This window comes from Arvicola amphibius, chromosome 6 (assembly GCF_903992535.2).
Source record: "Arvicola amphibius chromosome 6, mArvAmp1.2, whole genome shotgun sequence".
Lineage (NCBI taxonomy): Eukaryota > Metazoa > Chordata > Mammalia > Rodentia > Cricetidae > Arvicola > Arvicola amphibius.
This window is the reverse complement of record NC_052052.2, coordinates 115698188-115912048: the sequence shown is the minus strand read 5'-3', so window position 1 is coordinate 115912048 and position 213861 is coordinate 115698188. Positions and strand designations below refer to the sequence as shown.

General features: G+C 43.4%; 3 protein-coding genes and 1 pseudogene across 3 annotated transcripts; all 4 read left to right on the top strand.

The window, feature by feature from the left end:
* The first annotated feature begins 41531 nt into the window (after positions 1 to 41531).
* Positions 41532 to 112236, top strand: Actn2 (actinin alpha 2). Its single transcript, XM_038333612.1, has 21 exons — positions 41532 to 41657; positions 70626 to 70740; positions 72006 to 72125; positions 72908 to 72994; positions 75797 to 75884; positions 77729 to 77807; positions 80947 to 81028; positions 86281 to 86366; positions 88251 to 88343; positions 90731 to 90961; positions 91786 to 91933; positions 93955 to 94105; positions 99423 to 99531; positions 101338 to 101478; positions 102906 to 103088; positions 104241 to 104375; positions 105321 to 105500; positions 106504 to 106650; positions 108824 to 108889; positions 110281 to 110439; positions 112078 to 112236. The coding sequence occupies exons 1-21, from the start codon at positions 41532 to 41534 to the stop codon at positions 112234 to 112236; spliced, it is 2685 nt and encodes an 894-aa protein (XP_038189540.1).
* A 2223-nt stretch (positions 112237 to 114459) lies between these two features.
* Positions 114460 to 115009, top strand: LOC119817560 (60S ribosomal protein L21). The gene has a single exon (XM_038334878.1). The coding sequence runs from the start codon at positions 114482 to 114484 to the stop codon at positions 114962 to 114964; it is 483 nt and encodes a 160-aa protein (XP_038190806.1). The 5' UTR covers positions 114460 to 114481; the 3' UTR covers positions 114965 to 115009.
* Positions 115010 to 126337: 11328 nt separating this feature from the next.
* Positions 126338 to 211745, top strand: Mtr (5-methyltetrahydrofolate-homocysteine methyltransferase). The gene is made up of 33 exons (XM_038333670.1): positions 126338 to 126721; positions 134432 to 134646; positions 137213 to 137302; positions 138103 to 138172; positions 140341 to 140433; positions 143304 to 143410; positions 147697 to 147759; positions 148225 to 148319; positions 150829 to 150929; positions 152539 to 152600; positions 153877 to 153944; positions 156510 to 156589; positions 160117 to 160229; positions 164752 to 164892; positions 167906 to 168091; positions 173111 to 173290; positions 176245 to 176361; positions 177028 to 177168; positions 178359 to 178448; positions 179663 to 179815; positions 180810 to 180917; positions 182884 to 182984; positions 191160 to 191227; positions 191980 to 192100; positions 197011 to 197092; positions 198205 to 198303; positions 199319 to 199394; positions 201829 to 201984; positions 203357 to 203553; positions 206687 to 206887; positions 207547 to 207739; positions 208991 to 209103; positions 209530 to 211745. The coding sequence occupies exons 2-33, from the start codon at positions 134437 to 134439 to the stop codon at positions 209614 to 209616; spliced, it is 3762 nt and encodes a 1253-aa protein (XP_038189598.1). The 5' UTR covers positions 126338 to 126721; positions 134432 to 134436; the 3' UTR covers positions 209617 to 211745.
* Positions 196218 to 196317, top strand: LOC119818211 (annotated as a pseudogene).
* Positions 211746 to 213861: the final 2116 nt, after the last annotated feature.

Here is a 213861-nt window from a genome sequence, read left to right as displayed (position 1 = left end):
TGTCTTCTATTGTGAGGGTACAGGAGAAGAGCCCCTTCCAAAAACACGTACACTTTTATTTTTAAATTTTATTTATGTATATGTGTGGGTAAGTGCATGTATGTGAGTGTACGTGCACACACACGTGTGTGTGTGTGTGTGAGAGAGAGAGAGAGACAGAGACAGAGAGAGAGACAGAGAGAGATGTGGATGCCCTTCTGTATGCTGCAAATATGTTTTATTACCATTGGTTAATAAAGAATCTGATTTAGCCGATAGCCATGCAGAATAGAGCCATGTGGGGAATCCAAGCAGAGAGGGAGAAAGAAGGCAGAGTCAGGAAGATGCCAGAAGTCACTGGGGAAGCATAATGTGAGGTAACAAGCCACAAGCCTCATGGTAAGACATAGAACAATAAAAATGGGTCAATTTAAATTGTAAGAGCTAGTTAATAATAAGCCTGACCTAACAGGCCAAATGGTTTGTAATTAACATTAAGCCTCAGAGTGGTTATTCGGGAACTGGCAGGTGGGAGTTACATGTGTGTATATTTGTGTGAGTGTATTATTGTGGAGTATTCACCAGAGAAGACAGCTCAGACATAGGCTTACACCAGTAGAAAATCTTAATTAGCTGGCTGGTGACTACACTGGGTGTTCGGGCTCCCAGTGCAGCACTAAGCCTTTCTTGGGGTGAACTTTTTTTTTTGAGAGGAAAACAACCCATGAATTTATTGGGGTTAAGTACGATGATTACAATGTGTAGATAGACAAAGAATTATAACCTAGTGTAAAAAGTGCAACAGTAGAGCAAAGGACAGGGTGTTGTGGGAGAGGAGGGTCTCATAGTGAACCTCACCCAACATCATTTGAAGGGGTTTAAGTGTGATTTTGTACATTGTAACCAGAAGAACCTGTCCTTGAGCACCTTTGTGGGTTTTTATACATTTTTTATTGATTTTATTGAGCTCTATATTTTTCTCTGTTCCCCTCCCTGCCTCTCCTCTCCCCCCTTCAAGCCTCCCCCAAGGTCCTCATGCTCCCAATTGGGGTGAACTTTTAAGCACAAAAACCGTGTTCTGGATTAACACACTTCAGTTAACGAGAACAGTTAGCAAGAAGTGGAACTACAGAAGCTAAAAAGCTAGGTTAGTACATTAGAGACTTTCCCAGAACTATGGACTTTGATGGATTGGCCCTTTGTTTTAGTTGGCAGGTGGCGCTGTCTACCTTCTGAGTTTTACAGCCTGAATGGTTCTACCATCATGATACTTCCATCAGCTGTGTTAAAGTCTGGGGCCTGTTACATGTACGTGTGTGTGTGTGTGAGTGTACATGCGTGTGTGTGTTTGTGAGCCAGTATTTGCAAGTGCTGAGGAGACAGAACACAGGCTGTCAGGCTTGGCCTACTCAAGTTTATCTCTTGTTGAAAAAAGAAATTAGTTAGCTGGGCACAGCGACACACACCGGTAATCCAGAAGAGAAGGCAGAGGGGGCGGGAGTTCAAGGTCTCCCTCAGCTACACTCCAGGTTTAAGGCCATCCTGGGCTTCATGAGACTACAACAAAGGAAAGGGAAAGAAATAGAAGGGAAGGGATGGGAGAAAAAGAGGAAGGAAGAGCAGGGAAAGGAGGGAAGAAGAAGAAAGGGGAATGGAGGGGAGGGGAGAGGGAGAGAGGAGGAGGAATATCATTAGCAAAGAAAACTCACTGTAAAGTCTACATTTTGACCAGGTGTAAGTATATGTAGCTAGGAGCTTGAGAAGTCATGTTTCTGTGAATCTGAGCGCCTAGATAGTCTTGTCACTACGATTTACTTCTTAGACTATTTTGAAACTAGTTGACAGGGATCTAGAACTTGAAAAAAGTGTTTTTTTTAATGGTAAAAACAATATAATAGTTCATATTTCAAAATATAATAGCATTAGAAGCAATAGAAAAAAGATATTAACAATAGAACCCAGCGGTATCAATTTTAATAGCTCGGATCCCTTATTATTGTGGGACTTTTCTAATATCAATAAAATGAATTGAAAATGGAAAAGCCATTAATCCCAGCACTCGGGAGGCAGAGGCAGGCGGATCTCTGAGTTCGAGGCCAGCCTGGTCTACAAGAGCTAGTTCCAGGACAGGCTCTAGAAACTACAGGGAAACCCTGTCTCGAAAAAAAAAAAAAGAAAGAAAATGGAAAAGCCAAAGAAAATCCTTTCCCAAGGTTTGGAATATTTTACTTAAAACAAAGCCAATCAAATAAACAAACAAACCTCACTGACTCTTATATAGCCCAGGCTGGCTTTGAATTCCTGATCCTCTTGCCTCCCCTTCCCAAGATCTGAGATTAAAAGCATTTTCCACAACAACCACATAAATATTTTACTTTTAAGACAGGTATTTTTAGTTTTTTTTTTTTTTGGTTTTTCGAGACAGGGTTTCTCTGTGGCTTTGGAGCCTGTCCTGGAACTAGCTCTTGTAGACCAGGCTGGTCTCGAACTCACAGAGATCCGCCTGCCTCTGCCTCTGCCTCCCGAGTGCTGGGATTAAAGGCGTGCGCCACCGCCGCCCGGCAGGTACTTTTAGTTTTGAGTTTGTTGTTTCTATATTTAAGAAAAAGATTTGGAAATACACAATAGCAAGAAGTGCCAGTTATACCTCTGGAGACCAGCAGGTGGCACTAAAGGATCTTTCACGGCCCTTGTGTGCGGTCAGTAGACTCCCCAAGAAGCCTTAATGAAAGCAGCTGCTTTCAAATTAGAAATGTATATACTGTTGTCTAAATATTGATTCATTAACCCTGCATGTGTTGTAAAATTTGTTAAAACAGTGCTCAAATGCCATTTAGGGAGCTACAAAACTTAAAAACGTTTAGCTGTTCTTAGCTAGTGAAAATCATTCAGTTATCTGCTTAAAAAAGTCATTAAATTATAGCTGGGGGTAGCCCAAGTCCCTTTTCTTCTCTCTGCTTCATGCTATGTTAACTTTTGTTGAATACGTGCAACTATAAATACTGATTGTCGATTAATTGAATAAGACCAGAACTGACACAGATTTTAGAACTGTCAGCTAAGGATAATAAATGGTTGATTATAAATATGTTCGATATCTTTAAAAAAGTTAAATACAGACTGGGTGATGGTGGCCCACGCCTTTAATCCCAGCACTCAGGAGGCAGAGGCAGGTGAATCTCTGAGTTCAAGGCCAGTTTGATCTATAGAGTGAGTTCCAGGACAGCCAGGACTGTTACACAGAAAAACCCTATCTCAAACAAACAAACAAACAAAAGAGTTAAATTCAGGGGCCAAGGAGATGGATTGGTGGGTAAGAGTTTCTGATTGCATACATCATGAGGACTTGAGTCTAAATTCCCAGGACCTAGGTGAAAAAAGAAAGAAAGAAAAGCTGGGTGTGGCCTTGCATGTTTGTAAGCGCAGAACAGAGTCAGTGGAGGCAGGAGGATTGCTGGGGCTTGCTGGCTGCCAGCCTAGGTCCAGATTCAATTGAGAGAACCTGTCTCAAGGGGATAAGGCAGAGTGACAGAACAGGACACCGATGTCCTCCTCTGGCCTACACTCAGAAAGACATCCATCTTATGAACATATCGGGCATACTAAACTAGAAAAATTTTAATTTCTGGGTGGTGGTGGCACACCCCTTGAATCCCAGCACTCAGAAGAGAGAAGCAGGCAGATCTCTGAGTTTGAGTTTACAGAGTGAGTTTCAGGACAGCCAGGGCTACACAGAGAAATCCTGTCTTGAAAAACCAGAAGAAGGAAAAAAGGAAAAAAGAAAAAGTTGAAGTAATAAAATATAGAGAGTAATATTTATTAATTTATAATCATTTACTATTTAATAATATTATTCAAAGTAATATTGCTTGTTCCTGACAAAGACATATTTAATGCATAACCATAATGCGGTAAGGCATTACCGCCCTTTAGGAAGCAATTTGGAAACATGTGTCTGGAACTTGACATATGTGCATTCCAACTAATGCACTAATTCTATTTTTGGAAGGCTTTAACAAGCCGACATTCCAGAGCCAGGGACAGACCATTAGCATCCTATTGTGTAGGATGGCAGATGTTTGAAATTATAGGGGCTAGAGAGGGGGCTCAGTGGTGAGGAACACTGGCTGCTTTTCACAGAACCAGGGTTTATTTTCCAGCACCCACATGGCAGCCCTCTGTAACTCCAGTTCCAGGGCGTCCTCTCAGCTCTAAAGGCATGGCCCCATCCTGGCTAGCTTCAGCTGTCATTCTAGAATTAGCTGTCACAACCTAGAATTATCTGGAAAGGGAGCCTCAGTAGGAAAATCGCCTGTGGACAATGTTTCTAGAGGGATTCTCTTGTTTGCTAATTGACAAAGGAAGGCCCAGCCCACTATGGATGGCATCATTCCCTAGACAAGTGGTCCTGATCTGTACAAGGAAGTTAACTGAGTCTGCCTGCTAACCAGAAAGCAGAATTCCCTATAGATCCTGCTGTACATCAGCTGTGAAGTGAGTTCCTCCTGAAGATGGTGTCCTTCAACAGGCTTGCCTGCAGGCTCCTACCTTGAGTTCACACCTTGATACCCTTCAGTGATGGACTGTGGCCTGGAAGGGGAAACCAGACAAACCCCAAGTTGCTTTTGACCAAATTATTTACCATAGCAACAGAAAAGAAACTGAGCCAACCTCTCTGTAGGCCTTGGGGTACCCCCACCTGCTTTCCTGAAGATTTCCCAGAAAGCTCAAAGCCATCAGCACTACTGTAGCATTTCTTCTCCTTTCCTTTAGCACACCTGGCTCAGCTTGCCAAATGCATTTATCTGGTTGTTTACCATCTGCCTCTCAATCTGACTGTCAGTGTCATGCGTGCAAAGATGGATGTCTGCCTTCTCCTTGCGTTACGTCTGCAGCATCTGGAACACTGACTGATGTATATCAGGTACTCGATAATTATTCTTTGAACATCTTATCAATTTGACAAAAGTGTTTCAGTTTTCAGTAGTACAATCCTCCACCTCCTGCCCAGATTGACAAGATGGTGCTAAATTGCAGGGGTGACTCACAATTCTGCTTTTATGCTTCAGCCCTCTTTGGCTAGAAGTTCTTGATGCTAGGTAAGATAGAAAGAGCTAGAACACACAAGTGCTGTGGGAACTCCTTGTTAGTGTGGAACTATTTTATTGTAAGTTTCAATTCACAGGAGGATCCAATGCCTAGTCAAAAATTGCAAAAGTTCATTTAGAAGTCAATTGATTGGATCTCCTAAAGTTAAGTCAGGATACCACTGGGCACAAAGAGGCAACTTAGAGAAGCCTGAGAAGACTGCAAGGTGCCAGAATCTGAAACTAGATCTGCCCCCTGGGAAAGGCTGGCCCTGCAAGGACAGGAACAGGTACTGCCAAGGGCATTTGGTGCGTTTGAGGAGATGTTGTCCTGAAGACAGACACATCAGAAAGCATTATAGAGGGCCCAGGGGACATGGCGCAACTCTGTTGGGAGGTAGACATCAACAGCTCACAATCTAAGAGGGTTTCTTGATGGAGGAGTGTATATGTGTTACTTTCATTATTAATAAAGAACTGCCTTGGCCCTTTAAGAGACAGAAAATTAGGTAGGTGGAGTAGACAGAACAGAATTGTGGGAACAAGGAAGTAGAGTGGGAGAGACCCTTCAGGCAGTCACCATAGTGAGTCTCCATGCTTCTCTTCTCCGAGATGGACGCAGGTTAAGATCTCTCCTGGTAAGCCACACCTCGTGGTGCTACCCAGATTACTAAATATGGGTTAAAGAAAGATGTGAGAATTAGCCAATAAGAGGCTACAGATAATGGGTCAGGCATTGTTTAAAAGAATACAGTTTCCGTGTAATTATTTTGGGTGTAAAGCTAGCCGGTGGCCGGGTGGCGGGACACAGCCCGCCACTTCCTACTACAGATTGGCGCTCCAACGTGGTGACTAAATCCACTCAGGTTTTTAACCTGAGAGGGCTTTAAATAAAGGAGAGAGAGTTTAACACAGCTTTCTGCTGTTTGCCTGGATGTGCCGTAGAGAGATTTTCTGTTTCTGCAATAGCGGCAGAGAAAAGCTGAGTCATTTTAAAACGCGGCTTTCTGGTGCTGTGCTGCCAGTGCAAATTCTGGCTATAAACCATTTCAGTGGCTTTTATGGACTGGATGTTTGTGTGTCCGCTTGGGATCGGGGAAAAAAAGTACTCTGAGACCATGCCGATGGCTCACTGCTCCCTGCCTGCACCTGGGCAGATGGCGGAATCAGGCTTAGGCGAGCGGGACAGCATTTGCGGATTCCTGCCGCCATAGAGAGAGAGGTGTTTTCAGACTGCGCGGTGTTCTGCGCGTCAGATTCGGCTGTGACTTGGATTAAAAGAGTTTCTGTGCTGCACGCTCAGTATCAAAATTAAACTGCTGAGTGCAGCTCCAATGTGGACTGCTGTGTACCTGTAACTGTGTGCAGCTCAGGGACACCAAATGACTGAGGCAGTAGCAGCTCTGGCTCTGCTCCGCCATGCTGAATTGTGCTGAGCTCAGACAGGTCTATCGCAATTACCATAATAACAGGGCAGTTAAGGTTTAGACTTGGCTGTAAACAGGCAGTACCGTATTACCTCTTAACTTAAGATTTTAAGAAGTGGTTAACCTTTTAAGAAATGCTCCTGGATAGTAAAAAATTACAGATTCACAATAGAAAAGATTCAGACATAGAAGGCCTTTAAATGGCTCACGTAGGCTTAAAAGAGAGAAAAAGAAAATATAGAGAATAAAGTTAATGCCTTAAAAAAAAAAAGGTTAAAGTCTTTAAAGAGACAGAGTACAGATAGTTATAGATTAAAAGAAGTAAAGTGATAGAGTAAAAATAAGCCACGTAAAAATGGAAAATTCACAGAGAGTCTGGATTATGTATTTTGTTGTGTTTTCTTTGATTTTTTTGACTGTAAAGGAGCTAAGTACAGAGAGACATTTCATTATATGGGCTGCCAGGCTAGACCAGAATGGACATCTTAACGGTATGACTTCAGGATTTGGATCTAAGAACATGATGCTTTGGAAAAGAGTTTCTTCTTTTGTTTTCACAGAGGACGAGACTCTGTGGATTGCTTCTATCCCAATATGGTATGATAGACCACGCCCTCCTGAAAGGTTGCTGTAAACATCTTCAAAAAATTACTTCACTCAACTGCCAACTGAGAGGAACCTAACACACAGGTTACACCATGAAAGACCTAAATAACAGCGCCCCCATTCAGCAGGAAGCAGTTTGGAGAGAAAAAGCTGCGCCCGTTTTCCCAAATATTGTTTATAAATGTTCTTTTACATTTAAAGGGGGATATGATATAGATATGAATAATTTGCATTGGTATGGATTTTAAGGTCAATTTGTTATATGTATATGTATTTCTGATCTTGATTAAGCTATTGTGATTGTAGTTCATTTTAAAAACTGTAATGTATAATTAGGAAATATAGGTTGTTAATGGATAATCATCGATAATAGTTAAGCTTGTAGTCATGTTATTAGATTTTCTAGATATGTAGAGATATATTTCAGTTAGATAGACATTCTTCATATCTTTCAAAGACTGCAGAATATGGCATTTAATGTTTTAATAACTTAGGGTTTTTCATGACAATGAGACACGTCTGCTCCTGGCAGCACCAATCTACTTCGAGAGGAAGATGGGCATCGAAGAGGCTACTTATGGAGTTTGCTAGCCATTTGGGCAAGAAACTGCTCTTGGCTGGACTGTTGCATAAACTGGACACAAAGAACCCGCAGAGAGAGGACTGCTGAACTTGCCTAAAGGTGAAATGGTCTCTCAGGGTTCCTGACTCATGAAAGAGTCTGCGAGATGTTCTGCAGGACACAGCAGAAAGTGACTGAACTGTCTTTGGAATTTCCTGCTTCATGAAAAAGTCTGCTGGACACTATGGGCCTAAAGGCTGAAGATGGATGCCCCAACGGTACAGAGGAACTTTGGGTGACTGTCTAGGCAGCGAGTTGTCTCTGTCATTTCTAGAGTTTTATAAGTTACTTATTTCTTGTTTACTTAGGTAGCATTATATCCTTCTGGAGTCTTTGATGGAGTTGAAGAATAAATAGGTAGTTATAGTTTTCCTTAGTTATGATAAAAGATAAAATAGATATAAATATTGTAACTGTAATTCTTGCTTGATAACTGTTTTGTTATATGTAATTTTACTATGTTAAAGTTAAAGCCTTTCTTTTTTGTTTAAACAGAAAAAGGGGAAATGATGGAGGAGTGTATATGTGTTACTTTCATTATTAATAAAGAACTGCCTTGGCCCTTTAAGAGACAGAAAATTAGGTAGGTGGAGTAGACAGAACAGAATTGTGGGAACAAGGAAGTAGAGTGGGAGAGACCCTTCAGGCAGTCACCATAGTGAGTCTCCATGCTTCTCTTCTCCGAGATGGACGCAGGTTAAGATCTCTCCTGGTAAGCCACACCTCGTGGTGCTACCCAGATTACTAAATATGGGTTAAAGAAAGATGTGAGAATTAGCCAATAAGAGGCTACAGATAATGGGTCAGGCAGTGTTTAAAAGAATACAGTTTCCGTGTAATTATTTTGGGTGTAAAGCTAGCCGGCGGCCGGGTGGCGGGACACAGCCCGCCACTTCCTACTACAGTTTCTATTTAGTAGATGAGGTCGTCGAAAACACCAAAAAAAAAAAAAAAAGTTATGCAGAGGGGGTGCGGAGGATTAGCACAGTTGTAGTGCTTGTCTAGCATGCTTGAGATTCTGGGTTCAATCCCTGCAGAAACCAGCATGTCCCATGGTAGTGCCTGCCTAAAATCCAGCACTTGGGAGGTAAAGGCAGGAGGAGCCAAAGTTCAAGAACATCTCTTAGGCTGCATAGCGAGTTTAAGGTAAGCTTGTGATACATGAGATTCTGTCTCAAAAAAACAAACCGAAACAACAAGAACAAAAGTAGATGAGAGTGAGCTACAGGATATGGAAAATCATTTGTAATTCATATGCCTAACAAATGACTCATAATGAGAATATTTAAGAAATTGTTCCAAATTATATACATATATTCATATGTGTATATGTGCATGTTTATCTGTGTAAATATATGTATGTATATATGCAGGGGAATACAGTAAAGAAACTACTGGAATGGCCACTCCATTATGGCGGAGGGTTATTTGTGGGTAAGAGAGAGAAATAATCAGAGGCTTCTGGAAGAGTCCAGAGCAGAGAGAATTAAAAAACCAGACTGGACATGGCCAAGGCTAGGAAGGTGGAAAAGTCATGTACGTTATAAGGAGGGTGAGTAGCTAGTGGGAGGGAAGCTTGTGAGTGGGTGAGAGGTGCCAGGATGCTAGCATGAATCCGAAATGTATAATACATACTTGTGAATAGAGACCATAGGAGCCTGGAGGCTAGCATGGACTTTGATATGCTGATAGGCTCCGCAGGTGTATGAGCCAGGTATTTCTTCTGTCAGAGGCAAGGGAAATGACTCCTTTTGTCAGACAGAAAACAGGTTCTTGAGGAATGCTGGCTTTTCTTTAATCACAAGAAATCCTTCTATAGTCCATCCTGAGCACATTTCTAGATACATGCATTTCCTGAGACACCCCCCCCCACACACACACACATCCCAGTAGGAAAATGAGCAAGATACCTCAACAGTCATTAAAGCAGCAACGATGATGTTCTCCACATTAGGTGCTGTCCATCAGTCAAAGCTACAGTGAGATTTCATTACACACAATGAGCACAGCTGACATAAGAGAGATAGTCAGGATCTAGGAGTGAAACTCTGCTTGTCTAGTATGCATGAAACCCCAGGTTTCATCCCCATGGAGGGAAGAGAGAGAAGAAAGGAGAGAGGGAAAGAGAAGAGAGATAGAGAGAGGATGGAGAGAGGGAGAGAGAGATAGACAGACAGACAGATAGACTAGCATATAGGAGTTGGGCATGGTGGCTCACATCTCTTATCACAGTACTTTGGAGGTAGAGGCAGGCAGATGTCTGTGAGTCTCAGGCCAGTCTGATCTACATAGAGTTTTCCAGGTCAGCCGGGATGACATAGTGAGGCCATGTCTCAAAACAAAAAACAAACGAACAAAACAAAAACAAAAAACCCTAATATACTGCTGGTGCAAATGCACATTGTTAAATTATTGTTTTACAATTGCTTAAACTCTCAGGTGTACTGTTCAGAACAGAAATACAGATGTATATGACCAGAAGGCATGCCTAAGAAGACCCATAACAGAATCATAACATCTTGACCCAGAGTCAAGCCAGACGTCCAGCAGAAGAATGGACAGATGTACCGGGAATGGCACACCCTGGAATCCTGCTCAGCAGTGAAACAGCACTCCGCTGCTCTGCACTGTAACTAAGCTCTCACGGCATCCTGGTGAGCAACAGGTGTCAGACACAGAAGGGTGCCCATGGCGTAATTGCTCACACATGGTAAAGTCAAAGACTTCTATTAGTATATGCCCTGGTATATACTAGTAGAATACTTTAAAAAATTATTTAAAGAGAAAAAAGACAGAGCCAGCCTTAGGCAACACTTGGTAAGTAGCAAGATCCAGATGCCAGGCAGAAGGCCCAGGAATGAAAAGTAGCCTCAGGCAAGGGTGACCGACAAGCGTTACACAGTCAACCAGGAAGCAGCAAGTGGACAGGCAGTGAGGCTGAGCCAAAAACAATCTCAAGGACCACACCTAGAAACCCATTCCCTCTAGACAGCCTCCATGTCATAATGTCTTCCAAAACTGCATCACTTTTGTGGGTCCAAGCACCCAAACACTGGAGCCTATGGGAGACATTTCATGATACTGTGAGATTCAAACTACGATACTGTGCTAAGTGAAATAAGCCAGTCACAGAGGGGAAAATATCCTGTGATCCCAATCACAAGAGCACCTTCAGGAATCAAGTTCTTTGAGAGGTGGGATTCTTGAGAGAACTGGGATTAAAGGCGTGCACCACCACCACCTGGCAATGGTTAAGGTTTTTAATTATGAGCCTTTAATCCCAGCATCTGGGAGGCAGAGGCAGTCAGATCTCTGCGTTCAAAGCCAGCCTGGTCTACAGAGCTAGTTCCAGGACAGCCAAGGCTACACAGAGATACCCTGATTAAAACTGGTTTTTCATTATGTATATTTTACTACAATTTAAAAAGTTAAAGTTGTTGGAATTAGCATGAGCACAGATATAAGTGGTGTGATGGTTTGAATGCAGCAGGGTGCTGAGATGAGAAAGGGTTACAGACACTGATTTAAAAGGGTGTGTCTCACAATGAAATGTGTACCAGCTGCTACGCACTGTAGAAGCAAGCAAGAGAAAGACCCCTGGAACAGCTGCAACATGGGAAAGCTAAAGCCCGTGTCTGTTTCTGCAGTCCTCTGGGCACGATTGCAGCCTTCTACACAACCAGCTTTGTTTTACACCAGCTTGATGGCCTGAGTTTGATTTCAGGGACCCCCATTGTGAGTCTCTCGCAAGTTGTCTTCTGACCCCCACAGGTACTGTGATACTCATACCCACACAAAACAAACAAACAAATAAATAAATGAATGAAGGTTTTTAAAAATTTAAATATATCAGTCATGGGCAAGGGTGATGGCTCAGTGAGTAAAGATGTTTGTTGCCAAGCTTGACAGCCTGAGTTCAGTCCTGTGAATGGACCCACATGGTGGAAGGAGAGACTGGACTACCACAATTTATCCTTTGACCAATACACCATGGTATACCTGCGCGCGCGCGCACACACACACACACACAAATAAGCTATATATTTTAAGTCATTCCTTTAGTTATATAAAATATATAAGCAAACTTACAGAATTTATTAATTTTTAGCATGTTTTACTGGTTTTTGTTATATATTTTTATTACTTCATTTTATGTGTTTGGATATTTTGCCTGCATTTACATCTGTGTACCATATAGGTGCCTGGTGCCTACATAGACCAAAAGAGGGCATAGGATCTCCTAGAAATAGATTTACAGATGGTTGTGAGTGATGTGGAATACATGTGGGTGATGGGAATCTAACCTGGGTTCTCTGGAAGAGCCACTAGAGCTCTTAACCACTGAGCCATCTCTCCAGCCTCTAGTTTTGTTATAGTAGTAACCAATTACTGCCTATTAAAAAGATGCTGTTGCCAGGCAGTGGTGGCACACACCTTTAATCCCAGCACTCATAAGGCAGAGGTAAACAGATCTCTGAGTTTGCAGCTAGTCTGGTCTATAGCGTGAGTTCCAAAACAGCCATGACTGCTACACAGAGAGACCCTATCTCAAAAAAACTAACTAACTAACTAACTAACTAAATAAATGGTGCTAGAATCCTGCCTTGGTTTGCAGAATTCTGGGGGGAAACAGTGCTAGTAGAGTGCTATTATTATTATTATTATTATTATTATTATTTATCTTCTGTAAGAACAATTCATGTAGGTGTCCCTTAATGTATCCCCTGTTCTGCAAGACAACCCTATAAATATTCATGTATATCTCTGCATGAAATGACTCTTCACAAGCTTGTTCTCTCTCTAGCTTATAAATCGTCCCTGAAAAGGTTCCAGGTCCGCTTTTGCATTATGTACTTGTCTGATCCTGTTTTAGCGCCTTCACCATATTAAGTATGACAATGGGCATGTATTAGCTGGCCGGCTGTGTGCAGCTGTTTAAGATGAGCACACAGGCAGCTGCACTGAACTGGACAAATTTTGTCAAAACAAACCCACCCTTTAAACGCATAAGCATTTCTTCCTATGCATATTTCCAACACCAAATGCTGACACAAGATGTGCTTTGCTTTCTCCATGATGAGAAATCACACCAGCACCCTCAGCTCATGACGTCACCGTATGCCTTCCGCCCCGTTCTCTTCAGCTTATATAGCCCTGGCCACCGGCAGCATCTGAGGTTACAATGTCACTCAGGTGGCTCACGTCACCACTTTCCATTGCCTCCCACTGCTGCAGTCTCATTTTAGCCTGGGGGATCACGAGGCCTGGAGTGTCCAGAATGCCACTTGTAGAGATAACATTACTGTTTGCCCCTACTGTCTAATGACCCTGCTCTCGCACCTAGCATCACGTGCCGTGCGTGTGACCTAAGGGGAGGATAGAAGCAGAGGGTTTTGCTTGGGGCTGATGTAGCCCACAGAAAATGCAAACAAGGCAGTTTTTTTTTGGTGCTCAGTGATAAACTTGGCATCAGTCCCCACATCCAACCTCCCCTGCAACAAGTAACAATAGTACTTAAATGCTCAGTTTCCAAGCAATAGGAGTCCCTGTGCTCTGGAGTTCCCACGGCTGCGTGGTGGAAACATACTTAGCAACCCCGCTTTCCCACCCAGGAATATCTCTTTAGGATGACCACTTCCATTTTACGGCTTTTCAGTTTCAGCCCCATAAACATCCCCTCAGAGGGAAATACAGAAATAGAATCAGAGAGACAAGGAGAGAAGGCGGGGCCACGGACAGCTTCTTCAGAGCCTCATGGACTGTTTGGAATTTCCTTTCTCAGTAATCCGTGGGATCATCAAAAATAGGGTCCGTCTGCCTTCTGTGGTCCCAGAAAATTCTAGGTCTGGACCCTCCTAACTCAGACATGCCACTGGTGCGGTAGGAGGGCCCATGGGGCAGGGGTCACTGGCAAGCACAGCTGCTGCTGAGCTTGGGGAGCTCACCCTGGCCAGCCAGGAGCCATTGCCAGGTTTCTGGAGTGTTAGAATAGTAAACAGTTGTTTCTCAGAAACAGAGATAGGGTGATCCGCAGCCTCACAAGCTAAATTTAAATTTCATTGCGCTCTTTCCTAACACAGGGATCAGAGATTTTCCAGCAGGATGAGGCGGAGGGAGATGTAGCTCTAGGGCACTGGAGGAAGGAACCGCTAGAGATTTGGTCTCTCCAAATCCCAACGGCTGCTTTGCTCATTTGCTCACAGGGTCGCGACATTTTCAGATGAGCCTAGAAGCTCTCAGAGAAAATTAGACTTGGAGGTGTCACAAGTTCTTGGCCACTGGGCCCAGTGCTGCCCCTGTGAACTCTCTCACAGTTAGCAGGAAGCAGCTCAAGGGCTGAGAGTAAAGGTGGATGATGCGGACAGAATTAACCGGCTGGGAACTTTAGGGCTGACGGAGCCTCAGGGCTGCTGAAGACTTAGAGGGTAAACTTGGATGTCATCAACCATGTCATCAGGACAGGGATGGCTAGACAGGTGAGAGGCAATGGAGGGGCCGAGGACATGGCTCAGTCAGTAAAGTGTCTGCCTTTCAAACCCAAAGTTCTGAGTTCAATCTTTCCAACCCATATAAAAGTCAGACGTGGCACATGTCTGTAACCCTAGCGGGGGAGAGAGTGGAGACAAGTGGATCCCTGCAGTCCGTTGGCCAGCCAGTCTAGCTAACTGGGGAACTCCAGGTTCAGGGGGAGAGCCTGTCTCAAAAAATAGCATAGAGAGCAATCAAGGAAGATAGTGGATGTCAATCTTGGCCTCCATATGCGCATGTGTACACATCTGTGTGCTCAAGCATATATGTATCTATTCACACAAACACTACACACACATACACAAAAATAAAGTGATAGATAAACAAAGAATTGTATGAAGCACGGAGCTAGAAGCAAAGCTTGAGAGTAGAAATAGAGGTTCCTCCACCACCACATCCCAGGCCATCGCTATGTTCCACATCCTCCCTTACCTGTGAGGCTGGGATAAAGACTTAAAGAGAAGGCGAAGCCCAAAACGCAGACATTTGTTTGAGCCATGACCTTTGAACTCTTAAAGCAAAGAAGGAAAAATCTCTACAGAGAAGGACCGAACTGCCAGGAAGAAGTTTCTTAGCTCTGAGACCAACATTTCATCTGACTATTTAGTTACCTAAGTCCAAAGTCAAAGCCCAAAGTGGAAATGGGGACATAGCAGGTACCCTTGTCTTCTTATTACATTTAACTGATCAATGGATGAATTGTGTGTGTGTCAGAGAGAGACAGAGAGAGAGAGAGACAGAGAGACAGAGAGAGACAGAGAGAGACAGAGAGAGACAGACAGAGAGAGAGACAGAGACAGAGAGAGACACACAGAGAGAGACAAAGACAGAGAGAGATAGACAGACAGACAGACAGAGAGAGAGAGAGAGAGAGAGAGAGAGAGAGAGAGAGAGAGAACAGGATCATTGGTGAGAGTGAGAGTGTAAATGTCAAAGGACAATTTGAGGGAGTCCTTTCCTTCCACTATATGGACCCCAGGATCTGAAATCTGAACTATGTACTATCTCTATCTCTATCTATCTATCTATCTATCTATCTATCTATCTATCTATCTATCTGTCTGTCTGTCTGTCTGTCTGTCTGTCTGTCTGTCTGTCTGTCTGTCTATCTATATCTATCTATCTATCTATCTATCATCTATCTATCTATCTATCTATCTATCTATCTATCTATCTATCTATCATCTATCTATCTATCTATCATCTATCTATCTATCTATCTATCTATCAATCATCTATCTATCTATCTATCTATCTATCTATCTATCAATCATCTATCTATCTATCTATCATCTATCTGTCTATCTATCTATCATCTATCTATCTATCTATCATCTATCTATCTATCTATCTATCATCTATCTGTCTGTCTATCTATCTATCTATCTATCATCTATCTATCTATCTATCTATCATCTATCTATCTATCTATCTATCTATCTATCTATCTATCTATCTATTGTTTTTTTGAGTAAAAGTCTTATTTAACCAAGCTAGTCTTGACTATGTAGCCAAGGATGACCTTGCATTTCTGATCTTCTTGTCTCCACCTCTCAAGTGTTGGGACTGCAAGCATGTGCCAGCACACTGTTTTCTACACTGCTGAAGATGGAACTCGGGGCCTCCTGTATGCTGGATAAACTGAGCTCCAGCCCCAGTCCTTCTGAATCTTGGTATAAGCACTATAACATATTTTGCCTTTCCTCATGTGCTACTTATCACTAGGACAAACGACTAACAAAAAATGACTTAAGGGAAGAATGACTTTGTTCAGCCCATGATTTCTGGCCACCATCATAGGGAAGGCCTGGAGGAGTACATGGCAGCTGGAGTGTGAGGCACATCGCACCTTAACAGATCAGGTGGCTTAGAGTTAGGCCAGAACCAGAGGCTCGTCCTAGCAATGCACACCAGCTAGCTAGGTGACATCTCCCAAAGCTTTCACAACCTCCCCAAACAGCTTCACCAGCTGGGGACCAGGGACTCAAACACGAGTCTGCAGGAGACATTTCAAGATGCAGCAGAAACAGCCACTCTTCTGTTTTTGTGAGGAAACTAGTGCCAGGTTTCTAGAATGTTTGAATAATAAAGAGTTCACACCAACACAGGAAGTGAAAAGAGAGAACAGGAAGTAGGGGCAGCAATAAAACCTCAAAGCCCAATTTCCGGTGGTGTACTTCTTCCAGCAAGGCTCTACCCGCTAAAGCTCTGTAACCCTCACTAACAGCACAACTGACTGGGAACCAAGTGTTCCTTCCCAAATACAAGAGCCCATGCGGGATTTTTCTTATTCAACCACCACAATCTCCCAATGAATGCCCATCATCAGATATCAATTACATTGGTGACAAAGAATTAAGAAATTAAATATTTATTTAATCCTTATAGTCCATTAAGTGTGACCTACCAAAACTACATTTTTTTTTTTAGGGTTTATGCTCTTGTTTCAATTACTTTGAAAATAGTTGATATCACTTTGTTCTAAACCAAGCATGGTTATTTTTGGAAAGAGCAGAGTTTGTGAGAATTCTCATTTTAGCTTTTAAATATAAACAATATTATTCTCCTCGTGTTAGGAGACTGGGGCTTTGACCTTGGCACCTGCCTCAACTTGAGCATTTATAGACAAACACCTCTTACTATCACATAGAACATTTCTTCTATTCCACATACGGGGTTTGACACTCTATACTCAAACAATTTTCCAAGACCTTGTACATAGCAGTTGGGTGCCTGTGATAGTTAATATTGACGGTGAACTCAACAGAATCTAGACATACTTAGGAAACAAGCCTCTAGACAAGGTCATGAAGGGTTCTCTAAATGAGGCTAGCCAGGTGGGAAGACCCATCATACCTATGACTGGCACCCTCCCATGGGCCAGGGTCTGGACTAAAGACAAAGAGAAGAAATCAAGTGGAACACCAGCATCCATCTCTGCCTGCTTCCTGGCTGCAGGAGCTATGTGACCAGCTGCCTCAGCCTCCCGCACCATGACTCCCTTGCCCTGACAGACTGTATCAGTCAAAATAAGCCCTTCTTTCTAAAATTGCTTTTGTCAAGGGCTTTGTCACAGCAGTAAGAATGGCAAAGAATATAGTGCCCTGCAATTCCAGGTCATTCGGATACCAACCCAAGCTTGCACAGACCCACTGATTAAGTGCTATCCCTACAAGCCTGTGGCCCTCTTCAGATGTCAGCTGTAAGCTTCAATATGTGACACCTACTTCTACCCAATCGCTCCCAAAGATTTCAGAAGCTATCTGGTTGAATTCTTAGCTTTAAGATTTGTGGATGCTGATAGATTGAAGGTAGATGGATGTAGTGGTGCATGCCTTTAATCTCAGCACTAGGGAAGCAGCAGTGAGATCTCTGTGAGTTTGAGGCCAGCCTGGTCTACACAGTGAGTTCCAGGTCAGACAGAGACATATAGTAAGACCCTATCTCAAAACAAACAAACAAACAAAACAAAACAAACATAAAAGAAAAAAAATCCCCAAAGATTGGTGGAAATTGATGGTCTTCTAAGAAGTACATTCCAAAGGTGTTTCCTCATAGTCCATAGTGATGGAGATTGGGAGTAAGTGACTACTAAGGGAACTAAAGACAGCCAAGATATTTTTGTTTTGTATTTTTTTTTTTTGGTTTTTTGAGACAGGGTTTCCCTGTAGTTTCTAGAGCCTGTCCTGGAACTAGCTCTTGTAGACCAGGCTGGCCTCGAACTCAGAGATCTGCCTGCCTCTGCCTCCCGAGCGCTGGGATTAAAGGCGTGCACCACCACCGCCCGGCCTGTTTTGTATTTTTGTGATGGTTAATTTTCATCATCAACCTGACTGGGTTTAGAGTCACCTGGGAGACACACCTCTGTGCATGTTTATGAGAAAGCATTTCCAGAGAAGTTTAACTGAGGAGGGAAGACCTATCTCGAACGTGGGCAGCACCAGCCCATGAGCTGGAGTCCTGAACTGAATAAAAAGGGAAGAGAAGAGAAAACGAGCCCAGCACCAGCATTTGTCTCTCTGCCCCCTGACTACAGGGCCACTCCATGCTCCTGCTGTGATGTCTTCCTTACCATGATGGGCAGTATCTTCAAACTGAGCTAAAATTAACCCTCCTTTCCTTAAGTCACGTTTGTCAGGACATCCATCACACTAACACAACAAATACACTCTGCAGAATTCCATCCATTTGCAACCTCACAAGTTCTGGTCAGTGTCTGCAGGATCTTCAACACAGATGTCAGCTCTTCAGGGAATTTCAGTTGACAGTTCAGAGAAATGGCAGTAAATATCAGTTCTTTGCTCTTTGAGTCTTTCCATAGTCCTGCCAAGGTGATCATGCAGCATATGTTAAGTGTGTGTGTGTGTGTGTGTGTGTGTGTGAGAGAGAGAGAGAGAGACAGAGAGAGAGACAGAGAGAGAGACAGAGAGAGAGAGAGAGAGAGAGAGAGAGAGAGTTCACTTTGCCTGCACGTATGTATGTGTGCTACATAGATGCTTGCTGCCCACAAAGGCTAGACTAGGGTGAGCTACAGATGACTGTAAGCCACCACGTGGTTACTGGGAATTAAACCCAGGACTCCTGGAGGAGAAACAACTGCTCTTAACAGCTAAACCATCTCTCCAGCCCCAACATGTGTTAATTCTTGACAATGACCTGTAGCAGCTTTCAGAAAGGAGACGGCAGCTCTGTGACGGATCTGCCTCAGATCCTCCCACTGCAGGTCTCTTTAAAGGCTGCACAGCCCTGGGACACACTACTGGCTTCAGGAACTTTGCAGATTTATATGGGGATGATGACAACTTTCTTCTGGCTTGTGGCTGTGAAGCATCCCAAGGAAGGGGTTTCCTACTCTAGTTACTGTCTGCTGGATGCAAACCCTGGAACTGTGGGGGAAAGGGGTTCCATCACTTGTTAATTTTTTAGTGGTTTCTCCATGGTGGCTGAAAGAGAACATCCTTTCCTCTCTAGTCTGCTGAAACCCCATCATTCTGTCAGTCTTAACTAGAACCAGAATGCCCCACACTAGCAGGCTCACCAGCTCTCAGTGAGTGTGTCCTGGTGACCCTTGGCTAATATCAGATTCTTCCTCATTCCACCTATTAAATGTTCCCTTGGCTAATAGCACATGCATTCCCTCTCCCTTATAACCTTCTGGCAAAACTTGTCTAGGTTGCCTGTTTCTATATGCAAAAAGCCAATTACTGGGGAGAAGCAATATAAATGGATGTTGGCTTTATATTTCCCTGTGCTGTCGACACTCACAACCACAGGGCTATATAAAACCAAGTGCTATTATCAGCTCTGACTGAAGGGAAAACAAGCCAGAGAGGTGTGCCAGGGTAGGAAAACCCATCCTAAAAAAAGATGTGGATGTCTTCAGTTTGCTGGTAAGAGTCTCCAATCTTGACTGTTTACGTCAGCTGTGCTGCGAGTCTTCCTTCCTTGGTGGGTTTCCAGGTTAAGCACCGAGGCTCTAACCTCTTAAGGGCAGGATTGGGGCAGGGCAAGAGAGCAGCTGGGTAGAGAGCATTCTATATTCAGTGAGTTAGAGGGTGAAGCCCTCCACCTTCAAGTATAATCTTGTGCCTTCCTTCCTGGGGGTATTCTGTTTTAAATGCAGACATCTCTCCTAGAAATCCTGGGAACAGCTTGCTCAGGTGTTGCTGGCTGAGGACTTGAAGAAAGATGGGCCTATATGGTATTGGGGAGAGAGAGAGAGAGAGAGAGAGAGAGAGAGAGAGAGAGAGAGAGAGAGAGAGAGAGAGAGAGACAGAGAGAGAGAGAGAGACAGAGAGAGAGAGAGAGAGAGAGACACAGAGAGAGAGAGACAGAGAGACAGAGGCAGAGAGACAGAGACAGAGAGGAGAAAGAGAGAGACTAGATCATACTCTGTCCTGTTTTCATCTATGGCTTGGCCTGGTGGGTTAGCAGACAGCTGAGACATTGGTGACTAAAAGGACAATTTCCAAGGAAATTGGTTTCTTTGGGTGTAGAAGTAGCTTGAAGGGTCTTAGTCATGTTTAAGGATCCTTTGGAAAATAGCATTTGCTCATTTACCTTAAGGGTGGTTTTGTTGTTATTTGCTTTGTTTTAATGGTTAAGAATTTAAAGGGTGAGATGGGGGAAGGATGCACTCAGGAGGGCGAGGCAGGAAGGTGTAATGTGGGACATAAAGAGAGTTCCAGAGAAGCCTGGCTGAAGAGTAAGGCCCTGGGTGTGGGAGGCAGACTTCAGGTTGGTGGTTATAGTAGAATGTTCTGTGTCACTGGGACAGAGGGAGGGAACTGTGGTCTTGCACCAGTTACACACACAAGGGATGCCTGGAACAGGAGTAAGCACCCTAAGCCATCTCTCCTTTGATTAATTTTCTCCCCAAATATACTGGCTCTCAAGGCAGATTCCAGGACAGCAGTATGGAACATATTGGGAACTTGACAGAAGTGTTCAATTTGGGGCTGTGTGGTGGTTCAGTTGATAAGGTGTTTGCCATACAAACATGAGAACCCAAGTTTGACCCTCCAGCTTCCACATATATAAAAGCCAGGTGTGGACATGCCAGCAAGAAGATTCAGTGAGGCCTACTATTCAAGCCTGGTGACCCGAGTTCAATCCCAGGAACCCACACAAAGGTAGGAGGAGAGAACCAACCTCTGACCTTCAAATGTCCACATCACACACACACAAACACTAACAAAAATAAATTGCAACACTGTGGACAGCTCCTGAGGAACAAGAGGTTGACCTCTGGTCTCCATGTGTGGGCGCACTGCCATGTATGTGTACCCACTCACACATATGATCCCTTACACATATGCAGATATACACAGGAAGATCTCCACCTATGTTTTAACAAGCTTGCTTCCTCTTTCCCATGTATTCTATCCCAAGCTCAGGTTTGACAATCCCGCCTTAGGCAACAACTAATGTAATGGATTTTAGCGCAGAATCAGACTCTGATATCCTGTGGTCTAATCACATAAAGACACCCTCAGTTATGAAGAAACTAGAGTGTGTTGAGGCAGGAGGAGTGGGGTTTGTATCCAGCTTTTCTTCCTGCTGAGGAGAGAGTACCAAATGTTTCATATTCATTGGTTCATTACTCATAGTCACCTTGCCTGTAAAGCCAGATCATATCCCAATTTTAAAAATGAGGAAATCCAAATGCCAGAAGTGTTCAATGAGTTGACAAGTGAAGCTGGGATTTAAACCCAGGGCTCCTAAGTCCCCTCTCTATTCCCCTCATCCAGCCTTCAGGTAACATGAGCTGGCTGACAGGTGGGCCAAGCTGTTCTCCACCAGGGCCTGTAGCCCCAAATCCCGGCTCTAAGCAGACAGGCTGGCTATCCCAGGAAATGTCCTGCTCAAAGTGTCTCATTCAGGGGTGGGGAGGAGATGCAGTCTCGCAAACACGAGGACCTGAGTTCACCACCGAAACCCATATTTGAAAAAACTGGTGGGACTGGAGAAATAGCTCAATGGGAGATGCACTTGCCACTAAGCCTGACCATCTGAGTGTAGTCCCTGGAACCCATATGATGGAAGGAGAGAATCAACTTTTGCAAGTTGTTGTCTAATCTCTACATGGGCATGCATGAACACACACACACACACACACACACACACACAAATAAATAAATAAATAGGCAAAACAAAAACAAAGAACTGCCTGAACATGGCGGTATGTGTGTGTAATCCCAGAGCTGAGGAGAAAAGGAGAGATGGATCGCCAGGTCTCACTAGTTGTTCATCCAGCCTAATATGTGAGCTCTAATAGTCAAAGAATGTTTCAGAAAAGAAAAAGAGGAAAGAAGGGGAGAAGTGTTCACGGAAGCCGCATGCAGGCATTCATCCCCTCCACGCATACAGAGTGGCCACTTTTGGCAGAACGTGTTGCTTTGAAGAAGTACACTCATGAGACACACTGAACTCCGCACCCCATGGTTCACATCTTGGGATTGTCTATCCCAGGGCAGGGAAGGCCTGAGGGTGGGTGCAGCCCAGAGGACACTCTGCTCCACGGATGCCTGCTGCTCTGCAGCCCCATGTTTGTCTCTTGCATTCCAGTCGTGAAGTCGCTTTGAAGGCCTTGGCCATGGCTTATCATTTTTTCCACTCTCAGGCCAAGGCTATTTGTAGCCCCTCCACCTGTCGCCGTGTGTGTTAGTCTGAAAAAGGCCGAGGGCAGCTTCATTAATAGCATAAGACCAGCGCAAACTCGCCGGGAACACCACGCTTTCTTTGAGGGCTGCATCCCAGGGACTCTGGATGAGTCTTCACAGCTTCTCAGCTGTGCTGGCTTCCTTGAGTCAGAAATACACCGAGGGAATGCGTTTGTCTCAGGGCCTGAGCTTTTCCCATTCGTAAATGAGGAAACTGTAATCACTTACTAATTGCATAATATGCTAATGACTAAAGAAGTCACCACCAGCAGTGACCAACAATGCAGAATCTCTAGTAGCTTGCTACCAAAGAAATAGCTATGGGAAAGTAATGAAAAAAAACATACCAGACTAAAAATGAGATGAAAAGCCTGGTTTTCATAAAATGTTAAAAAAATACCCCAGCAAAACAATTAATATGAGAAATTGTGGTGAATGTTAGCAAAAATAAAACGTAACAAATATTTAAGAACAAAACATTAAACTGTTGAGCTTCTAGAAGATGCAGTGGGAGAAAATCTAGGTTATGTCGGCTTTTTAGATAGATCACCATAAAACAACTTGTAAACAACTGAAGAAAAAAATAAGATGGGCTTCATTAAAATGTAAGCACCTTTGTTCTCTGAAAGGCAGAGAGAAGCTGAGCCAGCACATAGAAAATATTTGCAAAGTGTGAATCTCTCTCTCTTTTTTTTTCTGGTTTTTTGAGACAGGGTTTCTCTGTGGCTTTGGAGCCTGTCCTGGAACTAGCTCTTGTAGACCAGGCTGGTCTCGAACTCACAGAGATCCGCCTGCCTCTGCCTCCCGAGTGCTGGGATTAAAGGCGTGCGCCACCACAGCCCGGCTGCAAAGTGTGAATCTCAAAAGGAGGTGGGGGCTGTGGTGGATGGCTCTGCCTGTCAAGGTACTTGCTGTCAAGCCTGATGCATCTGAGTTACTTTGATTCCCAGGGCCAGCATGGTAGGAAGAGAGAATCTATTCCCGCAATTGTCCTCTGACTTCTACATCTCACATCCACACGTGCATGTGCACACACGCACAATGAATCAATGAATGAATGAATGAATGAATGAATGAAATTATTTTTTGAAAAGGTCAGGTAATATTAATCCTCACAAAATGTTTCTAGGATGCTGGAACTTCAAGTAGCATTAGAGATTTTCAAGCCTGGATTTTTCATTTTCTACATGTATGGAAGTCTAGCCCAGAGTGGTACCAAAAGCTGTCTGAGAGCTCACTACCAGAAGGACCAGAGCCTGAGTCATTCTGGCTCTGATGCCAGTTCTCTTCTGCCACCCATTCTGTCTCTTCCCCCCTGATAATGGTTAGAGCCAAGGAGACACCTTAAGCACTCAACCTCAGTGAAGGAGCTGGATGTGTCCCAAAGATTCCTAATATAACCTGAAAGTTACGGCTCTGCCGTGCTTTGGGTGTGAAACATCCTTCACAGGCTCACTTGGTCCCCAGATGGTGGTACTGTTTGGGGAGGTTGTGGAACCATTGAGAAGAAGGTCTAGGTGAAGGAAGTTGATTACCGCCATGGTTGGTGAGCCTAGAGGCTTATAGCGTGGCCCCCCCTTACAGCTGGATCTTTCTCTTGTTCTTGGTTCCCTGGGAGTGGGGCTAGCAGCCTCGGGTTCCTGTTGCCTACCTTCTGAGCCTCTGCTACTGCTATGAATACAGCTACGTCTTCCAGGCTTTGAAACTGTGAACTAAAATAAATCTTTTCCCTAGTTGTTTCTGTCAGGTGTTTTGTCCCAGGGACAGAAAAAGTAGTAAATAGTTTGCTTTCTAACCCTGAAAATTGCTGGGTGGCATAAAGAGCCTGCTTGGCTCTTAGACACCTTAGGACCCAAGGCAGTTAATCCAAGAGCAAAGTGCTTTTTCAGGGAAGTACAAAGTATAGTATTCAACAACGTGACCCAAACTCGGAAGGAAAAACACTGCCTGCTCTCCCTCATATGTGGATCCTAGCCCACGCTGCATGTAAACACTGTAAATGTGGATAGAGTCAAATTTAGGAAGGAGTCCGCGAAAGGGTAATAGTAGGTGACGAGGAAGGGCAGGGTGTAGGGAAAAGTGCACATGGGCCATAGAAGAGCCATTTTAGGGTTGGCAAGAGACTTGACTCTAGAGGGGTTCCCAGGTGTCCAAGGAGATGTCCCCAGCTAGGTCCTTAGGCAGCAGAGGAGAGGGTGCTTGAACTGGCCCTATACTATAGCCATACTGATGAATATCTTGCATTTCACCATAGAACCTTCATCTGGTGATGGATGGAGATAGAGACAGAGACCCACATTGGAGCACTAGACTGAGCTCCCAAGGTCCAGATGAAGAGTAGAAGGAGGGAGAACATGAGCAAGGAAGTCAGGACCACGAGGGATGCGTCCACCCACAGAGATGGTGGGACTGATCTAATGGGAGCTCACCAAGGCCAGCTGGACTGGGACTGTATGAGCATGTGATCAAACCGGACTCTCTGAATGTAGCTGACAATGAGGGCTGACTGAGAAGTCAATGATAATGGCACTGGGTTTTGATCCTACTGCATGTACTGGCTTTTTGGGAGCCTAGTCTGTTTGGATGCACACCTTCCTAGACCTGGATGGAGGCGGGAGGGCCTTGGACTTCCTATAGGGCAGGGCACCCTGACTTCTCTTAGGACTGGAGGGGAGGGGAAGGGAGGGAAATGGGAGGGAAATAGGAGGAAGTGGAAATTTTTAATAAATAAATTAATTAAAAAAATAATAAACAAAAAAAGAAGAGGACATTGGGTGAGTATTTTCCCAGTTTTGACTCTGTCATTGCCTCCTTCTCCTCCTCCCCTAGGCTGGGTATTGTGAATTCAGCATTCTGTGGATTGAAGTAGTTAGAACCATTTTCAGCTTCCCAGAAGAGCCCAACAAATGCCATCCTTTGAAGCAGCGACTGTGAGAGTTGGGTGCTCTTTTTAAATCCATCGGCCGTTAATGCAACAGGAATTAGGCATGACGAGTCACTGGATATATTTGTCACACTGACCCACAGAGAAACAGTGATTAAAAAATATCTGTTATCGTAAGACCAAATGAGGCCCTGTGAATAGGGGTGACAGTTATATGGCAGGAGGCAGTTTGTGGGGCTACTAGCAATGGAACCAGTATTCATCCCTAGTGTATGAACTGGCTCTTTGGAGGCTCTTTGGAGCCCATTCCCTATAGAGAAATACTTTGCTCAGCCTCGCTATGGTGGGGCGGTTGGTCCTGCCTCAAGTGATGTCACAGACTTTGTTGACTTCCCATTGGAGGCCTCATCCTCTCTGAGGAGTGGATGAGGGTGGGATGGGGAGAAAGTAGGGGGAGTGGGAGGGAGAGGGAACTGGGATTGGTATGTAAAATAAGATTGTTTTAAAAATAAAAAAAAATCTGTTATTAAGGGAGGAGTTTTGTACCTGAATTTTCCTTTTTTTCTTCTGTTCTAAGATATATATACCATCATCCTATTACAGTATTATTTAATATATAAATTATACTATTGTACATAAAATAGAGTATAATTTTATTCTTAAAAATAAAGTAAGATTTCAAATGGGAATGTACCCTGTCCACTGCTAGAAGATTTCTCAGATCATACTAAACCTTTTCTTTTCTTTTCTTTTTTTTTTTTGTTTTTTTCGAGACAGGGTTCTCTGTAGCTTTGGAGCCTGTCCTGGAACTAGCTCTTGTAGACCAGGCTGGTCTCGAACTCACAGAGATCCGCCTGCCTCTGCCTCCCGAGTGCTGGGATTAAAGGCGTGCGCCACCGCCACCCGGCTCCTTTTATTTTCTTGTCACAGTTTCAGTTGAACTGTCTTAAGTATTAAATTATAGGGGGGCACTTGGAACATGGCTTTTCGTCACTAGAATCGTCTTATCTATTCCTTTATTATCATCAGATCTTCCCAGAGGGACCTTTAATAGCCCTTCTGTTCTTCAGACATCCTTTACCGCCTGGAGTCTTTCCAGTTAGAATCTCAGATTCTTAAGGAGAGAGATTTGGGTAGTGTCACACAGTATAACTGATATTTGAAAGATGTGTTTGAGGATTTCTCTTGGAAAAAGGAAATAAACGTTGCTGAGAATGTTATCATTGTCCAGAGAGCCAGCACATCCACATACATACAAATGAAACAGGGACAATGAAAGTGTATCAGTCAATGCCACAGTTTGCCTGGCAGGCAGGAAGCCCTGGGCTTGATTCCCAACACTTCAGAGCTGGAGGCGTGACACATGCCTGTAATCCCAGCACTCAAGAGGTGGAGGTAGGGGGCACACGAGTTCAAGGTTATCCTCAGCTACATATGTATTTTGAAGTCAGTTTTGTATATCTAAGATCCTCTGTCCAGCAACGACAACAAACCAGAATCGGGGGCTGGAGAGATGGCTCAGTAGTTAAGAGCACTTTCTGATTTTGCAGAGAACCTAGGTACAGTTCTCAGCATTCAACCATCTGTAACTCCAGTTGCAGGGGATCTAACGCCCCCTTCCTATCTCTGAGGACACTAGGCATATGTGTAGCACACATACATACATATACACATACACATACATACATACATACATAAATACATACATGCCGTCACTCACACAGAAAAGTAAAATTTCAGTCCTCCACCAAAGAGAATCAGCTAGCATTCCTGTATACTCAGATTCGTGTATTTTGTTCATCATTGGAGGAAGTATTGACAGTTTTTTTATATGGTTTATTTATTTATTTATTTATTTATTTATTTATTTATTTTTTGGTTTTTCGAGACAGGGTTTCTCTGCAGCTTTAGAGCCTGTCCTGGAACTAGCTCTTGTAGACCAGGCTGGTCTCGAACTCACAGAGATCCGCCTGCCTCTGCCTCCTGAGTGCTGGGATTAAAGGCGTGCGCCACCACCGCCCGGCCTATGGTTTATTTTTTTTATATTTAAAAATTTCCATCTCCTCCCCTTCTCCTCCCCCTTCCCTCCCCTCCCCTCCACCCATACCCCCCCCTCCCTCCCTCTAAGTATTGACAGTTTTAATCTCCACCAGTGACAAATGCGCCCTGAGCATGCAACTTCATGTATGTGGGCATACCTGAACAGCTTGTACTCAATGATCAATCTCATGCATCAGGCCAGATGCTTCCTGAATCAATCTCTTCTTCTAGCCTAATTGCTCTCTTGGTTAAAGTTGGGTTGGTCACAATTTAGATGTGAAATGCCCCCAGAAGTTCTTGTTTGAACATTTGGTCCTCAGATGGTGCTGTTTGTTTTTGGAGATTGTAGAATCTTTAGTAGGTTGGGCCTACCAGGAAGAAGTGGATCTATATAGGGTTGGGCTTTAAGGTTTATAGGCCAGCTATGCTTCTGGTCCACTTTCTGCTTTCTGGTCTGTGAAGGTGTGAACAGGTAGCCTCACGCTCCCGCTGCCACAAGCATGAGTCGCACTGTCACGCCTCCCCTATGATGAACATCACTTTTAAACCATGAGTCCAAACACGCCCTTCTTCCCTTAAGCTGCTTTTCTCAGGCATTGTGTCACAGGTGCAAAAATACTCCCTCCATGCGCTTGCTCATTGAGAATGAACAGGCTCCTCAATACGGGGTGCAACTATTGAGGATGTGTGCAACCTGCATTCTTTGTCTCCCCCAACCCTCCTGCATACCTCTATGTGAGCTCCTTTCCCCACGTCACCTCAGGGAGTGATGCATCCCCTCACCAGTCACGTCAAGAATGTAGAAGGAGCCAGGCGATGGTGGCGCACGCCTTTAATCCCAGCACTCGGGAGGCAGAGGCAGGCGGATCTCTGAGTTCGAGGCCAGCCTTGTCTACAAGAGCTAGTTCCAGGACAGGCTCTAGAAACTACAGGGAAACCCTGTCTCAAAAAACAAAAACAAAACAAAACAAAAAAAAGAATGTAGAAGGAAGCTAGGGACCGTCCCCTGTCTTCCTATGCCTCCATAGAATCAAAACATCCTATTCTTCTACCTTCCAATGTCTCTCAGGCCACTTTCTTCCCTCCATCCTCTTCACCACCATCCTAGGATGTTTTGAAGGAATTGCTATAGTTACTATCCATGTTCTAGTTCAAATTACAAAATACAGGAATGTACCACTTAATGACAGTCCAGCTGGTATGGGAGGTCCTTCTGTCTATATGTTTCTTTTATTGGTTAATGAATAAAGAACTGTTTTGAACCTGTGGCAGGGAAGAACAGAACTAGGTGGGGAAAGCTGGGCTGTATGCTGGGAGAAAGAAGGATGGAGTCAGGGAGACACCATGGGTCTGCCACCGGAGATAGACGTGCTGAAACTTTGCTGGTAGGCCACGACCTTGTGGTGATGCACAGATTAATGAAGATGGGTTACATTAACATGTAAGAGTTGGCCAATAAGAAGCTAGAGCTAATGGGCCAAGTAGTGATTTAATTAATACAGTTTCTGTGTGATTATTTCGGGTCTAAGCTAGCCGGGAACCAAACAAGCAGCTCCTTGCAGCATCCAGCCAACAATGGATCATATATTCTATGTTGGCCCAATGGGATCATAATTGATCTAAAAATTTTTGTATATCTTAGTAATGCCATAGCCATTGTAGCATCTTAGTTTAACACATTACTGGTGTGTTGTAATGATACTGTTGTAAATGATGTAATTGTACTATCAAAATGTCAAGAATAGAACTTACAATTATATAATGAATATAATATTTGATAACGACAATATCCATGGTTTATATATTCCCTACTCTATAAGTGGAGATTGCTTGTTCATTTTCCAGCTGCCCAGACCCAAATAATTACACAGAAACTATATTAATTACAATACTGTCTGGCAAATAGCTTGGACATATTTCTAGCTATTTCTTATGCCTTAAATCAACCCATTTCTGTCAATCTGTGTATCACCACAAGGATGTGGCTTACTGGGTAGGTTCTGGTGTCTTTCTCCTTCTAGAAGTTACATGTCATCTCTTTTACTCTGCCTACACTCTATATATCTCTGTTCTGACTTCTTGTCTGACTTTGCTCACTAAGCCATTGGCCAAAACAGTTTTATTCATTAACCAATAAAAATGTCACATATACAGAAGGGCATCCCACATCACTACTCCATGATTTTTTGGTTATTTTAGAGTGTACATCTACTAACAGGAAAATGGTTCACTGTGAAACAGTACACCATGTTACATAGCAGCAGACCCATGCATCTTATGCTCATTGGGTCTTTTGGCTGCATCTGGGCTCCTGTGCGTGCCCTCTCTGACATCCACACAGCTGCAGAAGTCACGTGCAGACGCTTTTCTCAGAAACTCCCCTCTTTGATGCCTTGTGAAGCTAGGCACTGGTCTTTGACCTCTTCCTTTACTTCCTCCTTCTTTTCTGGCATTATGGTTATTCCTTTACCTTCTGACTTCCTGCATTTCACCTACCTATATGTTTCACTCTATAAAAGCCTAAATAAAATCTCATCATCTAAGAACTAAACTTAAAAAAAAAAAACCTACCATGTCTATCTTAGATATTTTCCAAACGAAGCAATTGGCACAAATGGATGGTGTGGTGGTTTCAATGAGAGGTGACTCCCAGAGTCTTAGGAATTTGAAAACTTGGTGGGAAGTTGGTGGCACCATTGGGAAAGGTTTAGGAGGTATAGCCCTGCTGTAGAGAGTATGCCACTGAGAGCAGGTTTCGAGATTAAAAGTCCTCATGCCCTTTCTAGTTTTCTCTCAGCTTTGCATTTGCAATTCAAGATGTGAGCTCAGCTTCTGTTACTGCTGCCATGCCTACTGCTTGTTGCCATAATGAACTCTTATCTTCTGGAACCATATTCCCAAATAAGTTGCCTTCTATAAGTTGTCTCGGTCATAGAAATTATCATGGCAACAGAACAGTAATGAATACAGGTGGTTTTGAGTGGGTAAGGTTAATGGGGCATGCCATCTAGCCCTGAGACCATAGAAGCAAGCATACTCCTAGTTACCTGGCCAGGGTGGATCTTGGACAACTCCAGCAAGGACAAGGTATACATATATTCAAGTCTTCTGAAATGGAAAGACAAGGAAATAGAGTCAGATGGAGATGAAGCATTCAAAAACTTTGGTGGACTAATGCAGGTACTGAAATGGGGGCAGATAGGGAGTATAGGAAATGCAGGAACCCAGGACATGGAGCTAGTACCTGGATGAGCTGAGCATGGAGGAGACTTCTGTGAGAATCTGGCAGAGGGCTTGCTCAGATGCTAAGGTTACCTGCAGAAACAATTGCAACATTCGGTGTACAGAATCTCTTGGTTTAAATGGCCATCTAAGCATAGGAGACTGATGACACAAGAAAGAAAGAAACTCTCAGTTGGTGGATTGCCTACCTCAGTTGACCTGTAGGCATGTCTGTGGGGGCATTTTCTTGATTGCCCAACCCGCTATGGGTGGTGCCATTCCTAGGCGGATAGGTCTGAGCTATGTAAAAGGGCTAGAATAACATGAGCCAGGGAACAAGTCAATAAGCAATGTTCCTTCCTTGTTCCTGCCCTGGCTTCCTTCAGTCGTGGATTGTGATGAGAAGTGTACGCCAAATAAACCCTTTCTTCCTGAGTTTCGTGTGGTCGTGGAGCTTAATGTAACAACAGAAGAGCAAACCGGGACAGAGACTTTGGACAACAGCTTTGGATCAGATGGACTTTAGAAACTTCCTGTCTTGTGAAACTTCAGGAGAAAATGCAATTTCTTCTTTTCTCCTTCCTCTCACCACTGCATTTATTTGTTTGTTTCTTTGTTTTTTGAGGCAGGGTTTCATTGTGTAGCCCTAGCTGTCCTAGAACTTGCTTTGTAGACCAGGCTGGCCTCAAACTCACAGAGATCCTCTTGCCTCTGCCTCCCAATGGCTGGAATTTAAGGTGTGTGCCACCACGCCTGACTGTCACCATTGTTCTTACCCCTTTCTCTATCCACAAAAGGGCTAATAATCATAGAGGCAATCAACAATATTGCGAGAGTGTTGCTTGTAGGAAGAGTGACCTGTGTGTCAGCTGTTCTTCCCTTCTCGGTGTCAAAATGCCCAACAGAAGCACCTACAGGGTTGCTTTAAGGAGTTCTGTGGGCTCTTGGAATACCAATCTATCCTGATGGGAAAGGCATGGTGGCCGTAGCTTGTAATCTGGCTTGCTGGCAACAGAGTCACAGGGCTGGAAACGGGTTGGCTGCACGATAGCCTTCAGGCCTTCCCCTCAGCGACTCTCTTCTTCCAGTGAGACTCTTCCACCTACGTTTTCTGCCAGTGACATTGACTGGGGGCCAAGCGCTTGAACGCATGAGCCCATGGGGTGCATTTCACAAGCCATAATGACCTGTGTGGGATGACATAGAATGATATCCAATACACGGTCATATCGAAAAGGAAATTGCATAGTAGTGACTATTGTTTAACCACATTTAAGTTTTACAAAAATAATATTTATGCCTGAATATTCATAGAAAAATTACGGAAGCATTCACAAGTCTCCGTTAATGTCGAATGCTTGTAAGATTAGAGAAAATATTACATCTATGTATGCAATGTGTTAAAAAAAAACAAATTAAAGCAGCTCCACGCATAATGAAAATTGGATCTGCCCAACACCTACCTATACTTTCTCACCTTCTTAAGGGGCGCTGTAAATCCCCAAGCAACTTGAGAAAAATCATAAACATCATCAACAGAAAAGAGAAGGTGGGTTGGCAGAGCAAAGTCTGAGGAAATGTCAAGGATTTCCTGTTGTTTTAGGGTTGTTCTCAACAGTAAGCAACAACAATTGGATTGGTTTTACCTTTTGTTACTTTACCCACGCTCTTTCTGGGTTTGGGAAAAGGACCCAGGTGTCTTAACTGACAGCAAGTTCAATGGAAGCCTCTGTGGGTGGATGAAGTATCAAATGCAAGCTTGAACTGCTCGGATAGACGCTGCCTTCAGTTCTTGATAAAGCATTGCTTGCTGAGCTGGCAGGGGCACAGATGGAGTAAGAAATGTTGCCATTTACTGTAAATGCAGCCTGCGTGCGCCACAGAAAAAAACACATGGTAAAAGGTTGTTTGAAATCAATGGTGAAAAACCCTCACCCACTACCAACTCCTCATGGTTTGTTGAAGAGTTTGGGATGTTTTCTTCAAAATACATACTTTTTTTATAGTTGGATATGATTTTATTACCTCTCCCCCTCTTCTCTTCTTTATTCCAATTTAGCCCCTCCTTCTTTCTCTTTTTTTTTTTTAAGACAAGGTCTCATTCTGTGGCTCAAGCTGGCCTAGAACTCACTACATAGACCAGGTTAATTTTGAACTCGTGGCAATCTTCCAGCATCAGCCTTCCAAGTTCTGAGTTTACAGACTTGAGCTAATATGTCATACTTGATGGGTCTAATCAAGTGATTATATGAGTGATACATATGTTCATATGTGAACATACACGTGAAATCACTTTTGCAATTTGCTTTTTACTTTTAAGTCATTGATGTCTAAGTTTAGAGATTTACTATAAATTCCTTAATGGATCCCTTGCACATGGACATTTGTTGTATTTGTTGGGTGGGTTTAAAAATCCTAAGAGTGTTTGAGCCAAAGAAGACAACTGAAATTTGGAGAGAGTAGTAAAAACATGCATTACAAAAAGTTGTTTAGGAGAACATGGTTAATAAAGGTCACTCACACCCCTGCCTCTGGGGTCACCTGCCCTGGTTGGGGAAGAAAAAACACAGGACCATTATGGTGAGCCAATATATAGTGGAGCATGGGAGAAAGAGAGGGAGAAAGGGAGGGGGGAGAGAGAGACAGAGAGAGAGAGAGAGAGAGAGAGAGAGAGAGAGAGAGAGAGAGAGAGAGAGAGAGAGAGAGAGAGAGAGAGAGAGAGAGAATGAATGGCTCATCTTCTGTGGAGGGAGGCAGATCTGAAGAGGCAAGGGCCAGAAGGAACAAGCCAATGTGGGAGGCCTCCTTGCCAACCCAGACCAGGGTTGCAGCCAAGAGCCCTGCCACAGCCTCAGTCTGTGTTGATGTCTGTGACTCCTGTTACCACCAAAGACCCCAAGGTTTTCTGGCGTCTGGGCCATCACATGTGCCACGTTGGTGCCCGACGGTCATGCCACTGCAGGGGCCACCCTGATCTGTATGGCCCGCACTACCACCCAGGGCCATGGAGGTGTCTGGACCCGTGCTGCAACTGAGGGCCATGTCTGGATCCGTAGTCTCACTGCAGCTGGGGTCTGTGTTGCTATCCATGGCAACCACGGCCAGGGTCTGTGTCAGTGTCCGTGGTTCCTGTTATCACCATCCTGTGCAGATGCCTGGAGTCTGGGATGACACCTGAGGCCATGTTGGTGTTTAAGAGTCAGCTGCTGCGAGGGCCCTGCACATCTGGGTGACCTGCACTGCCACCCGGGGCCATAGTGACATCAGGGCCCAAGATAGGTCCTTGGCCCTACCACAGGTAGGATCTGTGTTAATGTCCATGGCTCCTGTTACTATTGAAGGCCGTGTGACTGCCCGGGTCCATGCTGGAGTCTGGTGACCATGCTACTGATCGGCCCATTTTGATCCGAGAGTCCCACACTGCCATCAGAGGCCTGGTGACAGCTGAGTTCAAGCTGCTGCTGCTGGTCATGTCTGGGTCCATGGTCCTGATATAGATGGGGTCTGTGTTGATGTCTGTTGTCCATGTTACCACAGGGGCCTATTAGAACCACGTGTTGAGCCATGTGTTGAAGTACAGGGCCGTGCTAAGCTGGTCCTGCTCTTCACTGGCCCAGGGAGAGCATCTACCCCACCTCATCAGAAAGCCAACCTCACTCCCTCCTGGCTCCACCCCTCACAGGAGAGCTAGCTCCCCACACAGACCCTACCCCTCACCACAGGCCTGGGTGAGCTGACTCTGCCCCTCGCCTGCAGGGTGGGGTGGTCTGAGCAGCCATGACTGATCAGCTTGACGACCACCCAAGCGCACATCCAGCGTTTTGAGTTGTCTCATCCCAACATCTATGCCATCTATGACCTGCTGGAGCATGTGAAGGAACTGGCCCTGTGGAACCATAACTGCAAGATCTTTATGACCCGAGACAAGAGCAAGATACCGGAGAGGAATTTTGGTGAGGGCCCAGTATTGATGGTGAACCAGAAGCCAGAGGCTTTGAATCTGACCAGCAATTCATAAGGAACATTTGCAAGAAAAGCTTGTTTGGACAAGAGTGTCTATGCGACACACCACAGCTGCCAAGGCCACTAAGATGAACAAAGAGGCAATGGGGAGGAGACAAAGATGCAGCAAAGTGGGTTTTGTTTGTTGCTTTTGTTTTTTGTTTGTTTTAATATTCTTATTTGTATTTTTAATTTTTAAAGTTTTTCTTTGTGGGGGAGATGCTATAAGGGTAAACGGCAGATACGGAGGGACTGGGAAACAGGTGGGATTGGTGTACATGATATGAAATTCTTAAAGAATCAAAAGTAATTATGTTTACATTTTTTTTAGAAAGTTGTGCAGGGCCCACATTACAGAAAAGCTAGCCCCTCCCACCAAAACCAGCCCTAATTAGTCAGGTGATGGTAACACATACACACCTTTAATCCCAGAACTTGGGAGGCAGAGGCAGATGGGTCTCTGAGTTCGAGGCCAGCCTGGTGTACAGAGCAAGTTCTAGGACAGTCAGGACTGTTACACAGAGAAACCTTGTCATGAAAAACCAAACGAACAAATAAATAAAATAACTATATGCACAGGAAGTGTGTCTAAAAAAATAAGACAGTAGTATGACATGGCTCTTGTCTGTGGATGTGGGTTTTATAATAATCTACTTCACAGTTGGTCAGAGTGACTTTGGGCATGTTGTGTCCAAAACTCCCCCCAGTGTCAGTTTACTGCATTTATAAGCTGGGAGCCATAACTTCTTCCTCCTAGGAGGCAGCAGGCATTAAATGAGGAACCCATGTAACCTCCTTACTCTAGAGTTCAACACATAGGGAGCCACCTAGAGAGCTGAGAACTGAACTCCGGTCCTCTGCCGAGATCAGCAAGTGCTCTTAACTTCTGAGCATATCCCCAAACGACCTTTAAAAAAGTTTTATTTTATGTGTGTGTGTGTGTGTGTGTGTGTGTGTGTGTGTGCATATTCATTCAGATACCCACAGGGGCTGTTGGATTCCCTGGATCTAGAGTTACAGTTTGTTGAGAGCTGATCCGGGAGCTGGGAACTGAACTTAGGCACTTTAGAAGAACAGTTAGTGTTCTTAACCTCTGAACCATCTCACCAGGCCCGGTCCATCTGTTTTTCATTTGTTTATCTTAAGGAAGAACACACTTCAAGGTCCAGTCCTTCGTGGGGGGCATGGGGAGTCGAGACAGCAGAAGCCTGAAGCATCTGCTTACATTATTCCATCACAACTAGAAGAAGAGAGAAAGGTAGGCAGATAGATAATCTTCAATAACTCCTAAATTTCTCAGTTTCCCTGAAACTGAAATTGCTAGTTTGTATCAAAATGTCCTAAGTATGTGCACTCCAAAGAAGAAAGAATAATTCGGTTACAACATGAACGATCATTCCTTAAATCGTCTGTAGCTCCTAAACTAAAGTTTCTCTTAGAAGGGAAACTATAAAATGGCAGTGTAGAGGAAATCAAGAAAGGGGGATAAGGGACCCAGGAGAGGCAAGAGCAGGGCTCGAGACAATGGAAGAAGGAAGGCTACTGGGAACCCTCGAGGCTGGAATTAGGATTTGTGCACTGTTAAGTGGTATTTCAGAGGAATAGGGGACATTGCAATTCTTCAATCATGGAATTAAAAAATGTAATCAAATTTTTATTTATTTATTTTCTCTCTGTGTGTATACACATGTGTTGTGGTCAAAGGACAACATGAAAAAATGGTTCTCTTTTTACCACGTGGATGCTGGGAATCAAACACAGGTTGTCAGGCTGGGCAGTAGGTGCCTTTCTCTCTGAGCCATCTTGTCAACCCAACCATGGGATTGTTTTCACCTCCCTAGGTGTTGGCTTGGCAGTTGACCTTAACGGCTTGAAGATTTGCATGTGGAAATACAGATGTGACTTCTATTTCTCTGTCCTGAGTTGACCTAAGTAGGTCCTCTGGCTCCTTAGCAGTAACTAACAACAGTCCTGGGGTCAAGATTTAGGGTCAAGTTCTACCAACTATATCAGTCAGGATTCTCCAGAGAAACAGTCAAAAAAAGTCTACTACCATGAGAGACATCTGGCGGTCAGAGACCTAATGGCTGCTTGCAGGATTATGGGCAAGGGAAATCAGCAGCTCAACTGAAGGAGCACAGAGCTAGAGGGGCCGATGGTCCTAGTCAGAGGCTGAGTTCTCAAAGTCCCCTAGAGATCCATGGACATGAGTCCATGTTCCAAGGTTGGAGAATCTGGAGTCTGACATCCATATGTGACAATCTCCAAAACCAAAAAAGAAAACAAAGCAAAACCCACTACTAACTCCAGGATTAAGTGTGCACACACACAGACTTCCCCAATCTTGTCCTTTTCCCTTCCATTCTGGCCCCAGCCAATAGGATAATGCAGCTTCTCCACTCACTTTTGGGGCCACAAAAAGCTTTGATTACAGATACAAAATGTTTTTGGACTATGGAGGTGTGACATCATCAGGAGCCATATTGGAAGAGAAGGCATGAGAAGCTTTAATCATGGACAGGATATTAAACATTGGGATATGTAAGACATACTGAAAGAATCACCATCTGTGGGCGCTGAGCCCATCCAAATTGTTAGGGTGACAAAGAAAGACAGAATTTTCCAACAGCTTTGTTGAGATATAATCAGTGCAAAATGAACTCTGCATATCAAAAATGTACGATCTGTTAAATTTTGATATACATATGCACCTGCAAAACAATCAGTATAACAAGATAATGAACACATCTGTCACCCCCAAACATTTTCTTTAAATTTCCATTTATTTATCTATATATGTGTGCACGTGTGTGTGTATGTGTGTGTGTGTGTGCACATGAAGAGGTAAGACATTTTCAGGAGTTCTCTTCTTCCACCTGTTTTGGGCACAGGGTCTCTCTTGTTTTGCTGAGATGCATATCTGACCTTCCAGCTGATTCTGTTCCCATGTCACCATAGGACTGTTAGAATTACAGGTGGACACTACTGTATCTGGATTTTCGTGTGGTTTCTTTGGGCTTGAACTTGAGTCTTTAAGCTTGTGTGGCAAGTGCTTCTATGTTCTGAACTATCTCCTGCCCCTGTTGTATCATTTTAAATTCCCACCACAGTGTGTGAGCATTTGCATTTTCCTGATGACGGCTGCCTCTGAGCACCTGTTGGGATGTTAGATTGCTATGTTTTCTAGACCTGTATATTAGACCTATCGTTTCTCTACTGTAGCATTTAGAGGATTTCTTATGTGTTTTGCCTTTTTACAGTCTCTGTATGTAGCCCTGATTGTCCCAGAACTCATTTGGTAGATAGATTGGCATCAGACTTACAGCAACCCCCCCTGCCTCTGCCTCCTAAGTACTTGATCACAAGCATGTGCCACTATATCCAGTTATATGTTGAATATAAGTCTTCTGTTGGAAATAAGATTTGCAAGATTTAAAATTCTTTTTACACGTTAACAGAATAGTAAAGAAAAAGCATATGGTCATCTGGTTCAACATTTATCAACATAAATACTGGGTTCAACCCTGTCTCGAAAAACCAAAAAAAAAAAAAAAATACTGGGTTCAGTTTGCTCATATCTCTTTGTGGATTTCTACATGTCTGTTGATGAGGGAACTTGGTCCCCAAATTTCCTTTCTTAAGACCATTCTTGGTTTAAGTGCAACGGTGATGCTGCTTTCATAAAATAAGTTGGAAAGCTGTATTCTGGAAGAAAATGTGTAGGATTATAGAGTTTGGAGCTTTATTTTTAATTTTTAAAAATTGTTTGGTGGATATCGCTAGAACTGGAGGTGTAATACAGCTGATTTTTGTATATTGACCTTGTTTGAATCCCACACCTCTGAGAAGCCAGCTTAGTTAGTTCCAGGAGACTCTTGGGAGGTTCCATCAGCTTTTCTACATGAAAGACCACACCATCACGGTTTTATCATCCCTTTCCACTGTAAATGACTGCGTTTTCTTCTGTCTGGCCGCAGCCTCTGGGGTAAGGTTGAGCAGAAGCTGGCAACAGGCAGGCCTGTGAGTGTTAGGATTTTTTTGTTTGTTTGTTCTTGGTAAGAGTCTCTTTGTTGAGCTCAGAAAGTAGAAACTTTCTTCCTCATTTCCTAGGAGCTGTGTCAATAGTAATATTAAGTTCTGTCAAATGTGGCTTTTCTTTTGTTTGTTTTTTTTCTATAGAGATGACCATAATATTTTTTTATTATCCTGTTAAAATAGAAGATTAGATTTATTGTTTTTTAAGATATTAAATTCATAATTCATTCATGGAATAAGTTCATTTGATGATCATGGATCCAGTTTACAAAAACTGTGTTAAAATTTTTTGCAACTGATTTTCCTGAAGAATCCTGGAGACCTATAAATGCATTATATACAGTACTAGGTTATATAAGGTCACATGTGTGCATCATTATATATAATATTGAGCTATATAGGGACATGTATGTGCTGGCTCATATAAGGGCATTTTCATGCAAGTGTATATTCTATTTTGAGCTTATTTGCCCCATAACTCCCTCTTCTCCCCTCTGCCTCACCCCCTCTCATTAGTCCCCTTCGTCTTCCAGGGAGTTTTACTCTGCTTCCATGTCCTCTATGTTTATGTGGTTTTGTAGATTTGTGTGGAATCTGGGATCCACAAAAGAGAGAAAGCATGCAACGTGCCTTTCTCTGTGATGTGTTGATGTGGAGTGGGGTAGTTGGGTCATATAGTAGATCTAGTTTTAGTTTTTCCTGAGAAACCTCCATACTGACTTCCTTAGTGGCTGTTTTCACATTTCCACCGGTAATATGTAAGTGTTCCTCAGATCTAGAGTTTTCTTTTCTTATGCTGTCATTGGCTACCTTATAGAGCAACTTGGAAAACATTTGCTGTCCTTCAGTTTCCTGGTTGTGTTCAACCTGTAATACAGATGGATTTTTTTTAAATTAGTTTTATGGCCCTGGGGACTGAACCATGGGTATGCTAGGAAAGGGTCTCCTGGCCTATACTTACCAGTCCCACCTCACCTTGGTGAATGTCAAATGCTTTTAAAATGCTTTAGATATTTTTAGCCAGGTGTTGGTGGCACACACCTTTAGTCCTAGCACCTGAGAGGCAGAAGCAGGCGATCTCTGTGAGTTCGAGGCCAGCCTGGTCTACAAGAGCTAGTTCCAAGACAGGGTTACACAGAGAATCCCTGTCTTGAAAAAACAAACAAACAAACAAACAAGAAAAGCTATAGATATTTTGGGGATTTGTTTGGGGACATGGTTAAATCCCTGGAAACTATTTTATTCTTTCCTATTTTTCTTTTGAGGGTTTTCAGGCAGGCCAGTACATTTAATCAATACCTAATTTATTTCTACTTCTGAGTTCTCTGATGTTCTGTGATGTGTTTTTCACTCTGGCTAGGGAAAGCAGGAACTGTTATCAGAGGCTTTTTGTGAGCTCCAGTACTCATTCCTTCTGATCCTCTCTGGGGACTTCTTGCCTTGGTCACAAGTGTTTTCCTTCCATGTTTTCACTGATTGAACTCTAGGGAATGATGGCATTACTGAGAGAGGCACTACCTACAACAGGCAAAATACAAGCTTGCCTGGGGTGAGAATGTTTTATAAAACACCAATGCAATGCATTTGCTGATTGCTTAAGTTTTCCTACAGAAAGGTAGATGTAAAACTTCTAAGGAACTTGGCAATTCCAGGAGTACATACTACCTCTTGCAACACGGCAGCAGCTTGGTAGCCTTGAGTCACAAACAGTCCTGGAGCACTTGCTGGCAATGTTTATTAAATTGGGATATAAACTTAACTAGAGGCACCTACCCACTCGGATGGCCTGTATTACTGGGCGCTGTATTCATCTAATAGCAGGTGGTTAATACATGATTGATTTGGAATTTCAGCCTTCTTGTCCCATGGCTCTTGGCTTTGCTTCTTTGGGGAACAGCTCAGCAGGACCAGTAGCTGAGAGGGCACAAGTACAGCGCCATGGGGAGGAATGGAAATGTAAGGAGAAACTGGCCGCCAGTCGGCCATTGTCAGTTCTTTTAATTTATGGCTGGCAGGTGAGCGCTGGATGCTTCCTGCCTTGGCTTGGTTCCTGACATTTTGTTAGAGTTGGTTCAAGTTTTTTTTTTTAATTTATTTTTATACCTTGAGTCCTTCAAATGAGGGTGGGAAGGCAAAAAACAGGGTGTTTAGGGGAAGAAAGGATTGAATGGAGGGAGAGAGGACTGAGAGCAGAGGGAAAGACAGAAAGGGGAAAAGAAAGAAGGATGGAGCTTTGGAGGAACAGGAAGGGCGGAATGGGGAGTGGAGAAGAGGCAGAAAGAGAACTAAATCAGAGGAGGGAAAGAGGAGAAAGGAGAAGTATAGAGGGAGAGGAAGGGGGGGAGAGGACAGAAATAATAGAGAGAGAGGGAGAGGGGAGGGGAAAGAAGGAAGAAGGGTGAGGGAGAGTTTTTGGCTAACTCGTGGAGACACGGAAGACATGACTTTGCAGCGTGTCTTTGGAACCCTTGGGTGCGCTGCACGAGGTGGGACTAGGTCCACAGGTGTCATCTCCCCGGTTCTCGTCCTCCCTCCTTTCGCTCCCCTCCCTCCCTCACTCCCGGTCGCTGTCCGAGGTGCCCCTAGGTCATCCCTGGGAGCCAACAGGGAACAGGGGTGGGCGGAGTCAAGGCGGCCGGACCGGAGCGGGGCTACCCTGCCAGCCAACCGCACATGCTGGAAGCGGGGGAGTGGGCGGGGCCTGTTGCACGTGACTCTCAGTGGGCTTTTAATCTGCTGGGCGCTGCTTGCCAGCGTGCTGGTGCTTTGCCGGAGACTCTCCGCCCAGGCGAGCCGCCCCAGGAACTGCGCGAAGGTCACTGCAGCCCGCCGCCTATCCATCTACCCTCCATCCATCCATTCATCCATCCATCTTCCGTCCGTCTGTCCATCCCTCGCACTGCGCTCTCTTCCCAGCCGCCCCAGCCGCCCAGCGCCATGAATCAGATAGAGCCCGGAGTGCAGTACAACTACGTCTACGACGAAGATGAGTACATGATCCAGGAGGAGGAGTGGGACCGAGACCTACTCCTCGACCCGGCCTGGGAGAAGCAGCAGAGGAAGGTCAGTAGGGTCCCACGTGTCTGTGTACGGGTCCCCATGGGGTGGGAGGTGTCGCCGGCTGTGGTCACTAGAAGAGGCTCCCTGGTGGAGGTGCTGTGGTCCTTCCAGCACCCCCACCCTCTACCCGCCCCACATCAGAAAGGACAGCACGTCTAGGGATAGGCAGGACACCGGTGTGTGTGTGTGTGTGTGTGTGTGTGTGTGTGTAAGTTAACGTAAGTCAGAAAACAAATGATGTTCGAAAAATTTTATTAGACTAGAATCTGAGAGTCTCAGTTGTGCTTTCGTTCATGACCTTGGCTTAAAGTTGTTCTGTGACAGACCCTGCTCTTTTCGTTTGCCCCAAGCCTATCTCCCCACTAAGACACAAAAATGAAAACCCGTTCTTCCCAACCTTCCATAGGTCTGGCCCAAAGAGTGGTTGAAGACCATTATTAAACATGTTGGGCTCCTTGAAGAGGGATACTGTAGAACCTTAGACATTCACCTACAAAGTAATAATCATTTCACACTCTATTTATAGTTCATTGAGGTAAGCACACAGGGATGAAGGAGGCAGCCAGCTCCTAAGAGCTCCCTCCTCATCCCGGTTGGTGCTCTCTGGGGCCTAATGGAACATTCCACTAGTTCAGGGTTTCTTCTTGATCTTGGCTAAAACAAATAAGGGACGCTCACCAGGAGGCTAAGTTCCACCTCGATTTGGCTGGGCATAGAGCCTGGATGGTTCAACAAGACAACAGACTAACCCAGCATTGTGATAAAAGCCAGTTTCCCAAGCCTCATGCCTACTCTTCCTATTTTTTTTCTGGGTATAAGGAAGGTGGATTTCCCTTCTCAGAGCCTACTTTCAAGTTGATGTTTAGTGTGACTGTAGATGCCTGAGGGTTTCTATGGATGATTGTCTGACATGTGTGGACAGTGAGTGTTTCATGTTGGAGATCTATGTACCATCTCTCCCAGTGGTGTGAGCAAGATGGGAAAAGACCTCCTGCTTGAGTAGTTACCAAAGGTTATTGGTTAAGTGCTACTTTTGCATCAGTGTTTCTCCTTTCTTGTTTCCTCTCTCTTAAACCCCCAGTAACAGTTCTGTTCTTACTATGGCTTTGAAGCCTGAGTATGAGAATTCCCTGAGATGTCTGTCATCACTCCCTTTTTTGGGAACAAGGGACTGAGGCCCATACATTTAGAAACTGAGTCTAGTTAAAGGGCTTACCGAGAGGGAGGCACATGACCCTGAGGGTTATCCTGTGCCATCTGGATGGGTCGGTGTGTAATAATCACTTGGTAAGAAGTTGAAAAGTGGCTTAATTCTAACAATCAAAGTCTCACTTTGTTTTTTAATTTTCTCAACAAGTTTGATTACATTTTTTCATGGCTTAAAAAAGAACTCAGCTTTTATGTTTTTGTTTTGAAGATTGGTCATTTCTTATAACTTAAAATTCTTATAATTGGTTATTTCTTATAACTCAGCTTATGCATAGAACAAGGAGAATACCCATCATTTTTTAAAGCCAGAGTCTGGTTTCAGAAGTTTCTGTTGATTCTAAGAAAATACGGTACACAGCAGAAGAGACATTGTCAGTTTCTGAGGCCATATCGTTGCCTTCTGACATAATAATTTAAAATGTATTTATAATATTTTTGTCTAAGTGGTATTGCCCCATTTTTTTAATTTTAGGATTCCTGCATGATCTGTTATTACAATTGTAATAGCACTTGAAGTATGTTATTCAATAGCTGAACTATTACTTGACCCAGTTCAAAAAAAATTCCAAAAGCTGTAAAACGATCATCATTTTTCCCCTTAAGATATATTAAGCTGAATGTGGTATCACATGCCCATAATCCCTGCACACAAGAGACGGAGCCAGGAGGATTGCTGCAAGTTGGAGGCTAGCCTGGAATACATTGGAAAAAAAGGAAAGAAAAAAAGAAAGCTTAGGTGTTGGAGATGCTAGGGTAAGCAAAGCCCTGGCATTCTCAGAACACAGACCTGCACGGATGTGCACACAGACCTTTCCACTTTTGGTAGAGAACTTGCTGCAGTCAGTGAAACTGTGTGGAACCATGAGCTCAGTGCAGCCAGAGCAGTGGCCTCTATATTTGTCCTATGAGCCACCGTTGGAACCAGCAGATGAGATGCCATTGTTTCTATTGTGGGCTACCTTCTCTGCACTTGCCATTTCAGTGATATGCTGGGTATGTGATCTGTCAACAGATGCTGGTGGCTCACAGTGACGTCGGTGGCACGCTAATGGATGCGGTGCCTAATTATACCCACAGTGCAGAGGCTTGGGGCTGTGGTAATCCCTGCCCCCTGCTGTGGAATGCCTTGCTGCAGAAGGCCTCAGAAACAGTAGAGTGTTTTCTTTTAAAAGGTCACTCAAGAGATGTTGGGCTTAGGCTGTGTGTGCTGGCATGCCCACCTTATCTGGGTCCATGGGGTAGACTCTACATGGTCTATAAAGATTGTGTTTTAAATTTAACTACACCTAAAAGATTGGAGAACAGCTCCTGTAGTGGTGAGATGGAACATTTAAAATGGTAATGAAGGCTAGGAATGTAGCTCAATTGGTAGTGTTTATCTAGCATCTAGTGGGTCCTAGGTTCAATCCCCAGTGCTACACAAACAGGGTATGGTGGTGTATGTCTTTAATTCCAGCACATGGGAGGTCGAGACAAGAAGATCAGAAGTTCAAGGCCTTCTTCAGCTACTTAGTAGATTTGAGACCAACCTGGGATGCATGAGATTCTGTCTCAGAAAAACAAAACAAAACAGGAAGCAGGAATGGCAGCAGAGAGTATCAGGCTATACCTGGAGTTAGAGAGAAACTTTATCATACAGGACAGTTTAGGGATTCTCATTTCCAGGTAAGTCAGGCTGCCTCCAGGGCTTGTCAAAACCTTTAACACTGATGTTCTCCCACATATGTGGGAGTCTCAAAACAGGCTTCCTCTCAGCTGCAGGGAAGCCTAGGCGGATGGAAACCTGTCACATCAGCGATCCTGAATGTGCACTGCCCCTGAAAGTACAGAACAGCTCTCTTTAACCTCGTGGAGATGAGAGCAGGTCTTAGAAAAGATTTATCCGTTTCCTGTTAACATACCTAAAGGGTCCTTCCATCCCTGTACCTGCTTCCGTGATCATGACTTTTCTAGCCTGCGGGCATCCCAGTTCTGCTGCGTTCTTTTCAGTTTAGACAGCCCCATTCTCTGTGGAGCTGTCTCCTAGCAGCCTGGCCACCCCAGTGACATGTGGCCGGTTGATGAGGCAGCCTGGAATGATAGGTGTGTGGGAGCAGCTGGCTACAGGGTGGGGATTAGCGGTCAGGATCTTTCGGACTGCCCCTTCTGTGTTCTGTGTGGGCTAAGGGCGCTTAAGGGCATGAAGTCCAAGCCCTCGATATTGGGGATTGAACTTGTGGCTTCATATGTTCTAGGCAAGAGCTCTACCACAGAGCCACATCCCCAGCTGTGACATGAACTCTTGTGTGAGGTTTTCATGAGGAAAAAAGGAACTATTTGGACACATGAACAAGCTGTGGGGTTTCTCAGATTCCGGAGACCCTGATGGTTCTCAGCTCTTCTTGGTTCTTTCTTGTTGAACTGCAGTTGAGTCCATACATCTTTCAAGCCTCGATTTGTTCATTTATGAAACAAGATAAGATTCTTTCATACATCATCAGATTGTGCCTTAGTCAAGTGTTTAAGCTGAGTTAGTTCACAGGGGCTTTATATACTGCAAAGTGATCCATATATATTAAATGCTACTGTCGGTCTTAGAAGGCAGTGCTTGTTAATTTGACCAATCGGTCTGACAGTCATCATTACTATGCTTGGACTCAGGAGGGAGAGTGAAGTATAAGATTCAGTCCTTGGCGATTGGGATGTGCTATTTTTGATAGCAGTAAAATATATACAACATGAGCTGGGCATGTAGCTTGGTGGTAGAACACTTCCTTAGTATGAGCAAAACTCTAGGTTCCATTCCTAGCACTAAACACACACACACACACACACACACACACACACACACACCAGTGCACACACACGCACGCACACACACACACACACCAGTACACACACGAGCGCGCGCGCACACACACAGCCCCAGAATAAAATATACATAATATAAAATAAGCTACTTTATTTTAACATTTGTTTATTTAAAACATACCATGTTAGCTATTTATTTTAAAAACTTTAACATTTGTCTGTATGTGATAGGTGAATGCGTGCTATGGCTACGCATGCCATGGATGTTAGAGGGTAACCTGTAGGAGTCAGTTTTCTCCTTTCATGATATAGATTATGGAATCCAACTCAGGTTGGCAGGCTCAGAGACAAGCACTTCCACCTGCCGAATCATCTCACTGGCCCCCAGCTTTAACCATTTTAAGGGCGCACAGTTCATAGGTATTATGTACCTCACAAGCACTATTAATTGCCAGCTCTTTTCTATCTTCCCATGCAGAAACTCTCCCTCTTTCTATGCCTGCTTCCCATGCTCCCCTTCCCTGGTGTACTTTTAAGGATAAGATTTGCAAGTGTGAATATTTAGCGCATAAGAATTGTTTAATATCAAATGCTGGTTGCTCACCTAAAGCTTAAAGTTCCCGGGAGGTGGAATAAGGAGAATCGTTGTGGGTGGAGAATAATAAGAGAGTTCGCCAAAGGTCAGACGTTGAGCTGGGCTTGCACTGAGCTGGGCTTGCACTGAAGTAGTTGTTAGCTGAGTGGAGAGGGGAGAGAACCAGCCTTCTTGAGTAGAGAAACGGTGTGAAGCCCCGTGGTGGGTTTTGGAGGAGAGATAAGGAGGGATCATCAGTGAAGTATCACTGATTTCTATGAGCCCTTTAGCACCAACTGGATGAGCTTCTCTCCAGTTTTACGGGGAGCCCATTTCTTTTACCCCCTCATAGAGCCGCAGGGAACAGTTTCAGAGGTAAACATGCAGAGAGACAACTTGATCATCAAAGTCTAGCTCTGTATTCTTGAGCTCATTGGGTTGAAGAAGTGTGAAAGCAGACTAGCGTCACCAAAACTGAGGGTGCCAAGACACAGACAGAGCAAAGGTTGGAGAAAGTGTGGTCAAGTGGATGGCAGCGGGCATCGTAGCCAGGTGGATGTGGACTTCACTCTCCAGGCGACGAAGCTTCTGAGGTCTGAGCTAGGAAGAGACTGGCTTATGGAAGTTTACTATTTCAGGGTTGATTCAGGTGGGGAGGGTCTAAGGTAGAAGCCTGCTATGGGGCCACGGGGATAGAGTGATGACCATTAGAACCAACAGTTAATGGATGCGTTATCCAGGGAGGCATCCACTAGAGAGAAGTGAGGACCACATAACCACCTGGACCATGGTAGGCTGTTGGACCAATCTATTTCAGCAGATGTGATCTTCCCAGTGAGTGTCCCTGCACCGACAACTGGCGACAGTGGCACTGACAATAACAGTGTCTAATGAGAGCATCTCTTTATCAGCCCGAAGATTGTCTGGATGGACGCTACTTACAGGATGTATCATTATTTAGCACAGGGCATGAACGGCCCCATCCAAAGTGGCTAGTCCCCGCATCTAGGGAGGAGAGATTAGAGTTCTAGATAGCCTTGCAGGGCTAGAGCAAGCTTTGGGAGTAGAGAGATAAGGAAGTGAGGACAGAACTCTTCTGTGAGATTTAGGAAGCCCACACATCCCACCCAAGGAAACAGTTGTTACAAATACATGCTTAGTTTGCCTGAGAGGTTCTAAGATGCCCCAAATCACTGTTTTTATCTTTCGTCGTTGGGAATAGGGTGCGCCCTGTCCTTTCAGGCAGATTCACCAAGTAAGAAACGTGAGACCAAAATACGGTTTTCTTTGCACGTGGGAGGAGGAAGAGAAGTCTTAACTGGGAACCTTAATTAACACAGTGTCAGAGAGCTGTCAGAAAGTCTGCAGTTGGTTGCTGCAGCTAGGAGACGCCCATGGAAAAGGCGCAGGCTGGAGTGGGTGGGGAGCCGTGCAGAGGAGTCGGTATGGAATCCGTTGGAGGACAGTCAGAACTCTGCCTCCGTTTCCCTGGGAACAGGACTAGTTCTTCCAGAAGGAAGAGAATGCTAATGGTGGGGAGGTAAACTTAGATGCTGTGCTCTGTGCTCTGTGCTCTGCGCTCTGCCGATTTCAGAGGAAGAGAACTCTTCTTCAGTGCAGGAACGTGGCCTCCTGCGTGTTCAGTGTGTGCAGGTTCACGTGTATGTGTGGAGGGGGGTGGACAGAGGTTAATATTAGGTGTCATACTCAGTCTCTTCCCACCTTATTATTTTGAGGCAGGGTGTTTTATCATTGAGAGACCCGAAGCTCGCTGATTCAGCGAGACTGCCTGGCCTGCACCAGAGTGCCTCCTGTCTCGGCCTCCGTAGCACAGGTTTTACAGATACATGCCTCTAGAACTGATTTTTTTTTACTTGTATGCTGGGGTTTTGAATTCAGATCCTCATGTTTGAGCAACCAGCTCTTTACTGATTGAGCCCTCTTGCCAGCCCTTGATGTGGGTCTTTCCATAGAAGTCCCAGGAAAGTTTTAGTGTAGTTTTTTTGTTGTGTTCTGCACAAACACAGGTATGAGCACGGGCTCACCCAGGCATAAACACACTCTTCCCCCATGTGTTCTAACCTGGAAAGTGACAGGTATTGGCACCTCAGCCCTGGTGGCGAGCAGATGATGAATGGACGCAGCGTGAATGCCACTGTCATTCTCCTCCCAAAGTCGCTGATGACTGAATCAAGAAGCCGTTCTGTCTCCTACATGTTTGTGGTCCATCAGTCCCTGGTTCCCATGGTGTCACATCCTGAAGTCCTTCCTCTAGACCCACTCCTTCTTCTTCTTGTCCCATTGCTGAGTACTTCATGCTTCCACACTCCCTGCCCTAGCGAAGGTGGTGGTTTCCTGTACAGTTCTTTCCCTGTGCGCTGGCTTGACACCAGCTTTTTTCCATGGCTCTGGTAAGAACCATCTTGGAAAGACATGAGCCTAGTTGAGGTGTCTGTTGCTGCTACCACCACCACCACTTCCTTCCTGTCCTCTCATTCTCTCCTCCTCCTCTTTCTTTTGACAGTATTGGAAACTGAACCCAAGGCTTAATGCATCTCAGGAAAGGACTTGGCCATAGAGCTATAGCTTCAGACCCCCCCCACAATTCTTAAAGGTCCCCCCCAGTTGTCCTTCATCGTGTTTTACCTGCTCCTTTATCTTATATACATCCCCCTCCCCTCCCTCCACTTCTAAGAGCCAATCTCCCCATCTCCCATCCCAGCATCCCCACTCTGGGAGGCCTGCCTGCTGGGATGGGAGTGTCTTGATACACTGTCTCCTAACCAGGGCTCAGAAGTGTCTCACCTTTGCAGCTCTCTCATTGGGCTTACTACACAGAGACCTTGATCATATTTATTGAATGAACAGATTATGAATCATCTTTCTGAAAACAGTGAATATAATTAGTTTTTTAATTAAAAATTAAACAAAAGTTTAATAGTTTTTTAAAAGTTATGTGTATGTGTGGGTGGGATATGCATACGTGTATAGTTTTTCTTGGATGCCAGAAGGCATTTGATCCCTTGGAGCTGGAGCTACAGGTGGTTATGGGATGTTTCCAGCCCTCCGTGCTCCCAGTCTTTTGTTTTTCCTTAAGCAGTTTTATAACTCTTCCAATTCCAACTAACTTTGTCCTGCAGTGCTTTTAAAACTTTAAAATGGTGATGGTAAGATGACTCAGTGTGCAAAAGCACTTCCTTACAAGCCTGATGACCCAAGTTTAATCCCCAGAGTTCACATAGGTGAAGAGAGAACTTCACTCTGTAAAGTTGTCCTCTCCTTCACTTGTGGCACACAGTGCATATTCACAGATGTGTGCGCACACACACACATCCACACACACTACACACACACACACACACACACACACACAGAGAGAGAGAGAGAGAGAGAGACAGACAGACAGACAGACAGACAGACAGACAGACAGGTGAAACGAGAAGGGGAACTTGTTAGGATGAGGAATGGGATCAGCAAGACTGGGAATGGACTAGAAGAAGGTAATAAAGGGTGATTGAAATACATAGGGCTGGAGAGATGGCTCAGTCATTAAGAGCCCTTGTTCTTGAAGAGGTCCCAGGTTCAAATCCCAGCACCCGCATGGTGACTCACAACTATCTATAACTCCAGTTCCAGAGGATTCACCAACTTCTTCTGGTCTCTGTGGGCATTGCATGCATATGGTACATAGACTACATGCAGGCAAAATACATGCAGAAAATTAAAAAATATTTTTAAAGTATTTGTATGTATTTGAACACATCATAATGAAACCCATTATTATATAATTAATATGTGCAATATAAAGAAGAAATAAGAGATGTATTTTTTTATAAAAGAAAATGAAGAATAGTTATGTTATGCCACATAGTATGTGAGACCCGGGAGCCACACTGGCCTTTGTAGCATTACTTTATATCATGTTTATGTCCTGTCCTGAAGTTAACATGACTGAGTTCTCATGAGTCATTTGCTTTGCCAAGGGGGGAAATAAATTTGTTCATCATTGTCTGTACAAATTGCTGTATACTTTGAAAATAGATTCTTTGTGTTATCTGGTACAGTAGTGTGTGCGTAAGGGGTGGAATGTGAGAAGCATGTAGTTTGGAACAGACTCTGATTGTTAAGCCGCATGGTTCAGTGGAGGCGTATGAGGTGGTTTGGGAAAGTGGGAATAGTATTTAGAACGAGGCTACAACTAAGTTCTGTGCAGGTAATTGTAACTGAGACCACAGGGACGCACAAAAAACTCTCCTCTTTGAAGCCACAAGGAATCTTCCGACTAGGGAAGTAGAGGAAGGAAAATGGAATCCAAAGTCACCTTGAGCTCCTGTCTGCATTCAAAGCCAGGCCAAGGTACTGGGAGATGCTGTCTCAGGACAGCAACAAAAAGCATTTTCAAGTGACTTTGTAATAGTGAGACAAGATGTGAAGACAGTGATTGCCGGGAGAGGTGGCAACCTCGTTTTCCTCTTGAGGTACTGCGTGTGTATTGGGTGGAACAGATGATTCTGGCTTCCCTAAACTGTGATTACTAAACACCATGAAGCCACTTCTCCCACACTGTCAGACTCAGACTGTATTCAGAGTTGACTACCAGGAGCACAGAAGAGCCAGCCTGAGGAACCGAGCTGTGGCCATTCTACCTCATCTCCCATGGCTTTTGCTTTTCAGGGAGTAAGGGAAGTGTTGGGGGCATTGTGAGGAGTTAAACTGTGGTATGTGGATTGAGGACAGATCAAGGCTAGAGTTCGGGAGGAGATGGCGACCAGGGAGGGCCCAAGGGAGGAAGGGGAGAGTAGAGGACTCCAGAGGATGAGGTGACAACAACCGAGAAAAGCTGTGCTTTTCCAGATGAAAACATGCACAATTACACAGCTTGGGACCATAAATTCGTCAAGCTGTCTTGGAGTTTTCCTTCTGGAGAAATTGCCCCTGGTACCCTGATAGAGCCTCAGCAGTGATCCCAGATCTACTTCCTGGAGCTATCACAGAATGGAACATCTCTTACTTCATGAGACAATTCACACTTTCAAAGGGAGCTCAAGCTATGAGGGATTGTTTGAGGGTGTGTGCTCAAGTCTGTGGGTAACCTTTCTGCCCACCACTGGTGGGCTTTATCGAGGGTGACATCATTGAAAATTTGTAAGGATTACTGAAAAACATAGATTTTTTTTTCATCTTAAAATACCAGGTGTAGCCGGGCGGTGGTGGCGCACGCCTTTAATCCCAGCACTCGGGAGGCAGAGGCAGGCGGATCTCTGTGAGTTCGAGACCAGCCTGCTCTACAAGAGCTAGTTCCAGGACAGGCTCCAAAAGCTACAGAGAAACCCTGTCTTGAAAAACCAAAAAAAAAAAAAAAATACCAGGTGTAGAGTTAAACATCAGTATTAATTTATACGCACGCACGCACGCGCGTGCACACACTCACACACACACACACATGCACCTATACACCTTTTTCCTCCTTTCTGAGGCAGCGTTTCAGTTTATAGACTGTGGTGGCCTTGAACTCTTGCTCCTTCCTGCCCTGTCTTCCAAGTGCTGGAATTACCGGCACGAGTCCCCACTTCAAACTCCCTATTTCATCATTTAAAAAGCTAAGATGGCTCGTCCGTACATAGATATTTTATCTTAAAGTTAAAAAGCACAGCTATTTTACATGTGGATAATTTCAGTCATGAAAATGGTAAGGGACACACAGAATGTTGCCAGCTCAGAGATTAACCTGTAGAGAATGTTTGTTGTTTGTTTGTTTTTGTTTGTTTGAAAGCACAGTGGGTCAGCAAGATGGCTCAGGGGTAAGGGCGCTTTCCACTAAGAATGACAACTTGAATTTGATTCCCAGGACCTACATGATAGGAGAGAATCAGTTCCTGGAATTGTCCTCTGACTCCCACATGTGTACTGTAGAACACATACATACACATAAATAAATAAATGTACTTTTAGAATTGTTTTTAAAAGGAAACAAATATGCTGATGAGAGACAGGCGAGCTGGAAAGATATACGCGCTGGGTTCACGTTTTCCACACTGACTCTTCCATTCTGCAATAGTTTCATGCAATTGGAAGTGATTGACGACTCTGTTGAATATCTTGGCATGTATGTTAGGTTTTTGAGAAGGACCTTTTCTTTCAGTATAATGCTAATCCCCAAATTAAAAGCAAAACCCAAGCAGACAGTAAAAGTGTTATTTTAATGTATGGATTTTCTTTTCTTTTTTACAAGTGGGCTTTAAAAAGGTGTGTGTAGGAAGGGATTTTGGCACATCATTCTGGTACCCTAAACTCTAAACTTTATGAAGCGGAGGCGAAACTGTTTTGAGAATTTCTAGACACCATTTTAACCATATATATATCACCTCTTGATTTCACAAAAATCGTGCAAGACACACATTTTTATCTTCAGTTTTTACTCAGCGATGTGGAGTTGCCTGCTGAATGGCTGCCGAAGATGGGGAAACGGTAGCTAGAAAATGCACACCGAATTTAGTCTGAATGAAAAAGATGCATTTTCTCTTACAATTAAAATTCAGTAAAAGAATAGAGTTGCCAGTTACTTTATTGCATATTTTTGGGCTCTAAGTGGTAAAACTAGACTTCCGGTCCAAACTTCTTAGCTCTAAGGGTAGGTTAGAAAGGGGTGGGTGGTGGCTAAAGAGACGACCTCTTGGGAAGAGCACTAGCTGCTCTTACGAAACACCCAGGCTTGGTTCCTAGCACCTACATGGCAGGTTACAACCATCTGTAATCCCAGTTTCAGGGAACCTGAAGTCCTTTTCTGGTCTCTGTGGCAACTAGGCACTCAAGGGGGTGCACAGCTAGACATGCAGGCAAGATACCCATACAAGTAAATAAAAATTAAAAAAAAAAAGATATCCAACTAGTTCTGTTTTTGTTGCTCTCTGCTCAGATCTATAACCAACAACCCAGAGCAGAAGTCTAGAATTTTAGCTGGGACTATATAGCACAGTTAGTATAATGCCTGCCACAATGCATGAAGCCCCATGTTTGATCACCAACACTGTACAAACCCACTGTGCTGGCACCTATAATTCCAGCACTTAACAGGCGAAGGCAGGAGAATCAGAAGTTCATAGTCATCAGCTACACAGAGAGCAAGATGGCTCAGAGGGTAAAGGTGCTGGTATTTGAGTTTAATCCTGGGAACCCAAATGGTGGAAGGAGAGGACCAACTCCTGAATGTTGTTCTGTGACTTCCACAGTTGAATTTTGGTATGTGTACAGCCATATCCTTCTCCCACAACACTCAAAAAATATATGTAATAGCAAAAAATTAAAACATGAAATTCTTAATGCTGACTCCCAAAACTACTTTGTGGGGGGGGGCAGGTAATCACTCTGCCAAGCCCCACCCTACTTTTTGTGACAGTCTCTTGCTGTGCACCCAGGCTCATTTTGAACTAAAAGTTCCCCCACCTCAGCTTCTCAAGTGCCAGAATTAAAGACTGGTACCTTCATGACTGGCTTTTAACTCAATGAGAGACTGTTTTGCCACTATTGTCCGATGTCTTCAAGGTCCTTAATCAAGAACACAAAGCTCCCAAGTGGAGTTACCTCTTTCAGGGAAGCAAAATATGGTGTGTTTAAAGCCAAGAGTTGAGGTTAGAGCTATCCTCCCACAGATGTCTGTCTGTCTGCAAGAACACATTCTGAGGTCAGATCTCCCTGGAGATTCAGCCAAAAGTGTTGAAAAATGACAGAGAATCACATTATATTTTAAATAAATTTTGCTTTTGTTTATTTGACTTCTTGTTATGAAAATTTTCAAAAATGTGTAGAAGCAGAGAATAAAATACATCCATTCCTCTCATGATGAGAAAGATCCAAGTTTCACAAATAGGGGCTGTTCAATTTTCAAAGGAAAAGGGATATTTATGTTACAAACACTTCACAGGATAGCCACGAGGCCCCAGTTAATGGGCATTTGTGGTTTACCTAGGATTTACTGTTCGCTTTGTTTTTCCTGTCTTTTTTTGCAGTCTAGAAAGCGAATCAAGAGCTTTACCCACTGAGCGACATTGCCAGCCTCCTTTTGCTTTATATTTTAACACAGGATCTCAACAAAGTGTCCAGGCTTGTCTGGAGCTCACTCTGTACCTTAGACTGGCCTTAAACTCATGATTCTCCTGTCTCAGCTTCCAAGCAGATGAGACAGCAGGCATGTGGCACTAAGTCCTGCTGCCTCTCCTGGTTTGGAAGCCTTCCTTCCTCCCCAAGGTCCTGTACTTCCTGCTGGGCTTCCTCTGTGCTCCATTTGTGCCCCACTAACCCTAAGATCCAAATTCTAATCTCTGATGCTCTTGACATTACATTTTAATTATGAAAGAAAAGGTTACTCATACCTTTCTGGGATTGATGGAGGAGAGTCATCTGTCTATGTGTTACTTTCATTGGTTAATAAAGAAACTGCCTTGGCCTTTTAATAGGACAAAAAATTAGGTAGGCAGAGTAGACAAAACAGAATTCTGGGAGAGAAAAAACAGACACTTCAGGCAGTCGCCATGCCTTTCCTCTCCGAGATGGACACGGCTAAGATCTCTCCTGGTAAGCGGCCACCTCATGGTGCTACATGGATTACTCAATATGGGTTAATTAGCCAATAAGAGGCTAAAACTAATGGGCCAGGCAGTGTTTAAAAGAATACAGTTTCCATGTAATTATTTCGTGTATAAAGCTAGCCAGGTGGCGGGACACAGCCCCGCCACTCCATCTACATGGGATAACCAGTATTTTGTTTTATTTTTAAAGATTGCTATTTTATATGTATAGATATTTTGCTACATGCATGCCTGTGCACTATGTGGGTGCCTGGTGCCCGTGGAGGCCAAAGACAGAGTTGGATTCCTTGGAAATGGAGTTACAAACTGTTAGGAACTGCATGTGGATGCTGGGAACTGAACCTGGGTCCTCTACAGAAGCAGTCAGTGCTCTTAATGGTTGAGCATCCCTCCTGCTGGGGGCCAACTCAACCCTGTGTGTCTCTATTACTTTTTGATCATTTTATGTGCTGTGTATCTGGTTTCATAAGCATTTATTCTCTTACGACATACAATTTGATATTAATCTGTGCCAGGCATTAAGAATGCTTATTTGTACATTTGAAGAGCTAAAATTTAAATGTTATTTAAATACATGAACTAAGAAGGTAGAGAGAAGACTCAGTGGTGGTTAAGGGCATGGTGCTGCCCCTCCTGAGGACCTAAGTTCAATTCTGCATACCCATTTTAGGTGGCTTTCAATCATCTGTAACTCCAGCTCCAGGGAATCAGATTTCCTCTTCTGGCCTTCTTAGGCAACTGCGCGCACATACATACACATTCACAAGCACATAAATAAAAACAAATCTTTAAATATCTGAATCCATAGAAAAGTCAGACATCTTGCTTTGTTTTTCTAATAGTTTAAGACTTCTCAGAATTACAGGAATTCATTTCTAAGTTTGGGTGCTTGAAAATTTAGGGATAAAGTGGGGATAAATATATTTACTGTGTTCTGAAATCATGTTCAAGGAGTCATTTCCCCTTAATTCCCTAAGGAGACACAGGTGGTGTGTTCCTGCTTGAGCCCTTTAAGGACTTGGTCAGGAAGTAGGAAAAGCCATGTCAGAGATGCCTGGTGTGTGACAGCGGCCTCTATTGCTGGGACTGGCATCTGGTAACTGGATCTGCAGGATTCCAAAGGATTTGTCTTCCTCAGTCCCAGCTCGGACAGGGTGTACCTTCATCCTTTGAACTGCAGCATGGGGTGTTGGAATATAGGGGTTTTCACATGGATATGCAAAGAATCTTTGGTTATCACCTTAGTAAGAGATGAGCTTCATCTGGCCTGGTGGTCTGTGCCTGTAGGATCAGGATCCTTGGCTACAGACCAAGTCCAAGGCCAATCTAGGCTTCGTAAGACTCTGTCTCAGAGAGAGAGAGAGAGAGAGAGAGAGAGAGAGAGAGAGAGAGAGAGAGAGAGAGAGGGGTACACTTCAGAAAGCTAATCTTAAATAGTTTGGGAATATGGGAAATTAGTACAGTAAAACGAATTAGCATAATTGTAGATAACCAGGGAAGAGAAAAATTGTGAATCTGGGCTAGCAAATTTTTGTATAATTTTGGGGTTGGAATTAAAGTTCAGATGGTAGAAAATTTGCCAGTTGTACATGAAGCTCTGGGTTCCATCTTCACACCTCATAAAAACCAAGCTCGGTGGCATATGTTTGTAACCCTGCATTGGGAATAGAAGTAAAAGGATCAGCTAGTGGTTCAAAGCCAGCCTCAGCTACACTGGGAGTTCAAGGCTAGCCTCAGCTACACAAGGAATTTAAGGTCAGCCTCAGCTACAGAGGAAGTTAAGGCCAGCTTGGGAGATAAGAGATACTCAGGTTTTTTTTTCTTCTTTCCTATTTATGGTGCAAGCTTTAAACCAACCCAGGGCCTGATATATTTAAGGAAAGTGCTATACCGCCGAGCTACATCTCAACAGTCCACATTATTTAAATTTTTAAGAAACTTTTTGCATTTATTTAGTATTTGTGTGCATGTGCACACCCATGTCGTGGAGATCAAAGGACAACTTTCAGGGGTCGATTCTCCTCACCATGTGAATTCCAAGGACTGAGCTCAGGTCATCAGGCTTGGGGTAAGTGCCTTTACTCCACTGAGCCCAGTGACTTGCTGGCCCTCCAAATTACTTCTCTAAGCCGTATTTCAAAATACTTGCATAAGTGATGATTGTTCATTGTGAAATATGAAGGTGAGAAACAGTCAAAAGGCATATGTCAGAGAAAAACTGAAAACGTTTTGTCCCAGTGCCTCCTAGATGGCTGTGAGCAGTGGTCTAGAAGCATGTGCTTGTCTGTTTTCAACCACGGCGTGGAATCGTCTGCAATGGCTCAAAAAAAAAAAAAAAAAAAAAAAAAAAAAAAAAAACAAGAATTCATTCTGCACTTTTGTGAGCATTTCTAGGGAGCTTTCTTTAAGATTAAAAACAAAAGCCGGGTGGTGCTGGTGCACGCTTTTAATCCCAGCACTTGGGAGGCAGAGGCAGGAGGATCTCTGTGAGTTCAAGACCAGCCTGGTCTATAAGAGCTAGTTCCAGGACAGGCTTCAAAGCTACAGAGAAACCTTGTCTCAAAAAAAAAAATTTAATGTGTATGGGTGTCTTGCCTACATGTATGCCTGTGTACCTACCAATGCATACCCGGTGAAGGTCAGAAGAGGGCATCAAGGTCATCTGGAACTAGAGCAACAGACTGTTGTTGGGAGTGTTGTGAACTGAACGCAGGTCCCAGGAAGACTGAGTAGTTGGTGCTCTTCATCTCTGAGCCATCTCTCCTTAGGGAACCTTCCTAAAGGAGAAATCCCAGCCTGGCTACCTGCTGTGTGGAGTCAGCAGGATGCTGGAAATGCCCAGCTTCCCTGTGGTTTTGCCATATGTTGAGCGTTCCCCACATATGCAAGGAAAGCTGCGCCTGACTGAGGTCTGGGGCAGCAATGCAGACAGTGTGGTGCATTCCAGAAAGCTGCTTCCGCCCAAATGAATGCTTTCATCCCTCTGTGGAGGCAGCCATTTATTTGGGTACCCCAAAATAGTAACAGTATGGTGAACTTGAATTAAAGAATAGTTTGCTGTCTGTGTGATACAAGCTGCTTCCCCAGTTTCTGGATGGGCTGAGGGGGGGAAACATCGGTGTGCTTTTCTTTAAGCTTTGGATTCACTCAGGAAGAGAATGAGCAAAGTATACTAAACTGAGCAACAGTTGGGCATGCCCTGCAGGGAGCTTCGGGCTATGCCTGGCTCCCTCGCTACTGGGGAGCCAGTTATTTTGGGAAGCATGGCTCAGGATCAGTCCAGTGGTTACAATCCAATGGTCCTTGGAGGAATTCTCTACCCATCTCATGCAAGTTGGGAGATAGGTGTGACCCCATAGAACACCAGTGGGTAAGCTGGGTTCTTGGCCTAGCACAACGTTAAAGCGTGCAGGAGCAGAGCCCAATAGTTTTCATGCGAGCCTCTGTGTTCACGCCACCCACTTCACCTTTTACAGAGAAAGTGGATTAGACTTTCATTATGAAGATGCTGGCTCAGTTTAACGTATGTGTCTAGCCTTAAAATAGTCGAGGAAGAATCCCATAGTTCTTGTCTTTGCTGTTGACAGTTAAAAGGCTTTCCCAAGATCAGCTGTGGCCCTTCTTTAGAAGAGAGGATGCATGGGAACTGGGAGTGACTCAATGACAGAGCACTTACCCAGCGTATGCCAGAGCCTGGGTTCTACTCCCAACACTGGGAAAAAAGTTAGCAGAAGAGGTCATATATATCAGCTTAAAGCTTTTTTCTGTTTTCTTATCATTTAGTGTGTGTGTGTGTGTGTGTGTGTGTGTGTGTGTGTGTAAGCACTTGTAAGCATGCTTGTGGAGGTCAGAAGACAACTTTAGGAGTTGGTCCTTCTATCAGTGGGTCCCGGGTGTCAAACTCAGTTTTTCAGGCTTGGTGATCAGCCCTTTTGCCTGATAAGCTACTCACCAGCCACAGGTTTTTTGTTTGTTTGCTTGTTTTAAATTTTGTTGGTTTTAAATTTAAATTTTGTTTTAAAGCCAGGTGTGGTGGCACATGGGCAGGAGAATCTCTGTGAGTCCCAGGCCAGCAAGGATTACATAATGAGACCCTGTCTAAAAACAAAACAAAACAAAAAATTGTTTTTGGGAGACTGGAGAGATGGCTCAGCTCTTAAGAGCCTCAGGTGCTCTTCTTGAGGACCCAGGTTCGATTCCCAGCACCCACATAACTCAGAGCTACATGTATCTTCTGACCTCCATGGGCATCAGGCACATACATGGTGCAGACACATGCAGGCAAAACACCCATACACATAAAAATAAAAAGAAATAAATAAGTGTTTTAAAGGTTGTTTTGAGAATTTGAATAACATTCCTTGAGTGAGCTTGCATTATCAGCTAGCCTGAGTGCTCAGAGCTTCAGTGTGTTTGTTCTCAGCAGATAGCTTAACTCCAAGGTAAGGCTGTCAGGAGATGAGTAATCACAGCTGAAAAACAAGACTTGGGAGCGTGAGTAATGGACTTCTGCAAGCAGTGACAGAGTGGTGTGAGGCTTCTCCCGAGCAGGAGATCAACAGATGGAAGCTGCTTGGCTTCTTCATAAATGTAGGATCTTTTTGAGGCAGAAAAAAAAATGCTAAATAAGCCAACCTAAATCCAACATTGCTTATGGATTCAGTATCAGAGGGAATGTGAGGATACAGATTGGGTTCCATTTAGTTTTGACCTTTTGAAACTGGCCTTACTATATAGCTAGAACTCATTGTGTAGCCCAGGCTAGCCTGAAAAATCACTGTGTAGTCCAGGCTCGGCCTCGAACTCCTGATCCTCCTGCCTCTTTGTCCCTTATTTTAGGATGTCAGGTATGTACCACCATGCCTGGCTATGTTGTGCTTTAAGGAAAAATTTGACATGGAAAAGGGATGTGGGAAGCCATGATTTAGGACAGTTACTGGCTTTGTGGGACAAAAGAGGTATACTGCGATGTAAGAACAAGTAATAGATGCCTTGCTCCTGTCTTAAGTACTGTTTACTTTCATCAAAATCCATCAGGTTAGCCGGGCGGTGGTGGCGCACGCCTTTAATCCCAGCACTCGGGAGGCAGAGGCAGGCGGATCTCTGTGAGTTCGAGGCCAGCCTGGTCTACAAGAGCTAGTTCCAGGACAGGCTCTATAAAAGCTGCAGAGAAACCCTGTCTCAAAAAACCAAAAAAAAAAAAAAAAAATCCATCAGGTTTAAGTTGGAGGAGTAGATCATTGGGTAAAAGCTCTTGCTGTGCAAGCAAGAGGACCCAAGTTCAAATCCCCAGCACCCATGTAAAAGCTGGGTGTGACTGTGTGCACCTGTAACCCCAGCAATGTGTAGGAGCAGAGATGGGACTCGTTGGCTGCCAGCCTAGCTCCAAGTTTAATGAGAGATCCCGTCCGAAAAGAACAAGGAAAAGAGCGATAGAACGTGACACCCAACATTCTCCTTTGATGGGTATCCCTCCAGACACGGAACCTGTACATATCCATCTCATTCATAATATATTAACATAATTATATATTATAATATACATATTAGTGGTAAAGAGCACTGTTGCTCTTGCAGAGAACTGAGTTCAGTTCCCAGCACCCACATTGCTTGGCTCATGCTACCTGTTATTCTAGCCCCATGTGCATATGCCCACATACAATAATAAAATAAATCTGAAAGATTATATGTTAGCTGGGTGATGATGACGATGATGCACGCACACCTTTGATCCCAGCACTTGGGAGGCAGAGGTGGTTGGATTTCTGAGTTCAAGGCCAGACAACCAGAGCTGTTGCACAGAGAAACCCTGTCGCGTAAAACAAACAAAACAAGATTACACATTAGACTGGAGTAGTGAGTGTTTAGCCTGTCTGCACATCCTCAGAATAATGACTCTCTTAATAAAGACAATTCTTACATAAAAATATATGAGTAAATTCATCTTCATTGGACTTGAGCTAGTGACAGTCCCCTGCCTCAGCCTCTTAAGTTCTCCCATTCCAGGTGCGGATTGCCATACCAGCTTAGAGAGGTGAGCTTCCACAGCTGTCAAGCGTATGGCTGTAGACCACAGATGAGCATACAAGAGTCTTAGGAATACACTGGAGCTCTCTCCCTGTGGAACCTAGTCAGCCATTTCCCACCCCTATGTTGCCTAGCTATATTTTTTTCCATCCTTTCTGGATGTGTGTGCTGGGGGTAGGTGGGATATATGCTGTGTGTGCATAGGTGCACTCCCTTGTGCACGTGTGTATGGAAGCCAGAGGATACTATCACAGGTCTTCCTGAGGCCGAGTCTTACGGAACCTGAGCTCACCATTTTCCTTTTGGCTGGCCAGTGAGCCTCCAGACGTGGGAGCCCCAGAGGTAGGGACTGGGGGTCCAAACGCAGGCCCTCATGCTTGTGCAGCAAACACTTTAACCGCTCAGCCTTCTCCCCACTCCCCCTTTTTTGGATGTTTTGAGGAAGATTCCCACACATCAAACCCCAGGCTAGATTCAGCTTTGTTGAGGAACCCAAAAAGCATTATTTCTTGCTACACAACTTCTTAGCACTTGGGTTTCTGAATTCTGAGCAGCCTGTGGCTTAGACAGAAGGCAGACTCATGAGTCTGGCAGCTGGAGCCTAAAGTCCCCAGTTCAGAATTTCTGATTAAGGCCAGGTCTGGATAAGACCGGCTCTCTAAGTGCCGGATGAGCCACGGTGAGCTACCCACTTGATCACCCATGAGTGGATTCTATTTTTACACATCCTCTCCAGTAAAGTTGCCTGGTATATTTTTTGCCCCCTCCCCTCTCTCTCAGCTTACAGAATCTTTCTTGTTGTTTGAGAATTCTACAGTTAAGTTTGGCTTGATATTTTTTTTTAAATGTAGAACTTGGACACATACACATTCTGAGCGTTTTTGGTTTTTAAAAAGAACTTAGTAACACTTTGAATGTTTGATGAGTAAGATCATATTCAACAACAGACTTCCATGCGTGATGGTAACTCAAGCCTGTGTTTCTGGGAGGCTGGGGCAGGAGGATTGCACCTGTGAGGCCAGCCTGGGCTGCAGAGTGGAACCCTGTCTCAAAGAAGAAAGCATGAGCTCCAGATGCGCCTCAGGTGGTAGAGTGCTTGCTTATCATATACAAAGCTCCGAACCCAGAACTTCACGTGTCAGATTTACGGTCGTCCGAACACTCACTCAGGCGCTAGGAGCAGGAGTTTGAGGCTAGCCTGAGACACCCGAGACCTTGTCACAAACAAACCCCAAACAGGAAGTGGTTATGACACACCGCTACACTCCAAGGACTGCTCCCTGCTGAGCCCTACTTTTCTATTTTTTATTTATTTATTTATTTTTTGGTTTTTCGAGACAGGGTTTTCCTGTAGTTTCTAGAGCCTGTCCTGGATCTAGCTCTTGTAGACCAGGCTGGCCTCGAACTCAGAGATCCGCCTGCCTCTGCCTCCCGAGTGCTGGGATTAAAGGCGTGCGCCACCACCGCCCGGCTTGAGCCCTACTTTTCTGCATTGCTGATTTCACCAGCAATGCCCGGGTGTTCAGTGAAGATGGCGGGGCTTCTAGAAGCCCTCGAGATACTTGTTAGCATTCCTATCCTGACGACTTCAGAGTCCCTAGGCCTTGGATAGAAAGCATCCCGCGTCCTGAGGGAATCCACAAGATCTCCCCTTTTCCCTTTTGTGTCCTCTTCACGTCATTAAATTTGCCACCATTGCTGTTCCCGAACCTCACTTAAAGGCAGCCATGTTTGCTAGTGAAATCCAATGGACTCATGGCCGAGACTGGACGGTGGCATTCTGAAGTGGGTGGACAGGCTCTGGTCCTCTGGGAACATGAGAAAGGCAGCGTTGGAGGTGTATCCAGTATGTTATGAACCATGTCCTGACTTAAGTGTAACTTTATCATTTTAATTGTCCCTTAGCAATAAGTAAGGTTCTTTTTTATTTTATTTTTTTTATTTTTTATTTTTATTTTTTTGAGACAGGGTTTCTCTGTGGTTTTGGAGCCTGTCCTGGAACTAGCTCTTGTAGACCAGGCTAGTCTCGAACTCACAGAGATCCGCCTGCCTCTGCCTCCCGAGTGCTAGGATTAAAGGCGTGCGCCACCACTGCCCGGCGTAAGGTTCTTTTTTAATTACATAGGCAGAGATTCCTCTTATCAGCAAAACTAATGATCTGAATACTTTTTATCAGATAAAGTTAAGATATGTTAATATTGACCAAAAAAATTGTTAAAGGCTCCTGTCTAAGGCTGATGACGGAAGTTTAATTCCCAGGACCCACACAACAAAAGGAAAGGTCCAACTCCAGTTAGTTGTCTTCTGATCTCCATATGTACATCATGACATACATACAGGCACATATGCACATACACACACTAAACAAATGTAATTTTCAAAGATAGGCTTATTATGGGGCTGAGGGTATGACTCGGTTAGTAGACCTAGCATGCATGAACCATGTGTTCCACCCCCAGCATCTTATAAACTAGACAAGGCAGTGTAGCGCATGCCTGTTCCCAGCACATTTGGCTGTATGAGACTGTCTTGAAAAGACAAACAAAGACAGAATAACGATGCTGTTTGTTTCTGAACAGTGATGTCAATGCTGAAAAAAAAAAAAACAAAGAGTAACAATGCTGTTTGTTTCTGAAATGTGGTGTCAGTGCTCTTGATAAATCTGAGAAAGATGAAGACTTGGCAACCATCTGGGTTCTTGGAACACAGACGTTGTATCCCTTCTAGCCTGGGTAGCAACATCCTATGAACTGGGCTAGGCAGCTGTGTGTTTATCTTTAGATACCAAAGGTGGAATATCTCCCCGGCTCAAGCAGGCTTAAATCACAACTAAGGATTGGTTGTCTCTCCGAGACAGCTTTCCCTACCTGAGTAAGAGTCTCAAGTGGCTTGATTCCTATCCATCCATCCATCCATCCATCCATCCATCCATCCATCCATCTTCTCTCTCCTCCTTCTCTTTGTTTCTTTCCTCCCTCCCTTTCCCTATCCCTTTCTCTGATTTCCTTGCCTCCCCCTCTCTCTCTTTTTATAAGACAGGGTTTCACTGTAGATTTAGCTGGCCATGAACTCACTCTGTAGTCAGGGGTGGCTGACCTGTGCTTCCCATGTCGTGTCTAACATAATCTTAGAGATTAAGCAGAGGTTTGTTGGCAGAGCATGAAATAACTGCCTACCTGGCCATGTAAACCGTGAGAACATTATGGTTCTGAACAAACTTCCTTTCCTTCTGAAATAGTGAACAAGAATCAGGAAGGCAATCAGTGATTTTGACAAAATAGGAACTTATGAAGTAGAAGACACTGTTAAAGCAATTGTTATAAACAATGATAAATGGAGCATTCAAAAATCAACTTAAAACAAAATTGTGTTTGTAATATATATATGTTTAAATTAATTCAATTTTTTTTGTCAGAGTATGTTCAGGATCATCTTGCCAGGGGACACTGGCAGCTCACTCCTGTATTTCTCCTCCTAATAATCATTTAAACCATCTCCTAATGCAGATCATGGCAGTGACTGTACCTGTTTTATAGCTGGGCAGCCACCAGGATGTGAAGGACAAATAATTGCACGGTGTCACAGTCAGAAATAGACTGTGAGTTCTGAGCCATGTTTTCACGCTGGATTCAGCTCCCTGCCCGTCCTCCCTGCTCCTTTTTGGGAAATTTTGGCTGTCCCACCTGAAGGTTTTAGGCCAGGGCGAGCGTCAGGGCAGGCTTAAAAAGACAGTGTGTGCTTCTCGACTCGCCAAGGTAAGGTCATGGCAAGTAACTTCAGAGTCATGGCGTGCTTCCATGGCTCCCGACCGTGCCCGCATGGACCATGCTGTCTTATTGTTGGTGAATTCACAAGACCTCTCCTCCTCCCTTGACCTTCATTCTGTGGAGCCCAGTCCATTGCATTTAGAAAAACCCCAAGGAGTTTCCATGTTAGAGAATGTGTCTGGAATGTGTATTATGTGTAGTAGTTGTTGACAGAGGAGGCGAGCAAAGGAGTAGAGGAGCCGTGTATTAGGATCGTGCCAACATTTGCATGTGGAGAGCAGGCGGTGGTGAGGGTTGAATGAAAGAGTGGAACAGACTTAGAAGCTTTTTACTAAGAGTAACCTGGCCGGGCCTGGTGACACAGACCTATAATCCCAGCCGCTTAGAAGTCTGAGGCAGGAGAATCACAAATTCAAGACTTGCCTGAGCTATAGCGTGATGAGCCAAGGTCAGCTTGAGTAACTTAGACCCTGTTTTTACTGAGGAGGACGAGTCAAGGTCAGCTTGAGTAACTTAGACCCTGTTTTTACTGAGGAGGTACTCAGCGGTCGAGCACCTGCCTAGCGTTTATGAAGTCCTACGTTAAGCCCCAAGTGCCATAGCCAAGGTGGGGAGGAGGGAGAGAAAAGAGGAGGAGGAGGAGGAGGAGGAGGAGGAGGAGGAGGAGGAGGAGGAGGAGGAGGAGATGAAACAGACTCTTCTAAGTTCGTGATTAGTCTTAGTGTCCCCATCTGTGTCCCCAGCAACACTCTCTTAAGGTACACATGTGGCCAAGGAGGAATAATAAAAATAATTACACAATAAAAGAAAACAAGCAAGAAGAATTACATGGGGCTGGAGAGATGACTCAGTGGTTGAGAACACTGGCTGCTCTTTGAGAAGACCTATGTTCAGTTTACATGAGGACTCGCATGTCAGCTCACAACTGACTGTCACTCCTGACACCTTCTGGCCTCTGTGGGCACAAGGCCTGCACATGGTATACAGATATGCCTGCAGGCAAAACATCCATATACATAAAAACGTTTTAAAAAGTGTAAATTATAGATGTAACTTCTTATCCTTAAACATTCCTCATGAACGAATTTAATAAAATGTTTTATGAATGGATGAAATAGGTGTAATTGGCTAAAAACTGAAGCCAAGAACGAAGCAGAGCAGCTGAACAGCGCATGTTCCCATCCTCAGTTCAACAAGGACCTAAGCTGTGCTCATCACTGAGCACACATGTTCTGTGTTATAATCTCACTGTGGGGAACAGCAGTGGATTTAAGTTGTTTGTGAAAGATGGAAGGCCTTTCCTGCTCTTAAGTGAACCATCCTCTCTCACATGTGCTCCTGGAAAAAAGCTTCACTAATCTTTAGCTGCCATGTTTCAAGGTCTGGGGACCACATTCCCCCCAAGTCTCTGGATCATCTTCAGGACTGTGGCAGAAGTAGAGAGACTTTGGATGGTTTGAGTGTCCTCCAATCTTACCAGATGAAAGCAAGTGACTACTGATAAGCTACCAGAGCAGGACCAGAATCTCGGCCCCACTCTGCTGCTTCCTGGCCTTTGAGAGCTTTTATTAGAGTCCAGGGATGAGTACCACTAGAAAGGGAAGCCATTGTGCCTGTAGACTGCCCACAGAGCACCTTGGGAGTTGTGATTCTCTGTGTTCCGGAAAGGGATTCTGTATTCACTCCACTTGTCTAAGGACCACACATAGCATCTCTTTCCTTTTGCTGTGACAAAGTACCTGGGATGGTGCCACTCCCAGATGGGGCGCATCCTTCTTCCTCCCGCATGCCTAGCAGTGTCTCCTAGGTAATTCAAAATTCAGTCAAGTTGGCAATAAATTTAATCCTCACCCACAGCGGCAGTGTCTGTCACTGATGGGACTTCAAACTTAATTTATTTGGAGCACTAATTCATTTGTCTTCCTTTTGGGGAGTAGATGGCTTGGGGTTTCCCATCGTGGATCTCTCTGTGGGGCTCTGAATTCTCTTTTTTGTTTTAATATTTTTATTATCTTTATTTGTGTGTGTGTATTTGTATACATTGCCACTGTGTGTGTGTGTAAGTTGGAGGACAATTTTTAAGAGTCACTTTTCTCCTTCCACCATATGGGTTTGTCAGGCTTGGCAGCAGCTGCCTCATTCCCTGAACTCCCCCCCCCCCCCCCGCCAAACCTTTCCTCTGACATGACTTTATGGCTGCCTCACTCCCTTTTGTGACACTGGTCCTTGGTACATAGCCCAGACTGACCTTGAACTCACGATCCTCCTGCCTCAGCCTTACAAGTGACTGGGATTAAATTCACATGCCACTGTACTTATCTGTGTACCTATTTCCAGATATCTAAAACACTTGGATTTATCACTAGGTGCAGAGGAGTGGGACTAGTGAGGTGACAGAGGGTTTGAGTTGGGGGGAAGATGGCGGAGGATCTCAGATTGGCCAGGAGGATCTCAGATTCTGGGGTTAACTGTGGAGCAGTCTTTTATGTCCTTTCCCCATAGCCTGTCTTCAGTGAGAACAGAGTGCAGGTTTTCCTTTAAGATGGGGCATCCGGCTAGGGGATCCAGACCCGAGGTGCTTCCTAGGGTAATGTGGTCCTACTTCTATGGCTGTTTGAGTTTTCCAAGGTTCAATTCCCATAGACTTTAAATATATATGTTGCTGTATATTTATATATCACTAAGCAAGAATACCTACAAAGAAAACTCCAGACGGTTGTGGAGTTTTGTTGCTTTCTTGTGTGTCCTAAGGGTCCAAACACTTCTCCCAGAAGCCCCTGTGATAGCAAAGGTGTAGGACCAGTGTTCCTAGGCTGCGACAATAAAAATTGTAAAAAGTCAAACATTCGGAAAAGCCTCACAACTCCATTTCAGTATGCTCTGGCCTCTTTTTCAGCAATTATTATGGAGCCTTCTGAGCCCCCGTTCCGTGGTGCTCAGCCACCCCCTTTGTGAGCACTTTGAAGAACTCAGTTAAAGATAGGCTGGTCTTGGGGCTGCACCCCGCCGAACACATTGGCCGTTCAGATTTCACTCAGTCTCTGGATTTGCACAGCTTTGTAACATGTATGATAAAGCCTCCACTGCAGTTGTGCCCAAGAAAAGACGTTATCAGGGTGATTTTTCACAGCACTCCACGGGGTGTTTGAAGCCTGTGCTGAGGTCATGAGCAGCTTTGGGACTGTGTACAGAAAGTGCTTTGATACCCTGACTGCGGAAGGAAGCAAATGCTATGACACCAGCTACCGCAGCTTGTCCCTTGGTCCTTTTTAAAGTGGCGCCTAAGAAAAAGCAACTCTACACACGTTTGCGTTGTAGTTTCCTCCATCAGGTTTTAGGTGCTCGGGTAGTCTGTGTCTTTCCCACACGGTCACATAGACGTGTTATTAATCTTGACGTCAGGTAAACAAATAAGAGCACCTTTTAGGCAGTTCTGTTGTGTAATGTTGGTTCTTAAAAATTCTTTAAATTGTGTGTGTGTGTGTGTGTGTGTGTGTGTGTGTGTGTGTGTGTGTAGTGTAAGGACTTCTTTCAGAAGTTGATATTCTCTCCTTCCACCATGTGGATCCTAGAAATCCAATTTAAGACATCAGGCTTTGGTGACACACTCCTACCTGCTGAGCCATATTGCTGGCCCTGTTTTTTGTCTGCTTGCTTTTTTTTTTTTTTTTTTTTTTGATAGAGTCTCATGTAGCCCAGGCTGACCTCAAACTCTATGTAGCCCAGCTGACCTCACACTCTGTATGTAGCCGGTAGTAACCTTGAACTCCTTATTCTGCGATTAAACCCTGTTTTTATTTAGTATTAGAGACCAGACCCAGGACTAATGCATGCCGTGCAAGTATTTTACCAATTGAGGAGTACATAGAATTAATACAGACTACACGTAAGCAGCGTTCTTGTCGCCATCTTGCCTTCATATAGGAAGCCTTACTATCTACGGTGCTGCCAGTAGATAGTACTACTATTCTCTGTGGCCGCAGCACCACCTTTTACTGAGTGCTTGAATGTTGACCCGTGCAGCTTAGAGGCTACATAAGTTTCTGTAGCCACTCGGTACAAGAAACTGCCACATTGGTAGGTGCTGGGTCTATTAGGGCTTCCATGTTTATACCTATAAGTGTGTTTAGGAGAAGTAATTATTCATTTAGACTCTCGAGGCAAATTTGATCTTTGTAAATCTTGAGAAAATGCTCACACATTTTGCCATTGAATTTATATCAGCTTCACGTAGTTCTTGAATCAAATGACTGATGAATTCAAAAGTCCCTTTATTACTTGGGAGAATTGTTTTTCGTGGGCACTGTGTTTTTTTTGGGGGGGGGGCGGGTCTGCTTGGAAGCAGCCTGTGTGGGAGAGGTTGACTTTTCTTATCATGAGTACAGACCCCTTTATGTGTCCCCTGCCCACCCCTCCCCCACTTGTTGTGCGAGGCACTTTGTCCCTGGGCCCAGCAGCTGTTGTGACTAGAGGACAGTTTGCATTTTTAGCCAGCAGCTGCCCAAAGAAGCCGATCTGGTTTTGGCAGGAAATAGCACACGAGTGAAAGCCAAGTTAAAAGAAGCTTGAAAAATAACAGAGTGGCGCAGGGCGGCACTAATGCATGGTCCGTTTTCCTTTGCAAATTGTACCAGTAACTTCTTCAGATGACAGAACCTAGCGGCATTCGGGGTGGGGCCTTGCTTAGTCAAGTTTAAAATCCAGAGTCTAGGCACTAGGGACATGACTTAGGGGTTAAGACCGCGTAGTGCTCTTCCAGAGGACCCAAGTTCAGTCCCCAACACCCTCAACCAGCTGTAGCTAACGCAGGCTCCAGGCCATCTGGCTCATCTCTGGGCTCATGGGTACCTGAGCAATCTTCTGCTGATCTACTGGGCTCATGGGCACCTTCTCTCTCTCTCTCTCTCTCTCTCTCTCTCTCTCTCTCTCTCTCTCTCTCTCTCTGTTACACACACACACACACACACACACACACACACACACACTTAAAAATAATACAAACCTTTAAAAGATCCAGAATCTAACGCAAGGCATAGAATAGGCTCCTAGGAGGGTATTGCTATTTTTATTTTTTAAATAATATACTACAAATTTGTTTTAATTGGTTAAGCTGAGAACTTAAAATTATTGTTCTTTCAAGATAAACCGATAATTAGTGGTTACGGGTCCCCCCTCCTCTGCACTACGATGTCAGCCATCCTCCACAGAAAGCAGTTTCAGCATTCCTTCAGCAGTATTTATCTATCTGTTCAGCAGGCAAGCTTACTTTCGCTGAGTTCAAGGACTAAAAGCATGTTCTTATTTAGTCTCTTTCCTTCAGAGTAAGAGTTCTTCAGAAGGCGCAGCCATTGTCAGTGTAGAGCCACTTTTCCTGGAAGGTAAAAGCTTAAGCTCCTCAAGAGGAGCGAGAGAGGGCTCGGCAGGTAGAAGCACTGACCGCCTCTGTTCTGTCCCTGAGGCCACCTGGTGGCAGGACAGGAGGGACCTACAGGCTGTCCTCTGACTTCTGCCTCCTCTGACCCATGTACCTCTCTCTTCCACAGAATAAACAAACAGATAAGTAAATAAATGTAATAAATTCCTCAAGTTGTAGTTGCAAACAAATGAATTTTGTCTCTATGGAGATTTTACTAAGTGCTCACCTTTGTGTCTCTGTTGAAGTCTGCTTCCTGTAGAAGGCCCAGGTAGCCCCAGTGTCTGACAGACCGTTTCAGTAGTTCTTAGCCTTCCTAATGCTGAGACTGTTAATACAGTTTCTCATGTTGTGGTGACCCCCAATCATAAAATGGTTTCATTGCTACTTCATGTCTATAATTTTGCTACTGTTATGAATCATAATGAAAATATCTGATATGCAGGATATCTGATATGCAACCCCTGTAAAAGAGTCACTTGACCCCAAAGGGGTTGCTACCCACAGGTTGAGAAGTACTGCTTTCGAAGGTGCCAGGTGTGTCCCATGAAGAAGAGGTCTGCTAACTGCCTGGCCTGTACTCACCAAGTCTGATTTTCCTTGCAGACCTTCACTGCCTGGTGCAACTCGCACCTGCGGAAAGCGGGCACCCAGATCGAGAACATCGAGGAGGATTTCAGGAATGGCCTCAAGCTCATGCTGCTTCTGGAAGTCATCTCAGGTGGGCGTATGGGCTCGACTGTGTCTCACCTATGACCTGCAGGACAGTGTCTGTAAAGATGGGTGGGCGTGCGGGCTCAGACTTGTCTCACCTGTGACCTGCAGGACAGTGTCTGTAAAGATGAACATATTCTTTGAACTTGGTTGGCTATAACATGGCAAAAAGCTGGGTGCAGTTAATCCTAGCAACGGGGAGGCAGAGGTGGATGGATTTCTGTGAGTTGCAGGCCAGCCTAGTCTACACAGCAAGTTCCAGGAAAGCCAGGGTTACACGGTAAGACACTATCTCAAAGAACAAGGCCAAAGTCAAGAAAAACTTTTTCAAAGAATAATCGCCTGGGTTGGACATTTTTTTTTGGTTTCATTTGTTTGTTTGATTTTGTTGTTGTTTTTTTTTCCCCCAGTGAAGAATGGATTCTGTATAGACTGGACTTTCAAATGTTTAGGGCTAAATGTAACAGTGCATCCTTTTAATTCTAGTCTGGATTAAAAGGATCACCATGAGTTTGAAGCCAGCCTAGGCTACATAGGGAGTTGCAGGCCAGCCTAGGGTACATGATGAGATCCAGTCTCAAAAAGCGAAAGAAAAAAAACCAAAAAACCCCTGGTAAAACAAAACAGTGTGCTGTACATCTCAAAACAAGAGAGAAAAAATGGATACTTCTGTACTGCCTGCCATGATACCTGTTTCACCTTTAGTCCAACTAGTGCGGGTTACAGAAAGACATAAGACCTCTGGTCCAGGTCAGGGTATGTGTTTCACATGAGTGAACATGTGTAAAGATTGCCCTGGACTTGTCATCATGTATAGACTAGGCAGGGTAGGTGGGTGGCCCTCGAGATGTGACTCAGAAGCAGAATGGCAAGCCCACTCTAGTCCAGATAACCTCGTAACCAGATGTCTAGGAAGCCCTGGCAGCCACTTCTGTGGCTTGAATTAGGCTACCCAACTTCTTCTAGCAGCTAGCCAGAAACTCTGACTGCTTCAAGGCCACCAACTGGCTTCTCTCTTTCTGAATATGAAAGCTGGCTCAAGGCCAGACCTTGATATGCCTACGTCTGCAAAGGGTGCAGTAGCCTTGATGCTATAGTTCTCTTGGTCACATTGACTTTGCATGTATTCCTTCTTTGTCATTCAGGGAAACCAGGAACAGGTCAGAGCAATGGGGTGATCATTTCCTCTTAAGCAGAGCCTAGACTCTAGTATTTAACTCCTTGATTCAGAGCCCAGGCAGTACTCTGCACGATTCTCTTTTCTTCCTTCAGGGGAAAGGCTGCCTAAACCTGACCGGGGCAAAATGCGGTTCCACAAGATTGCGAATGTCAACAAGGCTTTGGATTACATAGCCAGCAAGGGGGTGAAACTGGTGTCTATTGGGGCTGAAGGTAGGTGAGAAGTGACCTCATAAGGGAGGCTGTGGCCTTTGCCTTCGGTTTTCTCCACCCTCCCACAATGTTCCACGCCTGCCTATGTCATGCCCCCTGGGCACTGCCTATAGACTTGAGAACCAGGAGTGGGTACCAGGTTCTAGACTAACTGGTAAATACGAACATCAAGTACCACACCTTGTCTTCTTCAGACTGGAATGAGAAAGAAGATTCATGTCTGAAGGATTCTAGGTTAGAAACTGGTCACTAGGACCAGGTGTGGTGTTGAGACCTGCCTGTCATCCCAGAACCTGAGAGGCTAAGGTCCATTCTAAGTTTGAGCCCAGTCTGGCTACGTAGGGACTTCAAGGCCAGCCCTGGCTACATAGTAAGACCCTGTCTCAAAAGAAAACAAAACTGAATAAAATACCTAATTTCTAGGAAGGGAGCAGCCTCCCCATTGTTTGTGGAAGACTGGGCACCAGGGGAACCCAGGAGCTGCATGTCACCATGCAACTGCCATTTAGGGAAGATGGCAGGAGGGGCCAGGGCAGAGATCGGGTAGAATGCCTTCTCTCTGACGGGGCCCTAGAACTCCTAGGTGCTCTGCAGTGATAAAGCATATACAAGACCGGTGCTGCTTATTAACTCAGAATATATCTAAACTTAGAGCCACTTGCTTACAAATGCCATAGAACCAGACACTTGTTTAAACAGACGGGTCCTCGACTGTGTGTCCTTGCCAACGAGTTGCGTACCGATTGTGTCATCTGCCCATTAACTTGTTTTTCTCACCACAGAAATAGTCGATGGCAATGTGAAGATGACCCTGGGTATGATCTGGACCATCATCCTCCGCTTTGCCATCCAGGACATCTCTGTGGAAGGTAAAAGTCTCAGATGGTGATCCAGCTGTTTGGGCTGGGAGCTGTGCTTGCAAATTAAAATCTGAGTAGGGCCGGGCGGTGGTGGCGCACGCCTTTAATCCCAGCACTCGGCAGGCAGAGGCAGGCGGATCTCTGTGAGTTCGAGGCCAGCCTGGTCTACAAGAGCTAGTTCCAGGACAGGCTCTAAAAAAAAAAAAAGCTGCAGAGAAACCCTGTCTCGAAAAAACAAAAAAAAAAAAAAACAAAAACAAAAAAAAATCTGAGTAGGATATTGTGACATTGAACAGTCATGAAAAGCATCTAAATTGAGTCTTCAAAGATTTCATATTTCTGTGGAAAAAGACCCTGATGGTGCTGTTCTATTCTTGGGGTGGAATCACTTTGCAAAAGATGAGCACATGTTCAGAGCAGACGTTACTTTTAACACTGGTCTCTCTGCTGCCTGTTGCACTAGGAAGTTAACAAATTACTAAGGAAATAAGCAGCGAGCTTTCCTTTCTTCTTTGTTTTCTCTGTCCTTTCCTCTCTCCTCCTTCCCTCCCTTACTCCCTCTCTATTCCTTCTCTCTGTCCCTTTTCACTAGGGATTGACTTGCCCATGCTAAGCCGATGTTTTGCCACAGAGCCATCCTCACAACCTCCTAGGGCAAAGTTCTTCAGGCTTACAACTGGAAAATAATAATAATAATAATAATAATAATAATAATAATAATAATAATAATAATTTGGGCATTGCCAAACAGTGGTGGTACATGTCTTTAATCCCAGCACTTGGGAGGCAGAAGCAGGCAGATCTTTGCGAGTTCAAGGCCAGCCTGTTCTATGGAGTGAGTTTCAGGACAGCCAAGGCTACACAGAGAAACCTTGTCTTGAAAAGCAAAACAATGAAAGTTGTGTATGGTGGCTGTCACTTACAAACCCAGCATGAGGAAGGTAAGACAGGAAGAGCGCAAGTTTGAAAACACCTTAGGCTTCGTAGTGTTTTTCATAGTGCCAGGCAGTCAGGGCTACGTAATCCGCAAAACATTCTCTACATTCCCCTCAAATAAAGAAGAAAAAGAAAAAACAGGAGATGCTCCTAGCTCAGCTAATGTGATAGTGTGAATTGGTCTTCAAAATAGTGTCTACTCCATAAAGTGACTGTAACTGCTTAAATATTTAAACTTAGTGTATAGAAATTGACAACGGTTATGACAAATTACTGTTTTTTTTAATAAAGTGGGAACCTTTAGGAAACATCTTGTTATTTCATTAGCATAAAGAAATGCACTTTTATAGAACCACATTGTGCAGGAGTTTTCAAATGCAGTCTGTGCATTCTTCAAACTGGCTGTCACTTCTGAGCCTGAACTGAATATTCAGTTTAGATGACGTAAATGGGTGTGGGGTTCTAACAAGGGAGTCACAAGCAAATTAAAAGTTCTCTAAGGGCATATACTACAGGCTTCTTGTCATCTGGTGTAAAAAACAAACAAGCAAAAAAAAAAAACCAGGCAAGTGGATTTTTTAAAGATTTATTTTAGTTTCAATTATGTATATGTATGGGGGGAGTGGTGTGTGTGTGTGTGTGTGTGTGTGTGTGTGTGTGTGTGTGTGTGGGTATCCTTGGAGGCCAGGAAGCAGGTCAGATTCCCTGGAGCTGGCATTAGAAGTAGTTATTAGCTGTTCCGCATGGGTGCTGGGAACTGAACTCAGGTCTGCTGGGAGAGAATGTGAGCTCTTGACTACTGAGCCTTCTCTCCAGCCCCACTGGGTGGTTTTAATGATTGCTGGCTGGTGAGTCACTAAAGCACCAGAGAGACCAGCATCAGAGCCTCTTCCAGCCTGGGAAGAACACTCCACCACTCGCCACTGAGGCTTAGTTAGCTCTTAGTTAGCAAGTTAAAGCAAGCTGAGTATTGGCAGTCCATCTTGCCCTTAAACCTAATCTGCTGGTACGCATGCTGTGCTTTGAGAGTTAAGTAGGCAGCTCTGATTTTCAGAATGTCAAGCTGACATTTGTCAACAGCTCTGAATTCAGATTTAATTGCAAGAGGTGCTGTGAAGAGATGAGCTAGCAGGCAGTCCTGACCTGACAACCCGAGTTTTGCTTCCTGGAACCCACAAGGTGGGAGAGAGCACCGACTCCTGACACATGTACACCATGGCACACACACACACAAGTGCAAACACGCACACAATTTAATTTTTTAAAAAAAATTTAGAGAAATAAACATTTAAGGAAAAGATTTACAGTGATCAAACACTCATTAGGCTAAAAAGCATAGTAATAAATTTTGATAAAGTGAAAAAAAATAGGAGTAATAATGACCTGCAGAGCCAGGGAAGGAGGGAGGTAGCAAGCACATCAGACTGTGCATGCTGATCCGTGTGAATGCTGTTTTTAGGGTGGGTGGGGTTGGCCTCGAACTTCTCGTGACATCTTCAGGGTGTGGAATTAAGGGGGGCCCAGCAAATCCTTCTCCAGTTAGCATTACAGGGGTGAGGTGTTTTTCTGACAGGTTGTTTAGGTTTCTCTTCTTTGTGTTTTTGTTTTCGTTTTGGGTTTGGTTGAACGATATTGCACTCAGTGCCATGGAAACACCAAGCATGTGGGCATTCTACTCCTGAGCTACCTCCCATAGCCTTGGTTGCAATTTTGTAATTAGTAATAAATCAAATTTAAAATTTGAATTTTTCAGGTATAGCTATGAGAATGACATTGTCTGGTTTCCCCTAAATGATTTTTTTTTGTATGCCAAAATAAAATAGCCGTTCTCTGAGTGTTTTTCCTTCCAAACACCTTTTCTTGATGCCATTACAGAAACATCTGCCAAAGAAGGTCTGCTCCTGTGGTGTCAGAGGAAGACGGCCCCATACAGAAATGTGAACATCCAAAACTTCCACACCAGGTAAGTGCCAGGGCTGTCGAGGCCTTACCTGTCTCCCAGAGCCCAGGAAGGCAAGGAGAACCACGTGGCTTGTACTAGTATCTCTCCTGTCAAGGGACTAGTTTCCACAGTCGAAGCAAAGCTATGTTTCCCAGAGCAGACGGTTTGTGAGGGTTTGCAAACAAGGGGACACGTTCGTAAATGGAGTCTACTGCTGCACCCGGGTCCTTTCTAGTCTGATCTGGGGGCTCCTTGTGGAAGGAGTGGTGGACTTATCTGTGTCATTGGGACCCCAAAGACTCCGCAACCATTCCAGACACTCCTCCACCTTGGCCTCTCCTGCTTAGTCCATCAGCTTTAATAGTCAAAGTTGAAGACAAACAGGAAAGTCACATTTTAAAAATGGCAGAGAACAGGACAAATGCAATGTAGAATTGGCGTGAGAGTGCCGTGTGGCGCTGGCTGCAGGCTTAGCTCCCAGGTGGTTTTCTATACTGTCACATGTGAGCACAGGCTTGGTCATATTCTCATCCCTTGGATGGTGAGTTCCCCATGGGTCTATGGATAACGAGAGAAAGTCTGTTACCAGAGTAACCAATTGTGAGGTACTTTGGCTAGAAAATTATTAGATTGTTGGCTGTTGGAGAGGGAGGGTCAATTTTCCTGAAGGGTGTGACCCTTGATAGGTCTACCATACTCCAGTGGATGGTTCCCCATGAGGATGTGGACAGCACAAATTGGACTTGATGTATTATTTCTTTTTAAAAGGAAGAAAGAAAAGAGGGAAGAAGGGAGAAGATTGGGAGGATGGAGGTAGATCTGAGAGGGATTGGGAAGAGTAAGGAATGAATGTGACTAAAATGTATGCTTATCTGAAACTCAAAGAACTGTTTTTAAAAATGTATTTAAAAATACCTTAGATTATTTCCAGGATGATAGCACCAAGCTAGGCCATGCAAGCAGAGGAGAAAGGAAGCCCTCCCTGTCCCTAAGAAGCCAGGGGGTCTGAAATGGCCAGCTAGGGTGAAAGCCTATAGGGTGTTTGTCTATACTTAACCGCTCTCCTCTTCTCACACTGGGCCAAATGGACCTAAGCCCTTCCAAGTGATGCTCCATCAGGTTCTTCTTCTGCTTCTCTTTGAGGGATACCTCCCATGCCCTGCTCTCACTGGTTCTGCTGGTTAACAGTACACTTAGAGCTGAGCATCCCAGGGGCCATTAATAGTGGTGTTTTTGCCCCTGCTGACATCCTGTGACCTCACCTATAAGCTTTAGCCTTTAAAATAAAAGTAAGCTCAGAATGGTGCCACCCGTCTGTAATCCCAGCACTTAGGAGGCTGAGGGTAGAAGGTTGAGAGTTTGAGGCCAGTCTGAGCCGCACTGAAAGACCCTGTCTCAAAATAAATAGGTAACTCAATAAAAGCAAACCTCTTAGGAAAGACAGAGTAGCTGGGAACTGGTGTTGGCTTTGAAAATACCATAAGGACTTTCAGAGGGTGAATCTCCCGCCTGGGGTCAATATCGTTGGGGAAGGGGGTTACTGGGCAGTATCAGGTAAGGACCAGAATGGAGACTGGGTAAAACATGAGTAGGAAACTCCAGGATTAGAAGGCAATGACAGTGGTGGACTTGTCTTATCTCTCATTATCTGGACAGGGGCAGGGTCCCTGGCAAGACTGGGCCTGCTAAAAAAGGAAGGGAGAGGGAAAGGGAAGGGAAGTGTACATGGGGAAGCGCAAGGTCCATCTAGGGGCCATTGATGTCATTCATTGGCTCATGACATCAGGTGGGAACAGCTGGTGTCTCACTCAGGGGAACTGCGGGTCTCTCCATTAACCCCCATTCTTCTCTTCTGTGCTGTGAAGCTGGAAAGATGGCCTTGGACTCTGTGCCCTCATCCACAGACACCGGCCCGACCTCATTGACTACTCAAAGCTTAACAAGGTCATTCATTTGGGGTGGCTTTCAGTGTCCCCCACCCATCACGCTCAGCATGTCACCCTGAGAATGAGCACATCAGCACTGACTAGCATGGATGCGGGCTGCCCAAAAGGCTTTACATATGTTCAAGGCTTTTACTAGCCTGGAGAATAAGAAAGGTTCAATTGTTCACCCCCTTTTTAATGCGGCATATGCTAAGGGACTGCTTCCTATTGAGCCAATGTATTCCTTGTCCTTAAATTCCCTTTAGTGTTCTGGGGAGTTTTTATGTAGCTGTTGAGAACTGATTAATTGGTTTCTCACACAGGATCATCACAACGATGTCATTGTTGATGGTAGAAATTAGATATTAGTCTTACAGTAGAAGCTTTGGAGATTTGGGGATGGGGGCTAACCTTAGAAAACAGTTCAATATACTAGGTCTCTGATGAGGTTGGGGTTCAGTGGAGTAGGAAACAGGGGCTCTTGTAGATGAAGCTGACTTTGAATTCCTGATTCTCCTGCCTCTACATCTTAAGCACCATGATTACAGGAGCGCTCCTCTCAAAATTCCATCTTTAGAAGTAGTTCCAGAGTCAGGTGTGGTGCCCAGCGCTTGGGAGGGTGAGGCAGGAGAGTGGTGAGTTAGAGGGAAGCCAGCCTGGACTATCCAGGAAGACTCACAGTCATTTTAAAGTGTAGGTTGTGGAACAGAGAGAGATAAGGCCCTCCTCTGGAACGGCCATACTTCAGAAATAATGACACAGGAAGATTTAGGACTGAGACCATGGCAGTCTCGTACTGCTTGCCTTGGGTTGTAGCCACGGATTTCCTGCTGGTGTGCTGAGCTGGCTCTTCATGTGTGCTGTGTGTTTTGGGTTGGAAACTGGCTCTGCATGCTGCCCTCACGTGTGTGGCATGTACAGTTGTACCCTCTGGCTTCCCTCAATCCTGTTAATTATCACTTGCCCACCCGCACCCCCACTCCCACCCCAGCCTGTCTTCATCAGTTCAGAGCATGCGAAGGTTGATTTGTTCCCCAAAGATGAGGATTGGGGGTACCACAGTAGAAAGTCGTGTTTCAGACTAGCCAACGCACATAAGCACATGTATGTTTCCCCCATGAATATTTATTGCATTTGTAAAGTGAAAACTTGTTCTAAATAGATGATTCACTACCAATTTATAATGATCAGTTTTTATTTTGAAAGTGAATAGACTTGTGGAATTGGTCATCTATAGTGGGTAGAAAATTAGTAATATATGACAGGAGTTTTCCATTCTTTATATCAGATTTATATCAGATTCTATATAATGAATAAGTGTGTATGCATATAGTCTTAATATATGTAAGCATATGTGTAAAATCATGCATACATGTTCATTGAGGCTTCACACTAAAGTCAGTGCTTTACTTTTTGTTAGTTTGTTTGACATAGGGCATGGCTATGCAGTCTAGACAACCCTTAGACTCATGACAATTCTCCTATCTCAGCCTCTAGAGTGCTTGGATTATAGTGAGCCATCATACCTGGCTTCAGGAATTAGCATTCCAGTTTTATAGACCTAGAAGGCGGGAGACCCAGGGTCATGGCTTCCTATGCTAGGAAGTACTGAATTGCCACATTTCATCTCTTTAAATTTAAACCAAGTGGTTGTTATTGAGTCTCACTTTGTTTTGGGTATTGGAATCTTCCTTACATATTTTTGAAAACAATTTTTTTCACTTAACTAGTAAGCTTCATAAACATAGCCATGAAACAGGCAAGTAATATTTGCTTAATAAGATTAATCAAATGTACATATGTCTTATTAAAACAGTATTTAGTTAAAAACCATTTTTGCCTGATATAATCAGATATCCTGAAGTAAAGGAGATGACTCTGGTGTTCTCTCTGGGCACATCTAAAATGTGGTTTTGAAGTCTGAGGCCTTCAGTGAGTCCCTTGTAGTGAAGGAACTGAGAGCTTTGCAGAGCAGTGCAGTTTCTGAGATGTTCAAATGGGCAGATGGCTCAGCAGGGAAACATACTCCCTGGCCAAGCCTAACAACCTGAGTGCAATCCCTAGACACACGGAGCAGGGAGAGCACCAACTCCTAGAAGTTGTCCCCTGGCCTGCATACATGTTGTGTGATGCACGTGTGCCTGCATTCAGGTGCACGCATGCATATGCATGTGTGTGTATACACACACAACAATAATTAATAAATTTAAAGAAATCTGAAATATTTACATGACATTGCACCGAAAGGTGATTGAAGTTGTCCCTGAACTAGCACTGCTGTTCATTTGGATTTTACTCTCTTGCTTCCATCCATTTCAGACTTACCATAGTTCATCTCTTTAAGAGATTAAAACAGCTTTTGTTAAGTCTAGTTTTCCAGCATTTTGGTTACATATCTCTAGTTAACCTTACTATTCATGTTTAGCCAATTTCATAGGGTGGAAAACATAATTTCCTGTAAAAAAAATAAATGACCATGGCGAATCCATGTGAGATTTTTAATACTGTCATTTTCTTGCCTTTAATATAATAGAGGTGTCATTTCTGCTCTCACCTTTAACATAATAGAAGTATCATTTCTGCTCCTTGTAGCCACCTTGTAACTACTCTAGTGGGCTAAGTATTTCACCCAGTACCACCCGCCCTTCATCTTCCTGCCCCCAGCTTGCTTGTATTCTGAACCAACATGTTAAGCTGAGTGTGGTGGTGCACACCTGTAAGCCTGTCACTTGGGGAGTAGAAGCAGGAGGATCAGTTCAAGGTAGGACTTTGTGAGATGTGTCAAACACACATCACAGTATAATTGGGGTAAACATCTGGAAAATGGCTTTCATGATTTAGAATGGAGGAGGACTTTTTCATAGCCCTACCGCACACATATCAGGGTATCCTTTCTTACCGGTGACAAAGCAGTCTGACTGCTCACCTCCTAATCCAGCATTTGCCCTCTTAAACCTTTTGCTTACCTCATGTGAGGTGGAGCTGCATGGGTCCTGTGGTTTCTGTGACTTCTAATGTTTCTCTCCCCGTCTCATAAGACGGAACATTGTGTAATTCTAGTTCCGTGTGAGCAGGAAGGTGTCCTTCCTGCAGTGAGGTGCATGTCTTGTCCGTTGCTTTAGTATTTTAAAAACTTGATTGTCTTGTTTTCCACACAGGATGACCCCATAGGAAACATTAACCTGGCCATGGAAATAGCAGAGAAGCACTTGGATATCCCTAAAATGTTGGATGCTGAAGGTGAGATGAAAAATTGGGCCTACCGAGTTACAGGGGGGAAAAAAAGCAAAACCTATAGATTGTAAAAGCTGTGGCTGTGGAGGGGAGCTTTGCAAAACTATAACCACGTTACATCTGAAGTACTTAGGATTCCGACAAAGCTCTGCCCCTTAACCTGAGTGTTAGAGTGCTGTGTCTATCTTGATCATACATGATCTTGCTAAAAAATGGGCCAGCAGAACTGTAGGAATAGGATTTGACAGAAATTTCAGCTTTAGATAAGAAGTAGAATGTAAGCCTGGCCTGGTGGTGCACACCTTTGATCCCACGCTGGGGAGGCATAGAAAGTGGATCTCTGTGAATTCAAGGCCATCCTGGTCTAGTGAGAGTTCCCGGAAGGCCAAGGTTACACAGAGAAGCCCTGTCTTGAAAATAAAAACAGAATGCTTTGGTATAGATTGAAATTTAGATAGGTGTCTGTGTATAGATACAAATTATGTTTGCATATCCCAAGTGTGAATAAATACTACATATTTGCACACATCACATAGACAGTAGTAAAGTCCTGGGGATTGAGTCCAGGGCCCTGCACATCTGTGCAATCACTCTACCATTGAGCGGTGTCCCCAGCCCTCCTTTTACTTTACAGTTTGGAGTCAGGGTCTCAAGTCTCATTAGGTTACCCAGGCTGTCCTTGATCTCACCCCACAGTCCAGCCAGATCTAGAACCTTTGACCCTCCTGTCTCAGTCTCTCCAGCAACTGAGACTGCAAGTCTGCACAGCAGGCTTTGTGGGCTTACTGCTTTTAAAAAGACTTTCTGTGTTTTGTTTTGTTTTGTTGAGTAGCAGATGCCTTTCTCTTCCCTGTGTAAAGATAAATTTAGCAGATAAATCCCTTTGTGAGATTTATCACTTAAGAGGAAAGAAAGTCTTTCCAGCTAAAAGCTGTGGAGCAGAATTTAAAATATCGAACATTGGCCATCAGTGTACTAACCAAACTTTAATGCTTTGTTTTGAATTTGTCAAAAATGAAATTTAATGTTGACAGACCTGGGAGGGCTTTTGTATAGTTTGCGTTTTTGCCAGTTCCCTTTCTGGGGACTTGTTTCAAATACTTCTTGTGCCCCTTTGGAGTGGTGAATTCATGCGGGTTGTACCTGTGGCCCGCTGTTTAAAGCACAGGCATTTGGAGAGGGTGCATTCATTTCATTTATCCACAAGTAGTTACCCTCAGCAGACATTTCCTGAACACTTACTGCCAACCAGTTCCTCTCTGCTGGGAACCATGGGAATCCCAAGTTATGTAAGTGTCTGCCCTCTGGATTTGACTTTGTTTTTTTCTTTGTTGTTGTTAGCACCATTATTCTCTAATGAGAATATCAATTAATTATCAGTTATCTTAGGGCTAAACAATCACAAGCTGGGTGGCTGACGGCACCATGGTTCCCTTTGCCCCACAGCTCTAAGTCTGGACTCCGGGTGTTGGTTGGGCCAGAGGCTGAGGGGAGAATCCTTCCCTGCCTTTTTGGGCTTAAAAGCCCCAGACATTCCTCATCCTGTGGCAGCTTTGACCCAGGACAACCTCTTCTCGGCGTCTGTCTCTACATGTTCCGAATACTAGTTGACACCTACTGGGCTAAGGGCTCCATCATGAGTTCTTCACTTCCTCCCTTCTGGGACGAGCCCTCTGTATAAGGTCCGGTCATAGCCGCTGGAGTTGAGCGCCTTAGCTATTCAACCGTGGCAGCCATTTTCAGTTAGCGATGCTACCATTTGCCAACCTAAACCCTGTGTGGGTGCTAACACTCAAACCCTGTATGGGTGCTAACACTCAAGCTCCTGGGTGGTTCTCAGAATGGAGGCAGAAGGAAACCCTCCTTCCTGTGCTTTCTCCCAAGCTCTCTCTCGAGGGAGCACAGAAATGCCCCCTTCCAGCTGTCCTCTCCAGACTAAGTTCGCGTTCATGTGGTCTCTCCATGGACCTTTCCATGTGATAACTAATACCAGAGCTATTGAATTAATATCCAGGGTGGATGAATAGGTTTATCTCTGTTCATTAGTGCCTTATGAACACCTGTCCCAAGTGGAAGGCCAGGGTTGCTTTCAAACATGCATTCCTGGTTGTCAGCAGGCTCACCATTACTGCCCTGGAGCTACTCACAATCTTCTCTGTTCTGGGTTTTCCCTTAGTCTCTGGGTCCTGGGTTGGGTGTGCAGTTAGCCTTCACTTTGTCCTTCTACCTAAAGGACACTTTAGGGTGCTTGCCTCATTTCCTTCACCCCTTTTCCCCCTACTTTCTCCTTCTTCTCTTCTCCCCTCCTTTTCCTGGCTCCCTCCCTCCCTTACTTCCCATTGTCTGTGCAGGTCTTTCTATACATTCTAAGTTAACCTTAAATCCACTATATAACCCAGAACCAGAGACAACACCCTGCCTCAGCCTCCTGAGCGCTGGAGTGTCAGGGTTTCTATTGCTGTGAAGAGACACCATGACCATGGCAACTCTTACATAGGCAAATGTTTAATTGAGGTGGTGGCTTACAGTTTCAGAGTTTTGGTCCATTATCATCATTGGGAACATGGAGGCATGCAGTCAGGCACGGTGCTGGCTACATCTTGATCAGAAGACAACAGGAAGTCTGCTGTCACACTGGGGGTAGCTTGAGCATAGAACTCAAAGCCTACCCCCCTCACAGAAACATACATTCTCCAACAAGGCCACACTTCCTAATAGTGCCACTCCCTTTGGGGGCTATTTTCTTTCAAACCACCATGTGGACTTGCAGGCACGTGCTGTTCTTCCTGACTATTCCTTTTCTTTATCTTTGCCTTTAATGATCCAGAATGTTTATGCAACTGTATCAGCCACAGTTGTAGAAGAGTCCTGTGCAGGAGTCTTGTAACTGTTACAATTGTGAGGGCCTTGGGCACAGAGCATGCTGGGATGTAACCCCTGCAGACCATCATGGATTACCATAGGCGTTTTGTAGTCTCTTACCACAGCGATCCTGGAGCCTTTCCTCTGTTCTATGCTGTGCTGACAGGCCACATTGCCGCCTGCTGTCAGCTTAGCGATGACACCTGGCGAATCCGTGCCTTTCTACCTACTACTGTCAGTCTCAACCTGTGATATTTGTGTTGCTCTCTGAATCCGGGTGTGGGCTATCACGAGGCTAACTGACCTCCTTAGCCGTGGGCTTCCCTTGCAATGGACACTGGAAGCATTCTTCTCATCCTGTCTGTCACACTCTCAACAGGTGGTAGAAACTGTATCTTGCACCTGTTTGGAGGTGACCTCTGAGCTTAGGTCTGTGGGCATGCTTCTTGTAGACTTGTAAAAGGGATCCCGTTGACCTCAGCCCCCCCAGGTCACAGAAAACCCTGTAAATGTACTAGAATTCTCAGAGCATCGTGTACTTTCTTGTAATTTAGACTTTTATAGACCAGCCATACGCTCCTCTCTACAATCCTTCTCTTTCCCTTGGCGGTTCTCACGAGCGCTCTGAACCAGCCATACTAGCCTCCTCTCTGCAATCCTTCTGTTTGGTGGTTCTCACAAGTGCTCTGAACCAGCCGCACGCTCCTCTCTGCAATCCTTCTCTTTCCCGTGGCGGTTCTCACGAGCGCTCTGAACCAGCCGCACGCTCCTCTCTGCAGTCCTTCTCTTTCCTGTGGCGGTTCTCAAAGCACTCAGAACAGAGACTTCAAGTGTGACTTCTGTGATTTGAGCCAGACTCGGACAGCAGCTGCGTGGTGGGCAGGCTCTCTTTGAGACCTCCCAGAGGAAGTGTTTATCAGAAGCCTTATCAGGAGCCCCCAAGCACTTAACTCTCTTTTATCCACACAGATTTAGTAAACGCTGGCAAGCCCTCCCTAGTGAAAGAGCCGCAGTAACTCGCACGCCCGTCCTGTTACTGTCATGCTCCTCTCTGGTGCACAGAGGGAGGGAGGATGTGGAACATAAGTCACCACTCGCCCTTCGCCTCCTGTGTCTCATCTTTCTATCAATCGCCCCTCCTTCCCCGCCCCCTCTCCTCACAGGGAGGCTGGTTCTGGGGAAGCAGTCCTTGGTCTTCCATAGTCTGATTTTCCTTGAAACTTTCTGCTCACATGCCGTTCATGTTGTTCTCCAAAAGGTTCCACAGCTTGTGGGACCCTGCATTCTTTACACTCAGAGCTTCAGCAAACCCAAGGTCACAGTTTACTGTAAACAAGGACAGGGTATCATTTTATCTCCTTCATTTTATCTCCCTTTGTCCATCGTCCAATGTCCCAACCAAATCCAGATAAAAACTCACTCACCAGAAATGATATCATAGGAGGAAGGCATGCGCGGTCCCCGGGTTCTGTTTCTCTTCTGATTGGTCTTACAGCAGCTGATACAAATGGCAGTGATAAGCACAGCCACGTCTGCTGCTTTCTGTAGATGTTTTGTTACTCTTGGTGGGAAGGTAAGTATGTTACAAAGGCGTTAAAGATAACCCCACACAGACACACATAATGAATTTCCCTTCTCTCTCAGTGTGGTTTCCAGAGCAAAGAGCTCCCATGCACGTGAGGGTGGGCCTGGGAAGTAAGGGGACAGCCCTGCCTGGTCTCTAGCATCTTTCAAAGTAACCTGTCTTCCTCAGAGCCAAGGTTGTGGGTGTCACAAACAAGACTAACAAACTAACAAAAACGGGGTAATGATCCTGATACATGCTGTATGAATCCCTGTCAACATGCTGTATACACTTTTAAAAGCCCATCAAAGGATGCAGGGCACAAGCCCTCAGTTAGACCATTAAAATACCCTATTCCTGGGACTGGCAAGATGGTTGAGCAGATAAAGACCAATGAGCCTGATGACCCAAGTTTGATCCCTGGGCTCCACCTGGTGGCAGGAGAGAAAATGCTCTCAAGAGCTGTCCTCTGACCTCAATATGCATTCCATAGCATATGTGTGTGGGGCACACATTGCATAGAATATGTGTGTGGATATACGCATGCACGCATGCGCGCGCGCGCACATACACACACACACACACACACACACAAACTCCAACCACACACACATTCATATACTGAATAAATGAATAAAAAATGTAATCCCCAAATCCTATTCTGGAATCATTTCAATGCTGTCCAGCTGCCCTGAGGTTCCCGGTCGTGGGCCAATGAAATACGAAGCAAAGTGGTCGGTGTAAGCTGATTAGTTGTTCCTCCCTCCGTTCACCGTGGTTTCTCCTCTTCGCCTGTGTGTGTCTGTGTCCCGTGTTATTTTTCCCCCCTCAGACATTGTCAACACTCCCAAACCCGATGAAAGAGCCATCATGACTTACGTTTCCTGCTTCTACCATGCTTTCGCGGGAGCGGAGCAGGTACTCCTCCCTTGTGCACGCAGCAGGCTGTGCTGCCCTTCTGTGTGCGCGCGTGTTTCTGGGTGTGTGTCTGTGTGCTTCACATCTGACCTCGGAATCTCAGTGTTTCATAACAACCTAACACAGCAAGTTCCAAACTGCAAGTCATTTTTTTTTTAAACTTTAGACAATAACCAACGTGGTTTTCTCTACTCTTTCCCCTTATAAGATATTTCTTCTATTTTATTAGAAAACTGTTGGGAACATTTGCACATTCTGGGGAGGAGTGGCTTGAAGAGTCCCCTGCATGCACTGAGCGGCAAAGGGAAGGCAACTAGAGACAGGAATGCCTCTCCCCTGTTTGTTGTTCTCCTTGGCCTAGAAATGACCTCTGTTTTTAATGGTTTGCTCATCATTCAAGACTAATCGTGTTTTTAGTCAGAGGAACCAAAGGGCTACAGCCTCAGAAGCAGTCACATACCTCAGGACAGTCTGAGGGACACTGGGAGAACAGTCATCCACCTTCTGCAGATTCGCCTGTCCCCTTTACATGGGGAACCTGTAAGGACTGGATGCACAAAGTGTGCCTTGCTTCTGCCCTCTTCATAAAGACCACTCCTGAGAGGTGATAGTAATGGGAATCCATGTGGTCAGGGAGATCAGGGCTTTAGAAGCCACACTTTGGGAAAAGCGTCCAGTTGGTTAGCTTCTCTGGGCCACACTGGATAAAGATAGATTGTGTTGGGCTGTACAGGGGTGTCTAACCTGTAGCTCAAAGGTTGCAAAAGCATGTGTTTATTTACTTTCCCTGACATTATTACCACATGATGTTGCCACCTACAAAGTCCACATTCAAGAACCATGCAATTTAGTTACACGCACAAAGAGCATTTTCAAGTCGGATTGATAAAATGGCTCAGTGGGAAAGGCAATCGCTGCCAAGCCTGGCAACCCAGTTTCAATCTCTGGGACCCACATGGTAGAAAGAGAGGAGACACTACAAGTGTCTACTCTGATACCTACATATGTGCCTTGGTACACATGTATCTGTACTTACTTGTGCACAGTCTCTATACATGCACACACACAAAAGAAATAAATAAAAATGTAACAATAACAAATAAAGCCAGCTATGGGGTACACCCCTTTAATCTCATCACTTGGAAGGCAGAGGCAGGCAGAGTTCTGTAAGTTTGAGGCCACGTTACATGTGACACATGGGTCATGAGTTGGACACCCCTGCTTTAGGACAGGCACATACCTCTTCTTGATCCTTTGGAGGAACGTATTATGAGAGATGTGAACTAAGTTCCCTTCAAGAAGATGACAGAGGATTATTTATTGCCTCAATGATTCCTCTTGTAGATTAAACAATGGATGGAAGAACATCTTAAGGCAAGCTCGTCTCTAGTATCCCGTCTAGAAAGTTCTACATGGTCATGAGAAGAGCTGAGGTCCTCCCATGAATTCAAGGTCAATGACATGGTAACAGGACCCAATCACTTCAGCTCTGATTTCTCAAGGCCAGAGTCATTCCCCCCTGTAGCAGTAGGGTCAGTATTCAGGAGCATTTAGGCGGACAGTCAGGGATCTGAGATCTTGGTTTCCTTTGACCCACATATTTCTGTTACTAACTTGCTCAATGTTTTATAAAGCTTGTGCTTTAGACTAATGATATCTCCCCGTTATTCCCTACAGTATATTCAGCCTGCCGTGTCTGTGTGAAAACTAAAAAAGGTGTGAACTGATTCATCCCCTCTCTCTTATCCCACCCCGACCCAGACTGCACCGTTTCCAACACACCGTCTCCTTCCACCTGCCTTGCCTGACCATGTCTTGCTTTATGTGTGTTTGCACGCATACCCTTGTCGACCAGCCATCCTGTTTACCTATTGTGTTTTGCAGGCCGAGACAGCAGCTAACAGGATATGTAAGGTTCTTGCTGTGAATCAAGAGAATGAGAGGCTGATGGAAGAATATGAGAGGCTAGCGAGTGAGGTAAAGGAAATGGGTGGCCCCAGCTCTGTCCACCTGCAGCCAGGGGTGAAGCAGAGATTGTCCATGTTTATTTTTGTACTTTTCATCTCAGAGAGAGTGAAAGCAGAAAACACACCTGGTCTCAGAGGTTGCTTCCTCTATAGCAACATGTCTGGTGCCAACGTGCCCCCCAACCCCTATGGTCTTTGCAAAGACTGCAAAGCTTAGTATAGTCTGCATGTTTCAAGGTGGTAGGAAGGGCATTCTAGTCTTAGCTCTGCCCCTTCAAGGTCAGACCCTCAAGGAAGCTTCATGCACCTTGTTTTGCCCCCTGGTTTGTGGGCTACTGGCATCATGCAGTGTGCTCTTTGTGTCAAGAGCCCTGTTCAGCACTGTGACCCCAGGTGAAAGGAATTTGTATAACCTTTTGGGAGGAGGAGGTCTGGTGTGTGTGTGTGTGTGTGTGTGTGTGTGTGTGTGTGTGTGTACACAGGCCCAGAGTGGGATCTGGGCTCACCTTCCAAAACCCTGGAGCCTTGGGGATGAATTTCTGATTTGAACAATGCTTTTACAGTTCATTTTTTTGTCCTTATCATAGAATAGAGGGTACCAAGGCATCTTTGTTACTGCCCCTGTGTTACTTTTGTAACATGAGTCCAAACTGAGGAACCCAGAGCTGTGTCCTCTGAGATGAAACTCAAGTAAATAGCCATATTCAAGATCAGGCTAACTCTATTTAAAAAATAGTTTAAAAGGTTAAAAAAGAAAACAAAACTAAATATGCAAGACTATAAAATTTTTGCCTTCACTTGATTTACCTGATATTTGGTTTGTGCTATGAAAATGATCAGCATTAATGGAGTTAGTCTTCCCAGATAGGTACCTGATGACAGTGCAATAAAAGTAAAATGAATGTATACCTTCGTGCTGCCGATATAATGAAATCTTAGATATTTAATTCCCACCACTCTTTTTCTTTTGTAATTGTTATTATTTCTGTGAAAAAAATCCAATTTTTTGGCAGTAGGGCCAGTCTTCAACTTCAAGAGTGAAGTATGTTCAACACAGAAAGAGGGTTGTTGGGAATTGTCTTACTTGACATTAACTTAGTTTAGCTCTCTTTGCTGTGATTAAAAAAAAAAAAAAAGCCCTAAAAAAGCAACTTGCAGGAGAAATGGTTTATTCTGACTCAAAGTTCCTCTTGGAACTTTGACATAGTCCCCTTGAAAGAGGAGGCAAAACAACAGAATCCTGAGACAAGTTGGTCACATTGCATCCACAATCAAGAATCAGAGAGAGAGCAGGAAGGAGGGCTGAACTATGAAAACCACAGGGCCTGCTTCCAGTGAGTTGCTTCCTCCTAAACCTTCCCAGACACCTGCTAAGGAGCAAGTGTTAGACACATGAGCCTTAAGGGACATTCACACTGAATCCCTGCAGTTCTTCGTTTACTCTTCTGGGATGCTGTCTGTGGTGCCGTCATCATCGTAACTAGTTTTCATTTCAGTCTGCTGACACTTTCTGAGGGATCAGTACACACATGAGTAAACTAAATAAATGAGAGGGGATGGAGAGATGGTTCAGCAGTTAAGAACCAGGCTGCTTTCCGCAGGACCTGGGTTTGAATGCAGTTTGAACTGTAACTCCAGTTCCAGGGGAACCTGAACCCTCTTCTGACACTTCATGCATGTAACGCACAGATATACATACAGGCAAAACACCCATACACAGAAAATAAAAATAAGTAAAGTCTCAAAACAAATTAAAAAAATGAAAGAATAAATAAGTGACTAGGTGTTGAGCAGGTCATCTCTGATACCCGGGTATCAGAGAAGGGCAGGTACTAGTTTTGGGGAACCCACTACCCTTTTTACTCATTGCTTGTAGATTTTCATAAAAACTAGATGATAAATCCTATTCCAGCCCAGAGTCAGACTCAGGCTTATGGTACATTCTCTAGTGAGTGAACCCATTAGAGCTCAGCTGCTTCTTTTCAACGAAACCTTTGCTATTCAATCCAGTTCCTTGCTGAGTATATCAACCCCATTCTTTGTTATATTTTGTTTTTCCTTTTAGAACTTGAAGGTTCCATCCAGCATTTGTCTGCTAATGTCTGGTTGCTGCGTTTCTTGTAAATGTCACACTTTTGTCAAACACAACGTCATGTGCTGACCTGAAGTCCAACCTGTGTGTGGTCTCACTGGGGTGGTCACTCTGGCCCCGGGTGGACACTGCCATTCATTGCCCCATGTGCAGAGCTGTCTGCCCCTCTTTAAGACAGTGCAGTTGTAACCATGCTCAGTCATTTGGGAGCCTTGGGGGAACTGGTTCCAGTTACCGGGCCCCTTTATGTGTGAACTGGGAACAGTTTGCTGGCATTTAAGCCCCACTTTTCTGCTTGGAAATAGCTCTTGGAATGGATTCGGCGCACAATCCCCTGGCTAGAGAACAGGACACCCGAGAAAACCATGCAGGCCATGCAGAAGAAGCTGGAGGACTTCCGGGACTACCGTCGGAAGCACAAGCCCCCCAAGGTGCAGGAGAAGTGCCAACTAGAGATCAACTTCAACACGCTGCAGACCAAACTTCGGATTAGCAACCGGCCAGCTTTCATGCCCTCTGAGGGCAAGATGGTGTCGGTGAGTGTCTGCAGTCCAGCCCCCGTTGCCCTCAGTCCACTGAGGAGGCCTCTACTTCCCGAGTGTAACTGTTAGTGAATGCAGTGATGAGTGACCCTGTAACCGCTCCATTTTTGTGGGTTGAGAGATCACTGGGGCTGGACCCCAAGACATTGCAAATACAAAGTAAACATATCACCCCTCAGCTACCTCCCCAGCCCTTTACTCAGTTGGTAGGCTGACCTTGAATTCATTATGTTGCCCAGGCTGGACTCAAGCTTGCTTTCCTTCTGCCTTGGCTTCCTAAGTAGCTGTGATTATCAGTGTGTGCCACCAAACCTGGCTTCCATTCCTGACACTCTGCTCCTTCCCATGATGCAGTTCTTGGTGTCAGCAAATGCTCTGCCTCTCTTCCCTCCTCCCAGACTTGTGACCTTGCCCTTGCCTATGTTTCTCTGTAATTGACATTATCTAGCTCTTCCTCTGTACCCTCCCCACCGTGTGGAGGAGTGTCTGTGTGATGGAGGAGTGTCTGTGTGATGGAGGAGTATCTGTTTGATGGAGGAGTGTCTGTGTGATGGAGGAGTGTCTGTGTGATGGAGGAGTGTCTGTGTGATGGAGGAGTGTCGTCTGCATGGCTGATGAGAACAGCTGTGGTAATTTAAAAGACCACCGTGGTGATGTAGACATTTGGAAACCAAACCGGCGGGATGGTCAGTTGTGCAGAAGAGGCAAGGGAAGATGAAACCAGAGAACACCGCTGTTAGACACGTGTTGGAGGATGCATGGGAGCCCTAGAAGCCTGCATGCGATACCTGTGGCCTCAAACGGTTTCCATTCCTCAGGACATTGCTGGCGCCTGGCAGAGGTTGGAGCAGGCTGAGAAGGGCTATGAGGAGTGGCTGTTGAATGAGATTCGGAGACTGGAGCGCTTGGAGCACCTGGCTGAGAAGTTCAGGCAGAAGGCCTCCACGCATGAGACATGGGCTTATGGTAAGGGCATGAGAATCCGGTTCTGGTTTTAGAGCATCTGAGTTGTGGGCCAGTGAGACGGCTCAGTGGATAGAGAGGCTTGCTCCCAAACCTGACACCGAGTCAGAACCAATTCCTGCAAATTGTCTTCCGTCCTCCATACTCCACACGGTGGCATGTATGTGCCAGCACCCACAGTCCACACGGTGGCATGTATATACATCCCTCCATGAACAAACACACACATACAATTTACGTATAAATAAATAAATGTAAAAAATCTGAGTTTTGCTGGGCTTGGTATGTGTATTCATATAATTCCAACACTTAGGGGGCTAAGTCAGGAGGAGCCTCAAGAGTCCCAGCTCAGCCTGGACCACACAACAACCAGGGGTTCAGAGAGAGGGCTCAGCAGTTACGAGTGTGCTCTTTCCTTGCGGCACCACATCAGCCAGTTCATAACCCTTGTAACTCCTGCTGTAGGAGATCTGGTGACCTGTCCTGGCATCCATGGGCACCTGCGCTTACATGCATACACCTACACAGACACATACATACCCGAACACATAAAAATAAAAATAAGCTGGGTGGTGGTGGCACATGCTATTAATCCCAGCCCTTGGGAGACAGAGGCAAGCAGAACTCTGTGAGTTCAAGGCCAGCCTGCTCTGCAGAACAAGTTCCAGGATAGCCAGGACTGTACAGAGAAACTCTGTCTTAAAAAAATAAATATAAAATATAAATAAATCTTTAAAACAAACAGCAAACAATGGGTATACTGTAACTGTTTCCCTCATAAGGCTTCTGTGAAGCATTCGTGAGTTCATAAGATAAATCTTTCAGTCGGTGTCTGACACATTCCAACTGTAGTGCTGTCATCACTTGACTGTGGACGTTTGCTTTCCATTTCCAGCTTTACAGAGTTAAATCGTTATAGACCACTAGCCAGAGAGTAAATGTAGATCTGGATACCCAGTCATAGCGGTATCTAGATTTAAGAAATACTTATAGAGAGGACTGGAAATGTGGCTCAGTTGGTAGGATGCTGGCGTAGCATACACCAACAAAGTCCTGGGTTCAGTCCCCAGTAGCACATAAATTGGGCATGGTGGTACATGCCTATAATCCCAGCTCCAGGGATATAGAGGCAAAAGATTAGAAGTTTGAGGTCATCCTTGGCTAAATACTGAGATCGAGGCCAACCTGCAGTAGAGACTACTTATCCAAATATATATATATATGTGTGTGTGTGTGTGTGTGTGTGTGTGTATACATATATATACATACATATAAAATCTTATAGAGAAATTAGTGGAGTTTCCAAGAAGGAAATTTCTAATGTTTAGAATCAGAAGAAGCAAAACAGGGCCACATTTCACCCCAGAGTATAACTTTCAAATACAAATCCTGGGGCAAGAAAACCCTGCTGGCAGGCGATTGTTTGAGACACGATTCTGCTATGTCACTCATCCTCAGCTTGGATTCACAGTGCCCTTGACTCCGCCTCCTGGGTGCTAGGATTGGATTAGAGGTGTACCACCATGCCCAGCTAACACAAGGGTTTTATTCAGCCATCCCCTTGTGGCTCATGGATGGGAATAATTTCCAACTGAACTGCAGGTCGTGATGGGGAAGAAGACAATCGTGTCTTAGAATGATACGGATTAAATTTTATAAAATTCATACTTCTCCCCACCACCACCGCCTCACCTGTGAGGGGCTGACTGTTGCTTGCAGGCTGGTCCCTATCCTTCCTTTAAATCTCAGTATTCTCAGAGCACATCCTGGTGTGCAGAAGCTGCTGTATGACTTTGAGTGTTCATGTTTAGATTAATTGATTCATTTATTTAGGCAATACTGGGACTTGTATTCACGGCCTTTGCATATCCTAGGTAGCCCTACCGAGCTGCGGTCTACTGTTTCTTTTTTATTTTGAGACGGAGTTGCCCAGGCTGGCCTTGAACTTGTGATCCTGCTGCCTCAGCCTCCAGAGTAGTTGGTATAACGACCTGGCCTCATGCTTCTTGCTTTCCCCTTTGCAGGCAAAGAACAGATCCTGCTGCAGAAGGATTATGAGTCGGCGTCCCTGACGGAAGTGCGGGCTCTCCTTCGGAAGCACGAGGCCTTCGAGAGTGACCTGGCTGCACACCAGGACCGCGTGGAGCAGATCGCGGCCATTGCTCAGGAGCTCAAGTGTGTGCTGGTGCCCCGGGTGACGGCCGCAGTGGGCTATGGGCAGGTTCTCCAGGGAGCGGGCACCCTTCCCAGCTGAGTTCCAGGGGTCAGGCTGGAGTCCCCAGGGATGATGATTTTGGTATCTAGAAATGTAAAAACAGGTCCAGCCTTGCTGTGACGGGGTCCTTGGGTCCTCCCAGCACTCACACCTAACCCCACATAAACTATTCTGCTTCCAAAGAAATGAGTTTCAGTGTGGAGACCATGGCCTAGCAGCCTGGTTCACACTGGAGAGGGGGCGGAGGCAGGACCCATGACTCATGCAGAAAGAAAGGCCAGAGAGAAGTCACTATGTCAGCCCTGAAGAAGCAGGCTGCCTCACTTTTCTGAGTTTTGTTCTGTGGGGACAGATGTCATGGTGCTGGGACTAATCATTGCATAGACATTTCTGTCTCTATGCCTGTGATTCCTGGGATGTGTACAGTATGTGTGTAGGGCAGAAGAGGGTATCAGGTCCCCTGGAACTGGAGTTGCAAATGGCTGTGAAACTCTGGGTTCTGGGAAATGAACTCAGGTCCTCTGCCAGAGTAACCGGTGTTCTTAACTGCCGAGCCATCTCAGAATAGAATAGAATTTTTATTGCCTATCCCTTAACAATAAAGTCAAAGTAATTAAAATGTAATTCAGTATGTTGCTCCCTGGTTCCTCCCTTTTGAGGACCATGAACCCCTTAATTAGCAGGTAGGGTTTCCTAACACACCACATCTCAGGTTGACCCCTATAAACCCTTCACGTTGTTAGCCGCACATTCTGTCAGTACCTTCCGTCATGCTTTGATGCTTCTTGAATGCTGGCTCTTTGCTAATTAGCAACCACTCACCAATAAAGTGAGGGCTTGAAGAGGACTCAGGTTATTTAGTGCACTGTAATGGCTCCCGTGAGTAATTGGAGCAGTTTAAGTGTTGCCCATAAACTTTAAGAAATAATTTTTATATTATTATGGCTGTTACTCCTGGCATTTTTGGTGCTGTTTGCTCCACACAGCTGAGGTGAAACTATGCATGAGATTTAGGGTGTGTTCATCTGACTGTTAGTCACATTCTTTCCCTTCCTGCCCATACTAGAAATAAGTCAGCATTTTTATGCAGTTCTCAAAAGTACATAAAACAGTCATCGTGAGCCCTCACTCTCAACGCAGGTGTACATAGAACCATTGTATGAGAATCGGGGAAAAGAAGGAGACCCTAGAAATAATCTCAGAGCGGCTGCACTGGTGCTTCCATTGCGGTTCAGCAGAAAGTTCTTGCAGTATTCACTCTTTCTTTTTGAGTCAGGGTTTCTCAATAGAGTTCTAGAAGTCCTGGAACTCTCTGTATAGACCAGGCTGGCCTCGAACTCAGATATCCCCCTGCCTGTACATCCTGAGTGCTGAGATACTTTTTCTTAATAATATTTTTTGGAAATAGAGGCCTGCAAATGGGAAGGTGCACATAGGTATACCCTTGTGTGTGTGCGTGTGTGTGTGTTTGTGTGTGTGTGTGTGTGTGTGTATGCATGCACACAGATCAGAGGACTTTCGGGGATTGGTTTTTGCCTCCACCTTACCGAGGCAAGATCTTTCTTGTTACTGATGTTGTACTGTGCACTCCAGGCTTCTGGGTTTTCTGCTGTCTTGCCCTCCCATCATGCCATATGAGGTCTGGAATTATAGGATGTGCCGTTTAGCTTTTTATGTGGGTTCTGGAGTTGAACTTGGGTTGTCAGACTTACGTAGCTGGTGTTTTTACCTGGGTAGCCATCTCCCTGACTCCTTAGTTACTTTTTCATTTGTGTTGCCAAAATGCCTGACAGAAACAACTTGAAGGGGGAAAGGTTTATTTTTGCTCAGAGTTTCATAAGGATTTCAGTCAGTCGGGACAGAGAAGACCAGGAAACAGGGAGATCTAGTGTCTTAGGGTTTCTATTGCTGTGATTAAATATCAGGACCAAAAGCAACCTGGGAAGGAAACAGGTCCTGATCACATGTCTTGTTATCATAAGCTATCACGAAGCAAAGTCAGGGCAGAAACTTAACTGTCTTAACCTGGAGACAGAAAATGATGCAGAGGCCATAGGGGAGCGTTGCTTACTGTCCTGTTCCTCCCGGCTTGCTCAGTTTATTTCTTTTTCTTTCTTTTTAATTGTTTTCTTTTTTATTAGATTTATCTTTTATTTTATGTTTGAGTGTTTTGTCTGTGTGCATGTATGTGTACTACCTGTGTGCTTGGTAACCACGAAGATTAGGAGAGGGCATTGGACCCCCGGGAACTGGAGTTAGGAATGGCTGTAAAACCACTATATGGGTGCTGGGATTCAGACCCATGTCCTCTGTAAGAGCAACAAGTGCTCTTAACCACGGAACCACCTCTCCAGCCCTCATTTTTTTTGTTTGTTTTTTAATGTATCCCAGAATGACCACCCACAATGGGACTGCCCCTCTCACATCAACTGTTGATCAAGAAAATGCTCTACATGCTTGCCCACAGGCCATTTGTCCATTTGAGGGTGTCCCCTGCACCCTCTCAGGTTACTCTAGCTTGCATCAAGTTGACATGAAACTAGCCATCACGTCTAGAGTGGAACCAGAGATGAGCATGGCCTTCTAAGGCCCACCCTCGGTGACTCACCTATGCGACCAGACTCTGCCTTCTTCAAATTCGTGCCACGAACTAGGGACTAAGCATTCAAAACATAAAACCATAAGGGACATTTCAGATTGAAATATTTAGATACTTCTGGATCTATCTGGACTTGTCTTCCTAATGTTTACTCTTTAAAGATCTACTGCCTTTGTCTTTTATATCAGTGTTGTAGAGCTGCTCGGGACATTTACTAGATTTGTTTTTTGGTTTATAACCAAAGTAGACACAAGAATCTTAGCCAGAAAAAAAAATGAGAAAACAGAGAAACACTGTCTCGAAAAACCAAAAAGAAAAAAAAAAGAAAAAAGAAAAAAAAAGAATCTTAGCCAGCCTTGGTCACAAGAAAAGTGTGTCTTTGTAGATAGCTAGTGGTTGCTCTTAAGAACTGGACAACCTTTAATGAGGTGATGGGGAACTTCTTCTGTTCCTACCAGAGTGTTCTGGAAGAACACTCAGATAACAGTCATATGTATTTCCTGTCCAGCAACACAAACAGAAGAGAAATGAACATGAACTAGTATATGAAAGAAGAAAAGGCAGTGGGCTGCGAGATAGAGGGTAACAGTGCTTGTGGCCGGTCTCGATGACCTAAGTTCAATTCCCCAGGGCCCACATGACACAAGGAGAGAACTGACACTTGCAAGTTGGCCTCTGACCTCCATGCACTTGCTGTGTCATGAGTGTATGCACACATACACACTTATTTATAAATAAATAAATATGCCATCAGTTTTTTTTTTAACATGGTGAGCAACTACTGCCTTAACTCGATGTTGAATAAGCAGAGAAGCAGACCGGAGCCTCAGAGGAGTGGTTTCAGGGGAGCAGGCCTCTTCTCAGGTTGTCTTTAAAGCCTCCTGCAAATGCCTCTGTTGTCCCCAGTACTTGCTCTCTTCTTAGCTTAGCAGAGTGGTTGGGTTTTATGAAGTACTCAGGCATTGATCTCTGAGATGAGGTTAACTTTCACCCAGGCTTTATGTTTTGTTTTGTTTTACCACATTGGAGGCATCTAACAGTCCAAAGAGTCTTTGTCCCTAAATGGAAGAGCTCCATCCTGCCCAGTTTTAGAAGACTCTGCTCATTAATGTCCCTGCACCCTCCTGGACTGGTCACTCAGTAGGCAGCAAGCTGTGTGCCCTTCTAGAGGAGCGAAGGACACAGAGCCCTGCAAGCGGACACCTCCTTCCCTGTGACTCATTTTAATGTTCCAGCGTTCCAGGCCCCGTGGCTGCGGCTTGCTTTCTGGACTGACCTGGGTCAGAGAGTTGGCTCCTTGTAGTTTCCATTTAAAAGTCATGCTCTCAGGAGACCTCAGAGAGGACACGGGAAGAGAAAACTGGCGAGAGACATTAAGAAGACAGTGCTGTCTGTTTTAAAAACTGCTGAATAACATGATTTTTAGTCATTCTTATAATTTATTCCAAATGATAATGCGTCCAACGGGGACAGTTCACAAAGCCCTGACATTCCTTACCATTTTCTATTACATTTGTGTTTTGCCTGTGTGTATGTTGGGGGTGGGAGTTGGGGGCCCCTGAGAGTGATGGGGAGAGGTCAGCCTCAAATGTTTTCACTTGTCTACATTTTTTTTAAAGACAGAATTTCTTTTTTTAAATTGATTTTTATTGAGCTCTATGTTTTTCTCTGATAAGACAGAATTTCTTAATAGGAAAAGGGCTTACCTGATTCGGTTACGCCAGCTGCCTAGTGAGCCCCAGGGGTCCCCTTGTCTGTGTCAAGTATTAATTACAGTAGCACATTAGTGGAGGTCAGGGGACAATCAAGGCATTAAACTCAGGTTGTCAGACTTGGTGGCAGGTGCCTTTAGCATTTGAGCATCTCTCCAGCCTCCCTACCAGTTTTCTATTAGGCCTTTTTGTAAAAAGGCATGGGTGTAGGGGTAAGAAAATGGGAGATGGCTCAGTGAAGTGCTTGCTGTGTAAGCACGAGAACCCGAGTTTGATCACGCAGAACCCATGTTCAAAACCCTGGCACAAGGACTGGAGAGATGATTCGGTGGCTGAGTGCTTGGAGACCTCCCTGGCAGAGGACACAAGGCCAGTTCCCAGAACACATGTCAGGCAGCTCACAACCGCCTTTAACCCTAGCTCCAGGGGTCAGGCGCCCTCTTCTGTGCTCCACAGGAGCGCTCATACACACACACACACACACATACACACACACACATACACACACACACAAATCTTCTTTTTTAACAAGCATTAATTTTAGCTCTAGGGAGACAGATACAGGTAGATTCCCAGAGCTCACTAGCCAGTCAACCCAGCTGAATAATACAAAGCCCTGGACATTGGAAGACTCATCTAGAAGGAGGAGGAGGAGGAGGAGGAGGGGAGGAGGAGGAGGAGGAGGAGGAGGAGGAAGAGGAAGAGGAAGAGGAAGAAGAAGAAGAAGAAGAAGAAGAAGAAGAAGAAGAAGAAGAAGAGAGAGTTGTTAGATAATTCCTGTCAGTGTTTACCTCTGGTCTCCACGTGCATGTGCACACGTTTGCGTGTACATCCATCCATGCACGTATTCGCGCACACACATCGCGCTCACGCACTCATACACACCTCTTCCCTGTTTAGTTCCAGCTTGTATCTATTTCCTCACACCATCTGCGAGAACTAATCTTTATTTCTTGCTTTTCCTAGTGAACTGGACTATCACGATGCTGTGAATGTCAATGATCGGTGCCAGAAAATCTGTGACCAGTGGGACAGACTGGGGACACTCACCCAGAAGAGGAGGGAGGCCTTGGAGGTGAAAAGCTCTCTGACTAGAGGCTCCATACTGAAATTAGTGGTGTTAGTTGTATTTATCCATGGCCTCGTGTGGAGAAAACCTAGCATTATCCAGGAAATGGAGTCCTAAGAAGAATGTGGGAAGTGGGAGTCAGAGGACCAAGGGAGGCTGGTAGCTTTGCGTTGGGATGCACCATGTCAGCAAGCAACAAAACATACTTTTCAATTTTAAAACGTTTGAGAGGGATATGGTTGAAGCCCTGTTTGTTAAGTAGCAATCACTACAAATTTCCTAAAGTTCTTTTGAAAAATTTTTAGAGATTTATACATTATTTTTAATTAATTTCTGTGCATGAGCACTTTGCCCTCTTATGTGCCTGTGCACCACTCGTGTGCCTGTGCACCACTCGTGTACCCGTGCAACACTGTGTGCCTGTGCACCTCTTGTGTGCCTGTGCACCACTCGTGTGCCTGTGCACCACTGTGTGCCTGTGCACCTCTTGTGTGCCTGTGCACCACTGTGTGCCTGTGCACCTCTTGTGTGCCTGTGCAACACTGTGTGCCTGTGCACCTCTTGTGTGCCTGTGCACCACTCGTGTGCCTGTGCACTACTTGTGTGCTGTGCACCACTTGTGTGTCTGGCAGCTTTGGAGACCATAAGAGGGCATCACATCTCCTAGACTTGGAGTTACAGATGGTTGTGAGCCATCCTGTGGCTGCTGGGAATTAAACTCGGGTCCTCTGGAATAGCAGTGTGAGTTGTTTTTTGTTGTTGTTGTTTTGTTTTGTTTTTTACCTTTTTCGAGACAGGGTTTCTTTGTTTCTCTGTGTAACAGTCCTAGCTGTCCTGGAACTAGCTCTTCTAGACCAAGCTAGCCTCAAACTCACAGAGATCCACCAGCCTCTGCCTCCCGAGTGCTAGGATTAAAGGTATGCACCACCACTGCCCAGCGCAGTGTGAGCTCTTAACCACTGAGCCAACCCTTCAGCTGTACCAATGACTGACTCAGGCCCATCTTGAGATGTGTGCCTGGGAAATGGCAACAGATATGGAAGGGAAATGCTAGAAAATAAGCCAGGAGATGTAGCTCAGTTGGTAAAGTGCTTGTCTTGTACATACAAGGGCCTAGGATCATTTCCCGCTGTCCATAAAGCTGTGTCCTGTTATCAGTGACTAACCAAAACTCAGGAGGTAGATGTAGAAGGATCAGAAGTCCAAGGTTATCTTAAGCTGTTTAGAAAGTTCAAGGCAAAGCTGGGCTTACTAACACACACCTCCAATTCCGGTGCTTGGGAGGCAGAGACAGGCAGATCTCTGTGAGGTCAAGGCCAGCCTGGTCTATATAGTGAGTTCCAGGGCAAAATGAGATCATGCCTCAAAAAAACAAAAAGGCAAAAGAAAGAAAAAATTTAGACAAGCCAGGGATCCATGAGACTTTCAATCAATCAATCAGTCAATCAATCAGTCACAGATTTAGCTGACAGAAGTTGTATATCTGTGAATTTTCAAGAGGAGCACTTCAGATTCTTTAAATGTATTAAATTCTTCTTTAATTCCAAAGGCCCCCAGGGAATAAACTCGGTGGTGGAGTATTTACCCAGCATAGCCAAGGCCATGGGTTCTGACCCAACACCAAAACTAAACAATCAGAGAAGGTCTCTCAGAGACAGGGAGGGATCGCCATCATTCCAGCAGCAGCGAGGACACATAGCAGGACATACTTTATTGAACTGGATACATATTTATTTACATGTGTTTGCACATCTTAGGGCTTTAAAAAATGTATTTAATCCTTGATAACACTCGCTTCTATTTAATCTTCAGAGAACTGAGAAACTGCTAGAAACAATTGACCAGTTGCACCTGGAGTTTGCCAAGAGAGCTGCGCCCTTCAACAACTGGATGGAGGGTGCCATGGAGGACCTGCAGGACATGTTCATCGTCCACAGCATTGAGGAGATCCAGGTGAGGGGACTCGAGCTCAGTACTCGTTCAACTAGTGCGTGTTTGTTGTATAGAGGAATGTGTTCTGCTCAAGTATTTCCCGTGCCCGAGTCTTTATTCTACATTACCCTCTCCGAACCCCACTTCTGCTCGTCTCCTTCCTTTCTCAAATAGTCTCTCTTCCATTTTCATGTCACATGTATGTGTGTATGTATATGCCTTAATATGTATATAGCGCCTAGGTTCTGGCCTGGGAAGATGGCTTAGTTGCCACCCCCTCTCCCCCAGGTCCTGACAATCTGAGTACAATCAGCAGAATCCACATGATGGAAGGAGCGAACTGACTACCACATACATTGTATGCCATGTATGAACTCACCTTTACACCGCACATGCACGCACACACACACACACACACGTAAAATAAATCTATAAAAAGGGAAAATAAAAGCCAAGTGGTGGCTCATCTTTAATCCCAGCACTCAGGAGGCAGAAGCAGGCAGATCTCTGAGTTGGAGGCCAGCCTGCTCTACAGAACTAGAACCAGGACAGTCAGGGCTACACAGAGAAACCTTGTCTCAAAAAACAAAACAGAACAGCAACAACAAAAACAAAAATCAGACAAGAAAAGGAAAATAATAAGATTCTAGATTGAGTAAGACACTTGATATTGACCTCTGGTTCCCATGTACACACAACATGCATGTAACCACATGTGAACACACCACATATACGCACATACAAAAGAATCTCCAAAACAAAATCTCTGCTTGCTACCAATTAAAGTGCCTTCCTTTTATATTTCTTCAGAGCATTTAATTAAGTCTATAAATAATACTCACTGGCTTTGGTGTTAGGAGGAACAGCTACTGTCAAGTACCGAGGACCCAGTTTATTCATAACCTGTTTATGGCTAATTTGAGATCTAATAAGATACAAAGAAAACATACATTTGTAATTCTATTTCCAATAAAATTGGTATGTCATGAGGACTGGCTTTGGTCAGTAAAGTATTGCCTTGTGGGCACACAGTCGTGAGTTCAATCCCTAGAATCTAAGTTTTGAAAAAACAACAAATTGGAGTTGATAGCACATACTTGTGATCCAGTACTGGGAACATAGAGACAGGCTGGGACTAGCTGGCCAGCCAGAGTAGTCTAATCAGAGAGCCGCCAGGCCAGTGAGAGTCCCTGGCTAGCAAAGCAAGTGGAACCTCTGACCTCCACATATGTGTATATACATCTGAACACACATACAAAGTTCACACTAAAAGTCTGGGTGTGGTGTACATGCCTGTAATCCCAGAAGAAAAATCAGGAGTTCGGGGTAATTTGTGACTTCATAGCAAGTCAAAGCCAGTCTGGCTACTTGAAACCTTGCCTAAAAATAAATAAATATACAGTTGACACTCCTGTCAGATTGGCTCTCTGCACTGTTTCCTGGCATAGAGTCTGATCACCGCGCATGAGCAGTTCAAGGCTACCCTGCCTGAGGCTGATGGGGAACGGCAGTCCATCCTGGCCATCCAGAATGAGGTGGAGAAGGTGATCCAGAGCTACAACATCCGGATAAGCTCCAGCAACCCCTACAGCACTGTCACCATGGATGAACTGCGCAACAAGTGGGAAAAGGTGGGTGGCTGTGGACTGTGTGCTGGGGGTGAGGCTGGGGCTGGGTGTGGGGTGAGGCTGGGGCTGGGTGTGGAGGTTGGGTCTGGGGTGTGTATGGAGGCTGGGGCTGGGTATGGGGGTGAAGCTGGGGTGTGGGTATGAGGCTGGGGCTGGGTGTGGGGGTGAAGCTGGGGTATGGGTATGAGGCTGGGGCTGGGTGTGGGGGTGAAGCTGGGGTGTGGGATGAGGCTGGGGCTGGGTGGGGGTAAGGGAGGGACAAGATGAGCAGCCATGGATTGGGCATGGGATGGGAAGGATTAGGTGGACAGTTGGCCATGGACTGTACGTGGTGAGAAAGGGCTGGGGGAGGAAGGAAGACCTAATTCAGCGTCACCCTCAGGCTTTCTTTCCTTCCAGGTTTTATAGATGAGTTAAATTGTCCTGTTATTTAGCAACTTCTGTGATTTGTGGGGAAAGAAAGTAGAGTTATTTTCCTTAAAGAAAATATAAATTTTGGCAAAGTAAATGTTGGCTATGGTATTAATACTGTCAAGGAAATGTTTTAAAACCCTGGCCTGAGATGGCTCAGTGGGTGAAGGCACTTGGTGTGCAAGCCTGGGGACCCAATCCCCAGAACCCACTTAAATAGGAGAGAACCAACTCCACAAAGCTGTCCTCTGACTTGCACATGTGTGCTGTAATGTGTGTGTGCGTGGAACACGTGCATGCCCACACTTGCACACGTACATGCACTGTTGTGACAGTCACCATCTCCTGTGTGCATCTGATGCCCACATTCATAGATAAAGGAAATGCTAACTTTCCATCCGGGAGAGTGAAGATTAAGATGTCACATCACCACATTCAAGTTCGTGATCCTGTACTGTTGTCTCAACCCTCAAGGGCTTGATGCTGCAGGGAGAGAACTCCTCATGTCCTTAGACAAACTCTTCAATACCCTTGACTAACCTGTTCTTTCAGTAGTGCCTTAGGGTCACAAGGTAGCAGACAGAACTAATCCCTTGAGCGGGGACTCCCTTTCCCCTCTGTTCCCTGAGCCTCTCCTCCCTCTCCAAATCCCAGTGTCCTAATATGTGATGATGAGCTCATCCTGTGGTCACTCCTAGGAGACCTGAGCTGGCCTCTCATCCTACTATCCTTGGGCTCTGACAGGTGAAGCAGCTGGTGCCCATCCGGGATCAGTCCCTGCAGGAGGAGCTGGCTCGCCAGCATGCCAATGAGCGTCTGCGGCGCCAGTTTGCTGCCCAGGCTAATGCCATTGGGCCCTGGATCCAGAACAAGATGGAGGTAGGTAGCACCCTTCCTGGGGACTTCCGGAGCCTGGAATTGGTACGGAGCTTCAGAACAGCACATCCTTGCCTGGTTTTCTGTCTGCCCCACGTTCTTCGTGACCTTTGTCTCTCCATGCCAAGCGCTGTTGGAAAGGTTGGAGTGTAGGGGAGGCACACTGAAAGAGGGGTCTTTCCTGCTGCCGTCTTTCATCAACGACAAAGCTCTTTCTCAGGTTTGGTCTCACCAGGAGCTAGATTTTTAATCATCCACTCCTAAAGAGGGCAAGTGAATAGTCACACATATTTTGTGTTTCTAGAACATCCAAGGAACAATGGCATTGGAAGGTACTGAGGGTCTGGCTTCATCTTATAACTTTTTAACAATAGCTAGGGAACATTTCCTGTCCCCCTTTGGGATGAGTTAAATTGTGAAGGCACTTGCTGTAAAAACTTTTAGAGGTAGAAACACCTAAGATTATAAGAAATTCTCCCCAGTGATCTGATACCTGTCTGGCAGCTCTGCCAATGTCTGTCAGTCCTAGTGCCCAGTGCACAATAGCTGTGTTCAAGACATGTCTCTGTCTCCACCCTTCAAGAGTGCTGGCAGGACTTTCCTTACTCCTGTTTGAATTGTGGTGGTTGATTTTCTTTCCCCATTCTCTAGACAGACATGAACTCCACCTTATGAGCCTCTCCTCCCTCTCCAAACCCCAGTGTCCTAATATCTGATGATGAGCTCATCCTGTGGTCACTCCTAGGAGACCAGAGCTGTCTGCCTGGGAACATTCAGTGCCTTGGGCTGCCTGATGTGAATATGGCCCCTGGCACAAAGCCAAAGGCCCACTCTCTGTCTCTCTGTCTGCCTCCAAGTGCCCTCGGCTCCCCCACCACTAAGAGTGTCCCCTACTTGCCCCTGGGAGACTGCCCCACTCACTGAGTGCCCCCCAAACCCCACACACAGGAGATTGCTCGGAGCTCCATCCAGATCACGGGGGCCCTGGAGGACCAGATGAACCAGCTGAAGCAGTACGAGCACAACATCATCAACTACAAGAACAACATTGACAAGCTGGAGGGCGACCACCAGCTCATCCAGGAGGCCCTGGTCTTCGACAACAAGCATACGAACTACACCATGGAGGTAGGAAGAGCAGCTGGGCAACCTGCTCTTTGCCACCAACCTTGACACCCTCTCAGCTTGTTTCCCCATGCACATCTCCCCCTCTGTTTCTGGTAAATTCTACACGTGTGAACACTAGAGATATTTAAGTCTTCCTACTTACTGTGTATGAAAAAGCACTGAATTGTTGCAAGCACCAAACAGTAGTTAATTGTCAACCTTATTATTGCCACAGTGATGGAGAGGTTACCAGAACTTAAATAATCCTCATTTCTTCCCACTGTTTTTTGGTTAGGGTGTTGTTGTTGTTGAGACATGGTCTCATATTCCCAAAACACTCCTGGATCTGACTGCGTAATTGAAAATTACCTCAAACTTCTGATCTTCCTACCTCCACCTTCTACATGCTACAGGCATGTGCCACCATGCCCATTTTTATTAGTTATTTTTAAAATTAGCATATAAAGTCAAGATTGTCCCCATTTCTGCCAGTCTGGCTCAGTTTGATCTTTCCTGGGAGTCATTGGGTATAACCCAGTGCCCATCCAGCTATTTGGTAAGTGAGAAGATGTCTTTAGTAACAAATAGACCACATGTTGAATATTTAATCTGTGAAACGGGGCTGGAGATATAGTTTAGTCGTAGAACACTCGCCTAGTATATGCAAGGGTCTAGCTTTAACCCCTAGTTCCAAATATATGTAAATTAAATAAATAAATATCTTAAGTATCTGGAAGCCAGGCTGGTGAGATGGCTCAGCAGGTAAAGGCACTTGCTATAAAGCCTGGCAATCTGAGCTGAGTCCCAGGAACCCGCGTGAAGTTAGAAGGAGGGAGTTGACTCCAGATTTTCCTTATGATCTCTGCACACTAATAATAATAATAATAATAATTAATAAAATAAGTATAGAAAACTTATACCAAGCCATGCTTACTTTCTGCTTAGTTGAGTCCCCCTCCTCTTGTGACAGTGATACACTAGAACCTCCCAGACCTAGCTGACTGTTGGTTCTTCTCCTTGGTAGCATATTCGCGTTGGATGGGAGTTGCTCCTAACGACCATCGCCAGAACCATCAACGAGGTGGAGACCCAGATCCTGACAAGAGATGCGAAGGGCATCACCCAGGAGCAGATGAACGAGTTCAGAGCTTCCTTCAACCACTTTGACAGGGTACCACTCTCTCTAGTTGTTTGGAAGGCACTCACAGCTGCAATAGCATGCACACTGTCACTTTGAGTCTTTGAAGTCTCATGGATCCCAGGCTGGCTTTGAGCTCCCTGCTGGCTGAGGATGACCTTGAACTCCTGGTGTTCCTGCCTCCACTTCCCAAGTACTAAGATGATGGCAGGAGTGTGCCATTGTGCCAGGCTAGTCCCTTCAAGTCTTGCTACTCCAAAACGTTCAGAAGGAGACCGAGTGATACTAAGGGAACTAGCTATCAGATAAGCAGTAGTAACTCCTGATGCCCATGGCCAGCTGACAGTGCATCGAGGCTTTTGCTTTGTTTCCTGGGATTGGGGGATTTAGCTCCCTGGGTAAAAGGCCCTGGGTTTAGTCCTCAGCTTGAGAGAAAGAAAAAAAAAAGATGTTGGGTGATGGCACATGCCTTTAATCCAAGCACTCCTGGAGGCAGCTGCAGGCTGACTCTGTGAGTTCAAGACCAGCAGAGTTAGTTACAGGACAGCTAGGGCTGTCAGAGAAACCCTGTCTTGAAAAACAAAAAAAGAAAAAAAAACACAAAAAGATACAACAAAGCTTAAATATTGGAAACAAAGAAAAAGTTGTCTTGGGGTGTGTTGGGGTAAGAGATTACTTCATGCTCTCACTAGACAGCAAGATGGGACACACCTTGAATCTCAACATGAGGGAGCAGAGGCAGGAGGATCTCTGTGAGTTCCAGGCCAGCTTGGTCTACATAGTAAGTTCCAGGACAGCCAAGGCTACATAGTAAGACCCTGTCTCAAGAAATAAAAAAAGAAGAGAAAGAGAGAAAACAGTCAGATGGGATGGCAGGGCCTTGGAGGGTATGGATGGAGAGCGCCCTCCAGTGGACAGCTCAGTTGCTGAATGCCATAGAGCACAGGATGGTATGACCAGAGCTGTGTTTCTGGGTCATCAAGATGACAGATGGGAGTGTGTGTGTGTGTGTGTGTGTGTGTGTGTGTGTGTGCGTGTGTGCATGCGTGTGTTGGAGTGAAGGTCTGAAACGGAGCAGAAGTCTCCAGTGCTTTAGGGCAAGATTTGAAGGCTGTGTGCGAGGGAAGAGTGATAGGTGACATAGTCATTCCAAACTCTGAGGGCAAGAGAAGATTGCCGTCACAGGAAAGCCAGTCCTCCTACCCCAGCAGTGGGAGGCCATCCTGGAGCAAAGCCAGGGAGTCTGCACATAATGATCTTCTCCAGCAAGTGACCCTCTGAGAGGAGGAGAGAAGCGTTCCCACCTACAGAGTTATTGTGCTAAAGCAAGGGTAAGAGCCAGAACAGGACACCAAGGGAAGCAGACATGGGAGCAGTAAGGCAACGCGCAGGGCTGCGGAGTGGCTGACATTGGGGAGGGCTAGACCCGCAGGCCTAAGAGCCAACACAGGTCCCATTCACAGAAGACAGAACTTCTACCACTAGCTTTCCAAACTGGCCATTTCCCGGGTGCACAAAATCAACTAAATTACCAATAAAGTCATATGGGTGTTCGCATGTTAGCTGTCCCCCCCTCACAACCCTGAGACATGTACAAAGCAACATTTTGCATCCCACCCAAGATTTTACGTCAGCTTCCCTGCTTATACAGACCTGAGACCACTGTGCCGTTGGGCTTGCCACACAGATGAGACCCCTACATCTGACCCTGGGTTCCATTCCCAGCCAGCACTGTATCTGGATACTAGGTCCCAAGTCTGGTTGAGCCGTAAGTTTCCAATTTCAGCTCTAGAAATGTTTGCAGTATGTGCTGTTATCAGTAGGTGGCAGTGGCGAGCTCCAACTGACTACTTATGTTGCCTTTAATGTGGGTTCTCTTCATTTTAGTCTTTCTAGCACCTGCCTCCTTTTCCTTATTTTACCTTGCAGTACTGAGGATCAAACCTGGGGCCTCATGCATATTAGGGCAGGCACATAAGAAACTTCCACCGAGTTACAGCCTAGTCTCCTCTTCCCTACTAAACAGGCTATTTTATAATGCTCTTGTATTGGTGGCTTTGCCCTCCTGTAAGTCAGAGATGACCTCTGGTCTTGGCTGGGCTGCAGGTCACCCTTTCCCTACCATCTTGCTCACTGGGTGCTGGGTCAGGCAGAGCTGTTCATCTCGTTCTTAACTGCCCTTTCTCTGTTCTTTGCATTTGCCCAGAGGAAGAACGGCCTGATGGATCACGAGGATTTCAGAGCCTGCCTGATTTCCATGGGCTACGACTTGGTAAGACACAAGCTGAAGTTCAACTGAGGTCTGATACCGTATCAAGCCTAGACTGCGGGAAATAAATGATGTATAAGTTATTGAATTGGCTTATTTTCATATCACAGGGCAATGCCTTTTGAAGATCTGCCTGTCAGTGTATAAAAATAAAGCTACAGAGTTAAAAATTCATTATTATTATTATTCAGTTAATTATTCAGTAACCAGCAAGGTTTCCTTATGGTGAAAGCATCAAGGATGTGGGATTTCCTGGTGATTTCTAAAAGTTTTATTAATATAATTTGCACACTTCACTAAAACCACATAAAGTGTGCAATGGCCTGAGTTTTACAGTGTGTTTTCCTTTAATATTTTAGAAGATAGAAGATAGATTCTTAGGGGCTGGGCATGATGTTGTAAATCTTTAATCCCAGCTCTCGCAGGGCAAAGGCAGGCAGATCTTTTTGCATTCCAGACCAGCTTACTGTACACTGAGAGTTCAGGACAGCTAGAGCTAAATAGTGAGATCTCTGGAGAGAGAGAGAGAGAGAGAGAGAGAGAGAGAGAGAGAGAGAGAGAGAGAGAGAGAGAGAGAGAGACTATAGTAATACATCAGCTAAGAAAACCATGTTTACCGTGAGCTGTGACTATCATAGTGTACTCAGTTTCCCTTTGAGGAGTTACATATTTATCAATTTTTGAAACAGTATCTTGCTAGACAGCCAGGGTGGCCTTGCACTTGCTGAGATCCTCTCACCTCTGCCTCTAACCTGGGCACTGCAAGAATAAGTTCAATATATAAATTTTTAAACGAAGCCAGAAAACCAGGTGGGTGACTTGCCTGTAGTCCCAGCACTTGGGGAATCTTGTTTTGTAGCCCAGATGATGATAGCTTGGAATTTGCTGTGTACTCCAGGCTGGCCTCAAACTTGCCATTCTTCTGCCTCAGCTTCCTAAGTAGCATAATTACAGGTATGCACCCTGCTTATATACAAAGCACTGTTTTGAAAGCTTTTTTTTTTTCAGTGCTGGGGGATATACTAGCCTAATGCTGGTATGATGCTCCGATGCTGGGCTATACTCTCAGGTTTAATGAGTGTTTTAAACATGACCTTCTTTGATTCCTCTGGTAATTTATACTAAGGAACAAGTGCCATCTTACTTAGTAATTCCACTTTGCAACTCTGGATGAGTTAATCTTCCTAATTATATAATGTGATTCAGAAGGGCGACATGGGCTACAAAATAGAAGGACTTGTGACACGCAGGGGCTTCTGGCTCGATGCTGCAGCAGCTTTTAAAACAGATGGAGATGAACCTAAGCCATTTCCAGAGTGAGGAGAACCATGTGGAGGCTCCCTTAAGTTTTCAAACCCTGAAGCACTTACTGTCTCTACGTCACCTTGTCTCAGGGCGAAGCTGAATTTGCCCGAATTATGACCCTGGTTGATCCCAACGGACAAGGCACTGTCACCTTCCAGTCCTTCATTGACTTCATGACTAGAGAGACTGCAGACACCGACACTGCTGAGCAGGTCATCGCCTCCTTCCGGATCCTGGCTTCCGATAAGGTCTGCTTGGATAGACTTTCTTTTGTTTTAAAACTTTTAAAATTATCTTTGGGTATCTGGGGGCAGTAAGTACACCATAAACATGGGTATGGTGTGTGTGGAGGTCAGAAGGCAACCTTGGATGTCAGCCTTGCCGTCTCCCTGTTTGAGATATGGTCCCTTCTGTGCATTGCTTTATAAGCCAGGCTAGCTTGATGCAAATTCTCAGGGATTCTCCTGCCTCCACCTCCCATCTTACCATAGGAGTGATTATAGATAGATACATAATGCTATATCCAGGCTTTTAAAAATTGGTTTGTGTGTGTGTGCACATGCGCATGTGTGTGCGTGCGTGCGTGCGTGCGTGTGTGTGATATTTCTCTCCTTCTGCCTTTACATGGGTCCCAGGGACAAGCAGTGTTCTCCAGGCTTGCACAGTCTTTACCTGCAGAGTCAATTCATCAACTGGACATTTCTAATATGAATTAATCAGGGGTTTATAGTAAGACAGAAGTTTGGGGAAAGAGTAAAGTTCATCCCAGAACATGGGTGGGTGAGGCTTCTCAAAGGGGAACTCCCGTATGTGTATGCTTTTAAGACCTCTGTCCCCAGATGTCAATCTTACTTTTTACTTTTTTTTAATTATTTTTGTATTTTTCAACTGAGACAGTGAGAAAGATGGTTTATTGTAACTCAACTTGGCCACATGCGAGAATCTAACTAGTCTAGAATGCCACAGGTCCAGGGCAGAGGACTGGCAGGACTGTTTTGGTTGTCATGAAGGCAGTCAAGTCTCAGTGGTCTCTGCGAGCACTTAGGGTTCCAGGAACCCTAAGATTTGTACCAACAGCGGCACACTGTCCAACAACTTGTTCCTGAGTCCTGGCCTTCAGCATTCTTTACGTCTGCTCCTTCAGTCTTCATGGGCAGGCAAGCAGGTTTGCTTGGACCTCTGCCTTGTCTTTCTTCTCTGGCTCTTCAGCCTGTGCATCCTCTTCTTCCTCTACTTTGCTCTCATTGCAGACTTCCAAGAAGATGACGCTAAGGCTGAGAGCAATCTTACTTTTTCTTTAAGAGAAGTTTATTCTTTCCTAGCAGCAACATACTTCCATATTTTTTTTTTTTTTTTTTTTTTTGGTTTTTCGAGACAGGGTTTCCCTGTAGTTTCTAGAGCCTGTCCTGGAACTAGCTCTTGTAGACCAGGCTGGCCTCGAACTCAGAGATCCGCCTGCCTCTGCCTCCCAAGTGCTGGGATTAAAGGCGTGCGCCACCGCCGCCCGGCCATACTTCCATATTTTTAATAAACAGCATGAGAGGGTCTCTGTTTTCTAAAAACACCAGCCATGTGACGTCATATGACGTACTCCCGTGTCCCCTTAGTGAGGTGGGAAGTTTAGGTTACAATGTTTATCACTCACGTTTGGCCCTGCTTGGGAACTATTGGGGATAATTCTCTGTGTTTCTAAGAAGCATATGGAACTTCCTGCTGACCACTTGTAGACTCACCCTATACACAACAGCCTTTATTACCTGATACCGTGGCTAGTAAACACTCTACCTGTAAGCCCTGCAACATAAGAAATGTGTAAATATTAAGATGGTTTATGCTCTAGTGTTCTCTGCGCTTAACTTGCATCCCTTGTGTGTTTTTTTTCCCAGCCCTACATCTTGGCAGAGGAGCTTCGCCGAGAGCTGCCCCCAGATCAGGCCCAGTACTGCATCAAGAGAATGCCCCCGTACTCAGGCCCGGGCAGTGTTCCTGGGGCCCTGGATTACACTGCCTTCTCCTCTGCCCTCTATGGGGAAAGTGACCTGTGATGCTGTTTCTGTAATCCCTGGCCCTATCAGAATGCAATAAAGGCTGAAGTATAGGTTGTTTCCTGGAAACTTTGACAAATTTTATCAAGAGGTGTGGTGAACTGGAGATGGTGGTGCATGCCTTTATCCCTGGCACTTGGGAAGCAGAGGCACAGGCCTGGTCTACCTAGTGAGTTTCAGGCCTGCCAGGGATACATAGTAAGACCCTGTCTCAACAACAACAAAAGAAAGATTGGAGCGAGGGAGGGACTAAGAAGAAAGGTTGGTCTATAACGTACTTGCCATGTAAGCACAAAACCTGAGTCTGAGCCTCAGAATCTACATTAAAAAAAAAAAAGATGGCTCAGTAAAGTCTTAACAATCTGAGTTTGACCCCTGGAAGAGAGAACCACAAGCTTTCCTCTGACTTCCACACGCATGCACTTGTACAAATGCTCGGATGGTTCTCTGTAATGAGTTTTTCTCTGTCTCGCCAGCCAGCTCACTAGTAGTGACATGGAGACTCATTAATTATGAAACTCAGCCTATAGCTTAGGCTTGTTTCTAACTAGCTCTTACAATTTAAGTTAACCCACTTCTATTCATCTACATTTTACCCTCGCTTTTCACCTTTCTTTCATTCTGGATGTCCAACTCCCTCCATATCTCATGGCGTCTCCCCTGCACCTCGATGATCTACTCCTACCGCTCTCTGCCTGCAAGGCCCGCCTACACCTCCATCCTAGCAATTGGCCTCTCAGCTATTTATTAAACAAATTGCAGCAATATATCTTCACACAGTGTACAAATACCCCACAACATACTTCTTGCAGCTCGTTCTTCCCAGCCTACACCAGGCAGAAGCAGTTTCAGTACCGTGTGATGTAGTGGTACTTTACCTGTGGGCTTCTCTCTGAATTTTTGGCTAAATGAAATGAAAGGATAGGTAGGTTTATTTCTTTGATTAAGTGACCACTTGAATACTATGAAAACAGGGTGATCTAAGCACAGACGGGAGTGAAAGTGGGTAAACCAAAACATCCATGATTCGTTGCGGAAACAATCCTACATTGGTACTCCACAGGTCTGGTGAAGGATTGATGTTTAAGATGAATCTTCATGCCTTTTATGTTTATGTGGTTATCCTTGGGAGGACATGTTTGGGATTCTAGCATTTTTTTTTATTATTATCCAACGATCAACTGGACTTAAATATAAGTGATTCTGTCATGTTGTCAGTGGAATTAAGCATTGTGAGATGGGCCGCAGTGGGAGAAACAGATTGCTCAAAAGATCTTTAGTATTAAAAAGCATTTTTTTTTCTTGAGACAGTGTTTCTCTGTAGCCCAGGCTGGCTTCAGACGGGCAGTCTTCTTGCCTCAGCTTCCCAGATACAGAGAGGCTATAGGTAGAGGTTGATATGGCCCCATTTTAATAATTAAAACTAAACCTTTTCACTGTTTTTTGAGAGTCTCATATAGCCCAAGTCAACCTTGAACTCATTACGTTCCCAAAAATGACCTTGAACTCCTAGTCCTCCTGCCTCTGCCTCCAAAGTACTAGGATTACAGTATGTCACTAAGTCAGGCTCATTAAATGTTAAAAATCATTTTATTTATTCTGTTATTACGGTTTAGTCTGTTGTGTCTGTGGGTGGCCGTGTGCATGTGATGCCATGTGGTAGAGGTCAGGGGACAACTTCCAGGATCTGATTCTAGCCTTCTGTCATGCGGGTCCCAGAGATCCAAAACCAGTGGTCAAGCTCGGTGGAGCACCTTTACCTCCTGGGTCATCCTGTTGGCCTTCACTAACATTTTGAATAGTTAATTTGTATTATTTTAATTATGTAAATGTGTGTCTTTGTGTAGCTATGTGTGCGTGAGTGCAGGTGCATGAGAAATCATAAGTGTTGGATCTTCAGGCGGTTGTGGGTCACCAGACATGGGTGCCTAGAACTGATCTCTGGTCTCTGGGAAGGGCAGTAAGTCTCCTCAACTGCTGAATCATCTTCTCAGCCCTCTCCCATTAACGTTTTTGAAGCAAAGCTTGTGGTCATCTCTTCACAGTGTAGGGCAGGACAGTCTGATTGGCAGGGGATCTTCCTTGGGACTTGAAGTAATTTATTGCCGGAGATGGAGGTGGAGTCAGGAAGGAAAATGAGGTGACTACTATTGTCTCCTGATTCCAGATGCCCAGAGCTTTTATGTCTAAGCGCTCTGTTAAAGAAGGAGCTGACAGGGTAGCCATCTTTCAGTAACTCGCCAAAATGACAAACACAAAGGGAAAGAGGAGGGGCACTCGCTATATGTTCTCTAGGCCCTTTAGGAAACATGGAGTTGTTCCTTTGGCCACGTACATGCGAATCTACAAGAAGGGCGATATTGTAGATATCAAGGGAATGGGCACTGTTCAAAAAGGAATGCCCCATAAATGTTACCATGGCAAAACCGGAAGAGTCTACAATGTCACCCAGCATGCTGTGGGCATCATTGTAAACAAGCAAGTTAAGGGCAAGATTCTTGCCAAGAGAATTAATGTGCGGATTGAACACATCAAGCACTCGAAGAGCAGAGACAGCTTCCTGAAGCGGGTGAAGGAGAATGACCAGAAGAAAAAGGAAGCCAAAGAGAAGGGCACCTGGGTTCAGCTGAAGCGCCAGCCTGCTCCACCCAGAGAAGCACACTTTGTGAGGACTAACGGGAAGGAGCCTGAGCTGCTGGAGCCCATTCCATACGAATTCATGGCCTGATGTACAAAAAGAAATAAAAGACCTGGACTGTAAAGGGTTTTTTTTTTCTAAAAAAAAAAAAAAAAAAAAAAAAGGAAAAGAAGAAGAAGAAGAAGGAGCTGACAATAGCGGTTCCCAATGACACATGAAGGCTGCCGTCTAGGGACGCTAGGTGGTGCTATCTCAGGCCTTAGCTGGAGAGGAAACCTTTGCACTCTTTCGCTGCATTCCTCCTGGGAGTTAACAGCACTAAATGTCAGGGCTTCCCCTCTTGGATAGGGCAGTGGTTCATAGTGTGGCTCTGTCTGGGTCAAACCCTACACCCTCAAGGACATAGGGCATCACCTGTGCTCCCCACTTGGTGTCTTGGCCTGGTCAGTGTGCACTCGATTTTCCATTCCCGTTGTCTAAAGCTATATAACTTCCCTCAGAGTTTCCATCGTGCTGACAGCTTGTAGTGAACAAAGCGGGAACACCTGGTAAATGCTGGTTCTTAATGATCAGGAAACGAGCTAAAAAAAAAAAAAACAAAAACAATTGCTAATTGCAATTAAAGTGTGACTAGAGAGGCAGCCCTGTGCCCACTGACTATATCTGTTTCCTTGGATTTGGTAGGTTTCCACAGGCAGCTGGAAGGCAATGTGCCCACTGACTATGTTTCCAGAGGCTGCTGGAAAGCTGTTCTTTCCCATTCACCAGTGTGTGCTGATAATCTTACTGACCTTTCGCCTTGGTCCATTTTCTTAATTTGCTTAATAATTAAGTAGTTGACAGTTTGAAAATCTCTGAAATACTTGAACCTTTAATACCAGATGCTTTGGGGCTGATGTGTAGGTAAGCTTTTGGCTGTTGTATTTGAAGCAGGTGCGATCCTCCAACTGGAAATGTGAAGAGAACCCTGGGAAGTTGCTCCTCTTCACTGGGTACTTGTATTTTTAGGGTGGCCATGGGTAACTCATCTCCCTAAAATTATTTTCCTCTCTACAATATTCAGCAAGAGATTGGATCAGTACCATCTAATGAAGGGAACTAAGCCATGACAAACAATAAAGTGTTTATGCTGTTTATACTGTTCTCCTAGGAGTGGTTTTTATTTCTGTTCATGAGTTATCAATTAAACTTATCAAAGAAAAAGCATCTCAGTTTTTATCATTTTAAAGGATTCACAGGCAATTTGGTTAGCTGTAAACAAACTTTTCATCTTGTTTTGTGTTTGCCTTCTTTCAAGAGTCCAGACTGGTTGGGGGTGTGGCTCAGTTGGGAGAGTGCTTGCCTAGCATACACGGAGTCCTGGGTTCCCGGCCCCAGCACTGCGTAAACCAAGTCTGGTGGCACCTGTCTATAATCCTAGTGTTCTGTAGATGGAGGGAGAAGGGTCAGAAGTTCAAGTTCATCCTTACCTGCATAAGGAGTTCCAGGATAGCTTGGGTTACACGGATAAGACTCTGCCTAAAACAAAGGAAAAGGAGGAATGGGGGGAACGTGTATGTGGTGTGGAGTAAATTTGAGATGGGGAATTGTGGGGTGAGTGGTGCATGACTTAGAAGGAATGTTTAAACAGTAGGCCAGTTCACAATTCTCAGGAGATATGTATCTAATTGTCCATACACCCAGTTCTTCCAGGTTTCACACAGTATGAGGGTCTGGGCTGTGACTTGCATATCTGTGTTTTCATAAACTCCACAGAAATTCTACTTAACCCCCAACTGAGAGCCTGTGGCTTAGAGGAAAGATCATTTAGTAATCAAACCCCCTAGAAATTAGAAAAGCCCACACTGGAGAGGTTAATAGTGTCAGGTCTGAGAAAACGCTGAAGACTCCAGACTCAACTAGAATGCAAAGAAAAAGAGCGTTTATTCCACCAAACCTGCGGGATCAAATGTCTGTATAAAATGCGGTGGCCCTGAGAGGAGCGTCCAGGCTACTTTTAAGCACAGCTAAGAGAATTTCAGGTGTAGTTAGGTCATCTCAAATATAATTGGTTAAACAAGCAGCAGTTACATTAGTAGACTTTAATTGACTGAGATTTAGTCTTATCATTTTGGGACATACTTGCACAAACTTGGGCAAGTCTGGACGTGACACGGAAGGGGGCTCCAGAATTTGTCCTTGAGACATTGTGGCTGACTTAGCCCTTGTATGTGCACTTTGCCTTGTCCCGGAATGCAAGGGTATTGTGGATAAATAGCCCTTTGTTGGGAGAGACACCTGTTTTTCCCTCGCAGAGAACTGAAACCTAAATTCAGTTGTAAACATAAGAGAGTTTAACCCCTTTGATAGAAAGTTGGACAACAAGAGTAGCCAGGCCAAATCATAGTGTAGTCCATTTGGCAGTATAAAAATGCCTGGACATAGCCAGGCATAGTGGCACATACCTGTAGGGCCAGCACTTGGGAAGTTGAGTCATGAGGATAAGAAGTCCAAGCTCATCTTCAGGGAGTCAGGCTATTTGGGTCTATGTGAGGCCCTGTTGCAAAACAAGATCCAACCACAGCAGTGTATGCTTCTCTGCTGAGAAAACCAAAGGGCAGAAAGATGCTTGGAGGTTGTCAAGACACAGGCACAACAGCTTCTGTGTGGTTAGAACTTCTGGGAAGTGAAGCCAAGCCAGAAGATAGATAGGAAGTGGCTTACATGGGCCTTTGTAAGACATGATCAGAGAAGGAGGAAGAGTCACTCTGTAAACACTGGTTATACAAGAGGCAGAAAGTCTCTGTGAACACCCAGCATGACCCAGGAAAGGGCATTATGGTCAGCACTGAAAAAGAATTGAAATGATGTAAAAGCAGACTGCTTTCCCATTTCCCAGCCTCCCTGACCTGAATAATCACACAGAAACTTCATTAATTACAACACTGCTTGGCCAAGGGACCAGGCAGGGAATACCTCAGTAAAGATGGTGGGACTTGGTCACCTGACCTGACTTCAGTTAAGATGGTGGTAAGGTCACCTGGACCTCAGTCAAAATGGCGGTGGTCACACGTTTTTAGAGCCGCAGGAGTTTTAAACATAATAACAAGAGAGACCTAGAGGCATGATTTGCCCTGTCACTGAGCCTCCACACCACAAGCTGCGGCGGGAAGTCTGGAATTGAAAACAACTGCCTTGTGGATCCGACTAATCTTGTCGGTTCTATGGCATCAGCGGTATTGGTGGCAGGGATAGTTTGAGAAAAAGCAGAGTGGGTAGAACACTGGCAGAGCATTCACAGGTGGGTGGCCGATAGTTTGAGGGTTTATACCATAGCTGAAAATGTGAAAACAATGAACGAACACCTCAGGGCCTATAGAAGGACATCTCCTCTCTACAGGCAGGGTGTTAAAGCCTGACTGGCTCCAGTCCAGGCGACTCAGAAGCCAAAGGCTAGAGGCTGCTCTGAGCGCTCTCTTACGGTGGGGACCACTTACGAGTAGTTGAAAAGAAAAGAAAAGAAAAGAAAAGAAAGAAAAGAAAAGAGAAAAATCTGAGGGACCCTGGGCCCCAAGGTGAACTCACTGCTCAGTGTGTGCAGTGCTAGCATGGGAGGACCAACCCTGGGTTGTCCAATCCCGTTTTAGCTATGAGAAGCAACCATAGATGAATGTCAGCGAAGGGCTCAGCCATAGCAGTGAAGGCTGTGTTGGGGGCTGGAAGGGGAAAACTCACCACCGAAGCTGCTGGTGTGCTTAGAGGTTGGTGTTCAGACAGATACAATGCAGAGCTGTTGTAAAGAAGCCTGGCTCCCAAGCCCAGGGTTCCACGTGTCCTTAGCCAGCCCTTTGGGAACTTGGAGAGAGCCTGGCCGAGTCACAAGCACCAATGTTATGTTAAAAATAAACTGGCACCATTGCAGAGAAAATGAACATTTTTTAGTGGGTTATGGAGGGGAAAGGGAAAGGGGGTGAGGGGAGAAGGAGGAAGAGTAGAGAGAGGCAGAGGGGGGGAGAGGAGAGGAGCCACAGCAGCAGCTACCTCTTTGGAAGAGAGATGAAAAGGAAGGGGCTCAGACTGGAATCAGAAGGAATATCTGCCTGCCTCAGAAGACAGAAGGGGAGGCTTGTCTCTTAAAGGGACAGAACGGACCACTACAGAAACTTCATGTTAGAATGAAGTGTTTAATTTTAATTAGGCATGTTAATTAGGTGAGGCAAAGGGGGTTTTGATTTCTGGGCTTTAAAACTTTTGATAGCTGGACCTTAGTGGTTAGCCTCAGGAGGAAGAAGTGGCCAAATAAGGGAACAGACCTGATGTAGGTGTGTCTTCTATCTATCTGATGATTTCATTGGTTAATTAATAAAGAAACTGCTTGGCCTGATAGGTCAGAACATAGGTGGGTGGAGTAGACAGAACAGAATGCTGGGAAGAAGGGAAGTTAGTCAGATGCTTCAGGCAATCGCCATGCCTCTCCTCTCTGAGACAGATGCCATGGAGCCAGCTGCCAGGTCATACATGCTGAATCTTTCCTGGTAAGCCACCACCTCGTGGTGCTACACACATTACTAAATATGGGTTAAAGCAAGATGTGAGAATTAGCTAATAAGAGGCTGAAACTAATGGGACAGGCAGTGTTTAAATGAATACAGTTTGTGTATTGTTATTTCAGGGCATGAGCTAGCCAGGCAGCTGGGAGCTAGGCAGCAGGAACCCGCTGCTCCCTCACTACACAGACCTTGGTGACTAGCTTTAGGAATGTAGTCTACTGGTTTTTAGCAAGGCTGAGGGAATGGGAAAGAAAGATAAGACTTGCCAGAGCCATCTTTGTCATGCTCAGGGTGGCTAGAGTCCCTTCAATAACAGTGTGTCTGTGTCTGTTGTATGTGTGTAGTGCATGCAGGTGTATGCACCTGTGTTTCCACATGTGGAGGCCAGAGAGGTACAGTCAGTGTCTTCATTTATCACTCTCCACCTTATGGCCTCTCACTGAACAGGAACGTTTCCATTTTGACCAGGCTGGCTGGCCAGCAAACTTGTCCAATCCTGCTGTCTGTGTCCCCCCAGTGCCAGTGTTATAGGCATGTCCATGCATTCCTAGCTTGTTATGTAAGTGCTGGTATCTTCATGGGAGCTAGGGTCTTCATGATTGTACAGACAAAACCATGGGGGGTGTAAGAAATAGACGGTGGAGACCTGGCATGGTGTTGCACACTTGTAATACTAGCACTTGATAGGGTGGAGGCAGGAACAACGAGAGTTCAAAGTCACCTTTATCTACATAGGGAGTTTGAGGCTGTATGAGAAACTGGGCTGTAATAGGCTCTGTCTCAAAACAAACAAAAATTCCAACAATAATAAACAAAGTGGATGCCGGGCGGTGGTGGTGCATGCCTTTAATCCCAGCACTCGGGAGGCAGGGGCAGGTGGATCTTTGTGAGTTCGAGGCCAGCCTGGTCTTCAAGAGCTAGTTCCAGGACAGGCCCCAAAGCTACAGAGAAACCCTGTCTCAAAAAACAAAAACAAAAACAAAAAAATAAAAATTAAACAAAGTGGAAATATAACCTTAATTTAAGAAGCCAATTCTTGAGGAAGTCACAGAAAAGTTAGAAGTAGAAATTTAAGATACCATAACAACAACAACAAAAAGGCCTTCTTGCTCCTTTTCTCTGCCTTGGGGTGAGAGGAAAAGTGAACAAATCCTCTGCCATACATTGCTGCTGTCAGAGTGTCCTGCCCAGGTCTTCTGGGTACTAGTACTGAAACTAGAATAGGAAATGTAACATAACTTTCCTTGGTCTTCAGAAAGAACAGGAACATATCCCTGGCAGCTACTGAAATGTCACATCTTGTTCTTTTCCCCAGGTCATCAAAACAGGTCCAGTCTGTGATTTGCTTTCAGGTCTGCTGTGTCCTTTGGAAAACACATTGCCTACTTCCTTATGATTGTGTTTGAAACAAATCTAAACTTAATCAGAAAAGTTGATGCCCAGAGGCAGTCTCCCTAACAGTAAAGCCAGCAAGCTAGAAGGCAGTCCTGCCTGCCATCTCTATTAGGCAAACTGAGAAGAGTCGCTGACCAAGATGCTAAGAACTTTTTCTAGGGTGGGCTGTTCCTTTTGAGACAGGATCTGCTGTAGCCTAGGCTGCCCTTGGATTCATGGTGCAGCTGAGGATGACCTGGAACTTAAGATTTCCCTGCTTCCATTGCCAGAACAAGGGGATTCCAGGCATGCTCCACTACTCCAGGTTGTGCCAAGACCTATCTTCCTGTGTTTGGATTATATTGCGATGTGATTGTCTTAATTGTATATCATCTTCTGTGAAGGGACAGAAGGCAGTATTGCCTTTAATCCTAGCACTCTGGAGGCATAGGCAGGCAGATCTCTGTGAGTTCACTTCCCTCTTCTGCTAGTTCTACATCCTCTCTGCATTTCTCCTTGACAGGTATCTCATGACTCTGGCATCTCCAGCATTTTGGGTCTCCAACAAAATCCAGGATTCACCTTCACAGTTTCACACAATGGCCCCTCTGTGTAACAGTCTTAGTTATCCTCAAACTAGCTTTGTAGAATATATTTATTCCATATATCTTTTGCCTCTGACCTTTTATTTCTCTATTTCTGTATACCTTTCTTTACTTCTTACTCTGTGGCTTCCTGTGTAGCTGGGTGGCTGGCCTCTGATGTCCTCCTCCTTTTCTTGCTCCTTGGTCTCTTCTTCACAGATTTCTCCTCTTATTTATTCTCTCTGTCTGTGAGCCCCGCCTATCCTTTCTTCTGCTTTGCTGTCAGCTGTTCAGCTCTTTGTTAGTCCAATCAGGTGTTTTAGACAGGGAAAGTAACACAGCTTCACAGAGTTAAACAAATGCAACATGAAAGACTGCAACACATCATTTCATCATTAAACAACTGTTCTGCAGCATAAACAAATATAACACATCTTAAAATAATATCCTACAACAGTCTGTCAGATATTCTAGGCCTGTAGGCCAAAGATGGATGTTCCAATACAGTAGAGGAAACTTGGGTGACTGTCCAGGCAGCCAGATGTCTCTGCCATTTCTATAGTTTTGGAAGTTGCTTGCCTTGTATTTCCTTCCTGTTTACTCACGTAATATATTATCCTTCTCAGGTCACTGATGGGGTTTAAAACTAGATATACCATTTTCTTTGTTACCAAATTCAGAAAAGAAACTTACAAAAGTGATATAAAATTTTTAAGGTTAGGAGGCATAAAAGTTTATTTTAAAATGTTTTAAGGTCGAAAATGATATGTTTAGGGTGGTAATATAGGTTATGATGGTAAGTGGTTTAGGTATAAAACTTTGGACTCACTAAGATAGGATAGATAATAGAGTATTTTCTCCAAATTTGCCAATACAAAAAACCTGGACATTGTGAATGTAATTTTTACCTGATAATTGTTCTTATTGTATATAGTTTTACTGTGTTAGAGTTAAACCCTTTCATTTTTATTTAGACAGTACCTGATAATTCTTAGTATATATAGTTTTGCTATGTTAGAGTTAAAACTTTTCCCTTTTATTTAGACAAAAAGGGGGAAATGTTGCAGGATATTTGATGGAATTGTGAAACTCCAAGACTGTGTTGATAAAATTAACCTGGCATCAGGGAGAAAAGTCAGTGACTAGTTGAGAAGAATTAATCATAGAGAGTACTGAGGAACCAGGAAGACAGATAGGAGATGCATAGGAAGGAGTAGGGAGGGACTTAGAGGTTCACCAGCCTCTCCGCTTTGGAACAAGCAGAGAGACATTCTCTTGCTGGGTTTCTGGCTGAAAAGGAAGGTCAGCTGGTTGTTTCTTGGCTTCTCTGATCTAACAGGTTTTCATCCCAATATCTGACTCCCAAGTATTTTTTTGGTAAATAGAAAAATTTAGATAAAATCAGCACTGGGTTTCTCTGTGTAGGCCTGGCTGACCTGCAACTTGCTCTGTAGACCATGCCGGCTTTGACCTTGGGGTTCCACCTGTCTTTGCCTCCCAAGTGCTGGGATTAAAGGCATGCCTATTTTAGCCTTCTAAATAGCCATTCATAGCCAGTCTGTGCGTTGGACCTAACATCGTATGAATAAAGGTTAAAAACCTTTTGGACAGTATTAATCTAACCAAACACTGGCTTCCATCAACCAAAAGGCTAAGAGTACCAACTGATAGCCTCTGACTGTTAAACCAGAAAAATTTGAAGGAGAAAGACAAAATCCACCATAGTCCAACTGAAGCAAGCTTTATTTTGGCCAGTCTGGCTTGCTGTCTCTCCCTAAGTTGGGATTTTAGAGAGCAGCCCCTGTTGGTCTCCTACTTTTTATAGGAGAGATAAGGTATTCACAGTTCTATATTGTTGGAAAGATACAAAAGGGAAGGAACAAGGGTAAGGATAAACATCAGGTGAATGGGGTCACAGTTTATTGAAAACATGTTTTGCAGTTTTCATCAGATCTAAGAAACAGGAACTTAGTCTTAATTACATCTAGAGACCTTAACTTGCAAGTATTTAACAACACAGGACAAACAGGAAGTTATTCTTTAACTTTTGCAAGGATTTAACACAGGACACACAGGAACCTATTCTGTAGCTACAAACAGAAACCTTAACCTGCGCAGGACAAACAGAAAGGCACCTGTTAAATCCAAATAGGTCAAACAAAACAAACAAACAAAGAGGCCCGGATCTATCAACAGGTAGATTCATTAGCTGAAATAGTTCTACAACATGATAGGACTCTTGACCTGCTCTATGTAGAGCAAGGAGGTATCATGTGACTTGAAGAGGAAATTGTTTCTATACAAATCACTCAGCAATCATTAGAGGTAAAATATTTTATTCTAGAAAAATAAAAAGATACATGGAGCCAGGAGTAGTGGTACAGGGGTGGGGGTATGGGGTGGTGGTGCAGGGGTGGGGTTCAGGGGTGGGGTTACAGGGGTGGGGTGCAGGGGTGGTGGTAAAGGCCCAGATTCCCAGCACTTAAAAGAATGAGGCAGTAAGATGAGTATGAGTTCTGGCCTAGCCTGGGCTACACAGCAAGACTGTTCACGGAAGGAGAAAAAGCATAATATTCCCCAGTTACTGTATATAATTTTGGTTTGTTTGATTGCTTTTTTTTTTGAGAGGAGGTCTCACATTTTAGCACAGACTGTTTAGTAGCCCAGGCTAGCTTCAAACAGGCAAGTTCCTGCCTCAGTTTTCCAAGTATTGACATTATAGGTATAAGCCACCTACCCCTGACCCAACTGGCAAACTTTAAAATTTATAATCTATGTCGAAGTGGTGGCTCCGCACTCAAAAGCGCTGACTCCTCTTGCAGAGGACCAAATTCAGTTCCTGTTACCCACATGATGGCTCACAACCCTCTGTAACCTCAATTCCAACTGATACAGTGCCATCTTCTGGCCTCCTTAGGTACCTGTATGCACATGGTATATATACACACATGTAAGAACATACTCATATACATAAAATAAAAATCTTTGAAATATATAATGATAAATATAATATATAGAATTGTAATAAAATGTATACTATATAGCATCCTTATGTGGGAAATGTAAACAAAATGTATTGTATTTTCTCCTTTTATTTTTTTTATTTAATTTATTATTCAATTTCATTGGCGGCCAAAGGAGAATATCAGATCTGCTGGAACTGGAGGCGCGAGTGGTCATGAGCTGCTGAAAGTGGGTGGGAGAACCAAATCCAGGACTTCTGTAAGACCAGCAAGTGTTCTTAAACACTGGGCCATCATTCCAGTCCCTGGACCATCTTTTCTGTCAGAGAGGGATAAGTAAGACAAACTCCATTTTGTGTTTGTTTGTTTGCTGAGATAGTCTAGCTGTATGTGACCCTGCCCTGCACAGAACTTTTTATACAGACTGGCATCTAACCCACAGAGACCCACCTGCCCTGTCTCCTGAGTGCTGGAACTGGAAGCATGGCTACTACACCCAGTGGACAAAGTATTTAAAAATTGTTAATAAGCTACTTGGCAGAAAATCAGGTTTTTCCAGGGTCAGCACTTCTTGAAATCAAAACATGAGCTCAGGGTTACACTCTGTGCTCAAAAATGCATCCTTCTTAGAGTAATTTTAGATTAACCAGGCTCATAAGAACACAAAGCCACCTTGTGTTAGGATTAAAAATCCAGTAGGTGCTTACTCCCTGGGTCTGCTTGATGTCTTAAATGCAGACACACACACACACACACACACACACACACACACACACCAGAAATAAATAATACAGAATAAATAACAGAAAAAAATACAGAAATAAAACTCTTTGCCTTGCTGAAATACTGTGGGTTCTGTAGACCGGTTTTTCATACCTTACCAGAGGTGGCCAGCCTTGGAAGGGAGTAGAGAAGAAAGACTGAAAGAGACATAGAAGACCTGGGATAACAGAAGATTTTGCTGAGAGTATAAAGACTAATTCTCCAATTATCACGTATCATTCAAAGTGTGTTGATAAGTTTATAGTGAATAAAACAAAGTCATAAATCAAGATGCTTTATGAATGAAAAATAAGGATATGACCAACCAAAGTACAGTTGAGGAGGTTTTATTGTAGATATGAGGGAGTATTCAGGCAGAGGCATCTGGAAGAGTCTATACTGAACCGGATGCACTTACAGGATTTTATTTTAATCCTTGTTGTAATCCTGTAAACTAATAGTCACTTCCTTTCTAGTATTTCTTTTCTATGTATGAGGGAGACAAGATATTTATTGCCAGCAAAACTAAGCTACAATTAATTTTTTGTTTGTTTGTTTTTGTTTTTCGAGACAATGTTCCTCTGTTTAGTTTTGGAGCCTATCCTGGAACTCTCTCCATAGACCAGACTGGCCTTGAACTCACAGAGATCTACTTGCCTCTGCTTCCAGAGAGCTGGGATTAAAGCTTTGGGCCACCACCGTCTGGCCTTACAGTTAATTTTCTTTTTCTTTTTTTTTTTTTGTTTTTTTTGTTTTTTTTTTTGTTTTTTTGTTTTTCGAGACAGGGTTTCTCTGCAGCTTTTTTTTTTTTTTTTTTAGAGCCTGTCCTGGAACTAGCTCTTGTAGACCAGGCTGGCCTCGAACTCACAGAGATCCGCCTGCCTCTGCCTCCCGAGTGCTGGGATTAAAGGCGTGCGCCACCACCGCCCGGCTACAGTTAATTTTCTGACTTCAGGTTCTGGTCCTTGATACTGTACCACTGGCACAGGCCAACAGCACAGTATGGATGTCTGCACTAGAACTTGGAGGCCCCTTTGCAAGACACTTCCTGAACTCAGAGAAAAAAAAAAAAAAACACAAAAAACTCAGGCCTCCCTAGGGACCCGGTACTCAGGACTACATTTCCCATCGGGCCATGGAGCAAAGCCTCCGACGATTGGTTGCGACCAACAGCCTCTACACAACGGCGAGGAGCGGGTAAAGACCAATCACATGCCGGAAAGGGGGCGGGCCCTCCTGCGGGAGGCTAGATTGAGCATAGACCTAACGGGGCTGTAGCCGAGGTCGGTGGCGGCGTGTGGCCATTTCCACGTCGTTCTTCCTTGAAGTGTTTTGTTGCAGTCGCGCGCGGGTGACCGCGAGCTCTGTGCTTGAGAGTTCCGTAAGAAGCGCGTGCCCGCGGCGCGCACTCGGAGGCCCCGCGTGTCGGCTCTGGAGCTTCAGGCTCCTGGGTCTCGTGGGTCAGTTCGTCAGGCCAGTCAGCGCTGGCTGGAGCCGCCCGCGGTGGAATTCTCTGGAGATCACGCCTTCCCTGCTTGTGGTGGACGCTGGGCGGCGGCGTGTCGCCTGAGCTGTCGCAACCCGGTAACGCCTCCACCCAGGTCGAGCGGATCCGTCGGTGCCTCAGCTCCTCAGGTGCTTCTCCCTCCGGAGACGCAGCCGGGGGTGGGGAAGGGGAAGCGGGGCCGCGGTCCTTTCTGGGTCCTCCTCCGTCTACGTGCGCTCGGTTCCGGAACGGCGAGCGTTGCCTTTAGCGGGTTCCAGTGGGCCCCGGGGGGACGTTCTGTACGATGTGACGCCCGTATTCAGTAAATATTTACCTAACGCTGTCGGCCCGAGGAAAGTTAAGATGCTAGGAGGCCGCTAAGGCAGTTGAACCACGTGGTTTTAAAGTTTCTTTTTCTGCTTTTTCCTTCTGCAAACTCCAGCGTTAGCTTGACCGTGTGGGCTGACCTGACTTCTAGTACCGAGGGGTAGGGCTAGGAGGTGGGATAGTAATCGCAAATGATTCTGATGTTGGCGGCACCGGCTTCCACAAAATGAGAAAAGACACAAAGGGAATATAACTTTAATTCTGCATGTCTTAAAAATTTGGGCAGAAATTCCTATAGCACGTGGGAGGTGTGTGGTAAGACATAGAAACTAGCGAATTAGCAGTAAGGACTTCCGAGGTTGTGCATGCTCAGCAGTCAGGAAGCCCTGGTTTAATTAATTATCTTTCTGCATAAAAATAGAAGTGGAAGTAGGATTTGAAGTTAAAAGCTATTCTCTGTTGCATAGTGAGTTCAAGCCAGCATGGGTTACAGGACATCCTGTCTGTCTGTCTATCTATCTATCTATCTATCTATCCATCCATCCACCCATCTACCCACCCACCCATCTATCTATTTTTGACTTTTTTGAGACGGGGTTTCTCAGTGTAACTTTGGAGTCAGTTCTGGAACTAGCCCTTGTAGACCAGGCTGGCCTCGAACTCACAGAGATCTTCCTGCCTCTGCCTCCCGAGTGCTGGGATTAAAGGCGTGCGTCACCACCTCCCAAGACCTAAGATTCTTCTTGATCTTTAAAGGTTGAGCCTGGAAGCTGGATGTGTCCTGAGCTGTGTCTGTGCTCAGTGGTGGAATGCTTGCCTTGCAAGTGTCAAACCCAAGAGTGAATCCTTCCAACGGGTGGGCAGAGAGGGATAGTAACCTTAATCCCTGATTGTGTCTCTTAGGGGAAGGAGACTTGTGGGCCAGCAGGAATTTTGTGTGAGAAAGTTTCAACTATAGCTTCTAGTGATTTCTTGGTTTCATCCTTGCTGTTTTAGGAATTTAGCTACTGAATGATTAATGGAAGAATGAGTAAACGAGCCAGTGACTTGGTAGTAGCCCAGTCATCTCCTGGGTTTTAAATACTGGTGGGAGAAAGAAATGTATTTCAAGAATGAGATAATATATGTATACAGATACTTGCAAAGTCTAGCAGATCAGTTAGACTAGAGATCAGAGGCCCCAAATGAAGTAGTATCCTGTAAGGGGCTTGTGGGGCAGATCACTAAAACAGCTAGAGTGGGGAACTGCTGGGAAAGCTCTGAGGTTGTTTGCTTATAGTGTAGAAAAGAAAAGTATTCTTTACCGTACTCCATTTCGCTCTGTGCAAAGGGACGTCCTACTGCAGACCCACATTAGGGCTGTTCTCTCTCTAGAGCTTGCCACTGATAGTCGCTTAATAGGTTTCTAATAGAAACCGTCTTATATCTTCATCTTACTCTTTAGTTGCTTGGTGTTCATTTGTTTGCGGTGCTGGAGATGTGTGGGATCTGCTGTAATGCTTTGTACCTGCTAGGCCAGTGATTTACCCTGAGCTGTGTCCCCAGGCTTTAAGAATAGTTCTCAGGTGCCGCATGACTGGTGTACCTTTCAGCTCTGATAGGTGCTCTAACCAGTTAGTCCTACATCTATCCTTTTGAATGTTTGCTGTGAATATAAATGGCACTGGTTTAAAAAAAATGGTCAAGTCAGGAAAAGGAAAAAAAACAAAACAAAAAAGAAACCAACCAACCAAACAAAAACAAAACAAACCCTAAATCCCAAAATGATGTGGGAGCCACTCAAACTGGGGAAAATACTGTGTGATCTTATTCACCAGGACAGTTCTTGGTACTTTTTACTATACAACAGTTATTTACATATATAGATACTAAACATAAAACAATTTCTGATCATCTGCAAAGAGATATTTTGAAACCATGTTTTCTTTTATTTACCCTAAAAGATGTGTTCTACTTAGAACAAGATTAAATATAGAATTAGCCAAGTCAGTTGTAAAACATACAGAATATTCTAGATCTACAGAAGAGTAAAGTTTTGGTGAATGCCCACTATGTTAAGGGAAAGGATAATCATCAAGAGAATTTAATTTTTAGATTTTGCTTAAGTCTTAATGTTTGTTTGTATGGGGGATGTCGTTCAAGTGTGCTGATTTACACATATTGGTCATGGTCTCAGGAGGTCTGTTTTTTCCTCCCACTGTGGGAAATCTGGAGATTGAACTCAGGTCAACAAGTTTACACAGTAAGTGCTTTTGCTGAGTCTTCTCACTGGCCCGAGGGGATTTACTTTTAAGAGAAGACTCTGGCAATTAGAAATGCTCAACTATAATGGTAATTAGGCCTAGTAAAAGATCACTGCCTACTAGAAAAATTATAAGGCTTCTGGAGGAAGACCTCTTAGGTTCTCTAAGCTATGAACCGTACATTGTTCTTTTAAGGATAATAAGCATATAGATGATGCAGACTTGGATTTTGCTGTTGTTTGTTTTGGGAAAGGGTCTAATACTGCCAAGGCTGTCCTCAGAACTCATTTTATAGCCAAGAATAGCCTTGAAGTCTTGATCTTTTTGCTTCTGACAGTGTTGGGATTACAGGAATGTGCCACCATACCTGGCTGCAATAGATTTTTAAGGAACTAAGTTGCAGAGTTTTGCCTTCAACTCCTACTTATTTATTATGCGTACTTTTTATCTATTTGTATTTGCTACTTATTATTCTATTCTGTAGACTCTTGGATATGTATCCGTATATTTATGTATTCCTTGTAGATCTCAGAATTTGTATGCGTGGGTGTTTGGTTGTTATGGTATATAATGAATGAGCTGTTGCAAAGACGGAAATTTACATAAATGTGGTAGTTAATTGTTTCTGCCTTTTATTTTCATTCACTGTTTTACTCTTAAGAGCCAGCTCTAGCTGTGTGGTGGTGGCCCACGTCTTTAATCCCAGCACTCGGGAGGCAGAGGCAGGCGGATCTCTGAGTTCTAGGCCAGCCTGGTCTACAGAGTGATTCCAGGAGAGCCAGTGATACACAGAGAAACCCTGGCTTGAAAAAAAAGTAAAAAACCCCAAAAAACAAACAAAAAACAACCAGCTATATTGCCATAGTATATTAGTTATTGACATGTATGTAGTATTCCCTGGGGAGTTAATACCATATTTTATATAGGGTGAAATTTCCTGAGTTTGCCCCCACTTGCCACTTCTACCAATGTCCTATGCATTCTCATATGGACCAATGTGATACTTTCTTTTTGGAAAACATATCCAGGAGTGAAATTGCTGAGTTTTCTGCGTGGTTAATTTAACTGAGCTCTGTAAGGCTGCTTTCCAGAATGGTTCTTCTTGTCTACATTCCAGGCAAAGAGGCTAGTCTGCAGAATGGCCCTAGTTCTACATTCCAGCAAGCAAACATGAAGGTTCGGGTGTTCTTTAGCATTATCTACTATTTTGAATGCATGTCTATTGGGAGTAATAGCTATCTATCATCTTGTTTTAATTCTTTGATAGCTAATGAATGTAAGAATTTCTTAGTCTAGTTCTCTCTCTCTCTCTCTCTCTCAAGACAAGTCTTATATAGCTGGCCTCAAACTTGCTGTGTAGCCAAGTACAACCTGATCTTCTTGCCTCCCTCCCTCTTTTAAGTGCTAGGATTATAGGTTTGCCTCACCAAAGCCTAGCATTTCATCCTTGGCTATATTTGTCTTTTTCTTGTTCTTTTGGCTTCTTTGTATTACACAGGATATATCCTGTGTAATATATATATTCTAGATGTTAATAATCCCTTTTAGTTTTATACATAGCAGAATCTTTTCTAAACTATCACCTGTGCTTTTGTTTTAGTTTTTATGAAATCAGACTTACCTTAAAAATTATAGGGCATGGTTGTACACATCTTTAATCCAAACATTTAGGATTAAAGCTACATAGTGAGATTCTGTCTCAAACCCCAACTCCAACCCCAAGTCCCAAACAGCAAACAACAAACCAAAAAATTATAGGTACTGAGCTGATAGTATATATTATTATATTGTGAATCCCTGATTTCACTGGTTCTAATTCTCTCTCTCTCTCCCTCCTTCCCTCTCTCCCTCCCCCCCCTCTCTCTCACACACACACACACACACACTGACTTCTCTCCCATCCATACAAGTTGGGTTTCTGGAACTTAAGTTTCTTTATGCCAAGTCATAGAAGTTTTCCATATAAATTATAGAACAAATTTATCAAGTAAACAAAACAAAAACACACAACCCTCCCCCATATTTTGGTTAGTTTTTAAAAAACATGTATACATGTGGTCTCATGCTTAGCTGTATACATGTGACTCAACAAACAAGATCCCAGAATTTCATGTGTGGGGACTGAATTATTTTATGGGCGTGAAATGTCTTTTAAGACTGAAAAAATAAAGTTCATATTTCTTGATTGAAATGTGAGTACAGTAGAGACCTTGTTGAAAAATACCACTTCTGCCCCCCCCATCCCGGTCCCCACTCCCGGAAGGATGTTTTTGTGTAGCTCGATCAGCCTGGAACTTGCTCTGTAAGCCAGGCTGGCTTCTAACTCAGAGATTTGCCTGCCTCTGCCTCCTGACTGCTGAGACTAAAGGTGTGTGTCTCCATGCCTGGCTTCAAGTATTTGTATGAAAATGAAGGCAATCTGCAGAGTTTGATTTACTACATGTATGCACTTGCTCAGTGGCCGAGCTATACAGAGAAAGACATGTAAATAATAGAATAATGATTGACTGTATGCCTGGTGCCAAAAGCCATGTCTTATTATCTGTGGAAAAAATTGCACTTTTTTTCTACTAGGAAGTCTGAGTATCATATCATTCATTTCTGAGAGAAATTCCACATGGGGGACCTTTCTCCTAATGTCACACCCTGTGCTCATATGGTCTCATTCTAGGGTGAATTACAACTTTATCAATCAGGGATATAGATAAGGTTTTTGGTTCTCATTTGTCTCATTTGGAATATGTTTTAGTTGTTTTCACAGACTGTTGTTTTCGTTCTACAATATTGATGTTCGTTTCCAAACCGGAAAATAAGCCACTTCTTTAGACTTAGATACTGCTTTTTTAATAGCTTTGGCCTTGTTAATAGAAAGCCTTTAGAGTTAGTGATAATAGTAGTATGATAGTAGGAATAATTAACAAATTTTTATTTTACGTCAAGCTTAGATGTCTCATTTAATGACATGTTACTTCAGAGGTTCAGCTGTTAACACACAATCTTTTATAAACAGCTTTGTTGATGAAGGCAGGGATGATATTTTTCCATTTTACTGAACCGGGGAAGACTTATCTAAAATCCTGTAGCTGCTTAGGGGATATGAGACTAAAACCCAGATGACTTGCCTTTTGTCACCTTGCCATTTTTAGTTTAATCATACCAGAGTCAGTATTTACTAGTTGATGGGACATTGACATTGGGAGATTGCCAAAGTGGTACTACATCTGAATTTGCTTTGATTATAACCTGGAATGACTGGGCTATTTCCTATCATTTGTTAGATAGACTTAATTCAGCCTTACTTTTTCTTTGTATTTTCATGAAGTGATTTCTTTTGGTTGGCTCACAGGATCTTAACTTTGTTCTTAGAAAGTGTTTTTATCACTTTTAGTGAATATAGCCAAATATGGTGGCACATGTGTAAATCCCAGCATTTGGGAGAGAGAGGTAGCCTGTCAGGAATTTGAGGTAGCTACATAGTGAGTTTGGGCTGCTTGAGACCTTTGTTTTTGTGTCTAGAAACAAAACAAGTTTATTATCTACACTTAGCTAGATTTTTTTTTCAGGTTATGGAAGTGTCCTTCCTGAAGAGGACTAAGATTGGATTTCACTAGTAGAGTATGCTTGGTATAGTGGGATTTTAGAGGCCACACTGGTAGAGCTCGTGATCCAAATAGACAGGTGGTTGTTTTCAGTGAGAAGAAGAGTCAGATAATATTGAGATTTGGAGTTTGCATTTCTGGAAAGGACATTGTCATTCACAGAAATAGGGAAGTGAGACAATACAGCAAGATTGTTTTTGAAAATTAGATTGAGAAGCTGTTGGGTATTCTGGGAGAAGATGTCAGGTGGGTAGTTTGAAACTTGGACCTTAGATTCGTGTCTTCAGTAACTAGAAGGTTATTGTTGACTATAGAAAGTAATTTTTGAAGAGTGACAGAAGAGGAAGCAGTATCAGGAAGGTGAGGAATCTGTGTGTTGGAGGTGAGAAGGAGTAGATTGGGGGGCATGGGAAGTATTGGGGTATCACTGAGCATGCACTCTGTTACTACTGTTACTTGCATACAGAAGAAAGGGTTATGATGAGTCCATTGTGGTGGGGAGGCGTGGCAGCAAGTGACAGGCTTTGCTGCAGGAGCCACAAGCAGGATGCAGAGAAAGGAGTGTGACTATGTATTCTCAAAGCCCATCCCCAGTGACATACTAACTGCAGCAAGGCAGCCTCTCCTAAACCTCCCCTAACAGCACCACCAACTGGGACCAAGTGTTTAAATGCCTGAGGTTTTTAGTACATTTTACATTCGCATCATCATAGGTACATGGACAAGGAAAGAACCCCCAGCCTCAGGAGGAACTTGAGGTGCTTCCAACAGAAGACGTTTGCACAGGATTAGGTTAATCACTTGTAGAGTGAAGAGGATAAGAAGGACTTGGTGCTAAAGTAGAGCAGAAGTCGAATCAGCAGGTGCTGGAGGTGCTGAAAAGATGAGGCTTGGTGTGGGTTCATCCCAGTCAGCCTCCTTTGTGACCACCCAGTAGTTCTTAGAAACTACACCATAGGCTGGGAAGGGCTGGAATTGGGGCCTTTCCTGAGAGCATGGGAGAGGTGAGAAGCTTGAGGTTGGTAGGAGGTTATCTCATAGAGCAGAGATGAGTGAGGAAAACCCTGTGGTGTGGCAGTAGGTGGATAGGTGATAGTGGAAGCTAATGCTTTAAAGGTCAGGTTGGAATTGTCAGTGTTTTCAGCTGTGAAAGCTTTACAGAATTAACAGAGTTCTGAGGATGTCTGCAGCCTGGCCTAGGTTTATTTCCCTTAAACATTGTTGGCTGTTTCTCTGAACTCTGAAACAGAAGTAACTAAGCCTATGGGCGAATCTCTGAGTTTGAGGCCAGCTTGGTCTACAGAGTGAGTTCCATGACAGCCAGGGCTACACAGAGAAACCCTGTCTCAAAAAACCAAACCAACCAACCACACAACCCCCCCCCCCAAGAAAACAAAACAAAAAAAAACCCCAAAACAAAACCAAACAAGGAAGCAGCAAGTTTTCTAATGCTGTAGTTACTAAGTTTATAAGCTCTACTTACCCTGTATTGTGAGTTATGAATTACTCTGAATTTCCCCTCCACGTTTCCTTTATCTCTCCTAATCCTTTCCTCCCTGCTCCTTACCTTTTTTCTCTTTGTGGTTCTGGGGCAAACACAGTGGTCTTACACATGAGTCTACCACTTACCTACATCCCCCACATAGCTTCCTTTTTCATTTTTTGAAGTCAATTTTTACTTTCTTTAAAGGAGAGATGAAGAAAACCCTGAAGGATGAGATTGAAGCCATTCTTAAGAAGAGGATTATGGTGCTGGATGGTGGGATGGGGACCATGATCCAGCAGTACAAACTGAATGAAGACAGTTTCCAAGGTCAAGAATTTAAAGATCACACCAGGCCACTGAAAGGCAACAATGACATCTTAAGTATAACCCAACCTGATATTATTTACCAAATTCATAAGGTGAGTTATTTCCAGGCTCTTAAGCATTTGTTCAGGTTATTTCATGTATTAAGCTCAGACTGTCATGTCTTGTGCTCTAGAGAATATGGAAAAAGGAAAAGGATGTGATTTATTAAAAAAGCAGGTATTTCACACCAAGTAAGTTACACCCTGTGTTAGTTGGTCAGTTGGGATAAGCAGATGACAGAGGGAGGTTGGTTTTTTGTTTTGTTTTGGCCTTTTTAACATTTAAACTTTAGTTGAAAAGCCATAAATCCTGGAACATTCAGAGTCTCATGTTTGCCTGTTAATACCCTGTGAAGATACACTGAAAGATGGTGTCTGTTTGTGTTGCTGTAGAAATTCTCAGATTAGATGACTCAAGCAACAACATTCCTATCTATATATCTGTATGTCTATCTGTCTGTCTGTCTATCCATCCATCCATCCATCCATCCATCCATCTATTTTGATTTATATGTGTGAATGCTTTGACTGCATTTATGTATGTGCATCATTTGTGTGCCTGGTGCCCATGGAAACCAAAAGTAGGTATCAGATCCTCTAGGACTGCCTCTAGTAGTTTTAGATTATTGTGAACTGCCATTTGGGTATTGGTAATTGAACCTGGGTCTCCTGGAAGGGCACCTGGTGCTCTTAACTGTTGAGCCATTTCTCCAGGTCCCAGCATTTATTTCTTACAGTTTGTAGCAGTAGGAAGTACATCATCGCAATACCATAACTCTGGTATCTGCTGAGGGCCCTCTCTGCTTACCATGTACCATTCTTCCTATCATATTCTCACATGGTGAAGTATAGCAAGAGAAAACAGAAATGTTCCTCTGGTCGGTACACTAAGGTCTGAGTGCCATGTTTCTCCCTCCCTGCCAAGATTCATATTTTAAATTTCAGTATGGCATTAAGAGGTACCCTTAGGGTTGATTAGTTAAAAGTATAGATAGATACATTATTTTTATTTTATATAATTGCACACATTTGGTGTTTTGCCTGCATGTATGTCTATACTGTATGCATTCCTGGTGCCTGTGCAGGCTGTAAGAGAGTGTCTGATCTCCTAGAACTATAGTTACATATGGTTATGAGCTACCCATATGAGCTCTGGGAACGAAACTGGGTCCTTTGGAGGAACAGACAGCTCTTAGCCTTAGAATCATTTTCCAGCCCCCTTTCTTGCTGTTTAAAATAAGAATAAATTCCTGTTTGACTACTGCTATAAATTGCTACCTTCCCTCAATAGCTACTATCAGTTGATGCTTATCTTCCTAATTATTTTTGTTATACATTTATATCTGCATATTATGTGAGTAGACTTAGTGTTGTATTTATATGTTAATTATCTCTGCTAGAATAGCTGACAGAAATAAGGGATTTATTTTGGCTCAGAGAGAAGGTACAGTGCATTGTGGCAGAAAGATATGGTAGTGTTTATGGTGGAGGGAGCAGTTGCTTGTTACATGGCATTGATCATGTTACTGTGTGCTGATCAGGGAGCAGAGAGACTGGGTAGTACCCTCCAGGTTGGCCCACTTCCTAAGGGTTCTGCAACCTCCTGAAACAGTGCTACCAGTTGGGACCAAGTCCTTAAACATGAGTCTAAGTACATTTTGCATTCAGACCATAGCAATATGCTTTACCCATTGTGCTTTCCTGTTCAGTGGTGCTTTGGTGGCCTCCCCATGTCATAGACATACACGGTGGCTTTTTAGGTGCCATATGACATGTAATAAAGTTGCTTTAGCTATCTCTCTCTTGATGACCACTATTATAAAGGTGCTCATCCTGGCTTTCATTTTTAGTTCTGCAAACATTATTCATCAGCTTAGGAAAGACTAAGTTTGTTAACTGTTAGAAAATAAAGGAGTCCAGACTGGGTCAGACTGAGATGGAGATGTTGTCAAGACAGAGAAACTAGGAAGGCAGGTAAAACAGGCAGAGTGGTACGGTATCAAGTTCTCAGTGTTCCAGGTAGGTTGCAGATATAGGAATAGGAGGTGCAGACCGAAAAAAACATACTGAGAATTTGATTTCTTAGGGGCGGTGCAGTTCTCAGTGCATATCAGTTATGTTAAAGTACCGAGATGTGGAGAATAGAGCTAGTGGCTCCTGAGTGCCCAGGGTGTGCCAGCCACTTGAAGTCCTGGCTGATATTACCGTATAGACTAACTGTTGGCAGAAAATGGTTTTAATACTTTAGATGAGGAGTTCAATACTCAGAAACTTTAAGGAACTCGACAGGCAGGATTCTAGTTATTGCCTAGCCACTGCCCCTTGAAGTTTGGATGTTTTTTCCCTTAAAAACAGCAGCAACAACAAAACCCCAAAAACCAAAACAAAAAACCAGAATTTAAGGAATGTAGCTAAACTTACATAAGTTAATATATTATTTTTGTTTGAATTTATGTGCTGGTCTTACGTATGCCTTTCTGTGAAATCCTTCTACCTGCTTGCATCTATAGTCTTGAGGGTATTGTCTTTTATGTTTGGTGACAAAATGAAAAGATGTGTTTATTATTGGGGCCATGGACTCTTAAGTTCACAGTAGCTGACTTACTATATTTTGTTGCAGGAATACTTGCTGGCTGGAGCAGATATCATTGAAACAAACACTTTCAGCAGCACTTGTATTGCCCAAGCTGACTATGGCCTTGAACACTTGGTGAGACTTTTCTGTCTAATATGTTTATTAGTATTTATTGCACTGGAGATTGCTAGTGACAGAACCGCTTTAAGTGGCTGTCATTCTAATCCTAATTCTCAGGGATCATGGCTGGAACCTCTTCTGCTTATTAGGGTAGCAGCCCATTCATTGCAGCTGGCTTTTTGGGGCAAGTAATAGTATTTTTCTCCCAGAGACAGGGTGTCTCTGTGTAGTTCTGGAACTCATTATGTACACCAGGCTGTCCGTACACCAGGCTGTCCTTGAATTCAGAGATTTGCCTGCTTCTGCCCTCTTCTCCCCCCCCCCCCAAGTGCTGGGATTAAAGGCGTGTGCCACCACTACTGACAGGATTTTTAAGGTGTTGATAGCGTAAAGAAAGTTTTGAACTGCTTCTTCCTATCATCGTCCAGTAATAAAATCAGGGCCAAGAAAATCTGCCATTAGAATTGCACTCTTAATCTTAGGTTTCCTCTCTCAAATGTTGCTTTTCCCATTTGAATACTTTTTCTCTTATTTTCTTTCAAGACAGCATCTCATTTTATAGCCTTGGCACACTTTTAAATTCATCCTCTTAGCTTCTCCAGTGCTAAGATTATAAGCTGCCACACCTGAGTTAAAATATTTTATCAGTTTGTGGACTATTTGCTATATCAACTTATTTGACCTTGTAGATGTGCAGATATCAGCCTTACAGTGGGTGGTTTCACTCAGAGTTCAACTAAGAATTAGCTAGTTATAGATACCTTGCTGAATGGAGGAAAAGTAGGGCAGACTAACTTCAGTGGTTGATATGTTAGGCCTACCGGATGAACAAGTGCTCTGCAGATGTGGCCAGAAGAGCTGCTGAGGAGATAACTCTGCAGACAGGTAAGGGATATTCTCTTTCTTTGTGGCACACACACAAGCTCTTTGATGTTCTCAACTCTGATGTGCAGTTTTCCTTCACATCATGTTTGGCTTGGGAGCAGATAATCTACTTGTTTGCAGGAGACTTCCCATCGTATCATAGAGAAGCATTCAGTGTCTCTGAAGTCACACTGTCCCTGTGGACCAGATCTGGTTCAGGGTTTTCTCTTTTACCCTGATGATGCTCATAGCCTGACTTGGTAGCTAGGCACATCACTGGGTTATTAAATAGCAACTGGCTGGTTTGATTTTGATTATTATTTGAGTATTTGATCTTATCCTTCAAAAGCTGCCTTCTTCTCCATTCCTGACTTACTTAAGCAGTGATTGCCTTTTGAGCATTTTCTCATGAAGACTACTGATGACCCGATTGCTCTTCCTGGCTGACAGAAGGATGTAGCATTTGATTTCATCTTGCTGGGACTAAAGTGGTTCTTGAAATAACCAGCCTCCTGGCTAGCTGCCATCAGAACGCTGCTAGTGGGAGGCTTTGAGACAGGGAAAGCAGTAGAAGAAATATATTGAGCCCTGAAAGATTTGGAAGTGTGCAGTCATTGCCAGCAGGAACGATGGGAAGAAATTGTTAGGAAGTAACTGACAGCATACTAATGAAGAAGACCAAAGCAGTTTATAAGGAAATCTGTTTCTGAGAGATAATGTTTAAGTTCATGGACTTGCAGAGCCTGTTACCCCAACAGAAAGGTGGTACCTGTCAATGCTATTATTCAGCACTGGGAAAGATGAAGAACCTTTTCATAGGCTGAAAATAATTTCTTTTTTTCTCTGTTTGTTTTGAGGCAGGCTTGGAGCCTGAGGCTGATCTCAACCAGTGTTGCAGAGGAGGACCTTGAACTCGTGATCCTCCTGCCTCTTCCTCCCACGTGCTAAAATCACAGAAGTGTGCTGTCATGCCCAGCCATCATTAGCTAGTTGGCAGTCTTCTCCTGTGTATTGTAAAGCACAGTCCAGATTATGCTACTAAAATCACCAAGTAATGAGTTCTGGGACTCCTGGCTTTTGTTCTGATATGTATATGAGCATAGCTTCCCAGTCTGCTATGGAAACAAGTTTACTTCTGGCCTAGAGGCAGGATTTTTTTTAAAAAGATTTATTTATCTTTATTTTATGTGCATTGATGTTTTGCCTGCATATATTAATGTGTGAGTGTGCCAAGTCACCTGGAACTAAAATTATAGACAGTTGAGAGCTGCCATGTGTTGGGAATTGAAAACAGGTCTTCTGGAAGAACAGCCAATTCTTTTAACCATTGAATCCTCTCTCTAGCCTCAAGGCAAGATTTGTGTGTGTGTGTGTGTGTGTGTGTGTGTGTGTGTGTGTGTGTGTGTTTAAAGAACTGACTAGAGCAATATTCATTCTGCTTCATACTGGAATTTCAGGCTTTTTAATTATTAACTCTGATACAGTATTTACTCTAGTGAAAGGGCTGCAGTGTAGTACTGTAAAGCATTTCACAGTATGTTCTAATGTGAGGCCCCTTGTTAAATTCAAGACTTTGGGTTCTTCTTAAGAATAGGGAAAAAGTATGCCAACACACAGCTGTAGTATAGAAAGGGTGCATGCAGAAATACTTGGATTTGAAGTTTGAGAGTTCTTTTGAATTGTTAATGGCAATAATATGTACATATCCCTTTTATTGTGTGATTTTCCTAGTCATGAACAAATATGTTAAGAGAATCTCATCTTAGTGACATAAAAATTAAATAGCCTTTTATTAATTAGTTCAGTAGTTCTGTTTCAGATGAATTTTGAAAAAATTAGGCTCTTAGGACTTTTTACGTTTCTGAGCTCTAGAGGATTATAGCCTTATTGTCAAGGAAAAGTTGCCCTCACCCCCTTTTTTCTTCACTGGGGGAGTTGAACCAGGATGAGTGCCTCGGGTGCAGTAAGCAAGCCCTTTACCACTAAGTCCAGTCCCAGCCCTTTTTGTTTTATTTTGGGATGGCTTCCTCGTAGGTAGCTCAGGTCAACCTCCAACTCACAGACTTGCTTCTGACTCCTTAGAACTGAGATTATAGGTTTGTGTTACTGCACTTGATCCTTGAGTTTGAGGATTTATACCAAAAAGCAGATTGTGATTTCACACCTTTTGTTTTTTTCTTTTCCCAAAGGAATCAAGAGGTTTGTGGCTGGAGCTCTGGGCCCTACTAATAAGACACTTTCTGTCTCCCCATCTGTGGAAAGGCCAGATTATAGGAATGTCAGTGAGTATTCATTACATACTGTAGATCATGGACCTTGGGGAAGTGCTTTAGCAGTCTACAAGTCTACAAAATGAGACCTCAGAATTGTGACTGTGTCTGTGTCAAGGGCTTACAATAGTGCCTGAAATACTCTAAAGTTTGCTGCTGCTCTTGTTCGAGTTTGCTTTCAGCTGTTCATGGTGATGTGTCAGTTCTTTCTATAAAACTAGCTGAAATCATACTTAAAAGGAAGACATTAAGAAAATTTGGATATTCAGCTCCTAGTCTGTTACAAATTAACTGCTATGTTGTTTCTCCCTTTATTATCCTTCAAATTTTTAATTTTTTTTTTTAAATTTGAAGATTTATTTATTATGTATACAGTGTTCTACCTGCTTGTGTCCTTGCAGGCCAGAAGGGGGCACCAGATCTCATTACGGGTGCTTGTGAGCCACCATGTGGTTGCTGGGAATTGAACTCAGGACCTCTGCAAGAGCAGCAGTGCTCTTCACCACTGAGCCGTCTCTCCGGCACTAATTTGTAACACCTTCTCCTGTGTTACCCACTTGGTACAGTTTGCGTGCCACTGTACCATACGCGCCACTATACAGTACACAAGCTGGGCAAAGGCCTGGGGATTGAAAGAACACACAAGAGACCTGGGTCATTATTCAACCTTGGTGAAATCCTAGCAGCTGCTCAAGGAACTCCCCCCAGGCAGGAGGGAAATTGGCCACACCCAAGATGGAGTAAACGATGCCCTATAGCTAATCACCAGGTGGGGCAGAGGGAGCACAGGAACAAACAGAATGTTTTATTTGGCTAAACAGAAACTGAACTCAAGATGAACCCCAGGAGCAGGGGTAGACCCATGGGCCCTACACTAATTTATGTTTTTAATCTTTTTTTAAAGACAAGATCTGACACAATAGTTCAGACTAGGCAACCTCAAACTCTGTCTAGCCCATGCCATTATCAAATTTATGGCAGTCTTTTCATCTCCTGAGTGAGGGAATTACAGGTGTGAGCCATCATGTACAGTATATCATCTTTTAGTTTTACAAAGCAGTCCAAATCATCTAAAGATACCAGTCCTATACATAGAAATTACTATGGATAAACTGTTGGATGGGAATCACCCCAAGAGACCCTCTTTCACACCACAGCTGATGTAAAAGCATGAGGATTTTATTAATTCTGTCATGACAGGATCTTCCAGCATTTGGGAGGCCAGAAAGACCCTGAATAGCTTGTACAGGCTACTTTTAAAGGAAAAAGCCACAGAAGCAAGGGGGGTGTCTGGGGGTTGTTCTTTGACTATTATGATTGGCTTATTCAAAAGAGCTATTATCAATAATTGGCTGGAGAGCAGTTGCCAGATCAGATGAGGTAAGAGGTCACTTTGATCCTGTTTCTCAGGGGCTAAGTCAGAACATACGTGTGTGGGTAACTGTTCAGGAACTGAGTCAACATCTTAAAGGTTTTCTTGCCCCAGTTTCTGGAGAACATACGTGCATGTGTAGCTGTTTGGTCCTTGGTTCCCAGGGGGGAAGAGGGGAGCATTACTGCTGAGACTGAGAGGGCTCAGAATTGTCAGAAATGGCTTCAGAATTGTCTTAAAGTTTTGCAAAACTTGCTAAGATTTAACAAATTAAGAGTGTAGGTCAATCTACACTGTAGTGCAGTAATACTGTATAAAGATTTAAAGCCCTAGAGCTAATTTTAGCACTTGTGGTAATAGATTTTTGTGAGGTCCAGGCGAGTCCAGCTTATGGGATTTCGTTTACAGAGTTGTGCATGCTGTGCTACCATGCTTCTTTACTAAGAGTGGAGCTTCCCAAGTTGATGTGTGGTCTATGTTCTCTGGACTAGATATGACAGTGGGGAGCCCGTTCCCAAACTGTATGAAGTCAGCTGTAACTACATAGCAAGTGTAGTAGGTGTCTCTTAAATAGCTAGGCATTTTTTCTTCTTGGTTGGGAGATAAAGTGAGAAGACAAATGATTTCTCACTGGAAATACAGGACACTTCTAAAAAAATTGACCTAGTAGTTGTTGAATACTGTTGGTTCAGTCAAAAATTATCTTCTGGCTGGGCGGTGGTGGCATATGCCTTTAATCCCAGCACTCGGGAGGCAGAGGCAGGCGGATCTCTGTGAGTTCGACGCCAGCCTAGTCTACAAGAGCTAGTTCCAGGACAGGCTCCAAAGCCAAAGAGAAACCCTGTCTGGAAAAAAACAGTTACAACAAAAAAAATTATCTTCTGGAGAGGTGGCTTCTCTGAACTGGGGGTGAGGGGCAGTGAAATTTATAACTTTTTATTATAAATTTAGCCTGTGATATTTCCAGATCTCATTTATTTTATTATGTTGTATTTTTTTTACTTGTGTGTGCATGCATCTGTAAAATCCAGATGAGGTATTGAGTCATCTGGAACTGGAATTATAGGCAGTTGAAGCCTATATAGGTAGTGGGTGCTGGGTTCTCTCTGGTCCTCTGGAAGAGTGGCAAGTACTCTTAACTGCTGAGCCATCTCTCCAGCCCCTAAATCCTGTTTCTTAGATTTGTCTCTTAATGGGTTAAGATGATTTATGGAAAGAGTGATTGATGTTTTTATTTAAAAGATGTTGAGAATAGAGTACACAGTTAACCACTTAATGTATCTTCCCACTCGTAGCTCATGTGAGAAGTGGGGGCACATGGCAGAATTTTAGGATAACTTTGTTGATTATTTTCTACCACTGTGTTTGGTTTTTACACAAAGTGTTGTCCTTAAGCAATTGCATTGTAAACCATCATTGTTTCACAGGTGCAGCCTTGAGCTTGGCACACCCTGGTGTCATTCAGAAGGTGTGGGTTTCTGATGCGCTGACTGTGATTTGTTTTCTGCAGCATTCGATGAGCTTGTTGAAGCATACCAGGAGCAGGCCAAAGGACTGCTAGATGGTGGCGTGGATATCTTACTCATTGAAACTATTTTCGATACAGCCAATGCCAAAGTAAGTGAGGGGAAAATGGAGTGGGATGGTGGAGGGGCTGTGAAGACTCCTCTACAGTTAGAAGATAATAATAGCTACTATTGAATTTAAGTGAGTTTCTTGTGTTTGCTTCGTTTTAGTCTTTCTCTGATTGACTCTTTCATGTGCATATACCAACATACATGAGACTAGAAATCATACTTCCTTTTCTTTGACTTATGTCCTCTGCTCTTTTTGTTTTGTATTGGATTTTTAAAAATTATGTGTGTATCTGGGTATTTGCACGTCAGTACAGATGCCTAGAGTTCAGATACCTAGATGTTCAGAGTCTAGAAGCATCTGATTCCACCTATAGCTGGAGTTACCAGTGGTTTTGAGCTGCCTGATACGGTTGCTGGGAATAAAACTTGGGCTGTCTGGAAGAGCAGTGTGTTCTCCTAACCATGGAACTAGCAGACGTACAACTGGAAAGAAGCACAGTGTTGTTTTTTATTGGGTACGTGGGTAGCCAGACAAGACTGTAAAGCACTGGGATAGTTTTTTTTAATTTGATGGAAAAGATAGGCTACTGGATTTTTAAGTTTTGAAATGTGTGGGCTATATATTACGCAGTTTCACATGTGAGTGATTATTTAGATACATGCATGTATGCATGTGTAAAGATGGAGGATAAGCTTGGGTGTCATCCTCAGAAATCCTTAAATCTTTAAAGGATGCCACCTGTCTCCTTTAAGATGGTTTCTCATTGTTCTGGATCTCTTCAATTAGACTGGCTAGTGATAAGCCCCAGGGAGCCTTCTGTTTCTACCTCCCTAAAACTGGGATTGCAAGTGTTTATCACCAGCTTTTAAAGTGTGTTTTAGGGATTGAATTCAGGTCCTCATGCTTGTAAGGCAAGTGTTTTATCAACTGATTATCTTTGATATTTATAAAAATTTTTAGCCCTTTATTTTGGATACATGTGTGTATGTGTGTGAGTAGGTGAGTGCCACAGTGCGTCAGAGTTTGTCATTGGACAGCTTGGGGAGTCAGTTCTTTGTTTCCCTTGATCAAACTTAGGTTGTCAGGCTTGGCAGCAGGCACCTTTACCCACTGAATCATCTTGCAGGCTCCATATATTCTTTTTTATATTAGAAGTTTTTCTATTGATATATTTGGAATTTATTTTGGAGTATGAAGTAGGGAAGATATTAGTGTAAGATTATTTCATTTTTTCAATACTTTCTTCACTTTTCATTAATTTTTTTCATTTTATGTGTTTATGTATTTTTGCATGCATGTTTGTGCACCATGTATATACCTGATGCCCAGAGAGGGCATGGGATCCCCTGGAATTGGGGTTGCAGAAGGTTTTGAACCATCATGTTGGTGTTGGGAATTGAAGCTGGGTCCTCTGTAAGCAACCCTGTGCATTTAACTGCTGAACCATCTCTCTAGCCCAAAATACTTTATTATTTCTCAGTGACATGAAAGATGCATAATACAGCCTGTCCTGGTTTTTTTGTCAGCTTCATATAAGCCAGGGTCATTTGGGAAGAGGAAACTTCAGCTGAGAAAATGTTTCCATCAGATTGGCCTGTAAGAAAGTGTATGGTTGATATGAGAGGGCCCAACTGTGGGTGTTTCTACCCCTTGGCAAATGGTCCTGCATTATATAAGGAGACTTACTAAAGCATGGGGAGTAAACGAGTAAGCAGTATTCCTCCATGGTCACTGCTTTAGTTCCTGTCCCCAAGTTCTTGTTCCCAAGTTCCTGCTTTGGCTTCTCCTTTGATGGACTGTAACCTGTAAGCCAGATAAACCATTTCCTAAGTTGCTTTTGGTCATGGTGTTTAAACACAGCAATGGAAACCTTGACTAAGATACCCTCAATTCTATAGTCCTTTCCAGAACTCTGTTCTTGTGGCATTACTGTATTGTTTGCTGCAGCTTTAGAATAGCTTGAGTGATTGGTAGGCTTAGCCCCTTTTACTAATCCCATCCTTTTACCTAGAACATTTCTAGCTTTTCTGATGTATTTGTTTTCCATATGATTTTAAGGTTGTAAAATCTTACACAGTCAGGCAGTGGTGGCTCAAAGCTGGGCAGTGATGGTGCATGCCTTTAATGACAGCACTCAGAAGGCAGAGGCAAGCAGATCTCTCTGTGAGTTTGAGGCTAGCCTAGTTTACCAAGAAAATTCTAGGACAGCCAGGGCTGTTACACAGAGAAACTCATTCTTGAAAAAACAAAATAAAAAACAAACAAAAGATTTTAAGGGACTGCTAGGTGGTGGTGGCGCACACCTTTAATCCTAGTACTCAGGAGGTAGGGTCAGGCAGATCTCTGAATTCAAGGCTAGTCTGGTCCAGAGTGGCAAGAGCTACACAGCAAAACCATGTCTGGAAAAACAACAAAAATAAAAAAAAAATTTAAAACTCCCAAAAGCAACAACAACAAAAACCAAAAAGCAACAACAACAAAAAATTTAAAGGATTTTTTTTTTAATTCTAAAATAGTAATTCCAGTTTATTTTTGTGATAGAGTCTTGCTATGTAGCCCCGACTAACCTAGAACTGGTCTCATAGGCTGTCCTGAAACTTGAGGTCCCTCTGCCTCAGTCTTACAAGTATTGGCATTACAGGTATACATCACCATACCAGCATTAATATTGTTGACTTAAGAGCTTTCCATGAGGAAAACAAAAAGACAAACAAAAAACAAAAAGCCCCCACTACTGGAAAAGGTTGAATTAATGACAAGTTGCATTCCAATTACAGATGTGTTCATCTTCACATCATGACTAATGATACAAGGAAGAAGAAGTAGATCACTGTTTGAAGCTTAAACATGGACTTTTAACAGAGAGGAGTAGTGTTACAACCCAAGCTCACGATGACTTCTAGTGACGCGCATCTGTGGTTCTTATGACTGCCGTTGATGTATATGAAAGGTTGACAAAATAGGCAGGACATTGTTGTAGTTACTTTATTTTAATTGAGGGAGGAAAGAAAGAAAAGTTAGCTCTTCAGCAGAAATAACTAGCTTGTTATTGTTTTTTTTTTTTTTTTTTTTTTTTTTTTGGTTTTTCGAGACAGGGTTTCCCTGTAGTTTCTAGAGCCTGTCCTGGAACTAGCTCTTGTAGACCAGGCTGGCCTCGAACTCAGAGATCCGCCTGCCTCTGCCTCCCGAGTGCTGGGATTAAAGGCGTGCGCCACCACCGCCCGGCCTAGCTTGTTATTGTAAACTCATGTTTTTATTTGTTTTTTTTTTTTTTATGATTCTGGGGTTGAACCTCGAACCTTGTGCACCATGCTAGGCAGGGTTCCACTACTGAGCTTTTTCCATATTTGAGCATTCATTGGCATGTATAGTATTACACATGAGATTCCCTTACCTGAGCATTTGTTAGCATGTACAGTGTTACACATGAGATTCCCTTACCTGAGCAATGGTTAGCACGTACCGTGTTACACATGAGATTCCCTTACCTGAGCATTGGTTAGCATGTACAGTGTTACACATGAGACTCCCTTATCTGAGCATTGGTTAGCGTGTACAGTGTTACACTTGAGGTTCCCTTACATGAGCATTCATTAGCATGTACAGTGTTAAACTTGTTATTCCCTTATCTGAGCATTTGTTGTCATATATGTGCTATACTTGAGATTTCTTTATGGGAGCTTTAGTTAGCATGTACGTGTTACACTTGAGATTCCTGTATCTGAGCATTGGTTAACATGTACAGTGTTACACATGAGATTCTCTTACCTGAGCAATGGTTAGCATGTACCATGTTCCATTTGAGGTTCCCTTACCTGAGCATTGGTTAGCATGTACCGTATTACACTTGATATTCTCTTACCTAAGCATTGGCTAGCATATATCATGTTACTATTGAGATTTCTTTATCTGAGCATTGGTTAGCATGTACAGTGTTACACATGAGATTCCCTTACCTGAGGATTGCTTAGCATGTACAGTGTTAAATATGATATTTCCTTACACAGCATTTGTCAGCATGTACTGTGTTACACTTGAATTTTTCTTATCTGAATATTGGTTAAGATTCCCTTACCTGAGCATTGTTAAGAATGTACCGTGTTATACTTGAGATTCCCTTACCTGAGCATTGGTTAGCATGTACGTGTTACACTTGAGAAGGGATGTTAGGCATGTAGGGCAGATTCCCTTTCTTCAGCTTGGGGCCTTACCTGCCTGAAGAGGTCTTGGGAAGGGGTATTGTGATCAGGCAGTTAGTTGACCTTGAACATTTCATAGAAATAACGTATTCTTCTTGGTTTTTTTTTTTTTTTTTTTTTTTTTAGGCAGCCTTGTTTGCACTCCAGAAACTCTTTGAAGAGAATTATGCTCCTCCCCGACCTATCTTTGTAAGTTCTTAAATATGTACCTGACAGTCCCTCTCCCTCTTTAAGAAAATTCCTTTGTAATTAGGGCTTTTGTGTAGGTTTTTTCCTCCCTGGAATAGTAGAATATCTTTCAGAAACTACCCTTCTGTTCACCTCTCTGCTGTCAATAGCTACCTACCTCTGGAGAGATAACAAAAACTAGCCTAGAAGTGTCTGATGGAGGATAGGCTGTTCAAAAGAGGTCAAAGCCTTGACAACTGTCTCATTAGGGCTTGTAGAGGAATGGGTGTGGGTATGTGACTTAAAAGGCTGCTTGGGGTTTTCTTGCCTTTGTCCTTTTTCCCCAGTTAGTTGACTATATCAATTCTGCCATTTCTCTTCCTCATGAAAGAATGAAGAGCTCCCACTGGCTTGTTTTACTTTGTCTTTGTGACCATACTCTTTACCAGGGTCTGTATTGTTGATCTGTTTACATTGTTAATTCAGATTTCTGGGACCATTGTTGATAAAAGTGGACGGACTCTTTCTGGCCAGACAGGAGAGGCGTTTGTCATCAGCGTGTCTCATTCAGACCCACTGTGGTGAGTGACTCTTTCATTTGGGGCACTTTTACTGGGGGCGCATAAAATGGCCTCAGAGAGGCCTTGCTTCTGTGTTTCTACTGTATCATTGCCATGGCGCACTGGATTTCCTCTAGTCTCTGAGACTTAAGGGCTTCAAGGCTTCTGTAATAAATAGGTCACACTGATATCAGGAGAGTTCTCTTACCTTCTAGGCAGTCAAGTGTTTGCCTGTGAGTCTGCTTATAATTTAAGACTGTGCTTGGCTGGATTTTTGGCTCTTAACGCTCAGTTGACATTTTCAGAACAGTGATTGCAAGTGTTACAGCAGTGTCCCTCTCAATTTGTGGAGCAACAGAAGCAGTCTGGAGTAAAATCAAGTAGGGATGTTAAAGGTCAGGTTTTTATCTTTTTTTTTTTTTTGGTTTATTTTTTTATATTTAAAAATTTCCATCTCCTCCCCTTTTCCCCCCCCTTCCCTCCCCTCCCCTCCACCCATACCCCCCGACGGTGGAGGCTGACTGAGAAGCCAAGGACAAAGGCGCTGAGCTTTGACTCTTCTGCATGGACAGGCTCTGTGGGAGCCTTCTCAGCTTGGTTGATCACCTTCCTGGACCTGGGGGGAGTTGGGAGGACCTTGGTCTTAACATAGAGTAGGGAACCCCGATGGCTCCTTGGCCTGAAGAGGTTTTTATCTTTTAAGAATGGAGGGTATATAGAAGTTAGCAGTCATTGGAAAGAGTTAACACGAGAAACTGTTATTTAATTATTGGCTGTTATCACAGACTCTTTGTTAACAAAGAGCAGTAGAATCCTGTATTATTCATTTATCATTCATTGAAATCCAGCTATGTGTCCTGAAATACTGGCCAAGTGAAGTAGTCCACATTAAAGAGAAACACTTCACTAAATGAGAACGGAAAACATGACTCACTAGGTAAAGGTGCTTGCTGCTAAGCTTGGTGACCTGATTTGATCACCATGACCCCCATGGTAGGTGAGAACCCACACCTGCAAACTGTCCTTTGACTTCCAGATGTACATGCCTCCCTTGTATTCCCTCTCTCCAAATACAAATGGAGAAACAGTTGGTGCTGTACAGAAACAGTGAAGGAAATTGGCTGTATGTAGTGGTGGTCCTTGGAGGATTCAGACATGGCTCTTTAGACATGGTAACATCTGAACTATGTTGACTTGAGCGAGTTTGCTAAGTAGATGGGCAGGATACATGGATGTGTCAGTACGAGAACTGGATAGTTGATAAGGAATGTCCATATGTGTGTGATATTTTATTTGAGCTTTATTAGAGCCCTAAGAATTGAGTGGGCATTACTTCTTATCTCTAGGTACTTGTAGTTGAAGACTGACTGACTGGGTAATGTCAACTGTGGAAAAGAAAATTAACATTGGAACTAAGTTTGGAAAACATTCAAACAACCTTACTAGTTGATAACAGAATGATTTACAGTGTTATTTTCAATATGCTGAATCCATATTATAGTAGCTGTCTTGGTTCCTTTTTTCTTGCTATGATAAAACACCATGACCAAGACAATTTATAAAAGAAAGCACTTAATTTAGGGCTTACAGTTTCAGAGTATTAGCGTTCCTGACCATCATGGCAGCAGACAGGCATGGTGCTGGAGCAGTAGCTGAGAGCTCCCATCTCGAGACCAAACCACTAGGCAGAGAATGATGAAAGTCTTAAGAGACCTTGAAGTCTTCTTCCTGTGACATGCAAATGAGGCCAGACCTCCTATACTTTCCCAGTTTCACCAACAGAAATATGTGCACCTCTGAGGGCCGTTCTTACCCATAACACCCTAGTGACCTACGATGAAAGTTACCAAATGCACTGGTAAAATGTCTAAATGGAAAGATCTGTCCAGTTGTAAGTTAACCATGCATGGGACCTTGCAGCCCCCTTTTTATGTGTTTGTTTTTGAGTCAGCATCTCCTGAAACTCAGACTGGTCTCACACTTGCTGTGGCATTGTGGAGGCCTCCTGCCTCTGCCTCCTGAGTGCTGGGATTACAGACATCTACCATCATGCCTGGACCTGGATTTAGCAGTTTTAAGGGAGATGTGAGGGTCGGTTGAAAATCAGTGATCAGAGAATCGTGTTTGCTTTAGATCAGGTATACAACCAACAACAACAACAACACAACAACAACAACAAGCAGAAAGTGGGATTTTCTATACTCCCTCCCTGCCCACACTTCACCAGTTTTCCCTGTTAACATCTTGCCTTGTTATGGTAGGGTATTAAAACATTTTTAACTGAATACTAATCTACGTTAGAGCTCTCTTTTGTACATTCTGTGGATCTTTGCAAATATGCAGTGACACATATTTGCTATTTTAAGGTCATACGGAATAGTTTTATTGACCGAAAATCCTCGATTTCTGTACATATTCATCTCTTTATTATAACTTTTATGCATAAATATTTTGAATGAAAGATGATGATTCTGAAATCTGCTTACTGTTTTTTTTTTTTTTTTTGTTTTTTTTTTTTTTTTTTTTTTAGCATTGGATTAAATTGTGCTCTGGGTGCAGCTGAAATGAGGCCTTTCATTGAAACAATTGGAAAATGTACAACAGCCTATGTCCTCTGTTACCCAAATGCAGGTGTGTTTATAAGGGGGCGTTGCATGCGAAGAACTTGATATATTCAAGTCAGTGGTAATTGGGATAACTTCTTAATTTGGAGAATTTATGTTGTAGGTGTGTGTGTATACGTACAGTGGAGGGAGGGAGGCTCAAGTGTGTCTGTTTTTTTTAAGACTGAACATGAATTTTGCCAAAAGCAAAACAAAACAAAACATTGAGTATTTGGCTTTATACTAGTGCTTCCCCTTAAGCCTGAAAGAACAGTTTTGCTAAGCAGAACAGTTTCAGTTAGGGCGTATCTTCAGGAAATTAGTCTAGCTTTGTCACTAATAAGGGTTTTGCCGTGTGAATATAGCCAAAGCGATGCCAAAATAAGAGGGATCCTTTCCCCATTTCATTTGTTAGCAGAAAAGCATTGTGGGTAGTTATATTTTAAAAACTAAGATTTCTAGTTGATGGCACCTAAAAATTTCAGACATATGTAGACCTCAAACTTCCCAGAAAATGTTGATAATGTGGTCGGGACTGTCCAAGTTTCTCAGGGGATACTTTGTGTACTATTCAGCTAATTAGGGCTAAAAATTATATTCTGTATATTCTTATCCAAATGTATACATTAAAAAATTAAAATAATTTTATTAGTATGTGTGTAAGTGATCTATATATGTGGGTGCAATTACATGTGTCTCATGACTTGCATATGGAGGTCAAAGGATAACTTTTAGGAATTGATTCTCTCTGTCCTCTGTGGGTTTTGAAACTTGAACTCAGAGTGTCAGGCTTGGGCAGCAAATGCTTTTATTTGTTGAAACATCTCACCAGCCTCAAGTGTATACATTTAAAAATGCATAAAAATGGTCTGGACAGATGGTTCAGTGGTTGAAAACACTTGTTCTTGCCAAGGACCTGGAATTAATATCCTGCCCCCACATGTTGGTTCACAGCCATCCATAACTCCAGTTCCAGGGACTCTGACATCCTCTTCTGACCCCTGTGGGCACCATAAATTTAAGCAAAATACATCTTTAAAAATGCATAATTTATTTTATTTTCCTTTGGTAATTAGGGGCAGGGCATAAATCCAGTAGGAAACTAGATAATCAAAGGTTAAGGAATCAGGTTATACTAAAGAGAGATAAACATTTACTTTAGAAACAAAAATGTCACAAGCTCTAGGTAAAAGATACACATGGGAAATAGTTCAGATACTATGAAACCTTTTATGCTATCTGAAATAGAGTAGAAGTATTTAATTTAAAGAAGGCTGGTATTTCTTATTTTTGGTTGCATTGCATGTCAGATGTTCATTAGTTCAAAGGCTGTGGGATTGTGTACAGGGTGTCTTCCACACAAGCAGTTTTGTAAGATGAATGAGTTTATCTTACTGTGAGGGGGTTTGGAGGTGGAGGCTGGAGCACTCTGTTTCTAATGGGAGTGAACATGTAAAAGAAGAGTGAATGTTCTTCAAATTTTGTTCTTGTTATGCTATCTGTTCTGTAAATACTGTATTATTATTCATTTTGTAAGCAGTTAAAATTTGAGTGTCAATAGAGAGTTGTATAAATTTTAAAACACTTAGATATTTGTTAAGATACTTTTGAATAATGGTTGAAATGTCCTTTCTCAGGTCTTCCCAATACTTTTGGTGACTATGATGAAACACCATCCATGATGGCCAATCACCTAAAGGTCAGAGATCCATTCATTTCAATTTTGAAAATATAGATATAGTGTTATATTAATTAATTAATTAATTAACTAACTAACTTTGAGATCCAGTCTCTCTTGCCTAACGTGCTCTTAAACTTGTTATCCTTCTGCCTCAACCTCCTGAATAGTTGGGGTTATAGAGGTATGTGCCAAAATGCATGATGGAAGATGGTGTTTAGATTTAACATAATTTTCTTTCAAAATAGAGTGTATAAGTAACCAAATAAAGTTTAGGTACTCTGAGAAAGTAGCAGAAGCATAAGGCAGACTTAACTGTCTGCTTACTTAATGGTTGGCAGTGGTAGCTGTTGGAAAATTCCTAGTGAAGTTGTCTTCAAACTGAATGACACATGGCTCGCTACAGTGTCCCTTCTTCAACACTATCAAATAATGGCTGCCCCTCTCCTTCACTTGAGACTGCGGGGTGGGTGAATTCGATGTCCACGTGCCCCCTCTCTTGAATGTACTCGTCATCTTTGCATCGAGACTGTGTCACTGCCCCTGCTGCTCAGTGCACTCATGTCATTATGCCTCTCTTTCATCAGGTTTTGAATTTCCAGGTCTTGGCTCACTGATGCTTTCTCTGAGACTGTTTCTGAGTCAGTTCATATAATTTCACTATCTTTTTTGTTTGTTTCCACAGAGGGTTTTGCTACAGCCCAGACTGCTTTTGAGCTCATGATTCTCCTGCCTCAGTCTCCTGAGTACTGAGATTATAATTTCAATTATTTTAAGTAGATAGTCTTGGTGCTCCGCTTTCTCAGCCTCTTTATTTATCTCTTTCCACTCACTAGTCTCTGGTTATTCCAGACCCTGCTGATCAGTACGGTGCCTTACCTGTGTGTTTGATGAAATGCTTGAAACATGGCTGATGTGACAGAGGGCATTCATTTTTTTATTTAAAAAATTTAAATTAAATTGAAAAAACTGATACTCAACTCATTTGAAAATGTGTTATCCATTTCATATTCATTGTGGTCATATGGGTAAAAACCAGTTTCTTTTCATCAGAAAGGCAAATAAAATTACTTCTGTGTTTTAGACAACATAAAAGGTTTCATAATATCTGTACTATGTCCTATGTGTATCTTTTACTTAGGGTTGTGACAGTTTTTAATTTAAAGTACAAGTAAATGTGTTTATTTCTCTTTAGTATCATCTCAGTTATTCAGGAAATATAGAAAGTAAATGCTCTTATGCTGAGTTTGTTTTGGTAAATTTTGAATTCGGATGAATTCACTTTCCCTAAGTACAGGACTTTGCTATGGATGGCTTGGTGAATATAGTTGGTGGCTGCTGTGGTTCAACACCTGATCATATCAGGTAATGGTTTCCTCTTCTTTTCCTGCTTTAAAATTTGTTTGGTTTTATTTGTTGATAATTTTTAATGATATTTTTATTACTTTTTGGAGAATTTTATACATGTACATAATTATTTTGATCATATTACTCCCTAGTTCTCCTCTTTATGTGCCTTTGAGGCAGGGTCTGTCTTGCTGTGTAGCTCACACTGGCCTGGTACTTAATACGTGTAGGTAGCTTGGGCTGCCCCTGAACCTGTGGCAATCTTCTTGACTTAGCTTCCCAAATCTGGGATTATAGCATATATCATCATGTCTGACCTTTTATTTGTGTGTGTGTGTGTGTGTGTCTATGTATGTGTGTGTTTTCAGGGCCTACAAAGGTAGGCATTAGAATGGATATTGGATTTCTTGTAGCTGGAGTTGCAGTTATTTGTGAACTACCCAATTTTGTGGGTGCTGGCATTTGAGGCATTTTGATAACCCTGTTTGCCCTCTTCTGTTCTATTCTCGTCTCAAGACAAGGTCTCATTGTGTAGCTCTGACTGGCTTAGAAGACCCTGTTGTATAGCTCAAGCTGGCCTTAAACTCTTGGCACCACCTGTCTCAGCTTTCTGAGGATTGAGAATGTAGGTGTGAGCCACTTTGTCCAACCTAATATTTCCTGTGCTTTTTCAGCTCAGTTGTTCTACCCATAAGTTTGTATGTTGAAGTCTTAACCCTTGGTACTTGGAATGTGACTGTGTGTGGAGGTAGTTGAAGGAACTGATGTGGGAGGGTCTTCTGTATGAGTTGATTTCATTGGTTAATAAAGTAACTGCCTGGCCCATTTGATTGGCCAGCCCTTAGGTGGGCGGAGTAGACAGAACAGAATGCTGGGAAGGGAAGTTAATAAATCGCCATGCCTCTGCTCTCTGAGTCAGTCTGCCGTGCCTTTCCTCAGGGAGAGAGACTCAATGAAGCTCCAGCCCAAGATGGACATACGCTAGAATCTTCCCTGTAAGGCACCACTTTGTGGTGCTACACAGATTATTAAATATGGGTTAATCAAGATGTGAGTAAGAGGCTGGAACTAATGGGCCAGGCAGTGTTTAAATGAATGCAGTTTGTGTGTTGTTATTTCGGGGCATAAGCTAGCCAGGCAGCTGGGAGCAGAGCGGTGGGAACGCGGCCCACTGCTCATCACTACAAAGGACAACTAGGTCTTCTTGGGTGTAGCACATGCATTCTTTAGGTTTTCTCCTACAGAGACAGTAGTCAGGTACCTAGCATCTTGAGGTCCTGTGCGTCATTGCTTACTCATGCTTTCAAGGGCCGGTGTGAAGGAAGGAGTGAAAAATGACAGTGCTGTTTATGGATATGTTTATTCTTATCATTTGTGGCTCTCAGAAAGATTAGGATTTAGTCAGGATGTAGTTTAGGACTCTTAGCCATTTTCTATAGAGTCAACAGTGATCGTGTTTTCAGCCAGCCCTTACTGTTCTGTGTATATGCACATAATTATTTCTTTAGCTGAGTTACCCAATACTTTTTTTTTTAAACTACTTTTCTGACTTCTCTGACAGACGTATTGGCTGGAACTTCCTGTGTAGACTAGGCTGGCCTGGAACTCATAGAAGTCTGCCTGCTTCTGCCTTCTGAGTGCTGGGCTTAAAGGTGTGTACCTCCACACCTGGCTTCTATGATATACTCTAAATAATTATAAAGTTATTATATATTTACATTTTTGGTGCTGTTAATTGAACCCAAGGTTTGTATATACTCAGCATCTACTCTAGCGCAGTATACCCACATCCCTATTTTTTATATATCCTTCATGTTATATCTTCACCAGTAGTTGAAGTATCTTATCTTTGGATCACAGACTGACTCTTCATTTTTTGGTTCACTTCCTCTTTAAAAAGAGGTTGTTATAACTTGTGTATTTGTATGTTGATATCTGTACCTATCTGTATAACTCCTGCTTTTACTTAGTCATCCACATACTAATTTGGGACAGTAGAGTGAGCAGTGCCTATAGGGCCTGACAGTAAATAGAGAAAGCTAGATTTCTGTGGTTTATCAAGCAGAAATTGACAATGTTAAAGAGACTGTGGATAACTGAAACACATTTTGAGGAGTAATGTTTTGAAGAGTCCAAACTCTATTTCTCTGTTCCTTCCTTGTGTGCACAGGGCTGACCTCTCTCCATTGCCAGCAACCCAGCAAACTCCCCAAGCGCACACTTACTGTTATTTCTCAGAGCTCCAACTTCTCTTTGAAGTTGCTCAACTGTTGGTTCGGTAGCGGGGACATGTTTTGTGTGTGGGCTGGGGGGAGGGAAAGGGATTTGATTTGCAGTTTGTGTTTGTGCAGACCTCACACAGCAGCTCCAGCTCGTGTCAGTGATGGTAGAAGCAGCACAGCCGGCACTGCTGACCTTTCTCTTGCTGAGGAAGTGAAGAATGTAACTGCTGTTGTACATTTAAGTAGGCATATCATGCGCATGGGTGTATTGATGTAGGCTTATTTTCATAGCTGGAAATTATCTTAATTAAATACATGTTACTCTGAATTAATGAATACAGTGTTTTCTCTTTTAACTTAGGGAAATCGCTGAAGCTGTGAAAAATTGTAAGCCTAGAGTTCCACCAGCTAGTGTTTTTGAAGGACATATGTTACTATCTGGTAAGTCATGAAGATGTTTTTTAAAAAAAACCATTTATAGGATCTATTTAATGTGTATATATCTAAGTGATTATTTATGCCAGGAAACTTATTAGGTCAAAGAAGAGTGGTTATTTATTTTCCTTGGCACTTAGGTAAATTTTACTAAAGAACTCTGTTTTTCTAGGATGGGTAGAGAGATTAATTCCAGGGTATAAAGGAATGAAGAGCAGGTGACTTGCTGATATACTCCCTAGTTTACAGTGAGAGTCTGTGGGCTTGTCTTTGCTGCACAGAGACAGCATAGCCTTGTCATTGCCTAAGTTTTAATACTCAGTTGATAGGAAGTATTGAAAATTCAAATGGTTAAGGCCTAGTGCTTTGTAATGGCAATGTAACGAGTATTGTTAGAATCTTGCATTTGCCGTTTGTTTGGGACTTTATTTATTTATTTTTTGGTCTCTCTGTGCAGCCCTGGCAGTCCTGGAACTCATTTCATAGACCAGGCTGGCCTCATAGATCCACCTGCCTCTGCCTCCTGACTATTGGGCTTATAGGCGTACATCATCATGCCTGGATTATTTTATTTTGTTTTATTTTCCTGAAATGTTGGTGTATAAAGACAGGTCTCACTGTATAGCCAAAGGCCGCCTCAAACTAACAATCCTCGTGTTTCCTCTTTCTGAGTGCTAGAATTACAAGTATGTGCTACCATGTCCAATCTGAAAAACACTTTGTTAACCTGTGTATAAATAAGAGAAACATTGCTTCTGTATCTGATGAGTCATTCCTGCTAGATCAGAAGTGCTTTGTAGATGCCTTTAGATCACACAAGCACCCTCAGCATTTAGTGGTTGTCATTCCTATTTACCTAGTACACAACCTCCAGATTGTGTGAAAGGTCAGGGGGCACAAGGCTCATTAGCAATGAGAAAAGTCAGAAACTGTAAATGTAGAAAGTTATTGCTTCTTGAGTCTGTGAACTAATGGTCTGGAATATCTGTATAATTACCCAGGCCATTATAATCTTCCTCTTTCTCAGACTAGCTTCTTCATGTAATGCTTTGGCAAAGGACTCAAAGGCCATTTTTTTTATGAAGCTCTATTAGCTGATGCTAATTTTGTGTAATTCATTTTTATGATAATTAAGGCAGAGACTATTGCTGATTTGTAAGCTGAAAGATTGTGTGATTGTCTCAGGTTGTGTGATCACATGAGTGATGAACCCAAGGCCTTCGTCTCTAGAACCTGCCTGTGACTATTCAGGGAGACTGCTTTCTATAATACTTTAAAAACAAAGGCAATTTGACAACCTTTTCTACAGTCATTTCACAGTCTTTTGCTTTTTGTCTGAGTATAATGCATCTACATGTGTTATCTGAGACTTGCCTCTGAATTAGCCTGTGCCAGGGAAGATGGTGCTACTCCTTAGTAAATAAGGCAATAATATGCCAAAGCCCAATAGTCTGCCTTGGGTGCCTCATGGTGGGAGACCTACCACAGTGGCTCCTGTGGTCTTCCCTCACCATCCAGTTTGGCAGTGTTAGTTTTAGGTTCATGGTCTTTCAGTGAAAGAGATGGAGTGCTCTTCCACAGTCACTGTTGACTGGGTCTTCCACATATGCTGTTGTTGTGGCCTTCCACATGCGGTGTTCATGTGACCATCCACATGCTCTGTTGATGGGACCTTCTACATTCACTGTTGATATGACCTTCCATGTTCACTGCTGATGGGACTTTCCATGTACTTTGTTGATGAGGTCCTCCCACATGCAATTTTAATGGGGCCTTCTACATGCAATGTTGATGAGACCTTCCAAATACTCTGATGATGGGGTGAAGAAATTTGTTCCATGCAGCTGCAAGTTGATTTCTGATAGAACAGCAATGAAGCAAAAAAGAAAAAGAATTCTTTTGAGGTAGAATTTTGCAGCATAATATACACGTTGACCTCAAAGTCCTACAAGTTACAGAGTGCTGGGATTATAGCTATGAATCACCATGCCTGATTCAACAATCTTTTTTACCCCAAGAAGGGTTTCTCTGTGTAACTCTGGCTGTCCGAGAACTTGCTTTATAGACCAGCTGACCTTGAACTAACAGCCTGCTCCTGCCTCCCAAGTGCTTAAATTAAAGGTGTGCATTACCACTACCTGGCCAGCAATCCTTTTTTTTTTTTTGTTATTGTTCTTAAAATATTTTTTATTTTTTGAGAATTTCATACAATCTATTTTTTAAAACAGGTTTACACATATCCCAACTCTTCCAGTAACTACCCTTTTTATTCTGCTGTCCCTCCCTACCCAGCTTTTAGTTTTCTCCTTGTCTTAGTTAGGGTTTCAAATGCTGTGAAGAGAAACCATGACCATGGCAACTCTCATAAAGGAAAAAAATTGATTAGGTGGCTTACAGTTCAGAGATTTACTCCATTATCATCATGGTGAGATATGGCAGTGTATAGGCAGACATGGTGCTGGAGAAGGAGCTGAGTATTCTGTATCTTGATCCACAGGCAACAGAAGTGAACTGAGACAATCAGCATATGTTGAGCATAGGAGACCACAAAGCCTGCCCCATAGTGAGTGACATACTTCTTCCAACAAGGCCACACCTACTCTAACAAAGGCACACCCCCTAATAGTACCACTCCCAATGAGTTTATAGGGGCCAATTACATTCAAACCACCACACTCTACAACCTTCCAAGCCTAGTTGGTGTTGCCCATGGTTTTGACTCTTATAATTTTAGTTTGTTTTTTGAGTCAGGGTATCTCTGTGCAGTCCTGGAACTTACTCTGTAGACCAGGTTGGCCTCGAACTCACAGAAATCTGCATGCCTCTGTCTCCTAAGTGCTTGGATTAAAGGTGTGTGCCACCATTTTCTGGCTGCACATGGGTTTTGAAAAGAAAATGTCACACATTCTATTTTCCTTTCCTTCCTTATCTCCTTGTTTCCTGTCTCCCAGCAGCTATCAAATGCCTAACGTCTCAGCTCATGGTGGATCTTGTGCCTACTTCCTCCATCTAGTTCTGAATGGGATGTATCATGCCCCTCTTAGGCTCAGGGATTTTCAGGGGAAAGTGGGGCAGAGAGTTTATAACTGTTAGAAGTTGTGGGTAGCATCAAGAGATAGGATTTTCCAGACACACAGATTAGTTGCACATATGACTCACAACAATTGGAACAGCATGCACAAGGCCTACTCAAGTTCAGTCCTCCTTTGAAATTTTCTTCATGACTTTTGCCCCAGAGCCTTAGTTAAATAAGAATGATGGTGGCTTTTTCTTTTCAGAGACTATGTGGTTCAGCCCACTCTGGGTATTTACAGCACAGAGCTCTGATGTGTTTCTTCTTGGGAGATCTGGTTGTAAGCAGAGTTGCAACAAGTAGCCTTTCAATGTTCAGAAAAGAAAAGATTGTGATCCTGTTTCCCTGTCATCTCTTGTCCTATCTGCTCAGATGGGCTTGACATCCTTGCTGAAAATACTTTGTTTCATGTCATCCATGTGCATTTTCAAGAACTTTTCAAAATGCTTTTCCTTTTAAGGTCTCGAGCCCTTCAGGATTGGACCATACACCAATTTTGTTAACATTGGAGAGCGCTGTAACGTGGCAGGATCCAAGAAGTTTGCTAAACTCATCATGGCAGGAAACTATGATGTGAGCATCTTCATGAGGCCCCCGGGCATTGCCCTGCCTCTGGGTAGACTGCATGTCAGCAGAGTGTGTTTGTTCTGTCTGGTGCTATTGCAGAGCTGCTAGGATGTATGTGAGGGTGCTGATGGCAGCTGGCAGTAGGTGGGGCTGCGGGGGCAATGATGCTTTGAAGATTTGAAGCTGCTGTTGTTACTAATCAGAAAGCTTTACATTTGGGGCATGGCGTGAGATGACTGGGAGGGATCCAGCTTCTGGTCATTCATTGTTCAGTAAGTTTGGATATTTGGGAGTACTCTCCATTTTGGCCTCTCAAAAACCTTTCTCTGGATGGGGAAAACCAGGGGAGTCCCATTGTTTTAAATTACATATTATGCATATGACTGTTTTGCTTACATGAATGTATGCGTACCACGTATGTGCCTGGAACCCAGGAGACCAGAAGGACATTGGATCCCTAGGAGATGGAATTACAGATGGTTGTGAAATTCCATGTGGGTGCTGAGAACTGAACCAGGTCCTCTACAAGAGCAACAAGTATTTGTTGATTTATTTTCAAGACAGGGTTTCTCTGTGCCGCCCTGACTGTTCTGGAATTCACTCTTTACGCCAGGCTGGCCTCTAACTCACAGAGATCCGTCTGCCTCTGCCTCCCAAGTGCTGGGATTCTGTTACCTGGCAACAAGAAGTATTTTTAATTACTGAGTCATCTCTGCTCCTCCCAAAGAGAATTCTTACTCCTCTGACCACATCAGATGCTTGCTGTGGAAGATACTGTTAGTCTATTAGCTATAGGTCAGAACAAAATCAAAGGTCCTTGCCTTGAGAAGGCTGCATTTTTAGCTGTGTAATACTGTATAATACTGTAGTTGAGTCAGATTTAATCCATGCAGAGCATGATTAAGATACCCGGATAGGTTTTACTTTTCTATAAGTATGAAATAAAAATGGAAGAAGTTGATTTGAGATTTTGGGTTTTCTCTTCTTCTGTGAGTTAATTTCTTTTTTGTCCGCTGGTGGTGGTACATGCCTTTAGTTCCAGCACTGGAGAGGCAGAGGCAGTCGGACCCTTTTGAGTTTGAGTCCAACCTGATCTATAAAGCGAGTTTCAGGACAGCTAGGGCTACACAGAGAAGGCCTGTCTCAAAAAAAATTTTTTTTTAAAAAAATGGGGCATAGTGGGTACATGTCTTTAATCCCAGTACATGAAATGCAGAGGCAGGAAGATTTCTATGAGCTCAGGCTGGCATGGTCTACATAGTAAGAGCTTGTCTTAAAATTTTTTAAAAAATTATTCTGTCTCTGTGTATGTGAGTATGCTTGTGTGTGTTTATACACATATGTGAACATTCATGTGCAAAGCACTGCATGAATGTGGAGGTTAAGGACAGCTTGTAAGAGTTGATTCTCTCCTTCCACATTTGTTTCTTAGGACTCAGACGCATGTCAGGTGTGCTATCAAGCACCTTAGCCAGAGGAGCCAGCCGTCTCATTGTCCTTTGAGTTTTTGTGATTTTGTTTGTTTGTTTCAGGATCTGAATAGATTTAAGTTTTAGTTTTAATTTCATTTTACATTCCAACTACAGTTATGCTTATTTTATTTGTATGTGTATTGTGACTTTATTTACGTGTGTGTGTGTGTATGTGTGAGAGTGTGCATGTGGAGTCTAGAAAAGGGCACTGAATCCCTTAGAGCTGGAGTTAAGACGCATTCTGTGAGAAACCTGACTTGTTAGATGTGTGCTGAGACCAGAACTCAGCCTCATGATTGTGCATTATGTGTCCTTACCCTTTGGGCCATCTTTCTAGCCTATAGACTAGGTTTCCCACCCGTCAAGACAGGGTCTTACTATGTAGCTCTGCCTACCCTGGAACTCAATATGTAGACCAGGCTGGCCTTGAGCTCACAGTGATCAGCCTGCCTCTACCTCCCAAGTGTCGGGATTAAAGACATGGGTCACTGTACCCAACTTAGATTTAGTTTTTAGCCATGCAGAAACAACCCATTTATGTATCTTCCTTTTAGAATTGCTAACCACTGTTTCCCTGCATCCCTGTTATCTTTTTTAGTGCAGGTGTTGGTTGCCTGCTGCTCTTCCCTTTCGTCCTGTTGCTGTTAGTGCTGCTGTTTACTTTTATTGTGCTTGTCCTCCAGATTTGAAAGTACTTTTTGTGAATAGGGAGCAGGATGCAGTTCAACTTCTTGAGGCTATCATTCTGTCCTTTCACCTGTGCTGTAGTGTACCGACTTGATTTGCCCTCTGAGCATTCTGGAAGGTTCTCTGCCATCATGCCTTGGCTCTTGTTTGTACCTTCTGAAGTGCTTGTGACCCTTAATAGTCAGATGGTGTTTTTCAGTTGGTAGAGGAGATACAGTTTTTTTTTCTTCTTCTGCCTATTCTCTGGCTGTTTTAGCTTTGATGGCCTTCTTAATGAGGGCAGAGATTGCTTTAGGAGGAAGTACACAGGTAGACATAATAATAAGGTTTTCTTTTGTGCCCAGTCACTGTGCTAAGCACATTGTATTGTCACTAAACTTGCACAGTTCCATGAAAGTCAAACTGCTTCTTTTCACCATTCTACAGATGTGGCAATGGAGATTTGGGGGGGTTAAAATTATTATTCTGTTTTTACATAGAATTGGTAAAGGAAGTCTTGAAACCCATGTACTTAACTGTCTTGTGGTCTCTGCCTAGGGGAACCTGTAGAGGAGATACAGTTGAAGTGGGACTGGGGAGTGCAGAATGGGTGGATGGGTCCTTCATAGAATCTAGGTTTCCCTGACTTTAGTGAACTTAAGGGCCCTGTGGTTTGAAGGGGAGGGCACTGATAGAGCAATGTTAGATCTGATATCTTGCTCTTGAAGGAGTGATGCCATGATCCTGAGTTAGTTTGGGAGCACTCTGTCTTCAAGCACTTGTTCTATGACTGATGAAATAGGTCAGATATTGGCATCTGCATTTCCCAGGTCTTTGGAACCTCTGTTGATAACTTGTCTCCTCTTTGCTTCCTCCAATCTATTCCTCCATTGGTGGGATGAAGATTTTGCCTCTCAGGATATAACACCTTTGTTAAAGTTGGTCAGCTTTCATCTCTGATTCAGATATTTGTGGTATTTGATCCCCACACTGGTGTCAGTGCTTACTTGTGTTCTTTTTCAGTGTGACAGTATTGTGTGCCTCCAACTAGATATAAGCCTTTCAAGGACAGGGATTGTGATTCACTTTTTTATTCCTTATACTATTTATTTAAATCATCCCTGATACTAAAATCATTCCCTTTCCCCTGTGCTGGAAACGGAACCCAGTATCTCATGCTTGCTAAGCAAGTACTATATCTGCTGAGCCCCAGCTCTGCTTCCCTGTCTTCTACTCTCTGTCTTTCTCTCTCTCACTCTTGAACCTAGGGCCTTGAGTGTGCTAGGTAAGCACTACCACTGATCTGCAGCCTAAGCACTCGAAATTCTATTTTTAGATAGGATCTTACTGTGTATCCCTGGTTGATCTCAAGCTCAGAGACATACCTCTGCCTCTCCAGAGCTAGAACTAAAGGTGTACACTGTAATGCCCAGCCTAAAAGCCATTTTTAATTTTACTTTTTGTGAGCCTTTGGGCTGCGAGTGTAGTTCAGTGGTAGAGCTCTTAGTTATCCTTGCTGTCCTTTCTCTTTATGTAGGTTTGTTCCTCTGGCATATGCCCAATGGCTTCTTCCTGTTTTAACATAGTGATAACAAAACTCCTTCTGTGGAGTTTGGGGGTGGGCGCAAAGAAAAATCAGACTAACAGCAGCATCTGTTATTGATTTTACCCTTGCTCATATATTGGGCTACAAAGCTATAATGAAGATTCCAACAAGTGCCTCTGTTATGTTAGTTATACAAGGTCACTGAGGGTGTGGAGAGATGGCTCAGCAACTATGAGTATGTTGGCACCTCTCTTCCTCCGTATTCCTATTCCAGGGTCTCTTACACCCTCTGCAGCTTCCATGGGCACCTTTATACATATGGCATATATTCATACAGACACACATTTATATAATGCATAGTAAAAGTAAATCTTTACAAAAATCTCTACTTATGTGGGGAAATATTGAAGGATGAAATGAGTTTGGATGGTTGTTCTAAAGACCTTTCTTGAAGGATCTAGACTTGAGCAAGGTTTGAACCAGTGTGGAAGGGAAGGTGATTACATCGCTAGCAATGATGCTGTGTGATCTGTGGCACAGAGGTGATACTTAGCTGAGTCAAGTGTCCAGTGAGGGCCAGCCAAGAAAGGCATTTGGGTGAGAAGGTGTCGTTGGCTTATAGGTCATGAGTTTAGATCCTTCATGGTAGGAATCTGCTTTGGCGAACTCCAAGCAGTAAAATGATGTGTGGAAAGATCTAGTAGTCTGTGGTGAGTGTTGGGGCGTAGGGGACAGGCCCAGAGTCAGGGAGGCAACATGTCTGTTTCAGTAACAAAGGCGTGTGGGAGGAATTTCTTTTCCTAGTCATTGTCTCCTAATGGTGCTTCTCCCATTCCTTTTCCAGGAAGCCCTGAGCATTGCCAAAGTACAGGTGGAAATGGGAGCTCAGGTGCTCGATATCAACATGGATGATGGCATGCTGGATGGTCCCACTGCAATGACCAGATTTTGCAACTTTATTGCCTCTGAACCTGACATCGCCAAGGTTGTACAAGGTTTATAATCATCAAGGTTTACCTGGTTGCTGTCATTCATTTATTTAGCCTTGTCTATCTGTCCACTCGAACTGCTTCTCGTTTCCTCCTTTGAAAGTACCATTATTTCTGATTCTGAGCTTTCTTAGTAAGCAGTCTGTTCCACCTGAAGCAGATTTTAGAGAGTGATTGTGCTTGACTGTTGACGAGGTGTCTTGGAGAAGTAGGCTTCCAGAAAATTAAATTTTGTTCATTGTCTGTAGTCTGAGAGTTGACTTTTGTATTTCAGAGGGATGCACTTAGTTGTTGCTTCCACACCGATTCTGCTCCTACCCTGGAAATTGAAGCTCAGTTAGGGCTTCCTTACTGTAAGAAGAGACCTTGTTAGGCATATCAGATTAAGGCAGTGATATCTAACAGGGTTAAATCAAGGTATCCTGTCTTTGTTCTTTGTTTATACTTGTTATTCGAAAGGTAAAAGTTAGGGGTTGGAGAGATGACTCAGTAATTAAAAGCATGTACTGTTCCTGTGGAGGACCTGGGTTCAGTTTCTTGCACTTAGTTCTGACAGCTCACAATTGCCTATTAACACCAGCTTCAGGGGGATCCAACTCCTCTGGCCTCCACAGGCTCTTGCATTTGTGTGTACAGACACTCAGACAGACACAGACATATTTAGAAATAGTAATAAAAATTTTGCATTGCATGTTTGTTTTTGAAACAGGGTCTTACTGTGTAGTCCTGGCTGACATGTAACTTACAAAGATCTGCCTGCCTCTGCTGTAAAAAAAAAAAAAAAAAAAAAAAAAGGTTAAAAAAAGGTGAAAGGCTTTTTGTATCAGTCCTTTAGAATGTTTGAGAGGGTTCAAGCTAACCTTGTTTTTTTTTTGTTGTTGTTTGTTTGTCTAGTGTAGTAGCCATGGTTGGCTTCACACTCATTATGTAACCAAGATTGGCCTTGAACTCCAGCTTCATCCACCCTGGTGTGGACCACCATGCTGGAAGGACCTCTGTGGGGTTTGCTTTAAAGAAACTGTTCCCAGAGTTGTAGATCTTTAGGTTGAACTGTCATTATTTTGGTTTTTAAATTAGGCTTTAGTAAGAACTTAATGAGAAACCTGTGGTAAGCATTAAATTACATTTACCATCTTCCATCTGTGTAGTAACACTTAATAAAAACCCTTCCAGTTTTCTGCGAGTAAATCTTTTGAGACCTTCAGGTTCAGAGCTGCTCTGGTATGTTTAGCGTTAGTCAGAATCAGTGCTAGGGGAAGAAGTCTGGGTCTCCTTAGAGCCAGGCACACCCTTCCCCATCTCTAGGGTGAGACGCTCAGACCCGCTGTGCTCAGTTCATCAGTTGTGATGGTGCGAGTCTCTTGTTAACTGTGAAGGACCTTACGCACTTCATGAACTTGTTACTCAGTGTTCTGACTGCTGCAATGAATGACCTTTCTTCCCTGCTTTTAATCTACTATTAAATTTACTGGACATCGGGTTTGTTGGCACAGTCTTCAATCCCAGCACCCAGGAGGCAGAGATAGGCTGATCTCTGTGAGTTCAAGGCCAGCCTGGTCTACAAAGTGAGTTTTAGGACAGTACACAGAGAAACCTCATCTGGAAAAGCAAAAGCAAACAAACAAACAAACAAACAGAAAACTAAACCAAATTTACTGGAGTACAAATTTCAGTCATTGGAATAGAATATAAAAATGTGCTGCTAGGTAGAGAGGCAAAGGCAGAAGATGACAGTTAGAGACCTGGACTACATAGTGAGACCCCCAAGACCCTGACTTTAAAGACCCAACGTATGAGTAGTACATTTTTACCAGTAGAGTTGGACCACCAAACTATTTGTGAGCTCTTTCAGACACTGGCCTGCTACTTAACTTCCATTGCATTTGACTCTTTTTGGGGGTAAACCTCTTTATTACTAGTGTGCTAAGGAAAGCAAAATTGGAAGAGTACTTGTATTTAAATGGTGTCTTATAACCTACACTGGCCTGGAAATCACTATGCAGTTGAGGATAGCTTTGAGCTCATATTCTCCTGCCTTCATCTTCCAAGTGCTAGGAGTAGGCTTGTGCCAACAGTTTATGAACTGAGGACCTCTGCAGGTGCTCTGCCAACAGTGCTCCTTCCTAACCTCCATCCCCAACTCCCCTTTTAAAGCAATATTTTTTCCTGTGTGTGTTTATGGTATTGGGAAACAAAACTAGGGCCTCACACGTGTTAGACTCTCTGTTGCTGAGATAAACCCACCCCTAGCCTCTTTGTTCTTTTGTTGTCCTGTGTTCTAACCTTTCTTGTACTTCCATCCTTACTTGTTTAAACATTTATCTTGGTAAACATGGTGAAACCAAGGACCTGTGCCATAAAGGGAGTCAGTTACTGACTGACTGCCCTAAATGATAGTCCTAAATCAGCTGTCCTTCTATATTTATTTCTTTAGAGTGAACCATTCCTTTCACCTGTCTTGGAGCAGAGGCTGAATTAGACCATGGTCTCTCATGCGTTCATTTTAGTTGTTTGTTTTAGTGATTAGCAATTAATTACTATTTGGAGGGGAAGGGGATTAAATCTGTTTTTCCTTCCTCATAATTTTTTTTTCTGGTCAGCAGTTTGTTTTTATAAAGAGAAGATTTAATTTGAATACCTTGGCTGCAGGGATCTTTCCAATAATACGAGTCTGGTTAGAATGCTTGAATACTAGAGAATTTGTCTGCCTTAGGGTTTAAGTGCTTGGGAGTGTAAATTTTGGCCTAAGCCCATAAACTACTCTCTTGAATTCCCTGCCTTTGAGTTATAAATCCTGGTCCATGTACATATTCTCTTGTGAGCTGATCTTACTCTAAATATTTGAACTTTAAGCTTAAGTAAGTATATTAAAGTCCTATTTTCAATACTCCAAATTTATTTATTGTTCCCTAAAGAAGTAGTAGAGATTTTTTTTTTTTTTTTTTGGAACCATTCAAAAGAGACGTATGGTGGCACGTGACCTGTAATCCTCCTGTCCTTCTGTCTTAGGTGCCACTGTGCATCGACTCTTCCAATTTTGCTGTGATTGAAGCTGGGTTGAAGTGCTGCCAAGGGAAGTGCATAGTCAATAGCATCAGTCTGAAGGAGGGGGAGCAGGACTTCTTGGAGAAGGCCAGGAAGATAAAGAAATTTGGAGCTGCTGTGGTGGTTATGGCTTTTGATGAGGAAGGACAGGTAAGTGGTTTCTGTTAGCCTAGCGCTGATGCTATCCAGGTGAGAAAGCAATGGGAGAAACCCATGTCTGAAATAGCTATATACGTATACACACAAACATGTACTTGCTTATCTGTGCACACAGATTTACACATACATTCATAATATACTTCTGAACATTTGATATGTTGTATAGTCTTTATATCAGTAGGGAAAGGTTGAATTCCCTGGGTTGCTGGGACAGACAGCTGGTTTTACATTTAGAAGAAAAAAAAAAAATAGCCGGGCAGTGGTGGCGCACGCCTTTAATCCCAGCACTCGGGAGGCAGAGGCAGGCGGATCTCTGTGAGTTCGAGACCTTCCTGGTCTACAAGAGCTAGTTCCAGGACAGGCTCCAAAGCTACAGAGAAACCCTGTCTCGAAAAACCAAAAAAAAAAAAAAAATAAATAAATAAAAAATAGAGACCTAACTTACCTAACTTAATTCATTTTGTTTCTATAATAGAATACCACTATCTTAGTTACTCTCTATTGTTATGACAAAATACCATGATCAAAGCAACTTAAAAATAAATTACTTAGTTTGGACTCATGATTGCAAAGGATTAGAGTCCTTGTCTTTCATGGTAAGGAGTCTGGAAGCAGATAGGCCTCCCCTTTGAAAGCCCACACCCAGTGACACACCTCCTTCAGCAAGGCCATGCTTCCTGATCTTTCCCAAACAGTTCCTCCATCTGGGACCTCACATTCAAATATATGATTCTGTGGAGCTATTCTCATTTAAACCACCACAACCACAAACGTCATAATTTTTAAATACTATAAATAAACTTGGCTCACTGTTATGGAGGCTAAAAAATGGAGAGCTTTTTGGCTGCTTTGCCCTTTCGTGAAGGGGCAGAGAAAAGGTGAGGAAGAGCAAGAGAGGGTAGAACTTGCTTTCATAATAAATCTACTTTTCGCCAGTGAGCCCATTCCTTTGATGACAACATTAAATATCTAAGAAGGAAGGGCCCTCAAACCTAGTCACTTCTCCCACTTTTAAATTAATTTTAATTTATGTTGTATGAGTGTTATGTCTGCATCATATACATTCCTGGTGCTCACGGTTGTTAGAGGATGTTGATCCCCTGGATCTAGAGTTTTGGATGGTTGTGAGCCGCTGAGAATGCTGGGAACCAAGCTTAGGTCCTCTGTAAGAACAGCAAGTACTCTTAACTACTGAACCATCTTTCCAGCGCTCCTAGGCACCTCTTAAAGGTCCTACCACTCAGCACTAGCTCCATATCCTACTATATACTAAATAAAATTAAAAATTAAAGATTGAAATGCAAAAAAATTCTGAACAATATATAGAAGATCATTAATATTTTCATGTAGAAGCTGTTGCTAATCTCATGATGTGAAAAAGAAAATTTCTGTTCACACAGAAATGTAAAATTTTATGTGGCAGTTATTGAAGTTTCTGTATGTCAGAGAACAGAATGTCCGTAATAGAATGGACAGAGGAATTGAATGGGCAATAGGAGTACAAATAGACAATGAGCCTGTGAGAAGATACCATGGTTTCTAATGCTTAAGGGAAGAGTGAAGCAGTAGTTTCTTTCATCAAGCAAAAATAATGAGAAGATTGGTAAATGTCTTCTCACACCTGTGCTGCAGAGCCATGTTGAGGCCATGGAAGCTGTAAATACCATGATAGTTCCCTGGGTGATACATAAGCTGTGGTTCTGCAGTTCTGCTCTTTATAGGTCATATAGCAAGCTTTCAGTTGTACATGATAAAGTGTCCATGGGATAGTTAATCAGTAATTAATCGATAAGCCAAAAAAATACCAGTGCTTATGATGAAGCCTTTCCTCAAGATCTAAAGATAGGTTGTGTATATATAAGGCTACATGCTCACTTCCACTGTAGTATTGTGGTAATCAGAAATTGACACAGCTGTCCATTACTTGAAGAGTGCTTAAATCTTGCTATGTGCCACTTGCGGTGTTAAAAAAGAATGTGATGACGGAACCGTGTAAAGAAGTAATTGACATGATTTAAATTTTATTCAGGAAGCATTCATGTGAATATGTATGAGTATGTATAAACAGAAAAAAGTTGATAAGTGTCAACTAGGGTAGGATAGTCTGCCATGGGTCATATTGGCCATAAGTGATACTATCTATATTTTTGTATTTTGAAATAAAATTGTTTTGATCAAATTGTTATTTTTATACAAGATGTGTTTTTGTCTTGAGAACAATTGAAATAATTCCAGAAGAGTACCAAAGAAAGATGGTTTATATTTATTAATTTATATTGGACCTTAGTTTATATACCCAGTGGGCACAGCACATAAAGTCAGTTGTTTTTCCTACCATCCTCTACCCTGATCCACACACCTTCTTTACCTTTGCCCCATCTCCCAAGGTAATTCACTTTAATTTTCAGCACATGTGCTACTGAACAGTGTGTAAGCCAAGCCGTGCTGTGCGCAGTGATTGCTTCTTCTCATCCACTCTGTGAGCTCTCACTTTTTTTCTTTCTTTTTTTTTCTTTTTTTTTTTTTGTTTTTTTCGAGACAGGGTTTCTCTGCAGCTTTTTTAGAGCCAGTCCTGGAACTAGCTCTTGTAGACCAGGCTGGCCTCGAACTCACAGAGATCCACCTGCCTCTGCCTTCCGAGTGCTGGGATTAAAGGCGTGTGCCACCACCGCCCGGCTGAGCTCTCACTTTTGCTAGCATCATTTCCACACTCCGATTCTGCTGCTGTCTCCAGTATCAGTCCAGACATCAAATGGGATGCCGCTTGCATTTCCTCCTCCTCTTCTTCCTCTCTCCCTTCCTTCTTGTTGGGAATCAACTCTGCGGTCTTGGACATGTTAAGTAAGCCCTCAGTCCTGTCATTTGAATTTCTCGCAGTCTTCTAGCAGGACCTCGGATGACTACTTAGTAGGCTGACTGCATAGCTGTTGTTACGTTTTTTGTTGTTTGTTTGTTTAATTCTGTACCCAACACCATCATTGAACTTGGATAACTGATACTGTTTTCTAGTTGAGTATCTCCAGTTTTTGTGAGTGGTATAGGTTTATTAAAATGAATTCTGTCTCTGGGGTACTGAAGTCTGGAGGTTTTTGTTTTCAGTTGGCTTTTACCTTGAAGAAGGTAACCTGACCTCAGACTTCTTGTTCAGACCTTCTCTGAAAGTTGCTTAAACCTGCTTCTCAGACCCCTCTTTTTTAGTGGCTTCAATCGATAACTACCCTTGGGTAAGATAACATGATTGCTTCTATTCTTGGCCTTTCATTACAAGATGACTTATAAATTCCTTATGTCAGAAAGAGATGTCTCCGGAATACCTTCAGAGGCAGAGATATGAAGAGCCCAAGTTCACACTTTTCAGAGTGCATGAAATTAAAAACTTAGGAATTGTTAATTTCTAGAGTCTTCCACATAATATTTTGGATTGCAGATAGCAGTGGATAACTAGTACCATGAAATATGAAAGTGTGGGTAAGAAAGGACTACTGTTTTTTCTTCTGCCCTCCTACAGAGCATATTGGATTAACAATAACCAGAAATGCAGAATGTAATTTGATGGGTCTGCTGTTTGGAGGTTTGATCTGAAGTCAGCTTCGTTGACAAAGCTGCATTTACTTACTCCTCCATCTCCTCAGTATGGTATTGAGCACATATTCTAACAGGCCCTGCTCTGGGGTTAGTGAGACTTACATTCCAGCTAGTGGAGATAATAATAGTAAAACAACCAAGAATAATAAGGTATCTGGAAAGAGATACCTCAAGGAAAGGGAGGAGGTGTGCTCATATGGAGGGAGATTAAGGCAGACTCTGAGGGGACCTGTGAGCCGTGAAGTAGTTAGGCCTTGTGTGTTCTGGGCCGGGCAGTAGTAGATGGACATGGAAAGACTGCGGTAATAACAGCATGGCAGGTTTAAGGAGCATCAAAGGAGGAGTGAGGGCAAATGGTAGGGCAGTGGTGGAGGTTGAGGTCCCGGCTGAGTGTGCTGGGCTGAGGAGAAGGGAGTATGGACCTTGCCAGAATGGGTTTTACTTTTTAGGCTCCTGCTTAGGAGGATGATGATAATTTGTAGATTTTTTAAAAAGGCTTTATTTTCTGTGTATGATTGTTGGCTGCATGTGTGCATGTACACCATGTGTAAGCAGTGTCTACAGACCAAAAGAAAGAACTCTGGTCTTCCGGAATTCAAGTGGTGAACCTTCTTGATGGTATTGGGGGCCAAATTTGGGTGTCTTGGGAAGTGCTTTTGAGTGTTAACCCATCTTTCTAGTTTTTGTTTTTGTTTTGAGTAGGGTCTCATTATGTAGTCCTAGCTGTCCTGGAACTCATAGGTCAGGCTGACCCTGACTTCAGAAATCCACTTGTTTCTGCTTTCCAGGTGCTGAAATGAAAGGTGTGTGCCATCATGGCCAGCATGTATTTATAGTTCCAACTTGTGCATATGGTACCAAGCTTGTGCTATGGTAGGTGTGTGTGGGAAATAAATGCATGTGCTTGAATGTACTTTGAATGTACAAGAAAGAACATCAGTGTTGTTGGTGTGAGTGGTTGGCACATTGCAGGCAGGTCAGGAGAGGTGGGACACTTTGAGGAGCTCTTTCCCAGTCTTAGCCCACAGTGACTTGGCACACACACATGTAACTCAGGGTGGCCCCTACATGCCACAGTTCTGCCTCACCCTCCCAAGTGCTAGAGTGACAGGTGTGGTGCTCAGCTGCTCCTTTTAATTGTCTTTAGTGGAATTTGATTTTTAAACCACATCTGTCTTTTTAGAGCCACTTCGTTAACATTTCATTATGAAATTTTTATATAAGGAATAACATTGTTATATTAAAAGCAAAATCTTTAACTGATTCTTTTCTGAGATAAGTTGATGAATGTTTAGAGGTTTGACATTTGGGTTTCAAAGAAATACAATCATTAAGATTTGAGTGGTTTTGATGAGTGACATGTGCTGTTTCCATAGATAACAATTTGCTTTTCTATTGTAGATGACATTTCTGTTTGTTTCTTAGGCAACAGAAACAGATGTTAAAATCAGTATATGCACCCGAGCCTACCATCTACTTGTGGAAAAACTGAGCTTCAATCCAAATGACATTATCTTTGACCCCAACATTCTTACCATTGGTACTGGAATGGAAGAACATAACTTGTATGCTATCAATTTTATTCATGCAACAAGAATCATTAAAGTAAGTCTGGGTATTTTCTGTCTTTATCCAAGACACAGTTCAAATTTATCACCTTGGTTTAGTGCATGCTTAGAACTAACAGATACTGATTTGCTGAGAATAGTAACATTTCAGTCCGTAGTAAATTGTTTCCTAAAATGCAGGGACTTTTATCTTTTATATAATGCTATTTTAGTTGTAGTATGTAGCACATATGAGAATATATATCACATAGGATCTGTAGTCTATGGTAGATGAACTGTATAACTATGGTTATGAACTGTATAGTAACTTTCACTTTGCTGAAGTGTTCTGAGGTTATTGCCCCATATCTCTCTTTTTCTGGGTATGCCTTATTTTCAATTTCATGAAGTAACTTTCATTCTGATATCTATGGCTATGAGACTTCATTATTTTTGCTAATAATTTTATTACTTATATACATGTTTAGTGTACATTATATCCATTGATTTTTTTTTGTGTGATTGCCTGTATACACAAATATACAAAATTTTGTTTTGGCCTGCTTCAGTACTCAAGCTGCTTTTGTAGTCAGCCATGGACATGTCCTTGTGTAGACTTGACTCACATTCTCAGATGAGGATGACCTTGGAGACAGATACCTCTTACTCTGTACACAACAGGTGTCTTATTAGTTCTGTTCAGTGCCCTTTTATGTTCTCCTTTTTGTTCATGATTTCTCTGCTTGAAAGTGCCCTTCAGTCCTGGTGCTAGTGCTTTCTAGTGTTCACAAGTGCAGGACACTTGTGGTGTGCCTAGTGGAGAAAACGCTTGTTGTATAAGCCTCATTCAGACTGTAAATTCAGTGTTAATAATTAAGATGTACACACCAAGTAAAGTGTCTTTCAATATTTATTCATTTATATATATGTGTGTGTGTGTGTGCCTGGTTGAGTTTTTTTACTACATTACTCAAGTGCCCAAGGAAGCCAAGGAGTATAAGATTCCCTGGAGCTGGAGTTAGAGGTTGTTGTGAGCCAATATGGGTACATTGTTTGTTTATAAGAACAATTTGCGCTCTTAACTGCTTTGGCATCTCTAGCACACAGGATGTTTTTAACAGACACACAAAACAAGGTTGTATGTTGATGAGGTTATGAACATATGACCAGATATGGTTGCCAGCTATTGTGTTACTTGTGAGGACAGAACTATTAGGGAATCACAAGAATTAGCTGTATGTCCACATAGTATGAATTAGCCTCTTTTTGAGCTTAGTGTAATTCAAATCATAAATTGCTTATGCTGTTTCTCCCTATTCAACCTCTTTTTTCCCCCTCCCCGGACTGGTTCTCACTGTGTAGCTTAGGCTGGTTTAAACTTATTAGCCTCCTGCCTAATGACCTCTCCAGTGCCACCAGGTCCACATCAGCCTTATTTGAAATTTTATTTGTGTTGCTATAGCTATATTTGTTCATTTTTATTAGTGTATAATTATTAGCCTGAATCACAACTAACCATTTTACTGTCTAACAATTATGAACATTCTTATATTAGGTTGGTGCAAAATTAATTGCAGTTTTAGATCATGAATTTTAAACTACAACTAGGCTCAAACATATCTTCATTTATCAGAATAGGATCCATTCTAGTTAACCTGCTTTTACCAATGAGAAATATTTTTTTTTAATTCTCCTAGCATAAAAAAAAAATCAGTTTTACAGGCTGGGAAGATGGTTCAGCAGGTGGAGGCATTTGGTGTCAGTCAAGCTGGTGATCTGAGTTCAGTCCCTAGGTCCTACACCATAGGGAAGGTGAGAACTGACTGCTGCAGTTGTGTTCTGACATCGTCACACACTGTGGATTGTCTGCATACTACTCCAGATAAATAAATGCAGCAAACACCTTTTTAAAAATCCAGTGCTTCAGGATTCAGTAACTCTTGGAAAGAATTTTCTCTGTCCTGCTGATTGTAGAAATTTTTTCCCTGCAAAAAGTTATCAAGATGTTTGAAGAAATAGCATTCTGTTGGTGAGTGATCAGGTGAATATGGTGGATAAGGCAGAAACTTCGTAACCCAATTCTTGAATTTTGAAGCATTGGTTGTGCGATGTGTGGTCAGATAATGCTGTGGAGAAGAACTGAACTCTTTTTTTGACCAGTACCAGCTGCAAACATGCATAGTATAAAATAAGTATTTTAAAAAAGCAAGTAATAAATCATTAGCAAAAAATCATAAGGCAGGATTGCATATTAAAATGGCATTTAACATAACTGAATTTATCAAGAATGTATTTCAACATTAAGGAACAAATTTTAACAATGCGACCTACCATTACTTTTGCACCAATCTAACATGTTTGGCAAATGTGCTTGAGTTTCTCTGTAGCTTAGGGCTGGAATGGCTAGACAGTAACAAGCTTTATACCTGGATACTTAGACCTATACTAAGAGTTACTGTTGTTATGACTAATGATTGGTATTGTCATAGGCATCTCAGCCTTCTTCTATATTTTGTCCAGTTTGTGATGAAATAGAGAACTTGTTCATTTAAGTTACTGAAGTCTAGCAGCTTCAAATGGGTCAGGAATGTATGCACATGTGCATTTATAGATGTATGCACATAATCTTTTGCTTTCTGTCTCCACCCCCACTCCCCGGTCATTTATCCAGCAAACATTTCATGTGACTCTCATTTTTATGCCTCACCATGATCATTATAGAGGTAGTCAGAGATAAAATAGGAATTTATATTTTTTGTACAAAGGTTAAAGTCTAGTAGGAAAAGCTATTGCTTAGAAGTGACACTGTAAAAGGTGATAGATTTACATAATAAAAGAGGAGACAGAGTACTTGATACAGTGATATAGCAAACTGTTCTTTGCTTAGTAACAAACTCAGAATTACTTTGGACTTTGTTTTTTCTTCTCCTGTATACAAAACTTACAAGGTATGACTTATTGTGACTTTTGACAAAATAAGAGAATCTTTTCATGCTTTTACATTTTTGCCAGGAAACATTACCAGGAGTCAGAATAAGTGGAGGTCTTTCTAACTTGTCCTTCTCCTTCCGAGGGATGGAAGCCATTCGAGAAGCAATGCATGGTGTTTTCCTTTACCATGCGATCAAGGTATGGTGTAACCATCTTTAACTTAGGTACCGGGAAGATGGCTCTGTGATACAGTATTGGCTGAACTAGCCTGAGGACTTGAGTTGAAATTTCACAGCCTGTGTGACTTAGTGTAGTAGTAGTTGCTACTGTAGAATGAGAGGTGAAGACAGATCCATGGAAGGTTGTAGAGCCAGCTAGCCTAGCATGTCCAGTAGTAAACAAGAGACCCTGTCTGTAGCAAAATGAAAGGCAGGAACCAATAGCCAGAGTTGTCTCTGACCTCAGTACATGTGCCATGGTACATGTGTACCCACAGATATATATCTATATCTATATGCACATACATTGTAAACACAATGATTTTTTTCAAAGAATTAAAACAAAAATGATGGCACTGTACTTTGCCTTTTAGCAGGCTTACAGACTAAGTTACAGACAGGTTAACTAGCCTGCTTCTGTCTTTAAATGAAGCTTCAGTGGAACAGAGTGCCCTCATCCCTTCTCATGTGTTTTGTCTAGGGCTGTAGAATGAGAGATGAAGACAGATCCATGGAAGGTTGTAGAGCCAGCTAGCCTAGCTAACAACAGAGTTGAATAGTGACCAACTATGTCATAAAGTATTTTTTCTGATCCCTCACTTAGAGTATCAGTAGAATTTCTCATTTTCCTTTCTATTGCCCTTAGTTTGGTATGGACATGGGGATAGTCAATGCAGGCAATCTACCCGTGTATGATGATATCCAAAAAGACCTTCTTCAGCTCTGTGAAGACCTCATCTGGAACAAAGACCCTGAGGCTACTGAAAAACTCTTACGATATGCCCAGGTAAAGGGAAAAGTGTCCAAAAAGTGGCTTTTCCTTCCTTAGAATTTATCACTCACTGGCAGCTACTGAACTTTTATTGTAGAATAGGAGCTAATGTAGAATTGTGTCTCTGGGTCATTAATCATCATAGTTATAGTTTTTTATAGTGCTCTAGAGAAGGTATTGCGGTTAGGTCGAGGAGGGAGGAATAGATTTTGTTTAGATTGCTTTAGTATTTTGAACTTAGACTTTTTAAATTGATCTTTTTTAATATGAGGTAGTCTCCCTCCCTCTCTCCCTCCCTCCCTCCCTCCCTTTATTTCTCTCTCTTTTTGGGTTTTTTGCTTTTTTTTGTTTTTATTGTTACTGTTTTTGAAACAAGATTTTTGTGTGTGTGTAACAGCCCTGGCTGTCCAGGAAATCACTTCATAGATCTCACTAAGCTCCTCCTGCCTCTGCCTCCTGAGTACTGGGATTAAAGGCATGTGCCACCACTACCTGGCTCTGTCATTTTTATATACACTTGTATATATAAATACACTTGGAAAGAGGAGAACATACAAAGTAGTGTAATCTATCCAGTGTGCCAGGATACTTACCTTGTGCCCTTACCCCTTTTCTGAGTTTCTGAGACTCAACCTCTGAAGCCCTTCATCACTGTCTCAGTTGGTGATGTCTGTTCCCTCAAACTTCCATGTTACTGTTTGACAGCCTTCATTCAGCCCCTGATGTGCACTATTAGAGTTTTCCCTTCTTTGTTTTCTCCCTTCCTCTCTTACATGATAAAATCTCAATGATCAGGATCTTACACTGCTTAGTTGATCTGGAACTCAATCCTCCTGCCTCAGCTTTCCAAGTGTTGGGATTATAGGACTGTGCCACTACTGCTTCATGGCTCCCAGATTCTCGACGATTGATTGTATGTGGGGGATGTTGATCCTTCCTGAGAGCTGGATGTTAGAGAATAACTTTTATATCCTAGAAATATTTTGATGTCACTTGTTATTTTTTAGGGGAAATAAAAGTACACTGTTGCTTTTCTCTACTGAAAGTTCAAATTTTAAAAGATTGTTTGTTCTTTTTCAACATTCATGTTGAACATCCTGGGGGTCTGGGAACTTAAAGGAAGGAAAAGGCACTTTTCTTTTTTTTCCTGCAGATAGTTCACTATGTATCATTTGTACTCACTTTTTATCTTAATTTTCATTCAGACTCATGGCAAAGGAGGGAAGAAAGTCATCCAGACAGATGAGTGGAGGAGTGGCTCCATTGAAGAGCGTCTTGAGTATGCTCTCGTGAAGGTGAGTTCCAGAGCCTGTACAGGAAGTCATGGCTCCCTGGTTTCATTGCTGACAGCAGTTGAGGGGGTGCTGCCCTAGACGTCTGACTATTGATTCTTAGCCTTCAGGAATCTGTGCCATTTGACAGTGTCTAAAGACGTGTTCAGTTTTCACAGATGGGTGTGGAAGATGCTTTGGAACTCAGTGACTGCATTGTACAGGGCAGGCCCATATACACAGCAAGGACTTGCCAGGCAATTAATAGTTCTGAGCTCAAGAACCCACCCTAGACCAGGTTCCTTTTGGTCAGTCAGCAGGACAGTAGGGGCTCTTCCACAACAGATAGAATTTTAAATAAGTAATCTCTTGACCTCAGTGTCTATATTTGAGAGTCTGGAAAGTTCCAGAGTGTTTTTTAAAAGGGTCTAGAATTTACATTTTAATTCTTAGACGTCTGAGAGTACATATTTCATTTGTGAATTATTCATTTGTGTCCTACAATCCTTGCAGATCCTTAGCTTTAGAGTCAGCAAATCAGGCAAGTCGGGAGGAAAGTTCCATGTTTTTGTTTTTTGTTGTTGTTGTTGTTTTTGTTTTAACTTCACCTGAGAGTCTTTCTAGTATTAAATTCTTTTCTAGCCAAGTAGTGTTATAGTGAGAGAAGATACTTGTCTGTTCATTTATTTGAAATACGATCTTACTGTATATCCCTGGCTGGCCTGGAGCTTACTGTGTAGATTAAGCTAGACTTGAATGTAGAGATCCACTTGCCAGTGCCTCCTGAGGGCTAGGATTAAAGGCATACATCACCATACCTCATTGAGCTAATAGATATTGATTTTATAGAGATATTTATTAGCACATGATCAGTAGCTGAGGATTGAACTCAGATCCTAACACATGATAAGCACCTACTCTGCCACTGAGCTACATTCTCTGTCTTCACTAATACCTCCTTTTTCTGAGTAACTTCCTATTACTAGCAAGGCACTGTAAATAAATAGCATTACAGTGGTTGTCCAAATAAACAGGAGGTTGGTACTTTTGTGATTCTGTGAGGAAACCAAAACTTAATAAATTACCTGTATTAGTGATGAGAACCAGGACTCAAACTCTGTCAGACTGATTCTGGGATTTGTGCTCTTAAACATCTCTTTGATTCATTCTTTCATTTTCACCTTTACAATTGCTTGTTTGTTTCCTTCCCCCTCCTTCTTTTTCTTTCTTTTTTTAAGGGCATTGAAAAGCATATTGTTGAAGATACTGAAGAAGCCAGGTTAAACCAGGAAAAATACCCCCGACCTCTGAATATAATTGAAGGGCCTCTAATGAATGGCATGAAAGTGGTTGGTGATCTTTTTGGAGCTGGAAAAATGTTTCTACCTCAGGTTGGTGAAACAGAAATTTTAACAAATCTTTTTCTATTTTTTTTGAGTAAATACTGAGTTTGAGTATTTTCTGAGTTTGTGGTATATGCAAAACTTGACAGTATTATCTGACCACTCCTTTCCTGGGTGTATTTAGGAACCGTCTCTTGCCAGTCCATCTTTAGATTGTGCATTGGTTAGAAAGCTTGCAGAGATTCTTTGTACCATAATCTGCATGTTCTGTATTTCCATGCCCCCTCTACCTAAGATAAATGTAATGTTAATACTAACATTTCACTTGACAAGCCAGTGGCCATCTTTTTTGTTGTTTTTGTTGTTTCTTTGTAGCTTTGGAGCCTGTCCTGAAACTTGCTCTGTAGACCAAGCTGGCCTTTATCCACCTGTCCTGCCTCCCAAGTGCTGGGATTAAAGGCGTGCACCACCACCACCCAGCTTGCCAGTGACTGTCTTTAAGAATGCATATTTTGAAAATATATTACTCTTTTAAATAGTGGGACTTGAAATGATATGTTTTATGTAAAACCAGAATTCTTTATTAAAGCAACTACTTAAAACTATCATTTAACAAATCCTTGCTGAGCATCTAGATTTGGGGCTCTGAAACATATAAATAGCTAAGAGAGCCTCTTTCATAAACCTCATTTTAGGTGAGTTAAAATACTGGGGATTTATAGAATGATGGGGATGCATCATGTTGAACGTGGAATTTAAAAGATGCATAGAATTCAGAGACACAGACTTTAGGCAGAAAAAGAAGAAGCCTACCAAGTGCAAGTTCAGGAACAGAAATTTTAACCTTTTGTTTGTGCTTGGTTTTCCTCTTGCTGTGCCTCTCTTATTGGTGTTCCCACAGGGTTCTAATTTCTCATCCTGCTCATTATAGCAATCTGGGACAGTTGAATTATGCATTCTTAATTAGTACTGAAGCTTCATGGGTCAACAGTGACAGTCATGTGATGATTTGCTAATGATGCCTAATTCTGCTTTTTTCCAGGTTATAAAGTCAGCCCGTGTCATGAAGAAGGCTGTTGGACACCTTATCCCTTTCATGGAAAAAGAAAGAGAAGAAGCAAGAATTCTTAATGGTTCGGTTGAAGAAGAGGCAAGTTATTTTGTTCAGGCCTGAAGCCTTTTCAGGAGTTGGCCTAGAAGATTATTGTTTTTGTGGGGTTGGGAGCCTCATCAGTAAAGCTTTTATGCAGTTAGTTGGTGCACTCTTTCCACCTTTACATTGGTAGACCCAGAGCATTGAACTTAGGTCTTTAGGTTTTCAAATCAGGTATCTTGCTCTGCTAGGTTGCCCATGTTCATGTTTTAAATGTATCATGTTTGCTTTTAGGCAGCTCTTCCCGAAATACTTCTTAGTTATCCCCTTGGTACCACTTGTAGCATTTATCCTTGCTGGCTGCACCACCAGAGTCAGCCACTAGCCTTTTTACTTTATTTGGAGCACCATGTAGTTCAGACAACTTTAGCCCTGAGAATTCTAAATTTGCAGTTGGCTGAATTGGAGAGATGATGCCTGCCTTGCATACCTACCTTTTCATTTTCTTGTTTCATCAGTGTGCAAAAGAACTGTTTTAGAGAAATAAAAGATGAGTCTACATTCCCTGCACTAGGCTGCTTTGAAAATTTGAGGGACATCTTTAGTTAGCCAGCTCCTCCCTTGCAGCAGAATTTATTTTGGACCACCAACCAGCTCCCAAATCATAACATGGAGACTTAATACTGTTGGACCCTAGAGTCCAATCACCGAGGAGGAGTCGCCCCTCAGAGACCATCTCTCATACCACAGCTGATGTAAAAGCATGAGGATTTTATTAATTCTGTCATGACTGGGTCTTCCAGCATTCAGGATGCTAGAAAGACCTCAAATGGCTGGTACAGGCTATTTTTAACGGGAAAAAACACAGAAGGAAGGGGTGTCTGGGAGTTGTTCTTTAACTATTATGATTGGCTTATTCAAAAGGGCTGTTACCAATAATTGGCTGGAGAGTGGTTGCCAGATCAGATGAGGTAAGGGAAAACATCTGAGGGTCACTTTGCCCCTTTCCCAGGGCCTAAGTCAAAACATCAGTCACTGAGTCAACACCTAAGGGTTATCTTGCCTCTATTCAATAATTAAGTTCTATTAGGAGAACATTCACAAGGACTCAGTTGGCTGAGATGATGGAAAGTTCCCAACATTTCAGTACGTGGGTGGGCAGTTGTTAGGTCCTTGGTTCCCAGGGGGGAAGAGGGGAGCATTACTGCTGAGACTTGAGAGGGCTCAGAATTGTCATAAAGTTCTACAATACTAGTTATGAATTCTCGACCTTATCTTATGCTTGTTTTTTGCTAGCTCTTATTACTTCCACCTGTTTCTCTTCATCTATGTTTTGCCTTGGGGCTTTGTGCCCTTCTTTCCTTCTGTATGTACTACTCCGTCTAGCTGACTGATGGCTCCTGGCTGCCCTGGAGTGTCTCTCTTTCTCCCTTGTTCTCTCCTCTCTCTTCTCTTTTCTAGATTTCTCCTACTTATTCTCTCTGCCTGCCAACCCCACTTATTCCTCTCCTGCCTAGCTATTGGCCATTCAGCTCTTTATTAGACCAATCAGGTGTCTTAGGCAGGCAAGGTGAAACAAATGCAACACATCTTTACATAATTAAACAAATGCAACAGAAAAACTTTGACACACCCTTACACAGTTAAAGTAATAGTCTGTAGCATAACAAGTGTAACATTTTCTATGGCACCCTCTCTTTTCTAACTCTCAGCAATATACCTTGGCAGTTTCAGGGTTTAGGATGTGGTCTTTAGCTGTAGGACTGTCTGTGACTGCTGACTCTTTTTCAGATGCTAGAACCTGTGAGTTTGGTTGAAATCCCTGGGCTGACTTGATAGGCACGCCTCTTTTGAACTTCTGGGTGGCACAGAGCTTCAAGTAGAGTCTCTTACTTGGGTCCCCGACCTACCTTTGAGAGGGTTCTACTATTTATTCCTCTGCCATCTCTGTGTGGCTCTTGAGAACCAAATGGTCTTCCTGGCGACCCCCCACTCATGCTCAGCTGCTTGTCTCACTTTGCAGGACCCTTACCAAGGCACCATTGTGCTGGCCACTGTTAAAGGTGATGTGCACGACATAGGCAAGAACATTGTTGGTGTGGTGCTAGGATGCAATAATTTCCGGTAAGTTAAGACCTCACTTCATCCCCTTCATGTTTAAAAAAAATGTGAATCAAATGTTTTACTGGGTGAGAGGGATGGGGTAGCGTATGGCCATGGATAAGGTGTGTTTGTTTTTGTCTACAACTGTGAACACAGCTTTTTTTGTAGGCTCAAAATTACGTATCTCTAATGTATTTTTTAAGGACATAGAGGATAAGAAGTGTTCCCTAGGGGTCAGGCCAGCCAGGAGTCTTCCTGAGAATCTATATTGGACATAGTCTCTACTAGTTGCTTATCAGGCTTGTTTTAGGATTTCTATTGCTGCGATGAAACACCATGACCAAAAAAACAAGTAGGGGATGAAAGGGTTTATTCAGCTCACACATCCACATCACCAAAGGAATTCAGGACAAGAACTCAAGCAGGGCAGGATTCTGTAGGCAGGAGCTAATGCAGAGATCATGGAGGGGAGCTGCTTACTATCTTGCTTCACTTGGCTTGCTCAGCCTGCTTTCTTATAGAACCCAGGACCACCAGCCCAGGGCTTGCACCACCCACCATGGCCTGGGCTCTCCCACATTGATCACTAATTGAGAAAATGCCTTACAGCTGGATCTCATGGAGGCATGTCCTCAACTGAGACTCCTTCTGATGACTCTAGCTTGTGTCAAGCTGACATAAAACCAGCCAGTGCAAGGCTTCTCATGGCCAGTATGTACCATTTTCTACTTAGCAAACTGCCAGGTTTTAGACCAGGGTTCTTAGCAGAGCAGGCTTTCTAGAAAGACTTTGTCCATATTAGTCTCGACATCCTCTGTGTTTCTTGGTGATTATACTAGTATTCTCTAAGGAACAGAACTGATGGAATGAACTAATGTAGATCTATATATCAGTGAAGGATTTATTAGAGAGGCTTATAGGCTGTGGTCCAAGTAGTTTAGTAGTGACTGTTTCCTGACAGAAAGGCCAAGGATTCAGTACTTATTTGGTCAAGGAACCTGGATATATCAGCAGTCCCAGTCTTATGCTGGAGCCCAGTGGGGTACTAGAGAGCTGCCAGTTTCGGTCCACTGAGGAATCCCGGAGAAGCAGATTTAACTCCTTAGAGTGGGGACAAGAGATGGAGAGCAAAAGCTCCCTTCTAAGTCCTTTTATATGGACTACCACTAAGAAATGGTCCAGATTTAGGGTGAATCTTCTGACCACAAATGGTCTAGGTTTAGGGTGGATCCCAAATAATCCAACCAAGAAAAATCCCTCACAAGTAGAACACCAAGCTGGGTTTTAGATACTTTTCTTTTCTTCCCTTTCTTCCTTTTTAGATTAATATATTATATATACAGTGTTCTGCCTGCATACCAGAAGAGGGCACCAGATCTTATTACAGATGGTTGTGAGCCAGCATGTGGTTGCTGGAAATTGAACTCAGGACCTTTGGAAGAGCAGGAAGTGCTCTTAACCAGTGAGCCACCTCTCCAGCCCCAGTTTTAGATACTTTCTAAAGTATCTAAAGTTGACAACCAAGATTAGCCATCACAGTGGTGATGTAGTTTTTGGAGTGATATATTCAGGTAAAACCCCCTTTTGCTCTCTCATAATGAATAAATATTCATAACAAAAGCTAACGGCTTATATTAAGTTTATATTTTTCCCACTTCACAATATGTTTCAATGAAAAAAAATCACTAATGCCTGTCCTGGCCCATGTCTATCTAGCAGTCCTTTGGAGTCATGGGCTGCTTTCCACTGTGCCTCTTCTCTAATAGTGTAGTCTATTGGTTATGGTCGCTTGTGTTCTCGTTTCTGCTATCAGCTAACAATGAGCCTTCCCAGCCTCTTTTGCCTCAACACTTGTCTGGAACACTGATTAGATTGCATTCAGGCAGGCTGAGGCTGGTTGTGTTAGGAGGACAGCTTTCCCCGTGGGCAGTCAGTCTTTCTACTTTTCTTTCCAGCCTTTGTCTTAAGATAGCTTTCTTTCCTTGCCTTGAAAATCAGGATTACAGTTTACTACCTATTTATTGTTCATTAAAATGATATGTCAGCTTTTGTTTTGTGATGTCACTTTCTTGTGAGTATTGTTTTGGCCTGCATCAACTTGAAATGGCTCGTTTGAGATTTCCATTGAGAAATAAGTTAGAATCTTCAGAAGTGTTTTTGATCAGATTATTGATTGCCTGACAATTGATTTTAGATATACTGTCTCAACTATGAAAAATACAGTTATATGCTTTCCCTGTTTCACACTATATGTATAAGAAAATCTGCATATTAACAGAGAAAGATAGTCTAAGTCAAGGGCAGCTGATGCTAATGCACCAGCCTCTCTCAGTACCTCACAGGGTCATCAGTAATTTAGAGGCCTTTTACTTGTGATATTTTGATGGAAGAACTTTCAGAAATTTAGGGTTTTTTTTTTTTTTTTTGGTTTGTTTTTTGAAATAGAAATGGGCTAGGTGTGGTGGTGTTTGTCTTTAATCCCAGCACTCAGATGAAGAAGTGAGTGGATCTAGCAGGTGGTAGCACTGCACGCACGCCTTTAATCCCAGCACTCAGGAGGCAGAGACAGGAAGATCTCTGTGAGTTCGAGGCCAGCCTGGTCTACAAGAGCTAGTTCCAGGACAGGCTCCAAAGCTACAGAGAAACCCTCTCTTGAGTCCCTCACCCCTCAAAAGAAGCGGGTGGGTCAACAGTGAGTTTCAGGCCAGCCGAGACAGGTAGACAGACAGCAAAAGCATCCTTCTAGGTCTTTTTATGTGGGCTTCCAACAGAAGGTATAGCCCAGATCTAGTACTTCAGACTATCCAGATTTGGGATGGAGCGTGGGGGCGGGGGGGTGGGGGGAGAAAAGGGGTGGGGGGAAGCAACAGTAGTAGGCCCTGTGAGTAAAAAAGAAAGCCACAGCTAGGTGCTGGATTGGTAGGGTGCTTCCATCTAGTGGTAGGATGTGTGAATTGCAGGGGCAGCAGCGGTTTGGAACTGGTTCCTGAAAGAGGAACTGCAGTTTAGTACAGTTGAGTTTTCTTTCATTTGTGCCCCCTCCCTTCTCCCTTCTGTCCTCTATCTCTCTTTCCTATTTTTAATTAACAAGGGATGCATATTCCTAAGTTACATACTTAAAAGTGCAGTATGACATTAAACCCATGTATACAATGTATATTGAGCAGGCATTTGTCTCCTTATACATCTTACTGAAGTGGAGAGTTCACTCTTCTAACTCAGTTCTTCATAATATGCAGTAGGTTGTTGCATACTGCTATGGAGCATGTGAACTCTTCTCCTGTTTAACTTGTAGTTAAGCCTGCTGTCCAGCTCTTTATCCTCCTCTTTCCTCACCCTGTGTAGCCTTTGGTAATTTCTTTTCAACTTTCTTGTATGTTAGGGTCAACTTTTAAGTTTCTTCACATGAGACATCATATTTCTATGTCTGGATTGTTTGACTTAGCACAGTGTCCATCAGCTCCATCTATTTCCTGCAAATGATGGAGTTCTATTTTTTTTTTATGGCCGAGTATTAGTTCATTCCATGTATGCAAGTCATCTTGGCTTTATATGCACAATTTTACTTTTCCTTTGTGATTTCTTCTGAAGAGGAAAAGAGCTAGATTGTCTACTTTATAAATTCTATGTAATTTAAAATATTATTTGATATCATTAGTAACTCGTTTTGTAGCTTTTTTTCTGAATTTGAATCCCAAGTACAATGTATACTTAAAGTTCTTTTGAAAAATACCTTTAAAATTATGTGTATGTATGTGTGTGTGCCCGTGCACGCATGTGTGTGCCTATACACATGTGGAAATCAAGTTACAACTTTTGGGGAGTTGGTTTTGTCTACCATGTGAGTTCCAGATATTAAACTCAGGATGTCAGGCTTAGTGGCAAATAATCTTTACCCACTGAGCCATCTTACCAGCTTTTAGTGCTCTGTTCTAAACACTAAGGAATAACATTATAAAAATAACATTTTTCATAACTTCTCCACCTTTCTTCCTTCCTCTCCACTTTTCTTTCTTTTCAGGTGGGGTCTTACTGTGTACTCCAGGGTGGCCTTCAACTTGAATTCTTCCTATTTTTAGTCTCCCAAGTGCTGGGACTGTAGATATGTACCACCAGACAGCTAGATTTTCATTTTTCTTTCTTTTTAGTCTTTACTGTGGCAGAAAACAACATTTGTCCTTAGGGGAGACCCACAGACCTGGGGAATAGTGAGCAAGGAATAGTAAAGAAAGTGGGTGAATGGGAGGAAGCCCTAGGAGAGGTGAGAGGGAATGGCAGATGTTTGGATCTGGTCATACCCCCCTAGGCCCTAGGAAGCTCATGGTGTTTTAGCTGATCATGAGCCCGAGCCATCATGGTCTAGGATCAGCCTAGGCTGCCTTTTCTTCCCTACGTCTGGCTTGTAACACTAATTTTTTTCCCCCAAATTAGCTCCCGTGTCATCTAAGAAGCTTCTAGGTGTTGTTTGGCTTTAATGGCCTCAATGCACTGGAGCATGTGTCAGGCAGGAGTTCTTGAATATGCTAAGACATTCACTGGTGCCTTGGAGATGCCCTGGGACAGCCCCAGTGCTAGGTTGGTACCCAGGCTGAGAGTGACTGCCATTGTGAGGCCCTAAGCTTTCTGTGTGCAGAATTGGAACTACTCCAGTGGGCATTCAGTCATTTCCCAGCGAGACTTCTTGATGACAGGTTAAGAAGTTCCAGCTGACATTGCTTCTCAGTCTGCCTCACTGGCCAGTACTCGTCACTCTTCTTCTGGTTCCTTCTTCTCTGAGCATCCTCAGACACAAGAATGGCTCCAGGCTCGGTCCTTGGGCTTCTCCTCTGTCTAGGATGTGCTTCTTAACCTTTCCTGTCCTTTGGAGACTCAGGTCTGGTGTAGGTTTGGGCTCAAGTTCAGCATTTCCAGGGAGCTGTCTGGTAGTGTTGGTGCTACAATACAGGAACCTCCAAGTAGTAAGGTCCAGGGTAGGCTCAGCCTCATCATCTGTCCAGTGTCTTGTCTCTGATAAGGCCTGTTACCTTCATGTGGCTATATTTTCCCAGACTCCAGATGTACGTGTTCATGTAACTGCTTAAAGGGCTCCATTTGGATTGAAATAGCAAACTGATATTTTGAAAATGGAATTAGTTGCTGTCAAGAACACCTCTCCCTAACTCACCCCCTTTCAAAACACTGCTTATATGAACCCCCTGGGTGTTCCTGGCTTCTTTTCTCCCCAGCTTCGCATAATACAGTGTTTTCAGGGTAATGTCAACTTACCACCCATAACTGCTTCTATACTAGGCCTGACCATTCTTACTTGATGTCTGGGTTTGTGTAGCAACCTAACCACTCTCTGCTTTTTCTCTGGGCTTTTCTGGTTCAGAGTGAATCTGTATGACTGTAACCAATCTTAGTTCTCAATTCAGCCCCTGCAGTGACTTCTCTTAGAAAGACTCATAGTCATTGCTCTGGTCTACAAGGTGTTTTTTTCAGGGTGTGATCTGAGAGTTGTCAGGATCATGTTCTGCCAGTGAAATCACAGTCTTTGAGAAGCACAGCTCAGTTTCCAGTTGGGTTCACTTGAAAAAAGAGTGGGTTCCATTGTGTGCTGGTGGCTCTTGACCCTGGGTTTGAGAAGCTCCTCTGCTGCTTTGGGTGTGTGGTCTATAGTCTCTATCCTTTGCCCCACCGCCCCTCCCTCCCTTCCCTCCCTCCCTTCCCTCCCTTCCCTCCCTCTCCCTCTCCCTCTCTGTCTCCCTCCCCCTTTCCCTCCCCCTCCCCCTCCCTCTCCCTCTCTGTTTAACCACAATAGTCACCTGGCTTTTCCTCATGCATGTAAGATGTACCTGAAGATAACAAGATAAAACAGAAGAAAAGAATGAGAGCAAGATAATTGTCATTATTCTGATGATTTTTAATCAGATTTAAAAACATAATATAGGACTGGAGAGACAGTTCAGGCTAGAAAATGTCAAAACCATAGTACAGTATTGCAAAGAATCAGTTTCGTGGTGCATACTTTTTTGTCTTGATTTAAAAGCTATTTGCTCCTTTGCCTGGTTTCATATTTAGTATTGTTTATTAGTCATCTTAAACAAAAGCTCTTTAGTTACTAGATTTTCTTCAGTACATTAAAAAACAACAGTAACCTGAGGGGTTACCAGACATCCAGCATCTTTGCTATTGTCAGTACTATCAGAGCCCAGTGTACTTGTGGTCAACTTGAAATGATCTCACTTTTTGTTGAGGATTTCATAGTGTTGGTTAATTAAAACAAACAAACTTCATGTAAAAAAGAATATAGGGACAAGATACCAATCCATCAGTATAAGAGGGGTTGCAGTAAGAATGGTAAGCAAGCCTACTTCCCACATCCATGTTCAGCACTCACTACTGATAGTTGATGTTATGTTCTAGAGATGTTCTTAAGTGCACACACACACACACACACACATACACACACACACACACACACACACACACACACACACACACACACGAAAGCATTTTGTCTGCTTTGTTTAAAACCAGAGTTTCACTGTATAGCCTAGGCTATCTTGGAACTTGCTAGATACAGCTCAGGCTACTTCCAATTCATGGCAATCCTCTTGCCTCACCCTTCTGAGTTCTGGGATGTACTGCCATACCTGTCAATTATGGTTTGTTTTTAAGAATTTCTGACAATAAAACAAACGCAAATACATGCTTTAATTTTTAAATCATCTAACAGATATGATAAGGTTGAGTGAAAAAAATACACAATGGGAACTTTTTCAACATAGCATGGAAGACTAATAGGTAGAACATCTCCAGAGTGTTCCTAGTTTCTACGAGTTCCAGGTTGTAAACCCCTCTGAAATTCTTTGACATTATTCTACCCCCATCCCCCATTTTTACTTAGGTATATGTGTTTGTATGACTTGGAGACCAGAAGAGGGCATCTGATTGCCTTGAGCTGGAGTTACAGGAGGTTGTGAGTCATGTAATATGGGTGCTGGAATTTGGACTATGATCCTCTATGAGAGTAGCAAGGGCTTTTAAACTGCTTAACCATTTCCCTAGATTTGCTTTCTGCCTTGGTGCTTGTCCTACAACTCGTGTGTGCCTACTAGAGTTGTCTTTCTGTTTGAGACCTGCTGACCTCTCTTGCTGACGTCTGAGTTACTCTCTTCCTTCCTTGCCTTAGGTACAAGCTCTGCCTGACAGCGCCTGCATGAGCAGGGACTGCCCTTTTCCAGCTCATTCTCTCTGCTGCCTCCTACCAGCACCCTTTTTGGCCTGAATAGATATGGTAGTGGGATTTATCCTAGTTCTGATTCATATCCCAACTCTACTGCCAATTAATTGAGCGTTGGGACCTTGTCTTGTATGGTCCCTTTCCATTAAAATGGCTGTGGAGTAGCACTTGTGACACAAGTGTTGAGGTGAGGGTTTAGATTGCCACTCAGCAGTCACAATGTAGTGAAAACCCAGCGTCTATTAGTAGATGAATGGGTAGGAGAGTGCACTGTGTCTGCAGCTCTCTGACACTGTGGTAGATGTCAGCCCCTTGTTGGCCCTGTGGTAACACAGCCTATCATGGTAAGAAGTGTCATGTCAAAGCGTTGATATCAGGGATGTAAAAAAAGAGCAAGGAAAGCACAGGGATCGTGTTTCAGAAGCGCAAGAATAAAAATAAAAATGTCAAGCTGGGAAGTAAGTAAGCCTTCAAAATAGTGGCCTTAGCCGGGCGGTGGTGGCGCACGCCTTTAATCCCAGCACTCGGGAGGCAGAGGCAGGCGGATCTCTGAGTTCGAGGCCAGCTTGGTCTACAAGAGCTAGTTCCAGGACAGGCTCTAGAAACTACAGGGAAACCCTGTCTCGAAAAACCAAAAAAAAAAAAAAAAAAAAAAAAAAAAAAAAAACACCAAAATAGTGGCCTTAGGGGTCACATTTCAGATTGATACTGTAGTATGTAGTACATTCATAAAGTAGAATATTATTCTTTCAAAAACTAATGTGGGGAATAGGGATTTAGTTCAGTTGTAGAGCACAAGGTCCTCAGCTCTGGAAAAAACAAAGCAAAACAAAACTAATGTGAATGACTTCTGATACTCTGGTTCCAGTTTATGTTAGAGCAGCATTTAGTGGCTAAAATTAAAATGTTCATTTCAGCTTTGTTTCTTTTGGGCTTTTGTTAATTTTCTGACATCTCGTTTCTTGCCTCAGAGTTATTGATTTAGGAGTCATGACTCCCTGTGATAAGATACTTCAAGCAGCTCTTGACCACAGAGCAGGTATGTGCCATAGTCTGCTAGGTGTAGGCTTCAGCATTATTCTGAGAATCTGTTGGAGAATGGTAAAGTCCAGCCCATGTGGGGGTCTGAGGGACACCTAGGCAGCCAGCTCCAGTGCAGGCTGTTGGGACTTGAAAGAGGTGTGTGAGTGTCCATGGCTTCCTGAGTTCTAGAGGTTCAGTGGACTGCCTTCTTAGAGGAAAGCAGTTGAGTTGGATTTTTTTTCCCTTGTATGTAGTTGTTTTTATGGTCAAGTCTGAAATTGTTACAAACTAGAGTTTTGTTTTTTTGGTTTTTTTTGGTTTTTCGAGACAGGGTTTCCCTGTAGTTTCTAGAGCCTGTCCTGGAACTAGCTCTTGTAGACCAGGCTGGCCTCGAACTCAGAGATCTGCCTGCCTCTGCCTCCCGAGTGCTGGGATTAAAGGCGTGCGCCACCACCGCCCAGCTAGAGATAATTTTTATTGTGTGGCATTTTACTTAAATCTGTTACAAATATGTTGCTGAAATTTATCTTCCATTCCCCCCCTTTTTTTTGAGACAGACTTCCATTTCTTATCACCCAAAGCAAATACTAAATTCCTAGAATTAGAAATTAACATGTTAGGCTTTCTGGTCTTCAGTATAAATTTTTTTAAAGTGGTCTTCTTTTCTCTCTTTTTTCATTCTCACTGGTCTTCCTTCCTTCCTTCCTTCCTTCCTTCCTTCCTTCCTTCCTTCCTTCCTTCCTTCCTTCCTTCCTTTTTTGGCAATAGATATAATTGGCTTATCAGGACTCATCACTCCATCCCTGGATGAAATGATTTTTGTTGCTAAGGAAATGGAGAGGTTGGCTATAAATATTCCGTTGTTGATAGGAGGAGCAACAACTTCAAGGTAAGTCAGCACGATGAGTGCCATCTCACTTTACGTTCTCTTAAATGCCGGTGTTTATGACTGGGGAAATTGCTATTCTCTCCTTTGCTTTGCTGTCATCTGTTGCACAGCTTTCCATTTTTTCTCTGGGGAAGTGTTAGAAAGCTTCTAGAGCCCACTCTGCGAAACTCCTTTGTGAGTCCTTCCCTGTGCCCTGTTTTGGATTCTGTTGACTTGTTGCTATTTTCTTAATCCGCTGTCTGCCAGGCAGCTCCTAAGAATTAAAATGTACTCTTAACCCTCTTAAAATCAGACTAATAGCAAAACTGAGGTGTTTTGTTTTGTTTTTTCAGAAAGATGTTGCTTGAACTTCTGCCTACTCAGTTCAAGCAGGAGTCTGGCTAAGTAATTATAAATTCCCATGAAGACACTCTAACGTTGTAATAGAGACACACTAATGAAAATGAGCTAGGAAGTCAGTTGGAGGAGTTGTTTCTTTTATTTGTTTGTTTGTTTTTTGTTTTCTTTTTTGAGACAGGATTTGTCTGTAGCTCTTGAGCCTGTCCTGAAACTAGCTCTTATAGACCAGGCTGACCTTGAACTCATAGAGATCCGCCTGTCCTGCCTCCCAAGTGCTGGGATTAAAGGCGTGCACCACCACTGCCCAGCCTGAGGAGTTGTTCTGACTGGAAGACTTTGGGGAAAACTTTAGGATAAAGGGCATAAGATAATGTTCACATTGAGTCACATGGGCAGTGTTTGGTATAAGTTCTTCCTGAGATTACAGCCATGGCGAGAGACACTGTTGCAGCATCATAGATGGTTGGCAGAGGATAATATCAAGCTGGAGCGTGGACATTGGTGGTCCCACAAAGTGCAGGGTTTTTTTTTTCTAGTGCAAAAGTGACATAATAGTGTGTCATAGGTATTTCTAGAATTCCTCAGAGAGTGAGAGATTTCCTTTGAGGAATTGGCTCATGAGACTGTAGCTGGAAGATCTGGAATGTGTAGGCTGGAGACTCAGGGCAGTCTTCAGGAAGAAGTTCTTTGCACAAAAGGCAGGGGGTTAATGAGATTGCTTAATGTTTTTCTGAAGATTTTTAGCTATTTAGTGAGGTTAGCTCACATTATAAAGAATAATTTACTGAGTTTACAGTTTTAAATATTTATTGCTTCTAAAAAATATCCTCATAGCAACATTTGGACTGCATGCAGTATGACCAAAAACTGAGTTGTATGGCACACCCAATCTCACACATAGAATTAACCATCATATTACTTATAATGTGAATGGAGAGTTTTTGCAAATAGCAAAATGTTTACATCGTTATTTATTAATTACTTTTCATTGAAATATTTTGACAATTTGGCCATTGTTGCTGATATTAGAAAATTGGATTTGTTTTCCACTAACTGATTTATTAGCCAAGTGGCAGAATTATTTTTAAGGGATCTGACTGATCACTGATAAGAGGATTTATTTGTGTGTGTTTGTTTTCTTTCTGTACTGGGATTTGTACCTAGTACTTGTGCATGCTAAGCAAGACCTCTATCACTGATCAGCCCCCATTTTACTTAAAATCTTTTACTTTTTACTTTTGAGACAGGTTCACACTAAATTGCCTAGTCTTGAACTCATGCTAGCCCAGGCTTGTCTGGAATTTGCAGTGTTTTGTCTCAGTTTCTAAGTAGCTCTGATTATAGGTCTGGACCACCAGGCCTGGTAGATAACTTGGGCTTTATGAACTTGACCTGGTCTTCTGCCTAGTGTGGAGAGTAGCAAGAGGATCTATGGACTATTGCCAAAATAAAGACTTGAAAGTTGTGATTATGTAACATACTAAATCTTTTACTTTAGGAGTTATGGCACCTGGGATGCTGGATCCATAATTAAAATATTTTATATTTGTTAATCAGGAATTCATTACTTGTGATGATTTGAAGTTGACTACATGGTCCATTTTCTTATAAGAGCTCCCAGACAAAAGAAAAAAGCCCTCCTCAGTCCGTTGGTTGATTCTTTTTCAATGGTTGCTTCTTTTCCAATGATTGAGGGTTCAGAGGTGCCTAATTCTTCCCTTTGCCAGATGACAGCTCAGGACTTGTATGGTTTTTGAGACAAATTTCTGAGAGTATAAGCTGTGACTTTTCCAGTGGCAACAATAACCAGACTTGTGCTCCTAGACATTTGAGGGTCTTTAGAGAGGCTGAAAGTTAGGGGTCAGAGATGGGAGAGAATTTACTTGGAGTGTCCTTTTTAAACCTGTATTTGTAAAAGAGAAAAACCAACTGTTATTCTATCTGCAGAATGGGCAATGTGGTATCACATATGGGAACTTATAGAAATCTGGCTTGTTATGGACAGAACTTGACCGGGTATTCATTCTGAAAGTCAGTTGTTAAATTTAATGTATAACCAATTGCTATTGTTTTAGTTAGGATTTCTATTACTGTGGTGAAACATCATGACCAAAAAGCAAGCTGGGGGCGGGGGAGGGCTTATTCAGCTATACTTCCACATTGTTGCTCATCACCAAAGGAAGTCAGCCCAGGAACTCAAATAGGGCAAGAGCTGGTGTAGAAGCCATGAAGGGGAGCTGCTTACTGACTTGCTCCTCATGGTTTGCTCAGCCTGCTTTCTGAGTCAGAACCCAGGACCACCTGCACAGGGCTGGCCCCACCCACTGTGGTCTGGGCCCTCCCCCATTAATCACTAATTAAAAAAATGCCTTATAGCTGGATTTCATGGAGGCATTTCTGTTGGCAGAGTTTTTTGGTGTCCCAGCAGGTACTCCTTCATGACCACAAAGAGGCTTACTATTAATTATAAATGCTTGGCCAATAGCTCAGACTTGTTACTAGCTAACTCTAACCTATTTATATTAACCTACATTCTGCCATGTGGCATTACCTCTCTTTCATCTTGCACCTCCTGTCTCATCTCAGTGTCTCATTGTCCTGACTCCTACCTTTTTTTCTCCAGTGTCCTTAGACTGATTTTCCCACCTAACCTTATCCTGTCAAGCTGTTGGCCAGTCAACTTCTTTATTAAATGAATCACAGTCATGTGTATTCACACAGTGTAAAGGAATATTCCACAAATTTCCTCAGCTGAGACTCTTTCCTCCCTGATGACTCTTAACTTGTGTCAAGTTGACACAAAACCAGTCAGTACAACTACAAAGTAGGTTTTGGAATCCCCCTCCCCGCCCTTTTACAATTTAACGGAAAGTCACATTGCTCTAAAATAGGATAATTTTCTGAGTGTGTGTGCATTTAATCGCTCAGAGGTAAGGTGATTTTATCTTCCTCTTTACTTTGACTATGAGCTTTCGTTAGGGAAACTTAAAATATAGGTTGTGTGTTAGATTTCATGGGTGCATTTTTAGATACTGTTCTTTGCTGATTCTATCTTGATTTCTCCATCTTCATTTTTTCTCCTTTGTTTTAAAAAATGTAGTGTGTGTGTGTGTGCGCGCGCGCGTGCATGTGCGTGCGTGTGTGTGTGTGTGTGTGTGTGTGTGTTTGTGTGTGTGTGTACGTGCATAAGAAAGAGTAAGAGGACAGCCTAGAGGCGGGGGGGACGACAACCTTGTGGAGTTGGTTCTCTTGGGTGTGCATATGCCATGGTATGCATGTAGAGGTCAGAGGACAACTTAGGGACAAGAGCTTCTCTGTCTACTGTTTGGCAGTAAGTGCCTTGACTCACTGAACCCTCTCTCTGGCTTTCTTCATCTATCCTTATGTGGGCTCTAGGGATTGAACTTTGGTGGTCAGGTTTGTGCAGTGAGCACGTTTACTGGCTGAGCCATTTCACCAGTCCAGTTAAAGTACAGCTATGCAGTGTTTACATAAAATACTTTAATTCTAGATTAGTCCATGATATGAAATAAAAGATTACAGTACACTTTGACTATGAAAATAGCTGATTTGGAAGAAAGAAGGAACAAGAAACACACGATGGGAACATCTGTAAGCCATCCTGTGAGCCACTTTTCTTCATTTCCAGTTCTCACTTAGTTTTGTATATTTCTTAATGAAATTGCTGATACATAGCCTACACCATTGCTATAAACACCTAGCAATCAGGACAATATAGTTAATATGTCAAATGTGATATTTAAGAATTGAAGATTCTGTGCTTGCTTCGGCAGCATGTATACTAAAATTGGAACGATACATTAGCATGGCCCCTGCGCAAGGATGACACGCAAATTCGTGAAGCGTTCCATACTTTTTAAAAATTTAAAAAATAAGAATTCAAGATTCTTCCTTTAAAGTTAAAGTTTGACAATAGAATCTTGAGGCTGAGCAAATCTTAGTATGAAATAGTTAATTCTTGCTTTGTTTTAATTAATTGATTCACTTTTGCGATATTAGGGATTGATTGAACCTAGGGCTTTCCTAATTGTAGAGTTATACCGCTCAGCTATAGCCCTGGTCTCTTTCTGTTTTGTTTTTGTTGCATTTCAGGTTCGGGATTTCTTTTTTACAAGTATAAGGTGGTGTTGAGGCCAGAGGTCTAGATGGCTTTCTCAAAGAGGAAGCAGGGTCAGATCTGTGTCCTGTCTTCTGCCTGCTTCCTGCTCCCTGGGGTGCTGGCTCTTCTCCCAGCTCCTTTGGAGGGAGGAAGTTGACCTTGACAACAGTAGGGTGTGACTGCCGGGGACTGGTTTCTCCCTTGGCTCAAGCAGGCTGTGATGAGTGCCTGGACTGGAACTCATTCCTTGTTGGCAGATAGCTGAGAACAAAGCTTTCTCATTCTGTCAGGCTCCCTTGGAGCCGAGGCCTATCAGTTCATGTCATTTCACTTTGTTTTCCTGTCTCTTGGAAATACTGTAGAAACATTATCTGTAGTGATTCTCACACGAGTTGTCTGAGCAAGGAGCTCTCAGCACTGATGGGCTTTTCTTCTTGACCCTTATTTTCAGAACCCACACAGCAGTTAAAATAGCTCCACGGTACAGCGCGCCAGTAATCCATGTCCTAGATGCATCCAAGAGTGTGGTGGTGGTGAGTGTGGGACCTTCCATTTATTCTAAATGAATTGTAAAGAGGGAACAAAGAAAGCATTAAGAGCTAAGGTATCACCCAAGGTCCACTTGGCAAGTTCTGCGGAAGAAATGTGAAAGCACAGAGCAGGTGAAATGACGTCAGAAGTTCATGGCTGCCTTGCTGGGAGTAAACCCTGTTAGCATGTCTTGTGCTTTCAGGGATGCTGGCAGAACTGAGCAAGAGCTGAAGGAGGGCACCAAGACGCCTTGCACTTGGACACCTCACCAGATTGATAAATGCCTTTAATTTATAAATATGAGTAAATTTCTTTGACTAGTGCTAGAATTAAGTGGAATGTAGGGTTTTTAAAATGACCTTGTTCCAGATGTAAAAATGCTTGATAGTGCCAACTGACTCAGTCAGAAAGCAGTCACCAGATGTTCACCCAGAGTAATAGATAGTTCTTCAGTGAACAGAACAAAAACTTTGCCTAGATGTCTTTCCCTCTTCGTGTCCTCTAGTGAATCCTGAGTGTCGTTCTCATGTGCTTGATGAATAATAGGCTACAACAGCTGGGGGACAACTGAGAGACCACAGGGTCCTTCAGTTTCCAAATTACTTGTCTAGAAACTCAGTGTAAGATAGAAAAGAGCTAAGCAGCCCCTTTCTGTCCATAATCCCATTTATATTTTCAATGAAAGCATAGTTTGACAACTCCAGGGATTTCTGTTGTGGAAGAAATCTACTCAAGAGCCTGGTGATCTGGAAGACTCTAGCAACACCATGCAAACTGGATGACAGTGACTTTGGTTTCTATGTTATCTTCTGAAAGGAAACATTTTACATCTGCGTATTTATTTGTGTGGAATGTATACAGTAACCAGTATTACTGTATTACACCGAGTTGAGTGTTATTGTGGGGTGGTGGTGGTGCTGGAGCCACAGTATGTGTATGGAGATCAGAGGCAATGTGGGAATTGGTTCTCTTCTTCTACCATGGCCCTAGGGATTAGAGTCAGGTTGTCAGACTGGCAGCAAGCATCTTCATCTGCTGAGCCATCTCACCAGCCTCAGTGGAGTTTATCTTCCTTTGCTGCCTTATGGTTGTTGAACCTTATCTTGCATTTCAGTGTTCTCAGCTGTTAGATGAAAATCTGAAAAATGACTACATTGAAGAAATACAGGAAGAGTATGAAGATATTAGACAGGATCATTATGAGTCTCTCAAGGTAAGTGATAAAAGCAGGTCTTGGCTCATTTCAGATCAGAGTAATAAATGATTTTTTATGGATTTTACTATTTTGAGAGAGACCTATTTCCTAGTGTAAATCTGAGTTCTTTGGTATCTAAATTCCTGATTTTTAAAAATGTTATAATGAATTGTAAGTAGGACATGGACCTGCGTGCCTATAGTCCCAGCACTTAGATGGGGGTAAAAGGATCATGAGTTTAAAGCCAGCCTGGGCTACCTAGCAAGACTATTTCTCAAAACACTTAGGATTTTTTTTTTAAAACTGTATTGAGCCAAACATTCTGGATCCTCATTAGATATTAGGCTGTGTGCCAGGCACTAGGGCTATGAGAAAGAGTAAAATACGAGCTCATGACATCCTAAAAATATGAGCTAAACCATTCAAAAGTGGTATTCTCAGACTCTCTTTTAAGAGAAAAATGGAAGAAAATTCTTCAGCTTCTCCTGGTTATTGGCCTGACCTTGCCTGTTGTTCAGAATCATGTGCCTGGAACAGTCCCCTCTAGGCTTCAGGAACTTCATAGGATAGTTTCTATGCTTGTCGGCCTTCCATCTGTGTGTGGGGCATCAAGAGAGTTGCTAGGAATGTGAATGAGGGAATAAACAATTGTTGTGCTTCTGAGGTGCTTGAGAGCCATAGGTTCTGCTGATGGCCTCTTTCCATTCTTCTTTTTGCCTATAAGTTGACAGTTCCTTGGGTCTGCCCTGCTCTGGTGCTCAGGGCAGTTAACTCCAAGTTCATGTGTTCTGAAAGAGGTGATCAGGGCTACAGGGTCAGTCTTAGAACCACAGTGAACATGGGTCACTCTTTACTCTCCTATTCTGGTGGCAGTGTGAAGCCATATTGGTTGGGAAAGAATAAGGATTATCCTTTAGAAGCATTTGATTTTACTCATTTGTTTGTTTTGTTTGCAAAACTTTTTTGGTTATGTTTTCATTGTAGAGATAGAAAAGCTAAGAGGTTCTGACTAAATTACTGTTTTCTTCAACAGGAGAGAAAATACTTATCCCTAACTCAAGCCAGAAAAAATGGTTTCCACATCGATTGGCTGTCTGAACCTCACCCAGGTCTGTGGCTGTTGCTGGAGACAGCTAAGTGTGGTAACTGACAATTTCCAGGAATGTTTGCAGTTGCTCAGCAACAAATGAACCTGCAAGCGAGCAGTTCTCAGTTGTGTGTAGGAATGAGTCACCCTAACCGAAAAGAAAGTAGATAGGAAGACCTGCTGAGTGCCACAAACTGTGGTGAGATGGAGTCACCATGGCTTACTGGGTCCTTCGGATGACTCTTGAACAAGCATGTTTGTTGTCTCCATTTTAATTGAAGAAACTCTAATTTCAGACAATAACTTCAGTGGTTGTCGCTTCTACCGTCAGGTTTGTCCTCTGTGGCCTCAGTGCTTCTCTGTGTTGTGCTCACTTCTCAGCTGACCTGAGTTGCGTGTAGGCCGAAGGATTCACTTGGAAGGTCTGAAATATAAAATAACAGCTTTCACAGGTCTTGAAAACTGCAGCAATGCTGGATCCTTTTCCACTTTCTTTTTCTGTTTCTGGATGCTTCCCTTTTCATTTTTCTTATGTTGTTTCTTCCCGTTTTATTTCTAGCTACCTTTCTTACCTCACATGGGTACTCACAAGGGAATAATATGCGTAAGATGTTTTGACAGGCTCAGAGAGACACGAGGTTCAATTGCAAAACTGAGACAGGGTGAAGGGGGGTTCTGTTAACGGAATCCGAATTTCCCAGGTAATGTCTAAAACCAGCTTTCAGTGCTTATGACATCTGTGTTCTACACATGCTCAGCAGGACCGAGAGGATTAATTGGAAATGTAGGTGTGCTCAGTTCTAGTTTCATTCCTGCTGGGTTCAGCGTGGTTTAGTGGAAAGAGTGCCAAATTGGGAGCTGGAAGGCCCGAGTGCTCATCTCTGCTTGACTCCTGGCTCTGAGTCACTGTGTGACCTTGAGTGTCTGTCTCCTACATTTGATAGGTGCTGATGTGTAAAGGGGGGTTATTTTATGGAAATATTGAAGGGTAAAATAAAATACTAATGTGAAAACCTTTGAAGAAATAGAAATCACCACAGCAGAGTGTGTGCTGTGGATTTCACTGTTTTACTCTGAAATTGGTCTAGAGGCACCAGGACAAGTCATATACCAAATAATTTTCTAGAAATACCCTGAGAAGGCCCAGGATGCCTGGTAGTGGTGGAGATACTTCCTGGATTGCCGGTTTAACCCACATATGATGACATTACTAGGCTCTGCCCTGCTGCCTGAGGGATATGGGGTCCCAAGGTATGGCTTTTGAATTTTAAGGCTAGCCCAGTTGTCTTCAGGGAGCTATATGAAGTGAAGCCACTAAAAAATCAGGGCCTTCTCTCTGGATCTAGGGAAGAAGAGCCTGAAACAGCCTTGGAACTCTGGCATGAAACTTGGTCAGGAGAAGCCCCACCATCAGCCCCAGTTCCACAGCTGCAGGTCACTGTCTGCCTCCTAGCAAGAGGCCTCTTTGGTGTCAGTGTCAGTGGCCTTTCTTAAGTCTCCATGCAGACTTGATTAACAAGCGAACCCACACAGTAGTGGTTACAAAGCAGGAGCAGCCCTAAGAACTGTAGGAAGATGACAAAGCAGATGGGGAAGAGCCACTGTGGTGCAGGAAGGCAGAGAGTCCAGCTTAGAGCTCCTCTGCTCTCCCCTTTCTTCCCGAGAGGCCCATGTTCTTTAGGGCAGCTACTAACAGTGGAACAGCAAGTCCTCAGATCCTAACCAAAGGGAAGCATGGTCACTCAGCGTTGGCAGTAGCACTGGCCCCTTGGCCTCTGGCCCAGTATCCATGTGCATTGCATCCTTGGTGTCCTGAAATGTCTGACGAACAGTCTGCCTATAGAGTCCCTAGAATTATATGTTATCATATGTTTCAGACTTGAGATGCAGAGAACAATTTTTGAACAGCTGTGTATTTCCATTACTCAATCTAAGAAAAAAACTTAATCTTCTTTTAAAAGATCAGATATTTATCCAAAACGGCAGTCCTGTACTTGTCCCTCCCCTTGTAGAAATAGCCACAGTTTGGAGTTTGGGACTTCATTTCTGTATATGCCCTCACACTGTGTGTGTGTGTGTGTGTGTGTGTGTGCATGTTTGTACACTTCATATAAGAAGTGTGCTGCATGTGCCCTTCTGCAGTAGTCTATAAACACTGCCATCATCCGTATACAAGGAAATGAACTAAAGGCTTCCGTTTTTTCTTAGACATGGTAGGGATGAAAGGGTTGGAAGAATTTCCAGCATAGGGTAGTCAGTCAGCTGCATGGGGAAGTTCCTACTTCATGATAATTTGAAGTTCTGCTCTTGTTAAGACAACTCCTACGGGCGACAGGAGGGAGACAGGCATGGAAGTAAGCTGCGCAGTGAGGAGCAGGGAAGGACACTTCAGTGTATATCCGTGTGAGTGCTCTCCCAGCTGCTGTGGCATTGACAGCTGTGCCTCTTTGCTCTAGTGAAGCCCACATTTCTTGGGACCCAGGTCTTTGAAGACTACAACCTGCAAACGCTGGTGGACTACATTGACTGGAAGCCTTTCTTTGATGTCTGGCAGCTCCGGGGCAAGTACCCGAATAGAGGCTTCCCCAAGATATTTAACGACAAAACAGTAGGTTAGTAAGTTCTTTCTGCTTGGCCTTCAGGGTGTGGTATGTGACTCTCAAGGTGGTCTGAGAGGACACACTAAGTGTTTAGTTTACAAAGGATATAGCCACTGCCATATTGCTCCCCCACTGAGCCTTCACAGGAGGCTTGCCCCTATTATGTCAGGTAAATGTGGCCTTTTATTCACTCAGTCTTCAAATGGACTCCCTGACATCACTACACACTGGTCTCTGCTTGGCACAGGCAGACAAAAGGCGAGAATCCTGTGACTGAGTACTGGCTCACCGGCACTGCTGACAGTGCTGAGTTTTTGCCGGGCCCTTGCTGTGGGCTCAGCCTGGGATCCCACTCACATTGGAGGGGCTAGATCTCCAGCAGGAGATTAGAGTGGGCTTCCTGGAGGTGGTGGATACTTGAACTGTTATTGAAGATTCCATGGGAATTGCTGAGTCTAGACCTAGGGATAGATAGGAAGCAGAAATAAAAAGGAACATGTCAAACTGAGGAGAATGAAGCCTTGGACATGGGTGCCCATGCACATCACATTGAACCCAGAACATTTAGGGAAGGAGGGAGACTTAGCATGATAGAGTAGAGAAGTGAGTCAATCACTGAATTGCTCCCCTCACTTGTCTTGGGTAGCTTCAGCCCCACCCAACACCTAGAGACATGGGAGAAGGAGTGCTGGTGAACAGTGAGGTCCGGGCTGGAGAGAGCCAGGGAATCCAGATACCCATCAGCTTTTGGAGGTCCTAGGCATGTTAGGATGTTGAGACCCAAGTACTTACTGGTATCCAGGATGATTAGGTAAGGGACTTCTTACTGTACTGTCCTTGTGCCACCACAGCTAGTCATGAAGGGACTATGGAACTGCCCTTCATACAGATAGGGCAGCACAGTGTTGCCCACTGAGAGCTAATGGGAACTGATGGAAGGTGTCCCAGAACAGGTCTGGTGCCTACCATGCAAGTGTTGAAGCTATTCAGATATATGCCATTTAAGAGAATCTGGGCCACACGTCCCAGCTCACCTTGTTTCCTTCCCATATGTCACTGTGAAGTTAATGGTGTTATATTGGAATGCCAGTTCGTGCCCTCTTTCTGACAAGACTGTTTTGGATGCCATTGATTTCGTTCTCTGGATTCTACTAACTGGGAAAATATAAACAGATTGGCCTAGAGGAGGCACACTGTGTGGATTCATTTCTTGGATCCACTAGCCACTGTGTACTCTGCTCCAGGCTGTGCCCATGGCAAACCTGAGAGTCTTTGTGAGAATGCAGAAGAAGGTAGAGAAGGGAGAAGCAGCAGGATTTTAAAAAGAATGGTTGTTTGCAGGTTACTATTGGCATCTTTAAATAAATTCTTGTATTTTTAATAGGTAAAGAAGCCAGAAAGGTATATGATGATGCTCAGAATATGCTGAACATACTGATAAGTCAAAAGAAACTCCAGGCCAGGGGTGTGGTTGGATTCTGGCCAGCACAGAGTGTCCAGGATGACATCCACTTGTATGCAGAGGGTGTGGTACCCCAGGCTTCGGAGCCCATAGCCACCTTCTATGGGCTGAGGCAGCAGGTATGAAATGCATATGGACGATGAGTGCACTGCTTTGACTCTCAGGCTTGGCAACTATACTAAGTGTAATAAGTGAGAATTAAATAAGAAATCTGAGCCTTTTATCTGTACCATTGCATCCCAGACACCCCTCCATATGCCTGAGTCCTAAGCATTTGTGAGGATGGAATGAAGGCACCAACATGGGTGTCCATGAGGTCGGGTAGGGGTTCATTGTAGTGACTACAGATAGATACGGAACCGTGCTGCTAGCCTAGCTATCATACACTTGGGTTTTCAGTCTTTCAACCCCATATCTCATGAAACTAGGGGCATTTTACTTTCCCTAACAATTGCTTTTCATCTGAGTATTCTATTAGAGACTGTTATGTGGCTTGTTGTCTCAAAGGGAAGTCTGTCGGGAACAAATACCCCAGAACGTCCACCCTGCCAGGTGCTGAAGAGGGAGTAAGATAACCGTAGTTAACTGTTTCATGGTGGTGTTGTCAGGCAGTTTATGTCTCTGTTTTACAGAGGAGAAAAAAAATGGGCAGAGAGAGCTGGCACTGAGCTTTGTGTGCAAAGAGGCAAGCTTAAGCCCCCTTGAGTACAGCCCAGCTATTTTCTCCTTGTAGCAGTTCCCAGTGTACACCATCTGTGTTTTGTCTTTGTCTCACCTTTAAAAATGGCAGGAACTATGCAAAGACTTTAGCTGTTATAGATACAATTATCTCAATGAAGAATTGGAGCTAGAATTTAATAATTAGCAGTAAAATACTTTCTTTGGTTTTACTCATATGTTTAGTGATTAAAAATTGGTAGGATTCCCTTTATCATAATGCAAATCATAATGACAGGGTTTCAATAGTAACAATGGATGGGATTTTTAAATTTGAGCCTTGATACTATAAGGGGTTATGTGAGAACAATTTCAGCTTTACTCTGTGTGCTCAGGCCTAGACACCACAGGATACAGAGCAGGGAGTTCCAGTGCTGAGCTCTGGCCCTTCCTCACTAGGGAATCATGAGCTTATCTTTGACTGGTATAAGGCCAGACACCTCTGCTGGGCTCTTTCTTTCATCCTCCAGTCCTTGGTTTTCCTCTGCTGACTTCACGTCACAGTCAACTAAATACTGTTGTGTTGTGATATAAGGGCATTTACCACCATTATTCTTCGTTGACTCTTTCAGTAGTTCCTAGAGGGGAGAGCTGGACCCTGGATATGTATTGCCTGTGATACATTTATTAGGAGATGATCTGCAGGGCACAGAGAAACTGTAGCTAAGCACCCCATTCATTACCCTGGGAGTCTTTTGTTCAGAGGATCTTTGTCATCCCTTCTGAGGCACCGTGGGACCAGTGACCTGTCCTACTGCAGAGTAGCTTTGTGTCCCTCTCTTGCTTTTTTTCTTTTCTTCTTTTAAATCAAAGAACAGTAGAGTACCACTGGAAAATGACTGACCCTTCATTCACCTCTTTCTTAGCTCTGGAACACTTAACGTCTTCTGACCTGCAGCCACTGGCTTATTCTCTGCCCAGGTTCAGACTATACTTGCTCTCATGACTGGCAACTGACTTAGGAGATTTTGGATGACTGCTCTTTGATTAATTGATCCATCTAGAGCATTACCATGTCTCTAGGAACATTTGTTGTTGTCTCCTGGATCCATCCTGGCTGAGCCTTTGGGGTCAAATTTTATGTCTCAGATTTCTTGCCTGTGAAATGAAGTTTGAGGATCACTTTCTTCACTGGATTGCTGAGAGCTAAGTTAGCACCCTAGAAAGAACAACACAGTGTTAAGTACTTAGGAAGTATTAGTTATAAGTTACTAACTTTTTATTGACTGTGATATGTATAAGACTTTGATAGGTTCATACCAGGGAAGGATCAGTTACCAGCTGAGAGTAAAACACTGGAGGATGGACACCTGTGTTGTGGAAACAGAGAAAATAGGTGGGGGTGTGTGTGTGTGTGTGTGTGTGTGTGTTTGTGTGTGTGGTTTTGCAACACGGTTTCATGTGTCCCAGCCTGGACTCAAACTTGATGTGTCATCAAGGAACCTTAAATTTTTAATCTCAGTGCATGCTGAAATTACAGACCTGCAAGATTGTACCTGGCTTATGTGGTACCAGGGATCAAACATAGAGTTTTGTGCATTCTGGGTAGGCATTTTTCCAACTGTGATTTCTGGGCCCTGGTCAGTCTTTGTATTCAGACTATATTAGTGTGTTCTCAGAAGTCTGACAAACCATGGTGGACAACACCGGGCCTATATGTGCTTGACCTCAGCAGTTTGTTAACTCTGTCTGTTGATGCACAGTGAAGGGTGATACCTTTATCAGGCTCTTCTCAAACATGCTCATCTGAATTGAAAACACTCTGGAACAGTAATGTTTAATTTACCTATGACTGTTTAAGGTTCTGATTCCTAGCATAGTGCCTATAGGTATTTACAACTGTTTAGTCTGTATGTAAATGAGCAAATCAACTAATTTCCTAATTGTATATGCTACAGCATGTCATGTATTTTTTAAAAATGTCTGTTTTCTGTTGCTATAATGGAATATTTGAGACTGGAGATTTATAAAGAAAAATGCTTATTTTGGTTCATTGTTCTGGTTGTTAAGTCTAAGATGAGGCAGCTACATCTGGTGAGAACCGTGTGCTGCCTTGTAACGTGGTAAAAGTCAGAAGAAGAGAAGCAAATGGGCAAGTGAAGCAAATGGGCAAGTGAGAAAGGAAGGCTGAATTCCAGTGATAGCCAACCCATTCTGCAAGAAAGACAGTAATTCTGTCCTGTCTCCAGGTTCCTACCCACAGGTTCCTGCATTGGTTTCCTGCCTTAGGTCCCTCAATGATGGTCTGCAACATAGAAGTGTAAACCAAAAAGTCATATACTACAGTGCCCCTGTGCCCCACATGGCTATGTTGAGTAATTGTGATTTAGTGTATACTAAACCGTAGCCATTTGTTTATTTAGCATGGATCTATTGCATACTTACGGTATGCCAGACACCGTTTTGAGTGCTGTGGTAGAGCTGAATGAAGCATGCAGGCATTCTGTGTCCTGAGACTGACAGTCATTTTGCACTCTACTATATGCTGATGCCATGTCCATGCTAATGACTTCTCTGCCAATACTTGGGTTTAAGGCTGAGAAGGACTCCTCCAGTACAGACCCCTACCACTGCCTCTCAGACTTCATTGCTCCTCTGCATTCTGGTGTCCGCGACTACTTGGGTCTGTTTGCTGTTGCCTGCTTTGGGGTTGAAGACCTGAGTAAAGCCTACGAGGATGATGGCGATGACTACAGCAGCATCATGGTGAAGGCATTGGGGGACCGGCTGGCAGAGGTAAGGCATTGACAGATACTGGGGTGCTGAGGTAGAGTGTGGGTGTTGGAACTTTCATGATAATGTCAGAAAACCTAGCTGCCTTTAAAATTTATGTCACTGCATACTTGAGCTAGATGCTGCTGGCTTTAACAGGACCTGTAGTTTTAAGTCTTGTGTCTTCCAAATGCCACTCATATGCCATCTTTTAGCAAAGAGAAACCTCCAGTGCTTGACTAGTTGGTTGTTGCCCTCCAGAGACTTGACCTTATCTCTGAATTAGTCTTCTTTTGATTATTGTGATAACCCCCAGAATTAAAATCAGATTTCTGCTTTAGAGTCCTTTCTAATGTTGGCAACTTCTGTAGTGTTATCTTTGCTGCATGTGGGGTGAGGAGGCCAAAATGTGAGAAGTCCTATCTCCCCTTTGTTTTGAGCAGGCCATAGAGAATGCCGCTCTGTGGTCCCAGTACTCTTCTGGTAAAACTATGGCCCCATTGGACTTCAGGAAATAGATTACTGAATATGGTACTTCAGAACTCTGTTGAGGACACCATTGTGTCTCAGGGAAGCTCATGAAAGTGCAGTTTTCCTGACTGGCCAGGTGGGGAAAGTGGTTCTGTGTGGAGGTCACAGGTTGCTTCTGCTTGATTGTGCCCCTCTCTCTTCTGTGTTCCCAGGCCTTTGCAGAGGAGCTCCATGAGAGAGTTCGCCGAGAACTGTGGGCTTACTGCAGCAGTGAGCAGTTGGATGTTACAGACTTGCGCAAACTCCGGTATGAAGGCATCCGGCCAGCTCCTGGTTACCCCAGCCAGCCTGACCATACTGAGAAGCTCACCATGTGGAGACTGGCCAACATTGAGCAGGCTACAGGTATGTGGGAGACAGTGAGCTCCTGTCCTTGCTCATTGAGTGCATGCACGTGAAGTTAAAGTTTTTATGAAATGGGAGAACTTAGAATGAAATCATCCCTCATCCCATCCTTTCTCACTGGATCTGTTCTGGTAATTTACTTCCAGAGTACAGCCTTGCATTTTTCCTGAACTATTTTAGACTTAGTAGGTTAAACTGTTGACTCTTGCCACATCCTAGAAGGGGATTTACCTAGTTCTCCTTTCTTCCCCCTGCCTTTCCTACCCTAGTTTCTGTTTTTGGTACAATAGCTAGTGACCAGCTTCTGTCCTGTTAGCAGTGTCTTCTGCCTGCTCAGGCCTGTGCTGCTTGCTGATGGCTGTTTCTAGCTCTAAACTGGCAAGCTCCCAGCCTTCCCTTAGCTCTCTCACTTTCCTTTACTTGTTAGTAACATTTATGTTCCTTTGCAGTCATCGTCCCCTCTTAAATTTGCTCTATGGGTTGAGTCTCAGAGTTGAAAATTAGAAGCTGACCTGTTAAGACAGTAGCCTCTTTGTGCTTGACTCAGGGCAGAGTCAGTCATTGCTCTGAGGCTGCGCTGCCCCATCCTTGCCGCATAGTTTGTAACGTTGAGAGGACTCAGGTTAAATCACAAACCCAGTAGAATTCATCAGTCATAATTAGCTATTAAAGCTGGTGAAGTTGAATCCATATCACAGAAAGGAAATGAGAGTGGCATTGGATTTGGGTCTGCAGAAACAGCTCAGAGAGTCTCAACATCTAGGTGTGAGCATGGTTTCCTGTGAGTGAGCTAGAGATGATTAGCGATTCATTCAGCCATTGGTGGTTCCAATAGAGTGAGTAGTGCAGAGTAACAGTCCTGAGAACTCATCCTCTGTGCTTTTGTGGGCTTGTTCTTCATTCCTGCTACCCGCTGACCTCATAGAGTCATGGGGAGCTGTGGTGATTCTCTTACTGCCAGGGCTAGCAGTCCTACCTGAGAAGACTCGGCGTAGAGACAAATTGGAGCCTCTACAACTGATCACATGTAGCTGGGGAGAAGGAATGCAGTCTTTTTCAGGCTTCCTCCCACTGGGTATAATATGCGTGTCCTGAATTTAGTTTTCTACCTGGCAAGAATTTGCTAGACACTATGATCGGAGCTTCTTGCTGTGTCAGTGTGTCTCCCTAGATGGCATGAGTTTACTTGGTGCTCATTCAGTCTGTTAGTGCCCTGCCTGGGCACTGATTGCTTCCTGTGCTTCTCTTCAGGCATCAGTTTGACAGAATCCTTGGCGATGGCACCTGCTTCAGCAGTATCAGGCCTCTACTTCTCCAATGTAAAGTCTAAATACTTTGCTGTGGGCAAAGTTTCCAAGGATCAGGTAAGCATGTGACTTCTCTAGATAACTGTCTTTAAAATGGACCCATAGGACCCATTTTATATGACAATGAAGTGATGTGATGTGGGGTCTGTGTTTGTGAATAAACTCACCCCAGTTTGTGTCTTAATTTGACTTGAGCCATTACCCTGTTTCCAGACTTCCCTCTCTGTCCATGGTAAATACACAAACACACACACCTATTAGTGTCTAAGCAGCTGACATTTGCCACTTGTTTTCTGCCTAGAGAGTAAAACAGGTGAGCAGACAGGAAATGTGTTAGCTCAGTAGATTGCTAACACAATTGGATTAACACAAGTAGATTAAGACGAGATACGCCAGGTACTTAATGTTTATTCCAAAGTCTGTGGAGACTCAGACCAGAAAGATTTAGCAGTTTGGTTAACAAGATGCTTCTGTCTTTTACAGATTGAAGATTATGCTTTGAGGAAGGACATGCCTGTGGCCGAGGTGGAGAAATGGCTTGGCCCTATTCTGGGATATGATACAGACTGACTTCTTTCTCTGTCGTGCCCGCTCTTTTTTTTTTCTTTAAAACCTTTATGTTTGCTGACCTCAGGGGGGTACAATCCAGAGTGCCTTAGAAATAACAACAAAAGCACCTTGCGCTGCTGGCCTCCCCCACTGCCATTGTTGGAAGGCTGGTTGGTGGCAGGTGATATAGAGCAGGTCTTCTGGGGTCCTAGAACATAAGTACTTTTTCAGGGACCTTAAATGAGGTGCATCAAGGTGCCAAGGCTCATGGTGTCGTTAGGTCATTAGAATTGGAGCAAGCAGAAGACATCTTTTGCATTTCAAAGCAAGTCAACTAGCTTTTCCCCATTTTAGCCTTTGACCTAGGAGGGCATTTGTGCCTGTTTTTTGTTGTTTGGTTTTTTTGTTTGTTTTTATTGTTTTTCTCACATTTGAAAAAAGGTCCTGAAAATAAGTTGAATAGGGGAATGTATAAAGAAATGTGACATTTCAATCTAAGTGTTTCAACAGTAGGCTTGGACAGGGAGGAAGGTGTTCCTCTCTTTTCTCCTGCAAGACCATATTTTCTGAGGTTCAACTAACTGACTGTAGAATTCTTTGGCAGAGGCCTACTCACTGCTTGCTGGACAGAAATACTGGAACTGTTTGCCCTGGTGTGCTGGTGTGGCTAGGCACAGTCACATTTTCCATGCTTGTAGTTTCTTGGTCCCTTGCACTACTGGAAAAATGGAAGAGAAAGATAGTGACTTCCAAGGGTATTATTTAACATCTAGCTGTTCTCAGAATGAGTAGGCTCTCAGCTGAGCCCTGGTATTTGTGCAGAGCTGAACCTGTGGGTGGCTAAGCCACGCAGTTCTTTGCCTGTACCTGACTCCAAAATCATATATTTTGGATATACTATACTGTTTTGCTCTTTGTTATTTCTGGAAAGATTGTTCAGAGCATTAGGCTCTGAAAACGAGACTTCAACATCAACTTTGCTGTGTAACTTCCATGTGACATAAGCCAAGTGCTCAGTCTTCCCAGCGTTATCTGCTCATCTATAAAATGAGAACAGTGATCTTAATTTCTGTCTCATTGGGTGAGGTTTAAACAGGATTGTGCATAGAGACAGCTCAGATACACACAGATGTCTAAGTGGATGTCTGTAGAGCTCTGTAGTCTTAGCACTATAGGTCCTCATGAAAAGAAGAAAAGCTCAAAAGAGGAGGTAGTGTAGGGAAATATGTGTGGGAATCTTGGGGCAACAACAGGATATCTGAGAGGAGTGTCAGTGAGGGTCTAGTGATGGTGTGCCAGAGGCCTTGAACCAGACCAGTGGCTCATTGCAATGAATATTTGTGATGGGACTGATTGGACAGAAGGGTATAATGCATGACACACCCACTGCAGCTCCCAATGCTACTAGGAGGAATGAAGAGGTGTTTGCTTTGAGAGGGCATTTTTAAAAAAAGTAACTGATAAGGGATTAGTAACCAGAATGTATAAAAATTTTCTTCTCGAAAAAAGAATAGGAAAGCCGTCTCATGAGGCTGGTGAGCAGATGTTTTGTGGTGATGAGAAGTGTGGGATTCTGTTTTCTGTATGTAACATTTGCAAGACCATCTGTAGGTAGTCACACATGCTTCACGTCACTGCTTGAGAATTGTTACACCTCACAGATGGGAGCATCTGCAGAATGAATGTGGGCAGAGCTCCTCGTCATGTTCAACCATGTCTTACGTTTTGGCCGTGGCAATATAGTCATGTTAGTAACCGATAACTGAAGTTCTGTCCATGCGAGAATGGTTTCCTAAGGTGCCCTCAGGTACATGGTGCAGTGAAGGTGATAAGGGCAATCTTGCGACCACTTAAAGCATGATGCCTAATTTATTGATTTCAGAAGTGTAAGACCAAAGAATATATGTGGTAGCTACATATGCTTTAAAGTCTTACAAAGTTACAGAAAATCCAAAAGTAAACTTAGTGATAGATAGCCTATGGGGGGAGGAGTAAAAAGGGCCAGAGAAGTACACAGCTGAATTATGAAATTACTTTAGTTCTTGGACGTGAGGGTTATGGCTGTTTACAGCATTTTTGTATATTTTAGATTTGCTATATTTAATGTGTATTTAATATATTTTAAACAATAAAGTGGAATAGTAACTGCATATCTTGTATGGTGACTTTGTACTGTATATATCAAACACTTTGGGAAGAACGGTACATTTTAGCTAGAAGAGTTGGGATAAAGCAGTGGGCAATTTTGTATACCAAAATTATCTCTCAAAGCCTAGGTTTTGGTGGATGAGTGGGTGGTACCATATGCTAAGACAGATTAGAGTTGGGGTGGAGGAGGGGGAGTTTTGTAGATACGGGCTATGACTAGACTGAACAGCTTTGGTATCTAATCCACCTATTATGTGTGTCATGTCTGAAATAGTACTTGATCCTTAGGAACGGTCTACAGATACTCTGGCACTGATACTTTGAAGTCCTCTAATGTAATTTGCAAAGTATCTCTTTCTTCAGTCTTTGTTTTTTCTTGGGGGGGGGGTGGTGTGTGGGATTCCAAAAGGGTTTTCCATATAGCCCTGGCTGTCCTGGAACACACTATGTAGACAAGGCTGGCCTCCATCTCCGAGATTTGCCTGCTCTGCCTCCTGAGATCTTAGATATCAGCATATCACTTTTTTGTTCTTAAATTGATGATTTTGCTCTTTTTTTCTTTTCTCATTTTTTTTATTAAAAATTTCCATCTCCTCCCCTCCTTCCCCTTCCCTCCCCTCCCCTTCACCCATACCCCCACTCCCTCCCTCTCCAGGCCAAAGAGCCATCAGGGTTCCCTACACTATGTTAAGTCCAAGGTCCTCCCAACTCCCCCCAGGTCCAGGAAGGTGAGCAACCAAACTGACAAGGCTCACACAGAGCCCGTCCATGCCGTAGAATCCAAGCCTATCGCCATTGTCCTTGGTTTTTCAGTCAGCCTCCGCCGTTGGCCACATTCAGAGAGTCCGGTTTGATCGCAGGTTCCATCAGTCCCATTCCAACTGGATCAGTCCCATTCCAACTGGTCTTAGTGATCTCCCGTTAGTACTGTCCCACCGTCTCAATGGGTGAACGCACCCGTCACGGTCCTGACTTTCTTGTTCATGTTCTCCCTCCTTCTGCTCCTCATCAGGACCTTGGGAGCTCAGTCCAGTGCTCCAATGTGGGGCTCTGTCTTGATTTTGCTCTTTTCACTTGAAGAAAGTGCTGTGTAGCTTTTCTTTGATGCACCTGAGTTGCTAGTGCCACCATTCTAACCTTTGTACAATGTCATAGGAATTGATTGGTATTGCAGACAGCTACCAAGTGCAGATACACACACTGGACAGGGTCATTGATGTCCCTGGCAGGACAGTTGAACCGTGTGAGAGCCCATCTACTCAGGGTGGTATCCAGTTTGAAACTTAAGACGTGTTTATTTCTGGAATTTTTCATTTAATATATTTGGGCTGTTTTCTTGTAGACAGTTAAAACCATGGATAAGAGAAAGAGGACTACCATATAATGTAGAGACTCATAAAACAGGCTATTTTTTGCCTAATAAAGGACCTTAGCCTTGAGTTTACATATTCTAGTAAATGAAATAGTGTTGCGAATGTAACTCAATAATGCAGGTCCACAGGAACACCCTAGCAGTGAAGCTTGGAAGTGACTGAGAAGTTATTTTGAACTTACGTCGGATTGGTTTCGTACCTTCACCAGGAAAGTAACTCGGGGGTATGATGTTTTACTTTGTCAGGGTATGGACTTCAGTGCCCTACTGTGCCTTAACCGATGATTGATTAAAAATACTTGCTTCTGACAGCTGGGGGGTCTGCATGGGACTGAACTAGGCCCTTTGCATGTAGGTGACCGGTTATATAGCTTGATCTGTTTCTGGGGCCTCTGGCAATGGGACGGGATCTGTCAATGGTGTGTGAGCTAGCTTTTGGAGCTTGTTCCCTATGGTAGGATGCCTTGCTCAGCCTTGATGCAGAGGGAGGGCCTTTGGTACCCCCCTCAACTTAATGTGTCAAGCTTTGTTGACTCCCTGTGGAGGCTTTGTCCTTTTCGGATCGAGTGGATGGGGATGGCTTGGGGGAGGTGAGGGGAACAGTGGTTGGTATGTAAAACGAATAAAAAATTGAAAATAAATATCTGGTCTAATATGTACAAAGCTGGTTAAATTGTCAGCAATGACAAAACGTTTTCTAACCTGTTATGGTAAAAATTGCTCTTTAAGATGGGCATGGTGGTGTT

Excerpts from the sequence above, each read along its gene's own strand:
- Actn2 (XM_038333612.1), top strand. The coding sequence starts at position 41,532 with ATGAATCAGATAGAGCCCGGAGTGCAGTACAACTACGTCTACGACGAA. Across the intron at positions 90,962-91,785 it reads CTGAGGGCAAGATGGTGTCG|GACATTGCTGGCGCCTGGCA; the intron begins GTGAGTGTCTGC and ends TCCATTCCTCAG. Across the intron at positions 94,106-99,422 it reads GCCATTGCTCAGGAGCTCAA|TGAACTGGACTATCACGATG; the intron begins GTGTGTGCTGGT and ends TGCTTTTCCTAG.
- LOC119817560 (XM_038334878.1), top strand. The coding sequence starts at position 114,482 with ATGACAAACACAAAGGGAAAGAGGAGGGGCACTCGCTATATGTTCTCT.
- Mtr (XM_038333670.1), top strand. The coding sequence starts at position 134,437 with ATGAAGAAAACCCTGAAGGATGAGATTGAAGCCATTCTTAAGAAGAGG. Across the intron at positions 147,760-148,224 it reads CTCCTCCCCGACCTATCTTT|ATTTCTGGGACCATTGTTGA; the intron begins GTAAGTTCTTAA and ends TTGTTAATTCAG. Across the intron at positions 182,985-191,159 it reads CTAGGATGCAATAATTTCCG|AGTTATTGATTTAGGAGTCA; the intron begins GTAAGTTAAGAC and ends TTCTTGCCTCAG.